This window comes from Talpa europaea, assembly GCF_964194135.1.
Source record: "Talpa europaea genome assembly, chromosome: 13".
In the NCBI taxonomy this organism is placed as follows: Eukaryota; Metazoa; Chordata; class Mammalia; order Eulipotyphla; family Talpidae; genus Talpa; species Talpa europaea.
Window position 1 is genome coordinate 53,180,260 of NC_140080.1, and position 264,463 is coordinate 53,444,722.

Genomic DNA, 264,463 nt, shown 5'->3' on the forward strand with positions numbered 1-264,463 from the left:
CACTAGGAACTCACGGTCAGGGTTCCACTGGGCCACTAAAGTGCAAAGTCAGCTCTTGAAGGGTCAGTGGCAGACCATCATGGCACAAAAACTAACAGCTCTCTTAGAGAATAACATTGGTTTTGCTACAGGAAGGGAGCAGCAGAACCTCAATGGCAGGGACAGTGAAGGTCAGCCAGGGAAGAAGCAAAATAGAATGTCAAAGTCAGGGGCCTTTCCAGCAACAGGATGGAGACCTTGCCAGAGGCACTGGTAGGGCCAGAGGAGCAGAGGAAGGGGGCAGGATAGGGATCTGCGCACCTGCCTGGGCCCTTCAGAGCCATTTATGCATCTCACAAGCTAGAAGCCTATGAAATCCAGCCCAGCTTTGGTTTCACCTGCTCCCACGCACCTCTCCTTTCTCTAATTTCCTCCAGCTTTGACTCACATTGACCTCTAATCCTCTCCGCCTGGGCCCCTGGCTTAAATGGCCCCTCCTGTTCAAGCCCATCCTGGCACTGTCCTAAGGTAGTCTGGACACGTGCCCGGTGCTGCCCCTGAAGCATTTCCCTCCAGGCCAGGACAGACAGCAGCCCCTGTTTGCTGCTCCGAACGCATGACTGAGGGCATGCTCTCTGCCCCCTTTCCTTATTTATGGAGAATAAAAGTCCAATAACAGGCTTGTTGTAGAGATTAATTTGGAGATATGAATCACTATATTGTTACTCAATGTAGATTATTTCCCAGATGACGAGACACCAACACCCATACTGACAAACAGGTAGGAGTACTGAAAACTACCGCAGACCTACCGGAATATTAATGGTTTCTTTCTGAAACACACATTCAGATATACAAATTGAATTTAGTTAGCAATAAACTGCATAGTTCTCTTTACTTCCATTTTTTCTTGTAGAGTTTTGAGTTAAGAAGTCTTTTGTGTGTGTTATTGAAGAGAGATATCTAAGCAAAAAGAAAGGGGGGTCCCTCTGCAGTCCCAGGCCTGACACCTGCCCAGGGGATCAGGGAAAGGTACCTGAGCGACAGCACGTGACAGACAGTGGTTAGGAGCTCGGTAACTGGAGGCAGACAGACCTGGGGTCAGTGCCCAGTTTCTTCAGTTACTAGAGTGGGAGATTATTTAAGCGCTCCTGCTCTCAGTTACCCAACCTGTAAAATGAGATAATAGTAAAACCTGCATAACAGAGTTCATCAGGGGTATTTGCTGAGATGGGTCGCTGGGGGATTTCAATGTGTAAACATCTCACAAAGCTGCTTGATACAGCCTACTGCACCCTGGGCTGGTGGGATTGCCTTGCTCCTAGGCGGCGCACAGTGTTTCACAGCACTGAATATGGTAGGCAGCTATAGTACAAGAGTATTTGTGTATCTGATCATATCTAGAATCGAAAAGTTACAGTAAAAATGTGGCATAAAGGATAATAATGGCACATCTGTGTAGGCCATTTACCTTGAACAGAGCGTGAGGACTGGAAGTTATTGTGGGTGAGTCAGTCAGTGAGTGGCGCTGGGGCTTGACTGTACACTATCGCAGACTTCACGAACACTATATACTTAGGCTACACTAAATTTATTTTGAACTTTCTTTCTTCAAGAATAAATTAACCTGAGCTTGCTGTAACTCTCTTATTTTATATAGCTTTTAATTTCTAAAACCTTTGACTCTTGTACTAACACTTAAAGCAAACACATTGTACAACTGAGCAAAATTATTTTCTTCTTTATATCTCCCTTCTATAAACTTTTCCGTTTTAAAATTTCTATTTTTTTTACTCTCTTTTTTTTTTTTTTGTTATAAATGAAGTTACCAGCCTAGCCTACCAAGAGTCCGAGCATCACTATCACTGTCTTCTATCCACATCACCTCCCTTCAGAGGGGTTTGAGAGGCAATAACTTACACAGAGCTGCCCCCTCCTATTAAAACAATCCCTTCTCCTGGAATACATCCTGAAGAAGCTGCCTGAAGCTCCTCCTGAGGAGTTCTCACTCCTTTTGGAAATATGTCCATGGCGGTTGCTTGTTTTCTTTCTTTTTAATCATATTTTGCTTGTAAGCAGATAATGCATGTGGACATTTCTCTCTATGAATGAGAACCATGTTTTCAAACTTCTGCTAAGCCCTACACAATGGATTTTCTGTAGGGTTCTTTTTCTTCACCTGCAGTTTCCTTTGCTTTTGTTTCTTCTTCAGCCTTCCTGTTTCAGTTCCAACAAGCTTTCATTAGTCAGTTCCTCAGGTGTTGCCTCAATAACCTCCTCATCCACACCCAGTTAAAGGTGCCTGCCATCTCAACAAGAGTCATGCTGATATTTGCAACCTCCTTATCCTTAGCAAATAATTTGAAGTCATGGATGAACCTCTCGAGTGTCTTCTTCCATATCCCTCTCATACATGCCAAGGTGCACTCACCACAAGCCCAAGAAAAGTTCTTGATGCCAGATGGTGTAGTCCTCCCAACACTGCATCGGTATCTCCTCAGTGTCTTCCTCACTAGCCTGGGCAAAGCCCCTCCTCAGGTGTAGGCCTTAAAAAGCTTCAATAACCTCTTGATCCATTGGTTCAATCAAAGGTGTGATGTTTGGTGAAGAAGCACTACTTTGATGTTAAGATGAAAATCATGAGTAAAAGGAGGATGTCCAAGAACATTCAATGACAAGAAAAATTTTGAAAGGTATATTGTTCTACAAACAGTACTTCTCCATTTTCCTGGCATAGCAGTCCAGGAGGGCATGTTGGAAGAATTGTTGGGGTTCTATGATTTCTTATTGTTCCTATAGAATCACTGATATGTTTGAAAGCCTTGGGGTTCTCACGATGTCAAACCACATAGGATCTAAATTTGTAGCCTGAAAAATCAATTCCAAACAAGATTACTATCCTGACCTTAAGAACTTTGAAACCTGGCATTGACTTATCGCCTTATGGATTAAAATCCTTTCAGATTTTGATTTCCAGAATAGAGGGTTTTTGGTCCATATTGAAGATTTGCTCTGGCAAGTTATTTTCTTCCACAGTTTATCTCCAGTTCCCAGTTTCAGCTGCCTTTATATGAGCACTCCTAGATTCCCCACTTACTTCATGTCTAATGAGTAGCAATTTTTTTTTATTTTTATTTTTTTAAGATTTATTTATTCATGCATATAAGAACTGGGGTAAAAGCCAGAGGTGTGAGGGCTGAGAGGATTCACCAGAGACAGAGTAGGGAACAGAACAGGCAGATCTACTAAAATACACTGTTGAGGGGAGCAGCAGGCGAGTCAGGAAAGGTCTGCTGCACCATGTGGATAACTCCCTGGCTGGGGATCGAACTTGTGCTGCAGTGGCTACAGATAGCTTCACAGGTTGAGTCTTAACCCCTTGCGCCACCAAGGAGGCCCCAGTGAGTAGCAATTCTTAAATCGCTCCAGCAGTAGCAGTAAGTTCAACATCTTAGTTGGGCCCAGCCTGTTATTTCAACATCACAAACATGCTTTTGCTTTTGCCATGATCATCACCATTGAAGAGAATTATGTTCTATGTCTATTCTTCAATCCAGGTCATTAGAAACTTCTCCTTATCTGACACATGTTCTTCCAGAATTTTTGTTAGTCTCATGTTTTCAATGAAGCAGATCCTTTAGCATCTCCTTTCACTTTGTTCTTGTTCTTCAAGACTGCAGCTGTGGTGGGATGGGGGTGCCTGAATAAAGGAGCAATAACCATCACTGATTTTCCCCTTTTGAAGTGCTTTTAATCATTTTTAATTTTGTTTACAGATCAATTACTTGATGTGGCCTCTGACTGGCAACATTCAAATATTCTGTGCTCAGAGCCATGATGAACAAACAACACAGATTAAATCTAGCACAAGGGAAAACAATGCCAGCAAAGGCAGTGGTAAACAAGACTGCGTGAGGCTGCTGTTGTGTAAAAGGCTAGGACGATACAAATGGAATATATCACAAGGAAGAGGAAGTTTGGGCCCACCCTCCTATCTATGGTTTCTTTGGTTAACGGAAACACCATTTGTGGTGCATGACTGTAGAGTTCTTGCAAGAATTAAATAGCCCTGACTTATTTTTTAATAAGTGTTATCTATACATGTGTTATTATCATATTAAATCATTGTTATTTATTCTGCAGAACAGCAACTAAGAAACATATGTAGCTAAACTGTAGCAACTAGATAATGTTCTCTACCAAAGAGTAAACTACGTGATAAACCAATGGTAGCCATTCTGTCCCCAGGCTTATCATTTATTTATTTAACTCATGATTTTAAGTTTAATTATGTATGCACTATTAATGTTAAAGTTAACCTAAATAAGTGATGAGGGATTCATATATTTATTCTTTACTTCTAAAGTACAATATGTTTTAAAAAAACATAACTTTGTTTTATAGTAAAAGGGACTCTTCATCAGGGACACATACACATCATTTTGTTGATAAAACAAATTTTGACTATGATTTGTAATAATTAGATGTGTTCTAATTCTAAACAAAATATTACATACTTTATATAACAAAATATTAAGTACTTAATATGTACTAGGAAGAAGGTTATATGTGGGCCAACGCTGCAGTGAAGAAAGGCAGATATGCTGTCTACTCTTATGGGTTGGGAGACAGACATTATACCAGTTATACATCTATATATAACCATGTAATTTGAATTATAAATGCATACAATCACACATACATGCATGTAATTTCAATTGTGGAAAGTGCTATGTAGGAAAAATGAAAGATCAAAGAAAGCTTTTCTGAGCAACTATATTTGAAATGAAATCTCTGGGTGGGTAAGATTCATCCAGGCACACTCATTCAAAACTCATTCAAAGAGAGGGAACAGTGTGTTTGAAAGTCCTGAGATAGGACAGTGTTCAAAACTTTTGGAAACTAAAGAAAGCCTGTTTGGGTGGGATTTTCTGAGAATACACAGCTTGGCAATGAGTCTGAAGAGATAATCAAAGCTAGAGTTTGCGGGCCTCCCCGGTGGTGCAGCAGTTGAGCGATGGGTTGCAAAACTGCCCGCAGCCTCTGCAGCGCCAGTTCGATCCCCGGCCCCCAGGCAGGGGTCCCACATGGCCCGCAGACCTCTCCTGCCGCCCGCTGCTCCCCTCAGCAGTGTACTTTGGTCCTTCTGCCTGTTCTGCTCCCCGCTCTGGCTCTGGTGAATTCTCTCACCCTCCAGGGCTTCTGAATGTACCCAGTGCTTGTATAAATAAATAAATAAATCTTAAAAAAAAACAAAAAAAACCTAGAGTTTGCAAGGCCTTGAAGATCATATTAAGGAATTCAGATTTTACTGCAAGTACATATTAAATATATATATATAAATACATATATAATATATTATATATTTATTTTTATATTTTGTATTATATATTTATATTTATATATATTTATATAAATGTATACAAATATAAATAAATATTAAATATATATTTATATATGTATTTATTTATATATGTTTATATATATATATTCAATATGTACTTAAAATAAAATCTAAATTCCTTAATATGATCTTCAAGGCCTTGCAAACTCTAGCTTTTTTTAAAAGATTTATTTATATATTTTAAATATATACAAAAATATATAAATATAAATAAATATATATATAAACATATAAGTATGAATAATATAAATATAAATAAATATATAAATATATGTGAATATAAATATACATATTTTTATATATATATATTTTATTTGGGGCTTCCCTGGTGGCCTAGGGGTTAAGTCTAAGTGCTACCAGCACATGACCCTCCATGGTGGCCTGAGTTCAATCCCTAGACAGGGAACTAACCCACATGGCACAGCAAATCTCTCCTGTTTCACCAGCTGTTCCCCTCAGCAGTGTGTTTCAATATATCTGCTGTTCTGCTCCCCACTCTGTCTCTGGTGAATCCTTTTACCTCCCCAGTACCTCTGGCCTACACCCCAGTTCTTCTATGCAAAAATAAATAAATAAATAAACAAACAAACAAATAAATAAATTCTTTAAAGAACAAGACTTTATTTGCATTGCAAGAACTGGGTATAGGCCAGAGGGACAGGGTCTGTGGGGGCTGAGAGGATCCATCATAGACAGAGTGGGGAACAGAGCAGGGTCTGCTGCACCATAGCTCCCTGGCCTTATAGAACTCAGGCTGTTTTAAAGCTGAAACTTAACCCCTAGGCCACCAGGGAGCACCCCCTACTCTATTTACATTTTAAAATACTCCCTTAGGGAGTGTGTGGAGGATGCACAGGTAGGGGCCCAGAGAAGGAAGTAAGGATACCAGAACAAGACCTGTTGAGGATGGTAGAGAAGATACTGGGAGGGTTTTGGAGACTGAATCTCAGGATTAGATGAGAGATTACACGAAGGGTTAAATGAGGGAGACATCTAGAATGAGTATCAGGTTTCCATGGGGGGTGGTTTTGCTAATTATTGAGATGAAGAGCATAGAAGGATCCATTTTAAAGGAGAAATATCAGAAAGTCAGTGAACTTTAATTTGCACATGATGAGTCCCTTTTATTGAAAATGACCACAAGTGTTATCTAGAGAGCTATGTATGGTGGGAAAGTTTAGATTAAATTACCTTTAAGGTGTTTGGGTTTTTTTGTTTGTTTGTTTGTTTACTTCTAGAGTTTATTACTATTGAATGGATGTTAATATTGAGAAGTGAAGAAATAAATGTTTGAACTATGGAATTGGGTACAATTGTATAATTTTTTATTAACTTCTGTATCAAACTGACACTTTTCATTATAAATACTGATAAATTATATGAAAATTTGAGTTTTAAAGATTTGAAAATGTAGTAGCATTATTAAGTTTTACTTCTGCATAAAATTCAAAATAATGTCAATCCTGTAAGTTAACAAAATCAAGAATTCTGATTTCAAAGCTGTAAGTCCTGTCAATTTTGAATTGTGCTTATGTTACTTTCTTAAGATTATGTCATTTCATCAGATGAACAGTAGTACTGAACATACTCAAAGTAATAATGAAGTATGGGAGTTTTGAATTAGGTGGGAGGCATAAAGAAAACATTTTAACTTAGAGTGAGAGTTCCTATGTAGCAGAATTATAGGATTTTAGCTTAGAAGCTGTCTTGCCTCTATAGATGTAGCATTATACAATGCTATGCACCCAATGCAATTAGTGAATCCCCATTGTTTCTAAATATTCACACATATTTCAAAGTGCCTCCTCAGCAGACCCATTTGAAAATCTATTTATTATCTAAGAATTGACCTTTTAATCTTCTTTTAAACCATTCCTTTTTCAATAAATGACAACTTTGTCCATCTAGTTACTCAGGTCAAACACACTGAAGTTATTCTGAACGTCTCTCTTGCTCTCTTTCACTTTCTATCTCCCTCTGATTTTCTCTCTCTTTCTTACTCTCCCCGCATCCAATCTATCAGATATTTTTCTGATGCTATCATCAGATTATCTCCATAATCAGATCACCCAGCTTTTCCTCCCTAGTTCAAGTCACCATCACCTGTCACCTGAAATATTACAACAAACTACTACAACAGTCTCCCTGATTTTACTTTTGCCCCCATAATGTATTCTCAACTCAGTAGTCAAAGTAACTCCTGTGAAATGTAACTTAGTATTGGTTCCTCTCTATTTAAAATCTCTAATGGTTTCCCACCACACTCAGAGCAAAAGCCAAAGTACCGCTAATGACCTAAAACCTTGCATATTATCCCAACATCGATATGACCTCACCACTTTCCCCTGTACTTGCTCCATCCCGTGGACATACGAGGCACACTTTTGTCCTGCCATGCTTTCACTTATGTCTTGAATATTCTCTTCTGTCTCCTACAGGGAGAAAATGCCTACAGGGTTATTTCCCTCACTCCTTGCAGGTCTCTGATAGAGCCTAGATGTCTTAGCAAGTTTCCTGAAGATACCAAATAGCCCTTCAACCCTATTCTCCCTCGCTTCTTTCTTTTCTCCATTCACTTACCTTTATTTGACTTAGTATGTATATAGGTGTGTGTGTGCACAAGTGTGTGTATATACCCTGTATGTATGTGTGAGTGTATGCATGGATGTATGTATTCTTTCATTAATTATAGTATAGTTTGAATGTGTCACCGCAAATAAAACGTATGAGTTAATTATGAAATATCAGCTATATTTTGAATAACTGAGATTGACATAAATAAAAAGGCATTACACCATTTGGAAAGAAATTATGAGATGCATAATATCTTGCCAAAGAATTATTTGAGGAGCAAAAATGTCCAAAAATGGCATGGCTGTTCCTTTTGTATTACCTGGAAAATGAGTTAGTGGGACCAAAGCTTCAACATTCAGATGGAGGGAATACACTCTAGGTGGTTGCTTCTGGAACCTCTTGGTTGGTAGCCTCCATCCATTGTGGCAAATCCATGATGTCCCAGGTCTTTTGGTTTCCGTAGATAATTTTCTTAGACAATTCCTAGCACCAAAACCAGATAGGCAGGCACCACAGGGATTTGATTACTGACCCCAAGATTTCCCTATATTGGGAGGACTGTCAGGGAAGTGAGTTCTCTTGCAGAAAGGCAGACTCACCACCCATGGCCAACAGACCGTTCTGCCGTGTGCCTCTTTCACCATGAAGGGGGAAGCAGGGGGCGTGTGGCTTCTCCCTTCTCCTTGATTCTTGGCTTAATTAAGATTGCCCTTTAACACTTTGACCCTTTAATCTTGCTCTTTTTGTTGAGGATCCCCAAGAAAGCCCTCTGGTTCAAAGATTTGTTGGAAGTACTCACAAAATTCAAAACAATTTGTTACATTCATGTTAGTGGTTTATTACAAGAGGGATACAAATTAAAATCAGGAAGGTACAAGGCACATATGGCAGAATCCAAGAGAGACCAGGCACAAGCTTCCAGGTGTCCCTTCCTAGTAGAGTCATTTGTCAGTGCTTAATTCTCCCAGAATTAATGTCAGATGTACAGATATTGCCAAACAGGGAATCTCACCTGAGTTCTGTTGACCAGGGTTTTCATACCTTAGCTCCACAATTTCCAGCCTTCCAGGGGGGACACTGGCATGGTATTATCCAAGACCCCTATCACAAATCACACTGAGCACAGACTGCTGTGGTCCAAGGCCTGAGGCAAACAAAGCCACTCTTGTCAAGCAGAATATTCCAAGGACTTAGAGGTTATTTTCCAGGAATATTTCCCAGCACTTTCTTTGTAATGTGCAGTTTGAATCCCCCAGACCTGCTGAGGCCACCAGTTACTATACACATGTCATGTGACCTTGTCAAATCAGTCTCAGGCCTTTGCACAATAGGGGATGACTGAAGGGATTGACCTCAGAAGACATTAAAAAAAAAATAGCCTGTCTATACCCTGCTATTTGGAACAGAGTTACTTTTCTTTTTCAGCTGTAGAAGAGAGCCAGTTGAAATGATATTTGTAGTAGTGGCTTAATTAACAAGAATCAAAACCAAATTAAAGTCATTCATTTCTGCAATGCCCGTATCAGTTTGTGAGTAAAACAATGGAATCAGAGGGAGGAGTGATATTTTTAAGAATCAAAGAAAATAAACAGCCTTTGTGCAGGTTTATTTATATATATTAATTTGCGGAAGTTGTTTTAAAAATTTACAGCAAAATTCAAGTTTGACATGTGGACTGGAAGTGCCACTGAGGATGCGTGTGCTTGTTATAAAAGCTCCCCTGGGCTTTGTAACACAGTCTTCTTTTTTTTTTTTTTTTAAAGGAAAGATTCAGCTCTCAGTGCCCAAATCATATCATTGAATCAAGTCCAATGGGCTTGTTTTTTTTTAATGAAAAGCAGATAATTAGGAATTTCTTGTCTTCCAGAAACATAAATTAGGCAGATTTTAAATCAATTAATCAACAATGCAGACAGAAATACTCCCTCTGAACCTCCAATCCAATAAAAAAAAGCTGGAGTTGGAATTCAGACATCTTGGATCTCTGCAAACTCCTAGATTCACTCTTAGTAAATAAAAATCTTGTTCTTTTTATATTTTAACATCAACTACATTAAATTTTATTGTCTATGGTAAATATGGAGCTATTAAAACACTCTTACTAATCTTGACCCATCTCCTCAATGCTTTTTGCTTTCCTTGAGTAATCACAATGATTATAAGCTCAGGTATCTATTTACTGAAGCATTAGCTAAGGGGAAGACAAAGCAAAAAAGAAAAATAGTCAGAATTTCAAAACTGATAGAAACAAAGTTAATTCACTTGAAAGTGAGTTCAGTTGCTCCACTTGCTAGAAAATTGAGGCCCAAAGAGATTAGGACATCTATACAAGCTGGTTTACTTTCTCATTCATTTATTCATTCATTCATTCATTCATTCATTCACTCACTCACTCACTACATTATAATTGAATAATATTTTTTCCTAAATTGATGCAAAGATAAAAATCAGCAGAGTTCAGTCTAGCAGCAGAACTAGTCAGAAAAATAAGTCCCAGGTAGCAGCTGGGTGGAGAATCCCGAGTGTGGCCCAATTTCCAGTGGGCCCATATGCTGCTGGCCCAGGTTTTCTGCAGCCTGCCCAAGGACAGGACACACCCAGAGGTCTTGCCTAGCCTATGCTCCCTAGGCCCCGCCCTAGACCTCCTGAATCTAAAAGTATACCCATGACACCTGGGATTCTCAATTTTTAACAAGTATCTAAATGAATCTAATCACAAGGCTCCTGTGGGGCTCCTATCTGCCAGAAGAGTTCAAAGATGCCCACCTCCTACTGCCCCTTTTCAATTGGAGCCTTCCAGGCCCAATTGGCTTCTGAGTCCCATATCTGACTGTTCAGGCAAGATCCTATATCAGCATTTTTTTTTAAGGTTTATTTATTTATACAAAAACTGGGGTACAGGCCAGATGTGCGGGAGGGTGAGAGGATTCACGGGAGACAGAGTGGGAAACAGAACAGGCAGACAGACGAAATACACTGCTGAGGGGAGCAGCAGGTGAGACAGGAGAGATCTGCTTTGCCATGTGGGATTCTCACCAGGTGGCCGGGATCAAACCTACACTGCAGGGGCTGCGGACAGCTTCACAGTGTGGCCCTAAACCACCTATGCCACCAGGGAGGCCCTACATCAGCATTTCTTGACTCAAAGCCAGTGACAGAATTACCTACTGAGCACTAAATAAGAATAACAATAATAATGATAATAATAAAACCAGCAGCCAAGGCTTCTTTCAGACCAACTATCACAGAATATCGCCACTCAAGTTCTCGCAGGGATTCTAATGAACAGTCAGCGTTGGGGACAACTGCCAAGAGTGGGCTTGTATTGGTTCCAGAACCCTCAGGAAAGACCCTGGCCCACAAGGAGGGAGGGAAAAGGCTTGCTCGGGCTGACTCCAGAACCCCTGACACAGAGTGCTGCCCTTACCTTGACATACCCTCGGACCCTGTGCCTGCCCAAAAATTTTGTTCAGGTAGGAAAGAAAAATTCCCCAAGGTGTTAAACGGTGATGACTCTATCATAGAGACATTCACAAAATCCCCATCAAAACAAAGGAACTGATAGGTAACAACTGTCATGTTAAGTAGTGTGAGTGACTGCACCATTAATCACACCACAGCACTGCCCCTCCAGTAATCTCACCCACATGCAGTTGTCCTCACAGGATTGCATTGCAAGTAGCTGGGCCCCATCTTCTAACCCACCTACTGGGGACCCCATGGAAGGAATTGTCCAGGGAGTCCTGGAGCGTGTCCCCTGTTACATCTACAACATTTGTACATCTTAGGACAAAAAGGTACTCAGTAAGTGTGCAATCCACGTACCCAGCTCTCAGTCCAGAGCTTTTTCCACCACCCCACAGAGCCTCCTCTGGCATAAGGAGATGGGCATGACCCTCAGGAGACAGACGAACACAGGTATCCCCCATATGGCATGTCCTAGCACAACGAATTCTGGGCACCCAAGACCAAAGAATATGGGTGATTGTGTGATAATCCATGGATAGCTCCTGCTCATACTGTGAAAGTCAATAGACTCGTACTTTGTATAATCTTTCTCTCAGGACTATCTGAAAATACTTTTGCATTTTCAAGATGGACTCCAGTCTGCCTTTTATTTTCAGCCGTGTGCTGCAATAAGGAGTGTAGAAGCAGTAGGAAATAAGTTCTCTCCTTGCAAATAGATTCCTATGACACTACTAAAAAATCTGCATAGCAAGCTTCATGCTAATAGCTTTCAGTTATGCCTGCCTAATGACGCCCAAGCTCTTGCAAATTCATTACGAGTCCTCTTTGCTTCCCTTTTATTACCATGCTGTCCTTTAAAAAAAAAAATAGTAGTGCTTGAATTCAACATGTAACTTGACAGATAACTTAAAAAGAACACTCATAAAAAGTTCTCTCTCAAAGAGGTCAAGATTGTTCCCTTTATTGTTTATAATAGCTTTCATGTCCTCTGAATTTCAAATTATTTCCTTAAAATATATGGATGAGCTGCATTCTGGTACGCTCAGATAAATTATTATCACATTAAGGGTACTGGTACTTAGTAGCAATTTAATCTAGGCTGGTTGTTGTGTGTTTCTCAACTATATTTTACCCAGTATTAAAAATGGTTCTTTCATGGAATAAGAAGATAGTACATATGTGGATACTTAAATAGTATATAGTGGAGGAATAATTCAGAATGAGCATCTTCATATTGGCTAAAAGCAGGTTGAATATTTTACTTTTTTCTTTTATGGTTTTAAGACCATTTATTCAACTTATGTTCTATTTTTCACCATTGGTAAACATCTCAGTGGCTCCATCCAGACTCCCCCAGGCCTGTGTATACTGCAGAAAAGATGCACCCCAGTCCTGCCTGCAGAACTCACTCACGCCCTACTCTGTTGATACCTGCATATGTCTTGCAGTGTCTGAGCCCATTGTCCTTTAATCTTCCTCTGTTTTAAATGCTGTCAAAATTCATACTTTCTATGTGCTTTGAGGCATATGAGGTGGAAATTTAAAATGCAATAATCCATTACCAGAAGAAAAGGATTTCGTTCAATGTAGCCCTGCAAATAATGACAGCAGCCCCTCTTTGTCTCTTCCCATGTGAGCAGGGCTTCATTGTGAAATGCAGGTGCATATTCCTGAAGTCCCTCAGTCTCTGGTCGCTACAGATAGGTAGTCTATTAACTAAAGTCCAAGAATGGAGCTCATTTCTTCTATTAACCATTTATTAAGTCAACAACTAAGTAATGATAGTGTTTTTCTTTCTAACATGCGGCAGTTTTACGCATTTAGCAGCATTATTCCCAGAACAGATGTGTCTTTTCAAAGTCATCTTCCTTTCCCATATACATAGGATTTCTTCTTAATTGTAAGCTTGTAAGCGCAACTGCTTCAAAAGGTGTTTCTGAACCCACCATACTGAGATTGCTTGGTACTGACAGCCAAGTGACATGAAAATCACAATATCATCAAGAATGTGAGCAGCCAGCTCCCCACATCAAGCACCCAATTAGCTTGCATTATTTGGCTAAATATATTCCACAGCCAACGCAGTCATCTTCAGTGCTTTGATTTCCAAAGTCTTAGAAATACCTGGGAGTTATTTGAATGTGGCCGTATTTGAACTACAAAAGATAAGCAGGAAGCATTCTCAGTCAGTCAGCAAACTAGAATTAGACAGCAAAGACACTGAAGGTTATAGCAAATTCCCTCCACATTAGTGTTTTGAATAACTAAGGATCTTAACCAGATTTTCTTCACAACACTTCCCTTTTTCAATAAAAAGGAGTATTCACCAAAAAATGAGTATCTAAAGCACATTGGGCAACTACTGTTACTTTTATGATTTCCTCAAGACTGAGTGTTAACAAGGAAAACCTTGCTGCTTAGAATTTTGAGTGGCACAGTAGAAGCTTGCAAGCAAATTGGTCTCACTCTTTTATATTCTCACAAGAAGCAAAATAAGTCACCTTCAAAATATGGCTTATGTTCTTTCCCTGGAGTAGAGTTACTGTTGGATCAAGTGACTGAAAAATCTAGAAGAGGAAACAAAATGATTGCTCAGCAGGAAAAGTGTGGGGCTGCTATCCTAGCCTGCCACTCGCTACAGCAAGGTCATGGAAATTCAGGGTGAGCCCAAGTGGTCCTTCAGCAGCAGACACCAACAGCCATGATCCTGGCACAAGCCAGTGTTTGTCTGACAGCTGCATGTGCTTCAACCCAAGCTGAAGTCAGTAAGTGATCTGCCCAATCTGCTCTGCAGAGGAAGGCTCGCCCTGCAATTTCCCCGAGTCATGAGGTCAAGTAAGAATTCCAGTGATGTCTTTAAATAGTCTTGGCTCCAACAAGTTCACGTGGATGAGGCTATCTATCGGAGTGTGCCCGTGTGTACCTGGCAGGGATATGCAGTGCCTGGTTGCTGCTGCAGTGGGAATATAGAGGGGGCTTCTTCATCTGCCTTCCCATGACACTGGTAAGATCTGCTTGCAATGGTTCAACAATAGAACGCATGCACCAATGTGTTAATGGAACTCTGGTATCTGATGAATCAGAGCAGGAATTGTCTCCCCTCTTTTACTGATTGAAAAATTGACTTTGGGGTCTATTGCTGGGGAAATCACTTGTCCTATGAATAGGTTATATGCACCTCCTTTAAGCAGTTCTTAGAAAAAGCAAGGCAGCATCTCCACATTGCCAAAACTCATAACCTAAGCAGGACCCACCAATGCCCCAGTCCTTTGCTACCCTTTATCCAAATTGGGTGGCAGGGAAGGGAAGAGGAGGAATTAGAGTTAGATGGCTGCGGTGGACAGAGGGTTTGACCGATTCATCCCAACTGTGTTTTTTGGTTACTCTTCTTTGATTACTGACACTTTGAGGTTCAATCTAGTCTCCATAGCATAGCGTCTTGTCCTGGCTTCAGCCCATTGTTTACATTTCTCTTTATTACGGATCACAACTAACCCCACTTTGTAGAAACCCATGTAGGTCTGTCTCTTTCATCAAGCTGTGAGCTCCATGGTACAAGCACAGGATGTTATTCCTCTCAGTTCTCAGCACAGTGTTCAGCCTATAGAAGGTGCTAGTAAATGTGAGTTTAAGTGATTAAATTTAGGATAATAAGATTGACAAGTTTTAACAGCAACCCCAAAACCTATTCCCTGATATTATTTTCTATGTTCTGGGGACAAGTGTGCCAAAGATGCTGGAAAGTTGGCTTTCCATTGATCTGAAAGTTTCTTCACTGCCACCTTCCATTCTAATTCTTTGGCTCTAAATAAATAGTAATGACTTAGGGGCTCCTGGCTGCTGTGACAGCTGTAAGATCCAATGGCCCTTGAGGCAGGGACTCTAATTGCTCATCCTGATGTCTGTGTTTAACTAACAGCTGTGTACTCTTAAAATCAAAACCAAAATGAACTTAATATTACAGAGTCTTTTGTCCAAAGGGCTGTAAAATGTCACTAAACTCATTTTTTTTAAATGTCCATATGTGAAAACCAAATGGCAAATATTACCCTCCTCTGAATGTTAAAAGGGTAATAACTTTTGGGGTATGACATGCCTTACCTCCTCTTTCTTTCCCTTTGGCCATTTCCCCCAAATATTAACTTATCTTTGAAAGGGCAAATCTAGTCAGGGAAGATAAGTGAAATTAGAATGGATAACTAAACCACTGGCTGGCATCTCTAGAAAAGCTCAGGGGGGTGACAAGAGGATTGGGATAGAAGGTGGAAGCTGTACATTACAGTCGGTTGGTGTTTATTATCTGAATACCATCACGCCATCCCCATCACTCGCAACTAGATGTAAACACCCACAGCTTGATTGTTACTCTACAGTCATTTTAGAGCTAGCTTTCCTACAAATGCTTCCCCCAGAACTGAAAGCTCTGCCTGATTTGGTCATGACCAGCAGAGCAGGACTCTAACTCACTCTTTGGTCCTAAAGTAATGCTCCATCACTGCTGACGGAGGAGCAGGTCTTGCTGTTGCTACCTGGTTGCAGGTTGCCAATCCAGAGGTTGAAACCAGCTGATGTCAACACCTGTATTGTCCTTGGCACACAGCACATGCTCAGCAAATATTTGACTTTTGAATTTATATTGTATCAGACCTGCTACCCAACAATCCAAGGGCAGAATGTCACTGTTCCTCATAAGAATCACAGCAAATATTTCTCTTTGTAGAAAACCAAAGACCTGTTGCAATTTATGTTTAGAATGAGATGAACATAACATTACAGGAGTAACTAGGAATATAGAGAGTTAAAAGCTAGTGCCTCCCTAGGGCAAGTGCTCAACAATAACATAACATTAATACAAGAATTGATCACCATGAACAGTAAGATAAGAATGATTAGACGAGAAAAATACCCAGTGACTAGGTCTCAATGAGCTGGCTTTGTCAGTTGTGTTTCTTGTCCTTCAGGTAGCTGAAGAGCATCTCCAGGCCCCCCTCCACCAGCTCTGGCAGAGGCTTGGATAAAGGATTGTAGGAGATGTGGAGCCCTTTGTCCATGGGATTCCAGGCAATCCTCTCCAGTCTGCACAGCAGGTAGAGTTCTTCCGGGAGATTCTGGATGTCGTTGTTGTTTAAGTTCAGCAGCTCCAGACTCGTGAGCAGGCAGAGAGAGCGGGGGAAGGAGTGGATATTGTTGTTCTCTGCAATAAAGATCTGCAAGCTGCTTAGGCACTGGATGCTCTCCGCGATGTTTTCCAGGCGATTGGAGCCCACGTGCAAGAAATCCAGCTCCTTCAGTGAAAACACACAGATGGGGATGTGAACAAAATAGTTGTTGCTAAGGTTCAGTTTCCGCAGCCTGGAGAGGTCAGCGAAGCTGGCGGGAAGCTGGGACAGACAGTTGTGGGACAGGCTCAGGACCTCCAGGTTTCTGCAGGAGCTCAGTTCAGCTGGCACTTCTGTCAGGCAGTTCATGTTCAGGAACAGCACCTTCAGGCTTTTGAGGAGGCCGAGTTCCCGGGGCAGGCTCTTCAGGCCATTCCCGCATAAATTCAGCACTACCAGTCGAGTCAGTTTCCCCACCTCGGGAGGGAGAACCCTGAGCTGGTTGTGGGAAAGGTTGAGTTTCTGCACCTCGGACAAGCCCCACAGAAAGTCAGGGATGTCTGTCATGCCCTTGGTGACCAGGTTGAAGCTGACGTGCCGCATGCCCCGCTTCAGCAGGGACCGGGGGTCCTTTCCCGAGAGCAGGGTGTCATCCCACGGGGAGAACTTCTGCCTCCCTCGCAGGAGGCCCATCCGCTTGGCGCTCTTGTCCTTGGAGGGGGCACTTGACTGCCTGGCCCCCATTTACCTCCTTTCCACCCACTTTCCTCTGTCGCCCGAAGATGGGTTGTGTCCTACCCTGGCTGCTAAAAAAACAGGTGTCTCAGGCAGGGAGCGTATGCGTGGAGGTGAGAAAGGAACTATGGCCAGGGGGTCCCCGCGTGGAAGCTGCTCATGAGGAGCCCTTGCAGGTGTCCGAGATGCCGGCTGCAGCCGCGGGAGAGCTCAGCCTATCCCAAAGGGTATGTTTGGTGGTTTCTCTCTGAGCGGCCGGGTTGTAATGATATACTTGTCCCTGAGGCTGCAGAACTGAACCACCCGATTCCCTCTGAAGCCGCAAGGCAGCTGTCACTGTCATTCTGCCCGAGTTTTATTGGCCTGGTGTGTGTGCAAACAGGTCAGAGGGAGGGTGCATCTAACTCTCCCCTCGCAGCTTTTCTTGGGCGTCACAGCTGAGCAGAGTGATTAACAAGCCCATCTCCCCAAAGAAGCAAAGTGGAAAAATAAAGCCAGTGGCAAAGGCCCTGTCTGCCTGCTGGGTCGCTGGAGCTCATCTGGACTCGCAAGAGAGACTGAGCTAAATGCTAGTGACAGAGTGATGTTTCCAAAGCTCAGGGTCCTCAGATGCTATATCACATGCGCCAGTTTCAAACTTTTGTGACTTGTATAGTAGTGAAAAAATAACATAAGGAGTCTGGACACCTGGCATCCTCCAGGCCAGAGGTTTTGTTTGACACAGTGTTTGTCAGAGGTGATTTAGTGAAGAATGAAGGGGGTCTGGACCCACATTCCCATTTCAACCTGAGAAACTTACAGTGGGCTTCTGAGTTTCCTGAGGTGCATATTAAATGTTTGAACAGTCACTTGAGTGGTTGTGTCAGTTAGGTCAGCCCTGGGTTCCCCTGTCCTGGAAGAATTGTATAGAGAGGTCACCCTGGCTATACTTCTGTCTCTTCCTGCCTAATCTCATCTCATTAAAAACATTAACTCAAACCCTAAGTATGTAGAGTTCATTGCTAGTGTTTTGGGCTGAATTGTGTCCACCCAAATTCCAAATGTTGAAGCCTAAGCCCCGGGTACCTCAGCATGCAATTGTATTTGGTGACTGGACCACATGAGGTGGGTAGGACATAGGAGAAGCCAGACATCTGCCGGTCACACGGAGAGACCTCAGAAGCAACCATTCCCGCCAAAACCTTGATCTCAGACCTGTAGCCCCAGAATTGTGAAAAAAAACATTTCTATTGTTTAAGTCACCCAGTCTCCAGTGCTTGGTTATGGCAGCCAGGTAAATGGATACAATTGGGGAAGAAGCAGGCATATTTGAGTAGGTGAAAAATCCTAAAAATAGGTAATGATTAAGGGGAAGGGACTGGGTGATTGGATGATGATCCAAGTTCTGAGAAAAGGGTTTGTGGGATTTGTTCCTGAAGCACATGACTTTTGCTGGAATGTTCTGGAGAACGATGTTGTCCTATGATGTGGTCTCCAACTGTGACCACCAGCCAGGAGGCCAGCTGGGCCCTAACTGGATGCTCCCTGGGAGAATTCCCTGGGGGCATATGCAGGTGATGCACGGAAGGACCAGTGTCCAGGCGGGACCAGGACAGGTGAACAACATCAGGCCCCTTTTCACTCCATATGGCATTTGAAGGAGGTCTGACCCCTTTCAACTGAGTAAGCCCTTGGACCTCTTCAACAAAGGTGGAGACTTAGGATTTTTTCCAAATAGGGTACTTGAGTGTTGTGACTTTAATTTGTGGAAAGAAAAGTAAATTTGTACCGAAGATTTTTGAGCAGACCATGCCTTATATATGTAGATTTCATATGAACAATGGGCTGTTGACACGAAATGCACAAAATGTTTATTGGCAAGAGAGAGAATTATAGCCAGGGTGACTTCTCTACAATTCTTCCAGGAGAGGGGAGCCCGGGTAGTCTTACTGTCCAAAAAAGAAAGTGTTCTCTTTTCCCTTTTCCTTGCAGAAGCATGAAAAACTATGGGAATATTCCTAAAATATGAGGAATAGCAGGAACTGGGATGGTTGGAGCATGAATCAGTAGTTTTCTTCTTTGTGGTAATTATCTCTTTCCCCTTAATGCAATTTTTTCCAATAAACATTTTGTGGAACTCATGATAGAGGTGTTTTAGTGAAGAATGAAACATTACTCAAACATTACTCATATGTTTACCATGTGAAAGACACCACACAAGGCCCTTTACATACAGGAGGCCTATTAAAATTATCTCCATTTTAGAGATGAGGAAACAGAAGCCAAGTTACAAAATCAGTCACTCACCCAAGTTCAAGTATGTAGTCAACAGCAGAAGCAATTCAAACTCAGTTAGTTGCGGGGCCTCCCTGGTGGTGCAAGGGGTTAAGCACAGCACTGTGGAGCTATCCACAACCTCTGTAGCATGAGTTCTATCCCCGGTAGGCCAGGGAGCTACCCACATGGAGCAGCAGACCTCTCCTGGCTCGCCCGCTGCTCTCCTCAGCAGTGAATTTCAGTCAGTCTGCCTGTTCTGTTCCCTGTTCTGTCTCTGGTGAATCCTCTCACACCCCCCACACTTCTGGCCTGTACCCCAGTTCTTATATGCATAAATAAATAAATCTTAAAAAACAAAAACAAAAAACAGTTAGTTGGACTCCACAGCCCAGGCTGGGGAAACTTAAGAAAACTAGCCCCTTGGAAAGATGGAATAGCTGTGATTAAGCTACAGTTTTTTGGTTTCAGGTTACTCTGGAATGGGTCTGAAGAGGACACAGGTAAAGAAATTATTACATAGGGGCCTCCCCTGGTGGTGCAGATAGTTGGGCGCAATGCTGTGAAGCTGTCCGCAGCCTCTGCAGCGCGGGTTCCATCCCAGCCGGCCAGGGAGATTCCCACATGGCGCAGCAGACCTCTCCTGTGTCACCCGCTGCTCCCCTCAGCAGTGTATTTCAGTCAGTCTACCTGTTCTGTTCCCGCTCTGTCCCTGGTGAATCCTCTCACCCTCCTGCGCGTCTGGCCTGTACCCCGGTTCTTGTATGCATGAATAAATAAATCTTTAAAAAAAAAAGGAAATTATTACATAACATTACACATAGATCAACTTTATAATGAGAGAACACCGCTTGCTTCAACCCCAATGCAACTGGGTAAAGTGAAAGTACCATTTCAAAAGACTTTGTCATAATGAATTCAGTCTTCTCCAAAAATAGTTCACTTCTTCGCTAGTGAGGTTCTCATATGTCAAATGGATGAGCTGTGTGAACAGCTGACTTTATTTCTGCTAAGTTTTGGAAAGGTAGACACTGCCCACTTAGTTACCCAGGTTATCCTGCCAGCACACAGCTCACCTACAGGGTGCTCATGCTCCCTGGATCGTGTCCTCCTCTGTGAAATGAGGGGAAGATTTCGGAGCCTCTTCCTGCTCTGCAAGGCTCATACTCACCATGAGTGAGACCACTCAGGGGAAATGAAAGTCACGTTTCACCTCTTCTCTGGTGAAAGCATTCAAAATCCAAGACAGCTTTTACTTTTGCCACTTTAATATTGGTTTCTGGAAAATCCATAGTAACAAGGAGTTACTATGGAGGCCACACAATCGACTTTTCCTAAAAGACATTTTTCACAGTTCTCTCAAAGGATTGAAGTTTGGAATAAGTCTCAGAACCAAGCACTGTTTTTCAAAGTCCAGGGAATGGAAAGTAATGTGATTGTCTTTAAACCTATCCTGACCACGGCAGGATAATTGAAATGCATTTAACATGCCCAATGTGTCTAGTACTATTTTTGTATACTCCAATTTATTTTTGTTATAACATATGAAAAGCAATATTTATTATTTCTTTTATCCAAAACAAAATAAAATGGAGAGTGTAAAATACAATGTTATGAAAACATCCAAAACTATTCTTGAATTCACACTAATGAAATATCTATTGAAAACAACTGTTTTTATTCTTAGTATGGCTTTCCAGCTTATATCTACATATAATATCTGTTAATTTCAGAGGAAAGAAAGACATGTGTAGGTTTAATGTGTAGTTTCTTGAAATAACCATTTTACTGATTAAACATTCTCTTAAAGAAAATATTGAAAAATGTCAATGCCACAGGACCCTTGGAACCTGGTCCTTATTTGCTTAACCTGATCCTTGTTTGTTACTTAATTTCTTGTTATTGAGTTAACTTGGAAAAACCTTGGCCAGCTAATACCTTGCTTACCTGCTACCTCACCCTGATCAACCCCACAAAACTAGGTCCCGCAGTCCCTAGGCTAGATTGTGACTTGAGGCACTTGCCATCCTATCTTATTGTGTGACCCACACAAAATTTCTTTGCTTTAATGCTTAAGTGGGTCCCTTTCTAAATTCCTTTCCTCATATTAATAAAACTAGACAAGGATTCAAAAAGGTCAGTAACACGAAGAGAGACAATCTAGTTGACATTTAGCGTATATAATTCTAGATGTCTTTCCTATCTGCTTCTACTTCAATGTATTTTTTTAACCTCACTTCCCAAACATTTTGAATCTGTGTTAGCTTGGATTCCTCAAAAGCAGAGTATGAGGCGAACACTATGAGGCTAATGTTTTATCGAGGTATGCAATCTAGGCAAGCTAAGATAAGGGGAGCCTGGGCAATTCAAGCAGGTCATTCTTTGCACCAACCACAGCCTGTTGCTGGGTTTTGCAGACATCTGCAGAGAGGCTGTATTAGCCATCATGTCTCAGAACAGTACATGCTTAAGCATCTATAAAATACATGTAATGGGGGCCTCCCTGGTGGTTAGGGGTTGAATCTCAGTGCTATCACTGCTGTGGCCTGAGTTTGATCCCAGGCCAGGGAGTTGACCCACTTGGCACAGCAAAACTCTCCTGTCTTGCCTACTGATCCCCTCAGCAGTGTATTTCGGTCAGTCTGTCTATTCTGCTGCCCACTGGTGAATTCTCTCACCCCCCCACACAACTCTGACCTGCACCCCAGCTCTTGTATGCATAAATAAATAAAATATTTTTTTTAAATGTGTGTAATGATGAAACCCAAGGGACAGAACAGAATGCACGGCTATTGGTGGCATATGACCCACAGTGCAATGAAGGTACAGGGTAAGACATCAGCAAGTGATAGTCATCCCATGGTTAGCACGGCTAGATATGCTAGTTATTAGCCAGTCATAGCTGTTATACTCTTATATACCCCCTACACACACAGCCCCTAAATTCATTTACTAAACATTCTCCATGTATTTGATTTCTATTTTCTTCTTTTTCATGAACTTTGCATACTCTTTTAAGGTCAATCCTATAATCATGAGACATCCCTCTCATGGATATATTTTATTCACCTTATATTTGCAGTCTTTACTTAGAGTGAGGAGCTCTTTTAGACATTGTTATGTGTTCTACCTGATAGTCATGAGACTCAGGTTGATATTTCTGACCTCATGTTAAATATGGGGAGGTCAAGCTTTATTAGCATTACCTGATGCTCCATCATATAAAATACCCAGGACTTTTGATCTAAATGCTGTTCTCTTTCTACCTTGTGAACATCTCAATTCCCTCTGCACTTTTCCTTTAGTAATGTGACCTATTACTACTCAGATTAGGACATGTCCAGGTCTTCTAGTTCAATTACCCCAGTGAGAGGCAGCACGGCCTGGTGGTCTGTGTCAGAGTTGCCTTGCTGACCACTGCAGGTGAGAAATCTGGGTTTCTTACTGAAAGCCCATGTGACCCCGAGTAAGCTACTTAGCTTGTTTTCATTTCCATGTCTTCATATGTAATGGAGGTGATCACAGTATCTTATAGCATTGCTGTGGGTATTGACTGACTTAAAACTCAAAGAACACACCTCCATATACAAGCTGGGAATGTATACCCAATAGAGACACAGGAAAGATGGACAATTCCAGACGGCTTCCAGGGCTTAAGTGCAAGGAACTTCACCATACAAGGCAAGCTAGGTCCCTTTACTGTGCTGGAACCTTCCTGTTAGCCAAGCAATACTGGCTATCCGCTCTTCCCAGAGGAAAACAAGCTTTTTCAGCAGGCAGAAGTTGAGGGTAGGTTCTCAGGCAGATTCAAATTGAGCTTCATTTTACTCGAAGTCAGGGAACACTTATGAAATAATTTATCCTCAGGTTCAATGCCTCACTGTTTATCCATCTCACATTTGCTCTTAGTTTGATTATTTGTCCAGCTCTTGTCTGAGGACACAGTAAGAGCTAAAATAAAAAATAAAAAAATAAAAAAGTGCACGGAAATGAACAAACACGTTGGCCCTCATGGGAGTTTGATATGAGAAAAGAACAAGGCAGAAGGCATTTGGCTGTTTTAAACTGCTGATCTCCATGACTATATTTTGACATTCATCTGCTTAATGCATCCTTTCATAGGACTTTACCCATGTGGCCTAAGCACAGATCTCCAGTTTAACTTCCATCATAGTGGCTCACTGAAAAAGGCTTTGTCAGACAAGCTATATCATTTCATATTTCAGAAGAGGCCTTAGGTACCTGCTGAGGGAAGACCCTAGTTCTGCTCTCTTACAAACCGCACAACATTCAGTGGACAAGCAGGGGCCACCTTGAAGTCCTTCTATAAGATGCACTGTTAATGCCTTCTCGAAAGACCAGGTGGAAGATGTAACTACAGCAACTAGCAAGCACAGTGCCTCCTAAAAAAGGGGTCCCTGTTGCCTTCTAGATCCCACTTTAATCTACCTCACTCAGGATGATGGTCAGAATGTTCTAGAAAACTGTTTCTACCAACTTGATACTTAAGCTGTCTTTGCAAGTATGGCCATATACATGCCTGCATTACAGCCCCATGTCCCATCATTCACCCCATAACACACACACACACACACACACACACACACCATTCCAGTTATAGCAAGTTGTTTACCCCTTGTGCTTTTAAGACATTGTCCCTGTGTTCAAGCTGGTTCCTTGTATTCACATGCTAGTACACTCATGTTTCACACAAGATAAGCCTTCAGGAAACCTTCCATGGTACTTCCTTACATCATAGCTGCCTGGGCATCCTGTCTTGCTTCCTAGAGCATCATGACCTTTCTTCCCCTAGCCACATTCAGTGCTTACCTCTCACCTCCCATGCTTAACCCTATATTCTCAAACAGGGAGATTTTGCACCTGGGAGATACTTGGCAATCTCTGGAGATATGTTTGGTCATTAACTGTGGGAGTAGGGCTACTGGCATCTAGTGGGTAGAGTACAGTGGTGTTGCTGGCATCCTACAGAGCACAGGACAGCCCACCGCATAATGAAATCTCAATAGTGTTGAGGTTGAGAACCCTGAACTGTGGGTATCATAAGCCTTTGTAGTTCACAGTTGGGCTACATAAATTAGTTAGTTAGGGCTGGAGCAAAATCTTATTCATCATTGTTTGTTCCAATCAAGGCTAAGGCATTGGTCAATGTAGAGTGCCTATTCACTGAACTCTCCCACCCCCTCCCCCATGTCCTCTTATTTATGAATCAAACCCACTCTATTTTGAGAGGCTTACTGCCCCTCTACTGCTATGTGACCCATGTGACCAGAAACATAAATAAAACCTGCCTTGTTTGTCATCTGGCATCAACTACTATGTAGGCAGAATCACACAGCTGACATTATTCATTCAGGAAGAGAGAGCCCACAACCAAAACCATTTCATTCTTCAGAATTCAAACGTCAAGAGCTCAAGCCTGTCACACAAACCAAGCAGTTGTGCACCTCTAAGAAACATTGAGTGCACCTTCATTTATCTGAGTGTTTATAAAGTTTGCTTCCAGACAGAGCTCTGATTTGTTTTCCCACATCTTTTCCTACTCCCTCCATTGGGAAAATCCTGGTTCTCCAGGCTCCACCCTCCTGTGCATCTCCCTGTTTGTTCTCCTGGAGCTGAGTAACCGCGGAGGCTTGTGTAGTTCTGCTTGTTGGGGCCCCATCATCAAAGCACACTTCAAGCTGAACGGCAGTGAAGGAGAGAGGAAATAAAAAGATGCTTTGATTAAAAGTCGAGAGAGTAATCAAACACCAAATCAGCATTCCGCACGTTACTTTCATATCAGAAAGCAAGGTCATGAATTTAAGAGTAATGAGATGCTATATTATATCCTCAGACCAAAGTAGCAGAGCTTCATTAAATATCAAGTCTCCTTTAAAGAAGTTTCAAATTATTGTGACATTTTTGGCTAATAAATTTTAAAATGACTTAAAAATAAAAATTAGAAGCAGAGAGTCTAAGTTCATTCAAGCGAACCATATAGTTCCTATCTGACATACATACATCTCCAATAGGAAGTTTTAAATATGCGTAGTGTGTATTTAACTTATGTTAAATTTTAAGTTAGAATCTCATTTAAAAACTTCTTCCATGAGTGACCTATTGCTGTTTTAATTTCTGATTTGTCCTGAACTATGTTAGTAAAAAGAAATCCTCCTCCCTGTCAGGTGAGAAGGTAAAGAGAGTCCTGGAGACAGAGGGGCTCCATACCACTTTCAAATCCTTAGGTAGGAGTCAGACTTTGCGATCAGAGAACTTAGGGTCAATTCCTAGCTCTGCCCTTTATAGGTGTATGGCTTATAGTCAATTACTTAGTCTCTCTAAACTTCAGTTTTCTCCACTGCAAATTAGGGGTTAAATTTAAGGTAAGATTTATGAGGATTAAATGAGATGAAACAGGTATATCCTGATCTATCATAAAGTGACTGGTAGGTATTAATTCTGACAAGTACTATTAATATTTGTATTCTGCTAGTTTTGTGTCTTTTGGCAAGTTTTCAGACTCACTAAGTCTCCGTTTGTTCTGGGGATTAGAAGTAGAATGTGTACACTGGGCCAGGACTGGAATCCATTAAGTGAGTCGTGATCATCATTACTGACATCATTGTCTGACGGTTACTTGAATTTTAGGTGATTTCATTTTAGCTGAAAGAAAAGGAGTTAAGATGCCGCTCTGCCGCTCTGCTTTAGAACACATACATAAGTGATAGTCACCATGTAAAATCTACATGGACATGGACAAGAACTGAAAGAAAACAAGGAATAGAAACTCATTTATTTGGGTGTCGAGCATGTTTTTTTCTTTTCCTTTGAGTTGTGCTAATGTTACCACTGTGTAATAATAATGGTTTTAAAAAATGATTGCATGAAAGTATAACAAATCCCTATATATTTATCAGTCACCTTCAACAATAATGTATTCTTTAACCATGAAGGAAAACTCATGTAAGCACTGTTGCTAATTGCAATAACTTTTATAATAAAATAGTAAATGAGAAACAACAGCCTCATCCTCATGAATGCCTACTCTAAATATAATAATGGATTTTAATATGTGATATACATTCTATAAAAGAAATATGCCTACATTGCAATCAGAAAAGACAGAGAGAGAAAGAAGATCTGCCAGGGGTGGGATGGGGCAGGACTCCAGGGAGGCAGGAGCTTGGCTCAGCTCTTAGGAGCTATGGTTGAGCATGGACAGAAGAGGTATGAACAGAAGCAAGATGTGCCTCAGGGCAGGTGGAACTGCAAGAAAAGTGGTAAGACTGGAGGAAGAGATGTGAAAGGGTAAAAGGAGCAGCAGCAGAGGCAGACAAAATAGAGAGATTGACCATCATAGAAGAGAAAGGAAAAAGTACATTCTTTCAATGTTGCTTTTGTCTGAATAGAAGATGTTTGAAGAATCATTTGACTTGAGTTAGTTAGTGACTAGTCTTTCTATAAAGGTGATTTTCCTCCAGGTAATTGTAAGAGGATTCCATTGCTCTGGTATCATACTTATAGAAAATACATAGCTTGGGCCTCCCCTGCTTGCACAGCGGTTGAGCGCTGGGCAGCCTCTGCAGCGCTGGTTCCTGGCCTCCAGCGAGGGTCCCACAAAAAAACACACAAAAAAAAGACAAAAAAAAAAAACAAATAAAAACATGGCTTTGTCTACAGGTTCCCCAGGGAACATTTAGGCCTTTGCATGATTTAATGATTTAATATTGTAATGACATTTTTTTTTATTTTTTACAACACTATTCAATTTCAAACAATATTTGCTTCCCCCCATTCAGGTGTAGTCCCCATAGAATTTCCTTCACCAGTGCACCCGTGCACCATCACCACAGTCCCCTGATCTCCTCCCTCCTTCCCTCTGATCCCTCTCCCTCTTGCTCCCCTTCAGGACGTCTCTGATTTATAATTATCTGTTTTTGTTTTGTTGTGTTTTGTATTATTATTTTTAACACTGATGTTTTATTTGGTTCCCCTATATTCCTGCTATAAGTGAAACCATCCGATATTTTTTGTTTTCCTTCTGACTTATTTCACTGAGCACAATTCCTTCTAGTTCCATCCACATTGCTGCAAACGGCATGAGTTTATCTTAATATCTCTTAAAAACAATCAAAAGGTGGGCCTCCCTGGTGGCACAAGCAGTTAAGAAGCAGCATTGTGAAGCAATTCGCAGGCTCTGCAGCACAAGTTTGATCCCGTCCAGCCAGAGAGCTACCCACATGGCGCGGCAGACCTCTCCTATCTTGCCCACTGCTCTCCTCAGCAGTATATTTCAGTCAGTCTACCTGTTCTGCTCCCCACTCTGTCTCTGGCGAATCCTCTCACCCCCCACACCTCTGGCCTGTACCCCAGTTCTTATATGCATAAATAAATAAATCTTGGGGTCTCCCCTGCTGGTGCAGCTGTTGAACACTGGGCTGCAAAGCTGCCCACAGCCTCTGCAGCGCCGGTTTGATCCCCAGCCTCCTGCAAGCATTTCACATGGCATGACAGACCTCTCTTGCTGCACCCGCTACTCCCCTCAGCAGTGTATTTCAGTCAGTCTACCTGTTCTGCTCCCCACTCTGTCTCTGGTGAATCCTCTCACCCCCCACACCTCTGGCCTGTACCCCAGTTCTTATATGCATAAATAAATAAATCTTGGTGCCTCCCCTGGTGGCAGCTGTTGAGCACTGGGCTACAAAGATGCCCACTGCCTCAGGAGCACCGGTTCGATCCCCAGCCGCCTGCAAGTGTCCCACATGGCGTGACAGACCTCTCCTGCTGCGCCCGCTACTCCCCTCAGCAGTGTATTTCAGTCAGTCTGCCTGTTCTATTCCTCACTCTGGCTCTGGTGAATTCTCTCACCTTCCCACACTTCTGACTGTACCCAGTGCTTGTATAAAAATAAATAAATAAATCTTTAAAAAAAAAGAATACTGTTAAAAAGATAAATAAAAATAAATAGATCTTAAAAAACAATGAAAAGGAATAAAAAGAAGATTTTATGAACAAGGATATAAAATAATGGTACTTCATAAAATTTATTATATATTTTTTTTAATTTTAAAAAAAGAGCTTATTTTGTCCCACTAACTAAACTTCATTTCCATATTAATACATGCACTGTGATTGCATATTCTTGGTTCTCTTGCCCTTTCCCTCTCAGGATCCCCTCCAGCATGCAGTCTTCTTATTCCCAAGTGCTCCAGACTGGCAGGCAGCAGGGCCAGGATTTCACTGCTTGGCGCTCTGTCTCTGCAATTCCCAGCACACTGCTTGCTGCCCAGCTCAGTTCCTGGGGGCAGAACTGGTATACAGGACTGAGAATTGATAAGATATAAACCACCCAGTTTGGAGGCTGGAAGCACAGAGAATGGGTTGCTCAGCTTTCTGCCTGGTTACCCTATAAGGTACTTAAGTCCAATAGAGAGAGTAGGGCAAGCAAGGAGTGGGAAGGAGAAAACCAGAAATGAGTGCAAACCAGAGTGCAAACCAGAAATTCAGTGCAAAATCACTGAATTTGATTGCATGTATATGGATAGTTTTGTGTACATTCCCAGTTACCAGGCAACTGTGAGAATTTGTGAAAGATTTAGGTTATAAGAAAACAGGAAAGCAATTTTTGCATCGCTCAATTTGGCTGAAAGCCATGCATATTCTATCTACAGTTGTTTTTTTTAATTCAAAAACAAATTAATGAAAACATGGGAAAGAAAGCAAAACATGTTATTTTTGAAAGGAAGAAAAATTAACCTTTGCCAAGGTTTGTATCTCTATAAAAAAAAACTTGTATATTTAGATTCAATTTGTTCTATAGTTCAGTAAATTGGAGTAGCTTGTTTTGGCTTTTCGATCAGTTCCCATCCCTGTAAATAACCTTGCCCTTCAAAAAGCAAATATGTTCCAAAAGAGTAAGTCTAGAACAGAACTGTAACTTGTACTTCTTACAATCTTCTCTATCAGTGTGCGAGCATATGAAATGCCTGGATATAGTCAATTTCCCTTCAGAGCCTGTGTGCGTGGACTTATGGTCCTAGAAGAACCCAATCTCCCTTCTCATCCTAAGATGTTGTGATGAACAGCCAAGCAGAGATTGATTTAACATCAGCTTAAACATGGCCCCTCACGTGCCAGGATCCTCCCACAAGGTGAGACCCTTATATTGTGTTCATACTGCACCATTTTGAAAAGGTAAAATGCATAAAATGATACATTTTAGATATTAGAGTCCTTTGACTTCCCCTCTATCCACTTTTCAATTCAGGAGCCAAGCAATTTTGGGATTCAAATAAGGGGAATTTAGACAAGGAGCACAGTTTGTTTGGATTTAGTGTAATATATTTTTGTGGTTCTCTATCAGTTCCATGGATAATGAAATTGTTGCTAGTCTGCCTCAGGTCAAAATAGTTTCGAGGGCAACTCTGTTTACCAGCTGTACATCTCAATAGGTGTTATGACATGAAAGTGAAAAACCCAAGGTCACAGAGATACAAATGTGTCATCTGCTTCCTGGCAAGAGAGCAAATACATGGAAGGTTCTCTCAGCTCTGAGACACTGGGGTACATTGTTTGCAAAGTTGGCTGTATCACCTTTTCCTTCCCTGGCATCACTCTTCCATGATATGTCTCTGCTGCACCTCCCATCTATCTTCAATCTGCGTTACACTTGGAACCCAATTTAAGCCTGGAGAACTAAGGCCAACCAAGGATTTTGTTGCCAAAACTTGATGCCCTGAATAAAATAATAAATAGGATAAGGCAATAGAACAGAATGGAAGTAATGAATTCAACTTTCTGTATTTGAGTAACTTATCTAGGCTTATGCAGGTAGCTTCCACTTTCCGCCTAGTTCTACCATGTGAAGTAACTCCCACTAGCTCTCCCTTAAGAATGAGCAGCCATAGGAAAGGGATGATCAGCTGACAACTAGCAACAACCAGCAGATGGAAGAGTACTTATTTTGTCATCTTTAATTTCATTTATTAAAGAATACAAAGGCAATTCAGATTAAAAATAAATAAATAAATGGAATAGCAAACAACTTCCAAACCATTCTACAATGTTGTTGGCCTGTACTCTTCAACAATGCCAAGATTATAAAGAAAAACAAGCAAACAGACTGAGTTACCTGGATCCATTTGAGCCCTCAAATAGCTACAAATTCATGAGTGGTTACAGGTGAGAGCATAAAGCCATCCTGCTGAGCCCAGTTCTACCAACTGATCTACAGAATCATAAGCATATAAAATAGTCACTGTTAAAAGTCATTACATTTTGGAATGGTTTTGCTATGCAGTAACAGATAACTGAAATGCACACCCAAAGTTGCATGCAGTAAATTTGGCTCCCATCCATGCCTGGTTAAAATAGAAGCTGCCTTTTGTTAGAAATGTACGTAATAGGGGCCTCCATCGTGTTGCAAGTGTTAAAGTCTCAGCATTTTCAAGCTATCACCAGCCACTGTGGCATAAGTTTGATGCCTGGCCAGGGAGCAGATCCACATGGTGCACCTCTGACCTACACCCCAGTTCTTGTATACATAAATAAGTAAAAATTAATCTTAAAAAAGAAATGTACTTAATGATGCAGTGGATTAAATTTTAAATAAGCTATGTTGCCTTCACTCCTTCCTTCTTTTGCTTCCCTCCTTCGCTCCTTTCCCTTCTTTCCTTCCATCTTTTCCTCATTTCTTTCCCATAGGAGTGACAAATTTGATAAAACTTGAAAAAGGCTTTGAGTTGCAATTTGAAAAGTTGTATTGTAAAATTTCAGTATAATAAGTAGGAATGCATAGGCTCATGGCTTGAATATAGAGGAAGAGTACTTACTTACTTTTGTCATCTCTAACTTTGTTTATTAAGGAATACAGAGGTAACTCAGATTTGAAAAAAAAAAAATGGAATAGGCCTCCCTGGTGGTGCAAGGGGTTAAGCGTCAGCACTGTGAAGCTGTCCGCAGCCACTGCAGCACGAGTTTGATCCCCAGACAGAGAGGGGACTCACATGGCACAGCAGACCTCTCCTGTCTTGCCTGCTGCTCCCCTCAGCAGTGTATTTCAGTCAATCTGCCTGTTCAGCCCTCCACTCTGTCTCTGGTGAGTCTTCTCACCCCTGCTCTCTGGCCTGTACCCCAATTCTTGTATGCATAAATAAACAAATCTTTAAAAAAAGAAAAAAATATGGAATAAGAAGCTCAACTTCAGCACCGTTTTACAATGTAGTTGGCCTGTACTCTTCAAAAATGTCAAGAACATAAAGTAAAAACAAGCAAACAAACAAGTAAGGCTAAGAAATTTTCTCCACAAAAGGAATCTAAAGAGAAATGACAACTCAGTTTAATGTATAATACTTGATTGGATCATGAAGCAACAAAAATTAATTTTCTTATTTTACCATAAGGACACATCTGTGATAATTCTGAAGTTTGGATCAAGTCTGTTGATCACATAATTATATTGTATCAATAGTAATTTATGCTTAGAAAATAATTCTATGATTACACAAGAGAATATCATCCTTTTTATATTTTTAAAGGTTTTATTTATTTATTTATACCAGCACTGGGTACAGTCAGAAGCACGGGAAGGTGAGAGAATTCACTAGAGCCAAAGCAGGGGAGCAGAACAGGCAGACCGACTGAACTACACTGCTGAGGGGAGCAGCGGGTGCGGCAGGAGAGGTCTGTGCGCCATGTGGGACCCTCGCAGGTGGCCGGGAATCCAATGGGCATTGTGGAGGCTGCGGGCAGCTTCGAAGACCAGCGCTCAACCATTGTGCCACAGGGGAGGCCCTATCATCCTTTTTAAAGAAGAGCAAATTATAGTACTTAAGAACAAGGATCTCTATGTCTGCCACTTACTCTCAAGTGATTAAGAAGATGTGTATGTAAAAATCTTTATCAGGGCCTCCCCGGTGGCGCAGCGGTTGAGCGCTGGGTTGCAAAGCTGCCCGCAGCCTCTGCACCGCCGGTTCGATCCCCGGATGCTCCCCGGCCAGCTGAGGAGGGTCCCACATGGCGCACAGACCTCTCCTGCCGCCCGCTGCTCCCCTCAGCAGTGTACTTCAGTCCTTCTGCCTGCTCTGCTCATCTCTCTGGCTCTGGTGAATTCTCTCACCTCCCGCGCTTCTGACTGTACCCAGTGCTTGTATAAATACATAAATAAATCTTAAAAAAAAATCTTTATCAAATATTATGTATACAAGAGCAGAGTAATAAAGTAAATAAGGTGAAATATTTTCATTTTGGGGATTCTGGGTTAAAATTATGTAAGAGGGCCTCCCTGGTGGTGCAGCTGGTTGAGTGCAGCACTGTGAAGCTGTCCGCAGCCTCTACAGTGTGGGTTTGATCCCCGCCGGCTGGCAAAAATCCCACTGTCAAAGCAGACCTCTCCTGTCTCACCTGCTGCTCCCCTCAGCAGTGTATTTCGTCTGTTTGCCTGTTCTGTTCCCCGCTCTGTCTCTGGTGAATCCTCTCACCCTCCCGAGCATTTGGCCTGTATCCCAGTTCTTGTATAAATAAACAAATCTTTAAAAAAATTTTCAAAAAAAAAAAGACTATGTAAGAACTCTCTACTATTTTGCAACTTTAAGTATAAAAGTTTGAGTGCTTAAAAGCTTTGTTTTATATGACTGTTGGCCATTTGCATTTCCTCTTTGGAGAAGTTTCTTTTTAGCTCTTCTGCCCATTTTTTGACTGGATTATTTTCTTTGTTTTTGTTGAGTCTCATCAGCTCTTTGTAGATTTTTGTGATCAGTCCTTTAGCCCAAAAATAGATGACTGGATCAAGAAGATGTGGTACATATACACAATGGAATATTACTCAGCAATCAAAAAAGATAAACACATGCAGTTTCTAGCAGCATGGATGGAGCTAGAAGGGATCATGCTCAGCAAAATAAGTCAGAAAGAAAAAGAAAAATACCAGATGGTCTCACTTATAGCAGGATTTTTGAAAACCTAAATAAGGGACCAGGAAAAAGACTAATTAATACAAAGTAAAACTCAAAATCAACAAGCAACTATAAACCAGAGACACACTGTGGTCGGGAGGGGAGGGTGAGTGAGGGGGGAGGAGGGAGGAAAGATTAGGGTCAAAATAAGGGGGGGTGCAATTGTATGGAGAATATAACCAAAATAAAAATGCACACATTGTGCAAAAATGAAAAAATGATGGGAGAATTATATAAAATAAAATATTTTTTAAAAAGCTTTGTTGGGAGTTCCCTGGTGGTGCAGGCAGTTGAGCACCTTGCTATGAAGCTATCATCAGCCTCTGCAGCGCTAGTTCTATCCCTGCCAGCCAGTGAGGGTCCCATATGGCGGAGCAGACATCTCCTGTTGGCCCGCTGTTCCCCTCAGCAGTGTACTTCGGTCCTTCTGCCTGTTCTGTTCCCTGCTCTGTCTCTGGTTAATTTCCTCACCCTCCTGCACATCTGGCCTGTACCCAGGTTCTTATATAAAATAAATAAATAAATCTTTAAAAAATATATTTAAAAAAGCTTTCTTTTATTTTAAAATAGAATGTGAAACAAAATGATGAAGACAAACAATTACATAAATTGGAATTATTTTGTCAGTGAAAATAAATTGTAAGACTCACACAGCAGTGGGGAAGCAAGAGGACAAGAACTTGAAATTTGCTGGACTTAGACATTAATACCTGGAAAGAACAGAACATGGGGAAGGTAGCTGAGGTATGCTTAAGTGATAGGAAAGGGGAAGTATAAGTGAATGGTGCAAATGGAGAAAGCAAAACAATTTTACTTTTGTGCCAGCCCAGATTACTGATACACGTTTTATTCTTTTTATTAAAAAAAAGATGTATTTATTTATGCATACGAGAGCTGGGATGCAGCCAGAGGTGTGGGCGATGAGAGGATTCATCAGAGACAGAGTGGGGAACAGAACAGGCAGACTGAGTGAAATACACTGCTGAGGGGAGCAGCAGGCAAGACAGGAGAGGTCTGCTGTGCCACGTGGGTCACGTCCTGGCTGGGGATGGAACTCGTGCTGCAGTGGCTGTGGATTGCTTCATAGCAATGCTTCATAGCAACCCCTTGTCCCACAGGGAGGCCCATGTCTTATTCTTATGTCCATGTGTAGAGACACAGGGTAGCAAAGTGGCCACAGAAAACATATATATATATATATATATATATATATATATATATATATATGTCAAACTGTCTCTTCATAGCATAGAAGCTCGCCTTCTCCTCCTTTCCTTGAATGACCTTTATTTGTGTTTTCAATTCCTTTTTCTCTCATAAGGAATGTATAGTCAGCTTCAGGAAATCTTGACTCCTAGCTCCTCCCCTGTGTATTATTCTAATTGGTATAAGAAAGGTTGACAAGAAACGCTTGGTTTTCCTTCCTTCTCCAGACGAAATCAGAGAACCCAGAGAGGAGAATGTACAGCTGACAGAACTCTGAGAACCATCCCTTCTAAGACCTTTATTTCACAACTGAGATGCCAAAGGATCAGAGAAATTAAATGACCACTCAAAATCAAACAGGCCAGTAGAGGGAAAGCTGGGTCAAGAACTGAGGTCTCTGGATACATCATCTGGTGTATTTTGCATGTGAGCACTTGAACATCGAGGTCTCAGAAGAGCTCCTCTTCCTTGTGAGGTGGGGAAAGCTTGAAAAGCAGTATATGGAGGGCAGGGGAGGGTATAGGGGGGCAGGCTGGTTACCAGAGCCCCAGTTACTGCAGCCAGTTACCCCTCCCTCCCCCAGGTGCTGCTCCAGCCTGCTGTCACACTGTCTCTGGTTCAAGCACAGAATTAAAAAAAGACTTTTCTTGTAGGAGGAATATAGGGAAACCTAACAAAGGGTTATGAAAAGAAAAAAAACATAAAACTAGCAGGCAAATTATAGATCTGAGACATACAGCAGGGATGGAAGAGGGAAGGGGATCAAAACAGGGGAGGGGAGAGCACAAGGAACTGCAGTGATGGGTCACGGGTAAGGTGGTGATGGGAGATTTATGGGGATTACACCTGAGGGGAGAAATAAAATATTGAACAAAATATTGAACAACAACATAAGAAAAAAAAGGGGGGGGCTTCCCTGGTGGCCTAGGGGTTAACCGTCAGCACTATAACAACAATGGCCTGAGTTTCATCCTGGCCAGGGAGCTAACCCACACATGGTGCAGCAGATATCTCCTGTCTTGCCTGCTGCTCCCCTCAGCAGTGTATTTCAGTAGATCTGCCTGTTCTGTTCCCCACTCTGCCTCTGGTGAATCCTCTTATACCTCTGCACCTTTGACCTACACCCCAGTTCTTCTACACAAAAATAAAATAAAAAATAAGAATTTTTTAAACTTTTATTCATTTATGAATACAAGAACTGGGGTGCAGGCCAGAGGTGTGAGTGATGAGAGGATTCACCAGAAACAGAGAAGGGAACGGAACAGGTAGACTGACTGAAATATACTGCTGAGGGGAGCAGCGGGGAGACAGGAGAGGTCTGCTGCGCCATGTGGGTATTTCCCTGCCTGGCTGGGGATCGAACTTGTGCTGCAGAGGCTTGGATTGCTTCAAAGTCCTGTGCTTAACCCCTTGCGCCACCAGGGAAGCCCTTCCAAAATAAATAAATCTTTAAAAAATAAAGTAAAATAATAAAAAAATAAAAACAAAACTTATATGTTTATTTTCTGTTTTTGTTTTGTGGTGTCCTTTAAATAATATAGCTTTTTATATATAGAACAAAAAAAGGAAAGATAAACTGAGAAAAGATTGTAACTCAACAAAACCAGGAAAATAGGAGAATGAGAAAGAACAGGAAAGGATAGGGCCTCCCCGGTGGCGCAGCCGTTGAGCGCTGGGTTGAGAAGCTGCCAGCAGCCTCTGCAGCGCCGGTTCGATCCCCGGCTGCTCCCCGGCCACCGGAGGAGGGTCCCGCATGGCGCGCAGACCTCTCCTGCCTCCCGCGGCTCCCCTCAGCAGTGTACTTCGGTCCTTCTGCCTGCTCTGCTCCCTGCTCTGGCTCTGGTGAATTCTCTCACCCTCCCGCGCTTCTGACTGTACCCAGTGCTTGTGTAAATAAATCTTACCAAAAAAAAGTTAATAAAAAATAAATTAATTAATTAAGAACAGGAAAGGATAGTAGGGAAGAAAGAGAAGTGAGGAGGAGGACAAGGAGGAAGAAGGAAAGATCAGAGAAGGGGGGGAGAAGAGAAGAAAGGAGGGATTAGAGAGGAGGTGGGGTGGGGGAAGGTGTGTTTTATAAGCTTCCAAATCCACCCATGCCCACCCTCTATAATTTATAGGATTTATTTGCTAAATGGCTGCAACTGTATTGCTAAGGAATAAAATGTGCAGATTAAGATTTGGGAAGGCTGGGAGGGGTCCACAGTATACCCAGAGAGCATAACCCATGGAAAGATGTTACTGCACCAACAGCAAGGAGGGCTGAGGATAGATTGTGCTGGGGGTTTGTTTACTGGGACAAAAACTTGCAAGATTTCATGACTCATGCCCAGACAAATTCCCACTCATCCTTGGAGGAAACAGCATCACATCATCTACTTGCCATCACTGTTGGAGCTTCTCTTTCTCTTTTACCACCTCCCTCTGGGCCCATGTTCGTCTCCAAAGGAGCTGTGCTGACTGTTAATACACAGGGTGTGGGAGAGGTAGAAGTGGGGGGCTCAGAATGAAAGGTGGAGAAGGTATTTCCCATGTAACTGTGAGAAGATTTTTTTCTATCTGCTGATTCTAGTATTTTTTTCTTGCTGTTGTTTTGGAATCCAACTTCTGTATTTGACTCCTCATTTTCAAGAGCTGAATTCTTCGGGAATTCATAGAAATGTTGATGTTTTCTGCCTTCGCTTTGGAAAATTATTTCCCTATAAATTGATTCCTAATTCCAAAAAAATCATTTTTTCTTTTCCCCCCAAAAGAGTGAGCAAGAGGTCTCTTGGTCATCTGGGGACTGGCCCTGCATTTCTGGAACCTTGAGATTCTCTCTGCAAATTCAATAATTATAAAAACTGGTGTGTTCCTAGGACATGCTCCAAAATGACAGCTGCTCTCATGTTCAGCTTACTTCTCCCTGCCCGTACAAAATACAGAGGTGACATCTAAATGAAATCAGAGCAGGCATAATGGAAATCAGGAGGGACATCAGGAAAAGTAGGCAATTGGCATGAAAGGAATTGAATTTCTTCACCTTCTCTTACTCTTCCCTTTCTAATCTGTTTGTGTATTTGCCAGACTAAATACACAGTCCTTCTATTTCTCCATCTCTTATACAGCCCAGCATTCTTGCCACATATTAGACACTGCGGCATCTGCTATGGGGAAGCCACAAGATACGGGCGCCGTACTTCAGCAACAGTTAAGTGGGGGAGTCGGCGCTGCGGAGGGCAGTAGAAAATTAAAAATACAGTTGGAGGACTGGGCAAATTTTTTGCAATGTAATGATTTTTGTTAACTAATTGCAAGGGTTAGCATAATCCCAAGAATGACATTTTGCAGGTTTAACAGATTCAGCAGTTCTATCAACCAGCTAGATTAGCCCCAATGACACAATAAAATGCTTATGTTTACTGAAAGTTTTTAATACATTGAGCCCAAGGCACTTTTCCAAAGAGTAGAATAGAGAGTAAAAGCGAATGTTTAGAAATAGAAAGATGAGTGATGGTAGGTAGATAAATGATAGATAGATACATACATACATACATAGGAAAATTATGTAAATGCAGTAAATATGAAAAGAAGGTAAGGTTTGATGTCTAAGGGTAAGCACTGGGAAGTATTTGGGAAGGTTATCAGCTTTGAAAATCACTATAGGACTATGACAGTGCTTAGAACCAAGTTTGACACAGCACCATCTTTAAAACAAAATTATTTAAGATTTTGTTTTCAAAACCTTCAGCAAGTATCATTTGAAATGGGCTAACCACAGTCAAGTCCTTGCATGTACAGCTTTGACAAAAAGTTTCATAACTGTCTTTTGGAAGCCAAGCAAATTATTTTAACCAGTGGACACTGAAGCCTCTTTCAAGTATGTCATCAAGCAGTGTGGGTTCTTTCACTATTGATTCTAGTCTCATCATTCAAAACAGTTGAAATGTCTAAACATTCACAAAGAACATGCAACAAAGCTTCACAAAAATATAGTGTGCCAAAACTTGGAGAAATCCCAGGTCTCTAGTTTACTGCATCTATTTTACAGATCAGTGAAATGCAGTTTGGTGCCGGTGAGTGATATCCACAGAGCACCTGATGGCAAAATCAGGGCTGAATCTTACCCTTCTTGCCCCCCAGTAAAATCCTATAAGAAACTACCACCTGGGTCTCCCTGGTGGTGCAAAGGGTTAAGATACAACCTATGAAGCTGTCTGCAGCCACTGCAGCACAAGTTTGATCCCTGGCCAGGGAACTACCCACATAGCACAGCAGACCTCTCCTGACTCTCCCACTGCTCTCCTCAGCAGTGTATTTTAGTCAATCTGCCCTTTTGGTTTCCCCACTCTGTCCCTAGTGAATCTTCTCACCCTCTTGCACCTCTGGCCTGTACCCCAGGTTTTGTGTGCATAAATAAATAAATCTTTAATTTTTTTTTGAAAGACTGAGCGGGGCAGTGGGTGAGTCAGGAGAGGTCTGCTGCGCCATGTGGGTTGCGACCTGGCCAGCTGGGGATCAAAATCGTGCTGCAGAGGCTGTAGATAGCTTCATAGGTTGAGTCTTAACCCCTTATTCCACCAGGGAAGCCCCATAAATAAATATTAAAATATTAAATAAATATTAAAAATAAATAAATAAATAAATAAATATTAAAAAAAAGAAACCACCACCACCAATTAAAAAAAAACAAAAAACACTAATTAATGGGAGACAAAAATTGAAAAAATTCACACAACATATAACAGATAAGGGGTTAACATCCAAGATATAAAAAAAACTCACACAATTTAATTTTATTTTTTTTTATTTTTTTTTAATTTTTTTTTTCTTTTATAGAGGCATGTTTTATTTATTTATTTGTTTGTTTGTTCGTTTGTTTCGTTTATACATGCACTGGGTACAGTCAGAAGCGCGGGAGGGTGAGAGAATTCACCAGAGCCAGAGCGGGGAGCAGAGCAGGCAGAAGGACCGAAGTACACTGCTGAGGGGAGCAGCGGGCGGCAGGAGAGGTCTGCGCGCCATGTGGGACCCTCCTCTGGTGGCCGGGTAGCAGCCGGGAATCAAACCGGCACTGCAGAGGCTGCGGGCAGCTTCGCATCCCCGCGCTCAACCGCTGCACCACCGGGGAGGCCCACACACAATTTAATTTTGAAAACAACAACAATAAATGGGAAACAGGGGCCTCCCCAGTGGCGCAGCAGCTTGAGCTAAGCACTGGGAAGCTGTCTGCAGTCTCTGCAGTGCAGTTCGATTCCCGGCTGGCCAGGGAGATACCCACATGGCATGGCAGACCTCTCCTGTCTCACCCTCTGCTCCCCTCAGCAATGCTTTGTCCGTCTGCCTGTTCTGCTCCCTGCTCTGTCTCTGGTGAATTCTCTCATCCTCCCACACCTATGGCCTGTACCACAGTTCTTGTATAATAAAATACATCTTAAAAAAAATAAATAGAAAGCAGATATAAACAGAGACGTCACCCAATAGGATCTCCAGAAGGCCAATAGACATGAAAAAACATTCATTATTGCTTCTAACAAGGGAGAAGCAGTTTAAAACCACAATGAGATACCATCTCACACCCATGAGAATGGCGTATATTGAAAAGATCTTTAGGGCCTCCATGGTGGCGCAGCGGTGGAGCGCTGGGTTGCAAAGCTGCCCGAAGCCTCTACATCGCCAGTTCCATCCCTGGCCACCAGGCGAGGGTCCCACATGGTGCGCAGACCTCTCCTGCTGCCCGCTGCTCCCCTCAGCAGTGTACTTCGGTCCTTCTGCCTGATCTGCTCCCCGCTCTGGCTCTGGTGAATTCTCTCACCCTCCCGCACTTCTGACTGTACCCAGTGCATGTATAAATAAATAAACAAACAAACAAATAAATAAATAGATCTTTAGTGGGCCTCCCTGGTGGCGTAGGCAGTTGAGCGCCACACTGTGAAGCTGTCCGCAGCCTCTGTAGCACGGGTTCGATCCCAGGCGGCCAGGGAGAATACCACATGACGTGGCAGACCTCTCCTGTCTCGCCCACTGCTCCCCTCAGCAGTGTGTTTCGTCAGTCTGCCTGTTCTGCTCCCTGCTCTGTCTCCGATGAATCCTTTCACCCTCCCACGCATCTGGCCCGTAACCTGGTTCTTGTATAAAATTAATAAATCTTATAGAAAAAAAAAAAGAAAAAAGAAAAGATCTTTAGCAACAAGTGCTGGAGAGTATGCAGAGAAAGAGGAAGACTATTGCCTTTGAAAATGTCAACACCAGCCATCCCACTCTTGGACATCTACCCAGAGAATAAGAAGCCATCAACACAAAGATCTATATGATACACAATGTTCATAGCAGCATCATTTTCAATAGGACATGGGAGAAGCCTAAATGTGCATTGACAGATGACTGGATCAAGAAGATATGGCCATCCACACAATGTACTACTACTCAGACATAAGGATGAAGTGCTGACATTTTCAACAAAATGGTGAGAATATGAAAGAATTATATGCAGTAAAGCAAGTCAGAGTGATAACAACAAATACTGAACTTTTACATAGCAGACAATCTGATCATGTAAAGCCCTTTCTAAAACCAATGGACATCATCAATAAACAAGGCGAGATAAAAAGGAGGGGGAGGGGGCCTCCCTGCTTGAGCACAGCACTGTGATGCTGTCCGCAGCCTCTGCAGTGCAGGTTCCATCCCCGCTGGCCAGGGAGCTACCCACATGGCGCGGCAGACCTCTCCTGTCTCACCCGCTGCTCCCCTCAGCACTGTATTTCGGTCGTTCTGCCTGTTCTGTTTCCTGTTCTGTCTCTGGTGGATCCTCTCACTCTCCTGCGCATCTGGCTTGTACCCTGGTTCTTGTATAACTGAAAATAAATCTTAAAAAAAAAAAAAAAGAGGGAAGGGGAGGCAATGGAAAAGGGAACATAAGAGGTGGAAGGAGGATAAATCAGTGAGAAAAAATTAATATTAGGGGTTAAAATTTTTATTTACATGAAAAGCACTTAGTAACTATATAGAATTATTGATTTATTATGTAGACAAAGGAAACATTCCTTTCTTTCTTTGTAAAACAATAACGAATTTGGGGTCTTCGAGGTCATCAGTGTCCCAGTCAAAGCTGGTAATGCTCTCTAATGAAACATTTATTAGGACTGTGATTTTGTAAATGACAAATTAATCTAAAGTAATGTTTCTTTCAGAAGATGGAGAAATGCAAGAGAGCTTCACACCCATCACAAGCTGACATTTCCTTGAACCTCCTAGCTTCAGCCTTTCATTGTGTGGCAAATATGTGACACAAATGTAACAGAACAGAAGCTCCTGCAAGGGTGCAAACCTCTCTAACAAGGCCAGCTCAGCAGCCCACGAGTCCATCATAAATAAAGCATCAGCAGACTCAGGAAATCAGAATGCATAACTGAACCGAAATGAGGACATTCCTAAGTGGATGTGGCCAGTGGCTTTATCACTTCTTTTCAGCTTAGGGCTGAATGGTGCTGTGGGCAGCTTTCGGAGGCCCCAAACAACTGGGGAAGGGTCCCAGACCTACAGACTTCCCAGACAGGTGGTTTTGCTAGGTAAATACATTTTTAAGAGATTTGCAAAATAATTGGAGGGAGAAGGGAAAAAAAATGGGTAGCAGGATGCTTCATTTCACAGGAAATTTCCAAAGTCTTAGAAAGGCTGTTTTCCATAAAACTCTAAGACCTTGTAAGGATTATGGCTCATGCAAATGTCTCCTACCTGCTTGTCAGACGCTAAAGACAGTGTCTCACAGGCAGAAAATAGCCTGTGAAGATGTGTTGAGCAACTTTTATCTTTAACATTAATTCTCTGCTCCTGCTTTCATTCAAAACCTGGGTTTCCACTTAATATGGCTTTGTTTTACTCTAATCTGTGATGAGAAGTGAAAAAGCAGGCAGAAAAGACAGAATCATATAACTCAAAATTATTATAAACAGTATATTTGAGACTTACACTTCTAGTCAAGATAGTATATCCGAAAAATGGCAAAATACTTGAGACATGGTTTTCAGACATTGGACATCAAAAAATAACATAAGACAATAATTCCTGAGATGGGATAAATGAGCAAGATGAACCTTAGTATTTCTTGGCTTATTACCTGGAGAGGAGGGGGAACTGAAATGCCTGGGCAGTCTCCTCGAATTGAGGAGATGATGCTGAGGGTATGGGGAGGCCCAAGAAGAGGAGTCTGCAAGGGCTGAGAACCAGAAGCGAGAGCTACACAAAGAGCTCTTGAGCTCTGCCAGGGCCCCCTTCCATCTGCAGGGTCTTGTCAGCATATGCATGGGGTGCAACTATCCGTGCTAAAAAAGAACTACCCAAATGCACAGAGAACAACCACTTCAACTCACACAGGATCAGTAAGTTTGTATTCCAGAATGAAAAACTTTATAATTTGTATTACTTCAGATAGATTACTTATGTGGTATTGCATCAGTAGCAGGGAAAAAATTTAAAATGAGATCTGCTTTGACATAGCCAACAAATTCACAGAGATTCAAGCCTTTTCAAGGAAATATATGACACTCAAAAACAAAGCTCAGAAATATTTATAGTAACACAAAACACCACAACACAGTAAAATTCACAATGTTATTGTCATACAATTAAAAAATGCTAGACAGGCAAAGAAACAAGAAAATATGACTAAATTACAGACTGGAGGGGCCCCTTGGCAGATCATCAGAGCTAGCATTTGTGTTCTCTCTCTCTCTCTCTCTCTCTCTCTCTCTCTCTCTCTCTCTCTCTCTCTCTCTCTCTCATCTCTGATTCGTATCTATATAACATTTACAGATAAAACAATATCAATATACCACAAGCTCTTCCATGAAATTACAGAGGAGGGAATATTTAACAACTCATTCTATGAGGCTGGCATCACTTAGGTAACAAAACCAGTCACAAGAAAACCATACAGATACAAAATTCCTTAACAAGATTTTTTTCAAGCAAGCAATATACTAAAAAGATAATATATCATATTGAAATGGGGCCTATTGCAGAAATGGAAGGTTGATTTAATATTTGAGTATCAATCATTACAACTCATTTATTAACAAATTAAAAAAAAAACAGTCATCTCAATAGATGCCAAAAAAATCATTTGACAAAATTCAATATCAACTAATGATTAAAAACTCTTTATACAGGGCCTCCCTGGTGGCACAGCAGTTGAGCGCTGGGTTGCGAAGCTGCCCGCAGCCTCTGCAGCGCCGGTTTGATCCCCGGCTGCTCCTCGGCCACCGGAGGAGGGTCCCACATGGCACGCAGACCTCTCCTGCCGCCCGTTGCTCAGCAATGTGCTTCGGTCCTCCTGCCTGCTCTGCTCCCCACTCTGGTTCTGGTGAATTCTCTCACCCTCCTGTGCTTCTGACTGTACCTAGTGCTTGTATAAATAAATAAATAAATCTTTAAAAAAAAAAAAAAAAAACTCTTTGTACAGTAGAATTAAAGAAAACTTCCTGACCTGATAAAGAGGATCTCCAAGACACCTATAGTTAGCATCATCGTCAATGACCGGAGACTAAATTCTTTCCACTTTAAGGTGAGAAACAATGAAAAGACTTTAATCCTCATTCCTAGGGACTGTCTTAGCTGATGCAATGAGTGGAAAAGGAAAGAAAAAATAGTCGTTGAGATCAGAGAAGAAGGGGAAAGTCTTTATGCACAAATGGCAAATAGGAAAACCTACAGACTATAAAAATATCTAAAATAACTAGTATGTTAGATTTCTAATCAGTCTTTCAAAGAAACAAAAGTGTGTAAATTATCACTTACAATTATTGCTTTTATTTGCAACATCCTCCTCTAAATTCATATGTTCGAAATTTTTGAACTAAATAAAATGTTCATCCCTATGTGTTTTCAGCTGGATCCTCTCTGCAGCGACTGCACTCCGCTTTGTATGCTCTACATGGCCTCCAGCTTCAGTGTCTGACCCACCCTGGGCTCTCCTCAGCGAGACTTACCTACAATGATCATTTTCCACTTCATGTGCTCTTCCTCCCAGAACCACCCCATACAAATCTTCTCTAATCACTTGATGAACCCTGTTTAGCTATCTGCTCTTTCTTCTCACATTATTTGATGTGCGAGATCCCCATTTGCTTTTCAGTTTCTACTTCCAGCTATATATGTATATATAATCCCTTATGGACAGGTCTATTTCCTTCCGTAGAGAGTAGGCACCTTGAAGGCAATACTGTACTTCACTCAATCTTCTATATTATGTAAAAATTCTCACCTGGGCAATTCAACAGTATTGGACAGAAACAAAGATGGACGGAAAAGTTTCTGGATACAGCTCACAATAGTTGTGTATAAATCAAGTTCAGAATTAACACAGAGCCTCCCTGGTGGTGCAAGGGGTTAAGACGCAGCCTATGAAGCTATCCACTGCCATTGCAGCATGAGTTCAATCCCTGGCCGGGGAGGTGATCCACATGGCGCAGCAGACCTCTCCTGTCTCACCCGCTGTTCCCCTCAGCAGTGTATTTCAGTGGATATGCCAGTTCAGCTCCCTGCTCTGTCTCTGGTGAATCCTCTCACCCCAGCACCTCTGGGTTTTTTTATGCATAAATTAAAAAAATTTAAAAAAAGGTTAAAAAATATTTGGTCTATTTCCTTTTTGTTTAATTTAAAATATTATCTAATTTTTGTTATGATTTCTTCTTTGAACTGGGACATGTAAAAGCAGTGAAAGATTTTGGAGATTATTTTTCTCACTGGTTTTTTAATAAAATTATGTTGTAACAGTAGAATATGTATTATATGGTTTTAATATTTTAAACATGGAGATTAGCTTTGTAACTTACCATATCAATTTTTATAAATGTCTTTGTATACTTGAAAGTGATTTATGTTCCATTTTTGTTGGGGGCCTCCCCTGGTGGCGCAGAGGTTGAGCGGTGGGTTGCGAGGCTGCCCACAGCATCTGCAGTGCCGGTTCGACCCCGGCCACCTGCAAGAGTCCCACCAAAAAAAAAAAAAAAGAAAGAAAAAAAAGTCCCATTTTTGTTGGTCTCATATTATATGTGTATATTTGGTTAATTTTATGAATTGTATCATACTCAAGACTTCTTTACCATCACCAACTTATTTTCTGCTTATTTTACTATCTCCTAAAAGAGGCAAATATCTTTAGTTATATTAACTTTTAAAAATATATTTACAACTATGTTATTACATACATAGCAGCTTTAAATTGTTATGTATTCCAAGTCAACTAAAATTTTAACCAAAAAAAAAAAAATACTCTCCATTACCATTAGTTAAGCTTTTGCCTCCCCCACAAAAAAAAAAAAAAAATATTTTGCTTGCTGTTACTATAAACCATAATATTATTTATAGATAGTATTCATATGGTTTATCTTTTTTCATTTTTTTAGTATCAACCTTTCTCTATTCTTCTGTAGTCCATATTTTTTAGCTTTTTTTTAAAAAAGTAAAGAGCTTATAATTGTTCTCTTTTAACAAAGTTAAATGTCCCTTTCACTGGGACATTTATCCTATTAATATGAATTATAGTTGGATGTTTTACTTGAATTTATTTCTGCATCCTATTTGTGCTTTCTGTTTGTCCATTCTGGGTGGTGTTTGTTTGTTTGTTTTTATCTCATTTCTCGCCTTCTCTTTATTGAATCCACCTTAGTTATGTTTTAACTACTTTTAGAGACTGTGTGCTATATTTCTTTCATATTGGTTTATTCATTTTTTTTTAACTTGGGTTGGGGAACTGCTATATAGGCAGGCACTGTCATAGCTGCTTGGTTAAAGACTGATATGGAAAGTAGAAGATCCCCATTTCTACAAATCTTGTATCGTGTGTGTGTGTGTGTGCGCGCGCGCTCGCACGCTACAGAGAGACAGAGAGATACAGGGAGAGAGACAGAGAGAAACAGCAAAGAATAAACAATACAATAAATAAGTATGTTAAACAGTATGCTAGAATGTGACAAATATTAGAGAAAAAAAGGAAAAATAGAGGAGAAAAATGAGGTTGGGTTATCTGGCTGGTGGAAGCGCTAAGGGGTTTGCAATATTAAAGGTCTCATACAGAGAAAGAGACATATAAGCAAAGAAAGAAGTGAGGGATTTAGCTCTACAGATAGCTGAAAGAAGAGTGTTTGAGGCAGAGGAAAGCTCCAGGACAATGAAGAAAGCAGGAGTATGCGTGGTGTTCCAGGAACAGTAAGGAACCCAGTGAAGAGGGCAGGAGAGGAAACAGAGAAGGGCTAGAGCAAAGCAGGATAATCATATCTGGCCCCACATAAGGACTGTTATAAAGGGGCCTCCCTGGTGGCACAAGGGTTTAAGCACAGCACTGTGAAGCTGTCGACAGCCATTGCAGCACGAGTTCAATCCCTGGCCAGGGAGCTACTCACATGGCTCAGCAGACCTCTCCTGTCTTGCTTGCTGCTGACCTCAGCAGTGTATTTCAGTCAATCTGCCTGTTCTGCTCCCCATTCTGTCTCTGGTGAATCCTCTCACCCCCCCCCACACACACACACCCCTCTGGCCTATACCCCAGTTCATGTACGCACAAATAATAAATCTTAAAAAAAAAATCTGTTATAAAGATTTTGGGTTTTGCTCTGGGTGAAATGAGAAGCTGTTTCAGGATGGAGCTGATATGATAAAACTTAATATTTTGAAAGGATCATCCGAGATGCTATAAGAAAAACAGAGTAGGAAAAATGGGGAGACAGAATTGACCGCAGTAACGCAGGTGAGAGGGAATGCGGGTTCTGTGCAGGATACAGGAAGCAGTGAGAGGATTCTGGAAATAGTTTTTAAAGTGTCTCCTACACTTCCTGATGGGTTGTGAAAGGCATTTGTGTTGGGAAACTGGAAAGATGGAGATGCAATCAAATGAGAGGGAAAGCTTGCAAGTTGAGCCGGACTTATTTGGATTTTTTGGAGGAGGGTAGCTGAGTCACCTTTTGGACATAGTGAGTCTGAATTGTTTAACAGATACCCAAGTGGAAGATATCAAGGAAGCAGTTTGATGTATGAGTCCAGAGATTACAGCAGGGGTCTGGCTGCAGATGCAAATGTTGGAGACTTTGCATATACGTGTTTTATAATAAATAGGCCAGAACATAACTAACTTAAAGTCAATTCTTATCTTTACAGCTTTTCTGAATAACACAGGGCATTTAGAGCACTACCATTCTTTTTTTTTTTTAATGTTTATTTATTTATTATACAAGAACTAGGGTACAGGCCAGAAGTGTGGGGGTTGAGAGGATTCACCAGAAACAGAGTGGGGAACAGAACAGGCAGATCTACTGAAATACACTGCTGAGGGGAGCAGTGGGTGAGTCAGGAGAGGTCTGCTGCACCATGTGGGTTGCTCCCTGGCCAACGGGGGGTTGGGGGGGAAGTATCTAACTCTAACTCGTGCTGCAGTGGCTGTGGAGAGCTTCATAGGTTGCATCTTAACCCCTTGCACCACCAGGCAGGGAGGCCCTAGAACACTACCATTCTGATTACTCTTTTTGTAGCACCTTTTTCTTCCTTGTTTTTGCTTAACCCTGCAGGATTTATTGATATTATTTTATACAGTCAGTTCTTTAATAGATTTATCTTTGTCAGTAATTTCCTCTTGAAATTCAGGTCTACATTTGGGGTCACTTCACTTTTTTACAAAAGATGTCCATTAGAAATTTTCTAAACTCGGTGGTGCAGCAGGTTGAGTGCAGCGCTGTGAAGCTATCGGCAACCACCGCAGTGCCGGTTCGATTCCTGGCCGACAAGAAAGAATCCCCCATGGCGAAGCAGACCTCGCCTGTCTCCCCCACTGCTTCTCTTGGCAGTGCTTTCATCCGTCTGCCTGTTCTGCTCCCTGCTCTGTCTCTGGTGAATCCTCGCACCCTCCGTGATTTTGGCCTGTACCCCAGCTCTTGTATAAATAAAAATAAATCTTAAAAAAAAAAACAGAAATTTCCTTAACCAAGGTTGGTGGCTGGAAAAGTTTTTATTGGTTTCGAAATGATTGCATTTTCCATTCATTTTTGATAGATACATTTTTCTAAGATTACAATTCTAAGTTGACATCTATTTTCTCTAAGACACTGAAAATACTGCTTCACTTTCCCTGTCCCCCTACTGTTGCCAGTGATAAATCAGATCTCAGACTAAATGTCATTCAGTTGTAGTTAATCTGTGTTTTCTCTCTAGCTCTTTCAAAAGAACTTGTCATGGCACTAAGATATAACTAAATGTGGATTTCTTTTCCCTCATAATTGTGTTTGAAAATTGTTGGGTTAAATCTGTGAATTGAAATTTTTATCATTTCTGAAAAATCCACAGCTATTATCTTTTCAAATATTGCCTTTATTAGACTTTTTCTCCCTAGCCTCCTTATCTGTTAACTCCTGGCTCGTATTTTCCATGGGCTGTTCTCAGGTGTGGACTCTGGATGATTTCTTCAGAATTGACTTTCATTTTGCTAATTCCTTCATTAGGTATTCATAAAGTGCTGCTAAACCTTTCAACTTTTTTTCAGTTATTACATGTATTTCATCTAGAAATTACTTAGTAACTTTCAAATCACTTATTTTTAAAGTTATCTTAAGTTCTCACTTTTATTTTCTTAAAACAGAGTAAACATTCTTATTTTGTTTTCTGTAGATGATCATCCCAATCCCTGAAGCCTTGTGGGTCTGATTTGCTGTTTTGTCTGCTCTTAATCATGATGTCTTGATTCACGGTGTTTTGTGATTTTTAATATTAAGACCTTATTTTTTAGAATTTATGAGGGAGTCGTTTGAGGTTTCAATGAGATAAACCCTGCGAGATAACTTTGCTTTTTGCCAGTTATGTCAGGATACCACCAAACCTGAAGTACTATAAATTATGGCTCAGAAAAGTTCTAGACTACCACAATCAGGTGAATTCAACATGCAAGGCTGTGTAAGGCCTACTGATCATGATGAATTAATTTTTTAAAAGATTTATCTATTTAGGCATACAAGAGAAGGGGGGTTGAGAGGATTCCCCAGTGAGAGAGTGGGGAGCAGAACAGGAAGACTGACTGAAATACACTGGTAAGGGGAGCAGTGGGTAAGATAGGAGAGGTCTGCTGCACCATGTGGTCACCTCCCTGGCTGGGACAGAACTCATGAAGTTGAAGGTGCCTGGTCTGGCAATTGTATTGAGAGCTAAAATCTGTCTCCTAACTACTTTCTAATTTAGGTTCTGTTGTCACTTAGTTTTGGCCTGTATGTATGTCTTGAATTCTTGTTGATTCATCGATCTATAATTATTTTGTAGCTAGTAGTACCCTGTCCTGAGACTTGTTAGACTCTCAAGTCCTCTATTGTCTTTTCACATTGTCCCATTAGAATGATTAAAACTATACTACTTTGGAAAAATATCCTTCCTTTTCTGGTCCCCACAATTAAGGTTTTGAGAGCATTATACATTTGACCCTTGAACAAGATAGGTTCCTTATACATCGATTTTTTTTCAACAAATATTATTAATGCATGAATCATTATACCTCAAAATAAATATGGATGTTTTCACATCATTTTTAAATTTTTGATCTCCAGTGTTGGTAATACATATAACAGCAACAGTATTTGAGGTCACATAGGATAGTATTGGTTTGATGCTGATAGATGGTTCATCTTGTGAGCAGATGATGTATGCTTAAGAGATGGATAAATGTGATACATACTGTAAATATATTTTCCTTATCAATTTTTTGGCATTTATTCTGTACCTTACTTGCAAGAATATAGTATATGAAACATGTGATATACAAAATAATGTGCTAGTGGACAGTTTGTCCTATCAATAAAGCTGACAGCAGGCTGTTAGTAGTTCAGTTTCAGGGGTGTCAGAAGTTAGATGCAGATTTTCAGCTGTCAGGGTCCAAGACCCCATGTTGTTTGAGGCTCAACTGCATATCAAGATAGAAAAGTACAAAATCAAAAGCTGAGGTCATCAAGAAGTACAGAGGGCTTAAGAGGAAGCAAGTGGGAGATTGGCTATTAACTCCTGAGCAGAAACAAGGTCTTCTCACCTCCAGACATGTCTGTGATGAGGACAAAGGGACTTGCAGAGGGTTGGTCAGGACAGACAGGTCCAAATAACCACTGCTGGACACCCTGACTCCAAACTTGCATGCCATTCCAGAATTACACACATTAAAATGCAATTCTTTTGACAGTCAAATCCTGTTAATGAAAACTACTTCCTTCAGGATTCACTTTTCTAGGATTTCTTTTTAGCAGAAATTCTGTAGCTAACCCCGGGTGGTTGGGTTTACATTCCTGTCTGTAAATTCAAACAGTTATGTATGTTCCACTCAAACAGTTTTGCATGTTCTACTACCTAGTTAAAAGCTTGATTTTCTCTTTGTTAATTTTATTGAAAGCAAAGAAAAGACAAAACGGGTAATATTAAATATTAACTAACTCTATTTAGCTGACATTTTAAATTTTATTTTGATAGTAGCTTTCCTCTAATGTGCTAAGTGAGTGAAATTAGATTGTGAATGAATACTGTTAACACATGTTCATATTCAATAGCTGGTAGTATGAAAGAAGTCATTTCTTCTCTGTAAAGTTTTTTGTTAGATTATCAAATCTTATTGATTTGATTTCTCTATGCAATTTTTAGCTTCATACAATTTTGGCCTGTGGGTCTCTTTCAGTTTAATTTTCAAAGTCTTCTGGGAATCTTTTTTCCTCTTGTCACATATTAACTTAGAATTTTGCAGAATAATTTTCCATTTAGATGAATGAAGCAACTAGGAAAGGCAGTAATGAATGCCACAAATCTTTACTAAGCATCGTTTCAGACTTGAAGAAAGTTGTGAAAAGAAAAATTGTATGTGTGTTTCTTTCTAAGCATTTAATGCTTTCCCTCAAATGTATTAGTTGTGTTACCAAAAAATATTCATGAATTTCTCATGAAAATCCACTAAAATATTTGATCTTCTATCTGCTATTCTTTAAATGGCACTTATTATTTTAAGGTGAGTGATTGTTCTGAGATAGTTAAATTCACACTTGTGTTTTTTATATTTAAGTATGCATGATATTATAGTCTTTCAGTTACAAAAAGAATAACTGTTATTTGTTTACTTATTCCTAACTGATAGTTAGAACTTCCACTTGCAGTGCTTGATGCTACTTGTAAAAATTTGCAATAAAATGAGATTTAAACCTAAAGTTTTATTGATTTAAAGGGTTGCTAAATTAGCTAGTATAAGAGTTTAGTACCCGTGTTATTTCACTAGGGGGAGCTGTTGGTCCTTCACCACTCAGTAAACCAGCAATCCTGGCTACCATGTCTGCAGCTACATTCTGATTAGGAGTATTTCATTATCACTTCGTGCTTGACACAATTATGAAAGAACTCTCTAATCATTCAGAGAGGCAGGAAAGAAGCTATGAAAAAGAAACTGATAAACTTAATCAGATACCTTTAAATCCTTTAAAGAATGTTCATCAGGTTTCAGACACATCATCAACATAGGAAGTAAAATTATAAAAAAAAAAATCTGTGCAAGAAACACATTTCATAAAAGTTGAAAAGAGAGGCAGGTCAAAAGTTACATGGTAAGTGGCCTGAAAACTGAATGTTAAAGAACAAATGGGCATGAAAATGTTGTCAACTAGCCAGGCTGCCTTTTTCAACTTTTTATCTTTTTCAATCTAATTTAAAGAATCCAAATATTCCTAGTCCTTCCAAGCCTGAGAATACAAAAGAGACTGGGAATACAAAAGAGGTCATATGAGGAAGAATTTCTGTTAACTTCTTAAGCTCATTTTGTAACTGCAGAATCTTGGCCCCATTTAGAAGTCCTCCCGAGATTCCAGAATCTGAGAGTCCTGGGGAGTTTTTCCTCCTCTCGATGGTTCTGTCTTTTACTGGGGGACAAGTGAGTACAGAATCAGGGAGTGAATTCTCTCCATGGCACAGAGTGTTTCTCTCCAGCATATAAACTGCTGCAGGGGCCTGGAGGAGGCCAGGGAAACAGCCCCATGGTATCCCTGGAGCCCAGGTAAGCTTCCTGCAGCCCCTTCCATCCCAGAGGTGAGTCCACTCCCTGAGTCCTCCCACTGTATTCCACCTGAAAATGAATTCTCATCAACTTCTTCCCTCAGCTAGTTGGTCAGCCCATCCTTAGGCATCCATAACCTCCAGGTAAAGATAAGGAGGATAATGATTTGAAAATCTTAAGCTAATAGATATCTCATTACTTTTTTTTTTAAGATTTATTTATTTATGCATACAAGAGCTGGGGTACAGGCCAGAGATGCAGGGGGTGAGAGGATTCACTAGAGACAGAATGGGGAGCAGAACATGCTGAATGAAATGCACTGCTGAGGGGAGCAGCGGGTGAGACAGGAGAGGTCTGCCTCGCCATGTGGGTTGCTCCCTGGCCGGCTGGGGATATAACTCGTGCTGCAGAGGCTGAGGATTGCTTCATGGTGCAGTGTTTAACCCCTTGCACCACCAGGGAGGCCCCAGATATCTCATTTCTTTACCCTGTAAGCCATGACCTGCGGCAGCCATTTTTCCAAATGGGAGAAGGTAGATCAAAAGGAGAACTAATAAGAAAATTCCCATCTGGAAAAGGAAAGGAAGTAGACAGTCAAGACTTCTGGTCTCTGGGACTACACAGGGAAGACAATAGAGAAAAGCCCTGTTCTGAGCAAATTGTCCCCCAAACTCATGTGTTGAAATACTAGTCCCCAGTACCTCAGAATGTGCTTGGAGATAGAGCCCTTAAAGAGACAATTGAGATTAGATGAGGTCCTATGGCCCTAATATAAAATAACTGCTATGCTTATTGGAAAGGGAGATTAGGACACACACAGAGGGAAGACCATGTGAGGACTCGGGGGAAGACGCTGCCCGCCAGCCTCCAGAAATGTGAGACGATATATTTTTGTTGGCTAAGCACCCCAATCTGTGGTATTTTGTTAGAGTAGCCCTAAGACAGTCATAAGGGCCCTGTCTCTCCTGACTGATGTTTCAGAGGATGGCTGACACATGAAAAGTTTGAAGAGACACTGAAAGCAAGTCCTTGGTTCTACTTTGCTGTGGGATTCTGGGAAGAAAAAACACCATGGAGTTCTCAATCCAACGCCGAGTGAGCGTGGGTATGCAGAGAGAAGCAGAGTCGGGCCTGGGAGGATCAATGCCAGAAAGGTCACTACCAGGGTGGGGCTTCACGAAGGATGCAGAAGACAGTGGACACGTGTCAGAGGACACTGTGTGTAGGTAAGTAGGTAGCTGCTGGGCAGGAGGAATCTGGACTCTGGTCAAGATGGCAGAGTGCACTTTCCTCAGGAGGGAGAATGGCATTCACATGCATGGTCTCTTGGAGAAGGAGATGAGTCAAGGCTGACAGGAAGCAGCAGCAGGCCCAGCTGAGCTGGGAGGGTGGGCCATCTCCAGCACAGTCAGCTGACAGAGAGGCCCCAAGGACCCAAGGTACAGCCTGACGACTCAGATAACCGCCTTGGCCCAGGCACCCCCTTGGGAAGGGAAGGAAGATATGGGCTGTGGAATCTAAAGAACTGAACCTTGACCTGAAAGGATGCTTAAAGAAACTGAAAATATAACTGAAAGTTATACTTCAGTAAGTATAACTTTCCCTTCCACCTGGGGCACGGGGACCAAATTTGTCACCATCCTACAGTGGTCACATGAAGGCAGCACATTCAACCCCAGAATTAATACATGCAGCTGACACCATTTCTCCCCCTGTGCAGATGCAGGGGCATGGGGTCACCGGGCCCCAGATGAGTGTCACTGTCACTACTGGAGCATGATCCGCTGACCTGGCCCTCTGGAATGTCCTATTGTTCCACTTGCTTGTCTTTTTCTCTTTTCTTTCTGTATCCAATTCCAGCTCCCTTAAAACATCACCAGTCTGTTGATAAGCAGACAAAGTGTGTTTATTCTTTCTGTCTTTTCTCCCCCAGAGGGAGGAGGCCAAAGTGGGATCTACATGGAGATTTTGAAGCCTGCTTTGAGAGAGCTCAGCAGCAGTTTGATTTGGCATGGTTAGGACAATAATGTCATTGTTTAGGTGTGTTGGTCACAGAAGGGCAATGTTTTTGAGGTAGAGGGTGAAAGAGTCATGGTATCATAATATATAGTAGTGATATATCTAGAAAGCAAGTTATCTGATGCTCTCTGGTTAAAAGCTAGTTTTTTTTTTAAGATTTATTAATTTATGCATACAAGAACTGGGGTGTAAGCCAGAGGTGCGGGGGGATGAGAGGATTCACTAGAGAGAGTGGGGAGCAGAACAGGCAGATTGACTGAAATACACTGCTGAGAGGGGTAGTGGGTGAGGCTGGAGCTGTCTGCTGTGTCATGTGGGTTGCTCCCTGGCCAGCCGGGGATCGAACTTGTGCTACAGTGGCTGGAAATAGCTTGAGAGCAGTGTCTTTAACCCCTGCATCACCAGGGAAGCCCAAGCTAGTTAGTTTTTGAGGAAGATTCTAGAAAGATACCATAATTCTCAATTTTCTGGGCAGGAGTATGTTGAAGAAGACATTGAATAGTGGAGTCATGTTGAAAGAGACATGGTTCTCTTCTCAGTCGGAGGGTGCCTGGTGTGGAGGGGGTCCTGGTGTGCAGTGTGAGCATGAGAACGCACTCTGGACCCACAGTATCATGTGCATGTGTGGAATTTGGGCAAGTGGCCTCGCCTCAATACCTGGGAGATAGCAAGTTCTTGCTATTCATGTTATCGGAATTTCTCAGTAGACCGGCATACAAATGGGTGTGACAGAAAGTCAGAGGAGAAACTGGGGCAAGGAGCAGGGATTCCAGCAGAGGTTCTAGGGATCAACAAGTCAATGAGCTGAGCTTTAAAACAGATGGTTGTGGAAGCCTTAGGGGGGGTGTCTTTTCATCTGAGGTGATTCGGGATTCCATCTCCACCTGCCTCCACCCTTCTCAACAGTCCACCATTTTGGGCTGGCACTGAGCCTCTGGTAAACACATATTTCCAACCCTGATCCTTTCCCAATGCAACCTACATCTCTTCTGTGTATGTAATGGGATTGTTCTTGGAGCAAATGAAAAAGTGTAATCAATTTTAAAGTACTCTGCTTAGTCCTCCTCACTGGGTTTCCCATCATCTCTCTCCCCTACCAGCTCTACAATCCTCCCTCTCCCTTTTTCCTTTCTTCCCTCCCACGCTCCCCTCACACCCCACCTCGGTTTACCCCCTCTGTGTATATTTGGTTTCTTTTTGGAGTAAAATCCATATTTCAGTCTTATGTTTCTCTAGTTTCTGTTGACTCTGCTAAGCATGTTTATCAAAGATGACAAAACTTGGCAGGGGAGTGGGGAGGAGAGCTGGGTTTGGGAAGCAGCCCAGTCCTAGGTTAAACCCTGGTGTATTCACTTACTACATGTGTAAACTGAGGCAGCTTGCTTAATGTCACTAGATCTCTGTCCACATCTTAAAAATGCTGACAGTGTCAGCTGTGTAGAGATGTTTTGGCAAATTAGCACAGGTGAGTGAATCACTTTCCTCACCTCCCAAGGTCTTCAGGGACTACAGGAATTGCCTCAGGAAGCCCCCGTGCTCCTTTGCCTCCATTTCTTTTAAAGAACATGGATCCAGTGCTTGTGCATAGGGTTGGACTGGCTGCCTGTACCCAAGCCCAGGCTCCAGCACTTAGCACTGGGACTAGAGTGAGGAGAGAGAGCCACTCCACTAGGGCACAAAATTTAAGGCGTACCCACAACCTGAGTAGTCACCATAGATGATATTTTAATGTAATACCTAAAATACTCCTCTGAGCACATTCCAGCCCTCAGGTTGGCCACCTCTTTGTAAATAATGTTTCATTCCCACCCATCGCTGCATCACTGGATCACATGGCTAGTTGACGTCTGAGGCCTGGTAGGCCAACCTTCCCTGAGCACTGGAATTCTACCAAGCAAAACTGACATCTTTGCCAGTTGGATGAAGGAGGGATGACTCTTGGATAAGAGGGCAACAGTTCTCCTCCAGAGAGAAACCTGGAGAGAATTTCATAATCTTCCAAAATTGTACTAGCAGTGGCAGAAAAGGATGGCTTGAAAGGATGAGAAGATTCACTGTAGCAGCATTTTTAGCCAAACAGATTATATCAGTTTCTTTCCAAGCTCAATTCTGTCTGTGTTAAATGTTGGAACTACCGGGTTGGTAGCCTTGTTTGAGCAGAAATTTAGACACTGATGTGCGCTGATACAGGGCAGAGTTCAGCATGTCCCTGTCTTCTTGTGGACAGTCTTCCCTGGACCAGCTGTCCTTCCATAAGCAGCAGTTACGCAGCACAGGAGGTGACCATGAGGTGAGTGCTCTCTGAGGAAGGAGGAGGAAAGTCACTTCCAACAGGAAGGGCCGCAGGAGGCCTATAGGGGGGGCTGTAGCCAAGGAGCATTTGGGATGACATGGAATGGCCAGGAGGGCAGGTCAGGGACAGAAAAGCAAAGATGGTGTGCCCTAGGCCAGGCGCCCCCTCGTAAAGTTCAGGTTCAGTAGAGCCCAGTGGGCTGTGAGGGTGAGCTGGGCCACAGAGGCCCATGAAGGGCAGTCACAGAGGTTGTAGGGCATGCTTGCTGTGTATTTAATAAATTATAAGAAATAAGAGAAACAAAGATGAAATTAAATGTGGAGTCCAGTCACTGAGAAGTCAAGCATCGATACAGCGTCAGTGCACATGTGCCCAGCAGAGCAGAAAGGGACCCAGTATGCTCATTCCCAGGTTAATTAAGAAATTTAGGGGGTGCTCAGCGTCTGTGAGGTTATATCAGCAGCTGTTGCAGGGCCCACCGCAGGCCCTGGTGACCGCATCACCGGTGCCCCTGTATCTTCATTTTTTTTAATCCTTAGAAAGAGACTGACATTTACATCAACTTATGAAATATTTGTGAAGATCAAAATGGGTAAAGTGGTTATTATAGTGCCATCTCCACCCCAGCACAAATGGGAACTTAATAGATGTCAACCTTCATATATGAGGTAGGGAAGTGTGTGTTTTATCCATGGAGGAGAGAGAAGAGACACCTAGAAAGAAGCAAGAAGGACTAAGTTCTCTGAATTTCCTCTCTCAGGGAAGTTCAGAAAAAAAAAAGAGAGGAATTATTGTTCCCTCTCATTCCCTACCCTTACCCCTTTTGGGGACAGTTCCAGAAAAGTGTGGTCATGAAAGGACTAGCAGTGTGACCCTCACTGTTACAACGATGATGGCAGCTCCAAGCAAGAGTCTGGGAATGGTTAGTGCAGGAAGCCCTGAGGGGACATGCTGAGTAACTGACCAAGGACATGAAGGTGTGAGGAGATGCCTAGGAGCGGTGAAAATGAAGAGGGGCTCATACCTTCAGTAGTGAAGGTGAGGAGGTCAGGGTTGGGGAGCAGTGAGGAAAGCAGTGTGGGCTTCAGGTGGCTGTGGGGCCTGTAGCACCTGAGGGGTGGCTCCCTCCAAGAACCAGCCTGAGGCCAGGGTATCCCCCACCAACACTTCAGACCTATGCCCTAGATTAATTAGTGCAATTTTGCCTCAGTCAGGTCCCCAAAATGCCATGGCCCCCCCAGTGCCATGTGATTCAAAGAAAGATCTGGAAAGGGCTGTTTATTATCTTTATTTTGTCAATGTGATATGCCATGTATGACCATATGCGGATGAGTCCCTCTCAGAACTTACAAGGGATCTGAGTGAGGAGCCTGAAATGAATCTCCAGCTAAATCTTCCTCTGCTGGAAGGAACCACATCCTAAAAGGAAAGTGAAGCATTTTTCTCCCAATTATGTCTCTTTTCAACTCTATTAAACTCTAGAATAAAGTCTCTGTTTAGAGGAAAAACGAACTGCTTCTTTTGAAAGATAAAGTAGATAATAAAAGACACATATTAATGAAATAAGTTTGCTTATAAAACCCACATCATCAAAAATTAGATTTGTGGTAGGTTAAAAAAATACAATTTATCCTCAAACAATCCCTTGGAAATGATGTGTGCAGAATATGAACACTAGTCTCTGTACCTTCGAGCATAAGATTCTTAATCTAGTTGTTCATTTTCTTTCGTCTTTCTGACCTCTCACTGCTTAGCGGTTTATTGCTATAGGATTTTTTGCTTTACAATGTGTTTTTTTATCTTTAACTACTCTGGGGTAGCATGTAGAGAATATTTCATAATGGTTTCAGAGCACAATCTTTGGCAAAATAAAGTCACTGCAGGTTAATTAAGAAATTTAGAAAATTCTTCTATAGGCAACTCTGTGCCCTGAGAGGAAAGGTTATAATTAAGATAGATTCAGTGTCATTAGGTTCATTTAAAATGCCAACTTTTCAAAAACTGAAGATAATAAAGTCAGTAGGGAGAAAATGCTCTATATGTTCAACTAGTTTATTGGATGAACTTGAACATCTACAAGGTAGGGGATCTCACAGTTTGTGGATGCTTCACCTGTGTGCAAAACATGGCTTAAGCTCAAGGTGCAAAAAGGGTTTATTTACAAAGAGAGATTAAGGGAAGGGAATAGTTCCTAAGGCCACACAAGGCCAGCTGACCTACCCTAGAGAGTGTCCACAGTGTCCTGTGTCCAAACCAAAAGCTGCTTGTGCAAGATAATGCACCTGGCAGTAGACAGGTGAGTGGTGGAACCAGGACCCAACTGTGGCAGCTGGGGTAGCCACAGGTGGTGCTGCTGAGTCCTCACCACATCAGTATCTCTCCTGAAGCCCATGTCTGTCTCCTCCTGAAGCCATATTCAAGTCCCCTGAAGCTTCCTTCAAGCTAAGTCAACCCTCTCAACCAACTTGAGTCTTCCCAAGCAGCCTCTCTTGAACTGACTGAAGGCTTCCCAAAAGGAGTCAAGCCTCTCCCTTCCCAAACAGGCTCTCTCCAGCCACTTCTTTTCCAGGAAACTTCTCTCCAACAACACCCTGAAGCCACCCCTAGGTCTCTGCTTATTCCCACCTCCAGGGCTTCAGCCTTTGTAACCTGGTTGGTCCATTTTCCAAACTAGCTGTTTCAATCAAGACTTCCTCAGTGCTGGTGCATGCTTGAAACTAATTGTGCCAGTGGGAGCTCAAATCTGATCCATTTACAAAACCATCTCAGGATTCAAAACCAGAACCTAGGTAGTGCATCCAAACTGCCCTGTGCCACCTCAGGCCAGAGCTGTATCTATATGGTTCTGGCCAGATTCCAAACTGGCCTAGAAGTCTCCAAAACCACTATTTTTTTTTTCTCTTTTTTTTCTAAAACCCAAACATGGCTGTGCAAGATTGGCATCAAGTGGATGCAGTGGCATAACTCAGGCTGGTGCCGTTCAACTGGGGGCCGCTGCTACAAACAGACCTCATTGGGAACAGGGAAAATGGCCCCATCCCCTATGCATACATACTGTCTTCACAACTGCACTGTCTGATCTCTAGTTCCAAAGATAGAAAGTTGTATCTAAGTTTTCCCTGTCACTTTCAAAGATTAGAATGGTTCCATTTTTCAGTCCTTAAAAAGTCCAGACCCTTAGGATTAAAACTATAAGTTTCCCGTTCACTCAAACTTTCCATAGTTCAGGCCTGACCTGGCTTAGGTTATACTGGAGCTGGGTGAGAGAAGGGATGGGACAGAGAGGGAGCAAGTGCCACTCATGGGAAGTCAACACCAGGCATGGACATCCTCACTCCTGGTGGTCCCATAATAGCCTGTGTCTCGTGGACTGTTCTCGTGGGGACAGTGGACACTCACCTGGGGACAGTGAATACTGCTGCTCTCTGCAGGGAGCGATGATGAGGTGGGCTGTGAGTCAGTCCTTGAAGTTGGACAGGAAGACCCTCACAAGGTGAGGGCTAGCATGGGCCTTTCAGACCAGATTTAGGTGGTCAGTGTCAGAGCAGACAAGGGCATGGGGAGGACCTTGTATGACTTTCCCAGGGCTGCTGGGCCCAGCCTGTGGGGCTTACAACTGTAAAACACCAAACTTGTATTATCTGACAGTTCTGGAGGCCAGAAGTCCAAAATCAAGTTGTGGATAGGTCCACGTTTCTTAAGAAATGTGTCAGAAAAGGACCTCCTTGGTGGCACAGTGGGTTGAGTGCAGCACTGTGAAGCTGTCTGCAGCCTCTGCAGCACGGGTTTGATTCCTGGCCAGCCAGAAAGATTCCCACATGGCGCAGCAGACCTCTCCTGCCTCGCCTGCTGCTCCCCTCAGCAGTGTATTTCATCAGTCTGCCTGTTCTGTTCCCCGCTCTGGCTCTGGTGAATCCTCTCACTCTCCCGTGCCTCTGGCCTGTACCCAGCTCTTGTATAAATAAATAAATAAATCTTAAAAAGAAGAAAAGAAATGTGTCAGAAAAGACTTCCCTGATCCTCACAGCTTCTTTTGACGTGTAGCTGCCTAATTTCAGTCTCTGCCTATGACAACACCAGTCATGTTGGATTAGCAGCCCCTGGTCCCACTGTGACTTCATTTCACCTTAACTGGTTACCTCTGCAACCACCTTCTTTCCAAATAAGATCACAACCACAGGTACTGGGGTTAAGACTTCATACGTTTTGGGGGGAAACACAGTTCAAACACAGATCCAGGAAAGCTTTGCTGGCTCTCAGAGCTTGGTGTTTCAGTGCTCTGATCAAAGCGGCCATTGGCAGACCCTCATGATCCATCCTAAGCTTCCCCTGCTAGTCTTATTGTTACAGAGCAAGCTCAATAGGAAACGGGTTGCCTGACTGTGGGTCCTCACCCACACGCTTAAAGGGTACTTATTAATGCTACACTGCAGGCACACACAAAAGGTTAATAAAAGGTTTATTGACAAGGGAGGGGGCAATGAGGAAATGAATAACTCAGAGAGAAAAAGAGGGAGATAAATTCATAAATATGTCCTACACGTTCTGCTGACCTGAAAACCCAATGACCCCCCAAGCTGGCGAAAATCCAAGTGCCATGGGACCAAGAGGGTGACCCCCGGCCACATGGCTTGTTATATACCCAAATAAAAACATGACTGCTTGGGCCTCCCCGGTGGCCCAAGGGGTTGAGCGCAGCCCTGTGAAGCTGTCTGCAGCCTCTGTAGCACAGGTTCGATTCCCAGCTGGCCAGGGAGAGTCCCACATGGTGCAGCAGACATCTCCTGTCTCGCCTGCTGCTCCCCTCAGCAGTGTATTTCGTGAGTCTGCCTGTTCTATTCCCTGCTCTGTCCCTGGTGAATTTTCTCGCCCTCTTGTGCTTCTGACTGTACCCCAGTTCTTGTATAAATATATAAATCTTAAAAAAAAAATGGCTGCTTAACTCCACCCTCAGGCCCTTGCAATCCTTCCTTTGGTGATGATGGAATTTGTAGTTCCCAGTGTCTTGATGGCTCCAGTCTGGAGTGGGGGCAGAGTCCACAAAACCTTTTTGGAGTTTTCTTAGGCCATCCTTTCCCCCTAGCATTATGACCCAGAATCTCTTAACATCCTACACTCAAGCTTCATGAACTTCTTATGTGGACAGTATGCACGGACTGTGGGCTTCCCAAGCCTCCCCACTCTCTCTGTGGTGTTCTGTCACCTCCTCCACAGCTCCTCCCTTCAGCCTTTCACCACCCAAAAGAATAAACCACCTCAGCCCACTGTGTTTTCTTCCGAGCTCTATTTCAGCGCTCAGTCAGTAATATGCAAAGTGGTTAAGGTTTCTTTTTAACTCTGCCAATCACCCACTTTGGGTTTGCACTCCTTAAGACATTAGATCTGCTCCCCCAAATTCATTTAATCCATCATCTAGTTGAGACAAAATGCTACATTTGACTTACTGGCCAAACAATGTTTATTTAAAAGATGATTTGAGATAGCAAGGACACCTCTGCCCCAGGTGGTAGGAGCAGGTGCTGAACTCAGCTCCAGTCTGGAATGGTGGCTTTCAGAGACAGGCCAGGTGTTAGCAGGTAGGGTCTGGCAGTGACCCATGAAACCTATAGTTCTAAGTCCTTGCCATAAAAAATCACAGAGGTCAAGATTTCTGAATATTTTAGGAGAAGTAGACAGGAAAGGTGTGGAAGGAAGTCTGGTGTCTACTGCTGGAAAGCAGAGGGTTTTTTAGCTCTTACTTTTCTCCTGGGATCCTTAGAAGAACACAAGGTTGGGATGGGCCTTAATAATTGAGCATGGGGCCTCCCCGGTGGCGCAGCGGTTGAGCGCTGGGTTGCGAAGCTGCCCGCAGCCTCTGCAGCGCCTGTTCGATCCCCGGCTGCTCCCTGGCCACCGGAGGAGGGTCCCACATGGCGTGCAGACCTCTCCTGCCGCCCGCTGCTCCCCTCAGCAGTGTACTTCGGTCCTTCTGCCTGCTCTGCTCCCTGCTCTGGCTCTGGTGAATTCTCTCACCCTCCCGCGCTTCTGACTGTACCCAGTGCTTGTATAAATAAATAAAAATAAATCTTTCAAAAAAAAAAAAGAGTTGAGCATGATCTAAGTATACTACACATTATTGGGGTGGAGGGGTATGTTTTGGTTAATAATAGTTGGACTATTGCCATAAAGAAATGATTCCATACAGGAATTCACACTTGTCACAATTGAATACTGTTTGGAAAAAAGTTATAAGGTGTGTGTGATCGCCATCTAGTGACACTCTGAACAAATTTCTGCAAGATGTAAAGACCCACATCTTTCACATGAAAAAATTCATTACTCCGTTTGTATGTGTTCAATATAATTTATTACAGATTAGGATCAAATTTGAATAGGAAAAGAATTTTTGTATGGCTATAATTCCTTTCATGTAAAACTTTTTGGAAGAGTAAAAAGAAGAAATGATGATCTTTAGCCCTAATATTTTATCATTTGGCTAATATTATTGGGTCCCTACTGGGCACCAAGCCCTTGGGCATATGGAGGAAACTGCCTTGATGGGACTGTAGTGTGGGAAGTTCATAGTCATTTGTGCACAATCTCACATTTTATAAAATGTGATTCACATACATGCATTCTAAGAAATTATAGGAGAGGAACTTGAGTTTTCACAATTGTCTATAGCACTTGAAAGTGTACTTTTGATATATGAGGAACATTATCATTTTCTACTTTTTTTTAATTTTGAGGCAGTAGTAGCTATGATCTTTGTCATCCCAAATGGCAGGCTCATTTCTGTTCCTTATATCTCTCCTTGACTGCAAATACCTACCTTGGGAGCTGTCATCAGCCCGGTCCCTCTGATTTCTGTTAATCATTTACACATCAACATCTCATCCTTGTCTCTTACTTCCAAATCTACATTCCCTAATACTTATCAGTCACATCTCCCCAGATGACCTGCAGGCACCTAAAATTCAACATGTCCAAGTTTAACTTAGTAACTTCCCCTTAAATATTTCATTACTTTAAATTTGGTTTAGTTCTTAGGATATTCTTTGTAGGAAGTCCTAAGTGGGAGATGATTTGTGAGGAATCCTGACTAGTCATATATAAGATGAATGAAGTGTTGCCAAATTATTTCAAAAATAAATTAACAAAACATGTTTTCTAGATTTTTACAGCAGAAAAATATAGGGTGTATTTAAACATAAGAAATACAGGTTTCAATATGGACACCCTCAGGAGAAGTCTGCTTAGGTGCTTTCTAGTATCTCACCTGTCTCTTCTTTTCCCTTCAACACCTTACTAGGATGTTGTGTAAGTTGTTGAAATTCTGAAAAATTTCATAGACTGGTTAACCTCAGAGTATCTCAGTTGGATGGAACCTAGAGGTGATGACTCTTCCTCCAATTTCCATTTCCCTCCAATTCCCAGTTTTGTACCATTGCTTCTAGAGAGCAGGTTTGGCCAGTATCCTATCTTGAAGACAAACATTTGCATTTAGTGATTTGCACAGTGTTCATAGAGCCACCTGGTCAAACAGTTTGAGCTTATCATTGGGGTTCAAATGTAAGTAAATATGTCTGACGGACTTGAATGGTCTCTGACAGAAGCCAAATTATATAAAGGACAATATCAGCAACTGAACATGATGAGGGGGAGTGGGGAGAAGCAGTTCAGAGTCCCAGGTATCTAACCTGATATAAACCTCTAATAAGAGGTTTGTCTGGAAACTGAAACTGCTCTAACCCTCTGGAAAATTGTGAGGGTTTCGAATATTCAGGAGTGAGACAGCACCTTCATGAAACTACCTTGACTTAGTTTCTTAAACAAATGCAAGGGCTATATTGCCATCATTATATCATAATAATATGTATGGAGGTGTCAGTTCTAATTGCTTCGTATGTGCTAACAACCACCACCTAATGCAGTAAGTACTAGTATTATAGTCATTTTATAAATTGAAATCCTAAGCACAGAAAGGCAACATGATTTGTAAAGGTCACACATCTGATAAATGGAAGAGTAATATTCCAAGACAGTGAGTCTAGTGCAAGATTTTGGAGAGCTGCGAACATAAAAATTAACAATGAAAGAACGATGGAACTAAATTCTAAAGAGAAAAGAGCCTTTTCTGTGTGAGCCAATAAAGCCTCTATATTCTTCATTAGGGTACTTTTGTCAATTCTGAGGATAGGCTAGAGACTGAGACTAACCTACAAAGAGGGATTTATTAAGGAAAAGAAGCAGAGTTTTCTATCGCCATAAGAGTTGACTTGGTGGATTTAGACCTAGAGCACAAAAGAATAGCAGTTTTTCCATTTCCTGCATTCAAGGCTCATGTGTGAGGCTAAAAAGGAAAATCAAAATCTCTCATAATCTTTGAAGAATTTTTATTGGAATAGCATTGAAATCAAAATCAAAATCTCTCATAATCATTGAAATTTTGATTGGAATAGCATTGAATCTGTAAATTGCTTTTGGTAGGATGGCCATTTTGATGTTAATTCTTCCAACCCATGAGCAGGGGATGTCTTTCCATTTCTTTGTGTCTTCTTCTATTTCTTTTAACAGTTTTATAGTTTTCTTTGTAGAGATCCTTTACCTCTTTTGTTAGGTTTATTCCCAACTATTTGATTTTTTTTTGTTTCAATAATAAAAGAGATGGTTTTCTTGATTTCTTCTTCATATTTACTGTTTGTGTATGGGTGAGAATGACACACATTAAAAAAACAAGCAACAACAAATGTTGGTGAGGATGTGGAGAAAAAGGAACTCTCCTGCACTGCTGGTGGGAGTGCCAACTGGTCCAACTGCTATGGATAGCTGTGGGAGATTCCTCAACCTGTTAAAGATGGAGCTTCCATATCATCCAGCAATTCCACTCCTAGGTATTTACCCAAAGAACACAGAAACATTAATTCAAAAGGTCACCTGCATGTTTATAGCAGCACTATTTATAATGGCTAAGCTATAGAAACAACCCAAATGCCCCAAAATAGATGAATTGATCAAGGAGATGTAGAACATATACACAGTGGAATATTACTCAGCAATCAGAAAAGATAAACTCATGCAATTTGCAGCAACATGGATGGAGCTGGAAAGCATCATGCTCAGCAAAATAAGCTAGAAAGAAAAAAAAAAAAACAGATGGTCTCACTCATAGCAGCAATTTAGAAAACCTGAAAAAGGGACCAGGAAAAAAGACTAATTATAATAAAGTAAAAATCAAAATCAACAAGCAACTATAAACCTGAGAGAGACACACAACAGGGAGGAGTGAGAGTAGGGAGTAGGATCAAAACAAGGGGGGGTGGGAATTGTATGGGGACTATAACCAAGATGAAAATCCATACATTGTGCAAAAATGAAAAATGATGTAAAATATATAAAATTAAAAAATAATACTATATATTAATTAATTAATTAAAAAATTCTCATAATCTTACTTTGTGTAGGAGATATGCCACTTGGAGAATCCTACAAGAAACATAGGACAAAACTCTCCCCAGAGACATTTGAAACTAGAAACATGACAAGTATAATATACATAATAAATATTTTTACACAGAGAAAATTATGGTTAAAGATATGGATTTGTGAAAAAATAAAAAAATATTTTAGAGCTAAAATACCTGCAATTAATAACTTATTGACTGAGATTAATAAACAACTAGACATCATAAAATATGAGTAGTGAACTTGAAAAATATAAGTAGAAAATATCTAAAATGAAGAGCTCAGAGTTCCAGAAGTAACAAAATAAAACATGAAAAGCATGTGAAACACAGTCAAATTGTCCAAATATGTAAAATTAAACTTATCCTGGGATAGAAGAAATAATAGAAGAGATGACATCCCAGAATTTCCCAAAACTCAGAGAAATATCACCACCACAGAGTCAAATAACTCAGTAAACTAGACTGTACAAGGAAGACATGCAGATAGCAAATAAGCATATGAGAAGATGCTCAAGATCACTTGTTATTTGGAAAATTCAAATAAAAACAGAAAGGAGCTATCACAATATATCTATTAGAATGGCTAAAATCCCCATAATTGACAATACATATGATGACAAAGATACATAGCAAGAGGAACTCTGTTTCATTGCTGATGGTATGCAAAATGTTACAACTGTTATGGAAGATAGGGTAGAATTTTATTTAAATACTAGTTATGACCATACCCTACCAATCAGCAATCATGCTCTTATGCATTTATGCAACTCATTTGAATATCTATGTTCATACAAAAACCTGAACCAAATACCCAGTCGAGAAAAAGTCACGCATTTTTAAATACCTTTACCCCAGCCCCTACCGACCCATGGCAGTGTACTTAGATGGAGGCTGCCTACATCTTGATCTTCTACCAAAAAAGAAGGAAAAAAGACTTGTTTTCAAAATGCAAGCTTCTCACAGAGTTGCTTAGGGAACTGGTTTCTATCTTAACTGACTCAGAGAGGAAACAGGAAATACAGCAAACTTTAGATTTCAGATTGGGAACCACTAAAAGCAATAATGTATGCCAGGGTGCATGAAAACTCTAGGGAAATGGCAGACCCATGGGCAGTTAAGGGCAAGAGATTACAGGCAGAGGAATACAATAAAACATCAAATACCCAAAGAAGAATCAGAGGAAAGCTATTTAAAGCAGCATTAATGCAGCCATATGTACCAGGAAATGAGGGGAAAAACACATGCCTAGTAAGCCCAGGAAGAAATATTCCCATAAAAAACCCGAGGAGGCCTTAAGTCTTCATGGAGAGCTGATTAGTAAAGGTCTTTCTCTGCATGCAATCGGTCATCAAAGAAGGAGGGTGATTATTTTTCAAATGCCCAATTTTCAACAAAATCCTGCAAGGCATTAAAAGAAACAGGGAAATGCAGCCCGTGACAAAAGACAAAGAAGACTTCATATAATGACAAAGGGTCAGTTTATTAAGAAGATCTGACAATTATAAATGCATCAGATCTCAAATATACGAAGCAAACATTGACAGAATCGAAGGAAGAAATCGACTGCTCCACAACAATAGTAGCGGACTTCGACATCCTACTGTCCATAATGGATAGAGCAACCAGACAGAGATCAGTAAGGAGGGAATTTGATCAACACCATAGACCAGTATGGCCCCACAGAAATATGCAGACCGTACCACTCAACAATGGCAGGACACATATTCTTCTGAAGAGCATTTGAGATGTTCTACTGGATAGAATTGTGTTAGATATATGTTAGGCCAGAAAACAAACATTAATAAAATTTCAAAGATCAAAATCATACAAAACAACTTTCCAACCACAATGTGTGAAACTAGAAATCAGCAGAAGGCAAACTGCAACAGCCACAAATGTGTGGAAATGAACACATCCTTAACCCTGGGGTCAAAGAAGAAATCACAAATGGAACTAGAAGATATCTTGAGACAAATGAAAATAAAAACACAACACACCAACAGTTGTGCAGGGAAAGCAGTGCTATGAGGTAAATTTTTAGTTATAATAATTTATTTTTAAAAAGAAGAATTCAATTCAAAGACTTTTCAACTTAAAGACAAGAAAAAGAAGAACAAATTAAACCTTATTATCTACATCATGGCAACAACCTTCCAAGTTAGATTCTATTTGTCCCTTTTCCAGGTAAGAAAGTTAAAGCATGGAGATGTTCTGTAACTTGACAAGGCATAACCAGGGGATAGTAAGTGGCACAATTGTGATTTGAGCTGGGATAACCCAAGATCTGTGCTTATCTGGGTCCACTTTATTGCCTGTTACAAGATTATCATAAATAACCTAGTCTGGGGAAAAAGTTCCAGAGTTTCTAGTGTATCCTGTGATGTACAATATACTGTGAAATTATCTGACATCAGAAAGAAGGAGAAAGAAAGAAGATTAAGACAGTGGGCAGTTTCTCAGTGTGAGTCAAGAAAAAACATGCTGGGCAAGGAATGTGACGTAGATCCACATTCCACACCCAGCATGTCCATTCCAACCATGGGCTTTCAGTCTCAGATGAAACTCCCACTGACACTGCTCGTCTAAAGTCATCCCCCACCCCAGAGTTGCCACTGTTTTGTTAGAGTTGTAGCCAGGATACCAGGGAGTGACCAGAGCAGTTTCCCAAAAATTGTTACCCTCTCAAAGGATTAAAGGTATCACATACACACAATGATTGTTTTTTAAAATGATGAAAACAACTTGGAGGAAGTGGTATGAAAGCAAGAGCTGAAGGTCTTCTGAGAAGGTGGACAAAGAAAGCCCCACATAGGCCTGTTCCAGCCTCCCTCTCCCATAGGCACTCCTTTTGAAGCCAAAGCTGAGCTAAGCCCCTGGTTCCAGTCTTCATAAAGCCTGCCTTTCTATTTTGAAGGAGAGAGACTGGTTTGCTTTGCTATGCCTTTATCAGAAGATTTGCCATAGGGCCAGTCAACTTCTGTAGAGGTTGTAGTAATAATGATGATCATCATCATTAAGTCATTGCTGCCAACATTTCCAGGCTCAAAACAGGCATAGCCCCTCCCACAGTGCTCCCACAGCTAGCAGAGGACTGTGTGGATCTACAGATGTATTGACACATGCACCGAAGAGCTCCTCTTTCTCTCCTCCCATTGCTCATTTTCAAAACTGAGCTGCTTCTACAATAACATGGAAGAGAGAGGAGCAGCCCAGGCTTGAGCTCAGAATTATTTCTTCCCAACAAACTGACATCTCTGGGTATATTTCTTTGCCCCCTGGACTGTTTGGAATCCCCCCACCCTCCCTACCCCCTCAACCATAGCACCATGCTGTGCCCTCCAACATTCTGACTCCCTCCTCCCTTTCAGTTTACCTCATCCTGTCATCTGTCTTCAGACTTGCTTTCCTGGAAGGTACCAATTTGGTAATCAGATGAATTAATTTAATTAAATCCTTTGCAGTGATGGAAATGGAGTCCTATAATTATATAAGACTGAGTATCTCAATCACCCAGGAAATAGCAATAGTTAAAACAATGAATGGTCTATCGTGATTACAATTTAATTGTCTCTTTTTTCTCCTCACACCTAACATTAAAGGTGATTAAAGGTCACTCAGGCATTAAAAAAATAAAGCTGCTTTCATTTCCCAAGTATGTATTTCATAACAGACATCCAAATAACCTGATCATCCATATAACCTGAGTACTTCACACAGCACTCTTACCTTCCGACCAAGAGCCTGACACTTCCTCCAAAAGCTTTAGGAACAGGAAGTGTAAACAATATATTCATCACTGTTGATTCCTTCTGCCTGACACACAATTCTAAGAACTTGGTAGTATTTTCTTGAAATTCCCTGCTCAACTGTACTGGAAACTCCAAAATCTGCACTCCAGGGATCACTCAGATTGCACATTCTCTCTCTGTCTCTACTAACTTTTACAAGGAAAATATAGCAAATGAGTGTCAAACATTTAAATATTTAGATTTATTCCTCATTATTACATGACCGGCTAATCATGCTCCTGGCTCCCCTCTTTGCCTTTCCTGCCCAGCTCCATGCCCCAGGATGCATATTCTGGTGAATGTACCTCTCATGAATTCAGCCATTAGGAGGCACCTGGAGAGGGTGAGAGGCGAAAGGTCAGGGTGCTTCTTCCTCACATCCTCCCGCTTCGGCACCAAGCCTCGGGATTACCTCTCTCCTCCTAAGACTACATGTTGTATAAATGAAGGAGAGCATCACCAGATGGGATTAGTAATGGAGGTTTCCACACAAAGAGAAATAGGCTAGAAAGATAAAATATATTTGGAGAGAAACAGTTCACTTTGATCAGAGGTGTTCTATGCACAGGAGACCGGGAAATGGTGCAGGAGGGAGGCTGTGCAGGAGGGTGACAGGGGCATGGCTGGAGGACAGAATTTCACTCACCTGGTAGCCAATGGAGAGCACTCAGCCAGATGAAGCTGGCAGTATCTTAAAGGGGAGATTCTGAGAGATACCAGAGACAAGCTGTCACAGGAGGACGGCCTTGGACAAGACCTATACTTAAAGATGAGAAAATGTCATAGATCTGTGTTACACTGCTATTTGCACCTTCAGCTATTCAACCTGAAATAATTGCTCTGAATTTCTTTGAGATGAAACAGTCCCCCACCTAACAGACTACATTTCCCAGTCTCCCTTACTGACAGGTATGGCCATGCGTGGCCAAAATGTGTAAGTGAAAATGTGTGGCCTTATAGGAAAGCTAACTTGTCAGAGATTGAACTGGGGATCTGTGATTTTTCTTTTTCTTTTTTTCCTTTTTTGCTCTTCTGCTCATTTGATGCTACAGCAAAGAATGCAGACATATTGGTTGAAGCTCCATCCAGAAGCCTCAGAGTGAGGGTGATGGAGCAGAAACATCCTGCAGTCTTTCTGGAGTTTCCATATTAGAACTGGATTGGCTGCCTCTGAAATTCTTCTGCGTGAGAAAATGAATGCTTGTGTGTTTAAGCAATGGTCATCTTGGGTTTACTATTATATGAAGTTGACTATGATGTAAACTGATAAAAGATAGTACAAAGTAAATGACAGACCAAGAAGCCAGGCCAGACAGTAAGTCCGTCTACTGCAAAAAGGGGAAAGCAATGGTGGCTTAATCTAGGTTAGAACACAAACAATAAGGAAGGTAATAATTTTGATATTCAGTAAGTCCTCAATTGGTCTTGTTAATAGGTTCTTGGAAACTGTAACTTTAATTTTTTAATTTTTTTTAAGGATTTATTTATTTGTGCTTACAAGAACTGGAGTGTAAGGCAGAGTTGTGGGGGGCAAGAGGATTCGCCAGAGAGAGTAGAGAGCAGAACAGGCAGATCTACTGAAATACAGTGATGAGAGGAGTAGCAGGCAAGGCAGGAGAGGTCTGCTGTGCCATGTGGGTAGCTCCCTGGCCAGTCAGGGATCCAATTTGTGCTGCAGTGGTGGGGATAGCTGGATAGCTCTGTGTTTAACCCTTGCACCACCAGGGAGGCCAAGAAACTAACTTTAAACATAACAACTTATAATAAATGCAATTCTATAAGTTAATTGATGTGAAAGAAATTTAAGCTCCTCCAACATAGTTCTGGTTACAAAAACATCACCAAACATCTACATAAAGACCCAAAACGCTTCTAATGTTAAGAAATTATTTGTATTCACTCATTTTCTAATCTGCTTATTCCAGTTCAGGGATGAGGGTGACCAGAGTCTCTCCCAGCAGCTCAGGGTGCAAGAAGGCACCGACTCCAGACAAGATTCCTTCCATCACAGGGGCAACACACAGATGCCCAAACCCGCTCTAGATAGCTGACAATGCATCCAGCATTGAGTATGTCTTTGGGATGTGAGAGAAGCAGGAGCACCTGAAGAAAACCCACACAGGGCCTGCAGGTAAGTTTCTGTCCCAGTCACCCGCCCCAGTCTGGGAACTGAAGTTGTTTCTCATCAATGTTACAACTAAACAATGCTGAATAGAATGGTGTTAATTCAAGGACCTACTGCATATTTCACCAGTTTCTGTCACACTGATGACCTGAAATGCTCCTTCTTTTTAGGCCTATCTATCCCTTTATGAACAAAACGAAATGGATGGATCCCACCTCACCTACTGTGGGACGCCCATGCCTTGCCCTTTCTGGAGCTCCTGAAGGGTTAGGTCAAGTGGTCCCCCTTTCTGTTCGGAATCCCTGTTCTAGAAGAGTTCTCAGTCATCCATAAGCACAGTATCCTTGTTTTCACCTCCCCCCTTCCCTTCCTCCTGGGCCCCACATCTCTTTCTTCTTTCCACAAAGCTTCTCTAGCACAAGGCTGGCATGGAACAGTCTTTTTCTGAAGAAAAAATTCATTTCAGTGGAGTACTGTTAAAATTTAATAAATCACTGTTGCACAATTTCTCCACAATCATTTACAGAAAGATAGAAGTTCAGTACTCCTTCTTCAATGCCTACCCATGGCCAGTTTACTTAGAAGCCCTGCTCCTTGTCAAGCCCCTCACATCCCTCTGGCCACTCTTCTGTCTAGTTCCAGGTATCTCAAAATCTTGACTTCTCAACCTTTCAGTTAAGGAAAGTTTTGATTTTTTGCATCTTTGCCTTTACAGAATCTTTCTTGTAAGCAGGGATATTTAGTATTCTCTGTTAGAACCCCCACCCATCTAGATGACCTATGTCTAGACGATGTGGCGTTTTACGAAACAAAAGAGAACTTGAACCCCAGATCTCCATCCTAGCAACATAAAGAACTGGGAAAAGCTTTGAAATTAAAGATTTCTTTCAACTCGGGCCAGTTCAAATACTTGGGTTCATTCTTCTAACATGTAAGTGGAAGGGGTCAGGAAGACATTGCTTTTTTTCAGCTGACCAGAGACAGGTCTAGGACTCATGATTACTATTGTTCTTCCTGAATCACAAATGACAAAGCATTATTTCCTCTAGTATAATAAACCCTTGCACATTATTAAATAATGAATATCCTAATAGGAAGTAGCCAAGTTAGCAATTCAGAAAGAAGAAACACAGACGATACATTTATTATTTCCCAGTTTTCAATTTTATGTTCTCAAAAATGCAAATTAAATATTAACTTTGGAAACTTTCTATTATTGTGTTGGCAAGGATAAAAAAGATTAATAACATTTGGCATTGGTAGGGATGGAGAGAAATGGATATCCTCATATACTGTTGGTCGTACACTTATTTAGTTTTGCTTGCCCCTGTCTACCTCCCAGACCCTTGGTTGCTTGCTCCCCTGTGGTGAAGGTCAACCTTTGCTATGGCCTTTATTGTTCTGCAGCTGTCCCGGCTCCCAGGCCAAACCCAACTGGTCCTCCCAATGCATTTTGACTAGATGATTCATATTGGGGAAGAAGTCTAGATTCCTCAGCAGCTGCCTGCATAGGGTATATTTTGAATTGCATTCCTTCCATCAGACTGCCCCAAGGCACAGTGCTCCCACATGGCCTATCCAGAAACATCTACCTGGCAAAGCAACTGACTATTGGCAAGAGCTGTGGCAATTTGGGTCACACAACTTTTTTGTTTGCTTTCCTTCCTCCCCCATTTCCATTTTTCCCTCTTTAGCTCCCCTGTGATAGCACCCTCATTCCCTATAAAATATTAACATTTAAGCTTTGGCTCAAGCTCAGTTTTCAAGAAAACCAAATATGATGGTAAAGGACTATCATTTTTTTGGTGGACAGTTTTTTTTTTTTAAGATTAATTTATTTGTTTCTTTATTTATTTATTTGTTTATTTATTTATTTATATAAGCACTGGGTACAGTCAGAAGCACGGAAGGATGAGAGAATTCACCAGAGCCAGAGCGGGGAACAGAACAGGCAGACCGACGAAATACGCTGCTGAGGGGAGCAGTGGGCGCAGCAGGAGAGGTCTACGCGCCATGTGGGACCAGTGGCCGGGGATGGAACCAGTGCTGCAGATGCTGCGGGCAGCTTCGCAGCCCAGTGCTCAACCGCTGTGCCACCGGAGAGGCTCTTGGCGGACAGTTTTGAAAATAGGATCAAATCATACAAAAACATTGCATGGATTTATATTGTAAAATATACATAACATCAAATTTACCATTTTAACCATTCGTATGTACAATTCATTGCCGTTAAATGCATTCACATTGTTGTGCTACTATCACCAAGAGGAATCTCCAGAACATTTCATCATCCCATTAAGCAATAATTCCCCCTCTCCCTTTCCTGGTAACCACTATTTTTCTTTCTGATCCTATGAATTTGACAACTCTAGGTACCTGATACAAGTGGAATCACACATTATTTGTCCTTCTGTGTCTGGTTTACTTGACTTAGCATAATGTCTTCAAGGCATTTAGCATAATGACTTAGCATAATGTCTTCATCCATGTTGTAGCATTTCAGAATTTTCTTTTTTAAGGTTGAATAATATTTCATTGTGTTTGTTTTACCATACTTGTGTACCATTAATCCACCAATGGACACTTGGGTTGTTTCCACCTCTTTGCTATTGTGACAAAAGTACCTGTATACATTGGTGTAGAAACATATGTTTAGGTCTCTGCTTTTGATTCTCTTAGGTTATATGCCAGAAGTACAACTGCTGTATCATACAATAATTCTATGTTTAACAATTTGAGAAACTATCACTGTACAATAACTGTACCATAAAAATTTACATACTGTCTGACACAGAAATTTCACTTCTAGAAAGTTATTTTAAGGAAATAAAAGATATATTGGAGCAGCAGTTCTCCTGCCCACCTGTGACTATGCAAGCTCCTCTTTTAGCAAACCTGTCTCTTTCAGGACAACTCTTTTCTGCCTGCTTGTGTCTGTGCAAATGTGCTTTCCTCCCTTCCCTTTTTTATAATAAACCTGTTCTTTTTGATATATCTATAAAAAAAGACATGTTGGTATTGTTTCTGTCTAATTAACATTTTAGTACTCCATCTTCACTGAAATTTGTATTTATCAATTGATATATATTATCATTTACTTATTTGTATTTACATATATTTATTATTTATTTTGTATATATACGTGTATAAAGCCCAATATGTTTTAAACAAAATGATAAGTAGCAAAAGCTTTAAGTGATATTCCAAGTGTAATTGGCAGAGCATCAGCATCTTATGAAGACTTTTTCAAGTTCAAGCTGAATGTCAGCAAAAGAAATGTACATCTCAGATACCATTGTAGCTAAAAGATGCATCCGAGCAAAGCTAATCATGAGACAGCCATATTATCATCAGGACCTGATGTTTTAAGATGTCATATATTACCATACCTGTATTAAAGCATTTGATTGTCCTTTGTCTTGAGTTCTTCTAAACTTCTGGAATTTTCAGAGTGATTGCAGTTCATCTGTCATCTAAGGGAGGTGTCTGTGACTATACCTGATAGTTTATGCCAAAAAGTTGTTTCAGGATGGGGGTTGGCAGTTTTGGAATCACTTCTTATCAAGGAGATTAGAGGTTAGGATTTTGAGTCATGAAATCTCAGTCCTTCCTCTGAGAGAGGGACAGGGACTGGAGATTAACCCCCTGCTCTCCCTGCCCCTTCCCCCAATCTCTTATTTTCCCTTCCGCTGATTCTCCTCCATGAGTTCTCTACACACTCCGTTAGCAAGCCTAGGTGCGATTTTTCTCATTTTTCTCTGGTAATTTCTTCTTTTTCTTTTTCTCTCCCCAACCTGAATATGCTCATCATTGTGGCAGCTGAGTCCTAAAAATAATCCTCAATGAGTTTTGCCCTTGCTGGTAAACTGTGAAAATGATGAAACATCATTCTTATGATTATGATAAGTTATATGCCCAAAGAGACATCGTTGGGTCTAATCTAATCACACAAGTCATTTAAAAGTAGAGAATGATCTAGGTTTGTTGCTGAGGGGAAGTGAGAGAGATTTGAAGCATGAAAACAATGCTTTATTGTTGGATGCATGTACTTGAAGATGGAGGAGACCATGTACAAGGACCATCACTGAAAGCAACACCAAGTCAACATCTGGCTGGGAAATAAGGACCTTAGCCTCCTATATGTAGAACTGAACTATTCCAAAGAGTCGAATGAGCCTGTAAATAGATTTCCCCCCAGAATTTCCAAACATGAGCCCAGCCTGACTGACACTTCAATTTCAACCTTTAAGCCCCTAAGCAAAGAACCAAATTGAACCCGTGCAGACTTGTGACCTACAAAACTGTGATTTAATAAATTTGTTTTGTTTTAAGCTGTTAAATTTATGATATTTCATTATACAGCAATAGAAAGCTGGCAAAATGTTCTTACCTTCCAAAAAGCATAAGCTGGTGGGATTCCACTGAGTCATGATTTTCTCATCTACAAAATAGGAGCAATAATGTCAGATGTCATTACTGAATGTGGCTTAAATGAGATAATGAATGTGAAGAAATCCTTGTACATTGCAAAGTGATAAACATATGTGAGATATCTTGTTGACATTACTGAGCATACACTGGAACTGGGGACATTTGGGCTGGTGTCAATAATTTTTCCAAGTAGGTGTGCTGATTTTAGTTGAGGTGGATAGGGGTCAGGCTCAAGATCTTCATGATCTGTACCCATGATTGCATTGTATTTCATAAAAGCTTGAATTTTCTCATTGCTTCCTATGTTTACAGGCAAACAGTTTTTCTATTTATTGGTAAATTCAAATCATGTCAGAGGGTTAGAGCATCTTTGGGAAGTACATTGTTCTCAAGAGTTTATGTTCTCTTCCCCAAAAATTGTAGATGGGAGAGTGTCCTGCCCCCTGCAGTGTAATTGTCTGTAGGTCAGAGAGAATTTTGCATGGCCATTTACTTCCTTGGGTCCTCTGGGCCTTATTGCCAAATCCTCCTCTCTCTGCCATCACCAGGCCTTCCTGTATCCCAGTGCAACCCTCCCTGGATTTCATACCCTTTACTTACCCTTTCACCTTGCCCTTGGGTGTTAAGTTAAGTGAACTTATGAGTGGTGAGCTCTGTCACTTTTCCAACAGCTTCTAAAGCACATCTGTAGACATGTTTCAACCAGTTATACACATAATGGGAAGAGAAGGAGCATTGTTAGGATTAGAGTCTTAAGACAAGTAAAGTCCAACTCTTTCATATTTTGTCAAGCAGATTTTTTCCAAAAAAGGAATTGATTATGTTCTTGATTGCATTGAATTTAGGAAACAATAGGGTAATAGTAATAACTTCTAAAATAAAAATATGCATGCTTGCTTCCAAAAAAGTAAAGGATTTTCCTACAGTTGAAAGAAGTAGGTGGTAACAACAGAAATTTAATTTCTATATAAATTATATCTTTCTATATGTTGCATATTTATATAAAATATCATATATATTTCTTCTTTTATCTATGTAGGTATTTTAATCTATTATTAGGCCAATGCTTGAAGAAGATTTAGTAGTAGTAGTAGTAGTAGTAGTAGTAGTAGTAGTGGCAAAAGTATTATTTGGAAAAGTTTTGTTATTTTGTTTCATTTTGCTCCCTCACTTAATAAATTAATTATTTTTTTAAAGATTTATTTATTTATTTATACAAGCACTGGGTACAGTTAGAAGCACGGGAGGGTGGGAGAATTCACCAGAGCCAGAGCGGGGAGCAGAGCAGGCAGAAGGACCAAAGTACACTGCTAAGGGGAGCAGCGGGCGGCAGGAGAGGTCTGCGTGCCATGTGGGACCCTCCTCCAGTGGCCTGGGAGCAGCCGGTTGTCGAACTGGCGCCGCAGAGGCTTCAGGCAGCTTTGCAACCCAGCACTCAACCAACCACTGTGCCACCCGGGAGGCCCCCTCACTTAACTGAAATGTGCACAACATTTAATAAAATATGCAAGATAACATAGTAGTTGTTGTTATAAGTCAGTTCAGTTAATGCCACCTAATGTTTTAACCCATGCAAACATTCTTTAAGATTCAACTAAATTTATTCAATTATTCATTCAAAAAGCTTAATTAAATGATTTCACTTTTTTCTTCTTTCATGCCATGCATTTTTTATTTATTTATTTATTTATTTGTTTGTTTATAATAGAGGCATGTTTTTATTTATTTATTTGTTTGTTTTGTTTATATATGCACTGGGTACAGTCAGAAGCGCGGGAGGGTGAGAGAATTCACCAGAGCCAGAGCAGGGAGCAGAGCGGGCAGAAGGACCGAAGTACACTGCTAAGGGGAGCAGCGGGCTGCAGGAGAGGTCTGCGTACCATGTGGGACCCTCCTCCAGTGGCTGGGGAGGAGCCGGGGATCGAACCGGCGCTGCAGAGGCCTCGGGCAGCTTCGCAACCCAGTGCTCAACCACTGCGCCACCAGGGAGGCCCTGCCATTCATTTTATTGTTCTTTTAGTGTAGATATTAGTTTGTTGTCTTGTCTCATTTTTTTTTTTATTTTTAAGAATAGAAGTGCTTCAGATGCAGAGACAGTATAATACTAATCTCTGCATTTCCTACAATTTTAGGCACAGTGTCTTATTCAATATATTTTTGCTAAATTTAATTTTTTTTATAATAAATTTTATTTTTATATTCCCCATACAATTTCAACCCCCCATTTTGAGCCTAATCCCTCCCCTCACTCCACCCACCCCCCCCCAAAGTGTCTCTGGTTCATAGATTTTTGTTGATTTTGATTTTCACTTTCTTATAGTTATTCATTTTCCTGGTCCCTTATATAAGTTTTCTAGATTCCTGCTATGAGTGAGACCATCCAGTATTTTTCTTTTTCTTTCTAGCTTATTTCGCTGAGCATGATCCCTTCCAGCGCCATCCATGTTGCTGCAAATTGCATGTGTTTATCTTTTTTGAATGCTGAGTAATGTTCCATGGTGTATATGTACCACATCTTCTTGATCCAGTCATCTATTTTTGGGCATTTGGGCTGTTTCCAAAGCTTAGCTATTGTAAATAGTGCTGCTATAAACATAGGGGTGCAGGTGCTCTTTGGAATTGATGTTTCTATGTCCTTTGGGTAAATATCTAGGAGTGGAATTGCTGGATCATATGGAAGCTCTATGTTTAGTAGGTCCAGAAATCTCCACACAGCTCTCCATAGTGGTTGGACCAGTTTACACTCCCACCAACAGTGCAGAAGAGTTCCTTTTTCTCCACACCCTCGCCAACATTTGTTGTTGCTAGTTTTTTTAATATGTGCCATTCTCACTGGTGTAAGATGGTATCTCATGGTAGTTTTGATTTGCATTTCCCTGATGACAAGTGATGTTGAACATTTTTTCATATGCCTGTTGGCCATTTGCATTTCCTCTTCAGAGAAGTTTCTTTTTAGCTCTTCTGCCCATTTTTTGACTGGATTATTTTCTTTGTTGTTGTTGAGTCTCATCAGCTCTTTGCAGATTTTTGTGATCAATCCTTTATCATTAGTGTTGTGTGCAAAAATGTTCTCCCAGTTGGTGGGGTTTCTCTTTGTTTTTGTTATTGTCTCTTTTGCTGTGCAGAAGCTCTTTAATTTGATGTAGTCCCAGCTGTTTACCTTTGCCTTCACTATCACTGCTTTGGGTGATGTGTCTGTAAAGATGTCTTTGATGTGCAAATCACGTAGTGTTTCGCCTATATTTCCTTCTATGTATTTTATGGTTTCAGGTTTTATGTCTAGTTCTTTAATCTATTTTGAGTTGGTTTTTGTGTATGGTGTGAGGTAGTAGTCAAGCTTCATTCTTTTGCATGTAGCGGCCCAGTTTTCCCAGCACCATTTATTGAACAAACTTTCTTTGCTCCAATGCATATTCTTTGCTCCTTTGTCAAATATTAGTTGACCATAAATCTGTGGGTTTATTTCTGGATTTTCTATTCGATTCCATTGGTCTGTTTGTCTGTTCTTGTTCCAATACCATGCAGTTTTGATGATTATGGCTTTGTAGTATAGCCTGAAATCTGGGAGTGTGATGCCTCCATTCCCTTCTTTTCTTTTCAGGAGAGCTTTGGCTATTCGGGGTTTTTGATGATTCCATATGAATTTCATCAATAATTGTTCTATTTCTTTGAAGAATAACATTGAAATTTTTATTGGAATAGCATTGAATCGGTATATTGCTTTTGGTAGGATGGCCATTTTAATAATGTTTATTCTTCCAATCCATGAGCAGGGGATGTCTTCCCATTTCTTTGTATCTTCTTCTATTTCTTTTAACAGTGTTTTATAGTTTTCTTTGTAAAGGTCCTTTACCTCTTTTGTTAGATTTATTCCCAAGTATTTGATTTTTTTTTTGTTTTGATAATAAAGGGGATGGTTTTTTTCATTTCTTCTTCTTCAGATTTATTGTTAGTGTATAGGAAGGCTTCTGACTTTTGCATGTTGATTTTGTATCCTGTCACTTTGCTGAACTGATTGATGAGTTCAATTAGTTTTTCTATGGAGTTTTTGGGGTTCTCTATGTATATTATCATATCATCTGCAAATAGTGATAGTTTGACTTCTTCTTTTCCTATTTGGATTCCTTGGATGTCTTTCTCTTGTCTTATTGCTCTGGCTAGGACTTCCAGTATTATATTGAAAAGCAGTGGTGAGAGTGGACATTCTTGTCTTGTTCCAGATCTTAATGGAAATATTTTCAGCTTTTCACCATTGAGAATGATACTGGCTGTTGGCTTGTCGTATATGGCCTTTATGTTGAGGTATGTTCCTTGTATCCCAAGAATTTCAAGGGCTTTTATCATGAATGGGTGTTGCACTTTGTTGAAAGCTTTCTCGGCATCTACTGATATTATCATATGGTTTTTTTTTTTTTTTACTTTTTTTTTTTTTACTCTTTTTTTTTTTATTTTTTATTTTTTATTTTTTTATAAATTTTATTGTTATATTCCCCTTACAATTGCAGCCCCCCATTCTGACCCCAATCCCTCCCCTCCCGCCCCCGCCCCCCTAAAAGTGTCTCTGGTTCATAGTTTTTTGTTGATTTTGATTTTCACTTTCTTATAGTTATTCATTTTCCTGGTCCCTTATTTAAGTTTTCTAGATTCCTGCTATGAGTGAGACCATCCGGTATTTTTCTTTTTCTTTTTGGCTTATTTCGCTGAGCATGATCCCTTCCAGCGCCATCCATGTTGCAGCAAATTGCATGTGTTTATCTTTTTTGAATGCTGAGTAATATTCCATGGTATATATGTACCACATCTTCTTGATCCAGTCATCTATTTTGGGGCATTTGGGTTGTTTCCAAAGCTTAGCTATTGTAAACAGTGCTGCTATAAACATAGGGGTGCAGGTGTTCTTTGGAATTGATGTTTCTGTGTCCTTTGGGTAAATACCTAGGAGTGGAATTGCTGGATCATATGGAAGCTCTATGTTTAGTAGGTCCAGAAATCTCCACACAGCTTTCCACAGTGGTTGGACCAGTTTGCACTCCCACCAACAGTGCAGAAGAGTTCCTTTTTCTCCACACCCTCGCCAACATTTGTTGTTGCTAGTTTTTTTAATATGTGCCATTCTCACTGGTGTAAGATGGTATCTCATGGTAGTTTTGATTTGCATTTCCCTGATGACAAGTGATGTTGAACATTTTTTCATATGCCTGTTGGCCATTTGCATTTCCTCTTCAGAGAAGTTTCTTTTAAGCTCTTCTGCCCATTTTTTGACCGGATTATTTTCTTTGTTGTTGTTGAGTCTCAACAGCTCTTTGCAGATTTTTGTGATCAGTCCTTTATCATTAGTGTTGGGTGCAAAAATGTTCTCCCAGTTGGTGGGGTTTCTCTTTGTTTTTGTTATTGTCTCTTTTGCTGTGCAAAAGCTCTTTAATTTGATGTAGTCCCAGCTGTTTATCTTTGCCTTCACTATCACTGCTTTGGGTGATGTGTCTGTAAAGATGTCTTTGATGTGCAAATCACGTAGTGTTTCGCCTATATTTCCTTCTATATATTTTATGGTTTCAGGTCTTATGTCTAGTTCTTTAATCCATTTTGAGTTGATTTTTGTGTATGGTGTGACGTGGTGGTCAAGCTTCATTCTTTTGCATGTAGCGACCCAGTTTTCCCAGCACCATTTATTGAACAAACTTTCTTTGCTCCAATGCATATTCTTTGCTCCTTTGTCAAAGATTAGTTGACCATAAATCTGTGGGTTTATTTCTGGATTTTCTATTCGATTCCATTGGTCTGTATGTCTGTTCTTGTTCCAATACCATGCAGTTTTGATGATTATGGCTTTGTAGTATAGTTTGAAGTCTGGGAGTGTGATGCCTCCATTCCCTTCTTTTTTTTTCAGGAGAGCTTTGGCTATTCGGGGTTTTTTGTGATTCCATATGAATTTCATCAATAATTGTTCTATTTCTTTGAAGAATGACATTGAAATTTTGATTGGAATAGCATTGAATCTGTATATTGCTTTTGGAAGGATGGCCATTTTAATAATGTTTATTCTTCCAATCCATGAGCAGGGGATGTCTCTCCATTTCTTTGTGTCTTCTTCTATTTCTTTTAATAGTGTTTTATAGTTTTCTTTGTATAGGTCCTTTACCTCTTTTGTTAGATTTATTCCCAAATATTTGATTTTTTTTGTTTCAATAACAAAAGGGATGGTCTTTTTGATTTCTTCTTCTTCAGATTTATTGTTTGTGTATAGGAAGGCTACTGACTTTTGCGTGTTGATTTTGTATCCTGCCACTTTACTGAACTGATTGATGAGTTGAATTAGCTTTTCTGTGGAGTTTTTGGGGTTCTCTATGTATAATATCATATCGTCTGCAAATAGTGATAGTTTGACTTCTTCTTTTCCTATTTGGATTCCTTGGATGTCTTTCTCTTGTCTTATTGCCCTGGCTAGGACTTCCAGTATTATATTGAAAAGCAATGGTGAGAGTGGACATCCTTGTCTTGTTCCAGATCTTAATGGAATTGCTTTCAGCTTTTCACCATTGAGAATGATACTGGCTGTTGGCTTGTCATAGATGGCCTTTATGATGTTGAGGTATGTTCCTTGTATCCCAAGAATTTCAAGGGCTTTTATCATGAATGGGTGTTGCACTTTGTCGAAAGCTTTCTCAGCATCTATTGATATTATCATATGGTTTTTATATTTCTTTTTGTTGATGTGTTGGATAACGTTGATTGATTTTCGGATGTTAAACCATCCTTGTGCCCCTGGAATGAATCCAACTTGGTCGTGGTGAATTATCTTATGGATACATTGTTGGATTCTGATAGCTCAAATTTTATTGAGGATTTTTGCATCAGTGTTCATTAGGGAGATTGGGCTGTAGTTTTCCTTTTTTGTGTTGTCCTTGTTCGGTTTTGGTATTAGTGTAATGTTGGCTTCATAAAACGTGTTTGGTATTGTCCCTTCCTTCTCAATTTTTTGGAAGAGTTTGTGAAGGATAGGCACTAATTCGTCTCTGAATGTTTGGTAGAATTCATTTGTAAATCCATCAGGTCCTGGGCTTTTGTTTTTGGGGAGGTTTTTGATTACCATTTCAATTTCGCTAATTGTAATTGGTCTGTTTAGGTGTTCTATTTCTTCTTTATCTAGCTTTGGGTGATTGTAGAGTTGTAGGAATTTGTCCATCTCCTCTAGATTGTTAAACTTGTTTCCATATAACTGTTCATAGTAGTTACTGATTATTCTTTTGATTTCTGCTGTGTCCGTTGTGATTTCTCCTCTTTCATTGATGATCCTGTTTATTTGTGCTTTCTCCCTTTTTTCCTTTGTGAGCCTGGCTAGGGGTTTGTCTATTTTATTGATTTTTTCAAAGAACCAGCTCTTGGTTTCATTGATCTTTTGGATTGTTTTTTTAGTTTCAATTTCATTTATTTCTGCTTTGGTTTTTATTATTTCTTTTCTTCTACTGGTTTTGGGGTTTTTTTGTTGTTCTTTTTCTAGATCTTTGAGCTTCGAGATTAGGTTGTTTCTTTGCGTTCTTTCTTGTTTCTTGATGGGAGCTTCTATTGCTATATATTTTCCTCTTATTACTGCTTTTGCTGCATCCCATACATTTAGGATATTGGTGTCCTCCTTGTCGTTCAATTCAAAAAATTTTTTAATTTCTTCTTTGATCTCCTCATTAGTCCAATGGTCTTCCAGTAGTGTGGTTTTTAATCTCCATGAGGTAGGAAAGTTCCTTGCCTTCTTTTTATGGTTTATTTCTAGTTTGATGCCTTCATGGTCAGAAAAGATGGTTGGTATGATTTCAATCTTGGTGTATCTGTTGATGTTTGTCTTGTGCCCCAGTATATGATCGATCCTGGAGAATGATCCGTGTGCGCTTCAGAAAAATGTATACTCAGATTTTTTTTGGGTTTAGTGTTCTATATATGTCTGTTAAGCCTAAGCACTCTAGATCCTTATTTAGAGCTTTATTGTCTTTACTTATTTTTTGTCTTGTTGATCTATCCATTGTTGATAGTGGTGTGTTGAAGTCTCCCACTACGTATGTGTTTTCTCTGATGTCTGTTTTCAGAGATGCCAATAGTTGTCTGATATATTTTGGTGCTCCTTCGTTTGGTGAATATATGTTAATGAGTGTTATTTCTTCTTGAAGTATTGTCCCCTTGATCATAATGTAATGACCACTGGGGTCTCTTTTTATCTTTTTAAGTTTGAAATCTGTTTTATCTGATATGAGTATAGCTGTTCCTGCCTTCTTTTTTGGTCCATTTGCTTGTAGAATTGTTTTCCATCCTTTAACTTTGAGTCTATTTTTATCTTTTGCAGCTAAATGTGTTTCCTGGAGACAGCAAAAGGTTGGGTTTTGTTTCTTAATCCAGCCTGCAACTCCGTGTCCTTTTATTGAAGAGTTTAGTCCATTTACATTTAGAATTAGTATTGATATGTTAGCATCTGTATTTGCCATTGTGTTTGTCTTTCCTTTGATTTTATTTATTTATTCTTTTAATAACTTTCTTTGGCCTTCTTTTGTTGTTATTCGTCCCTCTGAGGTTCTGGCTTTAGGACTCCTTCTAGTATTTTTTGTAGTGGGGGTTTAGTCGTAATAAAATTCCAGAGTTTCTGTTTTTCTGGGAAGGTCCTTATTCTTTCTTCAAAGAGGAAGGAGAGCTTTGCAGGATAGAGTATTCTTGGTTGGCATCTGTTTTCTTGGAGTCTGTTGACTATGTCCCTCCACTCTCTCCTTGCCCGTAGTGTTTCTTCAGAGAAGTCTGATGTCAGTCTTATTGGTTTCCCTTTGAATGTTATCTGTTTCTTCCCTCTTGTTAGTTTCATTATTTTTCCTTGTCTTGGATTCTTGGGAGCTTTACTATTATGTGTCTTGCTGTATTTTTCCTTTCGTCATGGAAGTTTGGTGTTCTTCTTGCTTCTTGTATATCAATTTTCAGCTCCTTCTTTGCATTTGGGAAGTTCTCTTCAATTATATCCATGAATATTTTCTCTTTTCCTACATCTCTCTCCTCTCCTTCTGGGATTCCTATAACTCTTATATTTCCTTTCTTCATGGAGTCAGATAGTTCCCGAAGTCTTTCTTCGGTCTTTTTCCTTCGTACTTCTCCTTCCTTTTCTGTTTTAGTTCTTTTTATTTCTGTGTCTTCAAGAGTACTTATTCGTTCTTCCATTTCATCTATTCTGCTTTCATTGCTTTTCCCAGAGTTCTTTAGCGTCTCCATTAATTTTTTGATCTCCTGCATTTCTTTTACTTCCCTCTTTAGGGACTCAATTTCATTCTTCTGGTCATTAATTATTTTCTCCTTATCATTGTTTTCCTTTATGACTTCTGTCAGTTTTTTAATCACAGCAATTTTAAATTCTCTATCTGGAAGGCTCAGAAGTTCTTCCAAGTTACTGTCGTTGCAATCTGGTAGATGGTTTTCTTTTTGCGGTGTGCTTTTTTGCTGAGGAGTTGCTGGGTTGCATGTGGTTTTTCTGCTCCCTACTGCCTGTTTTCTAATTTGCCGTATTCCTTGTGACACTGTGTTGCCGGTACTGGCCGGCATCTTGGGCGACCTTCCCAGCTCACCACTGGCTCCTCTGGGGAACTTCTGCTGGGTTCACAAGTCTCCAGCAAAGAAAGGTCCCTTCTGCAAAATGGCGATGCAGGAATGTGCTCCCCTGCAGGCCGGGTCTGCCCCAGTGGTGGGTGCTGCTCCCCTCTAGGCTGGAACTGCAGGCTAGAAGGCGCCCGGCATGGGCAAGCCTCCCAGCTTACCTCTGTCTCCTCGGTGAGCCTTCTGCTGGGTTCACACAGTCTCCAGCAAGAAAGGTCCCTGCTGCAAAATCGCTAAATTTAATTTTTAAAAATCAAAATTACCAAACAATCTAGAAGAAACAAACAGGCAAAAATTTGCTGATATGTATATTTAAAAGAATGAATCAACATGGATAATTTTGGCTTCAAATAATAGAAAATGCAAGTTAATGGGCCTCCCTGATGGTGCAGGGAGTTAAGACGCAACCTAGAAGCTATCTGCAGCCACTGCGGCAGAGTTTGATCCCCAGCCAAGGAGCTACTCACATGTGAGGCAGACCTCTCATGTCTCACCTGCTGCTCCCCTCAGCAGTGTATTTCAGTCAATCGGTCTGTTTTGTTCCCCACTCTGTTTCTGGTGAATCCTCTTCCCTGCCCCCACACCTCTGGCCTGTACCCCAGTTCTTGTATGCATAAATAAATAAATCTTTAAAAAAAAGACTAGAAGCAAAAGGAACTATTCAAACTTTAATGGATAAAGTTATTTCTCATGGAGGAAAGAATTAACAATTCTGATACTGCTGATAAACATATACATTCTGATATGTGTATACGAGAATTGAACAATGAAGTAAATGAATGGCAAATGGGAGAACCAAGATTCTAATTGTTCAAATAGGAAGTTAGAGAGAATCAAAGGGAGGAATCTAAAGTGGTCTGTGTAGCAAGGATTAGAACTAGAGATGTTCTAATCTATCATAAATACAAATAATAACATACAGAAGTATTTATAGATACCTCTATATACACAGGTTAACATACACACACACTTCTTTGTTCTGTCAGCTGAGAGGGACTAAGAGAAAGGACACACTAGTAGAATGTGGGTGTCCAGCACCAGACTTTGGTTTCTAATATTATTCTCCTTGAAAGGAACTAGGGCTCCTTGGCGAAATCACTGACTTTAGGACTGGGTCTGAAAATATCATAGATAAGCCTGGAACACCTTTCACTGCCAGAAAGTAAGCAAGTGCTCAGGAAACAAATAAAAACAACAACAAAAAAGCCCACAATGGAAGGGGTAAATTGAAAGTGCTTCCAAAGGTCAAAACTGAAAAAAATATTGATCACAAAATAGATAAAGATGTGGTGACTATAGCCTAAAGGAAAACATAATTATTCATGTCTATACATTATTAAGCAGGGAAGAAGAGATGATCTTCTTTGCAGAAGAATTCCAAATAAATGTTGTATGTATTTTCTTTCTTTTATTTTTTTTGTTATTTTTATTTATTTATACAGGCACTGGGTACAGTCAGAAGTGCGGGAGGGTGAGAGAATTCACCAGAGCCAGAGCGGGGAGCAGAGCAGGCAGAAGGACCGAAGTACACTGCTGAGGGGAGCAGCGGGCGGCAGGAGAGGTCTGCGCGCCTTGCGGGACCCTCCTCCGGTGGGCGGGGAGGAGCCGGGGATCGAACCGGAGCCACAGAGGCCACAGGCAGCTTCGCAACCCAGCGCTCAACCACTGAGCCACCGGGGATACCCTGTATGTATTTTCATTTAAAGAAGGGAGCATTTTCCATACTCTATAAGTGCAGACCATGCACGGTGACTTCCTTCGAAGGTATACCACATGGAAAGGGAGAAAGAGTAACCTCAGGTGGAGAAATCCCACAAGCTCTATGTCCACCTAGTGACCACAGTCAACATTAAAACATCATAAATCATGTAGAAATTAGCTACATGTAATCAAGGTATTGCCAGCCACTCAGCACAAGTTCGATCCCTCGCAGGGGAGCAACCCACATGGTGCAGCAGACCTCTCCTGTCTGGCCCACTGCTCCTCTCAGCAGTGTATTTCAGTAGATCTGCCTGTTCTGCTCCCCACACTCTCTGGTGAATCCTCTCACTCCCTGCACCTCTGGCTTACACCCCAGTTCTTGTATGTATAAATAAATCTTTAAAAAAAGACAAATTCCAATAAAAAGACATCCTACAAAATTCCTGACCAATACTCAAAATTTTCAAGGTCATAAAAACAAGGAAAGTAAGATAAATTTTCACAACTTAAAGGAGATAAGACAACTAAATATAATGGAGTGATTTGGATAGAATCGCAGAACAACAGCAACAGAAAAAGCATTAGGTAAAAACTAAAAAAATCTGAATAAAGCATGGATTTTAGCTAATGTGTATCTTACCTAATTGCAATAAATAGGTCATACTAATATGAGATGTTAGTAAAAGGGGCAGAGGGACTGTAACATGAACACACAATACCACCTGCTCCCTTTCTCTGTCAATCTAAAACTGCGTCCTAAAATAAATTATTTTAATTAAAAAACATTTAAAAAAATGAAAAAACAAGAAAATACTGAAAATGTTTTAAAAACATATCTGGTAAATAATTTATATCCAGAATATAAAATGGACTCTCACAACTCAATATTAAGAAGACAGACAATTAATTTGAAAGTCAAAATACTTGAAAAGATAATTCATCAAGAAGATATGCAAATAGCATATAGTTACATGAGAAGATGCTCAATATCATATACTACCATTTGTTATCATTAGGAAATGCAAATTAAACTGCACATAGATATCACGGCTAGAGTCCTCGGTGTTAAAAAGGGGGCGATGGAAAAGGTAAGTAAGGATGTGGAGCAACTAGAAACCTTGGAAAATCGCATGTATTATTGGCTGAAATGCTATGTTGGAAAGTGCATTTCCAGCTTCTTAAGGAGTTACCCATATTACCCATGACTCAGCATCCCTTTTCTAGGGAATTCCTCAAGAAATAAGGTCACACGTCCTTGCAAAGATTTGTACCTGCATGTTCACAACAACTTTATGCATATAAGCAAATCTATAAGTCGTACTCTTCAAATTGCTGAATTGTATTAGATAAATAGGTAGATAGATAGATAGACAGACAGATAGGTAGACCTCAATATGCTGTTTAAGAAAAGAACTGAGTTCCGAGCCTCAATTGAAGCCAATCCTGTATCATAATTCACTCCTTGAGTGACAAAGAGCTCCCTTTCCTTCAAGCACATACCATCTTAAACCTGGGTTTGTTTGTACTAAGGAAAGTGGGTTACAACCTATAGTGCCTTCTACCCAGGGTTATATATGCAGCTTTTGAAAAAGACTAATGTCCTCATTCACATGAATCACACACAATTTTCATAATTAATCATATGTAATCTTGCAGTTAAACCCCAGCCTTTCCTGAAGATCCATTTCCTATTGAACAATTCCTGATGACCAAAACTCTGTAGAATGTTCTTGAAACATAACTGTTTGATTAAAAGACATATATATCAAGCAAATCCTCCAAGCCCTGCGAGCTGGCATTTAGAGAAGAGTAACATAAACTCCCCATGCAGCAGTGGTGACATTGTGACCTGCGCATGTGGTGTATGACCTTCTTTAAACTTCTCTTTCCCTTGTCTTCATATGGGTTATTTTGTTTTCAATCTTTGGCTGGCTTAGTTTTTGTTTCTGGCTTTGAAGGGAAGACATTTTTGGACTAACGCTCAGAGAGGAAAGACATATGCTGCTTTGCTCTTGAAATCTGTTTATTTTTCCCCACTACATATGTTTTGCTTCCTTCTCTGGTGTCTGTGCTGCAATTTAAGAAGTCTGCCTTGCACCAATGGTTCTTATTAAAATAGGCCCAGGCTGGTCCCTGAGTCTATCTAGATTTCAGGCTCATAGCTTTTTATGGGTGAGTTACAGAGCTACGTGTAACTTACATTCTGCTACTTGTGCTGCATTATTGTTTGTGAAAGAATTTCGGCATCAATTGACTAAGATCTGGAACAGGCTTACTTGAAACATCTGACATCTAAATAAGACAACCCAGTAGGAAAAGAATTGAAGCATTCTTCTAGGTTCTTTAAATCCTAAATACCTTGGGAATGTAGGTAATCAAAAAACAAACAAACCTGGCCTCATTATCTCAGTCCCTTTCCTTCATAAAATCCCTCTCTGAGTTACAGATGTGAAGTGTGCCCTGGGTGCTCAAGAAGGTTAACTAAAGAATCTGTTTGAATAGTACTGTCTCTTGGAAACCTGTGCTAAAAATTTATCCATTACATTGATAAAAAGTAAATTCAATCTTGAATTTATTTATATTTAAATGTTCCTCTCTGCAGATTTATCTTATTAGAAAATGTAAAAACCATGGAGCCATTGGCTCTTTCATTTTTATCTGAGTGTTAGGAAATGTAAACGCTAAACATTCTGAAGAACTGTTAATGATGAGCCTAGCTTAGATACCTGTTAATAGTGGCTGTATTTGTTTTCTGCAAATGGCCTGGGTTAGAACTCCTGGCAAATGTTCAGTTACAGAGACCTGGACCCTGGGGATAGTGTGATTCTGGTCACTTCTGTTACCCGAGGTCTTTCTTGTCCCTAGTGAATTTCTCATCCACCCTTTAAATTGATATTGCTTTGTTCCAGGACAGACCTGGGGAATGTCTGTTCTGGAAGGAATAAAATCCTAATAGTTTTCTGGGTTGGAGGGTCTCATGAGCAGCCCCCCACTGACCTAATAATAAACTGTCTGTAGCTTCCTTTGGGTATGTGAGACTAACTGTGCTTTTAATCCTAACCTCTTCACCTTGTTCACCCCAACCTAGACTCCCCACCCATGTCTGTCTCTCTTGCTCTCTATTTTACCTCTTACATACTGCTGAAGTCCCTGTGCCTGTGTTCTTATCCATGTGCCTACCACATCTTAGAATGGTGCACAAGAATTCCTCTGTGATTTCCATTAGCACTGTCTCTGGTTTTCCTCTATTTACAGTGAGTAGGATTCCACTGAGCTAGGTATGACCAGGGGACTTGCCTTGACCAATTAGATGTAAATGGAAATTTTAGAGTCAGTATGTGAGTATTTATATTTCTGTCTCAGTGACGGTGGAAGTATGTAATGAAGTGTAGCCTCCATCATGTTGGACACCTGAGTTTCGAGAGTGAGCAGAGCCCACTCTTAATGTACACCATAAAAAAGATATTTATTGTTTTAAACTTTAGAGGTTTGGGAGCTGCTTGCTATGGCAGTACAACCTAGCATATCCTGACTATGCATCCTCATCTGTGTTTGCCATTAATGTTTCTGTTTTATTGTCATATAACCTCTTCACATTTTGTATTACATTGGAGATTTCAGAACTTGCTTTTGCTTTCTTATTTTGTATTAAGTCTTATATTCTTACTGACTTCAACATCCAGTATCTTAGCCTTATAATGCCTGCCCTATAACCTTCTGAATATTTTTCTTTATATTACTCAGCATCTATCAGAATCCTATCCTAGAACTTGTTATTACAAGACATCTACACCAAGATTTAAATTACTAAGTCAAACTTTTCTTCCAAATTCCAAACTCTTGACACTTCAACTTGGATTCATTTTTGTTAAGTCGCTTAGACATTTTGTGCCTCATTGCCTCATTGAAAAATTAAGTTAGCATTCTATCTCATAAGATTGTTGTGGGGATTAAATAAGATAATGCTAAAAAGCACTTAGAATAATGCTTGGCCTATTGGAAATGCTCAATAACTGTTTGTTCTGATAATTGTTGTCAAAGCTTTGATCATCATTTGCTGCTGGCAAATACTCTATCACTTTCAATAGATTTGCTCTCCATTCCTGTTATTTTGGATATTTTGTGCTAATTCTAGTTTTGTTCTAATTTCTGTTTCACTGAATGTAATAGCAGCCCTTGACTATGGTGGATTTCTGTCTTTTAATTTCATACATCCAAGAGGTGGCTCCCCCTAAATCGCCTAGTTCCTTAGCCAGGAGTTGATTACAGATGTGAGAATGAGCCCAGGGAAGACCAGCAGGAAAAGCACTAGCTGAGCCAGTTCAAACTGAAAACTCACAGAATCATCTTGGAGAAAACTTATTTTTCTCTCTAAGCCATTAAGTTTAGAAGTGATTTGTGTCATAGTGAAAATTAACTGATATACTTTTCAGCTGTGTGACTTTGAGCAATTTGGTTAACCTCTTAACTTCAAAATGGAAATAATACTTGTGTTGCAAGTGAGGATTGAGTGCTGGCATAGTAAATGTTCAGTACAGTGGGTCACCTGTTTGCCCTATAATTCCCTAGAATACCACCACAGTCATATTTCATCTTTTCTCCTTTCTCTTTCTGCCATTTTTTAAAACCCTAACGTTCACCTTCAGTGGGTCAGTTCTGCACCTCCTTTTCACAGAAGGCTTTGAACATCTGTCCCACACTCTCCTGCTTGTCTTGTTTTTATCTCGGTTTGTCTTGACCTCTCTAAACAGTCTCACTCTGCGAACTCACTCATGTCGGTGACTTCATGAGCATATAGAGAAAATTGAACTCTCCATCTGTATTGAATTTTGAGCTGTTTTCCTAACATCTCCATTTGACTATCTGGTAATATCTAAACTAAAACAATCAACTGTACTATTATTTCCTCTCCTTTTGGCTCACTTTCCCATCTAATGTGTTTTTCTTATTCTTAAAAAAAAAAAAATCTCTGGTCTCTTTTCTCATCTGTCTTCAATTAGTTACAAAGTCAGGTTTCTCCTTTTGAAAGCTCCTTTCATTCTCTTTCTTCTCCATTTTCACTGCCTCTTCTCTCATGTTCGTTCCCACCACCTCGGCTTCCATTATTCTACTAGTCATCCACCTGCCATTGCTCTTGATTCCAGTCTTTCTGTTAACTGCTTGCAGGTAGATTTTCCTAAGACTTTGACTTGTTTTCCCACTTGAATCTATAATAACTTCACATCACCTCTACTTCAAGCACAAATTCATCACCCCGGATCTCTTCCTGCTCATCATAGCTCATTGCAGTATCAAAATCTGTCTTGCATTTCTCACAAGTTGCATTTAGGAGGCTCTGTTGTTAGCCCAGCATCTCCCTAAATAGATGCTGAGACAAAGATTAAAATATTGATGCTTTATTTGAGAAGTGCAAATCCATGGCAACAGAGAAAAGGAGACTGTGAGAAGAAGGAAGGAGATATGGGAAGTAACAGAGACGGAGGCATTAGGTTCTAGTTCCACTTCAGGATGAGCTAGAAGGAACTCACAGCAGGCAGAGGGCTGTCTTAGCGGACATGTCCATGTGCTGGACTTTTCTGCACCTACAAGCCGTGTGGTGGACAGATACAAGACAAATTGCTCAGTCTGATTTCCTACAACTTCTGTTTATCATTGTTCAAAATTTCTCCCACAGGAAGCAAACTGTCCCCCACTCCTGGCTTTCATCATCTGTCCCATTCAGAATCTGCTCTGGTACCAGATCTTACACAGTGTGCTGTGGCGTTTCAGCCAAGGTCAACAGCACAAGGATTCGGTGGAACTCCAGCAGCCATCAGAGTGGAGGGCCCACCAGCCCCACACTAGGTGCCTGGTCAGCCCAACAGTGGGGGGATCCTGGGGTACAACACTTAATATCCCATACAGTTTACCCCTCAAAACCTGTCCAATTTTGTCTTTGTTCACTCACTTCTCTTTCTTACAAACTTGTCTTTTCTGTTCTGCCATTCCAAGTTATAATTATTCTTCAGTGACTGTTCAAGTTTTATTCTCTCTTTAGAGCTCTTCCAAACTACTAGTAGAAAACATTTGCTCTTTTGGTTGTTGTCTCTTTCTTTTAATACTCCATTCTCTTCTTAGGAGTGGAGCCGGGCGAGGGCAGATTTCCTACTGTATAAAACCTTCTTCCTGTTTTCTAATTTCCTTTTCCTACTATAGAAGAGAGTCAATGCTCCCTTTACCCCCACCTTGGACACAATTTAAGTTAAACCAATTGGTTACTGATTTCCTAGACTTTGGATCTTAAGCTTCTGAAATAAAGATTTAGTTAACATTTGAAGGTCAGACAGGTCACCATGCTGTCATCTGATTCAGCTGTACTGTTTCGGTGGCTGACCTTTACCACAGTCCTATTATCTAGCATCTAGAAGTTTCTTGGTGCTTGTTATATGTTCTCCAAACCTTGCCCTCGCTTCCTGTGGATTCTGAGAATGCCATTAAATATCTATCTCTCCAGTCCACTTGACTTTTTTTTAAGCGAACCAAAGTCAACTTTTGTTGCTTGCAACTTGGAACTGTTTATACTTAGTTTACTTTATTATTTTCTGCCACCAATTGTCATGTAGAATTCTTTAAGATAATTGATGTAATGTGCTAAGCAAAAAGCTTGAAATAGTACATATACAAGAACTACATTATCATGTATTATTGAATATGACACCATTATATTTAAGAAATATTTTTTAAGTTTCAGAGATCATGGGAAATGTTAAGACAAAAAAAATGAATAGGGGCATGAGTTCCTTGTTAACCTGAAAAGTATGTTAGCAAAATCAATGCTCACGACAGATGTTGAAGTAAGAAATGTGTTGGTGGCACAAAAGAGCAAACGGTCCGTGAGTACTGGGACATCTGAGAAGTCTACCTGGGGAGGAGACCTTTGAGTTGGACCTTGAAGGATGACTTGGAATTCAAGTAGTACATTAAGAAAGGAATGAGCATCCCAACCAGAGGGAATGGTGGTTAAACTTTGAAAAGATGTGGTTACTCAATGGAAAGGGGATAGTTTAGAACACAGGAGGTGTGCCTGCCTGGTGAGTTTAAAGGCCAGCTTTGATGACTGTAAGTGGACAAGAGACTGGTCACTGTAGTTCTCTGGCCACAATGCAGTCATAGGATAGGTGGAGTTGCAGATAGAAGCAAAATAAGTGTCATCACAGAGCTAAAGCACATTTTCAAGATTCAATACATAGTAGCTGTTATTATTTCTGTTTTCAGAAGTAGTAACTACTACTTCTAGAGAGAGATGCTACTCAGAATTTACAGAAGAGAGATGCTAAAGCTCAGAGAAGATAAGTGCTCAGTCCTAGAGCCAAATAGCTAATATTTTCCAGGAACACAATTTTAATCTAATTTCTTCTGATTTTCCAATATCCAACATTGTTTTCCGGGATTAATTATTTCCTATATCCCATAATAGAGATTTTGATGAAAGAATGATGTGTATTCCTACATTCAGTCTTATTTCTTGGCAATGTTTTCTTCTTAAAATTTGAATATTGTCTTTGCCATGACAATATTGTGAAGTTATGTTATTTGGCTGTATATTGACTTCTGATGAAAGGTCTGGGGATGGTGTCATAAAATGACAAAATATGGAGATCTTGAGGAAAACATTAAAAAAAAACTATAAGCAAAAGTGCAGAATATTGTAGAATATTTGCTCCATCAAGAGTGAATAGGAGAACTTAATGAAAAACAGAAGGAAGGACTAATAGCAGTGACAGTTTGTAAGCATCTTCTCCCAAACCAGGCAGATGGAAATGACACAATGACAAATATCTTTATAAAAGTCTATTTTTTGCTTTTCAGACAATGAGTGTCCAGCTGTAAATTTTGTGTGTGCTTCTCCTATTGTAAACTTTGGTTTAAAGTTCCAATTTCCCTGTTGAAGGTTATTATTGTTACATATTCCCTGCAGGCAGGGACATCCTGCAGGGTCCAGGGGACAAATGCTGTTTACATGTCCTTGTGAACAGCTGTCTGCCAGACTCTCTCCAATTTGGCTTCCTCTCATCCTCTATGAAAGATAAACACATTTGCCAAGTTCCCCAGTGACCAATACCCTGCCATTTTTTAAAATCTTTTGTTTTTTGTTATAATTGGTTATCATTTTATTTTAATCTCTACTACTTGGGTTTCAGAAAGATCTTCATTCCTAACTTGCTTTTCCCTTCAAGATCTCCTATGCTTCTTCCATATAAATAAGACGGTAAATGATAGTTTATCATTTTGAATGGGTGTGTGTCTTTTATAAGCATGTGTTGTTTATAAACTCCCATCTTCATTATAGTGTTAGGAGAGTTGTATGTTATTTCTTAGTCTACATACAGTGATGATGGCGATCATGATGATGATAAAAGAAAACAATGATTGAATGCTTACTTAAATGATGGGAACTCTGTTAAGAACCTCACTTGTTGCCTTTTGATGTAGAGCTTATATTCATCTCCATTTTTGTGTATCAGGAAGTAAGGATGGAAAGTTGAATAATTTTCCAAAGATCACCTAGTCAAATAAATGTAGGAGTTGGTATTTGATGCCAGACAGTCTGATTCCTGCACTATTTTACTGCAACCATTTCTTATGTGCAATCTTCATTCATTTCTATTTAAATGTATTTTAACTTATGCTCTGGAAACTTATATTTGTAAATATAAAATAATATAAACCCTTTAAGATACCATTAAGTGCCAGAATGCAGATGCTACACAATTTTCTGTATGATCAGTAATGAAAGGTATATCACATTAAGAAAAGAAAGTGCATTACGACTTATTTTCAAGTGACGAAATCCAACTCACAATAAAGAAAGAGGAAAGGTTGTTGGCATGTGGATGAACAACTAAGGTTGAACAACTAAGATGGTGCTATGGCTCAGGGATACCACCTGGGAAGACACTCAGAGAATGGCTGTGATTTGCCAAGCCAGAGGATGGCTGCCTGGGGTTGGGTGAGATGGGGAAATGTCGTTGTACTAGTTGGATCTTCTTAAGATAACACAGAGCCATGAGGGGGTATTTCTCAACAAGTGTGTGGGAATATAATTAGACCACCCCACAGATGTGTTATACAATAGAAAAGCTGAGAAATTTCCTTAAGAAATGTTTTTTCTGTCTTTTTATTAATTAACTATTTTTCTTACATCATTGTGGCCCCTGTAGTTCTCCTGCCACCAGATCACCTGTGATGTTTACTAATAAAAGCTGTACCTATTAAAATAAAGATTTAATTGGTGAGAAATATTCTATTTTGATAAGGCAGTTCTGGGCAAGGCAAGGCATGTTAGGCTTCTGATGTTAGTCTTAATCTTACTTTTGTTGTTCTGTACTCTTGCAAACAAATAGTAGCAATAGTATTTTGAAAAGTGAAAATTTCTCAAACATTTAAGCAGATATTAAACAGAATGTTTGAGGCAAAATGCTAAACAAAACATGAATGCCTTATAAAAAGAGAGAGAAATCACATGAGAAATATTGAAATTAGGACATGTTGTATTAAAAAAAGTTAGAGTAAGAAATTCAGAGCAAATGAGAAAGAAGTACTCTACCCAGGTCTGGAGTAAAATTCAGCTTTGATGCCATATTTCTTTTGAAACAGACTCTTTCTTGTGGAGTAGTTACTTTATTAAGTTAGCTGTTATAATAAGCTTCTATTTTTAATCTCAAAATAATCTGTTGAAAAGTCATGATAATTTACATTGGTTAATTGCCCAGAGGAGAGCCTGACTATTCAGGTCCTAGGATATATTAAGGCTACACAGCCTGCCTTTATAAAGGAGGCTGAAGTCTAATAGCCTAACTAGTTGATATTTTACTTCTTTCTTCCATAATGCAGTGCAGGCAACAAGATGGCTCTTGTTCATGAAATTATTCACTTTATTTCCATCTTGTTGCTTCACTATCTTCTAGGGTGCACCGGGAACAATCTGTGAGTTTAAGCCAATAAAAAAGGAACAGACCCAAGGGGTAAGGCAAGGAGGTCTTTCTTCAATGGGAGAAGTGAAGGAAAATTGGAAAATTGTTTCATCTCAAGATCCCTATTTAATCACATCTGTAAAGTTTCTCAGGGAACATAACATATTCCAGGTTCCAATCATTAGGCTGTGTACATTTGCAGTGGGCAGGGGCTGGGGAGGCATTATTCTGCCTGCCATCTTTAATTTGCCTTCCTTGTCTTGTGGTCCTGCCAAACCTCATTCTTCTTATTATCTTATTTCCAGCCATGGTACCTTAAAAAGCTTAGCCTATACTTAGTCTCTTCAGCCTTTTTTGGACACAGTAACCTGATTTTAGTAACTCACCTCTTGCATTTTTCTATCTAACCAAGTTGTCATCTTTATAATCCAAAGCTAACAGTTGATATGCCCAAGTCCATAACTGAAATCTCAGTTTCACTAGGCCAAAGGGCAACTTTGCCCAAAATAAGCCTCCAGAGAAACAGTTCTGCCCCATACTCTGAGCACCATGGCTGATTCCCTGCTCTCTGAGTGTCAGACCAGCAAAGGAATTCCCAAGCTGTGTTTTTTCCTGCTGCCTAAGACTCACTCTTCTGCCACTGGCTCCTCCTGTCTGCTCAGCCACCAAACTTGAAGGGACTTCCACGAAGAAGCGAGTCAGATTTTGAGAAACCCAGCATTTCTCAAAATTTGTTGCACTTTAGGATTACCTAAGGGTCTAATAAATCTGCATCTCCAGGCTGCACCCCATATCAACTGAATCAGAATCTGTGGGCGGTGGAAACTGTCATCAGCATTTAAAAAAAAAAAAAAAACTGGCATGCAAGATCAAAAGCAAGCAAACCAGAAACTTGCTGTTTAAATGTCCCTTGCCTATCAGTAGCAGCAGAATCCCCCAGGAGCTGGTTAGAAACACAGATAGTGAGTCTCCTACCCAGTCCTCCTGGATTAGAATCGGATTCTGATAAATCCTCCAAGTGGTTTTGCAAAGCTCTGATCTAGCTCATCATACTCTAAGGCCTCACTCTGAAAATTTTCATAAATCGTAATCATTCATCAAATGTTTTTTCTCTTTGTTGAAAAATATTATAGTATCAGAAAAAAATGAAATAATTCATCTCTATTGAACATTTAATGTGTGCTATGCAGACGGCTGGGATTTATATATTGATACATTGGCTGATTTAATCCTTAGCACAATCTTTCTCAGTTAAACTTTGACAAACTGCCTAGTAGGAGCTTGGCCCCATTCTCTATCTCAGAAACCTGTTGTTTGTTTATAGTAAGTGCTAAATGTATCTTATTTTTGTTTACTTTTTTTGACATGACTGCCAGATTGAAAATTCCACGCATTGATATTCATTAGTGCTAAGTCCCATGTGCCTGGTACTTAATATCAACCAACCATTCATTCATTGAATGAAAGAAAGTACAGATGAAGAAATGATCAAGATGTGGCTTCTAGTAAGGGAGGGGAAAGTTTAAGAGCTGCCTCTGAGACAAGCTCTTCATCACTACCTGCAACAATCACACCGTCTCCTGTCTAATTATCAGCCAAACCCAATTGTCTTCTTCTGTATCCTGCCTTCTAGCTTCTTATTTGCACATATGCTTGTTTTGATATCATTGTAATCAGAATACCCTTATTATTTGCAATTTCACTTTTCTCACATTTTTTTGCACAATTTGTCTTAAATATGGCTACATAATAGCTTATCATGTTAATTTACTTAAACATTCACTGCTTGATGTTTACGCATTTTTATTGCTCATTACTTATAAGTGATGTGTCACACGCATCTTTGTGTTACTGGCAGAGCTGAATTCTACTCTTTCATAAAAGGTAAACATTCTCATATTCATTTTCACCTTGAACATGCTTGACCTGAACTTTCATCCTGCTCACATAATTTAGATATTTCTAAGCATGGCAAAGAATGGGGAAATTGCCGCCAGGGTTGTACAAGACATGTAGAAGGGTGGCATTTTGACTGTTCTATCTTACCCAAGTTGGTTCGTTAAATTTTTGTCTAATTTAGAACACTGGCAAATTGTGCCACCTTGCAGTTTTGATTTTTCCTCTTCCCTCCTCAAGTGAGCAGGCCTTTACTTCCCTTGAAGTCACTAGCATGAATTCTCTGTCTACAGCTGAAAGATAAAGTCTGACTGAAGTCCAGACTGAATTTCTAGGAACCCAGGATCTAGGGCAACAGATGAGCCCTTGTGACTCCTCTGGTTTGCCTTTGATCTTTCTGTGATGAGTCTCAGTGTAGTGATGTAGAGAACTCTTGGGTGCAGTCCTCAGCTGAACATTTGCTGACATTGGCATCTTAACTCTTTGAACTCAAGTCCTCTCTCACACAAGCTAACTATCTGCCTTTCTTATAGAATTGTCAAGATCATATGAGAGGATTTATATGAATGCACTTATGATACTCTAAAAGATACATATGTATGTGTATAAATGTGTGTGCAAAGTTAATTCAGTTGAGAAATACTTAAAATTCTGTATTTTAATATGTAAATGCGTAATACTTAACTCTGCATTAATATTTAATTTACATAATCACTTATTTGATAACTACTACTTTAATATTTAAATATTTTAACAGTTAAGAATGTATTTTAAATTTTACATTGTGATAAATACCTTTTTATCAAACTATATTGTATCTTTTTTTCATTTTTAATTAATCAGCCACTTGTTTACACAACCATTAATACATAATTTTGAAATTGCAACTTCACACTTTCATATGTGCCCATTTCACTATTGCATCCTTGTGATGCAATTGAATAAAAGAAATCAATTGTGATTTCTTGTGATTTAAAGAAATAACTGCTAATATTATATTTTATTAAGTTTTTAACAAAGCGAACTTAGAAAAACTGGAATTGGTAAAGTTGTCAAACGGATTCACAAAATTGGGATAAATATTATCTTCCTATCATGCCAAAAAGAGAGAGACAAAATGAGTAGGAGAGCAATAAGGGACTTTTATTCTCTTGTGTGTTTATAGTGTGTGAAAGCGAGATCTGTAAAGTGTTAGGGAAACTTTCAGTAGAAAAACATCAAAGGAAATTACATTTTAAACGTGGACCAGATGTAGTTTAAAATAATAAGAACAAAGCAGCTGAAATCTCCTGTTACTACTAAACTTCTCTTCGCCTCCCCCACCTCTCTTCCCAGCAATAAAGGTATGTTAATAATAATAAAGTCAAATTGACCCTTCTTGCCTTCTTTACACAACGTGGGAAACAAGTTACAACTCATTTTTGAGAAAGATCTTCACGGAATCCTCTGCCAAGTAGTTGGGGGGAGCGAGGGCGAGGTTGGTCAGCTAAGCCCTGGTCCAGTCCTGAGAGTCTCCTCCTCTGTACCAGGCCACTTTCTCGGGGTACAGGGCCCCTCCCCTGGGCGGCGAGTCTGGGTCTCACCCAGAGGGCTGAGGCTGGCAGTCAGGCGCCGGGGCGCGGGTGGACGCCGCAGCGCCTGGTCCCCGCAGCAGGGGCAGGTCGAGGCTGCAGAACTGCAGTGGGGCGGAAAAGGTCAACAGGGCAAATACTTGGAATCCACCGTCCGGCAGACTTTAGTGGAATTTTTTCTTCCAAGCCCACTTCCTCCCTCTCCAGTACCCCCACCTCTCCAGTCTGACCCGGGAGGTGGCAGCATTTCCACCTCCGCCGCCCCTCCCCCCACCCCAACCTCTTAGTTGGGGGACATGGTCGCAGATGCCCGGTCCCAGTTATTCTGGGTACCGCGCAGGACCGGGGACAGCTCGAGTGCCGAGGTGTTGCAGGCGCACCCTGAGGGCTCAGGCGGGTCAAGCCGGGGAGGCTGCCTGGGGGAGGGGTCTCCTTTGCAGCAGGGGCGGGGCGCAGGGAGGTTGGCGGGGGTGTGTCCGAGGGGCCTGCGCGTGGAGCCTAGTGCCCGGCAGCCGAGCCGCGGACTCGCACTCTGCGGAGAGTCCCGCGCCGGCGGCGCCTTTCTTCCGAGCCACCCGAAAGGCGGCAGCGAGATGCGGGGCGGCGCGGGGGTCGCCCTCCTGGCCTCGCTGCTCTGGATTACCGCGCAGTGTCAGCAGAGAGGTGAGTCCCGTCCCGGGTTCCCCGTCCCCTGGCCGCCTGGGGTGACTGCGGGACAAAGCCAGTGGCCGCGCCGCTTCTTAGGTCTGTGCGCGCATCCTCGGTCCCCTCGGGCAGCGGATGGGACACGTGGGTTCCTCGCAGCTCTGCGGAGCGTCTCCTCGGGCTGCTCGGGAGAGGGCTGGGGACCCGACCCCAGACTATTCAACTTCTTGTCTGAGCCTTCAGTTCTAAAGTCCGCTGACTCTTGGGTCCTACTCTTTGGCTTTTGTGAACCAGGACGCAGCGACCCTTACCCCGCTCCAGTGTTCTGTGCTGGGGTGGCTGCAGTGGGGCCTCCGAAATACGAAGGGGTGCACCGACCCCCCGCGGGCCCTGGCTTGCAGCCCCCGGCTGTCCCTGGCGGCCGTCCCCAGCCTGGGCGGGCTGGTGGAGCCGCGGCCTGGGGTGCCAAGCTGCAGGGCGCGCCCGGGGAATGAATGGAAAGGCGTCCTCCCGAGGCACCCTTTTGTCCCGCGGTGGAAACCTTGTCCCCGGACGGGAAAGGGAAGGCTGCTCCGGGCCGCTCAAGCCGTGGTGGGATAGCGGGGGGAGACCTGACCAGAAGCACGCCCCGGGCCGGCTGTCCCGGCAGAGGGAACCCGCCCCTCGGGCTGTGCACGGACGCGCCTTACGAAACCCGCTCTTTGTGCAGGTCGCGAAGTAACCAAACGGTCTCATTCCGCGCGCAAGTTTAGACAGTGGTCACTGCCAGGTGAGGGAGCCGGCGAAGGAGACGTTACAGACTCTTCGATTGCCTGGGTGGTGTGACTTTCTTAGCAAGGTTTTTGCACAGAAAGCCAAGGCGAATTTGCAAAGCTTCTGTCCATACCGAAAGAGGAAGAGACATTTTTCTTTCCCAGCTTCATTCCCCACTCTGCTCCTAGAATTATGTCTTCCCATCCCAGCTTGGTTTTGGTTAGGTGGTCACAGTATTTTTCTAAAACATCTTTATTTGTGCAACGCTGGATAGTGTGTGGCGACATAGTCCCCGCAAGTACACATTTCCTTTTTTAAGGATAGTGCAGGTCAAAAGTAGGGGGCCGGGGGGGATGCGATATACCCTCGTGGGAAAAAGTTTGTGTTCGGGCATTGTGAGGAGTTGTGAACTCTGCGGAAAGGAGACCGTCCCATTCATTCAGGCATTCACCATGAAAGCAGTGGACCGCAGCTGGCTACGCAGCTTTGAATAGCTGGGCGTCTGCTGCGCACGGAGCCAGGGCTGGGGTGGAGGGAATTTACATAGTTATCCCTGAAAGAAAGGAGTCTGGCTTTTGGGAGACAAGGCTTAAGACTCTGCACTCCAAACTCATTTCTATGAGCTTTCTGAAAGTGAACAAGTCCCTGTTCCCATAGGATGGGGAGCAAGCCGCTTGGCTCAGCTTTATTGTTCTAAGACATTGAAAGTCTTAGATGGAGACGCCTGCGTGTTTTCCATGCCCCTTGCGGTTCAGCACTTGGTCTGAGTAGTTATGAATGGTGTTTGGAGAAAGTGGGACTGCATGGGGCTTTCCTGCTTTAAGATGCTGTGGAAAACCACCCACAGCGGGAGCTTTTCAATGTTTCTCTTGATTCTATATTTGCCAGTCCTCTCCTCATCAGCCATCACCCTTCCTAATAAGCATCTTTGAGGGAGGTTTGAATTTAAATATGTGTGTGTGTGTATAGTCCCATGTACACAATATAAATGGTTAGTAAAAAGGTACAGTTTAGTCATAATAAGAAAATGGAATAATCTTAACCTACATCACAGCTGAGCTAGCTATCTAGTGCTAATATTTTTGAAAATGATTATTATCTAAAGCATTTTGCGTATTAGGAGTCCTCTCATTTCTGCAGCTTCTCTGGATTATTTCACACAGTATATGACCCAGTAGTTCAATTCCTCTGAAATGTAACCTGTTTAAAGCGAGCTAGTCTTAAATTTAGGATGAGAGGCTGTGTCTATAAAAATAATATTGTGTTAAATCCACAATTAACAATTACATAGAATTGTAGTTGCTTCACAGGTTTGCTGATGAATTCTTCTGTTTTGAACAATTCTTTTTTCCCCTCTAAGTAAAAACAGATAATTCTAAGCATGGGGTGGTGGGGGAGGGGGGAATCTATGAATAGGAAAAATATTTATTCCATCCTCATAAATGATATAATACTCAGATTTAGCATGCATGTACTCCAGAGCAAAGTGTGTGTGCTTGAATGGATTTAAAGATGCATTTTTCTTTCCTGTGGCTGTATTCCCGAAGTAAGGGCCAATAAAAAAAAAAATACTGATTTTAGCAGTTGGAAACAAGGATGTGTGTGATAAAAACATCAGTGGCCACCTCCTACATATCCTGTACTTTGACTTGCTCTTTTTTCTCCCTTCCCCTTTTCCAGACACTACATATAAAGTCTACATCTGTAGTTAATCTAGAATGATGGAGAATTCAAATGCAATAAGGATATGGAATAAACCTATAAGCATATATGATTATGAATCAAATACTTTTATAAAATATTTTTGAGTGGGTAATCCATACACATGGTACAAATTTCAAAAGATACTAAAGGGTATCTGGAAAAACGTTAATATTTGCCTTAGTTAGCTTCTTTTGAGGCATTCCTACTTTTAGTTTTTTGGGGTTTTTTTGGTTTGTTTTTTGCTTTTTATTTTCAGTTTCCTGAATACCCTTTCAGAGATGTAACTCTTAAAAGCAAACTATTTGATGAAAACTGCTTCTTTTCTGATAGTTTATGGGAGGTCCTACTTAGGTACTTACAAACATGGAACAGAATTCTCCCCACATACAAACCTACATACTAAATGGGAGAATAATCAATTACCTAGTAAATGTATCTGCTTGTAAACTTTTTACCTCCCAACTCCTCTAGAATGTATTAGAAGTGCGTTTTCCAAATCTTCTGGAATTTCAGAACGAGTTCATCAACTGATGTCATGACACTGCACTCTTAAAAGTATCACTTACTTTTAAGTAATGCAAGCTTAAGCAATATTTTATGCCATGAAGAACTACTTTAACATACTTTAGGATATTTATTATGCAGAGATGTCAAGTTTGGGAATAATTCTACTAGAATTTTAGCATAGTGTGTTATTAATTTTACCAATAAGCATGACTTATCACTGGAACGCTCATGGTAGACAAAAACTTAATTTAAAAAAAAAATCCCCGATGAATAAAGCTAAGCTTGCACCCTAAATACAAGTTAATTGGAGACACAACCAGTGAGAACTCTTGATCTTAGACTTTAGTTGAAGTATTTAGTTCTATCCTTAGACATGTTTGAATAAACAAGATAAACTCTTCTCTGAAAAAAATTGTATGTATCTTATTTACTAGTTTGCTATATGTTATATGTTATATGTTTTATGTAAAACATGTTATATGTTTTACTTCTAAATGCTAAAGTGTATTCATGGACAGCTGAGTAAATAAATGCATTTTGAAATTAATGAGGAGAAAAAAATCCTTTATAGAAGTAATTTAGTTAAGGTCATGAACTTGGGGTCTGTTGGAACATGCTTGCGAGGGAGCTATTTCAGCATAAAATGCCGAGTCTTGCTGGGCTCACTGTATTTTCATGTACTTTCTACTGAGGATGACAGTCTGTGGCCCACTAACCATATCCTAGCACAGAAACCTCCTCCTTGAGTCTTTGTTTTCTCAAGGCCATATCAGGGAGCTTTCTTTGGCTAAATTATTCCCAGTGATTCTGTATCTTGCTTGGGGGCAGGGGTAGACAATGGAGGCAGTGAGATTCCAAATCAGCCTGGTGGATAACATTCTTGCTAGGTAAGCATTTATCTCCTAGTGTTAATCCAGAAACCATGGGGTGGAAATGCATGATTGTGATTTCAGTGTTGTGTCCATTTGTTTTCCTTTTGAATTGACCATTTGAAGTTTGAATCTCTTCATTCCTGAAGTTATCTTTGAAGTCTGATCTCTCAGCCCAGCAGGCAGTGTGACTTAAAAATTCTTGTGCCAGAAAACCTCCTCTATTGCTGGTGGGAATGTCAAATTTAGATCAATGGGTATTTACGAAGAGTGCCATCTTTTCCCATTCCCTACAGTATTTCCTATATTTTGTTCCATTCCTCTATAATTTCCTGTCAGAACCTCAGGAAATTCTCTCCAACAATAAAGATGCTTTTAGTAGATCATTTTCAGTTAAAAAAAGAGCACATTAGAAAGGAAAAAAACCTCACACCACAATGTTGATTATTGTACACCACATGTCTCCCAGCCTTTCATGATGACAGATTTTTATTCAGAAAAGGTGATTACCTGGTTATCTGAGGCCCAATACAGGAATTCTGTCCTGCTCTAGGTCCCTCCCCCTTGTTTCCCCAATTTATGGCATACTCTCAGTTACCTTGGTTTCATCTTTTCCTCTTCTTTCTTTCTTTTTTTGGTATACTCATCCTCAAATAGTTCCTCAAAGGTACCTGATTATTGTTCATGTTTTTGCTTTTTCTCCCTGTTGGTATAACAAATAATCACCAGCTATCTCTAAGTTATAACCAGGTACTATTTTTAGGCAATTTTTAAAAGATGTATTTATTTATGCATACAAGAACTGGGGTACAGGCCAGAGGTGTGGGGGGGTTGAGAGGATTCACCAGAGACAGAGTGGGGAATAGAACAGGCAGATTGACTGAAATACACTGTTGAGGGGAGCAGCAGGTGAGGCAGGAGAGGTCTGCTGTGCCATGTGGGTAGCTTCATGGCCAGAGTTTTAACTCGAGCTGCAGTGGCTGCAGACAGCTTCATAGGTTGCATTTTAACCACTTGTGCCACCAGGAAAGCCCTATAACCAACTACTTTGAATAAGTGTGTGATGCCATCTTCCTTTTGTTCAACCTGGTCCTCTGCCAACATCTAGTACTGCTAAAGCACTGCCTTCATCACGGGCCCTTATATTTCATGGGGTCCCAGCACCAGCCCCCTGGCCTCTTATTCTGTATTCCTTCCAAATTCCAAGGTAACCAGGCATATCCACAACTTTATCTTATCTTTAGCTCCTCAAACTCTAAGTGCTGCACTGGCTTTCAGCTGTGCTGCATTGCATGGTTGTGATGGTTATGTTCCTATTACACCGTCATCTGAATTGGCTCTCAGGCCAACCTGAAGCCTGCCCACCACCCAGGAGCAGTCTGACACCTACCACCTTTGGGCAGCCTGTTATTAAGGCTTTTATAAACTGCCCCACTTCTGTACTTACTTCGTATTTGTGATACATCAGTGTTCCACACAGCTAGATTGGTGATCTGGTCCTCTTTTGGATGGTTGGCTCAGAATGCCATCAGTCAAGATCAAAAAGAAGGGATATTTTTCTTTCAAAAGGCTAAACCATAGCTCCTAGCATTTATTTTTAACACATAGATAACTTGAGGGCACAGGTTCTAGTTAAGGCCTGAACCAATGGCGGTGGGAGGGTGGTAAGGTCCATACCCCTCCTGAGGCATCAGAGTTGCCTTAGCAACCATAAAAGCCTCACCCAACTCTTGAATTGTATACCCAGCCCTGAGTGCTGGCTCCTCTGTGACCATGGGGTCTGGTAGCCTCCTAGATTTCACACTATCCAAGGGATTACTAGTCAGAAGATTACAGTAGGATCTAGAGTCTGTGTTTCAAAAAGCCTTAGACAGAGGCACAAAGGCCTTTCTAACTGGTCTTCAAGTAGATCCTTTTGGGTTTCTAGTTTAAATAGTTGTTTCCAGAACTATCTCTGCCACTTGGCCAACTTCCAGTCACGGTTGCTGTGTCCTGTGGTAGGCTAGCCCTCTTCCCCCACCCCTTAAAATTCCATATGTTTATCCATGCAGCCCCTTTATTCTCAATCTTGAATTCTGACTTTACTGTCTTTGTACTAAATCCAGTTTTCGTAATTCTGTACAACTCCACCCCTGGCTTCATCAGCATACTTTTGCTTATTTCTGAAGTCTGGGGTGGGGAAAGCTTGAGATAACCTCTAACATGTGAAATACCTTAGGAAGAACTTCTTCACCTGCCACCTTTCCTTTGAAGGAGTTGGCAATTCAGATACCTTTGTGGGACAGGAAATTTTCTGGTGGGAATGTTTGGCAACATTTCACTTTTTCATTTTTTTATTTTTGCTCATTTATTCATTGATGTACTGAACATATTGTCTTGGGACCCCAGAGAGTCAGAGATGTACACAGGATGGTGTGTACTGAGGACCCCATTTTCAGCTGCCATCCTTGTTATGACTCCAGCATATTTCTTGACATTCTTATATTGTTTATTGAAGAAATCCAGGAACAGAAAAGGGAATATTAAAAACAGTGCTCTCCATAAGAAATAATTGTCAATAATGAAGAAATTGGGAGATTAAGTCACAATGGTGGAAGTTACCAACTATATTTTGCTTGTTTATATAAATTCCTGTAGAAAGGACTAGGCCATGTGAGGGGCAGAGGAAGAGGGAAAAGAGGGCAGGAGAGGTACTCAGCACTAGCTTGAGTTACAGGATCAGCATATGCACCAAACATCCCTGCTGGCTGCAGGCTACTTACTTAGGCTTCTCTCTTGCATGGGGAAGTCAATGCTCACTGGCCTGGCTGGCTCCGCTGTGCTCTAGGAGAGCAGGCACAGTTACACAGCACTTTTCTCTTGAGGCTGCACATTAGATTTATTAATATCTACGTGCGGGGTCCTAGCCCAAGAAATTATAATTTATGTGTGTGGTAGTCCCCAATTATTTGCATTTTAAAAATGTTCCCCAGGTGATTCTACTGTGCAGTTACATTGAGAGCCATTAAGTTAACATAATAAACTTTACTGTGCCAATGAATGCAATTTCACAGCCACACAGGCATACCAAAGGGATGTTGAACACTCCCTGGTTATTAGCCCTTGCTTGTCCGTGAGGTGCAATTTGAGGCAATGACCCCATCGTGCTTGCCACAGACACAATCCAATGCTTCGTACATACAGATGCCAAACACTCAAACCCCAACCCACCCTCCTCACTCACTTGGTGTCTGTTTCATGCTATTTTGGCTGTTCTGTGACACATATCAGAGATGGGACATCCACTGAGTCACTCGGAGGAAGTCAGTTCCTTCTTTTCACCCGGTGGACTCATCAGCTATTTGTCACTGTGAGTGCTTTGTTGATATTTTGTTCATTGTTGTGCTCCTGTTTAATTTTTTTAAAGATTTATTTATTTATGCATACAAGAGCTGGGGTACAGACAAGAGGTGTGGGGGGAGAGGATTCACCAGAGACAGAGTGGGGAATAGAACAGGCAGATTGACTGAAGTACACTGCTGAGGGGAGCAGCGGGCGAGTCAGGAGAGGTCTGCTGCGCCATGTGGGTTGCTCCCTGGCTGGCCTGAAATTGAACTCATGCTGCAGTGGCTGCGGATTGCTTCAGAGTTTGCCTCTTAACCCTTGCACCACCATGGAGGCCCCCCTGTGCTCCTTTTTAAATGAGCATGGTTTGTGTCTTGTTTTGCTGACTTGGTGACTTATGATGGCTCTTTATTTTAAAAACATTCCTCATTAAATATGACATTTAAACTGCTTGTATTTTGGGGATAAGATTTGACCTTGAAGGTTTATGTGGTTCATTGATTGAACTGTTCTTAAATTCATTAATTAATCCATCAAAATACGTTAAGTAAGTCCCATTTGCAGGCAATATTTGATGCCACATGCCTCCTTTCCCAGCCCTGCTGAGCAGACAAGTACAAATACCTTTCCTCTGAACTTCTAGGCCATCTCCTTCTGTCCTGATCCAACCTGCACCAATTCATGTTCAGTGACTTCATAGTTTCTGTCTGTCCATAATCACCAACTGCTTCTCTCTTTCTCCAATCTTGTCTTTAATTGGTGTCTATTGTGCATTTACTTTTCCCGGAGTCCTTCAGTTTTTTATTCAATTTTTAGCTTATTACTTCCCTTTTACCCAACAAAATAAGAGCCATTCTTCCTTCAACAACCCCAGTTTTCCCTTAGCACTCCCCCACACCCACACACCAAACATATACCACATACACATATACCACACCAACATAAACATATGTACCTCATGCACAGCATATACATGCATACACCTCACACCACACAAACATAGTCCACACTCCACCCTCACACTAAACCCCATCCCCTGCCACACACAATACAAACATACCACACATACTTCCACACATCACACGCACCACATACAGACCACCTCACACCACACAAACATACCACAGAGGCCTATGTCACCTCTGCTGACCTTGCACACCAGGTCCCAGTTAAAGGTACATGGACAAATATTGTCCTAACTAACCCCAGGCCAACAGAGCCAGGATCTGGACCTGAGTCCTCTGTGGCAATGGGACAAGTTCTGCTGAAGGGGCAGCCCAGCAGCAAGTGCTGGAATGAAGTCTAATGTGGGAATAGAACAGTTTCCCAGGACCCCAGCAGCTGTAGGCATCTGCATTTCCCCTTGAGTTAATGGACCATGCAGTTGATCATGTCATCCCTTCCTTATTGACTTGCTCTGTTGGCTTCTCCCTCTGAACAGAACTTACAAGACCCCGTGTGATCTGACCCTGCTTCGACTCTTTGCATTTTTCCTTCTGCTAACCATATTTTGTCTATTCTGAAATATCTGTGGTTCTCGTGGTGTGACGGGGGCTCAAAACTATAAGCCACAACCTCAAGCTGTTTTATGGAAGGCTCTTTATTTCCCCATGGCACTCTGACATCTTTCCATCCACCTAGCGATTTAGGCTTTCTTTCTGCTTGCTGCCATAGATATTTGCCTACACATCCTGCCAGCTCCCAGTTAAAGGCACATGGAGATGTATGTAGCTCATTCTGTAGCTATTTGTTAACTTGCCATTCTCCTTTAGGCAAGAAATTTTTGTTCTTATTTCTAAAACCTAGCAGTGTCTGACATGTAGACTTGATTCATAATTATTAGTTGAAGGAATGAATGAAAGTCCCAATGCAGACAAGCAACAGGGACTAGAGGGGAACCCAGTGGGCAAGATTCAAGCCCAGAAAGAGAGACAGACAGTTGGGGTTAGGGGATTAACTGGTGAGGAATCAGAGGGCAGCAAGAGGACAGAGTGCCAGCTCAGGAGGGCTGGGAGACCTTATCAAGTCACCCAGACTGGACTCAGACCAAGGAACAAGGAAGAACCCAGACAACCAAATTAGGGAAGAAGATGGAGAAACATTTTTGAAATCAAAACCAGGACAAAGACCTTAGTATACATTTGAATCAGAACACATGATCAAGGATGACCTAGCAGCAGAAACAAGAGGTCCAGATACTCTCTGTGCTCACAAGTGGGGTCCATATACAGGGAAAGAAGGGACACTGAATCTGATAACTAGGAGGGACTAGATAATTTATATATACAACTTTCAATTATAATAATTGAAATAATATTTACTGGTTATAGTTATATTTAATAACAGGCATAATATTCAGATTATATTTAACAAAATCATATTTCTGAATTTGGAGCCATTGACTTTTAGGCATCTCAAATCAACAAATCATTAACCCCACATATTCAACAAGTATTTGTTGTGTTTCTAGAATGTTCCACACACAGTGATGAATAGTCCTTGCATTTACTTGTAATCAAGTTAACATGTGCCCCCAGTGTGTACCCCAACGCACTAGAAATCAAATTAGCATGAGAACTGACCAAGGAATCCTACTAAGTGTGTTCATCAGTTCAGATCTGGTAAGAATTTGCTTCTGAATGCCTTGAATACCAATATAATGCCAATTCTTGCTGTAAAAGTATCACCCCAAACAAAATTGTGGTGAACCCCCTACATTTCTACCGTCTGGGGTTTTCTTTTTAAAGATTGTGACTTCAGAATACTCTATTGTGTATGGCTTCAAACTTGTTGGCATTTGTTCACAAGTTCTTGTAGTTACCTTTTCATATAAAGTAGAGTTTGTTTGAAAGGAAGTCTACCTGCCAGCCCCTGAGGTACTTTGTTTAGGTTGGGGAACAGCTGTTCTGCTCCGGGCATTCTGGGCTAAACTGGCCTAGTCTTCTCAGGAACAGAACAAAGGCATACAGAATTTATTTCACAGATGGATTTTTGTCTGATAAAAATCACTTATTACTGAATGAAAGAATGGCCTATTCTCTCTAGAAATATGAGCATAAAATTTCCTGTGTCTGTAATGGTTTCTAACTTTGTTGGTTTACTTTTAATTATTATAATTGATGAAAATAAGATGTGCCTCATTTGGTCAAAACATTCCTTGAAAGTTTGTAATAAAGGCAGTTTTCTGTAAATGATATAATTTCAAATTCAATATTAAAATAATTCCAAAATCAGCATCAAGCAATCAACAGCCTTCCTAAGCACTTAGCTGTAAATATTTTAGGGGTCAGGTGGCCCCAAGAAGCTTGGAATGTAGGTTATAGTTCGCATGACTTATACCCTGTACATACAATGGGAAGGAAAATCTACATTATGCCTTAATAGTTTTACTGTGATATATTTATACACCATACATTTATAACACTTGGAAGTATACAGTCAATGATTTTTCAGTAAGTGTAGAGTGTTGGACCATCATCACCATGAGCTGGTGTAGAAAATTTCCAAGACTTCAAAAAATTTCCTCATGCTCATTTTACTCAGTCCTCACTTCCATATTTACCCCAGGCCCAACCACTCATCTGCTTTCTGTACTTTTATATTTGTCTTTTCTGGAAATTTCATATAGTACATAGTCTTTGTATTTATTTTCTTTCACTTAGCATAATAATTTTTTAGATTTATCTATATTGTAGCATGTGTAGAGCTTGTTCCACTTCAGTGCTGAGTAGTATTCCATTGTGTAAATATACAGTATTTTGCTTATCCATTCCCAACTGGCATTTTGATTGTTTCACTTTTAGGGCTTTTAGGGATAAATGCTATAAATACTCACATAGGAGGATTCCCATAGACATGTTTTGATTTCTCCTGAGTGAAATTCCTGGAAGTGGAATCTGGGTTGCATGGTCAAATATTTTTAAGTACCTGTCAAGCTTTTCCAATGTAGCTATGCCAGTTTATATTTCTCTAGCCATGAATGAGCATTCTGGTTTCTCCACATCCTTACCAACAATATACGTTGTCTTTTTTTATGATTATAGACATTTTAGTGACCATGAAGTGATATCTTGTGGTTTGATTTGCATTTGCTTAATAATTAACAACATTGAGCATATTCCATGTTTATTAGCCATTCATATATATTCTTTAATGATATGTATGTTTCAAATATTATGCCAAATAGTAATAGTTTTTTTGATCTTTTAAGTACTGAGTTATAAGATCTATAAGATCTCGCCCTATCTTCTGGCTGCAGCCTTTTTTTTTTAACCAAAATTGTAATTTGAAAATATTTTCTCTCAGACTGAGGCTGACTTGTCTCTTATTTTCTTGCTTTTTTTTTTTTTAAAGATTTATTTATTTATACAAGCACTGGTACAGTCAGAAGCGCGGGAGGGTGAGAGAATTCACCAGAGCCAGAGCAGGGAATAGAACAGGCAGACTGACGCAATACACTGCTGAGGGGAGCAGTGGGCATGGCAGGAGAGGCAGGAGAGGTTCCCGGTGGCCGGGGATCAAACTGGCGCTGCAGACGCTGCGGGCAGCTTTGCAGCCCAGCACTCAATCGCTGTGCCACCAGCGTCTCTTATTTTCTTAATGATATATTTTGAATGACCGAAGGGTTTTTATTTTGAATGAGTCCATTTTATTTATTTTTTTTGTGGATTTGTTCTTTTGATGGCATATTTGAGAATGTGTTTCCTAATGGAGGATCACAAAGATTTCCCCATATATTTTCTGTAGGATTTTAGCAGTTTAGTCTTACATTTATTTATTTATTTATTTATTTATTTTATAGAGGCATGTTTTATTTATTTATTTGTTTGTTTGGCTGGTTTATACATGCACTGGGTATAGTCAGAAGCGCGGGAGGGTGAGAGAATTCACCAGAGCCAGAGCAGGGAGCAGAGCAGGCAGAAGGACCGAAGTCCACTGCTGAGGGGAGCAGCGGGCGGCAGGAGAGGTCTGCGTGCCATGTGGGACCCTCCTCTGGTGGCCGGGGAGCAGCCGGGGATCGAACTGGCACTGCAGAGGCTGCGGGCAGCTTTGCAACCCAGCCCTCAACCGCTGTGCCACCGGGGAGGCCCTAGTCTTAAATTTATATCTGTGGGGTTTTCAGTTAGCTTTTCTTTTCTGTATGGTCAGGAGACAGGGTGCAAGTTCATATATAAGTAAGTTCATAAGTTTGAATGTGGGTATCCATGTCCCAACAGCATTCATTAAAAAGATGAATTACCTTGGCATTTAGCCAAAAATCAAAAGCACCACAAATTTCAGTCTATATCTTCGTAGACTTTTTTATTTTATTGAGCTATATGTCTATATTTAAGCTAATACCCCACTATCTTACTCCTTTGGCTTTTAAAAATAAGTTTTGAAATAGTATAAGCCATCCAACATTGATAATTTTTTTGAAGCTGCTTTACTAGATCTAGGTCCTTTTCATTTCCATTAGAATCAGTTTGTCAATTTCTTTTTTTTTTTTTAAAGATTTATTTATTTATGCATACAAGAGCTGGGGCAGAGGCCAGAGATGCAGGGGTGGGGTGGGTGGGTGAGAGACAGACAGAGTGGGGAACGGAACAGGCAGACTGACTGAAATACACTGCAGAGGGGAGCAGCGGGTGAGACAGGAGAGGTCCCCTTGCCATATGGGTTTCTCCCTGGCCAGCCGGGGATCGAACTCATGCTGCAGAGGCTACAGATTGCTTCATTGTGCAGTGCTTAACCCCTTGCGCCACCAGGGAGGCCCCAGCTTGTCAATTTCTGATAAAAGCCAACTGGGATTTTGATAGGAATTTGACTGAATTTATAGTTCAATTTGGGATGAATCACTGTCCAACAGTATTGTCTCCCTATCTATGGCTGAGAAACATCTATCTCTTCATTCATTTGCACATTTCAAAACTGCTTTTTAGTTTTCAGATTATTGGTTATCAGGGTTTTTTTGTTAAGGTTTTTCTTAAGTATGTTATTTTTTCCCAAAAGAAAAGGCTGAGATATGAGGAGAGCTCACCTTGCCCTTCATTGCCACTTGTGTTTCTAGAAACTCCCTAGCTAATATTTTATAGATCCAGCTATCCAAGCTTGATCTGCTGGAACGGAAACCTCAGGCTAGCCTAGGTACCCATATTTGTTTTCTGCTGAGTTCATACTATCATGACAACTTTAAGGGCCTGTGTTTCCACTCTCTGCCTTACCAAGTGGGCCTTCCAGTCTCCGAGGCTCACTTACCCTGTGGTCCTCATCCACCCCTCTTTGGGGAGGGGTGGGCAAGCATGGAGCAAGCCCAGGCTGCAGGCAGCTCTTTTCCACTGGTCTTACCTGACACCCTACACCTTTCCATAATAGGCAAGTGTCCCCATTTTTTGTTGGTCTTTGGGTGACTCTCAGAGCCCCAAGATAGTTGGTTCCTGAAATTTTGTCTAGTTATGCAATTGTTTTTTTCAAGGGGATTTGTCAACTTCCTTACTCTGCCATAGTCAGAAGTCCTGCTAACATATTTTAATTTACATCAATTTCTTGACTGCCACGAATATCTCTAATGAGAATCCATTTATATTATTCATATGCTGTTCACAATCCATTAATTTTACTAATAACCTATTTCTTATATCCTCCTTGCTAATTAGCAAAATGCTGGTATTGATGGCGACGCATCACAGGACATTATGGTGGGTGTCTCTGGAACATAGGCAGCCTGCCTGATTGGGATATCAGCTGACTCCCCAGAAGGTGCATCAATGGTTTTCATACCAGCTGCATATGGGTACTTTGACCTAAGTAACTCACACACTCATACATGCTCTGTCTCATACAATCTATCAAGGTCTTTATACTGAAGTGTCTTACAGTAAATTTCAGAGATTGTACTGTCACCATTTATGTTTAAATAGATGTTGGGCCTCAGTTTACATTCTCAGATTGAGTAATTGTCAGCACTTCAAAGTGAAGGAGAACTGTGGAATTGCAGTCCCCAGAGGGAAAAAGATGCCCCACTCAAGAAAGAGCTATTTCAGGGCCTCCCTGGTGGCACAGGGGGTTAGGACGCAACCTATGAAGCTATCTGCAGCCACTGCAGCACGAGTTTGATCCCCAGCCAGGGAGCTACCCACATGGCACAGTAGACCTCTCCTGTCTCGCCTACTGCTCCCCTCAGCAGTGTATTTCACTCAACCTACCTGTTCTGTTCCCCACTCTGTCTCTGGTGAATCCTCTTACCTCCCCAAACCTCTGGCCTGTACCCTAGTTCTTGTATGTATAAATAAACACATCTTTAAAAAAATGCTACTTTGGCAGTCAGGTTGCTAATCCCAAAAGGTAAAGGGATTAGGTTCCTCAGCAGCCAACTTCTACAGGGTGACAGCCAAAGACTCAGAGGAGACAGCAGGCAGGTATGTGCTGAGATGTTAAGGGGAAGGGGAAGGGCTGGCAAGGGGTGAATATGGAGAGTGCACCTGAAAACCGAAACTGCTAGAACTCACTGTTCACAGCCTGCGGGTTAAAGATTTGCAGTTTACTCAGAATGGGAAGCCATCATGTGAATTGTAATGGAGTGTGTAATTAGATGGGCCATTTGGTTTTTACCCATTTGTTCTAAAAGAAAATGTGTTAGTGAAGGTATACATAGATGTGGCTTATTTGAGAGTAATTATTAATGTGGTCATTACTAACTTGTGGAAATGAAGTAAATTTCCCCTGCCTGTGTTATCATGACACAAAAATAAGGAAGAACTTACAAAAATGGTAAAGAGAGAGAGAGGACCTTAGGTGCACTGATGTGGTGGTGCGCTGGGTCACCTTGACCTTCCCTACCCCTCTCAAGATGTTTCTTCTCTAGAAAGAAAGACACCTCATGCTTTGTGAGTGGCCCAGTTTTTGCCCTCAGAGGCTTTCTTGAAAACTCTTATGTGACTGGTCATGACCCTATCTTGAAAGCTCCGATGCAAGGTACCAAGAGCAGTCCAGTGCTCAGTAACCCACCTCTCCCACCTTCTGGAGAACTCTCCTGCAGCCTGTGTGACTAGACACCTAGTCAGAATAACTGCACCCAGCAGGACTTGAGTTTAACAACGGGGGGTGGGGCCCTTTGTCAGGAATCAGATAGTGGTGTGGAATGTCCTTCTTTAAAATTTTTTATATTCTGTTATAGGCATTTTACCATGTCTTCAACAGCACCATTTCCCATGGTTATAGGATACACATTTTATGATGATCTAGGCCAGTGAGTGGCCTCCCAGTAGAAAAGGGCTGAGACTCCCCGCCTTTGGGGTGTACTCCACCCATGCAGCTTTGAACCCTTCTGCTTTTTCTTTAGTAGATTTGCCCCATTGATGCACAGTTGTTCTTGTTCATATGTTGGTCTTTCATTTTGGATGCCTTGAATTTTTCCTTTTTATAATAAGCAACTCCTTCCTTCTAAAAAAAGTTGCCAAAAGTTTCCAATACTTGAATGCAGGACAGGGAGTAGTTAAATAGCAATGGAAAACTGCTGGAGGAAGCACCGGTCTTCGTGCCAAGGCTGAGGTGAGTTGGCCATCCCAGGGTGTTGGAGCTGGAAAAACCCACAGATCAGTAATATCTTGAATTCAAAACAGCAGCCCTGGAAGGTGCTTGGCCATGAAGCATCTCAGTCCCACCCCCAGGTGAGAAGAATCAGAACCTGCGTTTTTAGCCTGTTCTTCAGGTGACTGGTACACATAAAAATTGAGCGGCAGTCTCTCATTCTGAACTCTTTTTGCTCAGTTAAAGAGAGAATGACATTTAGATATCTTTGCAGAGTTAAGTCATAGTTGTCAAATTTGTGGATGCCGAGGGGTGTCTTTCTCTGTTTAATAGTGTGTACCTCATGTTAGCTTCCTTTGTGGCACTGTCCTTATATTGGGTGTACCGCCTACAATGCCTGCAAGGAACTGTACCATTGCTTCCACCTTTGCCAAGACCATCCCTTGCTTCATCTGGATTTGCCAGAAAATGTGGGAGGTCTTGCATTATTCTTATTAAAGTTATGCAGGTTTTATTTTGACCACTGTTGAGATACAGCTAATTCCACAATCCATTGCATTCACTTCCCACAAGTTGATGCCATTTTATATCGCTATCTAAATTACTCTAATAATACTGAACCAAGAAGTGTTGAGCACTTAGGCTAGAAAATGTGTGTTTATCCATGATACATGGTAATTTAGGTTGCTTCTCTTGTTTTTAGAGATAACTTTTTGGGAAGAGTGAGCCCCTCATTTTCCCTAAATGCACCTGTGTGGGGAATGTGGCATCTTACGTATTCCAAAAGTTAGTCTACGTGTTGACCTTCAGGGTAACAAGCAGAGACTTAGTCATCCCCGTTACAGAAGGGAAAACTGGACATCTCTACTATGATGGAGACCAAAATACTAAAAGAAGATTCGGTTTAAGAAAACAGAGGAAGGTTATTTTTGATAAAAGTCATTACAATGTAAAGTAAGCTGAAAATGAACTGCATATAAGGTTAGGTGGAATGGAAGTCTTTGAAAAACAGAGAAACTATTATATCCAATGTATATATCTATATAAAGAGCCAGCCAGACTTCAGGAAAGAAAACAAAGGAATTGGAACTGAGAAAAATGCAGTATTATCACCCCCAAAGTCATTTCACTGCGTTCCTCTGATTGGAGTGTTTACTCTAGTCCTATATTTGTCTACCGTTGGCCTCTAAGGTGAAAGATAATCTCAAATGACTTCTTTGTTTGTCAGCTGTCCCTCTAGATTTGTGGTGGAACAAAAGGAGCTGTGTAATCCAGGGGATCGAGCCACACTGGGTGTCATTGCCCCCATGTTTAGCTACAGACAGCGATGCATATTGCTTCTTGCATGCTAAATGATTTCACCAGAGGTATGTGGACACTTATTAAGTGTCCACCACTGGCACTTCCAAGACCGGTTATATCATTTGAAGAGCTGGTATAAATTATGGAAGTTTGAAATTATGAAGAATTTCAAGAGCATTTCAGCACAGCATTACACCAGTGGTAACTACAGGGTCACACACCCACGAAGCAGCTCTGGACACAGTCCTAAACAGGATGCCAGGGTTTTATTTTTATTTTTATTTTTTTAATTAATTTATTTTTTAAAGATTTATTTAGTTAGTTACACAAGCACTGGGTACAGCCAGAAGCGCGGGAGGGTGAGAGAATTCACGAGAGCCAGAGCAGGGAATAGAACAGACAGAGTGACGAAATACACTGCTGAGGGGAGCAGTGGGCGCGGCAGGAGAGGTCTGTCCCACCAGGTGGGACCCTTCCTGGTGGTCAGGGATCCAACTGGTGCTGCAGAGGCTGAGAGCAGCTTCGCAGCCCAGCGCTCAACCGCTGTGTCACCCAGGGAGGCCCCAGAGTTTTAAGCATAAAGAAGTCACATCTATAGAAGAGAGGACAGAGTGCCTGGTGAAAGGATAAGGCGTAACTAAGATCTTGAAGGTAAAATTACTTTTAGGTATTTAAACAAGTGACATAAACATTGAAAACATTATAAATATATAAAAAACATAAGTGCATTTGAGTGCAACAGGACTGCCAATATTCACCACTCTGAATATTCACTTGCTTTTAGACTTTTCTTTGAGTTTCCTCCTGTAAGGATCTGGAAGGAGGGAAGAGGGGCCGTGATTTTCCAGAGCAATGGGGATGATAAAAAATTTCAAAATGGATGCTTGTTGAGATGCTGTAGTGTTTTGCCTCTGTGCAGTTATGATTTCCATCAGGTAAAATATTTAAATTGCTGTCCTGTAACAATTTAAATTTTGTGGTAACAAAAGAGAAAAGCACCTCAGGCTAGATGAATTATATTTTTTTTCTGCAGCTGAACTGTGTGCTGAATCAAACATTGCAGTGTCTTGGAATATAATTTAGCAAACCTTTGTGGGAGGAGTAGGCAGATCCTGATATGGCTCTATTTTCTACAAACAATATTTGTGTCTAGCTTGTTCATATTGCTTTTGCTTATTTATCTTACAGTGAAAACGTCTTTGTCAAGGACACCTTGAGCCCATTACTATAGAAATGGAACTCTAGAAACCCTGCTAAGGCCTGTTCTCCACTCCCTCTGGCTTTTCTGAGATTAAACTTCTCTTTATCTTCCCACATGAGAAGAAAAATGTCAATTGTATTACATGCCAAACTCCTGAGAGTTTGACTTTTCCCTCCCTCACTGTTTCTCCCTTTCTCTCTCTCATTCTTTCTCTCTCCTCCTCTGCCCCACCTTCCCATGACACCCCCCCCCAGCTTTTTTTATTTGTTTTATTTATTTTTTTTTTTACTGTGCTGGAAAGGGCCTTGGAATCTCCAGAATATCTTAAAGGGTTTCTTTTACTAACAGCCATCAATGATTAAATTGGTTTAATCTAAAAATCAAGTATTTTCTTTAGTGGGTGGGGGTGAGTGGTGAAAGGGGGCCTTTCTCTACTTAGTGCTTCTCTCTGGACTGAGAGCTCTAGGCCTACAGAGACTAAGTTACCTCCTTAAAATCAAAAACAAAACAAAGAAAACTTTCCCAAGTGTTAGATTAAGCAAGACTTTCATATGTTTAAGCATTAGCTTTGAAGTTTTACTATCTAAGCATAATGGGAACAGTGGTATTTGACATAGAAAACAAGGCATTTAGTATCATTACAATGATTTTCAATTTATAACAAACAACTTAAAATAGAATTTCTTTCAATGGTGTGCTCCACAAAGTGTCTGGTTTCTCATGGGAAAGCAGCAGAGGAATAAGGAAACTTTTATTCCAAGGAGCCACTGGTCAGTTGTGGATCAATCAGAAGTAAAAGTGGGGAAAGTTTCATTTATTATTAATTTTCAAATAAATCTACTTTATATTATAGAGGTATTTGTATTGCCTTATGGAAAAATGTTTGAGTTATGATGACTTTTCCAATAGCCTGTACATACTCTCCTGAACTTATTTTAGGGGTTAAGAGGCACCACTCTACATAGCTTCAGTATACACCTTCCTGTCTTCTTTCACATATGTCCACGGTCCTCAGCATTCACAGAGTACTTGCCCCTGAAAATATGCTGAATACCAAATACAAGAAATCAAACAATAATTTACATTTTGAGGGTGATGTTATTCCTGGATGGAGGGGTTAAAGATCTTATGAGAGTTTTCAATAGTTTCTTAAAGGCATCTCGCATCATGACCCAGGCAAGCAGGTGGCATTAAGGATTCATTTTGCACTTTGTGTTCCTGAGCGGGAGGCTGCTGCTCTGGGCCCACTGGTCAAGTCACATCGGCCTTCCCCAGAGCCGGGAGCAACTCTCGGTTTGGCCTGAGCCCCTTTCACTCACTTTCACAATCCACTTGGAGCCAAAGGTGTCCTGGTGGCTTTGTCCAAGGATGAAAGAGGCCCCTGGAAGAGTTGGGGGGAAGGCGTCTAACACAGTCATCTCTACCTTTAGCTCTCAGCTCACAACTCTTTAGAGGAATCACGTTCTCTACAAGGACTTGATCTTTGTGATACCTATGGACCCCTTTGGCCAAACTCCTAGATCTATGCTCCGCTTGTTTCTAAATGCATAAAAAAAACAGATTACAGAGTAACCAAAAATGTAATGTTATCTCCTTCTCATTTTTGAGGTAACACACCTCATCAGGATGTTAACTTTCAGGGCGAGAGAGGATTATGTTTACAAATGTGTGTTTAACTTAAAGGAATTTACAAGTACCCAGTGTTTTGCAGACAAGACCAGAAAGAACAATACAAGGAAAAGGAGTAAAAATGGATAGGAAGAGCTGCTCTGTAAAGTTTTGTGATGGGTCTGGTTGCTCTCTAAATCAATTTTAATGCCCTTCCTCTTTGCGCTGTTCAGATTCATGCCCCACGCTTCCTTCAAACTAATCTCGATCTTTCCAGGCAAAGGCAATGCTCCTTTGTCCAACTTGAAAACAACATTCCCATCACTGCACTTGTTTTTTGCAAAGATCATTCATTTGTTGACCTCATTCCTGCCCCATTCCTGGATCTTCTCTCACTCTCCTTCAAAAAGTGAAAATAACTTCATTAATCCATGAGTTCCTACAGGGTAGAACCAAGTTCTACTTGTCCTAGGTCTACATCTGACCCATGTGGATGCCCAGTAAAGCCTGACTGAGAGGATGAATGAAGGAATGTCTCTCCTACATCCCTGGCAAATGCACAGAAGCAGTAGAATGGAAACTCTCCTCCTGGCTCCACCATGAGCTCATATGTCTTTATGTACTTCAACCTCTCAGAACGTCTATGTCCTCAGCGATTACATTAGTGTCTCTATGAGCCCTTTTACCCCTAAGGTACTGTGATTCTGAAATAGAGCAGAGTTGGGGAGAGATGGACACAGTTGTGCATTCTCACCTGTGTGCTCACCATTGCAAGACATGGCTCAATCTCAGGGTGCAATCAAAACAAGGTTTACTTACAAATGGGTGATTGGGAAAAAAGAATATGCCTTTAAGACCACAAATGGCTAGCTGTCTTATGCTCAGTGTCCAGTAGCCCCAACCAAAAGCTGTTCGTGCAAGGTAGTATTGTCCCTCTGATGAGAGCCTGGAGCTGGTGGCACAATGGTAAGTGTTAGCTCAGGCCCCAGCTGTTCATCTTAGTGTCTCAGAGTGCCTGGCAGAAGGTTTTTACCTAAGATCTCATTAAAAGTAATTGAACTCAGCTAAATATTCTTACTCACTTTTTCTAACTCATATAGATATATTACTAAATGTGAATCCATGTAGCCTCCTAAAATTCATGTCATTAGACTACCTTAATTTAATCATCTGGAATATTATATTATTAGAATATCTTGATATTATTACCAGCAACAGTTATTACCAGTTGTAGTTGTTAGAGGTGTTATTTTATTGTTCAAATGGGGCTACTACCATTACCATGAGGGTGGCGGCAAACAGACTATTTTATTCCTAATATGGCTGCCTTTACTACATTTATAGATGTTAAGTTGTGTAAATTTTAGTTGTGTAAATGGGTGAGATTAGGGATGTGAGCATTGAGTAAATGGAGAACAAAGTGGATTTGGATGTTTAAAAAAATCACAAATTCCCAAATAAAAAAACATAAATTCTTATTTCTCCAATTAAATAAGAAACTTGGATTTTTTTTCCAAATAAAAACTCCTTAATCCACTTCAAGAAAGTGGCAGATTATTCAAACGTGTTAAAAGATTCATAATTTTTGTTTCATTGTGTGGGGAAATGATCTGACAAGATTGCCCCAGATTATTTAGCTAAGAATGGCAAATTACTTTGTTTTCAGAATATCATAATAATTTTAATTATTTATTGGTATAATATTATATATTAGTGTTATATTAGTATAATATAACAATTTGCAGAACTCAAAAATATTTCTTTTCAAAATAGAAAAAAAAAACTTCATTGGAAAATTCACGTCTTCCTTTCACAAATGCACCAACACCCTGAAGCCTTGGATCACATCTGAGAAATATTGAAGAAATTGTTTCAATAAGCCTCATGTCCCCATTTTTTTAAAGGTTTATTTATTATCCATACAGAGCTGGGGTACAGGCCAGAGTAGAAGGAGGTGAGCAGACTCACCGAGACATTGTGGGGAACAGAACAGGTAGATTGACAGAAGTACACTGCCAAGGGGAGCAGTAGGAGAGACAGGAGAGGTCTGCAGCGCCATGTGGGTTTCTCCCTGGCCGGCCAGGGATCGAACTCATGCTGCAGAGGCTGTGGATTGCTTCATAGTGTGGTGTTTAACCTCTTGCGCCACAGGGAGGCCTAGATACTCCTTTTTTTTTTTTTTTTTTTTTTTGGAGAAATGAGTTTATTCTTTTTATTGCCCATACAATTGCAACCTCCCCTTATTTTGACCCTAATCCTTCCTCTCCACCCCCACCCCTGTAGTGTGTCTCTGGTTTATAGTTGCTTGTTGATTTTGATTTTCACTTTGTATTAATTAGTCTTTTTCCTGGTCCCTTATTTAAGTTTTCTAGATTCCTGCTATGAGTGAGACCATCCAGTATTTTTCTTTTTCTTCCTGACTTATTTTGCTGAGCATGATCCCTTCTAGCTCCATCCATGTTGCTGCAACACATGCTGCATGTGTTTATCTTTTTTGAATGCTGAGTAATATTCCATGGTGTATATGTACCACATCTTCTTGATCCAGTCATCTATTTTTGGGCATTTGGGTTTTTTCCATAGCTTAGCTATTGTAAATAGTGCTGCTATAAACATAGGGGTGCAAGTGCCCTTTGGAATTAATGTTTCTGTGTCATTTGGGTTAATACCTAGGGGTGGAATTGCTGGATCATATGGAAGCTCTATCTTTAGTAGGTTGAGGAATCTCCACACAGCTCTCCATTAGTGGTTGGACCGAGATACTCCATTTTTAAGGCAGCAAAAATATTTTCTGCTGGGAAATACCAGAAGCCTCTAAAAATGAATTACTAGGCTGTCCGGACCTTTCTCTGATGAAAACTTTGATAATTACCAGTAGCCACAATCCTGTCCATTAGCTTTGTGGCAATTTTCACCCAATATAAATAGTAGATTAATGTGGTCATGAAAGGCATCTAAGAAGGCCAATTATACTCAAGCCATGGAGAAAGAGGATTTTAAAAGAATAGAAAACTACTGGTGAATAAGAAAGTATTTATTTCATGCATGATGAAGTTTGCATTCTGAATTCTTTAGCTACTGGTTAAATACATGGACAGAGAATTTCTTTGTGTATCCTGAATGGGAGGGGGAGAAGTACAATTAGTATTGCAGAAACATAGCACTAACCAAAGTAAATATTTCTCAACAAAAATACATAGTCTAACTGATCAATTAGTGCATGACTAGGTGATGGAAACACTGTTTCACATATGTGTCCTCTTCATCCTTTGCTCAGCCTTTGGTTTTATGTGCAAAATCAAACTTTTGTTCTTGGTAGATTCTCGATCCCAGTGCCTTTCTCACCTTTCATTTCCCTGTCCCTCCTACTCAAAGTGCATGTACTTTTCCTTTATTTAAATATTTTAGTAGTGCTTGAAATGATTCAGCAACCTGAAGGACTTAAAAAAAAAAAAAAACTCTTAAAACATGCTTTCTCCACAGCTTATTTCTAGCTTTCCTTCATCTTATTGATGTGGTCTTTAGCCACAAGGAATAATAATTATTCTATACCTATGAAGTGAGAGTCAGTGTAATATGTAGCAAATACTATCTAGTCAGTGACTTTTTTTCAAATATTAGCATATCTGAGAAGATTGTGTTTTAGTGAAAGAAAATCAGGCTATGCTTATGAAAATGAACCATATAAAGGGTTTATTTTTCCTGCTCTACTAGTGAAGGAACTTGTCTTTCTTTTTATTAAAAATGAATTTAGAATACCAGCAAGGGGAGGAAATATGGAAGTTTTCTTTAAAACCTATCTGGTACAAAGAACTACATGGTGCCATTCTTACAGTAGAAATATAATCACCAAAAATAAGTGAAGTTTATGACCAGCAGGTTTGAGCTTCTTTTTCTTAGTAACTCAGGGCATAGACTCCTGGAAGCAGTCAGTATGGTGCCCTTGTGCCTTTGAGGCCCCCTCTACTCTGACTCCCCCAACCTCTCAAAGCCACTGCAGCTCTCCAGGTGGGGTTGGGGGGAGTCCTGGGAAGGAGGTGGGGCATTCTCTTGATGTCCTGCAACTGGAAGAGAGAATAAAGAAAAAGCGGGAACGTTTGTGAAGTTAACTGGTAAAGTATTTGTTTATAGAGATATGCATTGTTAAATCAGTTCCTGTGACCTTGGTTTCTCTTCCTTGCTTGACTAGACTCAAAGGGAATGGATAGAGTTGATTATACTGTAAATCTAAACCCGTAAAATATGACACAAAGTCAGGAAAACATCATTTTAGCTATTTGGAAGAAACACCATGGTTTAAAACCATATTGTATTTTAAATTATTACCTTATACAATACTTTTGAACCAGATTGCTAAAAAAATTATGGTGAGAAAATTATTATTTATCTCCGAACTAAACAGAATAAATATCAGCTCTGCCTGACATGTAAGTTCCACTGCCAAGAATTACAGGTAATTTCAGGAACTAGATAATTTCATAAAATGTAAGTGTCCAACTACTGGTTGATAAAAGTAATAATTTGGTGACCTGCATAAGCATAATGATTTATCTGTTTCCTTGTAATGCCTTTCTAGTTTTAAAGTCTTTTTAATTCCCTTTAATGAAATTTGGTAAAAATTATCAACTTTAAGCTAAAATGAAGATAAATTTATTAAATATAGCATATGAGATAAATCTATGTTATGTTTCAATGCGAAGACTAGTACTCTAGAATTTAAATATTCAATAACTGTGCTCTATCAAGAGGTAAAGCTATTGATGTCCGTATAAGGTCATTCTACTAATAGATAGATCTGTTTTTTTATATTATCTTTTTTATTTTTTACATCATTGTTCATTTTTAAACAATATTTGCTTCCCCCCACCTCCTCAGGTGTAGTCTCCATAGAGTTTCCTTCACCAATGCACCCATGCACCATCACCTCAGTCCCCTGTGCTCCTCCCTCCCTCCCTCTGATCCCTCTCCCTCCTCTTCCCCTGCAGTGTGTCTCTGATTTATAACTGTCCTTTTTTGCTTTGTTGTGTTTTGTACTGTTATTATTTTTTCACGCTGATGTCTTATTTGGTTTCCCTATATTCCTGCTATAAGTGAAACCATCTGATATTTTTCTTTTTCCTTCTGGCTTATTTCACTGAGCATAATTCCTTCTAGTTCCATCCACATTGCTGCAAATGCCATGAGTTTATCTTTTTTGATTGCTGAATAATATTCCATTATGTATATATGCCGCATCTTCTTGATCCAGTCAAGAGATGGGCAGAAGAACTTAAAAGACATTTCTCCAAAGAAAGAGGAAATGCAAAAGCCAACAGGCATATGAAAAAATGTTCAACATCCCTTTTAATCAGGGAAATGCAAATTAAAACCACATTGAGATACCACCTTACACCAGTAAGAATGGCACATATCAAAAAAACAAGCAACAACAAATGTTGGCGAGGATGTGATGAAAAAGGAGCTTTCCTGCATTGCTGGTAGGAGAACAGACTGGTACAACCACTAGGGGAAGCTGTCTGGAGGTTCCTCAGTCTACTAAAAATGGAGCTACCATAGGACCCGGCAATTCCACTGCTAGGGATCTACCCAGAGGAAACAAAAACATTGATTCAAAAGAATATCAGTACCCCTGTTTATTGCAGCACTATTTACAATAGGTAAAACCTGGAAACAATCCAAATGCCCAAAGATAGATCTGTTTTATATAGAAAGTCTATGAAAGACCGTCAGAGACCAGCTCCAGTGAACAGGGTTGAGAGAGGAATCCGATTGAGCCGTAGAAATGACCAAGAAATGATAGACACAAAATAGAGTAAGCAGGAGCCAGGGGACACAAGGCCTCTCCTTCGTGCTCAAGCATCCTGAGTGCCTGGCACAACTTGTTTTTATTGATACAAGCAGCCTCCCCCCACCACCTCGGATTAGTTACTAGACAATGAAGTATTCTCTTAGCATTTGGACTTGCCTGGGCACACATTCACCACTAAGGTTCTGCACCATCAGGTCATTCTGTTTCTTTTTCTAATCTAGTCTGTCCCCTAAACATAGCTTCACAAACACAAGATAGAACATCCCTGGCTATACACGGGCCTGTCCTCTGACCTGGGCTGATGGGTTTTTGTTTTTTGGGTTTTTTTAGATTTATTTATTTATTTATATAAGCACTGGGTGCAGACAGAAGTGCGGGAGGGTGAGAGAATTCACCAGAGCCAGAGCAGGGAGCAGAACAGGCAGACTGTCGAAACACACTGCTGAGGGGAGCAGTGGGCGCGGCAGGAGAGGTCTGCACACCATGTGGGACCCTCGCCCGGTGGCTGGGGATTGAACCGGCACTGCAGAGGCTGTGGGCAGCTTGGCAGCCCAGAGCTCAACACTGCGTCAGCGGGAAGGCCCGGGCTGATCAGTTTTTTAGCCATGACTTTGATGTTCTCCTTGCCTCAGCACTGCATGCCTTAGGGGTCTCCAACAAAAGACTACTGAATAAATACATTTTTTAATATAGCAACCCTTATAAATATAATCCTTTTTATTTTATAATTTAAATTATTAAAATATTTGTAATAGAAAAGATTAGTGAAAATTTGAGGCAGAAGCTTGAAAATAAAAATCAAGGACTCAAATTCCTTCTGTTTTACCATGAGTATAGTGCAGAATAGTTTTTACCTATTCTCATTTAAAATTTCATCAGAAAAGAAATATTTCAGAAATAATACTGATTCTATGTTCTTTAAAAGGAAAATATTATCTTCTGTGATCATTAAAGATCAAGTTCTAGGAAATCAGAACAGAACAGTTCCACTTGGCTAAGCCCCCTCTTCTCAGTGCTCCCCAGTTCAGTGTCTGTTCATGTAGAATTCAACAACATGGGCACTGTTATTTCCAGATCTTTATAGAATCTTCACTGCTATCATCCACTTTTACTAAAAGAAAGTTAAATCTCTAAAGAATGCAATGCACTTACTTTTCTCCCAGTCATCCAAAAATTTTTTGCTGAATATTTTGGACAGCTGTTTAAAAATAAAAATCACTTGAAACAAAAGATTTATAGTGAATTAATAATTTTAAGCTAGATCATTGTGTTCTGAAGTTTTATCCACCAAAGAAAACAGGCAGTGGGGGGAGGGGGAGAGAAAGAGAGAAAGAGAGAGAGAGAAAGAGAGAGAAAAAGAGAGAAAGAATGAGAGAGAATGAAAGACCTTGTAGTAGGTACCCAGAGAATGAAAGACCTTGTAAGTGCTACCAGAAGCAAGAGGAACAAAGTGGGTAGAGAAAGGATACCCCCCTTTATTTTTTAGCAAAAGTTGTTTGCATTTTACTGGCAAATGTGGGTTGGGTCATTTGAACTTGTCATAGTCATAAAAACTATTTTGCAACATTTTTTGTGAACATGTTTAATCAGGAAAGTGGAAAGAATTGTACAGTAGACATCTACCTCCTCCCTAGATTCTACAATGAGAATTTTACTCTATTTTCTTTGTCATCTCTCTCTGCATACCCATCTCCATCTATCCTTCAGTCCAGATTAATTTGTTAGGCATTTTAAAAATGAGCTAAAGCCTGAGTACACTTTGTTCCTAAATCTTTCCATATATATATATATATATATAGATATATATAGATATATATATATATAGAGAGAGAGAGACTTTTTTAATTTTTAAGGTAAAATGTGCATATGCTGGAATACACAGGTCCCCCCAAATCTCAGGGGTGTGCACACTGTTGTGAGTTCTCACAGCTGCATGTGCCTGTTCAATGCCAGCTGTATCAAGACAGATCATAACATTACCCCAGAAAACTCCCCCTCGCCCTTTACAGTCAGCCCTGCCCTAGACGACCGCTAGTCAGTTGCTTTGTTGCCCTGGAATTTCATATAAGTGAAATCACCTTTGATGCTCTTTTGTGTAAGGTTTCTTTCACTCAGCACAGACTTACAAGCTTTTTGGTTCACCTGTAAATTGAAGTGATTCTCTAGCCTTTTGCTTTCAAGTGACTGAGCTGATTTGGTGCATTTTGACTTCCAGGCCTGTTTCCTGCCATTCTCAATCTTGCCAGCAACGCCAACATCAGCACTAATGCAACCTGTGGAGAGAGAGGGCCTGAGATGTTCTGCAAACTTGTGGAGCATGTGCCCGGCCGCCCAGTGCGCTATGCACAGTGCCGGATCTGCGACGGCGGCAGCTCGAACCCCAAAGGCAAGTGGATGACTGTGGACTTGTCCTGCTTGTGCTAGGTGTCCCTCTTCTCTGCCATTCCATGAGCATCACAGGTTGGAAGTTAAAAATTTCAAAACCAGAGTGGAGAGAAATGCATGCTTTTGCTTTCTTTTCGCAGAACGCCATCCAATATCCAATGCCATAGACGGCACCAACAACTGGTGGCAAAGTCCCAGCATTCAGAATGGGAGAGTGTTTCACTGGGTCACGATCACCCTGGACTTGAGACAGGTGGGTGCTGCGGCCAGAAGGGTGAAGAATGCCTGAGTTACAGTTTTATGCTGGCCTTCAGGAAAGTCTCATTTCTTGATGTTTATATTCTAGTCTCACCTTTTCCCACCAGGTGAATTTAGGCGATAGACAGAAGTAGACTGTGGTGCCATTTCTTGTCCTATTTATTATCATTCCCAGGTGTCTCTTAGAAAATGAGTGAAATTGCTTCCATGTGGTTGCTTGTTGTTTTTTTTTTTAAGATTTATTTATTTATGCATACGAGAACTGGGGTACAGGCCAGAGGTGTACTGGGGTACAGTGAGAGGATTCACCAGAGACAGAGTGGGGAACAGAACAGGCAGACTGACTGAAATACACTGCTGAGGGGAGCAGCGGGCGAGTCAGGAGAGGTCTGCTGCGCCATGTGGGTAGCTCCCTGGCCGGGGATCGAACTGGTGCTTCAGTGGCTGCGAACAGCTTCATAGGTTGCATCTTAACCCCTTGCACCACCAGGGCGGCCCTGGTTGGATGTTTTTAGAAGCTGTGCGGGCAGGGCAGGTACATTGGTTGAGGACGCAATGCCAGGCTGTGTGCTGGATGCCGAGACACTCTGGACACGGGATGGGAACAAAAACACTTGTATCTTCTTTCTGCCTTTCCCGTGTGTTTTCTTGAATGTATCATTTTACAAAATTATTGTGTATGTGTACTACATAAAAAATATGCTAGGAGACAGAAGGGGACAGTGTTAACCCCCTTGACCATGTTTACCCCCGTCATGCTGTGGGTGAGGGCTCTGAGATAGCATGAGCTGCCCTGCGCTACGGTAAGGGAGGCTTCTGCATGAATTTGGACAGGCAAAGTATCATGGGCTCCCCACCTCTGCATCTTGTTGCTTTGCTTTAAGACCGCATGGGAGAATGGAGAGAAATAGGATATGGTCTCTGGGTGCCCCTGTATTTCTGGGAAAGGGTAGGAGAAGGAAAGAAATTTGAGCGGAAGGAAGGAAAAAGACAGATGGCAGCTATTGTCACAATTTCTGATTTCTCCAAGGTAAAAAAAAAAAAAAATCCGTTGCTTCCTTATTTATTTCTACTCTGCTTCTCCCTTATTTCTTCTCTGCTTCTCTTTCATATCAATGTCATGTGAAAGGCCAGTTAATAGGGACAAATAGTTAAAATGTGCACTGTAGGGTTGAAATAGGAACCTCAGAGATCTAAAGGTGAATAGTCATACTTCCTTAAATGGGAATAATTTTAAAATCTTGCTGGATTTAGGTAGAACACGAGACTATATATTCACATACAAGGAATTCGGGGACTCCAGTGCTAATAGGAAGTAAGGTAGCAAAATGTGAAGCTCAAGATACATTTTTTCAAGTTTAGTGTCATAGTATTATGTAAGTAAAATAATGCTTTCTGATCATTTTCAGTTACACATTTTGAATTAATATATTGCACCTTCATATTTTCAAATTCACCTAAAGATAAAGAGAAATGAGCCCTATTTTTGCCCTGACCTTTTTTTTTTATTTTTTTAATTTCAGTGTTAAGAATGCTTCTGTAAGGAGAGTTGGGTTTTCCTATCACTTTTCCGATTTATTTTCTTCTGTCTAAGGGGAAATTTTTTTTTCATTGTTGGGAATGTGGTATTATAGAATTTGGCTAAATTAATGGCTGTACAATTTTTGTATAGACTTCCAGTTTATCCAATTATTTGTTTTGCAGTAAGTCATGACTGATTTCCTCTTTAACTTGCATTGATTTTGAGGAATTTTGGTGAGGGTCTGGGAGGGTTGGGTGGGAGAGGAGACAATTGGGCATCAGTGTTAGATATTTAAGGTATATTTCAAAAATATATACACATAGTTATAGAACTGTAGGTAATTTCTAGTGTTTTTGCATAAACTTCAAAATTAAGATTATTTAAAATAATTAGTATTCAAAAATTTATTTTCCTTTTACACCCTATAAAAATTTTCCTGTGATTTCTGTAGGGAAAAAATATGTATTTTGTTTATACTTGAGTCAGTCTTTCTCAGATTTATTGACTTCTTGAGCCTTTTTTATTATGAACATTCTCAAATACATAAAAAGTATAACACAGTGAGCCCCCATAGAATCACCCCCTAAGATTCAAGGGTTTTGCCATGTTTGTTTCATCATTCACTCAATTTTAAAGTGAATTTCAGTCATTATGATATTGTATCAATACCTGAGTTTGTATCTTAAAAAAATAAATACCTTTTTTTCTGAATAGGCACCACCCTAACAAAATCAGTAGTAACTTGCTAATAACCATTTTGCCATTCATGTCCAATTTTCCAAATTTATCCATTATCTGCTTTTTTTTTCAAGCTAGTATCCAATAAGGAATACTCAATGTATTTGAATGTTATGCTATTTTATTGTTGAGGCCATATTGACACTATATAAATTTCAGTTTGCAACATAATTCAGCATCTCTATATATTACAAGGTGATCAGCATCAAAGGTCTAGTTTCCTGTTATGCTTCTTACATTTCTTCTAATATGAATTGTTTTCCACTTTTTTTTGAATGATACTGAACAGACTTTTTGAATAGACTAGGCCAGTTATTTTATAGAATACCCGACATTCTGGTTTGGTTGGATTGGAAATATGGAAAGCCATGTTTCAGCATGGTTTTATTTAGCACATTCCTTTAGGCCATCTATTTCCTATAAATTAAACACAACTCTAAAACCTTGATTAAATTCCAGGCTTATATTTTTTTGTCCAGAGTATACCATAGGCCATCCTGGCTACTTCTATTCCCTCAGAGCTGGTTGTCTCACTAGTAGGAGCTAAATTTGAATCTTGTCCTGTCTTTCCCTTGTAATTTCTCTCTTTATTTCCCACATCTTACCAATGTTTCTCAGGTGTCATTGACACATGTAGAACTTTTTTTCCATTATCAAAATCTGTGTGTTTCCCTGTCAAGCCAGACTTTAGTCAGCTACTAGTTCAGCTCTAAATTCTATACTCCCTGAGGACAGAGGCCACAGCCGTCTACTTCCCCTTCCCCTCTCCCATTTTCTTTCCCTGTTACCTTTTAATGAGAGTTTTCTTCTCTTCTCTTGCATGTCCAGACATGGAGGTAAAGCACCATATAATAGTTGCAGTGTGAATCAGTGCTTTTTCTACTTTCACCCTTGTTTGTTCATGGTGTGCTTAAAAGATGACATTTAACAAGCAAACCTTGCAGCTACCTTGTTTCACACCTGTAAATATGTAAAAACTTATAGCTAGGTTTCTAAAGTAAAATTTTGGATTAACCTTAATATCATCAAGAACCATGCCAATTTAATATTGTACACTGCCAAATGACTTAGGAGCTCACGCTTTAGAACTATGCCATTGAATTGAGTCAGGGATCTTTTGTGACAACTGAAAACTTGAAAGAAATAATTCAGAAAGAAAAAGAAAGAGCATGCACTTTGGATGAATCTTGAAATTTATGATAGTCAACATTCTTCTGGGTCCTGCAAATTATATTAAAAATGTATTGTTTATTGTAAAGTTTCTCAATAGAACAGCACAAGGATTTCTAGTCTGAGACACACTTAAAAGTTAATATATTGGGGGCCTCCCCTGGTGGTGCAGCGGTTGAGCGCTGGGCTGCCCACAGCCCCAGCAGCGCAGGTTCATTCCCCGGCCGCTGGCGAGGGTCCCACCAAAAAAAAAGTTAATACATTGGGCTAATGATGCTCAACATCATTAGTCACTGAAGAAATGAAAATCTGACCCACATTGAGAAACCACTTCATACCCATTAGGATGACTACTATCAAAAAATTAGAAAGTAACAAGGATCAATAAGGATGTGGAGAATTCAGAACCATTGTAAATTGCTGGTGAGAATGTAAAATGGCCCAGAACTGTGGGAAAAAGTATAGCGGTTCCTGTAGCCATTAAAGATTGAATTAACAACTGATCTATTCCACTTCTATATACCTAAAAGAATTTCAAGTTGAGACTCAAAACAGATGCTTGAACACTAGTGTTTACAGCAGCACTATTCACAATAGCCAATGTTGTGTACATATTGCCAAACTTAAAAAAAAAATACACTGTGAAATACCTGGTATATTGTATCAGCCAGGGTCTAGTCAGAAAAATAGAAACTGCACTAGATACTTTAAAGGATATGTCCAGTGTGAGTTTAACCTGTTGGAGAAAGGAAATCCAAGGTGATACAGAGATAGTAACACTGGAAACACTGAAGAGGAGCCAAGGGAAGCAAATGGGCATAGCATATAGTGGTCTAGAGGAGGCTCATGCACCTCTGAGCAGGAGGTGAGAAGGCTCATTTGGAGAGGGCTGGATAGCTGGGACTTACTTGAGTCAAATGCTGCAGTTAGGGTGCAGGGCCAATGCTGGGGCAGCACCAGCAGGACAAGCAGGTAGACAGAGAGGAGCAATGCTTCCTCCTTCAGCCTTCCAGCTTCCTTCCTCCAAACCCACTGCCTCTCTCCAACTTCCCCGCTGCCCCTTCAGCCTCCCTGCCTCCCTCCAGCTTCCCTGACTCCCTCACCAGTCTTCCTACTCCTCTCCACTGATCTTCTAGTTTCACACTAGTGCCTTCATTCTCAGAAATGAACAGAGAGCAACTGGTAAAGGAGAAAAATGGTTTTTAGAGTCGTAACCCCACAAAACAGAGTATGAAGGGTGGATTTGCAGTTGCTTCATAACTGTACAAATGTCTTCTCAGTAAATTGCCAGTGTAATCACTTAAAACAGAGGTAATCTTGAAATCCTGGGGCAGAATTTTGTTATACAGGGGTCAGCTGAATCCTGAATATGCTTATATTGTTTTTTGAGCAACTTTGGAATGAAAATGCAAAAGTTAGAATTTTAAATTCTAAGTTGACTGCCTTCAAATATTTCAACAGACAAGGTGTTTTTGGATCTCAGCTACAGATTTCTGTTGGGCACCACCATGACACTGTGACTTTAAGGACAGCAGTAGAGGAAATTAAGTAGTTCTATTTATTTATGTGTCTATTAATTTATTACTTTTGGCTGTGTGGTATAGGGGAGATGCCTAAAGTGTAGCAGAGTGATATGCTTTCATACAACTTATAGGATACAAATGAAGGGCGGCTCTCAGTTGTGCACCCAACAAATTCCACCCTTTAAATAAATGTCATATTTGTATATATTTGTCATATATATATTTATCTGACATGTTCATAATTCACAGAGATCTTCAGTATCACGAAGGGAAACATTAAACAAGACCTTCATATAATCTAGCTAGAGTTAGCTAATGGGCTTAGCTAAGAAGTTCAATTATACAGATTTTGGGAAAGTAAATCCAGAAGAAAAAATGTATTTTTTTCTTGGTTAGGAAAAAGTCCTCATTATAGAAAAATTGGAAGGTGCACATATGTGTAGAGAGACAAAAAAAAAAAAAAACTTGCCAATTCCTTCACTCTGAAACAACCACTTATAATATCAGCATATTTACTTTTAGGTCTTTGCATGCATCTCTGTGTATTTAATAATGTTGCAACAGTGCTCTCATTTGTGACATACCTGCTGTGGATCATACAATGTTGGAAGCACTTGATCTAGATTATGTCATTGAATACTCATAATCACCCTGTGAGTTTGAGCCCATTATCTCCTTTTGATAAATGACAAAACTGAGACTTTGCCGCGGACCAGCACAGCAGCAAGACTTGTCAAGTTTGAGATTGATCAAGGTATGACATGCCTATTTATGTCCTGGTGTTGTATTTAACTTTATAGCTTGAGTATTTCTCAATATAACTAAAATGCAAACCATTTTCAAGATTCATACTGCAAGTTCCTGGTGAGTTTTGTTTTTATTGTCCCTTTAAAAAGGAGTGTTCATTGGGTGTATATGTGTGAAAATCCATAGGTATAGTTTATAGACTATTTTTTTACGTATCCCATCTGCTCCTTCCATCAGTCCTGCAATACAGATGGTCTCCTCTTGGGAGGTAAGAAAATTGCAGAATAAAAGGCACAATGGCTGCAAGGAGCCACACAACCCATGTGCTGCGGGATGGGAAACTGTGACTTCTAGTTCCTTCTACGTTCAGCACGTCTTACCTCATTTGTTCTTGATATCTCAAGGGTGATTTCCTTTCCCTTATGATTTTATGAGGAAACTGGCAGGAGCTTTTACAACTTCCTCCTGCTTTGGGAGTATCCATTCTTCCTGAGCCCCACCGCCTCCATCTCTTTGTCCACTTGGCCCCTCCTGGCCAGTGAGTGGGACCCAGCGTGCCCTTCCCTTGGACTGTTGCAGTGACAGGAAAGAAGGAAGGAATGAGGGAGAGAAATGTAAAATGAGAACTTGATACAATCTCATTAAGGTCAGCTAATAGGATTAGCCGAGATGTGCAATTATGCAGATTTAGGAAAAATAAACTCATAAGTCAATAGTTGTATTCTTTTTTACTGGTTAGGAGGGTAATATGGGCTTTTTGTAGAAAAATTGGAAGGTTCAAATCAGTGTGAGGAGGCAGAAAAACTGGAAGTGTGTAGTGCCAGCAGAATTGGGTATGCCCTAACATGTGCTTTTGGGCAAAATCGTGGGGAAATAAGTTCATGTTTTGGATTCTCCTGTAAAAAAAAATAATAATTATGGGCATAAATTTCACTGGAAGTGATTAGATTTGTGTGTAGAAATTTGTAATGTTCCTTTTGAAGATAAAATATGTTTCATCAAAAAGGAAACGTGTCCTATGGCCTTGAAAATAAAGCTGCCTTTTGAAGCAGTGCTTTACTTTCTGTGTAGGTTTAATTAGGAAGTAGCACTTTGTTGTGGGAACTTAATCACAGAAGGGCCTTTGTTTTAGGCAAACCTTTAGACAAGAGCTGCTTGTTTGCTAAGTTTTATGAAACCTCATTAATTTAGATGGCTGTTGTTTTTCTCCCAAAAATTCCTGAAAATTTGATAAAGACTAGATTGAGACTTATTGTATCATCCGAACTTCAAATGTTTGCTAAGAACTCTGACAGAGTAAATAAGAAAAGAACAGGCAAATTTCACGTTCTTAAGACAGATAATCTTGAATGATTCTTAGAAGAATTAATGTTTCAAAGGGAGCTTCTCCTTACCAATGAGTCTCTGTTAAAAGGTCAGGCTGACTCTTTCTGGAAGTGGTGGTAGAAATTACTGTTACTATATGCTTGTATTTATCCAAAATAGTTCTATTTCAATTTTTTTATTATTTCACAGTGGCCTCAACCAACTTCAAATATTAGATTTTTTTCATTTATTTAGCAAAATGGATAGATTCGAAGAAACTTCATTATTATCTGGAAATAAGCCATACTAAATTCATTTTTACTTTTTATTGAGGTAATGTTGGATTACTATGTAAGTTTTTACTTACATTACTATGTAAGTTTTATTACAACACACACAAAATTCTTGCCCTCCAGATGAAAACAAAATTCATCACATTCTCTGTGAAGCTGCTACTCTCACAGAGATGTCTTCCTTTTGTTTCCATGTTTTTATTATCTCATTTTTTACCCCCTCAGTCACAGATTCCATTCTAGTTATTTATTACCTAGTAAGAAATCTTACTGCAAAACTTTATGACTTAAAACAGCAACATCTTTTAGTTTTGGGCATTTGGGTTGTTTCCAGGTTTTACCTATTGTAAATAGTGCTGCAATAAACATAGGGGTACAGGTGCTCTTTTGAATCAGTGTTTTTGTGTCCTTTGGGAGTGGGAGGAAGAGAGGGAGGAGCACAGGGACTGAGGTGATGGTGCACGGGTGAATTGGGGAAGGAAATTCTATGGCCATACACCTGAGGGTGGGGGGGAAGAAAAGCAAACATTGTTTAAAAATGAACAATGATGCAAAGTATATATAAAAAATAATAAAACAGCCACATCTTTTAATAACTTTTCTAGTCTCTGTGGGTCAAGATTTCAGGGATGGCTTCACTGGGTGTGTCTAATATCACAGTATTAGGGAGAAAGCAGAAGTAGTGTCCCTTCTATTTATTTATTTATTTTTAAAGATTTATTTTTTTATTTTTTATTTTTATTTATACAAGCACTGGGTACAGTTAGAAGCGCAGAAGGGTGAGAGAATTCACCAGAGCCAGGGTGGGGACCAGAACAGATAGACTGACAAAGAAGTGCACTGCTGAGGGGAGCAGCAGGCAGGGCAGGAGAGGTCTGCGCACCATGTGGGATCCTCCCCGGAGCCTGAGAATCGAACCGGCGCTGCAAAGGCTGCGGGCAGCTTCACAGTCCAGCGTTCAACCGCTGTGCCCCCGGGGAGGCTCTAGTGTCCCTTTTAGACTGACCCCCAGTGTCACACAGTGTCATTTCCTGTGCTCTGTGGACCACTAGGCCCTGAATTCAAGTGGAGGGAATGTAAGCCGACTACAGCCTTTCAGGTAAGGAAGATAAAGAATTTGAGACTGCTTCTAAAATGATCATTGTCTCATACTGCTGAAAAGGTCTTTCTCTGAGAGGCTCCTTTCTCTGCCCACCTTCCGTGGTTATCTCTTTAGGTGCCATACTTTTGTCTTTAGGTAAATAGAGAGCTGGGTATTCAAAGAGGGATGCAAATACTGTATCTTGAATTGTTCAGTCTTAAATACAAACAAGTTGAATAAATGAGAATAATTGCAGCCAGACTTCAAGAACTATATCGAATTTTGGTTTTTAACAAGGTTTATTTTTAAGCTTTATCCTCTGTGCACTACAAATAGTAGTATGCCAGACTGTCAAGCATAACCACTTTCCATTTAGTGCAGTTTAGTTGACCAAACCTTCCCCCTCTTTCCTTTCTCTGACTCTCAGAGTGCTGGCCAGACCGCAGTATGCGTACTCCACAGTGTTGTCTGCTGGACATTAGGAGGACTCTGGGAAATCAGTGAAGACAGTTTAGCAAGACTGTCAAAATATACTTTTCATATCCCTGACTGTTTTGGATTCAAAATAATTTATTTTTGTATATTTCTGAAAAGAAGGGGAGGTCTTTTCTGAAATCATTACTTCTTCTGTTATATTGAGGCTAAAAATGTTGTTTTAATTTCTGAAGAAATATGTCTTTGAAACTCACAGTGTTTATAGCAGCACTGTTTACAATAGCTAAGCTTTGGAAACAACCCAAATGCCCAAAAATAGATGACTGGATCAAGAAGATGTGGTACATATATACCATGGAATATTACTCAGCATTCAAAAAAGATAAACACATGCAATTTGCTGCAACATGGATGGCGCTGGAAGGGATCATGCTCAGCGAAATAAGCCAAAAAGAAAAAGAAAAATACCGGATGGTCTCACTCATAGCAGGAATCTAGAAAACTTAAATAAGGGACCAGGAAAATGAATAACTATAAGAAAGTGAAAATCAAAATCAACAAAAAACTATGAACCAGAGACACTTTTAGGGGGGCAGGGGCGGGAGGGGAGGGATTGGGGTCAGAATGGGGGGCTGCAATTGTATGGGGAATATAACAATAAAATTTATAAAAAAAAATAAAATAAAATAAAATTAAAAAAAAAAGAGTTTTCAATAACAATATAATAAATTTGTTTAAACTGCAAAAAAAATAAATAAATAAATAAATAAATAAATCTTAAAAAAAAAAAGAAAAAAAAAGAAACTCACAGTGTAGTTTGGAATTCATTCTAGCACTTGTTTGCTCTTTCTTTCCTCGCTTCCACTCTCCCTCCCTTTTTGCTTTTTATCCATAAACCCTCTGCTCAAATTCTAACATCTTCATCTTTAAAAAGACAGCTGTAACAAATTAAAAAACAGTTCATGCTTCAATATAATATATATCATATGTATTATAAAATACCTTTTGTGTTTTTAATTTTTTTCAATTGACAGATACTTTATTAAAAGGAGAAATTTTTTTAATGCAGAAAAATATAAGAAAAAATTTAAAAATCATTTGCAATTCTAACAACCAGGAGTTACCTTTTGAGCCATTCCACCATATCTGAAGAGCACTAAATATAACAAATAATTAAGAAAACTAATAATTAATGCTAGGGTCTCAGGATTCACTGATGAACAGAAAGTGATAATATCCAGGGGAAGCCCTTACCACAGAGAAAGCACACAACAAACTGCAGGTTGTTGTATATGTTGATTATTATCACTGTGATTAAATTCTTATTTAAGGTGCTCCAGGCCCACTGGGAGCTTCTGAAGTAGCAGGAAACAATAAGAGAATAAGCAGACTGCTCCCACTGGTGGGGAGGGTGTACAGAGTTGGGACCCCTGGGGTACACATAGTTAAGGTGTCTTCAGGGATCTTGGAAACAACCCAGAAGAAGGCTCCAGTGGAATTAGGAAGGATGCCCAGGAGACTGCAGCACGGGAATTGGAAAGTCGTGTTTGCAGGTTTGAAACGGTGCATGCAGCCCTGTGAAAGAATGATTTTTTCTTTTGCTTGAGATAAACATATTTTGATTCACATAGAGTGAAATGCACACACTTAAGGGTATAGTTGCATGAGCTTTAGCAAATACAGACATGTGTAATCCATACCCTTATTGGATGCATACCATTTCCATCACTCCAGAATGTTCCCTCCCCAGTCAGTTCAACAGACTCCCTCCTCCCTCACTCCCATCCCTCCAGAAGAGAAACCACTCTCCTGAATATTCCTGAATATTTACACTTTGCATTAGCTGAGCTCATTATATAACATCATCTGCGTGGAATCATGCCTTGTGCCCTTTTCTTGTGTCTGACTTCTTCCTTTTAGCCCGTATCTGTAAGATTCATTCATTGTTGCTGTTTTGGTGGGGTGTCCTTTTATTTCTGAATAGTGTTATGTTTTGTGAATATCCCAAAGTTTGTTTATCCATTCTTTTGTTAACTTGTTTGGGTTATGTAGTTGTTGGTCTTTTTTAAGTGCGTATTTTATTTTATTTTTAAAAAAATGGTGACAGATGACATTATGTAAGTTTGAGCTGTACAACCTGTGGGTTTGACACCTTTATTTATTGTGGTATGAAAACTGTAGTACTGTTAGCTAACACCTCTATCACCTCACATGGTTATCATTTCTTTTTTGTGGTGAGGGCAATTAGGATCTAGTCTTTTAACAACTCTGAAGTTTATAACACAGTATTGTTGACTGTAATCACTGTGTTGTATGTTATGTCTCCCAAACTTATTTACCTACTGAATGCTGCATTTTGGTCTGCTGTGAATAAAGCTTTCTTGTGCAGGTTAATGCAGAAGGGCTGGAAACTACCAATTTGTGCTTAATGGCCAGCATCTAAATTCCTGGATTAATTCATAATGGGAAAATAAGATGTCATCACCTGCTTCCTCATTGAACATTTAAGTTGATTCCACTTTTATAAATCATACTACCACAAACATTTGAATATTTTTGTGGCTAGAAACTGCTTATATTTTAGCATAGATGCCAAGAAATGGAATTACTGGGTCAGAACATGTAAGCATTTTTCAAATGTGGTCTTTATTGTTTTATTTTATTGTGAAATATTTCTCAATTAATATGCTCACTAACAATGAATGAACATATATATCTCACATACCCTCAGCAGCAAGGAGATGAAAATTTTTCTTTTGTCTCTGCTAATCGAAAAGAAACACCAACACATTCTGTCCTTTATGTGCCGAAAGGTAGGGTAATGAAGCCTGGGAAAGTTGTGAGATCAAATTAAAACCTGCAGATAATTAGTTGGTGTGCGACAGCTGTCCAAACCAAGATACCCTGAGAAACTTGATGAAGCCCTAAAACCACTCAATAGCTTCTGTTCCTCCAACTGGGACAGGTAATGCTTTCTTAGAGTAACTGATAACTTCTAAAATATGTGCATAGTGTTTTTTCTCCCTAATTGTGTGATTTTGTGTGTTTAATAATTAATAAACCATGTTATAGAGAAGGCTTAGATTTAAAAAAATAGAGTGGAAATTATAGTTTCCATGTTCCCTTCCATAATATTTTTTATCATATTTGGATTATTTCTAATCCTCTTTTCAAAAATTAAATCATAATGTGACTGATCTAGTAGTTTCAATAGTTTCTAAGACCTTTTTTCCTCCAAATTTAAAAGGTAGCAGAATCGTCAGTCTTATAAATTTAAAATTCCTTTTTTCTCTACTATTTTATGGCACTTTACTTACATCTTGGATCATACAAGAAATGGGGTGACCCTGAGATTGGTTCAGAGTTGATTGGTACCATGCAAGAAATAGGGGACCCTGAGGTTGGCTAGATGTTGGTTGATACCAGGGAGGAAGCATTTCTCTGGGTCTTCAGTCAGGTCATTGCCAGGATTTTCTTTCATTTAAACCCTAATGGTTTGGGACTCTGATTTAGCATTTCGTGAAGTTTCTTCATACCTTACCAGTGCTTAATAAGCAAATGACAAGGTCATGGGAAAGAGAAGATTTCACACATTCCCTGGGAACTGTTTGCCTGACCTCCTAATGGCTATCTCATCTTCTCCAGAGTCGACCCTGCCTGGAAATACTACTTGTGTTCAATTTAGAAATCTCTCTCTTCCACATGTGAGTCTTCACACCATTTACTTTTCTATTGTTACATTTATTTCCCCTTGTGGCAAAATAGACATAATATAAAATGTACTATTTTAGCCATTTTTAAATGTCAGCCTTGGTAGCATTAAGTACATTCCCATTATTATTCTATTATCATCATTCTTCATCTCTAGAAGGTTTTCATCACCCCAAACTACAACTTGTTAAGCAAACACTAACTGCCCAGTCCTTCTTGTCTCCACCCCAGCCCCAGGTAACCATTTTAATTTTAGCTTCTATGGATTTGACTATTCCAGGAGGCTTATATAAGTAGAATCATACATATTTGTCTCTTTGTATCTAGTTTATTTACTTCAGTGTAATTTTCTCAAGGTTCATCCATGTTGTCACCTGTGTCAGAATGTCATCCATTTTTCAGGAATTGTATGGATGCACAACGGTCTGTTTAGCCGTTTTCTGTTGATGGATATTTAGGTTGCTTTCATCTTTTGGCTTTTGTGGGTAGTGCTGTTGTGGTGTTGGTGTACAAATATCTGCTTGAGTGTCTACTTTCAGTTCTTGTGCAAATATGCCCAGAGTGGAATTGCTTGTCATATGGTGGTTCCATGTCTCATATTTTGAGGATCCACACTACTGTTCCCCACAGTGGCTATACTGTTTTTCATTCCCCCAACATCTTTTTAAATAAACAAAAACCTTCCTTCTAAGATCCTTTTTGGATATTCTTTTTCAAAATAAGCTTTAAGTGCAATGATTTGCCAGCTCAATGCCTGTCAAACAGTAATGCCAATGACATTAGATGTACCTAAAGGAGAATGAGAATCTTCAAGTAAGATCTAGATCAACGTTCCATGTAAAGAGTGAAATATTGCAAAAATAAAAATGCTTTCTAATTTCTGGTGATAAAACTTTAAGTGATTCAGTGACCAAAAGAAAGAAACATATAATTATTGTTTCTAGGTGTTGTAAATGTGTAACTACTAGGTTAATGTTTAATGGAGTTAGTGAAGTACAGACTTCCACAGCTTTGCTAGCTAGTCCCGCCAGCTGGATTTGCAAGGTTTAATGACGAGAGGCCCTGGGACTTTCAGGGGGTGATGGTACGTGCTTTCTCATGATAAGCATGAGAGGAAGCTCTGAACCATTCCTAGGTCTAGGGCACCGTAAGTGAGTGGAAGGACTAGAAGGTGAGGTGAGAAGAAGTCAAGTTTCAAATGTTTGCAGTTGGAAGTTCTCTGGGACTGAGGAACAAAGGGCTAAGTGTGGCCTTGGAGCCTTACAGGAGAGATCTCTCTCCCACTCCTGCACTCCTCAGATCTGGAAAGTCCTGCTTGCCCTCTTTGTGTCTTCTTTCTCCTTCACATTTGGACCTTTCAGAATACCTTTTAAGGCCTTCTTGCATTTTTTTCTATTTTAGCCTTGACCTTCACTATGTCAACACCACCATCTCCAATAACTTCCCAGCACTAATTAATCCAATTCCATGATTTTTTTCAGCCCCAGTGGCCTTGTTTCTCCCAGGTTTAAGGTCCTCTAATGGGAACCTTTAATACGGAGCAAAGCCCCACACCTGTCCAACCTCCGTCTGGCTCTCCTAAGTGGAGCAGCCCTACAGATTCTGCACTGCCCCTCACACTACGGACCTCTCAGGATCTGCACAACCTCTCCTTGGGCACTTTTTATTCCCTTTGCCTGGACATCTTCTGCTCAGTCTTCCTCTCTTTTCAGAGACCCTTAAGAGAAACACTGCCTGACCATTCCCACTTTCTCCAGACACTAGGATGGCCTCCCTGCCACAACCAGACACCTTCAGTGTCCATTGTCCTTCTCCCTAGGAACTTAGTCAAACCCCATCCTTCCCCTAAGGGCATCCACAAAGACCATGTCTTCCACCCCACTGCTGTATTTGAACCACCTGCTATAGGCCCTGTAACAATGCAAATGCTCAATCAATGTTCATTGAATGATCCTTAATGAAATATTGCAAGGGGGTGTCCTTTGCCCCCAGACTCCTTTGTCCCTTCGGACTGCTTCTCAGAGAGCAGCATCTCTGTTTCTCTGCCCATCCTTCCTCCCTCCAGGGAGGAGCAGTAGGGTTTCTAACTAGGAGACAGCTGACCCTGCTCCTCTGGGGCACATCTGTTTTATAATGGGTGGGTTGTTCTCAGGACACACAGGTTACTGACCTGCAGCAAAAGGCCACTGAGCAGGTGTGCACATGTCCCCTGAGCCTGTGACACAAGGGGCGGTGTCCTGAGCTCACCTGTGTAGCCTCCATTTAGGCCCAAAACTCCAGTTTTGCTTTTTTTCTGAATATAGATGATGCACAAATTATGATGACTTTATTTATTTTTTTTTACTTTAGGAAGGTGTAAAATCAATACACATTTAGAATGCATATCAGTGATCATATCAGAATCAGTAGCCATACTTTGAATTTTGAGTTTCAGCCTTTCCCCAGGTGGGCGATGAAAGGTTCACTACTCTCTGGTGATGCTGCCGCTGCAGCAGCCGTGAGCAGTCAGCCCTGTGCCCAGGAGGGGAAATAACCCTACTCAGCACACAGCACTCAGCAAGCTACGTGGGCTACTCAGCACTTGATTCTAAGCAGGCTTTGTGTTAGATGATTTTGCTAAGGTGTCACCCACCAGAACAGGGTGGGAAGAAAAAGTGAGATATCCTTTGAGGCAATGAAACCAGTCTCCCACAAACTTAGCAAAATCATTCTAAAACACTTAGTGAAATGGAGAATGGAGCATTGGCAACAAGTATATAGAGAAATACATTGGGACATGGAGTGAGAACCAACCTCTTGCTTTTCAGATTTGACTTCTTAAAGTGACTCGACACTTATCCCTGAAATAATGCCCTATTTTCCCTGAATGGGGTGATAGATATTTGGATGGTAGGATGGCATGCAGGGAGCTCTTTTGGAAAACTTTTTTCAGCTGATAGAAAACAAAACTGCTTCTGATAGATGTTGGAAATGTCTCTTTCCCCACTTCAGATTATATGGGTTAATATGTCCTTTCCAGATGGACTCTTATCTCTGCCCTCCATTTGTCAGTGATCATCTTTCTTACAAGGTCTTTCCTTTTCTTCTCTACTTTCAATGAATGAACAAAGTTCAAAAGTGATATTTCATTGTTTTCTAAGACATAAATCTAAATTTGTCACTGCTGGTAGCCAAACCCTACTTCCAATAAAAAGCAAAAGCAAAAAAGAAATGAGGGAAAAAGAGAAACAATACTGAACTTCCACATATTTATTTTAAACATCTTATGATAGTACCAAAATCTAATTTTATTCTAAAATTCTCTTCTCATTCGTAGTATTTTTAGTCTTTAACCTAAAAATTCAGAAAGTAATTTAAAAAGTAAAGCATGTTTATTTGGGGTCAAAGACTTGCACAAGATACACAAATTCAGATAGAAAACCAAAACATGCCCCCCTCCTCCCCACCCTAAGGGATGAAGTCAAGGGTGGGAGAGAAAAAAAAGGGGAGGAAGATAAGTGGTTAGAGAATAGAGTTGATTAGTGTCAGGCAAACTTAAACTATTCTTGCTGTCTAAATAATCAGTTACTGGTTTTCTAGAAAGGATAAAAAGGAAACTTCACTAATTCTCTCTTTTTGCTAAAAGTCCATGATTATCAGTTCTATCTGGGTGACTTCTCAAGTAATTATTGGCTTGATGATTTCTTAGAACAATTTGCTTTTGGCCCAGGCCAGAGGTCCAGTTCAAACAAGATAGATAACAGTTTTTCTTTGTAATGACTTACCACCTCTATTTTAAAATGGCTTCACAGATGTCAACTTTTCACATCTGTTAATTTCATGTATTAGTCTTTTAAATGAGGAGGTAACAATAAAACAATGAAATGAAATATAATACAAATTGCATTTAAGGCAACTGCCCATAGAAGATTTACCTAAAATGTATATCAAAGTATCCTACATCCCAAATAAACTTCAAAGAATCAAATTTTTCTTGTTCATTCTAGTGTTTGTTGCTTTGCCACGTGCATATGAATTGACTAGGTACTTTCTTGATCAATACTCAGTAAAATCAGAAGTGATTCATATCTGCATTAGTAATTAACTTAATAAATAATTATTTTATTCTTTTTTTAAGATTTATTTATTTATGCATACAAGAACTGGGCTATAGATGAGCGGTGTCGGGGGTGAGAGGATTCACCAGAGACAGAGTGGGGCACTGAACACGTAAACTGACTGAAATACACTGCTGAGGGGAGCTGCGGGCGAGTCAGGAGAGGTCTGCTGTGCCATGTGGGTTGCTCCCTGGCTGGGGATCAAACTCTTGCTGCAATGGCTGTGGATAGCTTCATAGGTTGTGTCTTAACCCCTTGCACCACCAGGGAAGCCCAATTATTTTATTTTTGAGTAATAAAATCAATTGAAAATGCCATTTAAGTTTTTACCTTGTAATAATTTCTCAAGAAATAAAGCTTACAAATTCATCACATTTATAGAGAAAATTGAGCAATATTACTTATCAGATATACTTAATTATTTTAATGTAATTTGACCTTTAGCTTAAATCACTTTTGCCTATGAAAATTCATTTCCATCACCTAAGAGAGAGAGAGCATTCCTCTGCTCACTGTTTAGTTACCACCAGGAAGACAGTTTAAGTGCTTGGATGGAGAATTTCCTGGGGAACAGGAGGTGGAGGGGAGTCTGCACTGGTATCTGCGCTGCCCTCACCCCCCAGATTAATATTTTGTGCAGAGGCCCTACAGAGAACAGCTGAACTTTCTGTGAAAAGGAGAGATTTCCCTCCCCTGTGCACATTAAAAATTGGCCTGTCATAATGGAGAATTAGGCTATCTGTATTTTTCAGATCACTGAGACTGTTTAAATCAATATTGAGGCTTTCCTGGAAATTTCTCTGTAGAAAGTGTGTTTGATGTAAGTTCACTTCATCAGTGTGATGCTGTTTCTGTGGGTTCCAGTGATCATTACAGAGAATGGAGGAGAACCATGATGAAAGTGGAGTTAATGGCTCTATTACCTGAGTGTTTGGCAAGTTCACAGTGACTGAAAATCTAGTGAAAACCCTGCATCATCAGTTTGTGTTCAGCCAACCTTACATCGAGACAAAAAGCAGTTTAGTCAACCATGCAAAAAAAAGCGGGGGGCAACAGAATATCATGGATTGTGTTTGATCAGAAGCTTAGAATTCTCTATATTAACAGAGACTCTCACTTTTTCCATGTACTTCTCCCATTCCAATTTCCATTATTTCCATATTTACAAGGACTCTGATTTGAGGACCCTGAGGACTATTGAGAGATCATGACAGTACTGTCCAGGCTCACAGCAAAGGTCTTGATCAAGATGAGTTAAAAATTTCTTCCCTGAGGGATTGTCATGAGTTTTTCATTCACTCTGGTTGTTTTTCCATGAGATGTCATTTCCTTTCTTACACTAAGCTCTCAGTGTAAAATTGACAAGGGTTTGTTGGAAGTACAAGGACATGGTACTGAAATAATGCTGTTGATTGGGGTAAGAAGTTGGAAAACTAGGTGTAGTACTCTGTGGTTACCTCAGCTTGGGCGTTCATCTCCTTTTTATTGCAGCCTCTGGAAGTGTGACATAGTGGCTCAGAGAAGGACTGTTCAGCACCCTGTTGTATACATTCTAGTGCCTGGAGATCCTGGGAACATGACATAACCTTTCTGTGCCACAGTTTCCCCATCTGACAAGAAGGGATAACAGTATACACTTCATAAGAAGAATGTAGTTGTAAAGGATTAGAAGAGTTAGTAATTCTAGTAAGGCATCTTGGTCATAGTAAGTGCTCTATAAACGCTAGTTGTCGATCATTTTGTTTCTTGCACACTCTCTCTTCCCTCTCCCCACTCATGCTAGGCTGGTAAAGACAGAGTTAGTTGCAGCAGCTGCTTATATATAAACCTGGTGTTCAAGAGAATGTAGTGTTTTTGGTTTTTTCCAGCGACCTTAGGTGTGTGGTGTTTGTGGCCACGTGGGGGTGGCACTCTGCAGCGTGTGTGCTGGCTAAGGACTCTGGAGTGAGACTCCTGGCAGCTTCTTAGGATTTGCTACTTGGCAGCTTGTGTTGACCCTCTTTATATGGGTTTACAAATATGTAAAATGGAGCCACACTGACGTGAAACTCAGGGGTTGTTTTGGATGAAGCAGACAATGCACATACAGTCCTTAAAGGCATGAAGCCAACCTCTTAGTTCTTTCCTTAAAAAAAAAAAAGATTTATTTACACATACAAGAATTGGGGTACAGGCCAGGGGGGTGGGGAGTGAGAGGATTCGCCAGAGACAGAGTGGGGAACAGAACAGGCAGGTTGACTGAAGTACACTGCTGAGGGGAGCAGAAGACGAGTCAGAAGAGGTCTGCTGCACCATGGGGGTCACCTCCCTGGCTGGGGATCAAACTGGTGCTGCAGTGGCTGTGGATAGCTTCATAGGTTTCATCTTAACCTCTTCTGCCACTAGGGAGGCCCATCTCTTAGTTCTTTCCATTTTCAAAAAATGCAACTGGAAAATAGAAAATAAATATATTTCATTTCATGTATAAGCTACCTTGCCTCTATCAATTCTCAAATGAGCTGCCTCATCACATCATCTCCCATGACTCCTCCGTTTCTTAAGTTTTCACTTAGAACCTTAACATTTAGAAACCTTAAGAAGCTTGACAGTAGTGAATGAACACAGCCCACATGCTCAGAGACTTCTGTTTTTATGACAGAAAGATTTGAGAACAATTAGACAGTGATGAGGAAAGGTGAAGGTGTTCTTCCTGCCATTACCTTGGGCATCAGGCTGAAAACTGAATAAAAACTGCAAAAAATGGACCTAACTGTGGGTCCCCAGACAAGGCTCCATCTTTGCGAATGTGGAAGTGGCCACAGTGCTGTGTCATAGCTCTGGGGACTAGTTCTTCAGGACTAGTTTCAGAGGAGACAATAAAATTAATCACCAGATACTTCTGAGAAGTGTTTGATATTTCAGTAACATTAGAGTATAGCCATCAACGCAACATAAACTGTGGAATGTGAATTATAAAATTGGGGGAAAGATTTTTTAAATAAACTCTTCAAAAGAGGAAACTTTCTGGACAGGTTCAAGCTTGCACAAAATGGTGGTGTTTTAATTTTTAGAAGGGTTTTTAATTGACAAATGTGAGTATAGATTTATAAACATTGGACATTTAGTTCCAGATCTAAGCATTAATAACAGGTTACGTTTCCAGTTTTGCTCATTGCAAAACCTGAGAATGTCATTTTGCTTCTCGTGCTTTTCCAGCAGTGGTCCTCATCCAGATGTAAATAGAATCTGACATGGAATTGCTAGAATATCCACTTCTGCCATTCACAGACGATACTTGGTGGGAGCATATTTTCTAGCTAAAAAGACTTATTACTAGGAAATATATATGTCTTTCCTATGGGTTATTTAGTAGACTATAGATTACTTGATTTTTGGTAGGTTTATTTTCAGGAGCTCTTGTGTTCCTGGATTTAGTGAGAGCTCATTGGGACATGTGAAAGCATCAACAAATAAAACCAAGAAGCAATATGAACTCAGTAAGAGAATGGAAACGTTCTTCCCAACCCCTCTGGTACACATGCATACACACACATACATACATATACAATTTGGTGCATGTGTAGGCACATCTACATATGTATTACATGTATTTCTAAATAAAAATGACAAGTGGGTTTGGTTTTGAAAAGTTAGCTGTATCAATTTGGGCTAGAGGAACTCTGGATTCAATAACAGTTCACATGGGTAAAGGTATTTTCCTGTTCTTCCTTGCAATGGCAACCTGAGTTAGGAACTAAGTTTACTGTCAGAAAAGTAAATGCTTCCTAAGGCAAAACAAAGAACATAATATTCTCACTATGTTCTTTCCAACTTAGAAAACATTTGGAGTTTTGTATTCAGTCCATGAGAACCATGTTTTAAGATTAGACTGAGTCCAGAGCATCATGACAAGGCTATGAGGTCTCATTAAATGATGAATATTTTAATAAAATTCTCCTTGGGAGTGGGGGGAGAGGATATAGGCTAGTTAATGTAAATGTATGAAGGATAGTTACATGAAAGTAGAATCCAGCAACTTTTCTGTAGCTCCAGAGTGTAGAATTTGGGGGGGCATTTTGAATTAATTCAAGGAAAAAATCCTCTAGTGTGGGGGAGTTCTCATAAGGCAATAGAACCATCTTAAGGCCTAGAAAATTTCCTGCAAGTGCTCTAAAAAGGGTGGTTGTTAAGCAGATTGTTCTTTCTTAGTGCTAAATAAGGGCTTAGCTAGCTACAAGGGTCCCTTCTAAATCCAAAATTTGCCTGTTTAGTCTCGGCTTGCTGGGAGTGGTTACCTAAATCCCCCTTTGGCCTGTCTGCTCCCCACTCTGTAACTTTTTATTTAATTTCAGTTATTACTGAGGTATTTTTTTGAGCAGCTTTAGGTATACAGCAAAATGAGTAGGAAAGCAGAATTCCCATATCCCAAACCCCTACCTACCCTTCTCCCTGGCACAGAGACTCCTCCCTCCCTCTTCTACAATATTATTCACTCCAGCATTTGGTGATGTCAGTGTTTTCGATTTTAGTCGTTCTAAAAAAAAAAAAAAAAAAAGGATTTTTTTTTTTTAATAGAGGCATGTTTTTTTATTTATTTATTTGTTTGTTTGTTTGTTTTGTTTATACATGCACTGGGTACAGTCAGAAGCACGGGAGGGTGAGAGAATTCACCAGAGCCAGGGCGGGGAGCAGAGCAGGCAGAAGGACCAAAGCACACTACTAAGGGGAGCAGCGGGCGGCAGGGGAGGTCTGCGCGCCATGTGGGACCCTCCTCCGGTGGTCGGGGAGCAGCCGGGGATCGAACCGGCGCCGCAGAGGCCACGGGCAGCTTCGCAACCCAGCGCTCAACCGCTGCGCCACCGGGGAGGCCCGGATTTTAGTCGTTCTAATAGACGTGTAGTGGGCTGACTTTTTTCTCATAATCAGATTGTTATTTCCAAATCACTCTAAAAAACACATTCTAATTTATAAACACCACAGATAATATAATGTAATGTAATATAATACAGAGCATAACATAACAACATAACATAACATGGTCATTATCATTCAGAATCCCGATGGAGAAAGGTTTTAGAAACAAGAGAACATACAATGTTAACACTAATACTGCCAATAATAGTAATACAAATTTATTTGTGAATACTTTCTGAGCCCAGTTTGAAAAGGAGAATGTTCACAAGACAATTTTTGGTTAACTTCCATGATGAGTTGCGTTCTTGATATTGGTGGTTATCATGCATACAGCCCTTCTGTCAAGCAGACTTTGCCTTTTGACACTTGCTGCCGATTCTTGATGAAGATCCCCCACCCCCACCCTGTGTCTTTCTTTCAGGTTTTTCAAGTCGCTTATGTCATCATCAAAGCTGCTAATGCCCCCCGACCTGGAAACTGGATTTTGGAGCGATCTCTGGATGGCACCCACTTCAGCCCCTGGCAGTATTACGCAGTTAGTGACACAGAATGCTTGACTCGTTACAATATCACGCCAAGACGGGGCCCACCAACCTACAGAGCGGATGATGAAGTGATCTGTACCTCCTATTATTCCAGACTGGTGCCACTTGAGCATGGAGAGGTAACTGCCCCACACTGTGATGACCTTTTTTGGATGTTCAGAGGGCCTCTGTAAGCTGCCATCTTGAAACACTCAAAATCACCCCTCTTATTGCAGATCACAGAGATCTTTAATAGCCAGCTGTGTTTAAAGTATCACTTACTGATGTCAGCTGATAATGTCATAACCCATACATTTCAACTTACTGGTTTCTTCCCATCAAGGAGAGCCCTCAATTTTTACTCTGCTGTGATTTATTAACTCCATCACATCCTCCTCAGAGTAGGGCAAGAATATCTGTTGAAATATTAAAAAGAGGAACTAAAATGCCTCTAAAAAATACAGTTCCCAGTTTTCATTGTGACTTTCTCCTCCTTGGGATTGTTGAATGCTGAGAGATGGTTGGTCAAGCGTTCCCAGATAAGAGCTTGGCACTCCCAGACTCTACAGACTTTATTCATTAAAGTCTGAATGTAATAAAGACAACCCATTCTTTTGTAGCACCTGGCTTGATGAGATAAAACTATAAAAACCCTCCCAAGTGCTCTTCACAGTGAGAACTCTGTAGCGAGGCCTACATTGTTTCAAGAGTAGAGATTAGGGCAGGCATTCCAAGGTTTTCGCACTTTTTCTCATTCTTCCCAGTCTGTTCATGGCATTTAGAATTTGTTCTAGAGAAGTCACAGCCTAACAATACAGGTTAATATACTCACTCTACATTGGGAGAAGCGGTCTTCTTTAAGGATTTCCAGTAACATCCGAGACCCTGGAATGGATGACTGAAGATATAGTGGGGTTATGGTGTTCTTCAGTAGTTAACAGACATTAGAAGGTTCTTCAAGAACATCATGGTCTGCTTTGATTTTAGATAGTTTCTGTAAAGATTATATCCTGAAATTAAATAATCAACTTATCTTGTTTTGAAAATTTAAAATGGACTTTTGTTTATTTTGATATCTTTAGATCCATACATCACTCATCAATGGCAGACCAAGTGCTGATGATCTTTCACCCAAGTTGTTGGAATTTACCTCTGCAAGATATATCCGCCTTCGCTTACAGCGCATTAGAACCCTCAATGCAGATCTTATGACCCTCAGCCACCATGACCCTAAAGACCTTGATCCCATTGTCACAAGACGAGTAAGTTGATGATAGTACTCTCAAATAGTGTCAAATGTTTATTTTGTTTAAGGGACATAGACATTTCTTTTTAATTGGCTTTTTCCTCCAAGGTTGGCCTATTTTCTTAAGTTATTGAAGACCATTATATATGCTTTGCTAAAAATTCCACCATTAAACTAGCTGATGGAAGATCTGAAGTCATGTTCTTAGCCCCCCTCACCCCAGCCCATCCCAAGATGCCATGAGTAGTGAAAGTAATGCTCATTGTTTCTTACATTCTAGCTTCACATCTAGTCTTCAGCATGAAAGGGTACTTTTTTTTTCCACCTAAAGGAATTTTTTTATTATTATTATTTTGGGTAGAAGAGCTAGGGTGTAGGCCACAGGTGCAGGAAGTGAGAGGATTTACCAGAGCCAGAGTGGGGAGCAGAACAGGTGGATCTACTGAAATACATAGCTAAGGGGAGCAACAGTTGAGACAGGAGAGGTCTGCTGCTCCAGGGAATGAACTCAGGCCATAGTGGTGATAGCACTGAAACTTAATGCCTAGGCCACCAGGGAGGCCCCTAAAGGAAAATTTCACAGTTTGAAATACAATTTGCATTCAGGAAAATTAACAGGTTTTAAGTGCATAGTTAAGTATACTAAGCTTGTGTGGATGAACATTTTTAAATCTCTTGAATAAACTTGAGTGGAACTACTGAGTTATAGGGTAACTGTATGTTTAATTTCTAAGAATTCACTAAGCTTTATTATATAAATTAATTGTATCATCTCCAAACAGATCAGAGAGGTGTGAGAGTTTGTGTTGGACTATACATTTTCACATATTTGAGTTGTCAGTCATTTTCAGGTCAGCTGTTTTAATGTGCACAGAGTGACCTCTCTTTATGATACTAATTTGTATTTTCAGGTGACTAATGTTGAGCATGTGTTTATAGGTGTCTGATTAAAGTATTGTCCATTTCTATATTTTATTTTATATTTTTTAAACATTTATGTGTACAAGAATTGGGGTACAGGCCAGAAGTGCAGGGTGCGGGTGGTTGTGAGAGGATTCACCAGAGACAGAGTGGGGAACAGAACAAGCAGACTGACTAAAGCTGAGGGGAGCAGCAGAAGAGACAAGAGAGGTCTGCTGCACCATGTGGGTAGCTCCCTGCCCAGCCAGAGATCGAACTTGTGATACAGAGGCTGCTGACAGCTTCATAGTGCTGTGCTTAACCCCTTGTGCCACCAGGGAGGCCCAAAGTTCGCTTTTTAAGTTGGGATGTATGTGTCCTTGTTAATGTGTTGTAAAAAATCTATATATTTCATTTGCAAGTTCTTTGTCAGATCTATATGTATGTGTGTATATTTGTTGCAAATAGCTTCTCTCATCCACTTTTTTTGCCCAGTCACTTTCCTAACTAAGATGCATGTTGATGAATAAAGGTTTTAATTTTAAGTTAAATTTATATATTTTTTTCTTTTATAGTTAATGCTTTCTATTCCCACTTTAAAAAATATTTGCTTGTTTCAAGTTTATAAAGATATTGCTCTATGCTTTCTTCTACTAGCATTTAGGTTTAGCATTTATGACTATTATCATTGCAAATTAATTTTTGAGTTTGGTATAAGATAGGGGCCAAGATTATATTTTACCCATACATGTATACAATTGTTCCATTGTCATTTTTGAAAATACTTTCCTTTTCCCTATTAAGTTGTTTGGTGTCCTGTTGGAAATCACTGAACTTTATTGTTGTGGGTCTACTAACCCTCAGTCATTTACCCATCCTTGTGCCAATAACAGACTTTCTTAATTACTTAGATACTATAACTCTTCACTTCAGTTCTTTTTCAAGATTATTTTGGCTATTCTAGGTTCATTGTGTTTCCTTAGAAATTTTAGGATTGTTCTGTTAATTTCTACCTCCCCCAAAAAATCCTGCTAAGATTTTCATTGACATTCTATTGATTCTTTAGATCAAGTTGGGAATAATTTTGGAATTGAACAATAATGAATCATCCAGTCCATGCACATGCTGCATCTCTCCATTTATCTAGGTTTTTTAATTCCTCTTGGCAAAGTTTTATTATTTGTATATCTTTTGTTGAATTTATTCTTTTTTTGAGCTTTTGAATGTTAGCATTGATAATTTGCTTTATAAACTCTATTTTCTACTTGTTCATTGCTATTATACGGAAATACAATTCATTTTTATTGATTAATTTTTATATGTTGAATCATTTCTAAATTCACATTATTTCTAGAAGTTTTTGTACCTTTTTTTGTGTACAAAATAATGAGAGTTTAGGACCTCCCCTGGTGGCATTGTGGTTGAGCACTGGGCTGCGAAGCTGCCCGCAGCCTCTGCAGCATCGGTTTGTTCCCTGGCCACCGGTGAGGGGCCCCCATGGTGCGCAGATCTCTCCTACTGTGCCCGCTGCTCCCCTCAGCAGTGTATTTCGTCAGTCTGCCTGTTCTGTTCCCTGCTCTGGCTCTGGTGAAATCTCTCACCCTCCCGTGCTTCTGACTATACCCAGTGCTTGTATAAATAAATAAATCTTTTAAAAAAATCTAAAAAAAAATAATGAGAGCTTAGTTTACTGTGCATTCCATATGCTTTTGATTTTTCTTACATTATTCAACAATGGGCTTCCACCTCCAGTAAAATGTGGTTGAACAGATTTTGAGAGGAAAGCTCTCAAACTTACATTGATACCTCTAGGTTTTTCATAGATGTCTTTTATTAGTCTGAAAGTATTCTCTTCTGGCTTGCTGAAAAAAAAATATTTTTTAAGATTTATTTATTTATTTTATACAAGAACCGGGGTACAGGCTAGATGTGCGGGAGGGTGAGAGGATTCACCAGAGACAGAGTGGGGAGCAGAACAGGCAGACTGACAAAATACACTGCTGAGGGGAGCAGCGGGAAAGGCAGGAGAGACCCTCGCTGGCTGTCTGGAACAGAGACTGCGGACAGCTTCACAGCTTGGTGCTCAACCGCCTGTGCCACCAGGGAAGGCCCTTGCTGAAAATTTTTTTAATGAATGGTGTTGAATTCTGTAAAATATTTTTTTGTGCATCTAATGAAATGATCATATAATTTTTTCTCCTTTACTTTGTTAATTTTTTCTCTTTTACTTTGTTAATATAATCTACATATATTAAATTTTGTGTTTTAAAATAACTGTGCCCCTGGGTCAAATTCTACATGTTCATGAGTTATTATCCACTTTATGTAGAGCTGTATTCAGTGTAGCAATATTTTTTAGGGTTTTTGGCTCAAAGGGTTTTGAATATGATAGACTTGGTTTAAGATGCAACCATGTTAAGAAATTCTTTTAGACTTCTTTGGTTTCTGGTGATGAGCTAACCTGAGCAGTATTTATTCTAATTGAACACAAGAATTCTTTGTGAATGAAATATAATTTTAAATGTGTATCTAATTATTTTTTAGATTACCAATAATAATAGATATTTTTTAGTTGCCAATATTTGCTGTTCACTGATATAGAAGAGATTTTAATTTTGGTTTGTAACTTTCCTTTTCCTTAGTATTACTATTCAATCAAAGACATTTCTGTTGGTGGAATGTGCATTTGTTATGGCCATGCTAGTAGCTGCCCATGGGATGAAACTACAAAGGTGAGCAAGCCTTACCATATATTTGACTGTGATGGGTTATGTTTAAGTAAAATCAAGAAAAATGTAGGGTTAATTTTTCAGATGGAATTTTTCATTCCTTGCTGTTTAGAAACTACAGTGTCAGTGTGAACATAACACGTGTGGGGAGAGCTGCAATAAGTGTTGTCCTGGATTCCATCAACATCCCTGGAGGCCTGGCACCATTTCTTCTGGTAACAGGTGTGAAAGTAAGTTCACTGAGAATTGCAAGATTATAGAGTTGTTTTCCATTCCTAAATGCTTAAGTTTATGGTGATGTAACAACTTTTGTAATTAGTACATAACTTGTTTTTTTTAGATACTTAGTTAGATAGATACTAATTTAGATACTCCGTTTTATACCTAAAACTGCACATTGCCTTAATACAATTTAAACTATGTGGGCCTCCCCTGGTGGCGCAGGCAGTTGAGCACAGTGCTGTGAAGCTGTCCACGGCTTCTGCAGCTTGGTTCCATCCCAGCCCGCTGGCATAGGTCCCACATGGCACAGCAGACCTCTCCTGTCGAGCCCGCTGCTCCCCTTGGCAGTGTATTTTGTCAGTCTGCCTGTTCTGTTCCCTGCTCTGTCTCTGGTGAATCCTCTCACCTTCCCACGCATCACCTGTACCCCAGTTCTTATATGTATGTATAAATAAATAAATCTTTTTAAAAAATTTTTAAAAATACAATTTAAACTATGAGGGCCTAGAAGTGTTTTTGTGGATTCACTACTTTATCTAAGATTTCTCTACCCATATGTTAATTTAACCTTTATTAATCTGCATTTAATTTTTAAATATGCCTATTTAATATTTAATATTGTCACAAGATCCCAACATGTAACAGTGTACAAAAATACATAGTGGAAAGTTACTTCTCTACCATCTCTATCCTTCCCACGATTTTCTTCCTTCCTGAAATATGTATCCAAGTAAGACCTTAGATTAACATCTTTCCATACCAGCTTTCACATAGAATTGATACACTATGCATACCATTCTATGCATTGTTTTTATATTTGATAATATATCTTGAAAGAAAATCTGTCCATATTAACAACATAAATGGTATTTTAAAAAATAGCAGCACTGAATTCCATTAGATGGAGGTGACATGATTTAAATAGCTACCAATCTAAGCATATTATGGTAACTGGTTATTACCAGCCTTTTGTTAACACAGCCACTGGTGCAGTGGCTAGCACTGTTCAAGTCACTCAAAAGTTTGGAAGTAATTTTGCAAGATATAATACTAGAGGATGGATTGATGGGTCAGATAGGTCTGCACATGTCAAATTTTTGTATCTACTGTCAATTGTTCTCCATATGATTGCCCATATGCACTTAAAATTACTTATTGTAGAATTTCAGTTTAATCTGTAGTCTTAGAGACTTACTTAGGGAAGAAAGGAATTTCTTCATATAGAATATAATATATAGATATGTGTATATATATTTATACTAATTGAGATGTTAAAATACTCTCCTAGAATGTAATTGTCACAATAAAACCAAAGACTGCTACTATGATGAAAGTGTTGCAAGTCAGAAAAGAAGTCTGAATATTGCTGGACAGTTCAAAGGAGGAGGGGTTTGCATAAATTGCCTGCAGAACACCATGGGAATCAATTGTGAAACCTGTATCAATGGATATTACAGACCACACAAAGTAAGATGAACTTCCTGTCTCCCCACTAAGGGGAAGCAACATGCCAGGCGTTAACTTCTGTATTAGAGACTTGTTTCCTTGTGTAATATTTCATTCACAGCCTTGTTATGCCAGTAGTACTCTTCAGGCATGGATTTCCTACTCTATTTTCTTGCTCAGTGTAAGATATTTGCTCACTGTTATTTAACTTGAATTTGAGGGCCCATTGACTATGTGGTCTTGGAGTTCTGTAATACTAACTCTCATTACAAAGAGTTGGTCAATAATTAAAGCAATGGTCTCTTGCCCATAAGTAATACTCAGCCAGTCCTCAGTTGACTTCATTTTTAGTTGTCACACAACTCCCCATGGTGGCGTGGTCATGGGAGACAGCAGGAAAAAGGTGACCTGGTAACAGTCGCAATGGAAAAGGATTACACTTGGGCTGATGATACTAGCTGCTGGCAGTATCCGAAAGATGTTTGGGGCTCCCTGATTTGAGCTCACCTTATCTTCCAGAGGTATTCATCCCCTATTTATACAAAATCATTGTAATAGTCACATCTTAGATAAGAAGGTGATACCTTGTCATTATCATTGTTGATATTATTGCTAAAATTGCTGTTATTTCTAGTAAGATAATCCCGGAAAACCTCTGCATTTTAGGTATCTCCTTATGAGGACAATCCTTGCCATCCCTGTGAGTGTGATCCTTTGGGATCCCTCAGTTCTGTCTGTATCAAGGATGATCTCCATTCTGACTTACACAAAGGTAAAAATGTGATTCATTTTGGTACTTGTAATTGTTTTTTGTGTTTCTAATTTGCACCTAGTGGAACTGTTTCCTTTGTGTAGAAGTTTGGTGATAGGATTCTCTCTTGATTTGATTTTTTTGTTGTTGTTCAGAAGTATTTGTCAAGCACTTACTGTGTGTCAGGCAGTTTTCCAGAACTTAGGAATGTATACTTGAACGAGATGGTCAGGGTCCTGCTCCCAGGCAGACACTAAACAAACAAGTACATGTGTGATATCATGCCAGGTAGAGGAAAGTGCCATGGACATAAAGCAAAGTTGGATTGGAGGGAAATTGGGCATGGAGGTGGCCGTGTTGGGGTGATGAAATGACATTTGAGCAGATAATTGAGCATTTGGTGAAATGCTTCATACATGGAGCATAGTAAATACAATCGCTCTCTTTAGCTCTTAGAAGACACTCAGCAGGGTTTGCCTATTGAATCTCAAAGCAAGCAAATCCTCCAGTTAACTTTGTAAATGTCAGAATTCTTTCTCTTTCCAAAACTAGCAAATGGATTTGCAAATAGCAGAGTCTCCTGAATAGGTTGCATCTGTTCAAAGACTTCTGTGACCCCATCAAATTCTCAGTCACTAGCAGCTAAAGTGGATATTGACTTATAGGAAGGATGTGGCAACTAAGGGCCCACAGGTAATGTGGAGGGTACATTACACAATTGAATCAGTTCTTATATGCAACTGGTAATGGGATGATGATGATGAGAGTGACAATTATCCCTGATTGGGTTCATTTAAAATATATGACATTTAAATATCAGCCATAGCAGAGAGAAATCATTTAACACATTTTAGGGGCAAAGAAATGTGTAGAGCAGTTAAGGAAATTTGGTCAAGGTTAAAAGGTTCAGAGCTGGCAGTAAAGGCAGGAAGTACTCATTGCCCTCTGCCACTTGTGTCTGTGCTTTTTTCTTAAACAGCTTTATTTTGTAATATAACTCACTACCATATAATTACACAGTTCAGTGACTTAAAATGTACTTGTCAGTATGTTTGGTAGGTGCATCCATCACCACAGGCTAATGTGAGAACATCTTTATCATCCACATAAAGAAACTTCTACCCATTGGCAATCACTCTCCATTTCTCCCCAACTCCTCGCCTCCCCAGCCCTAGGCAACCACTGCTTCACTTTCCCTATGAACACTTGCTTGTTCTGGACATTTCATAGAAATAGGGCCATTTAATATATGGCCTTCTGCTTTCTCTCACTTAGGCACGATGTTTTCAATGTTCCTCCATGGGTAGCATCTATCAGTACTTCATTCCATTTTATAGCTGAACAATTCTCATTCTCCATTATATGAATAAACCACATCTTATATATCCATTCATTAGTTCATGAGTATTTGGGTTGTCTTGACCTTCTTGGTTATTAGTTTATTATGTATCAATAAAATGGAGCTACCAATGTATAAGGTTTTTGTGAATAAATCTATGTTGTCTTGGAGAAATACATAGAAATACATAGGGTTGGGATTGTTAACAATAACAATTATTAATTATTGTTAATTGTCATTAATTATTATTAATCAAATTGTTGATAATTATTACATGCTAATAATAACAATTCCAATTGTTACTATTAATAACTCTATAGTTTATCTTTGCAAATATCAAACTGTTTTCCAAATTTGCTGCACCATTTTACTTTCCCATCAGCCTCCATGTCTTTCATCTTCATCTTCTTTCTTCAAATCAGGGTTTGACAAACTATGGCCCATGGGCCCCATCTAGTACCCCACCTGCCTTTGCTTAAGAAAAGTGTTATTGGAACAGAGATCTATGCACTCTTATGTATGTATTACTTGTGACTGCTTTCAAGCAAAAATCACAGCATTAAGAAGTTGCTACAGGGACTTTATGGCCAAAGAGATCTGAAATTTTTAGTCTCTGTCCCTTTACAGAAAATCTTTATCAAATTATGCTTAAAATCTATTTTATTTTCTGGTCGCATCATCGCCATTCATTTCTTCCCAGGGAAATGGCCCGGTCAGTGTCCATGTAAAGAAGGTTACGCAGGAGACAAATGTGATCGCTGCCAATTTGGCTACAAGGGTTTCCCAGACTGCGTCCCCTGTGGCTGCAACATGACTGGCAGCATGAATGACAACCCCTGCTCGGAGCCTTGTCTTTGTAAGGTACATGGGCGGGTCATCTGCACATGTAAGCTCCCCTTAAGCACGCGTGAGAGAGGAGCACATCCCACTGGCCAGATGGTCAGTTCTTCAGTAAAGCAGCAAGGTTTCAGCAGAAGGCCTCTCTTCCCTCGCGCTGCCTGAGAAGCGTGGCCTCTATCCCCTCGAGTCTCAGTGCATGTCCTTGGATGAAGATGGATACCTGGTTTTCTTTAAGTGCCTCTTGGGAAATGGGCATGTATTCCAGAAGTGTTTCTGTAACTTCCTAGGAGAAACCAAAATCTGCATTTTTTGCCTTCGGCTTATTACCTCTCCTATGGCATACTTTCTCAAATTTATGTCTATACGACTGACAATAGCCTCAAATATTTAGGACAAACAATTATATAGCCCTCTTCAGATTTCAATATGTTTGAAAGATTAGCAAAACTGGGAAATTTAAAATAAAGCAGTGCTGAAGAAATCATTGAAGTGTAATGACCAAGCTCTGAGATCCTTAACCTAATTCTTGACTATAACATGAACTGGTAAATATTGAAAAATACCTGTTCTGGAAATAGTGACCTCACATTTAATTTGAGCAGCTACTTATTGATCTACTTTTCTGCATACACATTTCTTGTTAATGTCATTTTATTCTGCCTTGCTGGACACACTGGTTTCTGAAACTGATCTTTTACTCTTACTTGCAGGAGAATGTTGAAGGCAAAGAATGTGATCGCTGCAAATCAGGATTCTATAACTTGCAGGAAAGAAACCCCCAGGGCTGCACGGAGTGCTTCTGCTTCGGGGTTTCTGACGTCTGTGACAGCCTTTCTTGGTCCATCAGTCAGGTGGGAAGCACCCTCCGAGACCCGGGGTGCAGTAAATGAGCCACCACATGAGCTCTCTGGGAGCTGGGTTGTGAGACTGTGGGGTAACTTCCCTGTAACAATGTTCTCATCTGTTTGGAATGATTTTGGTGAGCATCAGAGTAGCCCACCACTGAGGTGTCACTGAAATCGCTTCCTAGTTCAGGTGTTTGTTCCCACATACATTTCCCTGTGAAAACAAAGGATGATATACATAGAATACATTTTGTTTAAATTCCTCCTGAAGGGAAATGCATGGAGTCATGGGGTCAGCAGTCACCACCCTTGCCCTGAACTTGACTCAGGCCCCAGAACATACCAGGACATGGGGTCATTCAGAATGTTCTAGCTCAACAAAGCTAGTGAGAGTGGGAAAAGAGGATGACCCAGGAATTATGAGGGCAGACAAGGTTTCCCTGTTGTTTTGGGAACAAGGAGTTCTGGAGAGATGGGTTGAATGAGGATGGCAGTGTCTGGAGAGGACTCCAAGAATACCTGCAGGGGTTAGAAAGAACCTGCAGGGTGGAGACTTGTCTGTGGTGACCAGCTTTCCTTCACAACCCCATCTCAGACCTGTACTCAGCACAGGAGTAGGGATGCTGTTCCGAGGTTGTTCTTTCTTTCCTCCTCCCCTCCCTTTCCATTGGGCTGGTGAGGAGTGGGAGTAGCCTGGGAAAGTTGGAGTAATTCTCATCATTACCAGAGAATGAGTATGAGTTCCTGTGGCCACCATACTGGGGTAAACCCCTGCCATCTCTGTGTAGATAACAACTTAGGAGGATGGCATCTGGAGGTTACTTTTATATACTTTTTGACATTTGGGTAAAAAGCAGATGGGGACAGTAAATGAGAAGCAGGGTTAGCAAAAGACATTGTATTTAATGCATTTGTGAAGTTCTTTGCTGTTCTTTGCTAAGATACATCCTTGGTCTTTGGTTTTGCTCACCGCCTATTTAACGTTGATCTGGGTTTGGGGGAAGTGTGACCCCTTCACATGCTTTCCCTGTCCTTCGACAAGTAGAGTCCACTGTATGTTGGCTCACCCCGCACTGAGCTTTCTGGGCCCTCCTCTTCAACTATGAAGATAGTAGACCTGAACTGAGTGAAATCTAATGTGGTTTCTACTTCATTTTCTAAAATTCCTGGATTTTTTTTTTTTTTAAAGGTGAAAGATATGTCTGGGTGGCTAGTCACGGACTTGATTCATCCAAGTAAGATCCCATCCCAGCAGGCCGCGCTGGGCGGGCAGCATCAGATCAGCATCAACAACACAGTGGTCATGCAGAGGCTCACGTCCAAGTACTACTGGTCCGCTCCTGACACCTACCTTGGAAATAAGGTGCGGTCATTGCAGGAAGCAGCAGCAGCTAATCATTTCCCTTGTTATCTCTACAAAGGAGCAGGTTTCTCTTCTGTGCCTTTAACCTTATCCTGCATGTTGGCCATATCAGTTAAACAAAATATTTGCATAATGTGCTTCCTTTCACTGTCCTTCATGTGAACTTTCTGACACATGATCACCCGGCAGCCTAGATGCTCCAGGTGGTGCTAGCAGCCACCTCCCCTTACTGAGGGGCTGTGATCATTTCCCTGAGATGTTCACTCTCACTCCCACCTTCCAGCTGACTGCGTTTGGAGGATTCCTGAAGTACACGGTGTCTTACGATATTCCGATGGAGTCAGTGGACGGTGACCTCATGTCTCATGCTGACGTTATCATCAAGGTGATTATTTCAAATTCTTTTGCTGTGGACCTCTGAGACTTAGTGTGGTGACAGTTATGTGTGTTTTTTAATTAAATTTATGTATTTCCTCACATAATTGTTCATTTGTGTATGGTATTTGATTTCTCCCCTCAGACGTAGTCCTCATAGTTCTCCTACCACCACAGCACCTGGATCCATCCATCACCACAGTCCCTTGTGCTCTTCCCTCCCCTGTTTTGATTTCCCTTCTTCCCCCTCCCTGTTAGATGCCTCAGATCTATGGTTAGCTTGCAAGTGTTGGCTTTGTCAAACGCATGCCATTTGCAGCAACATGGATGAAACTTGAAAAGATAATACAAATTTGCTTTTATTTTTTGATATTGAAATGAATTACAAAAATTACAAGTATATTTCCTGTTTTCAAATGTTAGGGAAATGGACTCACTTTAAGCACTCAGGCTGAGGGCCTGTCACTGCAACCCTATGAGGAATACTTCAATGTGATTAAGCTTGTGCCAGAGAACTTCCGAGATTTTAATAACAAAAGGGAGATAGATCGGGACCAGCTGATGACTGTCCTTGCCAATGTGACACATCTCTTGATCAGAGCCAACTACAACTCTGCAAAAATGGCTCTTTATAGGTATGTATTGAAAAGAGAGAAAACTTATAAGGGTAATTCTATCTTGTCTTTATTTTCAGCCTAACATATTTTACATTTATGCATATAGTATTGATATATATGTCTACTGCACAGTTTTGAATTACATAAATTATTGCATAGTAGAACTGGCTGCCTTAAAAGTTATTTTTATTGCTACAACTTTATTGAAAATGTAAGAATTGTCATCCATGAGAAACATATCTAGTAGGACACAGACTAGATGTCAGGGTCAGAAATGTTCAAGGTGTTTTTTTGAGGTATGCCTGATAAGCTTACACTGTTTGGACCATATGTATCTAACTTTCACTCTCCTGATACTAACAATCTTAGATTTCTACACAGTCTGTTTAAGCTCTTATGTCCAGCCATAGACATTTGATTACTTGACAGTTATTATCTCGCAATAACAAGCTAAGTACAAACACTGGATACAGCTAAGGCAAGCACAGAAGTACACCTTTAAGACAGTCTCTCTCTGTTAGAGATAAGATGATTGAATGGATTGTTCTTAAGTGTTTCAACTCCTAATCGGCAACATCAAACCCTTCCTATAGCAGTTTGTAGGCAGTAAGTCGTTGCCTCAATGTTGAAATTATTTCTAGGGAACAGTGACAACTCCTAGAGATATGATTGTGAAAATATTCAGTTACTAACAAATGTCAAATCACCATTTTATTTGAATTAAGTCTTTTTAAGAAGCTGTCTCCCTGAGGTCCTAGATGTCCTTTTTGAGCACGTGAGTCTCATAATATCTCTGTCTATTTGTAGGTTGGACTCAGTCACTCTGGACACAGCTAGCCCTAACGTCATAGGCCTGGCCCTGGCCACAAATGTGGAGCTCTGCGAGTGTCCCCAGGGCTACACAGGGATCTCCTGTGAGGTAACACTTCCCTTCTATACCAGTCTTCTGCTTTTTCTCTTTCTTAAGATGAGAAAAACACATTAAAGGTAGTTATGTGACCTTTTAACTTTAAATTTAGGAACCCAGTGTCCCCAAACTTCAGATTTTGGGGGGCTATGTTTTGCTTTTCCAATTGATCTTGATTTTATTTAAACATTTGCAAATCACCAGCATTTCCACCCAAACTTTAGACTAATCAGAACCTTTTGGCACTTTTTGGCACTTAGACTCTTACGCTGGTGGGCTCCAACATACATAGAAGTGTATAAAAATGCATGTGCAATTATCAATAAAAGTAATTTGTTACTAACATTTTTTCAAATATATTTTAAAATTATTTGAACATAAGTTTTGATAATAACTCTCTCCTAAGAATTTTCTGTCAAAAACAAAACAATTGACAAAAAGAATTTTCTGTAGTTTTGGCACAATTCTAGGCTCTTTTGTATGTGACCTCATTTAATCTTGACAGCAACTGTGTTGGGTGGGTACTTCACATATGGCTGTTCTACAGATTAGAAAAGTGGGGCACAGAGAGGTTAGGTACACTGGACATAGTCACACAGCTAGGAAGTGGTCGTATCAGATGTGAATTGCATCTGTTCTGTTAAATCCTATGTGATCCTATCTCTCCCATGTTCATTGGCTGTGACATTAGTCATTGGCTGTGATTTCTTGGCAATCATTTTTACAAAGTGAGGATATTTAACCTACAGTTTGTTTTTGTGAGTCTTTACCATTTTAAAATTTTCCATTAATAAAGGTGGCCTAATGTTCCGTGGTATAGATATTTGACTAAATATTTCTATTTTAAATATTTGCAGTGTTTTTCAGAGGAAGGGAGACCAATGAAGTTTTTTTTACCCGCTTTTTTTTTTTCCTGGAAGATTTATGAAGTAATTTTATTTTATTTTTTTATTTAAATAATAAATTTTATTTTTATATTCCCCCATACAACTGCACATGCCCCATTCTGACCCCAATCCCTCCCCTCCCGGCCCCCACCCCCCCAAAAGTGTCTCTGGTTCATAGTTTTTTGTTGATTTTGATTTTCACTTTCATATAGTTATTCATTTTCCTGATCCCTTATTTAAGTTTTCTAGATTCCTGCTATGAGTGAGACCATCCGGTATTTTTCTTTTTCTTTTTGTCCCTACATGTGGTTTGTTTTAATGAATAATAATGCTAAGGCTCCTCCATGGCATGCAGGGATGAGAGAGCTGGCTGATAGAGCACAGAGAATTCTTGGAAAGTAGATGTCTTTGCTGGAGACCAGGAGGGGGCAGCAATGAGCACTTAACATTGGAGGAAAAGGCACTGATGACTTGCACAAAATGACAGCTCAGACAAGCCCAAGAAACTTAATGCATATTTTAAAGCATTTTGGCCAAGCAGAATTCATTCTTTAATCAAATCTTTAACCAGAAGCTGAATTAAAGAAATCAGGCAACTAGCTCCTGATCCAGGGTGAAATTCTTGGTAATGTTGCAGCTACTACACAGACACCCATAGAGATGGGCTGAGTGCCCGTCTATAGACAAGCCACTGTCCCCCAGGGGAGCATGGCTGTGTGACGATATTAGGGGACTTTCCCATGGTCAGTATGAATGAAGGCATTTATTTATTACTTGCATAATGAAAATGCACTTTAAGAGTTCTTTAACAATAAGAACCAAATCCACACCCTCTCCTCCCATGCCCCCGTGGGAGTGTGCTGACCTCCAAATTAATCATTTCCCAGTCTGTATTCTGAAGGCATTTTACATCTGCTGTAACCCTGGGCAGCTTCTCTGTGGACACCAGTCTTAGACATGTGCTCACCTGACTTTGAATCGTCCCACTGACACAGTGGCATGTTATCTAACTGCTCTGAGTTGCAGGTTCCATGTCTATAGAATGGAAATAAGAGCCCCCACGGCTGTCATGAAGATTAAATTATTGCTGTGTCTGTGTGACCCTTGATCTTCACAGGCAGGGAGAAGCATACTTGAGTGCCCACGGTGCTGTCCAGTCCTTAGTCCGTAGAAAGAACACCCAGAGTGTTATGCTGTGACACAGACATGCACTTGAACACTTTTGATGATGACATGTAATGAATTTGAAATAAAAAAAAAAGTAACTTGGAAAAAAAGCAATCCTCTTGATTGAAACACTGGTGAAATGGCTGAGCATGACATGATTTCCTGTTTAAGAACCTTGCAGTAGACTTTTCGCTAACATGTGCTGACTCACTGCAAAGCTGTTAGGTTTCCATCTGCATGTTCCTATCTTTAAAAAGAAGCAAGGAACTGGGTTATGGTGATGGTTGCATGGCACAGTGAGTTTACTAAAAAATCATTGAATTATGTGTTTCAAGTGGGTGCCTCTTATGGCATGTTGGAGATATCACAGTAAAGATGTTTGAAAAGAAAAATATTTCTTCACTGGCAGAAAAGTGAGTAGTTTGTGTATCTATGTATTGGAAAGATGACATTTTGCCTAGTGCACAAAGTTGTCTTCACCAGCCCAGTCACCTATCTTTCTTTTGCAGTCCTGTGTTCCAGGCTATTACCGTGTGGATGGAATACTCTTCGGAGGAATCTGTCAGCCCTGTGAATGTCACGGCCACGCAACTGAGTGCGATATCCATGGCGTTTGTTTTGTGAGTCTCTTGTCAATAACTTAAGTGCCACTTCTGTCCACCCTGAAGCCAACTGCTGTGCAGAAGTCATTTTTAAAAAATGATTCCTCCAGGGCTTCCCCTGGTGGCGCAGACGGTTGAGTGCAGCACTGTACAGCTGTCCATGGCCTCTGTCGCGCCTGTTCGATCCCGGCCAGCCGGCGAGAGTCTCACATGGCGCAGCAGACCTCTCCTGTCTCATCTTGCCCGCTTCTCCCCTCAGCAGTGTATTTCATCAGTCTGCCTGTTCTGTTTCCTGCTCTGTCGCTGGTGAATCCTCTCACCCTCCTGCACATCTGGTCTATATCCCGGTTCTTGTATAAATAAATAAATAAATAAATAAATAAATAAATAAATAAATAAATAAATAAATAAGATTCCTCCACAGAAGACTATTCTTAACCTGTAGACTGCAAAGGAAATTTTCAGATTTAAATCCATCACATAAAATGTTTCTTCCTTTCTTCTTTACTTGAGAATTAAATTTTGGTCATAGTGAAAAAAGACAAAGTTTTCTTTTTCAAAATTGAATGTTATTATAAGTTTCAAATAAGTATTATTATAATGTTACATAAGTTTCAAATAAGTAATATAATGTTATATAAGTTTCAAATAAGTATTATTCATCAATAAAGTTACTACAAAAATTCCAGATCTACCCTTTACCCAAACAAGATGGATATAATTTCATTGCAGACTTCGTATTGGAACATTAGAAAGAAATTACTTCCCAAAGATTATAAAGCAATACAAAGGTAGAAAATGTTGATTAAATAACTGACTAAATAAAAGGAATAGGATCTTTTAAATGCAGGTGCTAGCATTTTTAATATTACATTACAAATATAAGTATATCATAAGAAAAAGAATAAAATTTCCAACAAACATTTGTATCATATATAAGACTTAATAGCTGTGAGCTTGGATACACCCTTCAAACAAATAGGTCTTTCATGCAATATGAGTTGAAACAGGGCTTAACAAGTGTGTAGTTAATCTTGAGAATGAATTTAGGGGCAGATAAAGGGCAGGACTTGTTTTTTAACTTCAATCAGGAATTCTTTTAGGCTCATGCCTTGAAGCCAAGCCACACTCCTGGGTTCTAATGGATTCAGGCTCATAGAGGGAGTGAATGCATATGTTAATTAGCTGGACCCTATTCACCATGCAGAGAAATGTCCATGCTCTTTCCACAAGAGAATGATTGAGTCACAGTCCTGGGGAAATTAATGATCGGGCCCATAGAGTAGATCACAGCATGATGCCGTGATTGCTTATTCTCTTTGGAGCCTCATTTTTCTTTCTTCTGTAAGTAAGGCTTTTATTTCGATCTTTATTTCTTTGTCCTGTAAGAGAAGAGTCTGAAATCATGGTTTGCAGGCTGACTCCATCCCCTCTAGGATAAATTTCCTCAGGCACCCAGCATCCACGGCTGGATCACGTGGCTGATTTTTCCGACATCTCTCTGTCATTCGGTTTTGCAGGGCTGGCCTTTCAGATGACTTTGCCAGTCTTTGAGGGTGTTCACAGGTTGTGTTTGTACCACCCTCCATGACCATGAGAGGCTTCTGTTAACATATAGCCACAAAAATATGTATTTATATTAAAGTGAAATGCTAAATAGGAACTAGCCTTAAAGCTCTAATAACAATAAGTAGTAATTTTTTTGGATTTTAGAAAAGGGTCACAAATGGGCCTTCCTGGTGGCGCAAGGGGTTAAGACGCAACCTATGAAGTTTTCCTTAGCCTCTGCAGCATGAGTTCGATCCCTGGCCAGGGAGCTACCCACATGGCACAGCAGACCTCTCCTGACTCGCTTGCTGCTCCCCTCAGCAGTATATTTCAGTCCATCTTCTTGTTCTGTTCCCCACTCTGTCTCTGGTGAATCCTCTCACCCCCCACACCTCTGGCCTGTACCCCAGCTCTTGTATGCATATATAATTTTTTTAAAAATCTTAAAAAAAAGAAAGAAAAAGGTCACAAATGCAGAGCGTTCGCTGTACCCCACACTGCTTCCCCTCATGGTCACATCTTGCACAGTGTCATAGTACAGTCAGCATAACTAAGAAATTAACTCTGGCACAGTTTGATCCATGACACCACACACTTCACTCCCATTTCATCCATTATCCCAGTCCTGTCTCTTGTCCTTTCCAGCATCAAACCCAAGACCCCATATTGCCTTCAGTGTATTTCCTCCTTCAGTCTGGGGCAATCCCTTTGTCTTTGTCTTTCATTCTTTTTGAAGCGTGCTGGGCATTCTGTCTGTCTCCTGGTCAGTTTGCAGCAGTGTGTTTTGTCAGGAGGACTGTGCCTCTCTCAATGTTTCCCATCAGGGCTTTGTGGTACCGTCTGCCTTTCCAGGGAACTTAGCCTTCTCACTAGGTAGGGCGGTTTCTGCCAGGGTTTCCTGCTGTAAAGCTAGTGTTTTTCTCTTCTTTTCTTGTTTTAATTTTTTTTAAGATTTATTTATTTATGCATACAAGAGCTGGGGTGTAGACCAGACCATACAAGAGCATGGGGTGAGAGGATTCACCAGAGACAGAGTGGAGGAGAAGAACAGGTGGATCTACTGAAAAACACTGCTGAGGGGAGCAGCAGGCAAGGCAGAAGAGGTCTGTTGCGCCTTGTGGGTTGCTCCCTAGCCAGCTGGGAATCGAACTCATACTGCAGTGACTGGCAATAGCTTGATACAGCTGTCTTTAACTCCTGTGCCACCAAGGAGGCCCCTGTTTTTTCCTTCTTAAGTAATCAATGTTTGAGGGGACAAACATAAACATTTAGATTGGAATTTAAGAAATATAAAATCTCGGTGATGTCATTTTATCTGTTCAACCTAACTTTGCTTTTGTCTATTCTATTTAAACAAACAAAATCTTTATGTCTTCTTGGGTAGCTGTCGGGCCTGGCCTGTAGCTCTCTAGCTTTCAGGACTTAACTCTGCACGCAGCTTACTAGAGAAAAGGTTCCATTTGTTCTTAGTGTACCCCCCATTTTTAAACTTTCATTTATTTCAAGCAGTTCTGAGTTTACAATAAACAGACAGGAAGGTGAGAGATTTCCTGCATGCCCCGCCTCACTCTTGCGTAACTGCCCCATTATCGACACCCCTCCCCAGAGCAGTCATTTTGGTTTCATAGGGTCACAATGGATGACCCTACCTGACACGTCATCAACACCCACAGTCCACAGTTGACCTTTGTCCCTATGCTATTCTCTGAGTCCTCTTTATCCCAAGAAACCATTTTCTTTTCCCTGCAAAGAGGGGACATCAAATGCAGTCAAGTGTGTCTCGGGTGCTTACATTTTTTCTTCGTTAATCAAGAGCAGTGATTTTCCTCACCAAGGAGATGAGCACCCCCATCCCTCACATACCTCACCACCAGCAGAACTGGTGCTGGGGGCTGGGGGCTCACGCCTAAGACAGTGCTGAGTTGTAACTTTTCGACAGAAGTACATAATAGTTTCCCCAAAGTGAAAAAAGAGCAGACCTGGCTCTTTGAGTAGAGAAATCATGTCATAGACATTTTGCAAATGAATATAATCAAATATATTTTAAGGAACCTAGTTACTTCATATTCTACTTTTAACTCAACCATGTAGCAGTTTACAGAGGCCAGTTGCATTTTGAATAGATTTAGGTTCGTTAATAAAGCCAAGATCATATGCATGTTCGGATGGGGAGAAGAGTTGCTGCTGAACGGGATCTGAGGATAGCAGTGGCTCATTTAGAAATGGGGGATTGCAGATCTCATTGCAGAGCTCCTGAACCAGGACTAGCATTTTACCCAGTGACTTGAATACATGCTCTAGTTTGGGATGTGTGGCTTGGGCAACTTTAAATGAAACTGATGAAGCTCTGCATAATAGGATATAATACAAGTATTCATAGTCCTACATTATATGTAATATATGGAAACACTTATCAATCTGGGAATTCAGGAAAGTCTGTATTTTAGAAACTGGAAAGATTATTTTAATTGGTGGATGAAAAATGTCCAATAACAGGGGCCTCCCTTGTTGTGCAAGGGGTTAAGTGGAAGCTATCTGCAGCCTCTGCAACATGAGTTCGATTGCCAGCCAGGGAGCTACCCACATGGTGCAGTAGACCTCTCCTGACTCTCCCGCTGCTCCCCTCAGCAGTGTATTTCAGTGGATCTTCCTGTTCTGCTCCCACTCTCTCTGGTGAATCCTCTCACCCCCTGCTCCTCTGGCCTGTACTCTGGCTCTTCTATGCATACATATATAATCTTAAAAAAAGTCCAATAACAATATGGAAAATGGGTGGCTCTAAGGGAAGAGGTAAAGGGGGAAGTGGGAGGCAAAGCAGACACCCAGAGGAGAGGCAATGAGAGAAATGCCCCACAGGACTTGGTAGAAATGCCCCAAAGGAGAAGAAAGCTCTGGGCAGCATCAGCACAGAGGCGGGGTGCTGGGGGCCCTGGGAGACTGAGTCATGGGAAAAGAGGGACCTGGGAGAGAATTGCTGAATAGTAGTAATGTTTCCTTGAGTGGTGGCCCAGGTGCTCAGCACTGCCTCCTGCTGGCTGGGGAGCAGACTCCTTTCTCCTGTTAACTAACTATGGTAGTTTTATCTTCTGAAGAGATGTTTTACCTGAAGAAAGTAAGTCTGACCTATTTATTCATTCATATTTACCATTTTCAGTGCTTTCAGTCCTGGAGTGACTCCAGAATGTCCTCACATAACATCCTGCTGCCTCTGAAGCCCTATCTTCAGCATTTCTCTAGAACAAGTCTGAAGGCCAACGGATTTTCTCACCTTTTGTTTCTCTGGAAAAGGGGTTCTTTCCCCTTCGATTTTGAAACACACTTTTGCCGATTTTTTCAGTACTTCACGATTGTTCAGTTTGTTTATGACTTACCTTGTTCTAAATGAGAAATCAGTACTAATTCTTACCTACATACTTCTCTCTGTGTTGCGTCCTTTTCTCTGCATGCTTCATAGATTTTTCTCCTGGTAATGATTGATTATTTATTTTTGCTTCTCATTTCTAGTAGCTATTTACCCCCATTTCTGAAAAGCCTTTACTTAAAAATCATTTTATATTTATGGAGAAGTATAAGAGCAAGAATGGAATTTAGTATGCACACCATCTATTCAGATTCATATTTAGCTAATTTCCCCCCATTTGCTTTAGTATCCTCATTATTCATCTCTGTAATTGTAATATTTTTCCTGGTCTACCTGATACTCTATGCCCATTTATCCCTAATACTTCCACGTGTATGTTCTGAAGCACGGGAGGATGAGAGAATTCACCAGAGCCAGAGCAGGGAACAGAACAGGCAGTCTGACGAAATACACTGCTGAGGGGACCAGTGGGCGGCAGGAGAGGTCTGTGCACCATGTGGGACCCTCACCAGTGGCCAGGGATTGAACCAGTGCTGCAGAGGCTGTGGGCAGCTTCGCAGCCCAGCGCTCAACTGCTGCACCACCAGGAGAGACCCAATAGGGTACTTTCTTATGTGAACATAGTGGAGTTCTTAGCTTTAGTAAGTCTAACATTTACATTTACTTTATTTTTTCTAATCTAATTTTCAGTTTTGTCAGTTGACTCAATTGTGTTCTCTGTATCAATTTTTTTTTTCCAGGCCCCCATCTAGGATCAGGAGTTGTATTTTATTGTTGTGCTTTTTGGCCTCTCTTAATGTAAGCTATTTCTAGTTTCCTACAAAAGGGCATGTCACATACCAGTTTTTGTAATATGGCTAGAAGTGAAAGCTCTTATACTTTCCACTTACACACACATTAAAAATTTTAATTAGTTAATCTGGACTTGTATAACACAGTTTATGTTTTAATGTTTTCTTTTCATTTGGACTTCAAGTTATTTGCCGGTGAATCTGAGAATCCTTTAATGAGACCTGAATTGAGTCTTCCTTCTATGTGTGTGTTATAGGCATGTGAGCACAACACCACCGGGGACCACTGTGAGCAGTGTGCACCTGGCTTCTATGGCCTGCCCTCCAGAGGGACCCCTGGGGACTGCCAGCCCTGTGCCTGCCCCCTCGCCACAGCCTCCAACAAGTAAGCTTAGCACCTCCACTTGCAGCTCTTGCCTCGCATGGCCAGGATTCCTATCCAGATGTGGTCTGAGGCTTTCAGATCACAACAGTGTATAACGAGAATGTGGATTTTGCCCAGTGGTAATAGGATTAAAGATGCAGGTGGAAGATTCTCTTCTAAAAAATGGTTGGTATATTAAATTGTGCAAAAAAGTTGTGTGATGGTAAGGTCAGTTGCATAAATCTTCCTTCTGTTGGTCTTCATATCTTTCACAAGTATCTGTTGTGTGCCCACCAGTGGGCTAGGCAATATAGGGGATACAGGGAAGAATAAAACATTGTTCCATTGTTTAGGAATTTTTGATCTAATGACCCAAATATGTAAATGTGATGTCCAGTGAGAATAGACAGAGTCTGATTATTGATCCAGCCACTATTTATTGAGTGCCTGCACTCCACTAGGTACCATGGTAACTTTTCTATCACCAGGTCATCCATGGCTGGTGGCCCCGCTGAACCCACAGAATGGTCCTCAGTGCAGTGGCGCTATGGCCACTGTGAGAAGGCTATTGATCTTAGATTTGAAAGGGGAGAAGGAGTCTGAAAGCAGCAGAGAGGGGCAGGGGAGGCAGAAGAAGCTGAGTGCAGTGAGACAGCATCAAAGAGCAGACCTCATGTAATTGCAGAGCGCAGGCAGCACATGCCACAAGTGAGGTGGGGGGAGACTGTCATGTCAAAGCCTGTGCGTCATCATGCTGGGGCATGTGTGTCCGCCTTCTCTCACTGGCTTAACCTTTAGATCTCTTCCTCCACTTGCATCCAAAGGAACTCCCCCACCCCGTGGGAATTTTTCTGTACAATTCCAGTGTGTACAACTTGGATGAAATCATGAGAGACTCTTAGGGCGCTTGTATCTCTATCCAAAGGCTCCCCCAAGACCCAAGAATATGAAGGAAACTTGGTTGGCAGTGGAGGTCCTGTGGGAAGTTTTGATTCCTGAAGTGCAGGAGGCTCTTGGCTCTTGTGTGAAGAGCCACTCTGTGCCAGGAGTAAGAACTGTTCTCCCAGAGGAAAGAGCAGCTGAGCCCCGCACTGGGGTGAGCCAGGGAATTCAGGCAGAGTGGGCAGTGCACTCCTACCGGTGACCACCGGTCAGTGCCAGTGAGTGTCCAGTGCCCTGGGGCCAGGTTCATGGAGTGCATAGTATGGCTGGTGGCCTTGGGTTCTGTAGTGAGGACCCGCGAAAAGTTAATAAGGACAGGAGAGGTCGAAATTAAGCTTTTTAAAGTTTTAGAAATTCTGCACCATCCATTGGGAAAACATGTCCATTTCTATTGTTTTGACAGTTTCAGCCCCACCTGCCACCTGGATGATGGAGACGAAATGGTGTGTGACCAGTGTGCTCTGGGATATGCAGGCATTTGGTGCGAGAGGTACTCTGTGGCACTCAGCTTGTTTCCAGCGCTGATTTTTTTTTTAATTAAATAGAAATTCTAACGTGAGTTCTCATCAATAACAATAGGAAACAGTGAGGAGTAAGTATTTACTGCTCAGACACTTAAATATCCCTGTATTCTGGATAATTCCAGAGGTGAGCGCTCTTTGGATTCAGTAATTGCCATTTGCAGCCTGAAAGCCAGTGTTGCCTTTTCCCACGTGCAAGCTTTAATGCCAAGGTCTGGCCAAAGTTGCCAGGACCTGCTGACAACACTGAGTGGGAATGTGGGCCCCAAGTGGCCTGGGACCTGGTGCACATCCACTGGGATTTATGGCTCATTTTGGATAGACACCTTGATCTTCAAAATGAGACAAGGGAATCTGTGAATGTTTGAACCTGGGAACTGCATTGCTTTCACACTCTTACCTAAAAAGAGTCAGTCTGATTTATTAACCATTCACAGAATCGCTGGATGGTGGGGCAATGTGTAGAGTAATTGCATTTATTTGGATCCTGCTTTCAATCTTTTATGCAGATGTGCAGATGGTTACTATGGCAACCCCACAGTGCCAGGGGAGTCCTGTGTTCCCTGTAACTGCAGCGGCAATGTGGACCCCTTAGAAGAGGGCCACTGTGACTCAGTCACCGGGGAGTGCCTGCGCTGCATTGGGAACACAGACGGCCCCCACTGTGAGAGGTGCAAGGAGGGGTTCCACGGGGACGCCGTGACTGCTAAAAACTGCCGCGGTGAGTGGTGGGCAGCAAGTCAAGCCACTGATTGACCCGTGTCAAAGTGCTCAGATCACTAGGTCACTTTATTTTTAGTGATTGTTGTGTTAATGCTGGCTGTGGACCTAGACCTAATTCTTCTCTGTGTACCTGTGTTACTCTAAACAAAGGTCAGATGGTGAGAAAATATGCACCTTTCCATGGAGGGCAAGTGGTCGTTGTCACAGTCAGATGAAGGAATGCTCAGCACCCGGCATTTACGTGAGGAAGGTGCTAAGGGGGTTATGAAGCATATAGGATTTCAAGATGTGGGGTGGAAATGAAAGTTCTAACCTGAGAAATTAGCAGTCGGTACCTGAACTACCAACCCAGTGTGGCTCTGTAGAGCTTGCCTTAAAGTTTTGAAATTATGGATCATGTGGGACATTTCATTGAGAAAAATGCATTTTCACATTCCCCAGGTGAAAAAACTTATAGACTTGGAGCCTGAAACAAGCTCCAGGGTTTTTTTTCTTTTTCTTCACAGCTCTTAGAAAAAGAAGTGAAAGAGTAAATAAAAATGGCAATTAGAAATGATTTTTGATAACTTCCCGTGTGTTCTGTTTCTACTGTGCTATTACACCATGCAGACACAAGGGGGTGATAGCGATAAAGGAAAGAGCTTTTCCTATGTACCCAGCCAGAGAGTAAAGATGCCTTATAGCCTTGGGCCAATCAGCCTGATCTTAGCCACAAAGGCCACCTAGATTGCTTAGCAGAAGAGGATAATTGATAACTGGTATTTGTATAAGGCTACAAAATTTACTTCAACTCCCATGTTATTTCTTTACATCTTTGCTGCAAACCTTGATGATTCATCCCTTTGTTCTTTCATCACTTACTCTCTAGTATTTTCCCCCAGGCACTACACTAAACACTATGATAGGATTTGGAAAATGCTGGCCCAAGACTATTAAGGGGTCACACATTATGGGAAAAGAAACACAGAAGAAGTTCCCAGACTTTGGAGTCTGATGGGCACAGTCAGGTTTGGCTGTGACCAGCTGTGTGACTTTAGACAAATTTATTAACATCTTTGAATCACTATTTTCTCATTGCTAAGAGGGTCATAGTTATATGTATATATTAAAACATTTCTGAAAAAAGTAATGTGTTATCATGTAGTCAGGTTTTTATGAAGAACTAATGAGATGCTGGCTTTCTGTTCTTTAAATACCAAGTCTTTAAAACCCAGTGTATTTAGGTCATTTCACTTAGGATGCTAAACTTCCATCAGAATACTTGATTTACATTTAGATTGCATAAAATTCACAGTTGAAAAAGTGAATTCAAAGCCAGAAAGAAAAAGAAAAATACTGGATGGTCTCACTCATAGCAGGAATCTAGAAAACTTGAATAAGGCACCAGGAAAAAGACTAATTATAAGAAAGAAAATTTCAAAATCAACAAACAACTATGAACCAGAGACACTCTATTGGGGGTGGGGGGTGGGGAGGGGAGGGATTGGGGTCAAAATAAGGGGGTTGTAATTGTATGGGGAATATAAAAATAAAATTTAAATTAAAAAAAGAAAATTTAAAAAAAAAGAAAAAGTGAATTCACCTATCCAAGTTGTTCAAACACATTTCAGAATTTTCCATTCTTCATCAAAACTTTGTTTTACCTTTAATATTTGTGTCTTCATTGACAAAACTGCTTCAGTGTTTTGCCATGAGGATAAAAAAGACCATACAAAAAAAATACAAAAAAAAAAGAAGATACAAAATAGAAGGTGTCAGTGGAAGACCACTCAGCATTCAAAAAAGATAAACGTATGCCATTTGCAGCAACATGGATGGAGCTGGAAGGGATTATGCTTGATGAAATAAGTCAGAAGGAAAAAAAAATACCGGATGTTTTCACTTATAAGAGGAACATAGGGAAACCATGTAAGGGATCAGGAAAAAGAAAAAAAGAAAAAGCTAGCAGTCAGACTATAAATTGGAGCCATTCTTTGGTGGGGGGGGGGCGGAGGGAGAGGGATCAAAATGGGAGGGAAGAGCCTGAGTCTATAGTGATGGTTCATGGGGGTCTTGTGGTGGCAATTTTATGGGGATAACACTTGAGAGGAGATACCAAACATTGTGCAAAAATGAACAACGATGTAAAAACAAACAAATAAACAAATAAATAAACAAACACAACTTAAAAAAAAATAGAAGGTGTTGCTGATGCACAGAAGGTGGGGGAAGAGGGTCAGAACAGGGAGGCTTTGGGTCTGGGCCAAGCTGTCAGCCCAGGTTTCTATTTTCAGGTGCATTTTATTCCCCCGTTGCATCAGTCACACCCCAGAGTTTGCTTGGGAGACACGTAGGACAGTGGCCAGCATATAGGGCATACACAAGATGCTATGAGGCAGGAAGGAGGGCTATATCCATGCGCTAGCTAGCGCAGTCCAGGGCTACCCCCAGAGCAAGGGTCACTTGATCTAAGACTTGAAGAAGGTGTAGAAACCTAGGTAGTCTGACTGAAGATGTGTTGGTTCCTCTACTAACCCTATTACAGCTTACTCTTCAGAAATTTAAAGTTATTGCAAAATAATATTTTTAGCTTTGTGATTTGAAACATGAGTGTTTAAAGTTTTTCCTTTGGGGGACCAAGAGATCTTGTTATAATCATCCCTGGAAATGAACTCTCATTTTTCCGTCTTGTGTGTGTGTTAGCTTGTGAGTGCCATGGAGAGGGCGCCCTTTCCGGAGTGTGCCACCATGAGACTGGCCTCTGTGACTGCAAACCACATGTGACCGGACAGCAGTGTGACCAGTGCTTGGTAAGACACCTGTGGTCGTTGACACAAGTCAAGTTCTTATCAGTGATATCTGCGACTGACACCTTGAGCATGGTCCAAATGAAATGGACCTGAGCACTTCACGATTCTATGAAACAGACTATCTTTACTTCAGAAAACATTCTCTGTATATTGTTATTGACTGAAATGCATTTTGGCTTCTCCTCTCCGCCCCTCCGTTGAACAGCACGGCTATTATGGCTTGGCCACAGGGCATGGCTGCCTGCCCTGTAACTGCAGCGCGTTGGGCTCCATGTCAGACGACTGCACAGAGGAAGGCCGGTGTCACTGCATTCTGGGTGTAGCTGGGGACAGGTGCGACAGGTGTGCTCAGGGCTTCTACGCATTCCAGGATGGTGGCTGTACACGTAAGCACTGAATCCATTGCTCGATACTGTGTAGTAACCCCAGCCTTTCCTTTGAGCAGTCCTCTGTCTCTAATTCTGTTAAGTTCCCTTGCTTTTTTCTCCATACATCTCCGACATGTATGATTTCGTCCCTTTATTCAATTTTGTGGTCCCTATTCTGGGTCCCACTATGAGCTTTAGTTGTGCTCACACTCACTGTGTGCATTTAGGTCGATCACTTAACATCACTTAGCTTTAGATTCCTTATCTCTAAAATGGAGATGCTAATTATAATCTCCCCGCAGAGTTACTTTGAAGGCTGTACATAAAGTCGTTTAAATTGGTGCACAATAAGTGCTCAGTGAATAGAAACTTAACTGTTCTCCCCTGCTGTGGAGGTCTTCCCAATCTTTTCTCTATTTCTCCCTGTCTGTCCTGATTAAAGCCAGCCTCCCTGGGGATGTGGAGGGAGGGGTCTTAGGGATCACGAGGTCAATTTGAGAACTAGGAAAATGATTTGAATTGGCAATGAAGGGGAACTAACTTGTGGCATTGACTCTTACCCTTCCTCTGTCAACCTGACCCGAACACCATGTGTCCCCACTGCAGCCTGTGACTGCGCACACACTGGCAACACCTGTGACCCCGCCTCTGGGGAGTGCATCTGCCCGCCCCACACCCAGGGTGCAGCCTGTGGAGAATGTGAACCCGGATACTGGGGCCATGACCTGGAGCTCGGGTGCCAGGTGGGTGCTGTGCTCTTGCTCCTCTGAGACCTGCTTTGCCTTAGCAAGTTCCACTGTTCTTCCTTTGCTTGATTTTAACTAGTATTTATGGTATGTAGTTAAACTGGGTGTGGATGATGGGGCTCAAAGTAGAAGAAGCAGCACCCTTGAAATACATTATTCTGAGTTTTCTTTAAGAACCTTGTTGTGTAGTGGATGGATCAAATTTTATTTTAATCCCTTAAAGATATATTCTGCCCTGGATGCTATTTTCCAAGAGAAAGGCACAAATCTCTTATTGGTGGTTATGGCCAAACTTTAAGGGCTTAAGTTTTCTATATAACTTTCCTCAAACACAAACTTAGGCAAAATTTGTTTTAAAAACAAGAAAACTGGGCCTCCCCGGTGGCTCAGTGGGTTGAGCACAGCGCTGTGAAGCTGTCTGCAGCCTCTTCAGCACAGGTTCGATTCCCAGCCAGCCAGGGAGAGTCCCACATGGTGCAGCGGACCTCTCCTGTCTCACCTGCTGCTCCCCTCAGCAGTGTATTTCAGTCAGTCTGCCTGTTCTGTTCCCTGCTCTGTCTCTGGTGAATCCTCTCATCCTCCCGCACCTCTGGCCTGTACCCCAGCTCTTGTATAAATAAAATAAATCTTAAAAAAAAATTAAAATAAGAAAACTCCTTGACTTCTAAAATAATATTGCTGGACTGGTTGAACTATGAAGCCAATGGAAATCCAGGCCACAAAGATGCTCAGGTGGCAGCCGGTGGGTCCTCCTCCCGGTGGCACCTGACAAAATGGCTCCACACAGCATCAGCCACAGGGCAGGCGGCTCATCTGTTTACTTGCCCTATGTGGTGTGTATTCCTCTACCCCCAACATGCGTGCATCAGGAAGACATCAAAGCTGCCTTTTTGTTTATTTAGCTTAATTTTCTTTCAGGCCTGCAATTGCAGTCTTGTAGGCTCAGCCAGTGACCAGTGTGACATGTTCACTGGCCTCTGCCAGTGTCAGCCCACCTTCGGGGGACGGTGCTGTGATCGGTGCGCCCTGGGTCACCGCGACTTCCCAGACTGTGTGGCTTGTGACTGCGACCTGAGGGGCACGGTGGCTGACACCTGTGACCAGGAGCGGGGCCTCTGTGGCTGTGCAGAGGAAACAGGCTCCTGCTCTTGCAAGGTACTGCCCCCCCACCCATGCTGCACTTTCTTCCTCTGCTGACTCATGACTGTCTTCATCCAAATAAGCAGCTAAGTTAATGCATCACTTTATCTTTGAGGTTTGAGTTTAATTCCTTATATGCTTTTCTGGAACAATGGATGATTCTTCAAATGGCATTTTTACTGTTTATCACAAGTGTCAAATGATGGCACTGATTTGAAAAATGCACTGAGTTTTCTAACATGTGATCCTGTTGACTGAATAGATAGTCTATCTTGAATATACAGGTAACATAGATAACATGGGGCTTTAAGATTTATGATTTTATAACTGGCAAGAAATTACTCTCTTGGATGTGCTGGCCAGACTGAAGGAAATAATGTGTGTGTGTTTTCCCAGGAGGTTAGATTTCCACATTGTGTTTAATTTTCTGTATTTTCATCCCTTTTCTTGTTGTACTTTGTTCTGACGAGGTCGCTAGCTGCCTTCTCTGGATCTTTCCCGGGGCCTGGTGAGATGGAAGCCAGAGGGGAGTAAATTGATTAGTGACTGGGAAGAGAAAGGAAAGCTCATGTGGATACTACAACCCAAGAGTTACAGAACATCAGCAGATATATTTTTAAACTCGCCAGATCTGTGATAGCTATTACAGATGGGCAGAGAGAAGGACCGCCTGATAATTATCTGGTCCCTAGCTCTCCACCCTGAACATCAGTCATCTGGGGCCATCCCAGAAGATTCTCCTCCAGGAATCTGTATTTTCCAAGAAGTTCAGAGATGATTCAGGAACTTGCCTGAATAAATATGGAGTTCAGGGATATGTGTTAATCCATAATTATTTTTGTGTTTTATTTTGTTTCTGATTGTTCAGATTGTTTCCCTTACTTTCAGGTAAAGAGTCTTATTTCTCCCCACTAGGAAAATGTCATTGGCCTGCAGTGCAGTGAGTGCCGACCAGGTACCTACGGGCTGCAGGCTGACAACCCTCGGGGGTGCACCCCTTGCTTCTGCTTTGGACTCTCGCAGCTCTGCTCGGAGGTGGAGGGTTACATGAGGACCCCGGTGAGTTATCTCCTTGGGAGTCAGGTGGGGGGTGGGGGAAAGGCAGTCAAGTACTAAGGTTAAATTTTGTTCTTAAGACTTCAGAACTTCTCGTCAGTTGTGAAGTTCCAGCTTGCTGTCAGAGGAAGTAGACATTCGGTGTTCCTCTTTAGCTAATCTATCAAAAACAAAAATAAAGGAGAAAATCTACCGAAAGAGAAAATAAAGATAACTGGATACTGCTCCAATATAGCATGATTGGCCTTAAATGCAATAGTTTAAAACATTCTGGGCCTCCCTGGTGGCGCAGAAGCTTGAGCACTGCACTGTGAAGCTGTGTGCAGCCTCTGCAGCACCGGTTCGATCCCGGCCGGCTGGCAACAATCCCACATGGCGAGCAGACCTTTCCCGCTGCTCCCCTCAGCAGTTTGTTTTGGCAGTCTGCCTGTTCTATTCCCCGCTCTGTCTCTGGTGAATCCTCTCACCCTCCCGCGCATCTGGCCTGTACCTCAGTACTTGTTTTAAGAAAATAAATCTTTTTTAAAAAAATAAAACATTCAGTTAATATTAACCCAGATGTTGAAAGAAAAAGTGTTTCTTATTCCAGTTTTAATAATGAAGCTATCCATTTGTAAAACTTGGTAGAATCTGCAAAGGTGACATATTAGTTCATGCTCTAAATTAGTGATTTTTCTTCCCTTTTATGTCTAGGTAATGCTGGACTCAGATCAACCTCTTCTGCGTGTGGTTTCTCAGAGTAACCTTAGGGGCACAGCTGAGGGGGTGTATCTCCAGGCTCCAGATGTCCTCCTGGACGCTGTGACTGTCAGGCAGCACGTCCATGAAGAGCCATTTTACTGGCGGCTGCCCGGCCAGTTCCAGGGGGACCAGGTGAGGCCATGCACAGCCTAGAGCCAGTCCAGTTTCTGAGGGACATGGGTATCTTCTGAAATCACTATTTCAAATAATCTTTGAAATAATCATTTCAAATGCAATTTGAAAGCACAATAACAGTGCTCGACTATACATGATAATCTTTAAGTCAACCTGTGTTGACCTTAACTGGAGGGCATTTTAATTTCCTCTTCTAAAATAGAGAAGTTTGACACTTATAAAAATTCCCCCAAATGTATGGCTCCTTAAACTTTTTAATTAAAATTAAAAGCAGTTTAAGATTCAAATCATATCATTTTTTGTTCTTAAAGCAATCATTCAACAAACATTTATTGTTTTTATTAATGGAGTCACAAAAGAAGCCTGGGCACTATGGTCTGGGAGGTCCTTCCCAAGAAATCATCAGTAAATTTTGATAGGAAAATATGATCCTACCATAAAAGAGTTTTGAAAGCATTGCTTGCATTTTTGTCTCCATAAACATCAGAATCTGTGTGTGAATACACCCTGATCATTAAAATTTGCAAATATCCATCCAGTGCTCACAAATACATGATCATTTTTAATTCAAAAGAGCTTGCAAATGATTAGAATCACTACCTCATTGATTTATTACTTTGAAGCTCACCTTTGTTGGTATCATTAAATGAAAACATTGGGATTAATGGATATGTCTGTGGCTTTGATGGCGGAGGTGGCTTTTCAGCTACGTACTTATTCATTCCAAGCTCACTGAATTGTATACATTAACTATTCACAGCTTTGTACAGCCAATCATACACCAATAAAGCATTTTTTTTAAATATTTAAAAATCTAAAAAAAAACCAAAACTATAGTTTGGATCAACTTAAGAATTCATAACTGGGCCTCCCCAGTGGCGCAGCGGTTGAGTGCTGGGTTGCGAAGCTGCCCGCGGCCTCTGCGGCGCCGGTTCGATCCCCGGCTGCTCCCCGGCCACCGGAGGAGGGTCCCACATGGCGCGCAGACCTCTCCTGCCGCCCGCTGCTCCCCTCAGCAGTGTACTTCGGTCCTTCTGCCTGCTCTGCCTCCCGCTCTGGTGAATTCTCTCACCCTCCCGCGCTTCTGACTGTACCCAGTGCATGTATAAACAAACAAACAAATAAATAAATAAAAAAAAAAAAACATGCCTCTATAAAAAAAAAAATTAAAAAAAAAAATTAAAAAAATAAAAAGAATTCATAACTAAGAATTAGAAGGAAGCAAATTGTTGCAGACAATATATTACACTCGTGTTATATTTTTAAAGTAGATTTCTTTCATCGACTGAAGGTTTGTAATAAAATACTTTTGAACAGTGCTGTATCAAAGAAGTAACCACAGTTTACTCTTCTAAAGCTCATGGCCTACGGTGGCACACTAAGGTATAGCGTGGCTTTTTACTCATCCAACGGCATCGGCACCTTCAACCTTGAACCACAAGTGCTCATCAAAGGCGGCCAGACCAGAAAGCAAGTGATTTATGTGGACATGCCCCCTCCAGAGAACGGAGTGTGGCAAGAGCAAGAAGTCGGAATGAAAGAGGTGAAGATGTGCTCTCATCAGAGTCCCTTAAATGCATGCATTTTGCTACTGGTGTAGTGAGATTTTAAGGCTGTTAGTAAAAGAGTGAACCAGAAACTCTCAGATCAAAATTCCAATGAGTCTATCAAGATTTTAAAAAATAGTTCAGATTTCACATTCTTAAAACATGGTTGTTAATCTTATGTAAATTTAGTGGAATTTGCATCTTAAATCCTTTATTTGAGGTATAATAATCTGAAGTCTTTGAGCTTGCTTGACCTTGGAATTGTGTGTCCATTCCTCCCACACATGTGTATGGGCAGATCCCATGTGGCTGGCACTGCCATGGGTGATGAGTGTGTTGACGGATGAGAACAGCACCTCTCCTGCTCCTGGGAGGTCACAGGAGATTAAATGCAGTGTCATTCAAACTTAGCATCAGGTGCAACACTGAACTCGCTCTTGGGGAAATTTACAAAAAGAAACAAATAATTTAATCAATCTAAATCAATTACCTCTGAAAACTGTACTCTCTGTTTAATTGAATGTGTTTCTTATCCACAGAGTTTTTGGAAATATTTTAACTCTGTTTCTGAAGAACCTGTCACACGCTCGGATTTTATGTCTGTTCTTAGCAACATTGAGTACATTCTCATCAAAGCATCATATGGCCAAGGATTACAACAAAGCAGGTAGTTGGAACTTTCTAGAATTTTAAAAATATTTTTCTTACTTGAAACTGAACTGAAGAGATTTGATTCACGTCACCCCCCATTATCTCCTGTCTATTAATATATGTAATTCTGTTCCTTACAAAAATGTTGTTAAATATTAATATTATGAAATGTGTGAAAAATTGCATATTATCCATCTTCCATATGTGGACATAAAATATAATGGTAATATCTTAGTTAAAGGTAAGATTTAAAAAAAACAAATAAATTCTGCTATTTTCTTTTTTTTTAAGATTTATTTATTTTTGCATACAAGAGCTGGGGTACAGGCCAGAGATGCGGGGGTGGGGGGGTCTTGAAAGGATTCACCAGAGACAGAGTGGGGAACAGAATAAGCAGATGGACTGAAATACACTGCTGAGGGGAGGAGCAAGTGAGTCAGGAGAGGTCTGCTGTGCCTTGTGGGTCATTCCCTGGCAGGCCAGGGATTGAACTCATGTTGCAGAGGCTGCGGATTGCTTCATAGTGTGGTGCTTAACATCTTGCACCACCAGGGAAGCCCCAATTCTGCCATTTTCTGCCCTTAAACTGAAGTGCTAATTTATTTGTAGTTACGTATCAGGAAAGCTGTCAGGACTTTTCATATTAAAATATATATATATATATATATATATATATATATAGTGGTCCTTCCCTGGTGGCGCAGGCGGTTGAGCTCAGCACTGTGAAGCTATCCACAGCCTCTGCAGCGCTGGTTCGATCCTGGCCAGCCGGCTAGGGTCCCACATGGAACAGCAGACCTCTCTTGTAGCGCCTGCTGCTCCCCTCAGCAGTGTATTTCAGTCAGTCTGCCTGTTCTGTTCCCCACTCTGTCTCTGGTCAATCCTATCACCCTCCCACAAATCTGGCCTATACCCCGGTTCTTGCATAAATAAATAAATAAAAATCTTAAAAAAAAAAAAAAAACTTAAAAAAAAAATAGGAAGTTTTGACCAAGCTAGTGCTTCCAGAAGTCTTTCAGATACACTTTCTGTGGCATTAATTTTAAGTTCTAAAGTTGATCGAGGACCTTGGCCATGTAAGGACAGCGCTCAGGTGCATTTTCTTTATTGTCATGAGTAGGAACAACAACTCCCAAACTGGCAGGAAGCTTTGGTTTGATGTAGGTGCAAATATCATTATGTAATGTGCTATGTTTCTAGAAAGTGTCTTTCTAAATATTAGTGTTTCCTCTCACACTTTTTAACACAACACTTTCACAGAATCTCCAATGTCTCGATGGAGGTTGGCAGAAAGGCAGAGACACTGCGTCCCGGGAGCAAAGCAGCGTCCCTCATAGAGAAGTGTCTCTGTCCTGCTGGCACTGCTGGACTCTCCTGTCAGGTAGGGGTCAGGGGTCAAAGTTCACTTCCTGTTCTGTTCTTGAGTTGAAATATGCTTGTTACTGCAACTCCAAGTGATAAACATAACTTATGTTATGATTGTGTGCATTGTGTGCATTGATTGTATCATTCATCCCTTTAAAAACTTTTAATTGGTAAAACATGCAAAAACATAAACTTAACCATCCTGACCATTTTTAAGTGTAGCATTCAATCATGTTAAGAACATTCCCATTATTATACAATCTCTAGCTTCTTCATCTTGCAAATGTAAAATCGTGTACTCATTATACACTCACTTCCCATCCTCCCCTGTGACCCCTCCACTTCCCCTACCTAGTTCTCAGCAACCACCATTCTGATTTCTGTCTATGAATTTGAACACTTCAGGTAAGTCATAAATGGAATCATGTCGTATTTGTCTCTGATGCCCGGCTTATTTCACTAGCATGATGTCTTCTTCAACGTTCATCCATATTATGGCATATCATGAAATTTCTTGCTTTTTAAGGTTGAATAATTTTCCACTGTATGTATATGCCACATTTTATTTATCTGTTCATCTGTTAGTGGACATCTGGGTTGTTTTCACTTTTGTCTATGTGAATAGTTGTACTTTGAACATGTTGTACAGAATCTCTCCAGGACTTTGCTTTCAGTTCTTGGGGGTTTATACCCAAATATAGGATTGCTGGATCATGTGGCAATTCTGTTTTTAACTTTTGGAGGGGCTGCCCTGCCCTCTGTGCAGTGTTATACACTCTACCTTCCTATCAACAGTATACAAGAGTTCCAGTTTCTCTGTATTCTTATCAGAATTGTTATTTTCTGGGCTTTTTTGTTCTGTTTTTAGTTTGTTTGTTTAAGTTTTTCTTTTCTTTTTTTTAAAAATATATATTATAGGGCTTGGTAACTTCTTTTTAAAGATTTATTTATTTTGTTTATACATGCACTGGGTACAGTCAGAAGCGCGGGAGGGTGAGAGAATTCATCAGAGCCAGAGCAGGGAGCAGAGCAGGCAGAAGGACCGAAGTACACTGCTGAGGGGAGCAGCGGGCGGCAGGAGAGTCTGCGCACCATGTGGGACCCTTGCCCGGTGGCCGGGGAGCAGCTGGGAATCTAACCATCGCTGCAGAGGCTGCGGGCTGCTTCGCAAACCAGTGCTCAACTGCTGCGCCACCGGGGAGGCCCTGTTTAAGTTTTTCTATGTTGTGGATCTGTAAGAAAAAATAGTGTGTTTGTAATTTCATAAATGCTGGAGACCATCACCGTCAGGGAAAGCTACAAAAAAATTAATGAGACACAACTCCCTTGACTTTCTTTCCTTTTTTTTTAAAGTTATATTTATCTTCTTATATCACTGTTAACTTTTGTGCAATATTTGATTTCTCCCCTCAGGTGCAGTCTCTGTAGTTCTCCCACCACCATAGCACTAGTGATCCATCACCACAGTCCCTGGTGCTCTTTTTTTTTTTTTTAAGATTTATTTATTTATGCATACAAGAGCTGGGGTGCAAGCCAGAGATGCAAGGGGCAAGAGGATTCACCAGAGCCAGAGTGGAGAACAGAATAGGCAGATTGACTGAAAGATACTGCTGAGGGGAGAGGAGGGCGAGGCAGGAGAGGTCGGCCGCGCCATGTGGGTTGCTCCCTGGCCGGCCAGGTATCGAACTCATGCTACAGTGGCTGTGGACAGCATCATAGGTTGCATCTTAACCCCTTGCTCCACCAGGGAGTCTCCTCCCTTGTGCTTTTCCCTCCCCTGTTTTGACCCCTCTTCCTCCCCTGCTGTATGCCTCAGGTGTATAGTCAGCTTGTTTTTGATAGTAGCCATCCTCATGGGTATGGGTGGTATCTTAAAGGTCTTTGGTTAACATTTCCCCAGTGATCTGTAATGTTGAGCATCTTTTCATGAGTTTGTGAACCATTTGTGTATTTTCTTTGGAGAAATATTGATTCAAGTCCCTTGTCCAGTTTTTAATCAGGTTGTTTTTTCCTTTCATTCCATTTGCATTGCTTCAGGACTGTGCACCTGGTTACCACAGAGGGAAGCTTCCAGAAAATGGTGGCAAAGGACCCCACCATCTGCTCGCTCCTTGTGTGCCCTGCAATTGCAACAACCACAGTGACACCTGTGACCCTGAAACTGGGACTTGTCTGGTATGTTTGTTGGTATGAAGTTTAGGATTAGCGTAGTCACTGAGTGTAAGTTTCCAGAGCAAAGTCACACTGGTTCCTTGGTTTAGAAAGAGACTACATTTATCCAAATGTAAGATATTCATCAGTTTCCTTCAGAAAGTCTTATCTCAGTAGACTGATATGTTGGTACAAATTCTTACATAAATTTACTCTCTTGAATTTCTTTGTGGACATCAATTTGAGAATGAGTTCGCTGTGCCTCATTTTTACTTCCATGGGGTACTGGTGGTTGAGTCCAAGTAGACAAGAACTTTTTGCTATAGAATTTGCAAAATCATCTGGAGGTATTTAAATAAGTTATCATCAATATTGAAAATACATTTTTCTGTGTCAAGCATTGCTCTCTTCTTGTTTAAAAAAATGTATGTTCTCCTGGATATCTTAGTAAACATTTACTGCTGAGCCACCTCCCCCTAGCCCAAGGTTGGTGTTGAGGACAGGAGACAACTGACAGAAAAGGACTGAGTGACCCATACAGAAGTCTGGTGGCCTTGAATGAAAACTGTCCATGATCATGCCTTCTTACTCACATAGAATAATCTGATATCTTTCCCTAGTCTTTTTTTTTTAAGATTTATTTATTTATGCATACAAGAGCTGGGGTATAGGCGAGAGGTGTGGGGCCTGAGAGGATTCACCAGAGAGAGAGAGAGTGGGGAACAGAACAGGCAGATCTACTGAAATACACTGCTGAGGGGAGCAGGAGGCAAGACAGGAGATGTCTGCTGCACCATGTAGGTTGTTCACTGGCAGGGAGGGATCGAACTCAAACTTGTGCTGCAGTGGCTGTGGATACATCATAGATTGAGTCTTAACCCATTGCGCCACCAGGGAGGCCCTCTTTCCATAGTCTTAAAATCTCATTCTCTATATTAGCGGGTATGGAAACATGGTTACTTGTATAAATTGAGCCATGACTAACTTGCTGCAGGTTAGATAATTCATTAAAGGGAACTGAGCTGCTCACTGAGAAAGATACCCCAGAAGACTTAGGGAGCTAGGGTATGGCCTAATCACTGGGAACCAGCTGAAGAATTAGAACAGTGGGCTCCTCACTGGCCTCTAGCTACCATAAATGTGTCATCTTCTTTTCTATTCAGAAGTGTCTTTCCATTGTGGAATTTAAAGGTAATTTCCACTGGGAGAGCTACTAAATTAAAGCAGTGCATAGGTGAATATAGAAACTGAAGCATTGCGTGGTTTCCCTCAATTAAAAAGATATGTGTTAACCTTTGCTGACTCCATTATATATGTGGAATTAAAGAATTATTCCAGTCCTACAAGGTAAAATGAGCTTAATGAAGATACAAATAGCTGCAACACTATTAAAAAATTTTTATTCTCTCTAATCAACTCATGCTGCAGGCAAAAGTAAAGTCCTAATGGAGAAAATGAGAAAATCTCATTTAAGGATTTAAAGAGAATTGATATCAGGCAACTTTAAGGGAGATGTAATTAGCAGGGAAGTTCCCTTGGCCAATCATGAGGACAGAGGTCACATGGAGAGTTAAGGCTGTCGATCACTTCTTTCATGCTGCATCCCTATTCCCCTGACACAGCTAACTCTTTTAACAAGATCAGGTACTCTTAGGACATTAAGTTATTACCTGCCTTTCCTGGCCCAAATCCACCAGAGGGTATTTCTAAGATTAGTTGCTGACCTGTTGATTTGTACCTGGAAAATAACACAACCTGCTTAACTCAATCCATGAAAGATTGTGGAAAAGAGTCTCCCTGGGATAAAAAGTGATGGATACCTTTCAGACAGGCCCCTGCTCCCAGGAGATGGCCCACCATATGTTACCTAGAAGTCGTGGAAGATATCCTCTGGGTTTGTTAATTAGCTATAGCATTACACAACATGGCTGTATGCAGTGCCAGAAGACTAGACAAAGATTCTGAATCTAGATTGTTGTGCAATTTCATGATGTCAAACAAAACACATTCTGCTTCAGGTTCTTTCCCCTTTTTAAAAGCTGTGTTCAGTGTTTATCCCTAGTGACTTCAGAGTCACTGCTAATTGACGATTTCTGTAACTGAAACCATCTTTAAACAGAAAGCAGTGTCTGGGACCAGAATTTGGAATTTTAGGTTTGCAAGAGACCTTCAGTTTTGTCAGAGTCCCTTCTGACCCTAAGGCTGATGACAACATATGCTCCAGGTGGTTACTAATGTACATTTACTCACCTCTAGAAATCAGGAGCTCACTCCCATTGCAGCTCGGCTCCTGTTTCAACATCCCTGGTTATTCCTGGAACTGGTGTTCCTGGCCCATTCATCTTCTGGGATAGTATTAATCTTTGGAGCCACTGAGACAAACCATTAGTTCAAATTTGTTCATTAAAGCAGCCCTTTCTTAACAAATAATTTACAAAACTATTTGATAAAAATGCTTCTTTCACATATCCAAAAGTCTTGAATCCTCACCCTCCTGGTCAAATATGTAATTCATGGTGATCATGGCGGGTGGCTATGTTGCCTTCACCAGCCTGAGGTGTGACTGTCACCACCTGCCTTACAGTATCATGCCCAGAGCCCGATGCCTTTACTCAAGGTATGGAGGGAGGGCATCCTTCCCTTACTCTAAGGACTATGTTTCCATGAATTCAGAATTTACACAATGTTTTTATTGAATGAATGCAGTTTGCCAGCCCTGCTAGAGCTGCTTCTATCAAATTAACTAGATGCTAAGACACTTGCATTCTTTCCGTCTTCAAGTTGAGCATCTGAGTCCTTGTTCTTTGAACTTTGGACCTTATCTTTTCTCTTCAGCCTTAGCTCCCTTTTGGGGTTTAGTGCAATATCCCCCTCCACTGACAGATGTCTTCAGCACTCCCTGTGGAAACATGATCTATAGGGGGACATCAAGACCTTTTTGAATCTGATTTGTCATCTAATAGGTTGAATGTTCCTCCCTCTTCATGTCACTGGGATTTAGGTACTATCATATAGTGGTTGATTGGAAATGTGACCTGGAAGCTATTTTGGAGACTGAGGACTAGGGAAATGCTGTGGCCTTGCTCCCTTCCTGCCCCTTTCATGGAGCTATGACTTAATCCTTTGAAATTCACTTAAAAATTCTTAATATACTGAACAATTGTAAGGTGTCCTCTGTGCACTTCTGGCATCAACTCATCCCAGTGTTGTCATCAACAGGTCTTTGTTAAATTTCTGCCACATTTTGGGGGAGTTTATCTTGCATTTTCCAGGTTCTTGAAGACCAAAGACCTCACAATCTGTTGTATTTTAGGGGAGTCTTCAATAGCTGGAGTTGGTGTTAGCAACTAAAAACAAGAAAATTAGTTTCATCTGATATTTATTTCCTATCAGCTGTATGATTTATTATCAAAATAAGGACTTAGCATATTTCCTTTTTAAGAGAAAGGTTGCAAGTTGTACTTCTAAAGAGAATTCTGTTGGAGGGCCACATAGAGCTCAGTAAGATCTATTTTTATCAGTTGAAATAGAAATACAATTTTAAATTGAAAAACACTGGCGTTTCTTCAAATTAAAAGGAAATCAGAAAATAGCTTTTGAGGCATATAAAATGGTTTTTCTACATCCTCTCTCTCTGACAAAGACACAAATCTGAGTCAGTTTTCAGATTTTCTCAGTGTCCCCCAGTGGTTACTCACCTTTCTACCCTGCGTCCAGCACCAACACCCATGCCCAGGCAGGATGAAGAGAGATGAACTGAGCAAAACAGATTTTCCATTGGAATTGCACATCCAGGATGCCTTGCATTTTCAGTTTAATACATTTTTAATAGCAGGATTGTAGGTCCAAGTGATGATATAAAATCAACTGGAAGGCTGTATTAGCTATTTCTAAGCTGTCCTGAATGAATGCAGTCTTATAATGAATGAGAGCCACAGAGTTGGATTTTAGAAATCAGAATGAAAATGGCCCCCCACTTCCTCAAGAATTTAAAAAAAAAAATCACTAACTGATACAAAGCATGTGGCACTTAGCTACTACCAGGTCAGGATGGTTCCTAACAATTTCCCATTATTTCCCTCCTTTATGAACCATGGGACCCCAGAACTGCAGCGAAAACACCACTGGCGACCACTGTGACATGTGTGCTCCAGGCTACTATGGGAAGGTGGCTGGATCGGCCGCTGACTGCTCTCCCTGCACCTGCCCTCGCCATGCTCCAGCCAGGTGAGCCTGCACCCATGTGTGCCACACCTGTGTCTCTCCCGCTGGTCACTCCCATCTTCACCTGTTCTGCAGAGTCTCTGTGTGTTTTAATGAATATTCGCCATGCATTGAAAAGGCAAATTTTAAGAAAAAATGTTTGATTCTCACAAGCATTTGATGAGAATCTTTTCAAAAGCAAAGTGTCTGTGTTGATATTGGGTGTTGAATCAAAACCCATTAAGGAAAGGACTTTCAGGTCTTGTTTTTGAAGATTAATTTTAGTTTCTGACCTACATATCCAGTTTGCCTGGAGATGAAATGTTGTTAATTTTATAGATAATGATACAAAGAAGCCAGTTCATGTTTAAAGAAAGGGAATGGGATAGAATTTATAAGTGCTGATGAAGGATGAAGTGCAGAAATACTACATAGTGATAAAACTGGGCCAGCTTCTACCTTTTACTCATGATGCTTGGTTAGAATTGTCTGAATGCTAAAAAGAGTCAGAAATTTTAAGTAGGAATTAGCATATCCATGGGTTTTCTTTATTTAAATGAAATTATGGTTCATAAATAGCCTTTTATTATTGCTAAGAGTATCTGACAAGGTGTTGAACTTGCATAGATAAAATGCCAACTTTTGATACAATGTAAAATGAAGTTTTCTTTTTAATATTTGTTTAAATATTTTTTTCTTTCTCCAAGTAAGTGATCCTTGAGAGTAAGTGCCAAATAAGAGGTACTAAATACATCAACTTGCCAAGTAAACTATCAAGCATCTTAAAATTTATTGTTGCTATTACTTAATGTATCAATATATTAACCTATATATAAGATATGTATAGGTTCATCAATTCCAATCCTGTAATCATTATTATGGCAGTATGTATATCATGATTGATACATTTTAGCACTGCTTGTACTCCCAAGAAATTGGGAGTGGGGGTATTAAATGTCTACATACAGGAAATTGACCATATGCATTGTGGTACATATCTAGAGTGAAATATTGTACAAGCACTGAGAAAAAAATAAGGCTATATTATGTGCAGACTTGGAGAAATGGTCTATTGACCGATAGGTTGCCATTTTGAAGAAATTGCTAATATCCATCTGTACAACCATATTCATAGTTCATGAATCTATTACTGGAGAAATGTTTTTTAGGATATTACCCCTTTCTACCTTGCCCATTTCTATACTGATTGAATATTTTACTTATTTAATCAAAACAGGTTCTAAATGCCCCCAAGGCCCATGTAGGAAGGATGTTCTGTGTGTTGTGCATCTAAGGAATCCTAAAAGATGTGCTGGCCTTGCTACATATTTTGCATTTCTACTGATGACTTTTTCTTTAGTATTTAAGGAAGAAAAAAAGTCAGAGTGAAGTGGTACTAATAAAGAACTCTGCACTTATGCTAGAAAGTTCTCTTGCCAGCCCTAAACCAGATTACTCTCCTGGGTTTTTTCAATAGTTTGCATGTACCCAGCTGAGCCTCTAGATGGTGTATTGGTAATTTAAAATGTGGAGGCAGAGGCTATTGTAAAGAAAGAAACAAGTCAAAAGCTGAATCCATAAATGAGGGAACAAACATCCGAGTGGATTATTAAACCCCCAGTGGCTCTAATATTTTGCTTCTAAGAGTCCACCACATGACACTTTACATTAGGCTCATTTATTTTCAAATTTCACCCTCACTCTTTGCTTTTCTCTCCCCTACTTTTCCACCTTCCTTTTCATTAGTCAATTATATTTGCCAGCTTCTGCCTAGCTCTCTTCTCCCTGCTGTTTCTCATTCTTGCACAGTCATGTTCAGTTCTCCCTAATCACAGTGTTGCCTAATAAGTCGGAGAATTCCTTACTCAACTTTCAGAATAAGAACCTTTCACTTGGGAGGCTTTTTGTTTGGTGACTAGTGAGTTACAGTTTGTAATATGGGACTTGCACACCCATGGTTATTTTTTATGAGTGACTTTTGGATGCACACCCATCTTGATTACATCTTTGCCTTCTTTTTGCCCGATAGATTTTAACCCCTAAAAAGCTTATCCAATTACCCAGTGTAATCACTTAACTTTTAGAACAGCATCATGTACAATCAGAATAATGATTGTCAATAGAAAGATCTGAAGTTGAAGATCTGAAAATTTCAAAATGATTCTTTTCTTCCAGTTTCAGTCCCACCTGTGTCTTGGAGGGTGATGACCTGCGCTGCGATGCTTGCTTTCTGGGCTACGAAGGACGGTATTGTGAAAGGTGTGTAGTGAAGCTTGCACAGGGCACTTGCTGCTCCTTTATAAGAATTAGACATATTACCAAAGTGATTGAATGTTGTTATCAGTTTGGATGTGCATGATTGATTTGGGAGCTTATTACCATTCCAAATAAAATCTCCTATGCATTAAGATAGGCAAATTAAATTTCTGTGACCACTTCATCCTCCTTTATGGAAATAAAGTGTCAAGGGAGGTAAATGTGGCTGGATTCTTTACATTTCCTTTGGCAGAAGTGACGACAGCCTTGGGCAGTGCTGGTGTCGACGCTGCTGTCTAACCTGTGTGTCTTTCTCCATGTAGGTGCTCCACAGGCTATCACGGGGACCCTCAAGCACCAGGTGGCACTTGCCAGAGGTGCAACTGCAGCCCAAGAGGCTCTCTTCACAGTGACTGTGACCGAGGCACTGGGCAGTGTGTCTGCAGGCCGGGGTCCACCGGACTCCGGTGTGAGGATTGTGAGCCAAGGCACATTCTGATGGACAGCTATTGCGTTTGTGGGTACCCCTCCTCTAAATGTCCAAAGCTAGTTTTCCTTTCATATGTTTTCCTGTCATGTCAGAAGGATTGAGAAAGTCCTATTTTAACTCTGCATAGACTGCCATTGCATCTGCTGAACTAAAGTTTTCTCAGTGTGTTTCACACAGAGGCAGAAGGTTCTAGAATAGCAGCATTTATCTCTCTGACAGCTTGAGCTGCACATTAATTCCAACTTCAGAGTTTAGCTGTGCAACTATTTCCTGCAGTGGAGCCAAGAGTCCCAAGAGGGAATGCTTTGGGGGGCTGTCGTACGTGTTACCCAGATTTCAATGACAGCTTCAGTTCTTGGCTTTTGTGGATTTTCCTCCCTACTTCAGATTTATTTTAATAGCATGCGTGTGAGAAAGTCATCTTTGGATATCGTGGCTTGTGAGAGATTTTTGCTTTTGTCTTTGTGGTTGTTATAAGCAAAAACACATCTGTCATTTCCCTTCATGTCTTTCATTTGTACTTGCTGAAGATACGTCCACAAACTGAGAAATGACAAGCCAGGCTCTGAAAGAAACTGCATTAAAGCTGAGCAAATGCAAAGTGAAGTTCGGAGCCGAGTAACTGCATGTGCACCAGCCCCAAGCTCTGCTGTGGGATCTGTTGTTCGTTTCTGTGTGATCCAGCATGACTCAGCGTGGCCTAAGTCTCACCTGGGTTTCAGTGTCGCCTTCTGAGAATAGGGGCTTCATCTTGATGTACATTGATGTGAGACCAAAAAGTGTGTGCTTCATGGGAGTCCAATATTGTTAGTACATAAAAAAGGCTCCTGCAGACCTGTGGGGAAGTGTGCAGATGGTTCCACGTTAACATCAGCTCTTTTTCTTCTAGCTTGTGATGATGACTGTGTAGGTGCGCTGCTGAATGACTTGGAGCGTATTGGTGAGACCATTATTTCTGTGAACCTCACTGGTGTTATCCCTGCCCCATATGGAATGTTGTCAGAACTGGAAAATTCAACTAAATATCTCCAGGTAGGTGCTATGACTACAGAGATGGATGGATATGTGCACCGGGAGGCAAGAGTCAGACGGGACAGTAGGAGTCATTCTGTCTGTCCTCCTGCTACTAAAAGAGTCTCATTCCCAGTGGCCGCCCTTAGTAGGTGGCCAGCCTTCTCTTGAACATGATAGGGACTTCATCCTTCACAAGCTAGTGTGTTTCACTGTAGGACAACTCTGACTGCTGTGGCTGGCTCCATAGGCAACTCCTCTCTGGTTCTACCCCCACAGCCCTTCATTTGCCTTTTGTGGGTTTTTTTGATTATTTTTGTTAACTTACCATCCAGTATACATTTTTGTGATAGCTGATCCATGCAGTGCACTTGATTACATTTTCTTTCTTTTATAGATTTTTAAAACTATATTTTATTTATATATATTTTTACCTCATTTGACTTTTGGAACAAGACAAAGTTTATTCACTCACCTTTATGACAAATCTTTGGATAGTTGAAATAACTGTCCTAATACAAATACAGAAAATAAGTTGGACATTATCTTTCTTTAATGTTGAGATGACCTATTTTCTGTGAATGTGTTATGCTTAACTGAAGTTGCAGGGCACAAATGTTCCTCCTCCTTGGAAGCCTAGATAAAAACATCTTATGTTTAGTAAACAGGATCAGGGTCCAAAAAAAGAATGAGAAATTAAGAAATTGACATGTAGAATGCCTTTTACTCTAGCATTTTTAATTCTAATTGGAAACAAGTATGATTCTTAATTTTTGCCTAAAATAGATACTTTTGAATTTGAGATAATTAACACATTGTATCAGGCAGTGATAAAGAGAGTAGTCTTTCTGAATGCTTTTTTTTTAACCTAAAAGTTGTTTTGAGACTTAATGTTCCTTAGGTCTGTGTGTTTGTGTGTGTGTCAGGGTGGAGGGGGTTATGTCTTGGACTCTGGGTGCTTCAATGGTCCATTCTTAGTTAATTGTACTAGTTTTTTTTTTTTAAATTAAGATTTATTTATTTATGCATACAAGAACTGGGGTTTAAGCCAGAGGTGGGGAGGGTGAAAGGATTCACCAGAGAGAGTGGGAAACAGAGCAAGCAGATTGACTGAAATAAACTGTTGAGAAGAGCAGCGGGCAAAGCAGGAGAGGTCTGCTGAGCCATGTGGGTTGTTCCCTGCCCACCAGGGGATCGAACTCTTGCTGTAGTGGCTGGAAGTAGCTTGAAAGTGCTGTCTTTAACCCCTGTGCCACCAAGGAGGCCCTGTTAATTGTGCTAGTAATCTAGAGTCACAGTGGCAGTTGAGAAAGTCTGGGGGACTCTAAATGTCTTGTTCATTTTCATTCACTATAGATACAATCAATAAATATGATTTTCTATCAGTTTGGGCCCCAGGGATATAACTATATTTAAAATTTTTGAAATGAGATGAATATTTGATTTGTTTTCACTATTTCTGAATGATTTGCTCTCATTTAAAATCTTTGTCAATTCCTTTAAATAACATTTTACATATATAAATTATGCAGGAGGATAAGAGTATGAACTCTTTACTGTTCATTATTTTTAATACTTATATAGTGTCCTTGAGCAAATTACTGAACTCCTCTGATCAAAAAAAAAAAATTAGGAAGGATTATGGCCACTTCTTAGTGTATTATAAGGTTAAAATAAAATCATACAAGTAAGAAAATTAAAAGAGCATTGGGATAAATTGAGCATTTAATTGTTAATAATTATAAAGGGTTTTGTTATTTAATAATTTTACATTTTGGCCTAGATTTACTTAAGATTTCTTAAGTAATTTTTTTAAGATGCTGGTAATTATGGTTAAAACTGATGAGCCTCTGAAATCAAAACTGATTAAATTGTAGCAGTATCAGATTCTGCTTGACATACTAGACTTTAAATTTATATCTGTATGGGAAATATAATGCAAAAGACAGCAATATGGAAACATTTTGCTATAATCAAAACTTGAGTAGTTGTTTTATTTTTTAATGCAATTTTGAGGAAAGACGTTCTTTCTGTGAACAAAAAAAAGGTAATAATAAGTGATCTTTAGTTCAGAACCAGAAATTTTATTTTGAAGCATTATAATTTATCTTCTTATTTTCCCGGTTTTTATTTTAGGAGTCTTTATTAAAAGAAAATACACAAAAGGAACTGGCAAAAATTCAAGTTGAAGGTGTTGCAGAACAAATGGATGCTCTGCAAAAGGAGGTAAATTTTTTACACAAAGAGCCCACTTCCCACCCACAGCCTATGAGCAATTGCTCTGCAGCCATCTGAATGGTTCTGATTCCATTAGTGCAACCTCCTTCCCTGCAGCTCTGGGTGCCTTATGGTTCAATTGGTTTTAACCCTACCAGGTTCTCTGCTACAGAGATTGAAAGGAAATTTCCCCTTACCCCTCTGGGTTCCTCTTGGACTATGCAAGCAAACAAATTAACATCAGATTAATAGTAGAGAAAACAAATTCAATCGCATATATATATGGAGGATCCGTGGAGGTGTAGATTCCAAAACCAGTGGGGCAAAAAAGAGGACATACATCTTGAGTTAAGGGGTGGGATAGGAGCCCAGGGCCTCAAAGAGTAAGGAAAAGGATTTACATGACATGAGGAAGAGAGAGTGACTCATATGACAAAGTCCAGATGCTCTGTGATTAGATGTTTGCACTGCCATATAGATAAGTTTCTGTGTTAAAGGGATTATTTCTGGCAAAATCCCTAATTCCCAGTGATATCCCAAATTTACATTCTTCTAGGTTGTTAAGGGAGTAAAAGTTTGTCCTAAATCTTCAGTGCATTGGTTGACCTCAGCTCAAAATAACCCATGTGCCAGAGTGCCATGTTTTGGGAAGGACCTGTTCTGCACCTATTGAGGAGGCCTGTTCTTCATGGAGTCAGTGGGAAAAGGCTCTGAGCTAATTTCACTTTTCCATTTGCCTCTAACTTTCACCTGTGAATCAAGAAGTGGGTGAAATTGAAAGATCACTAAGGTTTCCTCCTCTAAATTTATTGCAAAGTGGAGCCTATGGTGAACATGGGTGTCAGGGGCGATCTGTTAAACTATAGTGCCACCTGCCACCACTCGCTGGGCAGGGTGAGCACAGCACCAGCCCCGTTATGTGGTGTCTGTGCAGTCTTCGGGCTTAGGCTGTGTGCTTCTGATCTGTGCACTTTGAATGACAAGTGTGTTCATTTTGATGTCACCAAGGAATTATTCTGTTAAACCCATGCTAACTGAATGGTTCTAGGTGAACTGTGAGACTCCCTATTCACAGATGGTAAGGGGTACCTATTTTCAAACTCACACCTTTCACTTGCAGATTTCATGTGTGTGTTCATCTGTGTCTGTGTGGCCACAGAGATGTGTGTGTATATCTGTAGATGTCTGTGTGTGTCATACACATATGCTGCCTCTATCAACATTCACACACTCAATCTTGCACCCTAAAAAACTACCAGCAGGGCTTTATGAGTTGAGAATTCATGATGATTTGGGAAGAGTTTAAGGGTTTAAGTGTAGCTTTTCCTACCAGAGTGAGCAAGCGTAAATGGTAAGCTGATGAAAATAAATTCTCTATATATTAAATACATATTCTCTGAGTTACATTACATTCTTAGAAATTACAAACAACCTTTCCTTTTACAAATCAAAACATTCTGCTAAAAGTGACAGGGAAGGCCAACTAAAGTTTCAGGCCCTGGGCTGCCAGCTTCTAAGACATCATCACATTTTATACTCATAAGGGCCTCAGGAGGTAATTGTTGTTATAACCCTTGTGTTACTGATGAGTCCAGGAGATGTTACATACTAGCTTTCCAATTTGGCCACCTAAAACCCAATTTGCTTGATTCCATGTTATTAACTCCTAGACTCATGGGCAATATAGTTTTCAGGGCCAGTATTAAATTAGTAAGAGTTACTTTCTATATTCTGTGTAAGTGGGTTCCTAAAGTGAATAGGGCCTAATGGACAGTGGAGACAATGGGAGAGTCTGTTATAATAGCCAGTTAGGTGGCTTTTAAAAATATAACTGCTTTTCTTGGGCCTCCCCTGGTGGCGCAGCGGTTGAGCGCTGGGTTGCGAAGCTGCCTGCAGCCTCTGCAGCGCCGGTTCGATCCCTGGCTGCTCCCCGGCTACCGGAGAAGGGTCCCACATGGAGTGCAGACCTCTCCTGCCACCCGCTGCTCCCCTCAGCAGTGTACTTCGGTCCTTCTGCCTGTTCTGCTCCCCGCTCTGGCTCTGGTGAATTCTCTCACCCTCCCGCGATTCTGACTGTGCCCAGTGCTTGTATAGATAATTAATTAATTGATTAATTGATTAATTAATTAATTAAAAATAAATAAATAAAAAATATAACTGCTTTTCTCATGCTGGGTGAGTAGTAAATTATTTCATTAACCACTTAATTTCCAACCTGAGTATGTTATCCTTGGCTTACAGGAAAGTTTATATCTGTACTCTATATTCTGGAAAATATCTTGTTGCTTAAAAGAGATAACAACTGAAATACAGAAGTTTGCATATTATTCCAAGTCAAATTAACCTGAAGCCTTTATATTATGTCAGCTCACTAGAGTGTTAACAAGTAGCCAACATGTGACCAGGGTGACTGAGAGAATCTTCAACAAGAGTCAAGACCTCATGACATTCACAGAGAAATTGCAGCTAAACATCCAAGGTAGTGTGAAGAGTCAAGTTTGGAGGTGGGAGTGTGCGGGGTGGGAGGGGGGTCTGTGCTTATTTGATAGGAAAAGTCCTATTCCCTATGTGAATAGATGCATGTGTCTTGTATTGGCCCTCCTAAAACCAAACATGGAACATTCTTTGTTAGGGAATCCTCATAGTTTTTTACTGAATTTTATCTTTTAAAAAATTATTTCCTTTACTTAATTTTCCATCTATATTCTTAAGTACTTACATTAAAGCCTTGAATTTCTCAAATAGATCCAGTGCTTCCCCATCTCTTATAAATGTCAATTCATAAGTGGAGACCAGGGTGCCCAATGGTTCAATGATCATCTACAACAGAAAATAAATCAGAGAAGGTCATTGTGTGTGTGTGTGGCATGTACACGTGTGGAGGTTGAGGCTGTGCAAGGAATTGCAGACACAGAGAGCACTGTCATTGGTAGGTCCCTGGGTAGTGTGCCCTGCAGGTCCCGGGCTAAAGCAGTACTGACCAATCCAAAGCAAAAATGCAGGTCTTGGGTAAGCCAGAAGGGGTTCTTATTTAAAGGGGCATACAAGGGACAACACAAGGAGGTAGGGGAGACCGTGGATCACAAGGGCTATTGGGGTGGTCATATTGAAAACTTTCTTTTGCCTGGGACTCTGTGCTGCTCTCTAGGGCATGTGTTTGCATGAGGGTCTGAGGGTCACTGCCGGCCACTCAACCACAGTGATGCGGAGGAGCAGTTCCATGGAGCAGCTGAGCTAAACTCTCAGCATTATCCCTTTACCCAGAATAGGCACTAAACCAGAATAATGGCTACAATATTAGAACAATTTGCTCATTACTCAAGTGTGATAACCTGTCTAATCTGGTTGTTAGAATATGACATTCAGTTTCCTGGCTACTAGAAATATATCCTTGCTTTTTTTTTTTTTCACTTGTAGTGTAAGGGCATAAAAATTACAGAATCCATACAAATCAGGCTTTATAGGGTAAAGGAAAAAGAAATTATTAAAACAAATAATATGCTTAAACAATTATTAAGTACTGGGCCTCCCCTGGTGGCGCAGGAGGTTGAGTGCAGGCAGCACTGTGAAGCTGTCTGCAGCATCTGCAGCGCTGGTTAGATCCCAGCCAGCCAACGAGGGTCCCACATGGTATTGCAGATCTCTCCTGTCGTGCCCCTGCTCCCCTCAGCAGTGTATTTCATCAGTCTTCCTTTTCTGTTCCCTGCTCTGTCTCTGGTGAATCCTCTCACCCTCCCGCAAATCTGGCCTGTACCTGGTTCTTGTATAAGTAAATAAATAAATCTTAAAAAAAAAAAAAAAAGAAAAATTGGGCCTCCCCTGGCGGCGCAGTGGTTGAGCGCTGGGCTGCGAGGCTGCCCGCAGCCTCTGCAGCGCCGGTTCGTTCCCCGGCTGCCGGTGAGGGTCCCACCAAAAAAAAAAAATTATCAAGTACTGGTGGTCCATTTCTACAGTAATATTTACTGGGCAATTTCTATGTGCAAATAAATTTCTGTGCGAGGGGCAGAAAATACTCAGGTAGCCACAGCCCTCCCTTTGCAGAGTTTAGGGTTAGTAGGGAAGACCAACATTAAACCAGTTGTCCCAAGCCCATTAGCATTTTTACAGGGGGTGTCAAGTGTACACTAGATGCATAGGCTAGTCTTACCTGGCTAACAGTAGGCCTCACTGAAGACAATTCTGAGTTTTTCCATTTAGGACTCTGTTCTTTGAAGAGACTTATTTAATGATTGATGACTTTTCTCCGTAGAGCTTATTGAAAAGTCAACAACTCTAGATCATTCCTTGGATGAAGAGTTCCAGCTACCCAGTTCCACTCTTCAGATTATGCAAAAGAACCTTACATCTTTGCTAGAAATCATACAGAAAAGGCATTTCATGCAGTTGTACCAAAATGCTACTCTGGAACTCAAGTAAGTTTCTAAATACCATTCATGAGAACAACCCATCAGAGGTGAGAACTTGAATGCTAAGGGGAAAGGGAAGTACTGTCCAGGGACCAGAGGGGCCTGTTGTCAAGTACATGAAGTGGTGGTTGTCACTCCTCCAAGTAGAGAAAGGTGTCAGCAACATCTCTGTCTTCGCTGCTATCAATGCCGTAGGTTTTGTTTCCTCTGTGATTTTGGTTCCACTTAGCATGAACAAGAGAACCTCACACTGTTGGAGAACTACTGTCATAAAGATGAAATGTAAAGCAGTAAACCCTCATGGAGGAAAGTAGAGTCAGTAGCTACTACCTAAGGTGTAAACTCTAAGACACATTTACATCAATTATGCTAAGTGAAAAAAGTGAGAAGAAAGACAAATCATGTATGATTTCATTCATTTGTGGTTGATAAAGAAACAGAAACTAACCCTTAGATTCTGACACAGATCAGTGTTTCCCAGAAGGAAAGAAGGGGTTGAGGGAACTGGTAGAACAGGTGGTAGGGGCCAATTGGTTGATGTGGATGGTGAGTCAACATTTGGAGGTGGGTGTGGTGTAATGTACACAGGTACTGAGGCAGACTGGACACCTGAAACAGTCTTGTGAACCGATAGTGTCTCAATCTAAAAAAAGTAAAAAAAAAAGGTATTTCCTTAAAGAAATGTATCCTATGATGTGATAAGTTTAGGAAGTACAGTGTCTGCTAAGGAGAGACAAGTTCTTTACTGCAAGTCTTGTCAAAGTTTGTAGTTGCTGAGATGCTTCAAGATTCTCCAAGAGGGGCCTGGAGAGTCAGCTCAACTTACTTCACCACAGAACCCTTTTCATGCTACTTGCTTGACAATTTTGGGGCCCTAGAGCTGTGGGGAAATACAGTTCAGAAAACAGTCCCAACGGAATATTACATAGCAAGAAGCTAATGAAGAGGACTGAGGGTTTGGTTTTTTTTTTGTTTTGTTTTTTTTTGTAATCTTTCTCAAGGTATTGGGGATTATCATTTCATCAGATGATTGCATAGATGAAAATTTGACCCTCTTTAGAATTTTTTACAGATATTACTCAATAAGTGATAGATTCATGCTCAGACATTAGAAATATATTAGATTGGGCCTCCCCGGTGGCGCAGCGGTAGAGCGCTGGGTTGCGAAGCTGCCCGCGGCCTCTGCGGCGCAGGTTCAATCCCCGGCTGCTCCCTGGCCACCGGAGGAGGGTCCCACATGGTGCGCAGACCTCTCCTGCCGCCCGCTGCTCCCCTCAGCAGTGTACTTCGGTCCTTCTGCCTGCTCTGCTCCCCGCTCTGGTGAATTCTCTCACCCTCCCACGCCTCTGACTGTACCCAGTGCATGTATAAACAAAAACAAAAACAAACAAGCAAACAAATAAAGAAAAACATGCCTCTATTAAAAAAAAAAAAAAATCTTAAAAAAAAAAAAAAGAAATATATTAGATTGTTTGTGTTTCCATATAGTTTTAGTTCTTGTTACCTGTATCATAATGCAAACTCTTACTATTATTAAAAATCACAAACATTTTCATGCAATCCCCAATGTTGTTCTATTGATGTCACAGTTAAAATATGTATCTTTAGAGAATGTATTTTGTGTCTGTAAGCTTTAGGGAAATGATGACTGTGAAAGCAAAGGTGATTTACACGGCATTTTCCATGAATTTTTTCAAAGCTCTCCAGACAAATTAAAGCAAAAAGTTAGTGGGATACAGTCAACCACTGCAAATATTTGTAGTAGGATGATGATATTAGTCTATGAATCTTTAACTCAAGCATTGATTTAAATAAGGAACTTGAAAGCATAATAGCATACTTATCAAAGAATAAGAAAAAACTGTTTTGATTTTGAAAAGCTTGTTTTTTATCAATGATACAAATTATATAGCTTCTTGGCAACTTGGATTTGAAAGTTTCACAGAGCAGACAAAGCTGCCAAGCTAACTCTTAAGTAGTTGTGAAAGACCCTTTCATCATATAAATACATTGGTGACTTCATAAAAAATGACTGAACAGTCTCCTTCTTTCATTTGTTTTTATCTTATTATATTAAAAATATTGTAGTTACCATAATTCACAGACTGTGGTCCAAATTTCCTGAATCCAGATTCACTAAGAGGATTTCCTTTTTTTCCATTCCTGAGATATGTTAGGAAGTTTGTGAATCAAGATCATGTGTTAAGGATAAAGCTTAACTCTGCCACATTGTAGCTGTCTTAGAAAAATTATTTGCTCTTTTGAGAGGTTATATTGTGCCTCTGATGATTACAAGAAGAAACATAGGTAGGGGTATGTAAGAACTCCCCCACTCTCATTTCAGTGCTTGAGCTTTGTTGTCTACTTTCTTACTACATGAGCCAACTCTGTTTTTCAGTGATGCTGAAGATTTATTGTCACAAATTCAGAAGAATTACCAGGAGCCACAGGAAGAGTTGGTGGTATTAAAAGAAGCAGCAAGCAGGCTCCTTTCAAAACACCACAATGAACTGCAAGCAGCAAAAGACCTCCTGAGAGAAGCAGAGGCAAAGACACAGGAGAGCTCCCGCCTGCTGCTCATTGGCAATGCCAACCTGGGAGAATTCAGTGTGAGTCTTAAGCACTCCCTCCTCTCAGTAAGCACTGGTCACCCCATCCTCTTCTGGAAATCATCCCATTCGTAGCATTATTAAAAATGAGTCCTGAGTACTAATGTGGACACATAGCATGAGGCACTGACATTTGAGAGGTTGACTTGCTTTTGTGAAGTGTCCTTAATTAAAGGTGATTTTTGCAACAGGATAAAAAGCTGCATGTTCAAGAAGAACAAAACTTGACTTCGACTCTTGTCTCCAAAGGGAGAGTGTGGCTAGATGCTGCCACTGCAGGTGCAGACGCTGCACAAAATGCTCTAGCAGTAAGTACAACTCAGTTTCCAAACAATCTTCACACAACTCATACATATGCACACTTTTGTTAAATGATGCAAATGTATTCACAATTTTCATTTCTTTATGTAGCAGTTAGAGAATCACCGCGATGAGCTACTGTTGTGGACTGCCAAACTCAGACAACATGTAGATGACCTGGTTATGCAGATGACCAAGAGGAGAGCACTTGACCTTGTCTACAGAGCAGAGGACCATGCAGCTGAGCTCCAGAGACTAGCAGGCACTCTGGACAGGTGAGAGCACACCTTGCTGATTTTCCCAAGGTGATGCTCATTGATTAGCAAGATTAAGAATGGCTATTTTGTTAACCCTGTTGGGCTGAAAGTGAAAATTTTTATTTCATTTTATTAACATAGCGAGGAAGATTTCCTGCCATGCCTGATAACATAACTGACCATTCACATGCATGATGAAAAATTGTAAATTGAACTAGATAGAATTTAAAACAAACATGTGCTCTGATATCAAATTACCAAGGTCTTACTAAGTATCTATTAAGGGCTATGGGGTTATTAGATTTCTTTAGACAGAAAGAGAAAATTAATTTCTTTACATATCTTGCCCTTTGGAGCTTATGATTTGTGCATGGATGGGGACTATGCGCATAGTCTATGCATGTACCTAAAGATGTGTTGGGATTCTTTTTCCGACTACTGAAAAGTATCACCCCCACTTTAGTTTCTATTGTTTGAAGGTATACCATTATAATTATTTAACTTATATTTTTGGATACTTGTTATGTATGTCCTCAGGTTGTTAGAAGAAGCTTTAAACAAGAAGTACATAATTAGGCCAGTGATTCCCAAACTCATCTTCTCATTGGAGCAACCCAGAGAACTTCTGAAATACTAATGCCTTTGTCTCCTTGTCTTCTCCCCACTCCCCAAACATTGTGACTTCATTGGTCTGAGATGTGGCCTGGGCTTTGGAATTGTTTTAAAGATCCCATGTGATCAAATGTTTAATAAATGAGGAAACTAGTACTTTAGGTCCTGTCAGTAATTTATAAGATATTGTAAGATATTTGGTAAATTTATTAATTAATAAATTGTTAAAGTTATTAATTTAATTATCAAGTATGGGTAGAAAAAGGTTGAAGACCGTGGGAATTTGGTGTGTGTGTTGGGTGTGCTTTACGGAGGTGGAAAAAATAAATACCTTTCCATTTTGAGGAATGGTGCCATAAAAATTAGATTACACAGGGCCTCCCTGGTGGCACAGGTAGTTGAGCACAGCGCTGTGAGGCTGTCTGCAGCCTCTGCAGTGCCATTTTGATCCCCACCAACTGCAGAGACATCCACATGGCGTGGCAGACCTCTGCTGTCTCACCCACTGCTCCTCTCAGCAGTGTATTTCATCAGTCTGTCTGTTCTGTTCCCTGCTCTGTCTCTGGTGAATCCACTCACCCCCCGCACATCTGACCTGTACCCCAGTTCTTGTATAAATAAATAAACCTTTAAAAATTAGATTACACACTGAAAGCAATTAAAAATGACATGATAGAATATTACATTAATCATGTGCTGCATTGAGCACTACTGCTTATATGACATAGTAACCAGTGCTGGGAAATAGAATTAGCTACTCAGTTAGATTTTCTCTTTTCATCATATTTCATCATTTCCCAAATGAGAAAATATTTTCTGGCTACATACACACCTAGAACAAAATCTTTATTACTTAAGGTGGATAATAAAGGCTACTTGGTAAGATACAGAAGTTACATGGTATTATTATCTTTTATTTATAAATCACAAGATTTTGTTAGTTGAGTAGTAACAAGTAATAACTGCTGGTGACTACTTGGGGAATCCTCTAACTCAAAACCTTAGTAAGAAAAATGAGTGAATTATTCGGCAAAGATGTCAAATGTCAGATTCCATTTTCAAGATAGGTAGTAGAAAAAATTGCACCTTTACCAGTTGGCAAGTTCATAAATGATTTCCCATTTGTAAGAATGAAGTTCAGGGCCTCCCCAGTGGCGCAGCGGTTGAACACTGGGTTGTGATGCTGCCCACAGCCTCTGCAGTGCCGGTTAGATCCCTGGCCAGGTGAGGGTCCCACATGGTGCGCAGACCTCTCCTGCCACCCGCTGCTTCCCTCAGCAGTGTGCTTCCTCAGTCTGTCTGTTCTGCTCTACTCTCCGCTCTGGCTCTGGTGAATTCTCTCACCCTCCTGCACTTCTGACTGTACCCAGTGCTTGTATAAATAAATAAATAAATCTTTAAAAAAAAAAGAATGAAATTCAAATGATTGAAATATATCCTGATCCCCCTTCAAAATATCAAGTGAATTTCATCAAATTGGTATGTACCACATGCAGACTAAGATTCAGCATTGTTATATATACTTGGGAAGTCTTTCTGAAAATTAGCAAGGTGCCATGGAGGGAAGATTATAACCGAACAGGCAGTGGCTTGTATGCAGAAATCTTGTACAGAGATCAAAGAATGTTGATGGCACCTGGTAGAAACTGATGAATGGTTGGTTTAAAAGATGGGGAAGAAATAGTCTCTTCTTTGAGTATTAGCAATTCTGAGTGTTATCTTGAAATGGCTGCTATCTTGAAATGGCTGCTGCTTCTCAAAGATCATTTTTGGAATTAGAGGGTGAATCATGCTTTCTGATTGATACTTTTTTTCAGGGGAAAGCTACAATAGTAGACTCTTAAGACTAGTGAACAAATACCATTTAGCTTATTGTAACCACTTTCAATACGCTGATTTCATAGTGATCTCAGAAATGTCAGACATGTGTCCCTGAATGCGACCAGTGCCACCCATATCCATTCCGACATTCAGAATTTGATTGAAGAATCAGAAAAATTTGCCAAAGATGCTCTCAGTACTGTGACTGAGGTGAACCTGGTAAGAAATGCTCTGTGGACTTCAGTGTGAACCTTACTTTGTCCAACATCGTGGGAGATGCTCTATTAGGTGCTTGAGCAAAGACCCAGTGCCTTAAACTTATACTTTTCTAATGGGATTGATTCAAGGTTTCTGTCATTATGTGATACGTTTTAATTCCCTGAGGTCATAAATACTGCTTTTTGAAGACCGGGAATGAGTAATGTAGAGATGAGAAAATTCTCCCAATTTCTTAGGACAAAAATGGTAATGCTACTTGATTATCTACTTAAGATATCTTCTTCTTTGTGATGAAAATCTTCATATATTGGATGATTTTTGTCTTTATGTATTTTAAAATGGTCTATGTCCATTGTCCTTAGCCATAAATTAGAACTTATAGTAAGCACACATTAGGACAATTTAAATTGTCCCTACCTTTTATCTAGGGAACTTTCTTATTTGGAACTAGGTTGAGGCTTTCTCTGCCTCAGCTGGATCCCATCCTCTGTTCTGGTCACCATGTTTAAATTGTTCTGTTTTCCAGCTCTCAGAATCCCTTGTTTCCAGTGGGAAGGTGGCTCTCCGGAACAGCTCCAAATTTCTAAAAGAAGGCAGTAATCTGGGCAGAAAGCATCAAGGTCAGTTTTTAGCTGGGACTGTGCTGATAAGCACCACCCTACAAAATACTTTCCTTTCCTGGAGCAATTTGAACCTGAACATTTCTTTGTCACAATAATATTCCAATTTCCTATCTTGTAAAATCATGTAACTTATGATTTTATTCTAGTGCTCTCTCATATTTTAATGTGCAGTCACCTCTAATCTTCCATAGATTCAGATCTTCCTTAATAACTAAACCCGTTGCTTTAGCGCCTGAGCTTTAACCTTTATTCATAGTACGTGCTGGGCTATCTTCAATTTCATGTGTTTCTCTCTATTTATCTCTTGTTGGTTCATCATTTCTTGAAGACCAGTGTTATGTTTGATACTTCTTTTGCTTTTTTCACAAAGCTAATTGTTGGATTTATAGTAGGTTCTCATTAGATGATTATTGAACTAAATTACAATGGACTTATTAGTTAGTTGTTTTTTTGTTTTATTTTTGTTTTTTTAATGCCTATGCAGTTTAGTCTTTCCTAGAAGTTTCAGTAAGTGATTATCTGGCATGTGTAAGAGCTGCCCAATAAACATAACATGCCGTGGCAGCTAGGATCTGTTGCATAGGAGAAGGCATAGAGTTTTGTAACACATAGTGTACTTTTCACCTTAATATATTCCAATATATCAGAAATATCTTTTCCTGTAGGAGTAAGTAGTGAGCCATAAACAAAACTCATAACCCTTTCAGACTACTTCCATGTCCAGTACTGGATCCTTCCATAGCTTCCTGAACCAAGGCTTAGATATATTTTTGTTTCCCTATGGGTGACAGAATTTAGAATTTATGTTGTCATCTTACAGTATAGGAAGTGAATAATACTCCATCACGAAGCATTAAATGCAAACTTCAGCACCAATGTTGATGGGCTGTGGTTGCAGTTTATACAAATAATGGTATTTCATACTGAACTTTTAGGCCATTAAAATTTTGGGCAAAACCATCATGTTCATCAAGGATTTTATCAATAATTATTTTTAACCATGTGTTCCAAATGCGATTGTCTATTATGAATAGAAATTTTAAGAGTTACATCTTTATTCCAACAGCTTTGAGAAAACTTGAAAAAAATTAAATTGAACATCTCTTGTGCCCTCAGGGGGTATAGATAGGGAGGGCCCTGGCCTGGGAAGTAGGTGAGACACACCCTGGATTCCCAGGGTAGGAGCCTGTATTTGGGGTTTCACAGAAAAGTGGTCTAGATTTAAGTGCGGACAAGAAGTTAATGAGTCTGATTAAGACCAACTGACTCAGCTAGTTCTTCACCCTTGAATTCTAATTAAATTGGACTTGCATTTTAAGAAAAAAATATTATCAAGAAGAATAACAAGAAAAGTAAACAAAGTGATGAAGCAAGCTAACACATACAATTTCTACAATGATAGAAATGGAAGAACTTTCCATATTGGGTTGAGGCAGGAGGTCTCTGTAGAGAGCTGTAGATTCTGTAGGTGGAAAGGAATGATGAAGAAAGCTACGCCTAGGTGAGTTTTTAGCAGCCTAGCCTAAAACAGATGTCCTTTCCCCTCTAAATAGGTATTGCATTGGAACTGAGTGAATTGAAAAATACAGTGAACAGATTTCAAGAGAATGCTCATCAAATTACTAGGCAAACCAATGAGTCACTCTTAATACTTGGAGCAATTCCTGAAGGTAAGTGGAAAGGGAGTTCGTGATTCAATTAATGTCTTCTCATTGCAAAATCATTATACATGAGCAGGGCAACGTCCCACCCAAGTCTAATTAAGAGCCCTCACAGAAATGAGACCAAAACTGATAGCTTTTACTTTCAGAGGAATATGATTTGGAAGTGAAGATCACTATTTTTTAAGTCACTTCAGAACATCTGCACTGAAATATTTGAATTTTACTCTTGAAAACTAAAGCCTTAGTAGGCCTCCCAGGTGGCGCAGCGGTTGAGCGCTGGGTTGCGAAGCTGCCCGCAGCCTCTGCAGCGACGGTTCGATCCCCAGCTGCTCCCCCGCCACCAGAGGAGGGTCCCACATGGCGTGCAGACCTCTCCTGCCGCCCGCTGCTCCCCTCAGCAGTGTACTTCGGTCCTTCTGCCTGCTCTGCTCCCTGCTCTGGCTCTGGTGAATTCTCTCGCCCTCCCGCACTTCTGATTGTGCCCAGTGCATGTATAAACAAAACAAACAAACAAACAAATAAATAAATAAACAACATGCCTCTATTAAAAAAAAAAAAAACTAAAGCCTTAGAGATTTTATGTTACCATTAATTATTTTTGTGATTGTACACCTTTGAATCCCATTGTCATTGTCAACTAATGTTACCTCAGTGTGTGTGTGTGTATTTTAAATGTACTTGACACATTCCTTAGAGGCAAAGGTCATTAAAAGAAACTGGTGGGAAACTAGAATGCTCCTGCTTTAATGATAACTAGAATGCTCCTGTAGATTCATTACAAACATGAAAAATTAAAGAACTCTAGTTTGATACTCTTTCTTCTTGAGGCCACAAAGCATTCTAAATAGGTTCATGGTTTAATATTGATAAATTGGAAATGCAATATTTATTAAAATGGTAAACTTTTAAAAAGTACAATATAAATGAATTATCCTATAGTGTATTTATATTCTCTCAACCTTCTTTTTTTCTTAATAAGCATTTTTTAAATAAGACTCTCAAGATGCCTAAACTCATCCCCAAAGTTCTTCTGCCTGCTGGTTCACCTTGACATCATGAAAATTACTCTGAGGAACTGAACTTGGGGTGCTTTGGAATGACTTCTCACCTTAAATGAATGGAGCATTTTTTAATTTGGAAGTTTATTTTTCTTTTTCTTTTTTTTCCAAGGACACATGGTATATGTTAATGGAATACTTAAAAATAACGTTTTATTTGTATGTAATTTCAAACTTGCCAAAAAGTTGCCACAAGAGTGAAATGATCAACTGTATATCCTTTATACAGCTTTTTCTGGTGCAAAGTTTTGTTCCACTAGTGATTACACATTTTTAATGAATACTAGCACCTTTAAAAGAATCATCACCCACATTTTCTAGAATAACTGAATTCCATTTTATCCTTATTGACTTTGGGGTCTTTATTTTGCTGTTATTTCTAGCATCCAGTTCATGTTGTATGTGAATGCCACTTCCTCTGGCCTAAAACACTTCTATCTCAAATACAGGTTGAATTCCCCATGTTTTTTCTGTATGCACATGGAATGATTTGAAGAATGTGCTTAATGAATCTGAGAGGGAGTGATAGAAAAGGAGCCAAATAAAATATTTAGCTTGTTAACATATATGGCCAGCGTTAACATGTAACAGTTAGTGATTGCTTTTATGATCTTACTATGTATTGAAATTATATTTCAGTGTGGGATTGTCACCAGAGTTATTTCATTCATTTTTGAGAGGGAGCACTGGAGCATATAAGCAGACCTAATATTGGCATTTAAAAAAAAGAAAAAAAAAACTCACTCTGTATTCAGCACCAAGAAGAAGCTTTACAACATGTTTCTATGCACAATTACAGTTATTATGGTTTTATCTTTTTGCCTGTGCATAATCACCAGAATGCTTGACTGCGCATGAATTTACTTCAGGTATCAGAGACAAAGGAGCCAAAATCAAAGCACTGGCCACATCTGCAAATGAGAGTGCCCTGAACACCCTGAACACCACTGAGGAGTTGACTCAGAAGCTCTTGAACATATCCCCTGACCTGTCTGAGGTCAACAGCACCTTACAAGAAACAAACCAACTTCTGCAGGACTCCTCAGCAACTAGTAAGTCCATTGGTTCCCTTCCCATTACGAATGTCAACATCGCACAGTTTTGAGTTTTTCAAGTGCATAATAGTGACTTGTTCACAAACAGCACTCCTAAAAATGGAAAATGCACTAACATCTGGATTTATGTTTATAAGGAAAGAGAAGGGCCTTGTGTAATTCATGTGCTGATGTATTTTTCATATATTTACCACAATTTCAAGGATTTGATTATTAATATATTCTACTTTATCCATAGCATTCATAACAATTTCTCTTGTTTCCTTTCACCACCCCACACTTTCCTGCACCTCTTGTCTCCTCCTATTTCTTAGCTCTGCTGGCAGGAAGAAAAGTTAAGGACGCGGAAACCCAAGCCAACCTGTTATTTGATCGGTTGAAGCCTTTGAAGATATTAGAAGAGAATCTGAGCAGAAATCTATCAGAAATCAAACTGCTGATCAACCAGGCCCGAAAACAAGCAGCTTCTGTGAGTTGAAGCCCCTGCCCTCAGAAACACCCCACACTGCCACACTGAAGCACTGGGCAGCTACAGGGCCCGAGAGCTTCTTAGAAAATGACACATCTGCCCTAGACTTTTGCTCCAGCTCTCACTAGTTCCAGATTCCTCACAGCCTGTCTTACGTGCACTTAACGACACTTAATTAGTCTCACTTTCTCTTTGATTTCTGCTTTTATTTAACAGATTTCGAAATGTTGTTGGCAAAGAGATTGCCGTGCCTTTATGAAGCTTTATAATTGTAACCTAGATGTATGACTACTAGATGGCATAGAGCACATTAATTTTAAGTGTTCACAACTTGCTGTTGTCTTCATTTTACAACTTTGCTTTGGCTTTCCCAGTGCTCTTCAGCAGGTTCAGGCTGTGTGAGCCTCATCCTCTCTGTTTCTGTATATCATAACCCTGCGCCCCTAAACACAGAATCCCACCCCAAAACACAAAACATTTGACCCTGGGAGAAGCTCAACTTTGAGAAAATGCTTTAAGCCTCTGTAACACAAGACATGGCCGCTGTGCCAAAGGAAAGGAGTTTCAGGAAATAAAATTTTCAAAAGAACCTGCAATTGCTATGCTCCTGAGGGCCCGGAGAGGCTAGTTGTGACCTCTGGTCTGATGTCTCTCTGCCTGCAGCTTTCAAGCTTAGGGAAAGGAGTTTTGGGCACTTTTCATCCCTTCCTCCCACACTGACCTCACGGTTGGAAAAAGGATGGAGCTCTGATTTCCATCTGTTTTAGTTACAGTCACTAAGTAACTGTAGGCTCAATGGATGATTCCAAGTGCTCTGGTTAATATCAACTTATCATCTTTAAGGTTCATATAAGGTACGTATGCAAATAATTGCTTATTAAAGAAATATGTATTATTAACATCTATTTATAGAGCACAAGCTGCTCTATAAATGTTCGCTAAAAGGAAGAAGTAAATAACCTGGCCATATATTGGACAAACAATTATCAAATATCCTCTCAAGCATGAAGATTTCGGTGATTGGATAAGCTTCTTGTCGTTACGGAATTACATCTCACTTGAAAGGGATAGTTTCCTACATAAAACACTCTTTTAATACCCCAAATTCAAGTCTTTTACCAAATAAAACCTACTTTATGAAACATATGTTATCAAGAGAGGAAAGCTGCCCAGCAGTGAAGGTCCATATGGAACACTGACTTCCCGGCAGGCAGCCAATGTATGTCACTGAATGACGGGACATCTCCTTCCCCTTCGCAGATTAAAGTTGCTGTGTCTGCAGACAGAGATTGCATCCGGGCCTACCAGCCACAGATTTCTTCTACTAACTATAACACCTTAACACTAAATGTTAAAACAAGCGAACCTGATAACCTTCTCTTCTACCTGGGAAGCAGTACCAGTGTGAGTATCAATCTGCAGGAAACAACTCTTCTCCCATCAGTGTGTATACTGACAGTTTTTTAATTAAAAAAAATAGGATCTTGGTGAAAAATCATTGATTCTTCTAAGGGATCTAACCTTTTTGCTAAACTGGTACTGGTAACGTTAGATTAAAAATACACTACAAAATTAATGTCCGTGAAAAGGATTATAACATTTATGAGAGCAGCTGCCCGGTGGCATCTGAATCTCAAGCTGCAGCAGCAGACTTTTCTTAATGCCTTTTGTGATCTGAAAAGCCATTGAGTTTGGCTCTGAGCCCATAAATCAATCTCAGTGGAGGTTACCAGGAATGGAGGGGTGGAGGAGCATATTGGAATTAGTATTCTTCTCTCTGGCAACAGGACTCTGATGATTCCCAGAGGGTGAGTCCCCTGTGGAAGGCCATTGAAATCTTTGGCCATGCAGTGTCTTTAAGCAAATTTGAGCAGAAAATAATAACATGCACAAATACTATTTCAGTTGTCTTCTTAGAAGATAAGATGCAAAATAGATGCAAGTCATAGCTCCCATCACTGCATATTTCACATTTGCTTAGTGCCTAACACACACAGAGATGAGTATGTGCCCTAAGCTGCAGTCCCTCATGCTTCCTGCAAGTTTTCCTGGGGAGCTTTAGGGGAAGGATTGCAGAGGGCCCTTCTGGGCAAGGACTGTGGGCACTGTCCAGTCGTGGCCACTGTCCCCAATATTCTGAGCCATGTTCCAGCTCCAGAAAGGGGAGCATTTGAAGACAAAGGAAGATCATTTTTGTTTGTTTTATATAAGAGTTTTCTTTTGAAGAACAGAGAAAATGCTTTAAGAGCTCGTGTTAAAAGTGTCTTGGTAGCCATGCAAATAATCTAGGATGGACACTTACCCCAACTCATACCCTGTGCTCTAGACTGACTTCCTGGCAGTGGAGATGCGGCGCGGGAACGTGGCCGTCCTCTGGGATGTGGGCTCTGGGTCAGCACGCTTGGAATTTCCAGACTTTCCCATTGATGACAACAAATGGCACAGTATTTATGTAACCAGGTAGAGAAAGTTCCTGCAAGCATCTTTAAAAAAAAAAAAAAACTGTTTCTTCTACATAATTACATTTGCAATATCTTGTAATAGTCTCTGAAACAGCTGGGAAGTCAGGTTATAGTGAAAAAAATATGTAGTTTTGATTAGCTACAGAAATGAAGGGTTTTTTTTTCCCTTATTACAGAAGAAATAAGCCAAACTAATAAAATGTTTTCCCCTGGGTAAAGAGGAATAAAATGTGATTGGATAGAAATCCCACATGGTTGCAGTGCAATGTAAGTAGAAGAGGGCAGAGGCAAGGATGTAAGTTTTCTTAAATTTCAGACACAAAGGGAAAAAAACCTCTCCTCAGAGGTGATTACATTTTAGCATCATAAGCTATGCCTTTCTTTGTAATTTTCTATAATGTTATTGTTTGGAATTTTCATTTTTTGTTGTTATTTATAAGAAAAAAAAAACAGTACCATTGATGGCAATGGACTGCTCCAAATAGTTGAACTCGTTAATCTTAACTATTTTAAGCGAGCAGGTAACATGATGAAATTTGTCTTAGAAAAATAAACTGGGGTTAAGGGCAGATGGAAGCTGTGTATGAAACAGATGTGTATGTTTGTGAACTGACAGGAAGTTATTTTTTGCAATTATTTGTGACCCTTAGGTTTGGAAACATTGGGTCATTGAGTGTAAAGGAAATGAGCGCATCGCAAAAGCCACCTTCAAAAACAAGTAAATCCCCAGGAACAGCTAATGTTCTGGATATAAACAACTCCACGCTCATGTTTGTTGGAGGGCTTGGAGGACAGATCAAGGTAACGTTGTGAACATTCATCTGAATGCTTACTTGATTGGCTTTTTTTAACCTGTATATAAAATTTGTATGTTTAAATTGTTGACTTTTGTCCTGTGCAGATGACGATTTTTCTGATATTATTATTTTGCTTAATAACAGTTTATCTGCAGAGTTGGGTTGGTTTTGTAGAGTCAAAAATCATGCTTAATTGTTCAAATAGGAAAGAAATGATAGTTCATTTTACTATTTATTTTTCTTTTCTAATAATGAAATAGGACGCTTTGGCTCTGGTGAATTCTCTCACCCTCCTGTGCCTCTGACTGTACCCAGTGCTGTATAAATAAATAAATAAATATTAAAAAAATAAATAAATAAAAACTTACTTTTAAAAAAAAATAATGAAATAGGAAATTCAGTATTTTACATTAATTTCCCTTAAGTTCCTTGATCTCTTTTCTAGCCAGAGTGGTTGACTAATACTAACTAGTGTTCAGCAAAGAACCCATTTATTTTATTATATCAGTTGTCTTCTCACAAAGTAAAGTTAAGTCATCTGAACTTGGGTCGGTGCTCTGAAATAAGAGAAAGTTCTCAGTCTCAGCCAGGCCCTCACCACTGACCATCATCTCCCTTCTTTATAAGGGCTTCTCTCCAGCAACCCTGGGAATGGGGATAACTTTCAAGATCCCACCAGGTTGTCACTCATTCTAGGATCCCGCTTCAAAAGTGGAAGGAAATACAGTGATTACAGGCCATTTTTCTGGATTTTATTTTCTCAGAATTTGGATCTGTTTGATTTAACTCCAAGGAAGAAGTTTTATGTATTTAAAATGTTATTCCTTTTCACCAATATTATGTAGTAACATTTCTTTTTTTTACATTAGAAGTCCCCTGCTGTAAAAGTTACTCATTTCAAAGGCTGCATGGGAGAAGCCTTCCTGAATGGACAGTCCATTGGCCTGTGGAATTATCTTGAAAGAGAGGGGAAGTGCCACGGCTGCTTTGGAAGGTAATGCGCCCCACAATTTGACACATGCTATGTTAGTCTATGAACACCTGGGAACTGCATTAAAAACTTACGGCACATCAGAGGTAGATATGATGTTGGTCCCTTTAGGGCAAAAGATGTGATATAGATCATCTACTATTAGACCTATGGGTAGCACTTTTAACCCTTAAAAAGAAGTGTTCTTTTTGCTGGGTCTTGTATATAGTATGCTTAGATTGTGGATCATAAAATTGAGATGTATCATATGTGTTTTCAAACTACCTTCTGTCTCAAAATACCACAACTAAGTCTTGGATATTTCACTGTATGTTTTTACTTTCTCTCCAAGGATGAGATTTTTTTTTGATTGTTTGTATACTCCCTTTTTATAAATAGTACTTTCCTCTCCCTACGTTCCATACTTCTAGAAATAAAATGCATTTGGAAATGGAAAACAACTACCTACAAACATCTTTTCGCGTGTACTCACATAATAGAAAGCATTTCATAACTTAATTTCACAGGACTCAACACCCCCCTCTACTATTTTCTACTAAAATAACTGCAATCCTGTAAGTGTTTACAACTTGTTCCTTGGCACTTTAGTAATTAAAACAATAGATTACCTTTGCCATTGGAAAAATGTAACATCTGATGTAATTTCTCCCATCTACTGGGCATCTCTGTCCAGATAAATCTCTGTAATCAACAGTGAGATGTGACAAGATCAGTTAGAAGCAACTTGCATTACACTTAGGGATTTGTGTTCATTTTGTCATTGTCAGCTCTACTTTCTCATCAGACATGGCTCATCATTTGGGGTTCTATAGTATAAGCCTTTCATATACTGCTTTCCCCTTCCCTTGGCTTGCCTAAAAAGTATGAGCAGAAGCCCAGTTTGTGGAACCTTAAGACTTAAAAGAATACTGGCTTTTGAGTCTTTTTCTTGAGACTCCTGGCCTAACTCTCCTACCAAGACTGTCTTGCTTACTTTGAATACTAAGCCACTTCACCTCAGGGAGGTTTTGGTTCCTTCTCCCAGAAAAGGAAAATGATAATTATACTTGTCCCAGACTATGGTGATGAACACCTAACATGATATATATGAAAATACTTTATAAATTTGAAACCAGTATTTATCTCTGACTTTCCTGCTAGGCTTGCACATTGCTTTCCATGTAAATATCTCAAGATCGTTTTCTTGACAATAAACTCCTGAAATTCCAAGATTTTGTAATTGGCCAATGTGGTAAAAAATTATGTTTATTTGGGGCCTTCCTGGTGGCATAAGGGGTTAAGACGCAGCACTATGAAGCTACCTGCAGCCATTACAGCATGAGTTCAATCCCCAGCCGGCCAGGGAGGTGACCCACATGGCACAGCAGACCTCTCCTGTCTCACCCGCTGATCCCCCTCAGCAGTTTATTTCAGTCAATCTGCCTGTTCTGTTCCCCACTCTGTCTCTGGTGAATCCTCTCACCTCCCCCACAAACTCTGGCCTGTACCCCAATTCTTGCGTGCATAAATAAAATCTTTAAAAAAAAATTGTTACTTTGGGAGATAGTGACATCCGCCCTAAGCCTAGGGGAGCATGAGCAGAGGAGCCAGGCCCTCTCCTCTGTCACTTTTTTCTTGAGTTGTTTTTCAAGTCAGGAAAGAAGTGCTCTCAGCATTTAGTAATTTTATCATGAAAAATGCTCAAGAATCTGTCCCCTACACTGACCCCAGATCATTAATCTCATTTGTAGAAAGATAAGTCTTAACAGAAATTGAGCAGTGCTAGTAGAGAACATGTCCCCCTATTTTACAATATACCCAGTTCTCATCAGTCATTTTTAGGGTTACTCTTCAGCAATAAGTGAATTTAATAATTGTTGGCTCCTTTCCTCTTGTGTTGGAATGAGAACATTGAGATTTTCATTCCAGAGGTTACCAGTTTTGTTCTCTTTTGAGAACTGCCCTTCCACCAGATTCCCATCCACCCACCATGGACCTTGGACTGGAAGGTGAAGGTGAGAGTAGGCACTGCCCGTTCCATGTTAACCAAGAACTGGCCATCTTGGGAGATGACTGGCTTCCCAGCTTATTGGAACCAAACTGGCTCCTTAGCACAATTAAATGTGCTTTTCTGGGTATTAAACAAATCATTTGGTTCATATGACCAACATTTCCAAAAATGTAGGGTTTTTTTTGTTTGTTTGTTTTTTTAAGATTTATTTATTTATTTATTTATACAAGCACTGGGTACAGTCAGAAGCGTGGGAGGGTGAGAGAATTCACCAGAGCCAGCGCGGGGAGCAGAACAGGCAGAAGGACCAAAGTACACTGCTGAGGGGAGCAGAAGGCGAGATAGCAGAGGTCTGTGGCTGTGTGCCATGTGGGACCCTCGCCCGGTGGCCGGGAATCGAACCAGCACTGCAGAGGCTGTGGGCAGCTTCGCAGCCTAGCGCTCAACCCCTGCGCCACCAGGGAGGCCCAAATGTGGGTTTTTTTTTTAAGAGTACTATTTTGGTAAAATAATAATAAATATTCCTTTCTCTTAAGAAAACATGGCAATTGAGGGTGAATCCACAGATAAATAATTTAAAAATAAATAAAATAAACCATGTTTCTTTCCTATGAGGACAATAGAGCCTCTAGAATGTCCCTTCAGGGAGATGCCAGAGTTGCAGATTTTCCCAAACTCATTTGATCATTTGACCATTCCAGAATTTGGAATTTGCATGTTTAGTTTATATTACCAACTAAACTAATTGAAATTTTGTTTTCTTATCCTTCTTTGAATATATTTATACTGCTTTACATTATCAGCAAATGTTTATAACATTTGTACGTTCGGAACAATCTCTTAATTTCTTAAGAGGATATTGCAAAATAAATCACTGATTATAACAATTCTCAATAGAACACCTAATTAACGGGCATAATCTTTGCATTCTCCCAGGTCTCTTTAATTAGCATTAAACCAATCCTTGTGTTAATTTAGGGTACTGGCGAGGCGGCTGAACTTTGGGTCATCTGTGTTCAGGGCTCTCTGCTAAGTCCCCACAATGTCATCATTAGTCAGCTAAGTTTATTTCCTCTGATGCCTCATGATCTAGGGGGGAATTAGCTACATAGAAACATTTTTAAAAGTGCCCCTCTGTGTCACAGTAAGTGCACAGTATCCTAGGTCTGGGCCCAGGTGGTCAGCCTCTTGCATAGCAGCTGCACACTGTGTTCCTGGATAGTGCACATTCTCTCTGCATCGTGAACAGAACTTGGATTTAGTGATCTTTCCAGGCTCACAGGGCTGCGAGCTGGGGAGGCGGGGTTCACCCTAGGCCCCGTGATGGCCAGGCTCCTCCAAAACCGCTCGGGGCTACAACAGAGCTATTCACAAAATGTCGACCCAGTGCTATTCATCCTGGCCTCCTGTCCTACAGGGACCTAGCTCTCGTCACAAGGTCCATCTGGGGAACAGGGCCTTGGCTGACTGGGAATGCACTTGACCTCAAGGTGATAGAACAGAAGCTGGACCCACATGGGGACAAGCCCCAAAATGTGTGGTTGATCCCGGGGACACACACACCCTCAGGACAGTTGCTTTCATCATCCTTTCACTTGAATCCATCCCTCTCTCTGGCTCCTCCCTTGGGCAGGCCCTGCTGAAGGTGTTATGCCAGAAGCCATGCCCTCATATTCATGAGAGCAGAGAACTCACAAGCTGTAGGGAAGGGAAAAAATGCACAGAGGGGTGAGACAGATTTCTGCAGTTTTGAAACCTGACTTCTACATTTTCTTGGGGTGTCCATGGGGAAAGTACTTAATCTTTGAAGCTTAATTATCAGTAGCCAAGATGGGGACCTATCAAAGGCCTTTGAACACAGCAGAATAATTGAGCTAAAATGGAGAGAACATTTGCTACGTGCCAGACAGGACTTTAATGTGTTAAACCCCGTGTACTTCTCTTAGAGAGCTTATTATGCTTATTATTCTTTTTTTTTTTTTAATAGATGAGGAGAGTGAAGCATAGAGAAGTTAGATAACTTTCCGAGTTCACACAGCTAGTAATTTGCAGTCTGGTTCTAGAGTCTTGAGTCACATTGAACTGTGGTCAGCCATGAGGCAGAGTAAAGAACATGCTTTTAGGAAGCCACTGGCTTAAGAATTAATGAATTAAAATTAAGCCACAATTTAAGAGATTTTACAGAGTTCATTTTTTTAAGTCATACATCTTAAAAGAGTTTGCAAGACAGAACTGTTTTGGGAAAGCAGAGCTGCATGAGGCTGTATGAACCCTGATTTCACAAATCATGATGGAAAGAGTTTCGCTATTTGGTTATTCTGTGCTGCTTGGACATGTGACACTAAATTTGGTTATAACAGCTTCAACTGGGAAAATTTCAAATTCAAATACCAAAAAAAAAAAAAAAAGCCCAAAAAACAACTCCAAAGTTTCATCTCTCTCAAGCTCTGTGATATTCCAGTATTCCAGAGAAGTCTTTTAAACCTAATAATGATATGTTCCAGATTAACTCACTGAATAATTAAACAGAGAGTCAAATCAGCTATTTGAGGCACAGGGGAAAAGACAGGGAAATACAAGTATCTGAGAAGTGTGTGGTCTATTCATATAACTCTGTTGTAAGCTCATTCTGCTGACTGAGATTTATTTTTTATCAATGAATTTTTTTGTAAAATAATCCTTCAGATACATTAGTACCCATTTGCTTTCAATTGTAATTCCAGCTTATGTGATTTATTAGTTAAAACCAGCAGAGTGCAATAGACACTCATATACAAATTATTCTGAAAGCACTGGAATTAAGGATTGTTAAATTAAAGAAATTAGAAAAAGCAAACAAAAGCAAAAATGTAGTTAATAGCAGTTATCCATCCTTACAAGAAATTTCTTTTGCTGCCTGCATTAATTTCTTTTGCTTATAGAGCAACTGAGCATTTGTCTTGCATAATCCAATGACAAGCATCTTTCAAGATATAATGATGTATATTTGTTATCAAAATATGGAAATTACAGATTTACCATCATTTTTGTGAGGGTGAATCACTTAAATACATCATTTGTTGTCTGTTATCTATATTCCTGAGAGTGGATTGCCCTTACCTGCTCTGCTTTTCAGTCTCCAGAATGAAGACTCTTCCTTCCATTTTGATGGGAGTGGGTATTCTGTAATGGAGAAGACACTCCGGGCTACCGTGACTCAGATAATTATGCTTTTTAGTACCTTTTCACCTAATGGACTCCTTCTCTATCTCGCTTCAAATGGCACGGTGAGAGTCTTTCTGGCACTGGGACCACTGTGTGTATACAGTTAGATTGCCGTGAGGACATCTGTGTTTGATAACTCTTACTAGCATATACTTGCGCCTGTGTGCCATGTTTACCATTTCAAATTATTTATTGTTACAAATGAATTGAAGAACCTATGGAAATTGGAAGAACCCTAAGTAGAAAGTAGCCTTCCAGTCTTCATAGATACCAGTTAAACATTATTAAAATGTGAGCTTAAATAATGTCCCATGTTCACAGTGACCACTGTAACCTTATTAGAATTTCATATTCAGGAATTTCACATTCCCATTTTGTTCTTCATGGGATGGTGACTTCTCTAGATCTTCTGGCTTTTTGTCAATTTCAATGGAAAAAGTTACAGACTCCACTTCTTTTGAATTATATGTGATATCAATGTATATATATCATTTATATCTCTGTGATATTCCAGAAAGTCTTTGTACATACTTGTACTTTCCTGGCATAGACTATTGGCTGTTGGGCCAGATGCAGTTTTCTAAATTTGACTTTTAAAGGATTCTGCCACCCCTGATTTGAAAAGAAGGGCAATCTTGTGAAAATGATTTAGCCATGGATAACTAGTTTTTCTCTTCTTTGCAGAAGGACTTTTTATCCATTGAGCTTGTCCATGGCAGAGTTAAAGTCACAGTTGACCTGGGCTCAGGGCCTCTTGCTCTTATTACAGACAGACGATATAATAATGGAACCTGGTACAAAATTGCCTTCCAGCGAAACCGAAAGCAAGGTAAGTGCAGGTCTTATGGATGAGATATTGGCCACTCTTGTAGGATTAGAAATCTTTCCAAAATCCATAGTCATTCTCCTTTAGCTTCCTGGGTATTCTTGAATTATGTTATAATCAAAAGCCATTGTTTTACTTGGAATAATAAACACCAGGATTCACATTTCTCTGGAGGAAAATTTTAATTCTGTTTGTCTGTGGTTTCCAAGTGTGTCATTTAACATGAAATTCCTATCTGGAATCAAGAATCAGATCCAGTCTGTTTTCTTCTACATACATACTATCATTATGTACTGATGTGTATTATGGATTTATTGAGGTTTGTGCAGAGGATTTTCATTTGTCCTTTAATGTTCAAGACCTTAGCTAATCGTATTTGCAGAATGTAAAAGAACATGTCTTTGTATGTGAGCTTTTTTAACTTAGAATGTAATTTTAATTTTCTGATCTATTTTTCCCCATCTATTTTTAGGACTCCTAGCAGTTATTGATGCATATAACACCAGTTATAAAGAAACCAAGCAAGGAGAAACTCCGGGTGCATCTTCTGACCTCAATCGTCTTGATAAGGATCCAATTTATGTGGGTGGATTACCTAGGTCAAGAGTTGTAAGGTATAATATCACACTGCAGGATTTGCATGTCCCTATAGCAGTTTCTTAGGGTTCTCAAAACCAGGTTGCCCAAACTGAGTGGTTTAAACAACAGAATGTATTGTCTTTTAGTTATGGGGAATACACGTTTGAAATCAATGTATCAGCAGACTGCTTCTTTCTGAGAGCTCTGAAATAGAACCTATCGCTTGCCCTTCTCTAAGCTTCTGATGCCTTAAGGCATTCCTCAACTTGTAGATGGCATTCTTTTTGTGTGTCCAACTTTGTGTGTTTCTCTCTGTGTATTTTTATAAGGACACCAGTCATATTGGATTAGGCCCTATCCGGATGATTTTGTCTTAACTTCATCATATCTGCAATAACCTTATTTCCAAATAAGGTAACATTTAAGGCATTGGGGTTTAGCGCTTCCACACCTTTTGGGAGGATACAGTTTAACTCATAACAATTACTTTGATTCAAACCACTATATGCCATATTAAGAAGTAAAGAAATCCTCTGGAGTATAATTAATGATCTTCTATCTGCCTTTAGAACATCAGAAATTTGTTACATGCAATATTTGGACACCTTCCCCACTTCCATTATACATCTTTATCCTCTCTATTTTTCAGTGTATCAGAGGAAAAATCATGCTTTCTGTAGACTTAGATGGATTTCCCTTTTTTGTGATTAGAATGAATAATGTATGTGGAAGTTGAAAGACCAACATCAGGAAGATGGATAAAAGACAGCAGAAGAGAGAAAGCCTTTTATAACACTGATTCATGTTTAGCTTTGTAACTTTAATAATTTAAATAACTTTCTGCAATTCATTGTCCTTAGTTTTGTAATGTTGGACTGCACAAACTAAGCTCTAAATTTCTTTCACATCATTAAAAATGTGAAAGACCAGCAGTCAAAACAAGATAAGTTGAATTCTTATACCAAATCTTAATATGTGGGGCAGCAATGCAACCACTAGATTTTATGGGTTGAGTAGCCCAGAATCTACTTCCCTACTTCCCCATCACCTTTTCTTTGCCAGAAATGTCTGTAAATTCCAAGGAAATTGTTTATAATCACTGTTCACCATTGGCCTTGGAAATGAATTACACTTAAACTAAAGGGAAACTGATTAATTGCCATAGGTCTTACACCTCTTCCAAGACAAAGCCAGGACCAGAAGCCAGTTTTCTAACCACAGGTTCCAGATATTATTCCTTGACATGGTGACTTCAGGTGTTCCTATAACCACAACTATGTTGTAGTTCATCTATGAGTTGCCTAAACACCACACTGTAGATATTCTGCTCTAGGAAAATATCCCAAAACACACTTTCTTGCTAGAAAAGATTTGGGTATCATCAATGTCAGCCTCCTCATTCACAATGGGAAAATCTGAGATTCAGAAAGGTTGAAATTTCACCTAAATCATGTAGTTACTTAGTAGTCCACAACTTGTTGATTAACACAGAGAAGTAAATAAGACATGACTCTAATGGGAAACCATGTTACTACAAAGTTCTGGGACTAGCTGATTCTGAAGTACATAACGTGGAGAGGTACAGCAGTCTCCAAATTATGGAAACGAGAGCCTGACACTTCACAATCTCACCCCAACTCCTATTAAGAAAAATATGGTACTGGCTTGAAGTCTAAGAAATAGGATTTTGGGTATTGCCAGATGTCACCAAATGCAATTAACTCCTTCAGGAGAAACTTCATGAAAAGTATGAGCAACAGCCACCGATTCACCAGATATGTGATCCTAGGAGATACTATTGCCTGTTTGCCCCCTGGAAGCAAACACTCTATTTAGCATGGGGACTGGGTTGCTGGAAGCAAACACTCTATTTAGCATAGACACTGGGTTGAAGTCTACGTGTTATATTTTCATTGTGGTAATGCCCAATTTTCCTTGGTCTGTGTTTTCATAAACACATTTAAATTATAATGACTATAATAGTTTTTAAACATATTTTAATGTTAAATATTAAGCACATTTTTATCTCAGTAGTTATCTAAATAATCAAACTATTAAATCCCATTTCTTTCTTTAATCCTAAGAACATTCATTTGACCTGAAGGCCTCACCATCACCATCCTTCCCACACAGAAACAAATTATCCTTATCTATAGGCCCATTTAAATTCCTTCTTTCAAAAATAGAGTTATAAAGCCCAAATTTTGTTGTTCTTATGTCCTTCCCTACAGGAAAGGTATCACCAGCAAAAACTACGTGGGTTGTATCAAAAACCTGGAAATATCGAGATCAACCTTTGATTTACTCAGGAATTCCTATGGAGTGAGAAAAGGCTGCATACTGGAGGTGGGAAGCATTGAACTAACATTGCAGTAAGTTCCTAACCATGGATGCCTCAGCATGAGGAGTCCTAACGTGCTTTGTCTTCCCCTTTGTGACCAGCCTATCAGAAGTGTCAGCTTCCTGAAAGGTGGCTATGTTGAATTGCCACCCAAGTCCTTGTCATCAGAATCGGAATTATTAGTGACCTTTGCCACCAACAACAGCAGTGGCATCATCCTGGCTGCCCTGGACAAGCACAGGGAGAAGCAGGGCCACCGACACCCCCACGTGGTGAGTAGGTTAAAGCCATTGGGCCAGGACTCAGGAAACACTGGCTGGAAAATGACTTGACTGAGTCATTTATTGTAAACATTTATTGTAGTTGTGTGCCCTGTTGTTTATGGGTGTGCATTTGTTAATAAGTAAAAGTTATTGCTGGCTTTCCCATATTCTGTGATGTCTTCATGTTTACATGATCCATCTTGTCTCGCTACTATAAAGAAAGATGCTTGCTGTCTTCTGCTTTAAAACTCACTGGGAGAGCACATACTTGAGTTTTCTTCAGTATGTTCCTCTTTATTCCAAGGTGAAAACAGCAATTCCTTAAGTTCATATAGAGTTCTTTGGTATACTGCCCCATGTGTCAGGATTTTCTTTAAATGTCATAGGGTTGAAAGGAGCAGGCAGAAAAATGTGACTTGTGACAAGCGCAGTATACCAGCAGTGGGAGACGTGAGAAGAGTTGGTTTCCAATATTTATAATCCATTACAATACTATAGGTGATCCTTACCCTTTCCTTTATTTAAACTTGCATATATCATGACATTTGAAGAGACTTTGGAAAGCTGTTGTCTTAACAATGTAGAGGTCATGCACCTGCAATTTATTGAGTACTGTTCTCTACTGTGCCCCACATTTTACAGACATTGCTATGAAATTATCGCAACCATGCTGCAGGGTGAATGAATGCTTGATCTTTGTCAGATGGTCATTTTTAACATCATATACTAATTTTTTTTTTCCTGTGGGGATTCTCTGTGCAACCCTCCCAGCCCTTCTTTACTATCATGCTGATTGAAGGCCACATTGAAGTGCATGTTAATCCAGGGGACGGAACGAGCCTGAGAAGAGTGATCCTGCGCGCGCCCCTGGGCACATATGGCGATGGTCAAGAACATTCTGTCTCCCTGATAAGGAATGGGAGGTACTGATGTGATGAGGGATCCTTGTCCTGGTGCTCTTTGCAGTGAAACTATGGTGATGACTAGTATGACATCTCTAATATTTGGGGGTTTTATAGTTCCAAGATTATTTTAGAATTTTGCTATAATTGGGCCTCCCTGGTGGCGCAAGGGGTTCAGCATCACACTATGGGGCAATCTACAGCCTCTGCAGCACGAGTTCGATCCCTGGCTGGCCAGAGAGAAACCCACATGGTGCAACAGACCTCTCCTGTCTCGCCTGCTGCTCCCCTCAGCAGTGTATTTCAGTCGGTCTGCCTATTCTGTTTCCCACTCTGTATCTGGTGGATCCTCTCAACCACCTGCATCTCTGGCCTGTACCCCAGTTCTTGTGTGCATAGATAAATCGTTGAAAAAAAAAGAATTTTGCTAAAATACTGCCTTAGAAAACTGATTACTAAGTTTCATCTCCTTCATTGTAAGATTTTTTAATTGAATACTCCTAATCTTGCCTTTTATAGGGATTCAGTATGAGTTGTCTTTACATTCTATTATTTATCTGGCAAACAATATGATAGCATCAGTAAATGCTCTTACATCAATGCTAAATAGTAAATACTAATAGACCAACAGTAATAGACCTATTATTTTAAAATTACACTGCACATTTCATCACAGGTAAAGAAGTAAAAGAAAAATGCCTCCCAAAAGTAATTGAACTCAATAATATTTAATAGCATTCTATTTAATTTTAGAGAGTGCTCAATTGTAAGTTTTAATTTGCAAGAGTAACCTTTTTATTCACAATGTCATGTTAAAATGTGTCTTCAGGGAACTTTTATTATTAGGTAAGAACTTGTAGACTGATGTATTAAAATATATAATTATTTTTCATTTTATTTCAAAGCTTTTATTTTCTCCTTTGACCTATAGAACTATCACTGTCCAGTTGGATGAGACACATCCTGTAGAGATGAAGTTGGGTCCATCAGCGGAAAACAGAACAATAAACGTATCCAGCCTGTACATAGGGGGGGTTCCAGAGGGTGAGGGGACATCCCTGCTCAAGATAAGAAGCTCATTCCATGGCTGCATCAGAAACCTGATCTTCAACATGGAGTAAGTGGACCTGTGCCCGTGGGTTGATTTTGCATTTCCTCATCCTTAGATGCTGAGTCTTGACATAAACCAGCAATCTAATTTTGCTATTTGAAATTGTGTAAAATTCTACATGATCTTGAATAACAAATGAACCCCAATGTTTTGTCATAAAGTCTTCCAAACAGATTTTATTGGATTAGAATGATAGAGAGACCTGGTCCTCAATTTTTTTTTAAGATTTTATTTATTTATTTATTTATTTATTTAGTTAGTTAGTTAGTTAGTTAGTTAGTTAGTTAGTTATATAAGCACTGGGTACAGTCAGAAGTGCAGGAGGGTGAGAGAATTCACCAGAGCCAGAGCAGGGAGCAGAGCAGGCAGACTGATGAAATACACTGCTGAGGGGAGCAGTGGGTGTGGCAGGAGAGGGTTACGTGCCATGTGGGACCCTCACCAGTGGCCGGGGATCGAACCAGCACTGCAGAGGCTGCGGGCAGCTTCGCAGCCCAGCGCTCAAATGCTGTGCCATTAGGGGAGGCCCACTTTTTTTTTTTTAATATGGAATATTAGATCCACAAGATTGTCAATCAACAGCAGAGGTCAAATGCACTTTTGGCATGCATTTAAGAGAGTATAGAGATTTTGTGATGCATGTCTCTTGCTATCATGAACTTATAGCTATAAAAAGAAGCCTTTATAACTGGGCTACTTGCAGCTTAGATTATTAATGTTTCGTCCTGAAATAATTACTGTCTCATTAAGAACTGGACGTCTGTGTTCTATGTGGCATTCAGGATGAGGAAAAGAATTAACATGTGCCCAGGGGTATTTCATTTCTCTTCACCCAAGCCCTGCCTCTGGCAGGGTCAGCTTTCTGAGAACAGAAACCTTGCCCTGACCTGTGGCACCAGACTCTGCACGGGGAAACTAACTGTGTGCCAAGTATCAGGTGACTGCAGCTCCCTCCGTGGGGGCTGCCAACTGGCCTTGTGACCTTGAGCAAGGACTTGGCTCTTTCATGGTCACAGTTTCCTTTTCTATGAGACAACCTTTTAGGAATCCTTGATACTTGCAAGAATAGAATGTTGCATTGGATTTAAACACAATTGTGTCAGAGTTTTGTGCTAGTTATTTGTATAATTGCTACATATATTCACCCAATTGTCTTTATTAATTTTTTGATTAATTAGGCTTCTTCTTGTTCCTGAAAGCAGTGAAGCTGGGAGGGTGGTAGGGTAGAAGCGTTTCTGTGATCATGTTCTGTGTTCATCCTTCAAAGGCCAAAAGTGTACGTGTACACAGGAACACGATGCAAGGGCTGCAGAATAAAGGGATTTATGACAAGTGTAGGTCACAGCTTCCGGGAAAAGGAAACCTGTAAGAAAGAGACCAGTGTTTAATTGAGACAACTGAGGAGTGCTGTGAGAGCCAGAGACAGCCCTGTCCGGAGGCCCAGGTTGCAGGAGGGGATGATGACAGCATTTGAGCCAACTCTAGAGGGAAGCTCAGGAATGGCCAGGGGGTCATGGGGTGCAGTGGACCAGAAGGGTTACCTTCAGGCAGAAGACTCAAGAAAGAAAATACATAAGATGGACTTCTAGTCACTGTGAAAGATGCTCAGTGTGGTTTATCTAAGAGTGATATATTAATGGTTTTTAAGTGTTCAGTAATCAAATGACATCAGTTCATGTTGGCTTATGATATCTTAATTTTGCAAACACTGTTTTTTTTGTCTAGACTTTTGGATTTCACTAGTGCAGTTGATTATGAACAAGTGGACCTGGACACCTGCCGGCTTTCTGAAAGGCTGAACCCAGCTTCCCCTGGAGAGGACAGCGAGCTCCTGCCAGAGCCCCAGCCTTTACCACGTCCAGTAAGGGGGCTTTCTCAGTGATACCAGTCAGGCCCAGTCAGGAAGAGAGCACAGCCCAGAGGATATTAAAATGGGAACTTCGTTACAAAGGTGTTGGGAAAGTTGAAGGAGCAGGAGGAGTGATGATGTATGTATGGGGTGGTGGAAGGTGCTTGAAAGGTGCTACCTCCAGGCTGAGCCAAGCTGCTGAGGGAAGCTGAGCAGAGGGTTCCTGTGGGAGCTGAAACCACAGAGAAGACAGCCCTGCCAGGGAGGATGCCTGGCCTGGAGGCAGCAGGAAGCATTCCAGCTTCTTCCATCTTCTCTCTCTAATCTCTCAGCCCTCTGTGGCAGAAACCATTTTTCAAAGGAGTCCTGGGAAAGCTGTGACGGAGTTCATCCTGGTGGGGGAGAGGGAAGCAGAGCAGGGTGGGGAGTGGTTCTCTGAGCAGACTTGCAGATGACAGAGCCCAGCATTGGACACCCTCATTAGGTTGCCACACAACAATGGGTATTTTTGACAGTTTCTATGAGAACTCATTATCACTTTGGATTTAGTCAGAAACATGAAACTAAGTATTTAGGGTAAGCCACTATGCACACCAGTATTGCTTTAAAAAACAGATTTGACCTTTGCGGGAAAAACTTATTTTGCCCAGATTTTAATAGCAGTTGTTAGTTTTAATTTTCTTTCCACCCCCACTTCTGATTTATTTAGTTCCTAGGTTGAAAGTGAGCCCTCTAATTAGTTAGATGGTGGTGCAGTCCTGCGGAAGCAGTACCTCCCCATGGGGCTAATGTGTGACATCAGGACAGCGTCTGCCTGCCCGCGCCAGGCTGGAAAGCTGAGTCTGAGGCCTCATGTGGTTTGAAGTCAGTGTGCAGAGGGAACTTCTGGCTCACATGCTCTACCCTTGGGGGTTGGGGGCACCTCCAGCTTGGCTCCTCTTGGCTGCTCTTGTCCCCTGCTCCTTTCCATGAAGAAGTAGAAAGGTCTGGCCAGGCCTTTCCCCTGCAGGCATTTGCAGTTTTCAGGCTAGTGCTGCAGCTGTGAATCCCCTCACGCCCCTTCCCTTCCCCCCCTCACCCCCAAGCTATAGAGAAGGAAGAGAGTAATAGCAGGACCTTATCCCCTTAGACCTGAGAAAATTCCTGGGAATTTAACTCAAGTGGGATTAAGGTGAAAAATAGAAGTTCTGACTTCCTTTATGAAGAGAGAGAAGTAAATTACTTAAAGAAGATTAAATCAATGCAAACATGTATCTGTTGTTGTTGGTATTCTGATACCATTGTGCTAACATGCCACCTTCTTTTTTGTTTTTTTAACTGAAATGATGGTTTTTAATGGGAACCAGAGGTATAGTTACAATTACAGGTTCCAACATAAAAAAACCCATGGGTGGTCAGGAGTTGGAAGGTTACAAAATAGTGAGGGTAACACTGGGTACAGGAAGAAGAGCTGTTCCAGAACATCACATGCCAGGCTAATATGGCCTCTCCCTGCGATCCTGTCTGTGCTCACCCCTGGAATCCATCTTGCCAGAGCCAAAGCCACCTCTGTCCCCACCACCCTGGCCCCCTTGGAAGTCCCCCGGTCCCTGCCACAGCCTCAGTAGCCGCCCCGATAATAGCCGCCTCTGCCACCATGATTATCATGTCCATAGTTACCCCCCACATGAGAGCCTCCTGGTCACCCTCCTGGGCCATCTGGTTTAAGGACCTTACACTGGTTGCGTTCATTCCTCCAAGAAAAGTTCATATTCTCACAGGTAGGGTTAGGACATTTCTAGTCCCCAGCTCGCTGCTGTCCACCACCACCACCTCCTCCACTGGGGAATCCTCCCCGGCCACCGCCACCACTGATACCATTGCGCTAACATGCCTTCTTCATGGAAGAACTTGTGTGCTTAGTGGGGACCCTGGCTGTGTGTGGCTAAGGGCCCCTGTGCATCCCTCATAGGAACAGTGTGCCTTGGAAGGAGCTCCAGAGTATGTCCCCGGCGCTCACCAGTTTGGCCTCGCACAACATAGCCATTTCGTGTTGCCTTTTAACCAGTCAGCTGTCAGAAGGAGGTAGGTGTTGTTTATAAAGTCTGTGGAGGCATCTTGCTACTAGATGAAATGGGGGAGGTATTTTTCAGCAATGTGGTCTTTTCTAGAAGCCTGTTGTATTTTATTATGGAATGCTTGACCCGCAACAAAAATGGCAGCCGTGAGAATGAAGAGATAGGAATGCTGCCTTTGTGTACAATGGACTCTTAGAACATACAAAAGTGGGATTCTGGCAGTTTGTCCTTGATACTCCTTTCTTGATGCTGGTTGCCGCCTCTCTCTGTGGATGCTGGGAAAGTACCAAGAGGCAGCAACTGCCCATCATTCTGGGAATCCCACATCCCCTGGATCTATCATCATCTGAACTTTCAACCCCTTTTCTCTGTAAGCATTCACTAATCTAATAAAATTGTCTACCCAAACTTTTCCATTCTCTCCTCTTCCCCCAAAATCTTGGGGCTTTACCCATACTGGTCTGCATGTTTCATCTCACTCCCAAGGACCCTTTAGTGAAGCCACTCACATCCCCCAGATCTCAGGGCCTGGGGCTGGTGAGGTTCCTTTGGACTCCACTTTTCTCTCCTAGTCTCCTTTTATTCTCCGTTTCAATGATGTTTCAGGCTGCACCTGTGGTCACTGGCATGTGATCACTGCCCCGTCACTCCCTCTTCAGACCTTGACTCCATGGCTTTTTTCTTACAATTTCTGCCATCATGCCCAGGAACTCTGCAGCCACCTGATACCTGGCCTTGCAAGTTCCCAGACTCCTATCTGGCACAGATCTTTCCCTCCTTCCTCCTCAGAAATCCTCTCCCCTTGGTGATGTGTCCACCCCACCTCCTGAATCTTGACTTGAAGCATCCTATTACTCACCTCTCCCTCCTCATTTCTACTCTGTTACCTCCCCCCACAAGCAGTTCTTCAACTGCATCAAGATCCCTAAATTGTTCTGCTTTCTCACTATCATAACCCCCTTCTCTAGCTTCCACAACACAATTTAGCCCCCACCCAGATAGGTTCAATGTCATTATTGCAGGTTTTTCTTTCCAAGTTCCCTTAACCCTCTCATCTTATTCACAGTCAACCCAGGTGAAAACCACACTTGGCCCAGTGCCAGAAGTCAGCCGTTGGTTAAGGCTATAGAAATGCATTTCTCTTTCCTCCTGGTTTGACTTTTAAAGTCATGACCACAACTCTCAGATGGACCCTCCAGCTATAAATTTCTCAAATATCTACATGGTTTTATTTTTCATAGCTTCTCCTCTTATCACAACTCTACATCCCTACAGCCTTTCCTCTTGCCTCCTTCATGGGCCCCCTCCCCAAAAGAACACTCCCTGCATTTGCCTCCACTCCTCTGCCTCTTCCTTTGCCACCAAGGTGGAAGGGCCCTTGTTCCCCCTCTCAATTGTCCCCCATAGCCTCCTCCCCTCAAAGACTCAGGTCGCATCCATGTCTCCCTTTATCATACATGATCCCATCAACAATAGACAAAATCATCATCCCTTCATCAAGAGTGATGGAGAGGAGCAAACGCTTGTGCCAGAGACTGTCTCAGTCTTTTGCACACCTACCCTTACTTAGTTCTCATAGTTACTCTATGAGGATGGTATTCTTGACATGTTGTACACAGGGAAACTAAGGTCTAGGGACATCTAGGTCACCTGCCCAGAGTCACACAGCAGAGCTGGGAGTCAGGCCCAGGTACGGTGGCTTGAGAGCTTTTCTTGTCATCAGTGCTCTAGTCCCTCTCCAGTGGTTTCTTTCAAAACAGACACTCCCATCTCCACCACCCTCCCACCCAAAACCTAACAGGTGTTTATTTCCTTCTTTCACTCTCCAAATTCAGCTCATCAGCAAGTCCTATTGCTTCTTCCTCCAGAACATCTCATGCGGTAGTTCATCTCCTCCACATCCCCCTGTGCCACCTGGTCAAAGCTACCCACGGCCTCTGGACTGCTGTGATGGTTCCCTGCCTAATACCTTCTGTCACTTTCACCACATCTGATCTGTTCTTCACATCAGAGATGCCTTTTCAGATAGAAATTAAGTCGTGCCCACTCCCCTTCTAACGCCTTCCCTTGACTTCCCATTGCAGTTAAAATCCATATACTCTGAATCCATGAACAGATAAATGAATGAAAGAGTGAATGACTTTCTCCGGAGATGTCAAATATAAATGTTGAAGCAACTATTATGTTCTCTCCTGAGGCTATTTTGAGAAGTGAAATGAAAGCTCTTTTTCTTTTTCTGAGTGCTGGGCTCTTGTCTCCCCGCAGGCTCACGGTTGAGCTCAGCATCCGCACATTTGCCCCCAGTGGCCTGATTTACTACATGGCTCATCAGAACCAAGTTGATTATGCCACCCTCCAGCTGCGTGGGGGCCGCCTCCACTTCATGTTTGATCTGGGGAAAGGCAGAACCCAGGTCTCCCACCCGGTACTTCTCAGTGATGGCAAGTGGCACACGGTAGGCTCTCAAGAAGCTGTGATCACACCTCTCTCTCTCTCTCTCTCTCTCTCTCTCTCTCTCTCTCTCTCTCTCTCGTCTACTGCATTTCACTATCATGAAATTATTCCCTTTGATTTCCAGTTTGCATTCTATACCATATCTGCCTCAGACTGTAAGCTCTTTACAGGCAGGGACTTTTTCCAATTCCTGGACTATCCTCAGGGCCTAACTCAGTTATCTGACAACTAAAAGGCACTCAGCAAATATGATGGAATGAATGAACGCTACAAAAAGTGTTCTCACAGGACAAGAAGTAAATCAAGCCCACCATGTCATGAATGGGCCAAACTTGAGATCGTGAAATTTGTTTTCTCATACCTGGGCCTCTGGAGCACTTTCTGTTCTAATTGCTTTACCTGTGCCTGCCTTGGGCCATCTGCCAGGCTCAGTCTCTTCTCAACACTGGCTGTGGCCATCTGAGCCATCCTTTAGGATTTCACTCAGATCATTACACTGCAAACAAATGGATTAATATTTTCTCAAATTCCTTATAACTATGGATGTTTTTATTTTGCTCTAGGTCAAAACAGAGTACTTTAAAAGAAAGGGCTCCATGACAGTTGATGGCCAGGAATCCCCCCTGGTGACCACGGTGGGAGATGGTACTACATTGGATGTGGAAGGAAAATTGTACCTAGGTGGCCTTCCCTCCGAGTACAGGGCCAGGAACATTGGAACCGTAAGCAGCGTCTTCTGTGGGGGGGTCCCTTTGCCCTTCACTCTGGTTTTATGTTGTAGAAGAACATGTTTTTGTTTCATTTATCATATTGGAAACTGGAGCTTGGCAGCAAGATACAAACCCCTCAAACTCCACCCCTAGATTGTACTGGGGCTTCCCCTGAAGCCCCACCAACCTCTCCTGCCTGTTAGTGAACATTTCTCTCTTCATAGCCACTTTGCCCAGTACAATTTAGGGAAGTTTAACAAATTTGTATTTGGAGATCATTAAATTCAGCATTCTTGACTCCTGCAATATTTAATTAAAATAATAGAAGTCACTGTTAACTGCATTATTAGCAAAGATACTCAAATTGTGGCTCTAATAGACATTCATGTGAAATGTTGTGGCAATTTGATTTTTTAAACCAAAAGACAATATTTTTATTTGTTTTGTTGAAGTACAGGAAAAACTTGTCCTTGTGCTTCTGGTTATTATACTCAGCACCATCTACTTTCACATCATTTGGTTTAGATCACCCACAGCATCCCCGCTTGCATTGGAGAGGTGACAATGAACAGCAAACCGCTGGACAAGGACAGCCCAATGTCTGCATTTGCAGTCACCAGGTGCTATGCAGCAGCCCAGGAAGGGTCTTTCTTTGAAGGAAGTGGCTATGCAGCTCTGGGTATGTATTATCAACAACCTCAAAGGATATCTTTGGAATTCACCTATTCACTAAGATGACATGGATCCAGGAATTACTTGGTAGGGCAGGACCCACTGGACAAGGATGCAATGAGACTACATTTAGTGAAGTGACCCTGTTTATTCTTGATTTTTCAACTTGTCATGTAAAAGCCTTCTCACTTTTGTGCCATGCAGATGGCCTGGCTAAGGCATCCTCCTACCAGGAGGGGTGCAACTTCTGACAGAGGGCACTCTGTTTGGCTGGTTTCATCTGTATTTTCCCCCAATTTTATGTAAATCTCCTCTATCCAAGTGAATAATGAGCTTTGAATTTAAAATTAGCAACATAAACTTTGTAACCCAGCCAGCCAGGCAAGTCACATTTGATGGAAGATAATAATTCCATTTAGATTGTGAAAATAGTAATCAATTACAAGTAGAGAAATAGAAATCTCTCAAATGCCTCAGAATGTAAATTCCTCAAGACTCATGCCTAACCTTTGTAATAAGTCTGACATCCCCATTTTATATTTAATGTACCTGTTTGCACTCACAGCCAGTCTCCTTCTGGCGCGTGTTCTGCCAACTGTACAGGGAATTGTATTTCTCTGACTCCTTTGGTCATAGGGTTCCAAGGAGGAGCATGAAGGGAGAAGGTGAAAACCTAGCACACTTCTATCTGTCACACTGTGCTCCTGAGTGCTGGTGACATCACCAACTCCCATTGTCCATTGAATACTGGGCATGGTTTAGCTTCTCAGCTCTCTGTCACTTGAGTAAAACTGTAGTCAATTAAATCCCAATTTAAAGAAAACCAAGTGTAGACACTAACGAACTCAGTAAATGATGCCCTACCCAGTCTATAGTGTGATAATAAAGTGACTCTTCTGGGTATATGATGAAGGGTTGTGTGGATGGACTCCTCTGGACAGCCCTCTGTGGCTGTAGATGAAAAATGCACCTGCTTCAACTCTCATCTGACTTAGCCCAGCTGATCACCTATGTCCTCTTTACAAGTGTCCCTTTATCCTACATATGTGCAAGCAGAGGCTTAGAGGGTGGGGGTAACTGGCTGGTGGGGATGGAGCAAAATGTACAGCCAACTGGCCCACCCCACAACCTTTCTGAGCCTGAATCTTCCTGGCTGGCAGAGTTCACCCCTTACTCAGAGAGTTCTGTTTTTCAGTCAAAGAAGGCTACAGAGTGCGATCAGACATAAACATCACACTGGAGTTTCGTACCTCCTCAGAAAATGGAGTCCTCCTGGGGATCAGCAGTGCCAAAGTGGATGCCATTGGATTAGAGATTGTAAATGGCAAGGTGAGTGCTTAATCTTGATGGGCCCCCCCTTATCACCTCAGTATCAGAGAAAGCAGTTGAGAAGCAGTAGAATTACCTACATTCAGATTTCTACTGATCCAGTTTAATGAAATAGAGAAATGAGTTAATATTAAAAACATAATCTAACAAGATTTTAAAATAACTTTACAATTTTGAAATTAAATTTAAAGCAAAACTGCAACAATATAAGAAGGTTATTTTTTTCCCTGAATCATCTGAAAGTTGCTGACCTGATGTCCCCTTTTCTCTAATATGTGTTCCCTTTTTATTCGAAAATAATTACAGATTCATAGATGCTTTCAATGAAATATAAAAGGAGGTCCAGATGCATGCACCTGACACCCAGGCTCCTCCAGCATTAGCACCTTGCATACCTCTAGTACATCATCAAATCCATAAAATTGACTAGTTACACATAGATGTGTGCACACATGTGTGTGGCTCTCCACAGTTGATTTATCAAGTGTAGCTTTGTGTATCCACCACCACAATCAAGACACCTAATTGTACCATAACCACCAGCTCCCTCCAGCTATCTCTTTACTGACTCCTCCCCCGCCACCACTAATCAGTTCTCCCAATTATTGTTTCATGAATGTTATATAAATGAAATGATGCAGTATCTATTCTGAAATTGGCTTTTTACATTCAGCCTCACTTCCTGGAGGTTCATCCAGTTTTTCTGTGCCTATCAACAGTTCATTTCTCTTTACTGCAGAATATTCCATGGGATGGATGTGCCACAGTCTAAATTATTTTACAGACAAATTTATTTTTTTTTTCTGTAATTCTTGTTTTTTCACTTCCAGCCCTTGTTTTTTCACTTCCTTGTTTTTTCACTTCCAGCCCTTCACATGATGTTGACAAAATAAATTCAACAATTAACACTACTCTGATCTCTTCTGTTTTATACATGACTCCTTGGTTTCTCCCAGTTCTCATTCTCTATCACCATAGGGGCCATCTGGGTGCAGGCAGGATGTAGGGAAGCCGCACTTCATTACTCTCTTCTTTTCTGTGGGCTTTCTGACAGCTCTGTTCTCCTGGTCTTCAAGCAGCACAGCCTGTCTTTTATGCACTAGGCCACTGAAGGGGCCTGGCCAGTTGGAGTGACCAGTGAGTAGCCTCATTTGAGTCTATCAGGACTACTCCTGGAGATTTTCCAACAACCCGCACCGATCAGGGTCCCATCCCAACTGTCAGGGGCACTCTGCTGCTTCATCTGCTGCCATCTCCCATGTCCCACAGCGGGTCCTATGAGAACTTAGTAATGGCTGCCACGCCACATGGACAATCAAAGTGATGGTCTCTCAGGCCCTCTCTCTACCTAACTGCTCTTTGCCACCATTTCTACTGTGGCCAGCTTGGGTGGTGGTTGTTACAGGACTAACATACTCATATTTTCTGTGCTCTAGATTCCCCTAAACTTACTATTTCTAGTATTTCCCTGCTTAGTCATCACAAGATCCCCTGGGATATTCTAGAATGGGGGTCAGGAGGATATCAGAAGTCATATCTCACATTTTGCCCTTCATTTTCTCCCTATGGTACTTCATCTTTACATTGAAACAGAACTATCTAGAGCATATTGCTGCCTTTCTACTCTGTAGTTTTGAACAAATTATTTTTCCTTATCTGTACTTCCTTATCTGTATTGAAAATTTTTATTTTTATTTTTAAATATTTTTTAAAGATTTATTTATTTATGCATACAAGAGCTGGGGTACAGGCCAGAGGTGTGTGGGGTGAGAGGATTCACCAGAGACAGAGTAGGGAACAGAACAGGTGGATTGACCAAAATAAATTGCTAAGGGGAGCAGCGGGCGAGTCAGGATTGGTCTGCTGTGCCATGTGGGTTGCTCCCTGGCTGGCCGGGGGATCAAACTCATGCTGCAGAGGCTGAGGACAGCTTCATAGGTTGCAGTTTAACCCCTTGTGCCACCAGGGAGGCCCCTAAAGATTTATTTATTTATGCATACAAGAACTGGGGCACAGGCCAGAGTTGCTGGGGGTGAGAGGATTCACCAGAGACAGAGTGGGGAGCAGAACAGGCAAATCTACTGAAACACGCTACTGAGGGGACCAGAGGGTGAGACAGGAAAGGTCTACTGCACCATGTGGATAGCTCCCTAGCGGCTGGACATTGAACTCATGCTGCAGAGACTGCGGATAGCTTCATAGTGCTGTGAGTAACCTCTTGCATCACCAGGGAGGCCCCCAAAATTGAAAAATTGTGTGCCTATTTGCATATTTATATGACACATAAAAATGTTATCAGTAGTTGCAAAACATGTAATTTCTAATGTATATTTACCTCTATCATTGGCTTATTGTTACAGTATTTTAAAATAATTTTAGTAGCTGCCCAAGGGTTTATAATACACATCTTTAATCTGGCAGAGTTGACCTTGGAATAATACTGAGTAAGTTCACATACAGCATATGAATCTTGCAACAATATACTTAGGATTCTTCTCTTCCATCTTTTGCAAGACTTAGATTTTCAGTATTACCATTTTCTGTGGTAGAGCATCTGCCATTGCCTGTTATCCTGAAATGGAGGCAGTGTCTTGATCATGCAATGCTATGTTGATGGCTCAGTCTTGTTCCCATGGCAGTGGCCATTTGTCCTTTCTGAAATTTCTGGAATAGAATAGCATCTGAATCCTTTAAGAGGCAATTTTTCAAAATCTTTTTTTTTTATAGTTATCCCTTTTTTTGGCAAAATGATGTTTTTTTTTTCTTCTCTAAGAGCATTATATATATAGAAAGACTAAATTCCTTAAATGTGGAAAAATTCACCCAAATATTTGTGTATGTCTGTTTTTTAGCTCTTGTTTCATGTTAATAATGGTGCCGGTAGGATAACAGCTACATATGAGCCCAAAATTTCCAGTACTCTCTGCAATGGGAAGTGGCACACACTTCAGGCTAACAAAAGCAAACACCGCTTGGTGCTCATTGTGGATGGAAATGCAGTTCATGCTGAAAGTCCACACACCCAGTCCACCTCAGTGGACACCAACAACCCCATCTATGTCGGCGGCTACCCTGGTATGTATACATGCTTGCCCGCGTACTTCCAGGGGAACTGTCACTGAGGCAAGTCTTCGATCAGATGGATTTAGAACATTCTGAAAAATACATGGTTTGGGCGACAAATCTTTTGCCATTTTAGAGAAGCTGTTTCAAGATCTAGGAATTCTTGGAAAATTAAAAATAAACTTCATATGTAAATTGATTAAGACTCCGAGAACAAGAGATGTGAGGTACAGTAAACTGCATGACTTTACTGAGGCGACTAATCTTAGGGATGAGTAGGAAATCATTTTAGGACAGCTAAATCATTTTAGAAAACAAGTGTGTCTTATACTCTCACATTAATTCTGGATTCACGTTATGCATTTCAGGTGTTCCAAGTAATTGTTACAAATGAGAATAAAGTAAATATCTTTTTTAAGACTTTTTAAGTACAACTGGGTACTTTAAAATTATTGTATGTTAAAAATATTCTATGAATGCTGGTATTCACTGAAACCATTTATGTGAAAAAATATTCTTCTAATTTTGATATAGAAAGCACTTGAGATTATTTTTGTTCCTATTGTGGTACCCATGTCGCTTTTAAAAAAATTAAGCAAGAATTATCTTTTCTTTTATCTCAAACAGCTGATGTAAAGCAAAACTGCCTGAGCAGCCAGACTTCCTTCCGGGGGTGTTTGAGAAAGCTGACTCTGATTAAGGGCCCACTTGTGCAACCCTATGACTTCAGCAGAGCTTTTGACCTACAAGGAGTTTTCCCTCATTCCTGTCCTGGGACTGAGTCCTGAACTTCAGGAAAATTCCTCAATTGGGAATCATTGTTTATATTTTGAGAGTTGTTTTTGTGAACTAAAAACTCTTCAGTTCAGATTTCACTTCCAACTCAGGTTGTTTCCAGGTAGAAACATTGCGCTTACGTTCAACTAAAACCATGTGTACAACAAATACCTCCATTAAATAGATTAAAATATAAATTGAATCCATTAACCAAGAGTGATTCAGTAGTATGTTTTCCAGTTTCCGTATATTAGAGGGCTTTCTTGCTTTCTTTTTGTGGTTGATTTCTAATTTGATCAGAGAGGATGCTTGGTATGACTTTAGTCTTCGTGAATTGTTGATACTGGTTTGGTGACACTATAGGTGGTCAATGCTGGAAAAAGTATTGTGTGCAGAAGTAAACCCACACCTATATGGACAGTTAATCTATGATGAAAGGCCAAGAGTATACAACAGAGAAAAGAAAACCCCTTCAGTAAGTGGTGTTGGGAACTGGATAGCCATATGCAAAAGAATGAAACTATACCACTATCTCACACCATACATAAAAATTAACTCAAAATGGGCTAACGCCTTGGATATAAGACCTGAAAACAATAAAATATAAATGAGAAAACATTGGAAAAACACAAGACTTCAGTGATACCTTTCTGGATTCATCTTCAAGAGGAGGAGAAACAAAAGTGAATATAAATTACTGTGACTACATCAAACTAAAAAACTCTTGCAAAGTGAAAGAAACTATCACTAAAACAAAAACACATCCTAGTGAATGGGAGAAAATACTTGCACACCGCACATCTGACAAGGGGTTCATATCTACCAAAAAAAAAAACCTCATATAACTCAATGAAAATAAATAACCCAGTCCAAAAAAAATAGGCAGAGCTAAATAGACACTTCTTGAAGAAAAACATATGAATGTTCAACAAGCTAATGAAAAAATGTTCATCATTACTTACCATCTGGGAAATGCAAATCAAAACCACAACAAGATGCTTCTCACACAGTGAGAGTCAAAAAGACCAGAAATAACAAGTGTTGGGGAGGGTGTGGAGAAAAAGGAACCCATATACAACTGTGGGAATTTAGACTGGTACAGCCCCTATGGAAAACAGTATGGGGATGTCTCAAAATATTAAAAATAGATCTACCATATGATCCAGCAATTCCACTTTTGGGTGTCTAGAGAAAAATGCAAAAAAAAAATAATAATTCTAAGGAGTATGTGCACTCCTATGTTCATTGCAGCACTATTTATACAGCCAAGTTATAGAAATATCCTAAGTGCCTAATGCCATATAAGTGAGTTAGAAAGATGTGGTATATATACACAATAGAATATTCTTCAGCTATAAAATAAAATGAACTCTTCACTACAACATGGATGGAACTGGAGGGGCTAAGCTACCAAAATCAACCAAAAGCTAAATCTACTATGGTTTCTTTTATATGTGGAATAAAGAAATAAAAAAGAAGGTCAGATAAAACTAAACCAATAACAAGGCCTAGAAATCTGACTGTAGAATTGAGGCTACTAGAGACGGGGAGGGAAGAAAAGAGTCGGCCCAGCAGACCGTAGTGGAGGCAGCTTGGTGGGTAGGGTGTGACAATACAATTATCTCAGGAGTGGTGATCCTATACCTCCAAATCATGCAGTGTTGTAAACAAATATCGCCTCAATATAAGGCATCATAACTCGCTAGCTGTTGTTTTGTTCATTTTATTTTCACCCCGGAATGAGAGTTTCCCAGACAGCTTCTTTTTCTGGGAGAATATGTATAAGTTCCAAAGAAGGATAAGGTAATGTAATTGCCAAAAATATATAATCTATTAATTGAGCAGTTTTAAACCCTTATTTCTGAAGTCTCATTTAAATCTTCTCTGTGGCCATGGCTGGTATCAGAATGATTCTCATTCCTATTCTGTATAGGTTTCAGAAAAATGATTTGCTTTTTCAAATGCTTACTTGAAGAAAGGTCTCTACTGCTCTAGGCAATAACACATTTTTCCAACAGAAAAGGTGATACATTCAATTTCTATGTCTATCACAGAATTTAATTTGACAAAGAAGCTACCTGTGTGTCTTGCTCATTTTTTTAACCTTTCATGATCTGCACCTCATGACTGTGATCTCTGAAATGTATAATTCCTTCCCAGTTAAATGTCTGCATGGAGGTATTAAAGAAAAGTAAAATCCCATTGGGAAGAGCAGATTGTTTGCAGCACCTTGCAATCTAAGGAATGCAGACTCCTGCTGTGTAAAAGCAGCTCACTTGGGCAGCTGGATTAGAAAAGGTGCATTTGCCATGTAGGCAGTGAAAATGCACAAGATCTCTTTGTGCAAGAGGTGGCCTTTCAGTTCATGTTTCTATGGAAACCATCTACCGTGGGAGTTGACAGCTTGGACATTCTAGACTTGGGTCCCCCCCAGATTGAATTAGTGGGTGATCCAAGCCAGGACAAAAAGCAGATTGTAGAGAGGTCATGGACTTTTTACCCTGCCTCCCACTTCCTCTTCTTTTGCCTTTCTCTTTCCTACACTTCCTAAGCAGAGTTTGGGTCTCTCATGGTTATAACTGTTAACAAGGCCTCTCTTAAAAGGTCCCATTCAAAGGAACATTTTCCTTTTGCTTTGGCCTTTCACAGAGCACAGAAGCGAGACTTGGGTTTGGATGTCCCCCGTCATAGTTAAAAAGCCTGTACTCCAGGTCAGACTCTCATTACAGGACCTCATGCAGGTTTCTTGACCTCTCAGCAAGAATGCATTCAGACCTCTAGAGCAAAGTGGTCATATAAAAAACACTCATTTAATTATGAATTTCAGATAAAAGACAAACGTTTTTTAGTATAGGTCTGTCCCACATACTGCATGACATCCTGTATTTATTTGCTAAATCCGGCAACCCAGTTGAGAGGCCCCAAGGGCCTAAAAAGTTTAATGTCCCTTCCCTTATTGCCAGAAGATTCGATTTTTTACAAATCTACATCTTAAAACATATATAACAAGTCCATTGAAGATCAAATCTTTCCTAGTTTTATTGACATATCAGATTTTTTTTCAAAACCTATTTTAGGTTGCCCAAGGATTTGATCAGTCTAATAACCCAGGACTAATGGTAATTTTTTTTAAAAAAAGATTTTATTTATTTATTTATTTATTTATTTATTTATACAAGAACAGGGTACAGGCCTGACGTGTGGGAGGGTGAGAGGATTCACCAGAGACAGAGCAGGGAACAGAACAGGCAGACTGACGAAATGCACTGCTGAGGTGAGCAGCGGGCGCTATAGGAGAGGTCTGCCGCACCATGTGGGGCCCTCGCTGGCTGGGATCAATCCGGTGCTGCAGAGGCTGCGGACAGTTTCACAGCGCTGCGCTGAACTGCCTGCACCACCAGGGGAGGCCCACTAATGGTAAATTTAATTATAAAATGCATGTAACACAACATTTACCATTTTAACCATTTTTAAGTGTACAGTTCTATGCCATTATGCACATTCATATTGTTGTACAACTATCACCCCACACAGCTCCAGGGTTTTTTTATACTTTGCAAAACTGAAGCTCTGTACCCTTAAACAGGTACAGCCTGTGTAAATATCCAGCCCCTGACAACCACCTTTCTATTTTCTGTCTGTATGAGTTTCATTACTCTAGTTACCTTACATACATGGAATCATGCAGTATTTAGTCTTCTGTCATTAGATTATTTCACCTAACATCATGTCCTATAAATTCATCCATGTTATAGCATGTGTCAGAATTCCTTCCTTATTAAGGCTGAGTAATATTCCATTATATGTATATGCCACATTTTGTTTACATATTTATACATTAATAGACTGTTTCCACCTTTGCCTATTGTGAATAATGCTGCTATAAACATGGTTGTAGAAATATTTGTTCAAGTCACTTCTTTGAATTCTTTTAAATATATACCCAGCAGAATTACTGGATCATATGTCAATTATTTTTAAAGTTGAGGAATCACCACACTTTCCCCATAGCATCCAGCACTGTTTTTAAGCCTCAATTTACTCAGCTACAAAATGGGGTTATGATACCAATCTCAAAAAGATATATAGTTAAGAAATATTATTAAAATTAACTCAAAGAGTAAGAGAATACCTGCATAAACCAAGAACTTTGACCTCAGTGAAATTTTATCCTCAGTCACACCTACCCGAAAAAAAAAGTCAACAACCACCTTAAAGCAAGTTTTATTACACATCTGAAGCTAGAAAAATAAGACTAACCAACCCACTTAATACAGCTGACATAGCCTTTATTAAGGTCCTATTTATATGATACATTAATGATTTCCTATATTGTCTGTATACAAGCATCTCTGAAATGATGCATCATAATTAAAGATAAAACACACTTGGCTGAATACAGAATAACCATATATCAACAAAGCCTTATTGATTAAATGCTAATGTAGTATCTGGACCAGTTAGTGAGATTAAAATAGATAAAATGCTCTTTTGGAATTGTTGGGGTCATGAAGCATATGTATTTTTCTTAGAACACTGTAAACAAAGACAGAATCATCGTACCATAACGTGGCAATTCTGGGAAGCTTAAAAGAGGTGGCTTGAGCTAGTCTAGTAACGAGGCTTTGCAGAATGTGCAACGGCAGCATTTGTCCAACCTGCAAATATGGTGGGGTCTGGGTGTGGAAAGTACATACAGGAGCAGAACACATGGGTCTAAGCTTCAGCTAACTGAGGAACTGTTGGCATGGGGTGCATAGGTGAAGAACAGAGTGGGTGGGACCTGATCATAGAGAGCCCAAAATTCAAGTAGGTAGGAAGGAGGCTGTACATGAAGCCTTGTGAAGCATCAGCATTGCATTCGCCACCACGGAAGCACTGTGACTAAATGGTGTGTTTGAAGTCACACACTGGCTGGAGACTGCAGTCTGTGTCAGGCAATTGAGCAAGACTAATTAAGAGGTGACTGATAGCCAGGCTGTGATGATAAGGGACAAGATAGGAGAATGCAAGAGGCTCCAGCAATATGTCAGCTTTAAGTAGTAAAGTATTACGAGATGCAGTAGGTAGTTTAAATCAATGAGAATGGTGGTTCCATGGACAGGAGATAAATTGAAAAAAGTTACGACCTTAAATTTCTAATATACTGAGTTTTAGTGGTTGGTGAGAACATCTGAAGGGAGATACCACTTGAATATAGAAGAATGGAGATCAAATGAGCAAAAGACTGGCCAGTGGGGACTTCTACCCTCCACGGCACTGAAACCATCACTGAGAACTGGTTGAGAAATATCAAGATGGACCTCAGGATTACAAGAAGACTAAACCAGCAAGAAACTCTCATTGGAAACCGGCAAAGAAACTCTTGGACATTAACTTGTATGTGCATTTTCTAGCCACTGCTGGGTTTTCATGGGGAGTTCACTGATAAATAACCTTTCAGAGTTCCAATGGATTCTCAGGTTTTTGCGTTTTGCAAGTGGTTTCTCTAACTTTGTTTTACTTCTGAAAGTAAAGATTTGGGAATTAGTAACACAGAGATTAGAAGTCTCACTAGATTTCTTGTGATAGTGCTCCTTGGTAAAGGTAACAGTACTTTCTTCACAAGCAGCAGAAACTAATGGCTAATTACATATTTTTAAAATTTCAGAATAACCTGTATGTGTCCTCCTAAAATTTAACAAAGTCCCTCCCCACAGCATTATCTGCTTTTCTGTCTCACCTGGAACTGTGACGAGATAATTCTACCCTGCCCCTACCCAAGACTCTTTTCACACCTACAAACTCCGTTATTAATATATATCAGTCTCAGAATCACTTGGGCCTCCTGGTGCAGCACCTCTAGCACAGTTCCAAGTGTCTAGAAGAAGTCAACATCCTGAAGAGAAAGCATCAGGTCATTCACTCATTTCCTAGCATCTTGTGATAACTTTTCTTAGGTGCATGTTAAAGCTTTAGACTTTCTCTGTCAGATTATTATTTCATATATTTTTTAAAATTGTAAAAAAACATTGCATAGATTTCAAGTCTGTGTAGTTGTGTCTCTATTTTACTGCGTGCATTTAACTTGTATCTTCCTGGACTTTGATATTTTCATGGACAGCCTCATGCAGCCCTGTTCCTGTTAAGAGACATTGTTCCCAATAATTCATAGTTTTGCTCAGTTTCCCTCTCAGATTATATGTGTTCCTCAATGAGCCTCTTGTTATTTCATAACTCCTACTAAGTCTGTATTGTGTTCGCTATTTTGTGGGCATTTCTGTCAGAGCTAACATACTTAGGACAATTACTAAATAATTGTTGAGTTGAATATTAGCTTATCACTTCTTTCAAAAAATACTTGAACAGTTTAGTTCTTCCTATAAGTTGCAAAGTTTTACGCAAATCTAATTCATTTGAACCATTTAATAAGCATTAATAAATGGCATAATAAGCTTCTTTTGCAAGCTATTCTCAAAAAAAGTTCTATAGGCTTAATACTTTTTACAATATGTAGTGAAATTTTCAACTTACTATATTCTGAAATGCCAAAACTATCAGGAGCTTTTAATAGTACAACAGAGACATAGCTCCTGTTCCTTTCAAATCTTTTCCACATCCAACAATGGATCCCAGAGCAGCAGTCTGAAGCAAGGACTTGGATAATATAATGGAAATCATTTCTTTCTCTCTGAGTAACACAACATTTATAAGTATCTTTTCCACTGTATATGTAATATATAATAATTATGAAGCACTAAATCTCAAACTCCAACGTGAAAATTGAGGAGCTGTGATGTCTGCTTATGTAACTAGAGGGATCTCATAGTTATGAAAGAGTAAAGCTTATGTGTTTTTTTTAGCCAGAGCCTTTATGCACATTTCATTAATAATTTAATCCTTAGCATGTGTTCAAAATCCAAATGTGATTGTTATTAATAAAAAAAAAACAGTAAAAGCTTTGAAAGCAAATGAAGAACACTGAGTTATGCTCCTATTGGGTGGTCAGAAGAGAACGATTAGGGAAAGAACAACAGTGGTGGGCGCAGGTGGGCACTTACGAGGAACAGACACACCAGAGGCTACAGCTGGGTCTTTATTCAGATTATAAAAGTAAGCAGGATTTAGATGTGGATAGAAAGTTAGTGAGTCTAATTAACACTGTACACTTTAAATGTAATTCTGAATCCTTGAAGTCTGATTAAATTGAGCATGGAATTTATGAAGAATTATGAGAGAAGGGATAAAAGAAGTAGAAAATGAACTGACAGTATTAAGTCTGACTGGGCAAAAAACACTCAAACTTGGAAGACTCTGGAAAGCTGCTGCTCTTCCAGGCACAGTCAGAAATATATTTAATAAAGCACTTCTTAGTAGGCTAACCTAAAAGGGAACACTTTTTTCTCCTTTCATTAAGTGTTATATTAGAAGTGAGTGGATTAGAGGCACAGGGAGAGGAGAAGAGGAATTCTAAAATGATAAGGTGGCAAGGCAAATTGATGAATTATTATTGATTCTTATAGAAATTTCCAAAGTCAAGTGGAAGGACATGCATGTTTTTTAATTGCTGTAATAACAGAAAATTGGATAGAATTTGTGGTCTGAACAGAACCTAGCTGATTTCTTATTAATACAGAAAACATCAACAATTCTTCAAAGTCTTACAACAGGACTTAGAGTCTATAACACATAACACTCAGGTGTCCAGGATACAATTCAAAATCTCTCAACATACACACAACCAGGAAAACAGGACCAATTCTCAAGGGGAAAATAATCATTTTACATATGCCAATCTCAGATGGAAGTATCAAAGACCTTAAATAGCTAGAGCATCTATGCTTCAGAAGGCCAGGGAAAACACATTTAGAAAGAATGAAATGATACAAATTATCAACAGAGAAATGAAAAATAAAAATGATCATATGGACTAAGTATCAAAATAGATATGATAATAGAAAATGATCAAAAAACTTAAACATAGAACAATAAAAATCATCCATGCTACCAAACAGAGATAAAATATTGGGGAAAAATACAGAAAGTCTGATACCTGTGAATAACATCTAATGATTACACATAGTATAATTGTTGAGTCTCATAGGGAGAGACACATAGCAAACTTCATACAGAATAAATTCAAAGAAAGCAATGCCTCAGCACATAATACAATCCTAAAATCCAAGATAACTAGATAATTTTTGAAAGCAGCTGGAGAAAAAAGTACACATCACATACAGGGGAAATTTGTGAATTTCTCAGAAGAAACCACAAAAGCAAGAAGATAGCAGAACCACATATTTAAAGTACTGAAAGAAATGCTTATCAACCCAGAATTCAACATTCAGTGAAAATATGAAAATATCTTTCAGTAATAAAGTGAAGTAAAGACATCTTCAATTGAAAGAAAATGAAAATACTTCATCAAGAACAGTTCAAGACCATACAAAGAATTCTTACACCTCACTAATAGTACAAACAACCCAAATAAAAATGAACAAAAGATGTGAATAGATAGTTCACAAAGGAAGACGCATGAATTGCTAATACGTAAAAGAAAAGTTGCTCAATATCATTAAACATCAGGGAAATACAAACTAAAACCATAAGATTGAACTACATACCCTCCAGAATTGCAAAAAGTGTTGGCAGCAAATGCCAAGCAATTTTTGTACATAGCTGGTGGGAATATAAAAGGTACAACCACTTTGGAAAACAATTCGGTTATTTCTTTATAAAGTCAAGTATTCACCTACCTTATGTGCAAGCTATTCTATTATTGGTATTTATCAAAAAGAAATAAAGTCATATCTCAGGAGTTTTATTTAGTAGCCAAAACCTTTAAACATTCCAGATATCTATCAGTAAAAGAATAAGCTGCAGTAAGTTCATATAATGAAATAATGAAATGCCACATAGAAATAACAATGGAAAACTATTGATTCATGCAACAGCATAGATGAATTTCAGAACTATTATGCTGAATACACACACACACACACACACACACTCCATGTCACTTCTATGTAACATGCCAGTGTTAATTTTATGTGTCAAAATTGACTGGGCCCAGACAATTTGGTCAAACATTATTCTGATCGTTTCTGTTGAGAGTGTTCTTGGATGGCATTAATGTTTAAAACACAGGGCTTCCAAATTGATGAGAACATGTCAAGAAGAGTGCCATGCTTGGAGAGGATACAGAAGTTCTGAGCTCCTTCCCAAATACTTTGTCTTATGCGTTCCTTTCTTCTGGCTTTTCTTAATTTATATCCTTCTGTAACAAACTGGCAATTTAAATTGTGAGCTTTTAATGTCATCTCCATAGTTTATCTAATCTTACTTCAGTTCTTTCATGGATGACATTTCTCAACCCATGCTTAAAAGGGAGGCGTCTGATGAAAATAAAGACATGGAAAAGGAAAGAAAGAGATGTCTGGATACTTAAAGGCCAAACAGCATATGGAAGAAGAAAACTATGATAAAACCATAAGAGAATTAAAAAGAAATAGATGCTAAAAAGAAATAGATGCTCTTGGAAAATACATAGCAGAAGTGTTATTAATACTAGCCACCTTCTACCTGTTTATTGGCAAAGCCAAAATAGCCAAGCCAGATTTAGATTAGGACATTAGTTTGAAAGAAGCTATGAGAAGCTTTCAGCAAATGCTCTCATAGAAAAACATAGCATGTACATGAACCAGCACTAGGCTTTGCAGTTTATTCTGGGCTTTAACATAACTGCTGACATCAATCCTCAGAATGCAGATGTTTCATAACCAAGTATAGTTGAAACTATTGTTTGATAAAGTTGAAGAAGTAGTGGCAGATTTTGATAAATGTAGTAGATTAAGACCTGAGTCTGCTCTACCACAAAGTTAGAAATGCTTTGCACTTTATTGCCAGGCATACCGAAGAGACAATTCTTCAAAATTCAAGCTAGATTGTAAAGCATCATAAAGAAATTTTTAGGGTGTGCTGAAAGCTATGCACTGCATACCCAAACACAAACAAATCCATAACAGTTTCATAAAGTTGGTAAAATATGAACCAGATAATGCCACAACACATGTTCATGAGATTTACTTCAATTTTCAGTGAAACAAAATCTGGGTAGAGACTTGGAGGTTATTGACAAAGGTATTAAAATGGATGATAAGTGTGATTTTGCATAAGAACCACAGAAACTATTGATGTGGGAGAGGGAACATGGAGGAAGCTATTGACTCATTCAGCAAATTTATTAACCTGGCCAAATGGAAGTGGAAATTGCTCCTCTATACTCACTCTGTTATGGTGCCTATTCCAGAAAGAAACTGCAAAAAAATAAAAAAATATGAAAAAAAATCATGATTATAAAATATGGAGGGCAAGAAAATGACCTTCTTTTTAGAACTTTATTCCTTCCCTAATGGAAGGGGACCTTATATAATCAGTGACCCCCTGAATACAACAAAAAGTCAAAATATTTTATTAACTTTTAATAAGGGGATATCATGCTTTGGGGCTATTAATTAGATGTTATATAAAGTTTTCCTTCATTAGATATTATAAAAACAAAGCAAAAAGTGAGAAAAATTCCATGAGCCACTAAGTTACAAAGGGTCCTCCATTCTTGGTCTCAAGAAAGAGCCAAGCATGTTTTTATTTTGTTAGAAAGAAGAGGAAAATTAGTTCCCCAATTAGTAGGGAACTATTCACTGGAAGTGTATGCACTAATAACTTTGTTGATATTTTAGGATAATGTAAAATATTCAGTTCTCACTCTTTTCTCAAACACTAATAATAAAAATATTCTTTATCACTTTATTGAGGATTGTGTGGAAAGATAAAATAAAGGGAGAAATAAAGTAAATAAAACTTCTAGATTTCCAGCAATTAAAGATGATAGCTATCAAAAGACAAGAAAGCCCATCTTCTCAAGCAAAGCTTGTCCCAATAATTACTCCAATACTATAGCTCCCATAAACTCCACATTTCCTCAACTTTCCAATGATAAATATTTAGTAACATGTTCATATAAGTGCCTTTGTACTTGTCCACAAGTTCTGATGTTTTTGTTAGGAAATTTTTGTCCCCTGTTTTTTTTTTTAATAAATTTTATTTTTATATTCCCCGTACAATTGTAACCCCCTTATTTTGACCCCAATCCCTCCCCTCCCCGTCCCCCACCCCCAATAGAGTGTCTCTGGTTCATAGGTTTTTGTTGATTTTGAATTTCACTTTCTTATGGTTATCCATTTTCCTGGCCCCTTATTTAGGTTTTCTAGATTCCTGCTATGAGTGAGACCATCCGGTATTTTTCTTTTTCTTTCTGGCTTATTTCGCTGAGCATGATCCCTTCCAGCGCCATCCATGTTGCTGCAAATGGCATGTGTTTATCTTTTTTGAAGGCTGAGTAATATTCCATGGTATATATGTACCACATCTTCTTGATCCAGTCATCTATTTTTGGGCATTTGGGCTGTTTCCAAAGCTTAGCTATTGTAAACAGTGCTGCTATAAACATAGGGGTGCAGGTGCTCTTTGGAATTGATGTCTCTGTGTCCTTTGGGTAAATACCTTTGAGTGGAATTGCTGGATCATATGGAAGCTCTATGTTTAGTAGGTCCAGAAATCTCCACACAGCTCTCCATAGTGGTTGGACCAGTTTGCACTCCCACCAACAGTGCAGGAGAGTTCCTTTTTCTCCACACCCTCACCAACATTTGTTGTTGCTAGTTTTTTTAATATGTGCCATTCTCTCCCCTGCCAAATGGTTAGTCCAAACAATCCTTCATTTATCTTTTCTCTTACCCACTTCACATTCCTCACGTATGAACAAATGCCCAGACCTATTACCGAATGTTTTATTTGTTCTCAGAATATTATAGAGCCATTCTCTAAATTGAGCAAGATTCTGAACTCTATTCTAAGTCCAACCGATTTGTTGATCTTCATAATTCTCCCAACTGGCCTTGATGTAGCTTAATTTCTGAGCCTTTAAAAGCCTTTTTATAAGAGAATCCTTGTCAACATGGAAATCTCTCTTGAGGTGACCAATAAATTAAAGGAAGGAGGCTAGTAACAAACACTGAGATGAAAATGTGACCTAAATCAAAAGAACACAGAGAAATTTTGCATGAGGAGGTAATATTAAGCAGTTTGCTTCTGTAGGGAGACAAATGTTCCCTTTTCTAGGTCTTTGGCTAGTCTAATAAATTGACAACAGGAGAAGAAAAATCTAATTGCATATATTTGGGGGTTCAAGATACAGGATCTCTGACCTAAGCATTTTGTTTTTAGCCCTTTCAAAGAAGTATTGACCAGAAAAATAAATCTGTAGATTAGTAAAGAACAAGTTTTTTGCAAAACCCTCTATTTGGTGATAATCCAGGATGCCATCTAGCCTTCCGTTACAGAAGGGTATTTTTCACAAGGGGAATTCATTTCCTGCTTGCAAAGGCATATAGGACAATCAGTGTTCTCAAGTAACTTTAATTCAAATAATATCCCAAAGTGAGATATTTTGGGGTGGACTGTTTTGCTTCCCCATACCTTTCAAATAGTGCTTCTCAAACTGTCAATAGTAAAATACCAGTTTTAGTGTTTTTGAATTTCCTAACCATTATGGACTGATATTTTTATAAATTACTATAAAAACCCAGAGAAACTAGTTTTATAGAGGTATGTTGATTGCAGTATAAATGGGCATTTTAAAGTAGTTTCAGCAAGTTCAAGATAATTCTTTTTTGAGACCTAAAATGAAACAAATGATATTGTATTTTCAAAATCTGTTTCGCAAATGCCATAAAGTTACAGTTCAGTTTTCTTTTATCAAAACTACCTTTCAATAAAAGATAGAGCTATGATTTTCCTGCTTATAAATCTCCTATTAATGAAAATAAAGTATAAAGCATTCTGTCAAATGCTTGTTTGTAACTTTTCAGATTGATAATATTAAGATCAGTCCCCATTTCATTGTTAAATTATGGAACATGCCAAAATGCTATTAAACTATTCTTCAGGCATCTTTTGTTTTAGCCCTTCAATCACATATTTCTTGGGAAAACATGTTGCTGTGCTTTCTTGCCTAGAAGTATAAATCATTAAAGAGAGTGAAGATATCAGACAAATAAACAAATCTATCTGATATTGTCACTTCAAAAATTAGAACCAGACTGATTTCTTATTTTGTAGAAACATGCAGAATTTGTCTTGTATTTTATTCTTGACATAACTTTTCCACTCCATAAGGATCTTAACTCAGTCGGCAGTATCAATTATAACTCAATGTCCATATTACTGTGCTATAAAAGGAATAATTTCAAATATACAACACCGGGTTTTGCTACATTATTAAAGTCACTAATTGACATATATCTTAAAAACTTAATGATGATAGGCAGTTGCAAGTTCTCAATCTGTGTAACTCTTCCAAATTCTTTCTCTCATTGCAATTGTGACATCAGAACAGACTCCTATGCAAAATTTGCATTCCAAAGCAAGTTTGTTGAGGTATTCCTTCACGGCTTGACTTAGTTCAGAGCTGGTCATGTTTGTCAGCAATACAAAAATTTTCATTATCTATCATGTTCATAATACCAAAAGATTTCATTTTAGCAGTATATCTGTGTGATTTTCATATTGGAAAAATAGGTAATTTTGTATATTCTATGAGTTGGTCTGATATATTTTTAATAACTAGTTCCTGAACACATCAAGAAAGTGATACTTGAACCTTATTTTTCCTACTTCACCCAATGCTTCTGAGCAAATATCTTCAACAATATTTTGCTAATCTTTCAGTAATCATAAATGGTTTTTCAGTTTTAACAATCTAAAGAGACTTTCTATGTGAAACCTCCCAAAAATTTAAAGTTTGTATGTATAATATTGAAATAGGCTTAGCACTTCAATTCAAAACTCTTTTTTCTTGGGCCTCCCCGGTGGTGCAGCGATTGAGCAGTGGGCTGCGAAGCTGCCCGCAGCCTCTGCGCGTAGGTTCGATCCCCGGCCACAGGGCAAGGGTCTCGCATGGCACGCAGACCTCTCCTGCCGCCTGCTGCTCCCCTCAGCAGTGTACTTCATCACTCTGCCTGTTCTGCTCTCCCCTCTGCCTCTGGTGAATTCTCTCACCCTCCCGTGCTTCTGACTATACCCAGTGCTTGTGTAAATAAATAATAAATAAATATTTAAAAAAAAAAAAAACTTTTTTTCTTTTTTTAAAAAAATATTTATTTATTTATTTATTTATTTATACAAGCACTGGGTACACTCAGAAGCATGGGAGGGTGATGAGAACTCACCAGAGCCAGAATGGGGACCACAACAGTCAGACTGACAAAACACACTGCTGAGGGGAGCAGCAGGTGGCAGGAGAGGTCTGCGCGCCATTTGGGACCCTCGCCCGGCGGCCAGGGATCGAACCTGCACTGCAGAGGCTGCGAGCAGCCTTGCAACCCAGCGCTCAACCGCTGCACCACCGGGGAGGTCTCCAAAACTCTTTTTTCTCAAAGAATTTTGTTTTGTATTTATCTAGTAAGTATATGTCACTTCTACTTTCCTCATGACTTCATTAACCAGTACTTTCCTACAAATCATACTATTGTTTCAGTACTTCACCTTACAAATGTAATTGCCTATAACTACCAAATATGTACATGTTTAAATTAAAATTCTTACTTAAAAGTCAATGTGATGATAAAAACGATAAATTATATCTGAACCAAAATGTATACAATGTTGGATTGTAGCTGGCAAACCTTAAAAGTGTCACACATTGTAAAAAGTTTCTGTTTCTGACAAGTATATAGCTCATGTCACGTGGCACTCATCATGCCAGTTCAACCAGACTCAAACCCCTCTGTGCCCTAGTCAATGGGCCAATTTCACTGATCATGTTCTTGGGCTTTGGGGAAAGATCGGGTCATTATATATACCATTCCACCAGGTTCTTCCTATTCTTTCTGCTTGTCTTGAGCTAGTAAATTTGCCAGCTGGTACCACTCCACAAAACTTACTTCAAATAGTATTGTTATGGAATTCAAGATTGGCACTTGTTGCAAATGCAGACCTCTTCAGGTGTCAAATGCTTACCTGGCAATGGATGAAAGAATATGCCTGCCTGGACTCTCTTGTGATTTAGCCCAGCAGATCCCCTGTATCTCTTTATAAATGTCCCTTCATCACACAGATGTGTGAACCAAGGCCGTTTGGGTGGGGATGGAGCTGGATTCAGAGCTAGAACTAGAACCCAGTCTCCTGAATCTCAGTCAGGAATAACACACACAGCCAACCTGCTGCCCCAGCTCTCAGTCTCTTTGACCCTGAACCTTCCTAGAGCAACAGAGCTCACCACTTATGCTGGGTTATTCTTGTGTTTTTCAGTCAGAGAAGGCTGCAAAGTCAGGTCAGATATGCACAACACATTTCATACTTCCTCAGAGAACAGCATCCTGGGCATCAGCAGTGCCAAAATGGAGCTATTGGATTAAAGATTGTAAATGGCAAAGTAGGTGCTTGATCTCAGTGTTGGGGACACAAAAGTGAAAAAAAAATACATTAGACATATCTAACTCCAACTCCCAATTATCCACACTAACGGAGTGAGAAAGTTCTAATCACCACTGTGGAGCTGACATCATAACACCTTTTGGTGGCTTTGACAGCACAGGAACAGTGTTCTTCCCCTCGTGCTTCGTCACCCAGACCTGGACCGGATAAAGGGGGAAGGAAAATCTCAAGTTACTCTCTCAGGTAGCATAGAAAAGCTATAATATCCAAAAATAAAGTGTTAGTGCTTAGTGGCTATCTGGAGTTCACGCTTGTGAACTCTATTCCAAGGAATCAGTCAGCACTCAGCAGAGGAGGCGTGAGAGACCCAGAAAGACCAGCTGTGCATGCTCTCAGCACCTGGAGCAAAGAATTAAGTTTCTCTTACTTGTTTTATGCAGTGTCTTGCGAGGGTGTCATTAAATCTGTGAGGTTTCCAGACAACAAAGATACCCTTTAAAAAAATCTATAATAGAAATTACAACTTTTAAGTTTCAAACAACTGACCTATAAGGCTTGCCCTTCATTTAATAGCTCTGGGGCTTTTGCTGTTATAGTATTCAGAGTTTCTGAGAAAAAAATAATTTGCAAATGTACTTTCTCAGTGTTTCTAAAAACACAGGACAGAATGACTTGCCTTTGCTTCCCAGCCTTATGCCAGAGTCTGAATTCACGCAGACCTAAGATAATTTCCCCCATCCAAGTTTCTAAGTTTTTTCTTTTAAAAAATGCATACAGGGCCTCCCCGGTGGCGCAGCGGTTGAGCGCTGGGTTGCGAAGCTGCGCACGGCCTCTGCGGCGCCGGTTCGATCCCCGGCTGCTCCCCGGCCACCAGAGGAGGGTCCCACATGGCGTGCAGACCTCTCCTGCCGCCCGCTGCTCCCCTCAGCAGTGTACTTCGGTCCTTCTGCCTGCTCTGCTCCCCGCTCTGGCTCTGGTGAATTCTCTCACCCTCCCGTGCTTCTGACTGTACCCAGTGCATGTATAAACAAAACAAACAAACAAACCAGCAAACAAATAAAGCATGCCTCTATAAAAAAAAAATAAAAATAAAAAAAAATAAAAAATGCATACAAAATAATAACAGAAAAGAAAAATATTTAGCTGTTTCCTTTCTGGACATAGATAAAGCGCAAATGGGACATTTTTATCACCAGAGAGATGGAACATTCACAAAAGAAATGACATCTAACTTAGTGGTTCTCAATCAGGGACAGTTTTGCCCCCTAGGCGACATTTGTCTGGAAACATTTTTGGTGTCACAATTGAAGAGGAAGGGGGAATGCCACTGGCATTTACTAGGCAGTTAAACTCCCAAGCACGTCCAGAACAATTCCCCACAACAGAGAATTAGGTGGCCCAGATGTCAATAGTGTCAGGTTGAAAAACCATGATTTATTTGGGTAGTAAGTTTTTTTCTAAGGTGACATTTTTGTGATTTATTTATAGAATTTTAATTTCTGATATTTTAGGGTTTGGAATTTAGCTTTTCTGTTTGTATTTGTGAGCATCAATTTTTTTTTCAACCTTCCTAATGTATACTTGTAAATTGTATAATTTTATAAAATTAAAAGACACGGGCATGCCTCAGAGATACAACACTTTCAGTTCCAGACCACCATAATGAAACAAATATTGCAATAAAGCGAGACACAAATTTTTGATTTCCCAGTGCATGTAAAAGTTATACTTACATTGTACTGCATTATCAGCAATGCATAACACTATGTTAAAAAAAAAGTATATGCCTTAATTTAAAAGTATTTCATTGCTGAAAATGCTAAATGGAAGTCTATTTTCTCATCCCCTACTTCTGCTTTATCAACTAAATTTATGTACTATTCTAAATTCTTTGTCATTTCAATAATGTTCACAGCATCTTCATCGGGATTAGATTTTATCTCAAGAAATCACTTTCTTTGCTCAAACACAGTAACTTCTCTTCCATTAAAGTTTTATGAAATTGCAACAATTCAGTCATATCATCAAGCTCCACTTCTAATCCTACTTCTCTTGGAATTTCCACCACATCTGCAATGACTTCCTCCACTTGTATTCCTCCAAGTCATGCATAAGGTGGCCTCAAAGTCTTCCAAACTCCTGCTAATGTGTGGATATTTTCACTTCCTCCCATGCATCACAAGTGTTCTAAAGACATCTAGAATGGTCAATCCAGGACATTTCTTCTACATAAGACAATGCTGCATCTGGGATATAGAACTTAGTGTGGGGTGCTTAAAAATAGCATAGAGTGAGGCTTCTGAGAATGTTGTTTGGCACTTTTGTCTTCTGCTGTCTTCTGCTGATTTTATTTCAAGTAGTTGATTTTCACTGGAGGATGGGAAGATTCTTTTCCCCATCAGAGGAGGCAACAACCACATCTCCTCTATGGAGGAGTTCCCGAAGGCAGTTTATAGGGCACAATCCACACAGGTATGTGTGGCCTGCATGAGCATGTCCCCACACCCCCAGATCCAGGAAAGTGAGGGCAACTGTGGTTCTCTCTTGTGATCCAGGTGAGCACCAGAGTTTCCCTGTTGTTTCCAGACACAGACTTGCAGACCTCACTGCAGGAGTTGTCTTAGCGATGTCATCCTGCACCAGATTGGAGGCCAAGGCATGGCTACACCTTCACATACAGTAAGATGCAGGAGAACACAAGCTGGGATCACTTTCCCTTTTTTCCCTCTGTTGGGCCTTTTTAAAGGTATAAATACTGATTTTGGTCAGGGAAACATTTTAAAGAAATTTACCTTTCTTGGGGACTGAAGTCTGTCCAGGTGGCTTAAGCTAGCCTACTTTCTTGACCAGCTGGCACCAATTTCCAATGAGACCACACTGAATGTTGAGTCACTCTGAAAGGAGATTGTGATTAGTATACTTTTGTAATGTCACCATTATTTCCTGATGGTGGTAAGACATCTGTAAAGTGACATTATCCAAGTAGGAAATACCTGAAGAATTGCTTGAAGCAATAATCAAAAGTCCTACCTAGCTCTCAGATGTAATATAAACTTATGTCCTTTAATAGCTCCACTAATTGCAGGACATATCAGATAAGGGATCTTTCTGTCTATTCAAGTTTCCTTCCCACTTTAAACTATTTAAAGTTAGTCATGGTAATTCCCTCTTAAATAATGTCAAGGTTTCATATCCATTTAGAGGAACATTGGCCAGGATGATGCATTCATATGAAACTTGGGGAAGAATCAAGGGCAAAGCTCTCTTTTATTCCTTTCCACATGTCCCAACAGGCTGTGTGTCTGAGGAATCACTTAGCCTCCGAAAATCATTTCTATTGTTGCTGCCACCCAGTGCTAACTGTATCCTGGCCACCTTTAATCCCAACAACTGTGACGATAAACAGTGAAGAATCATTGTGAAGGCAATATGCTTCCCTTTCAAATCAACTTTTGGGCATTAGCTGGAGGAATCTCAGGCTGTCTGAAATGCTCTGAAGGAGCACATAAAAATTTCTTTCCAGAAATTGTTCCAATGGAATCTGTCATTTTGCACAAGAGATAGTCTTGATTGTCCCTCTGATAGTCTTAATATTTTCCCCAGGGTAATTCTCTGGTGTTCTTTTCTTAGGCAATGGCAATGGGCAAAGCATGGTTCTCTCCCAGGGCCCCATATGGGAATTCAGAGTGCCACCACCGTATCTTGGAGCCCAAGCACAGATCCTAGGCTAACCTGTTTTTACAGCTTTATTGAAGTATAATTGACATATAATAAATGTCACAAATATTTTATTAGTTTTAGCATATGCATTCCTGCAACTACCACCACACTCAAGGTAATGGATGTATTCCTCATCCCCAAAAGTTTCTTCATGACTTTCACAATCCCTCCTTTCCAACCTCCCTTAAACACTTAAGACACACTTTCAAATAAGATAAAAGTAGGAAAGCTGCTTTAACTCTTCAAGTCTGTTATAACCTTGGCTCCAAAACCAGGATAAGAAATTATAAGACAATTTCAGACTAATTTTATCTTTGGACATACCTATGAAAATTGTGGCGCAGCAGGTTGAGTGCAGCACTGTGACACTGCCTGAAGCCCCTGCAGGTAGGTTCAATTCCCAGCCGACTAGGAAGATTCCCATATGGTTGGCATGGCAGACCTGTCCTGTCTCACCCGCTGCTCCCCTCAGCCATGTATTTCAGTTGTGCACCTGTTCTGCTTCCCACTCTGTCTCTGGTGAATATTCTCACCCTCCTTTGCCTCTGGCCTATACCCCAGCTCTTGTATAAAAATAAATAAATATTTTCAAAAAAAAAAAAAATACTGGTTAGGGCCTCCCCTGGTGGCACAGTGGTTGAGCGCTGGGCTGTGAAGCTGCCCACAGCCTCTGCAGCACCGGTTCGATCCCCAGCTGCCAGCGAGGGTTCCAAATGGCACACAGACCTCTCCTGCCACCTACTGCTCCCCTCAGCAGTGTATTTCGTCAGTCTGCCTGTTCTGTTCCCCACTCTGGCTCTGGTGAATTCTCTCACCCTCCCATGCTTCTGACTATACCCAGTGCTTGTACAAATAAATAAATTAAAAAAAAAAAACAAACCAAAAAAAAAATACTGGTTAATTGCATTGATCAGTTATAGGGAGACCATGACCAATTACAATTGAATCCCTTTTTCATTTCCCAGTGCATTATATTTTTCACTTAATCTTTGTGTATTTTTCCAGTTTTTCTTCCAATTTCCCTGCAGCTTCAATTTTAGTTGATACATTCATTTTATCTTGACATTACAAAGCAGGTTGGCTATTTTTTTTTATAACCTCATAAAGGGGAAACATGTCCTTCATGAAGAAAGGATGGTAATAGGTGACAATCACCTAAATTACAAAATGAAAGGAACAGAGCAATGAAAGAAGTTGTATTAAATTACAAGTTTTGTTTATTTTTTTAAAATTTTGTATTATACCTCAATAAAAGAACTGGAGTGTAGGCCAGAGATGGGGGCGCCGCTGAGGACTCACCAGAGACAGAGTGGGGAACATAACAGCAGGTTCTACTGAAATACACTGCTTGGGAGCAGCAGGCGAGGCAGGAGAGGTCTGCTGTGCCATATGTGGGTTAGCTCCCTGGTGGGGATCAACCTCAGGCTGTGGTGGTGATAGCACTGAGACTTACCCCCTAGGCCAGCAGGGAGGCCCCATTTACAAATTTCTTAGGTTCTTCTATTTACCAATCCCTTGAATAGGTCCACAGATATACCACTGAAGAGCCAGTTGTAACTTCATTTTATATCAAAGCTCCTGAAAACAAATACTGCCTCTTTGACATGGAAGATAGTGCCCAATTAATAGGTCTTCTATAGTAAAACATTAATTTTCCATTTAGTCTGTCTGTGCAGAAGTCTCTAACATGAATAGTGGTATTTAAAGATGACTCATAACTAAAGAACACTTACCAGCAAGTATCAAGTGCTAACTTAGCCCTTGAACTGGATGCTGAGGTAAAAAGGGAGATGTGTTAAAGTTGCTAGGCACATGTGCACCTTTAAACACTAAAATGAAGGACTCAGTTGTAGTGCAATGGAGTAGAAAGTCTTGAGAAGGCTTTAAGAACATAACTAGGCTTTGCAGGATGTGTACTGGTAGCACACTCGTAGGATAACAGCCTTATTTACAAGTTACTGCACTATGGTAATGGGACTGTAGGTGATAGTAAGACAAACTAGGTAAAAGA

At 40.4% G+C, this 264,463-nt stretch overlaps 2 protein-coding genes across 2 annotated transcripts; one reads left to right on the forward strand and one right to left on the reverse strand.

Annotated features, from left to right (window-relative positions):
• Positions 1–16,281: 16,281 nt before the first annotated feature.
• Positions 16,282–17,268, reverse strand: LRRC30 (leucine rich repeat containing 30; the record flags this gene model as incomplete). Its single annotated transcript, XM_084252368.1, has 1 exon — positions 16,282–17,268. One exon carries the CDS (start codon positions 17,266–17,268, stop codon positions 16,363–16,365), a length of 906 nt encoding a protein of 301 aa, XP_084108494.1. The 3' UTR covers positions 16,282–16,362.
• Positions 17,269–102,117: 84,849 nt separating this feature from the next.
• Positions 102,118–243,269, forward strand: LAMA1 (laminin subunit alpha 1; the record flags this gene model as incomplete). The annotated part of the gene is made up of 63 exons (XM_084252201.1): positions 102,118–102,187; positions 129,970–130,140; positions 130,280–130,392; positions 152,334–152,576; positions 153,519–153,698; positions 157,225–157,314; positions 157,424–157,541; positions 158,822–159,000; positions 159,646–159,751; positions 161,770–161,930; positions 162,620–162,760; positions 163,944–164,117; positions 164,401–164,502; positions 164,916–165,127; positions 165,917–166,028; positions 168,580–168,690; positions 174,630–174,757; positions 176,082–176,168; positions 176,709–176,920; positions 179,605–179,711; positions 179,917–180,097; positions 180,686–180,822; positions 181,744–181,980; positions 182,881–183,024; positions 183,715–183,894; positions 185,255–185,440; positions 185,984–186,111; positions 187,356–187,476; positions 189,498–189,635; positions 193,717–193,838; positions 195,990–196,073; positions 196,394–196,587; positions 197,450–197,592; positions 199,708–199,797; positions 202,156–202,267; positions 204,038–204,200; positions 206,593–206,803; positions 206,995–207,111; positions 207,215–207,378; positions 209,877–210,012; positions 210,539–210,632; positions 212,189–212,305; positions 214,227–214,409; positions 214,727–214,881; positions 216,142–216,285; positions 217,208–217,341; positions 217,994–218,144; positions 219,010–219,134; positions 224,237–224,387; positions 225,010–225,154; positions 225,624–225,765; positions 227,962–228,076; positions 228,173–228,343; positions 229,106–229,257; positions 230,168–230,353; positions 232,073–232,208; positions 234,148–234,260; positions 236,519–236,708; positions 237,271–237,429; positions 237,943–238,096; positions 239,285–239,418; positions 242,271–242,493; positions 243,109–243,269. 63 exons carry the CDS (start codon positions 102,118–102,120, stop codon positions 243,267–243,269), a joined length of 9,240 nt encoding a protein of 3,079 aa, XP_084108327.1.
• Positions 243,270–264,463: the final 21,194 nt, after the last annotated feature.